The sequence below is a fragment of the Ranitomeya imitator genome, chromosome 2 (assembly GCF_032444005.1).
Source record: "Ranitomeya imitator isolate aRanImi1 chromosome 2, aRanImi1.pri, whole genome shotgun sequence".
NCBI classification, from domain to species: Eukaryota; Metazoa; Chordata; class Amphibia; order Anura; family Dendrobatidae; genus Ranitomeya; species Ranitomeya imitator.
In genome coordinates this window covers 751,241,745-751,530,102 of record NC_091283.1, presented here as the reverse complement: position 1 = coordinate 751,530,102, position 288,358 = coordinate 751,241,745, and the positions used below count along the sequence as shown (strand labels likewise).

The window sequence follows — 288,358 nt, the reverse complement described above, 5'->3', positions numbered from 1 at the left end:
CTGAATACTTGTTAGGCTTCTTTCACACTTGCGTCGGTATGGGTCCGCCACTAAGAGTCGGAGCTACATACCGAGGCTCGTTGTGAAAATTTGACACGATGGAACAGCGGATGCAGTTTTTCAACACATCCGATGCTCATTCTAAAGTCCGGGGAGGAGGGGGCGGAGTTCCGGCGGCGCTTGCGCAGTAGGAAATGGCGGACGCGACTTACGAAAAAACGTCATACGTCGCGATCCGGCGGCAATACGAGCCTATGGGCAAAAACCGCATCCTGCGGGCACATTTGCAGGAGCTGTTTTTCCCCAAAACGATGCATTGCGACGGATTCCAAACGACGCAAGTGTGAAAGAAGCCTTAGACTATAGTCATGGTGCTGCTATTCATGTATGGTCAGCCGATAGGCAGTTAGTTTACCAGTAATTTCTGCTGCTGTTACATATAGATAATTTTTATGGCTTCTGATTCTTGTTGATATATCGATAATTTTTATGACATCTTTATTCAGCTTTATGATACATGCCACAACACCAATTTGACTTAGCTCCAACTTTTTTCAGTTTTTTTTTTCAGCTGAACTATATAAATACTTATGCTTATTTAAGCATTTCTGTTACCTATTATTTTGGTATATTTGAAGAAATACTGGGTTATTTGCACTCTATATGTTAAATATATTGTACTCTAGATCTATTCTCCGTTCTGTAACCCTGCACATTGTGCTAGGGATCAGCTGGGTACATCTTATTTGGGGGACATGAGGTCTCAATGTGTGCTTTTAATGGATTACTCACAGTGTAAGCAATTATATTGTTAGCATCTTTAAAGTAATTTCTTGGATATCATTGATATGTCTCCTTATCCATGTTCATTTTGATCTTTCCTCATATGCAAATTGCCTCTTCTGAGAAAAAGAGGACTTAAACTCTATAGCGCCACCTGTTGGAAGTAGCGATCCTAAAAGTCACAATCAACTCTTTAACGAGTCATGCAATATGACTTAGGATAAAAGCCAAATCAGTATCTCAATTCGCAGACACGGTGTTTCAGGCTGTTGGCCCTCGTCAGTGCGAAGCATGAGAACTAATTTGGCTAGGTGTGAGGCTCTGGACTGGGGTCTAAGGGGTATAATTTCTCCTTATGGAGAGTGACATGCCATCTCTGTCTTGTCAAGGTAAGGAGGCTTATTTGCCGTGCAATGCTCCTCTGGGAAATATAATATGCAAATTGCCTCTTCTGAGAAAAAGAGTCCAGAGCCTCTCACCTAGCCAAATTAGTTCTCATGCTTCGCACTGACGAGGGCCAACAGCCCGAAACACCGTGTCTGCGAATTGAGATACTGATTTGGCTTTTATCCTAAGTCATATTGCACGACTCGTTAAAGAGTTGATTGTGACTTTTAGGATCACTACTTCCAACAGGTGGCACTATAGAGTTTAAGTCCTCTTTTTCTCAGAAGAGGCAATTTGCATATTATATTTCCCAGAGGAGCATTGCACGGTGAATAACCCTCCTTACCTTGACAAGACAGAGATGGTATGTCACTCTCCATAAGGAGAAACGATACTTCTTAGATCTTTCCTCAGGGTCACAACTATGGTGGATATTTCCACACACGATCCCCATATTGTTGGATTGATCTTTCTGTTTTTGGTCTATTATCGATACCAAACGTGTTGAGTAGCGTTGAGCGACTTTTACTTTTTTCGGATCGAGTCGGGTTTCGTGACCGGGTGAAATCGGCCGATTATTGCGAAAAGTCGGGGGCCGACTGAAACACGAAACCCAATGCAAGTCAATGGGGAATCAAAGTCGGCAGTGAGTGGAGGGCAGGAAAACACCTAGAGTACGCATTTTAATGTCAAAAACATCAATTCTTATTACTTAAGCTTGTCAATCTTAATTTACTTTATAATAATAGTTAGGCATTGAAAACTGGGGGTCATTTGGCTAAAGTTGTGGGGGGTAGGGCTGGCTCAAGATTTTCATGGGCCCAGGAAACACGGAATACGTCACGATGGTGGAGCAGAGGTAAGTATTTCAACATTGCAAGTGCTGTGATCCTGAGCAAGCAGGGGGGGCCCACTCGTTGGCACTGGCACAGGGCCCCTCATAGTACGGCTGTGTGTTTGAAGGCGGGAGGCGCCTCCCACTGCCAGAGACACTTTTGCATACTATGAGGGGCCCTGTGCCAGTGATGTCGCCAACGAGTATGCCCCCCAACCTGATGGAGGAACCTGCACTTTCATCTGCATCTTCCTCTTTGTCCCCTTGTAAGGTGGTATAGTATGCGGGAAGGGGAACCTGACTTTCAGCAGGGTCAGATTCTGGCTGTGTAGAGTGCAAGGGGAATGTAGTGGTCTGGGTCAATGTACCAGCAGACTCATCTAGCAGTGGCTGGGCAATGGGCAGGATGAGGAGGAAACACAGATATAGGCCCAAATAATAAAGTAGGCTAAATGCAGTTCAAAATTGGTAAAAGGACTAAACAGGCGGCATTGCTTTGTTCAGTGGAGGACAACTGTAATGAGTGGCAGACACAGTTAGTAGGCCCAAATAATAAAGTAGGCTAAATGCAGTTCAAAATTGGTAACAGGACTAAATAGGTGGCATTGCTTTGTTCAGTGGAGGAAAACTGTAATGAGTGGCAGACACAGTTAGTAGGCCCAAATAATAAAGTGGGCTAAATGTCTGCCAAAAAATTGTTCATAAGTAAACAGGTGGCATAGCTAGGTACAGGGGTGGGCTCCTCTGCTGAGTAGCAGACAGTGGTAGTAGGCGCAAAGTATTAACTGGTCTAAATGGAGGTCAGGGCCCCTGCATATTTTATCTATCATCTATCATTTCAACAAATTTGTATTGGCAGTGCCATTGAAGGATTTAACAGCACAGACTACACAGTGGTGGAGCAGGGAGAGGTAAGTATTGCACGTGGTAGAGCACTGTTCGAGCTGGGGGAACACTTTCTCGTGGGCGGTGGTACTCTCACAGGGCCCCTCATATTACGACGGTGTGTCTGACGCTGGTTGTGCACCACCACCGTCAGAGACACTTCATTGTACTATGAGGGACCCTGTGCCAGTGCCGTCGCCCAAGAGTGGGCCCACCCACCTGTCCAGGCAAATGGCACTCGCACAGGTGCTTGCGTGACCACGGCCCTGTGGGGGGAGTCAGTCCATTTAGGGAGGTATAAAAATGGAACTTTCTGAAGAGGAGGCGAAAGAGCTAGAGGCTGAGTCAGCAAGGAATGCCAAAACTTTTTCCTGCTGCTCCGGCTTTAAAAGCTGTTTTCCTACTCCCGGATAAGGGAGCCTTCGAGGCCTTGTGTAGCCAGACGATGACGCTGGCTCAACATCTCCAGCCTTAGGTGCTATTGTCCTTTTGCCACTACCACCAGATGCACACCACCACCACCATCAGTACCAGCTGGCAACCACCGCCCATGGGCTCGTCCACCAGACTTTCTCATTTTTGGGAAAATCTAACCAAAATAACAATCGTTATATGGTACTGTAAAACAAGGTAGAAAGTTTATATAAACTTGTTGAGAATTTAAATCTCCCTTTTTTTGGGAGACTGAACCAAAACTCAGGCCCTGTGCATAAAGCAACACAATGTAAGTGGCAGAAAGTGGCTGGCTGATATACGACAAACTAACAGGACTGAAGTATATCCACTTTGTGAGAATTTGAATCTCACTTTTTTTTGGGAGACTGAACCAAAACTCAGGCCCTGTGCATTAAACAACACAATGTAAGTGGCAGAAAGTGGCTGGCTGATATATGACAAACTACCCGGACTGAAGTATATCCACTTTGTGATAATTTGAATCTCACTTTTTTGGGGGGAGACTGAACCAAAACTCAGGCCCAGTGTATAAAACAACACAATGTAAGTGGCTGGAAGATATATGAAAAAATACAAGGACTGTAGTACAATTTCAATCTCCCTACAATGATCTCAGGAAAAGTATGGCAGCAATAAAAAGGACTGCTGCACACAAAAGTGTGGACAAATAAACAAGATAACTGTGCAGAAAGGAGCAACAGGATTTTTGCTTTTAAAAAAGCAGTTGGTTTGCACAGCAGCATGCAAACAGCAATGCAGCTATCAGGGAGCCTTATAAGGCAGCCTAATAAGCTACAGTGCTGATGCACAAAAACATAGCCTCCACTGTCCCTGCAAAAAAATGGTGGTGTTGGACAGTGGAAATCGCTACAGCACAAGCCATTTGGGGGGTTAATCTTCCCTCCCTAACTTTATCCCTTCTTCTGATGAAGCTGCAGCAACCTCTCCCTATGCTAAGATTGGCAGAAGTAAGATGGCGGTCGGCGTGCATGCCCCTTTATAGCCCCTGTGATGCCGCAGAAAGCAAGGCAATCACTGTCATGCCCTTCTCTAAGATGGTGGGGACCGAGACCTATGTCATCACACTGCCCACACTCTGCGTCCTCCTTCATTGGCTGAAAAATGGCGCTGAAAGCGTCATATGAGACGCGACTTTTGCACGCAGATCGGCGACCTCATGGCTGATCCCACACTAGGATCGGGTCGGGATTCATGAAACCCGACTTTGCCGAAAGTCGGCGATTGTTGAATTTGTCCGATCCGTTTCGCTCAACGGATCGGACAAATTTTGTTGAGAAACTAACAAAATTAAGTTTGGTTTTCCTGAGAGCTAAATGTTTGCTACAATTGTATCCAATCTAACGCGAGTCTGACATTGATGTATAGGAAGCACAAGTCCCAGTTAAACTGTAGTTCTACTGTACCGAATTGATAGTTGATGTTGGTGGTTCAAGTAATTAGACCTGGCCAGGTCTTTGCTGACAGCGTATTAATTAGTGATGAGCGAATATACTCATTACTCGAGATTTCCCGAGCACGCTCAGGTGTCCTCCGAGTATTTTTTAGTGCTCGGAGATTTAGTTTTCTTTGCCGCAGCTGAATGATTTACAGCTGCTAGCCAGCTTGATTACATGTGGGGATTCCCTAGCAACTAGGCAACCCCCACATGTACTTATGCTGGCTAACAGATGTAAATCATTCAGCTGCGGCGATGAAAACTAAATCTCCGAACACTGAAAAATACTCGGAGGACACCCGTGCGTGCTCGGGAAATCTTGAGTAAAGAGTATATTCGCTCATCACTAGTGTTGAGCATTCCGATATCGCAAGTATCGGGTATCGGCCGATACTTGCGGTATCGGAATTCCGATACCGAGATCCGATACTTTTGTGGTATCGGGTATCGGTAACGGATCAATAGGGATGTGTAAAATAAAGAATTAAAATAAAAAATATTGATTTGCTCACCTCTCCGGCGGCCCCTGGACATCACACTCGTAACCGGCCGGCTTCTTTGTTTAAAATGAGCGCGTTTAGGGCCTGCGAATGACGTCGCGGCTTCTGATTGGTCGCATGCCGCTCATGTGACCGCCACGCGACCAATCAGAAGCCGCAACGTCATTCGCAGGTCCTAAATTCCTAGAATTAGGAGTTTAGTGAATGAGAATGACGTCGCGGCTTCTGATTGGTCGCGTGGCGGTCACATGAGCGGCACGCGACCAATCAGAAGCCGCGACGTCATTCGCAGGTCCTAAACGCGCTCATTTTAAACAAAGAAGCCGGCCGGTTACCAGCGTGATGTCCAGGGGCCGCCGGAGAGGTGAGCATATCAATATTTTTTATTTTAATTCTTTATTTTACACCTCACTATGGATCCCAGGGCCTGAAGGAGAGTTTCCTCTCCTTCAGACCCTGGGAACCATCAGGATACATTCCGATACTTGATGTCCCATTGACTTGTATTGGTATCGGATATCGGTATCGGCGATATCCGATATTTTTCGGGTATCGGCCGATACTATCCGATACCGATACTTTCAAGTATCGGACGGTATCGCTCAACACTACTCATCACTAGTATTAATCTGTACTCTCAAGCCGTTCAAGAAATTGTACAATCTCCAAGCTTGAACAAATAGCTGCTTGTCAATTTACAATCAGTTAAATCATCAGCCCAGTCTACGTCCACATAGCCTGTGAGTTTTAGATCTCCAGTTGCAGATATCCTTACATTTATGTCTTGAGACTCATTCAAATATCAAAAAACTCTCTTAACGGCATTCCAGTCATTTTGGTGTGGTTTTTTCACATACTTGTAGAGAATTCCAATTGTTGCTGTGATATCCGGTCAAGTCATAGTTACTATGTATAGAAGTGCCCCCACTGCCTGTCTGTATTTCTCAATTTTAAGTAAGATGGTTCCATTGGAATTGATATACATTTGGCTTCTGAAATTCCAAACTGATTCAGAATTGAGTTGATTTTTGCACTTTGGTTTAGAAGAAAGCTTCCATCTTCCTCTCTTTGGACCTGGATTCCTAGATAATACAGTTGTGTGAAAAAGTGTTTGCCCCTTCCTTATTTCCCATTATTTTGCCTGATGAAGAGACCTGTGTAGTCTCGAAAGCTTGCAATTTGTTACCATCTTTTCAGTTAGCCATTAAAAGGTATCAGCCACTGAGGACTCTCAATTCTAAATATTTTTCTATCTACTGGCTATCACGGTACCAAGATATATTTCTATCCTGTATCAGCATTGCTATGAGCGCTGACCACAGGGTGCCGCTCACAGCAATCTGACATCAACAACCATAGAGGTCTTCAGGAGACCTCTGGTTTTCATGCCGACGCATCGCCGATCACGTGACGGAGGTCAGCGGTGCGCGCATTTCCGGCCAGATGGCCGCAAGTGCTTGTTAAATGCCGCTGTCAGAGTTTGACAGCGGCATTTAACTAGTTAATAAGTGCGGGCGAATTGCAATTTCACCCGCACCCACTGCAGGCACATATCAGCTGTTCAAAACAGCTGACATGTCCCGGTTTTGATGTGGGCTCACCGCCGGAGACGGAATAGTATGTCCGAGGTCCGAAAGGGGTTAAAAATGCAGTTTTGATGTACAAATGTCTGACTAACATCTTTTGTACAGCATTTATAGCTATTACACTATGTGCACACGATGCCGATTTTGCTGCGGATCCGCGGCGTTTCCGCAGCAGCTTTTTAGCTGGTATACCCTTGTTTGGTTTCGTCAACCTCCTGATTTTAGGTTAACCTAATGTCTCTGTTGTTTCTTCAAACTTCTACATTCTTTTCCTTGTTATTTTGAAATTGTGACTGAGATTGTTGTTCCTTCAGCTGGACTGCTGCTATGATGTCATGTAATTGGTGCGACACAGCGTTCTCCTCAATCAATGCATCTCTGCTGTAGTGCTGTGGGGTTGGTGCAGTGTGACAGATAGGCAGGGACCAAAGGAAAGTTCAAAGCAAAGTGTCTTTAATGTCCAAAAGAAACTTACAAATGGAATACAACTGTATCCTCCAGATCGCAGCCAGGACGTCATAACAGTCCGTATCCGAAACCGTTGCCATGAGTGACTGCACCAACGTCACGCTGAGGGGGCGACAGGTGTTCGCTTCCTTTGGCTCTGTATTGACTGCACAGCTAAGCCGGATGTTGGAGAGCCACCCGCTCTGCAGTTTGCAAACAAACTCTGTCACACCCAACCCTCTGCTGCAGGGTTTTTAAATGGAATCTGTGGCCATGAGTCACTGGTAAGACCCAGCTGGAGGGAATGACCCACTTCACTACCATCTTGTGGTTCGCTCCAAAAATAAAAGCCCTTAACCGGTTTTCTTAAACATTGCCTTGGTCAAATAATTTGACCAGGTCCACATTCACTTTTATTTTGCACTGCAACCACAGCTATGCCAGAGACTGCAATGCACTCTAGCGGCAGGGCCGTATTTAGAGTTTCTGCTGCCCTAGGCACTTTTAGTGCTGCCTCCCCCATTGGTGAGTTTGACACTATCGGCAGTGACTTTGACAAAAATCGCTGATGTGAAAGTCGCCTTTTGCAGCAGATCCGACAGTTTTTCCGCATCTGCCGCGTAATGGATCACTTACGGCAACACTGCGTTCGGCCTCATTCATTCCCTATGGGACTTACAGACATGTGCGGCACTTGCGGTTTTGCTGCCATCCGGCAAATGCGGTAATTGCAGCAATGGGAAAAAACACTGCTAGCAGTGTTTTATGTATCACCGTAAGTGCAAAGCCGCAATTGCCGCACATGTTCGCAAGTAGCCATCACTACCTGTCCCTGCACCTTGCTAGCTCATCCCTATCCAACCCTCCCTGACCTATAACTACACTATAAAGCTTCAGAAAAGCAATTTATTAACTGACATATTCCTATGATAATGAGGGCTCTAGGCTACGGCGTAGACTAGGACGGGCAGTCTCCGGGTCTCCATCCTCTCTGTGCACACCTTCAGTCCCTGCCTCACTGCCTGTGCACACACATCCCTCCACCGGACCCGGTAATCGCCGCTCGCAGTAGCATACCGGCAGAGGTGTATGTCACAGGACCATAAGGGTATGTGTCCACGTTCAGGATTGCATCAGGATTTGGTCAGGATTTTTCATCAGTATTTGTAAGCCAAAACCAGGAGTGGAACAATTAGAGGAAAAGTATAATATAAACATATGCTCCACTTCTGCATTTATCACCCACTCCTGGTTTTGGCTACAAATACTGATGAAAAATCCTGACCAAATCCTGATGCAATCCTGAACGTGGACACACACTCTAAGTCTGAAAATCGCATATGAGTGACGTGTCCATGTGACGACTACTGGAACCTGCAGAGCTGAATCCTGACATCGCAGCTTCTGAATTCTCACAACGCATGCACTGCACACTACTAGGATTCTCCCTTGCCAGTGGACGGTCATGTCAGCACAAGTATGCGATTTGTATACTTCTGACCACATTCCGATTAGACGTGCCCGGCCTCGCTCAGTTCATTTTCATTGACGGAGGTCACGCATGTCTAGTCAGCACGTGACCGCATTAATGTAAATCCCCAGCATGAGAGAATCCTGACAGCGTGCAGTGCGCACTGTGAGAAGTCAGAAGTCTGCAGTCACAAAGAATGACTGCAGACTCATCACAAGCCTGGACATCCCCTTTAAATCTCCTAACATAAATAAAAACATGAGAGTTAGCATCACAAATAACATTTACATCCAGGTACCTGATAGATGACGTCGCCTCTGGAGTCGTTCTCCTTTTCTTCATCTTGTCCAGATCCCATGATGAGTTTTCTCATCCACAGCTGTCTCTGCAGACTTCCATCTTCTCCGCTCTGTTGCAGAAAGTCTCCACATGACGCCCTTAAAGATACTAGTGTCATTATAATGCTCCGGAATAAAAAATTGCCCTCACTATATTGTCTGCACAAAATATGACCCCCACACTGTCCCTCTTATGGTACATGCTCTTCACACTGACCTCTCCTTTCTATACCGGTCCCCTCTTCACACTGTCCTCTCACACTGTGTCCCCCCTATAGGGCCCAGTATTTATACTCCATATTTATACTCCATCCTCCCACCCTGCGTTCATGGCTCCCCCATCCTTCTCCCCTGCGTTCATGGCTCCCCATCCTTCTCAGCTGCGTTCATGGCTCCCCCATCCTTCTCCCCTGCGTTCATGGCTCCCCCATCCTTCTCCCCTGCGTTCATGGCTCCCCCATCCTTCTCCCCTGCGTTCATGGCTCCCCCATTCTTCTCCCCTGCGTTCATGGCTCCCCCATCCTTCTCCCCTGCGTTCATGGCTCCCCCATTCTTCTCCCATGTGTTCATGGCTCCCCCATTCCTCTCCCCTGCATTCATGGCTCCCCCATTCTTCTCCCCTGCGTTCATGGCTTTCCCATCCTTCTCCACTGCGTTCATGGCTCCCCCATTCTTCTCCCATGTGTTCATGGCTCCCCCATTCTTCTCCCTTGCGTTCATGGCTCACCCATCCTTCTCCCCTGCGTTCATGGCTCCCCATCCTTCTCAGCTGCGTTCATGGCTCCCCATCCTTCTCCCCTGTGTTCATGGCTCCCCCATTCTTCTCCCCTGCGTTCATGGCTCCCCGTCCTTCTCCCCTGCGTGCATGGATCCCCATCCTTCTCCCCTGCGTTCATGGCTTCCCCATTCTTCTCCCCTGCGTTCATGGCTCCCCCATCCTTCTCCCCTGCGTTCATGGCTCCCCCATCCTTCTCCCCTGCGTTCATGGCTCCCCATCCTTCTCCCCTGCGTTCATGGCTCCCCCATTCTTCTCCCCTGCGTTCATGGCTCCCCATCCTTCTCCCCTGCGTTCATGGCTCCCCATCCTTCTCAGCTGCGTTCATGGCTCCCCATCCTTCTCCCCTGTGTTCATGGCTCCCCCATTCTTCTCCCCTGCGTTCATGGCTCCCTATCCTTCTCCCCTGCGTTCATGGCTCCCCCATTCTTCTCCCCTGCGTTCATGGCTCCCCCATCCTTCTCCCCTGCGTTCATGGCTCCCCCATCCTTCTCCCCTGCGTTCATGGCTCCCCATCCTTCTCCCCTGCGTTCATGGCTCCCCATTCTTCTCCCCTGCGTTCATGGCTCCCCCATCCTTCTCCCCTGCGTTCATGGCTCCCCATCCTTCTCCCCTGCGTTCATGGCTCCCCCATTCTTCTCCCCTGCGTTCATGGCTCCCCGTCCTTCTCCCCTGCGTGCATGGATCCCCATCCTTCTCCCCTGCGTTCATGGCTCCCCCATTCTTCTCCCCTGCGTTCATGGCTCCCCCATCCTTCTCCCCTGTGTTCATGGCTCCCCCATCCTTCTCCCCTGCGTTCATGGCTCCCCATCCTTCTCCCCTGCGTTCATGGCTCCCCCATTCTTCTCCCCTGCGTTCATGGCTCCCCCATCCTTCTCCCCTGCGATCATGGCTCCCCATCCTTCTCCCCTGCGTTCATGGCTCCCCCATTCTTCTCCCCTGCGTTCATGGCTCCCCCATCCTTCTCCCCTGCGTTCATGGCTCCCCCATCCTTCTCCCCTGCGTTCATGGCTCCCACATTCTTCTCCCCTGCGTTCATGGCTCCCCCATCCTTCTCCCCTGCGTTCATGGCTCCCCCATTCTTCTCCCATGTGTTCATGGCTCCCCCATTCCTCTCCCCTGCGTTCATGGCTCCCCCATTCTTCTCCCCTGCGTTCATGGCTCCCCCATCCTTCTCCCCTGCATTCATGGCTCCCCCATTCTTCTCCCATGTGTTCATGGCTCCCCCATTCTTTTTTTTTTTAATCAAATATTTTTATTAAACAGTAAAAAAAATATATGTAGATTACATTGCTGTAAACAGTACACACATATGTTCTACATTTTCAATAAACTTTTTAACCCCAAACCAGCCTCCCTCCCCTCCCCTCACCCCCACCCCCGGAGACCCAACAAGAACCACTCCGATCCTTCCAAACGTCTATCATTAACCAGGAACAAGAAGGTGTCATGTCAATACTGCTCCCAGGGGGGCAGAGTACCCAAAAGCTAGAATACAATCTCCAGATCACGTCGACTCGAGCCAAGGATTCCACAACCTGTTGAAAAGGTCCATCTTGTTTCTTTTAGAATAAATGCTCTTCTCCAATGCCACAATATAATCCACTTGCGTCATGAAATCTCTTCTCGTTGGTGGCTCTACCCTTATCCAGAACTTAGCGATCAACTTTCGAGCGATAAACAGCAATCTCGCAATAACTGTTTTGTACGAGTTATCAGTTACAATCTCCTCCACGTAACCCAGTACGCATACCAGAGGATCCCGTGGTATCGAACATTTGTATGTTAGTCCCACTTTATTTAGCACCACGATCCAAAACGAGGACAACCTGGGGCACTGCCACATCATATGGAGGATACCCGCCTCGGACTGCGAGCACCTAGGGCATTCGGAGTTAGGTCTTAGACCAGCTTTGTACAACATGTCCGGAGTTCTATAAGCCCTATGAATAACCAACAGCTGTGACAGCCTCCCAGGCTCACTCATCGAGATCCTGGGCACGTACTCCAATATTGAATCCCACTGATCGCCGTCAATCGCCTCCAAGTCAGCCTCCCACTTCGCCCTGGCTCTGACAGGATGCCCCTCTAAAAAGGAAAATAGAAGGAATTCATATATTCCTGAGATCACCCCCTTCGTGCCTTCCCCCATGAGGATAAAATCTAGCATTAGATCCACCTGGATCTCCATAGGCCCCCTCTTACATTGTGCCCGATATGCATGAGAGATGCGGTTATATTGGTACAGTTCAGAGCTTGGCAGCCGAAATTCCTCCTGCAATGTCTCGAAGTTCTTAATTCTACCTTGGTGCAAGACTTGGCTTATCCGAGAGATTCCCACTCCCTTCCAAACATGGAATCCCTCCATCTGTCTAAACTCCTGCAAGAGACAATTATTCCATATGGGCGAAAACCTAGTAAGTGCCCTCACACCCCTAATTCCTTTAACTTTGTCCCAAACCTTATGGATAAGCCTAATAGTGCAGAATTTAGTACCCTTCTCTCGGAAATGCCCACCCTCCAAACCCTCACTTAGTACCCTTAACCCAATCAATTTCCTCAGACTGCAGGGTGTCCGCTCCCAACCCGATTCCACACCCCATCCCCTAAAATGTTGACATTGTGAAGCCAAAAAGTATAACCATGGGTTAGGCAGTGCCACTCCCCCCTCCGTCTTTGGTCTTTGTAGAATTTCCTGTTTAAATCTAGGACTTTTCCCGCCCCAAATCAGCTCGCCAAACAAAGATCTAATCCTCCGAAATCTATTCTGCGATATCCATATAGGGGAGTTGTGCAGCAGGTAGAGAAGTTTCGGCATCACAATCATCTTTATTAGATTTATTCTACCAATGACCGATAAATGTAACTTTTTCCACGCCTGAACCTTAATACGTATCTTCTGCAAAAGTGGCGCCAAATTTAGTTCCTCAAAACTCGTCAGAGGTAACGCGATCTGGATCCCCAGATATTCAAATTTATCCACCAACCTCAACTTTGTATGAGAATTCCTCATTTCACTATTTTCATAATCCCCATCTACTAACATCATATTGGACTTTTCCCAGTTGATTCTCAGGCCAGAGTAGCTCCCAAATTCTTCAATAATGGCCTCCGCCCCTACCAGGGACTCCCCCGAAATCTCCAAGAAGAGCAAAATATCATCTGCGTATAACGCTACCTTTTCTTCCGAATCCCCGTACATAAATCCCCTCACCTCCCGGGAACCTCTAATTTTCGCAGCAAGGGGCTCCACCGCCAGGGCAAAAAGCAGCGGGGACAAAGGACAACCCTGTCTAGTTCCCCTAGACAAAGAGAAAGTCTCAGAGAGGACGTTATTCACCCTAACTTTTGCCACCGGGGAAGAGTACAACAGCCGCACCCATGAGATGAATTTAGGTCCAAACCCCAAACGTTCCAACACTGACCACAGATAACTCCACTCCACACAGTCAAAGGCCTTGTGAACGTCCAAAGATGCCACAACCCGTTTGCCCACATTGTCCGAAGGGATTTGTAAATTTAAGAACAACCTTCTCAAGTTGAGTGCCGTTGATTTGTTAGGCATGAAGCCTGACTGGTCAGGGTGTACCAATTTGTCTATCACCCTACTCAACCTATTTGCCAAGGCTTTTGCCAAAATCTTAATGTCGGCAGTCAAGAGTGAAATTGGTCTATAGGATTCTGGCATCAGTGGATCTTTGTCGGCCTTAGGGATAACCACCACTATAGCCTCTCTCATTGACAAAGGCAACTCCCCTCTTTCCAGCGAGCTATTGTACACCCCCACCAGCCTGGCCAACAGAGTTTCTTTCAAGGTCTTATAGACCTCAGCTGGAATGCCATCCGCTCCCGGAGCCTTACCCCCCGCAACACCCGCCAAAGCCGCCCCCAATTCTTCCTCCCCAATCGGTTCCTCCAATAATTCACACTCCTCTCTACTCAACCGGGGCAGATCAATTTCTTCCAAGTACCTCGCCATATCTTTGGATCCCCTCTCCACACTGGACGTATATAATTTTTCATAAAATTTCCTAAACACTTCCAAGATCTGCTCCCCGTGAGTAACCAACGTTCCCTCCTCCGTCTTAATAGAGTAGACATGTGAAGAGTCTCTTTGCGCGGACGCCACTACCGAGAGCAAGTACCCCACCTTCTCCCCCTCTGAGTAGAAAGTTTCTCTCTGAAAGGCCCTCAACCTCTCCGCCTTTTTCGAAAATAACTGATCGACCTCCCTCTGAGCTGCCCTCATACGACTCTGAGATTCCCTAGTACGATGTTCCCCCAATGCCGCCTCTGCTGCCTTCAATTCCTCTAGAACACCCTGATCCCGCTCTTTGGTCCTTGTCTTATGTCTTGAGACGTCCCTAAACAAAATTCCCCTTAAATACGCTTTCATGGTGTCCCACACTACATGGCATTCCGCGCTCCCTTCATTGATCTTAAAAAACTCCTCTATCTCTGCCCCCACCTTTACCATGTCCAAAATTTGTAGCCAGACTGGGTGAATTTTCCAACCCGCCCTCTTCAAACCATCCTGACCTGACAACCCTAGAGAGACCCGAACAGGGCTATGGTCTGATAAAATCCTGGGATTATATTCCACCCCATTTATCATTACGTTCATCCTATCGTTGCCCAAGGCGACATCAATTCTTGACATCGAGCCATATGTAGTCGAGTAACAGGAGTAGGAATATGTATTGGCATTGCGAACCCTCCATAGATCAATCCAACCAATTTCTCTGAGATAGTTACCAAAGGGAGCGTCATTACCGTCCCTGCGCTGTGATGCGTGGTTACTCTTGTCCCAATGGTCGTTTGCTATATTGTTTACATCACCCACCACCAGAAGGGGGATCCCATCCCAACCTCTTATAGCCTCCAATATGTCCTGGATCTTCCTTCCAGAGTATGGCGGAGGTATATACAATGATACTATGCACATTAAACGATTAAAGATTTTACACACTAGCAAAACGTATTGACCATCCGTATCGATTTTAACCTCAACTTCCTCAAATGGGGTATTAGTGTGAATTAAGACTGACACTCCCCTTGCATAACTAGAGAACGTCGAATGATACGCCTTGCACACCCACCGTTTCTGTAACATATCAACTTTTTCCTCCACTAGGTGGGTTTCTTGCAGGCAGATCACCGAGGGCCTCTGTTTCAGTAGATACTGAAATATTGCCGCGCGTTTAGTGGCGTCCGCTAACCCCCTAACATTCCAGCTTATAATATTAACATCCCCTCCCATTTTCTAGAGAAAAAATAATGAGTTAGAGCAGTCTCCTTCAGGTCTCCCCCGGTACCCTCCCCCCTCCCATCCCCCTTCCCCAACTCCCCCATCTAAAACTCAATGGAATTCAACTAGTACAAACTTTCTTTCTCTGTATGAGAACTGAGAGCTCTTGATACAACCTAGAACTGAGCCCCTTGCAGTCCATCTCTCCCCCTCCCACCACCCACAACATGAAATATTCTTTGCGCCGCCGAGCACACTGTTTTAAACTTTTGAGTGCATTCTGTCTAAAGATACAAAACAAGTTCAAAAATCACCATCAGGGGGTATAGTCAAGTGAGTGGCGAAGTCTCAGCGTCAGTCTCATCGGCTCCGATCCACGCCAATTTTCTTAGTATTGGTATCTAGCCAGTGCATAGCCTCCTCCGGGTTCTGGAAAAAATGAACACGGTCCAGCGCCACCACCCTGAGCTTAGCCGGGTATAGTATCGAATATTTTAGGTCCAGGTCTCGGAGCCGCCTCTTGACCTCACCGAACTTCATTCTCAGTTTCTGCACCGATGCCGAATAGTCCGGATAGATGGAGATCCGATTTCCGTCTATGCTCAGTCCGTCACTGATCCTGGCCTTCCTTAGTAGGGTTTCCCGATCCCGATAGTCCAAAATTTTTGCCAGCAGGGCTCAAGGGGGAGATCCAGGCGGCAGGGGCCGGGTGGGGACTCTATCTCCCTTTCCACGGAGAAGTGGTTGGTAAGGTCTGCTCCTCCCACCGAGTTTTTAAGCCATGCCTCAATGTATTCAGTAGGATTATTCCCCTCCACCTTCTCCGGCACCCCAATTATTCTTAGATTGTTCCTACGGGAACGGTTTTCCAGGTCATCTGTTTTAAATTCCAGTTCTGCAATGCGCTGAATGTATCTCTTTTCTCTTTTTAACAGTTCATTTGTCTGATCTTCCACACTGCCCACGCGCTCCTCCACCACCTCCACTCTTTTCTCCACTTTACGCATAGCAGAATTAAGGGACTTCATTTCAACTGTTAAATCGTCCACCCTTAGGTTCAGCGCAGCCAGGGCAGATTTGCAGTGTATAACGACTGAGAAAATGTCCTGCAGTGTAGGTTCCCCCACGTTTGATTGCTGCGCACCCTCAGAGTCCTTAGCCTGCACTGGACTGGCGGCAGGTGACATGTTAATTGTATCAAGCACCTCCTGCATCTTCCCTGGAGAAAGCTGCTCCTCCACCACACTGAAGGTGTCTTCCCCTCCTCTCTTCTGCCTCTGCGGGACTTCCTCCTCATCTGGCCCCTCAGGGCCCAGCAGCAGGGCACCCCCCTCCTCCGTCCGAGCAAACCGCTCCAGCCGGGCGATTACCTCAAGCCTCCGGCGGTATGCGGTGCTGGCTCTGGCCGCCTCCTCCTCTGCCACGGCGCCATCTTGGATTTTCGCGCCAGCCGCGGGTGCCGACTGTCTTCTGCGCGGCATCGCCGCTCTTCTCCTCTCACTGCCTCCGGCACTCTCCTCCGTGCACAGGGGTCCTGCGGAGCGTCTCCGCCCGGTTTTTGGCGCTCGGCGGCGCCTTCAAGGGTGAGAATTTAGGAGCGGTGCGGGGAGAGAGATCCTTCGCACGTCCGCTCACATCGCTCGCTGGCTCCCCCATTCTTCTCCCTTGCGTTCATGGCTCCCCCATCCTTCTCCCCTGCGTTCATGGCTCCCCATCCTTCTCAGCTGCGTTCATGGCTCCCCCATCCTTCTCCCCTGCGTTCATGGCTCCCCCATCCTTCTCCCCTGCGTTCATGGCTCCCCATCCTTCTCCCCTGCGTTCATGGCTCCCCCATTCTTCTCCCATGCGTTCATGGCTCCCCCATTCTTCTCCCCTGCGTTTATGGCTCCCCCATCCTTCTCCCCTGTGTTCATGGCTCCCCCATTCTTCTCCCCTGTGTTCACGGCTCCCCCGTCCTTCTCCCCTGCGTGCATGGATCCCCATCCTTCTCCCCTGCGTGCATGGATCCCCATCCTTCTCCTCTGCGTGCATGGCTCCCCATCCTTCTCCCCTGCGTGCATGGCTCCCCATCCTTCTCCCCTGCGTGCATGGCTCCCCATCCTTCTCCCCTGTGTGCATGGCTCCCCCATCCTTCTCCCCTGTGTGCATGGCTCCCCATCCTTCTCCCCTGTGTGCATGGCTCACCATCCTTCTCCCCTGTGTGCATTGCTCCCCATCCTTCTCCCCTGTGTGCATGGCTCCCCCATCCTTCTCCCCTGTGTGCATGGCTCCCCCATCCTTCTCCCCTGTGTGCATGGCTCCCCCATCCTTCTCCCCTGTGTGCATGGCTCCCCATCCTTCTCCCTTGTGTGCATGGCTCCCCACCTTTTTTCCCTGTCATACTTACCTCTCACCGCGCAGCACAGAACTTCCTGGCATCTCTGCAGCGTCTTCCTTCCTGTCTGCAGCGGTCACATGGTAGCGCTAATTAAGGTGAGATGAATATGCGCATATTCATCATCCTTAATGATCGGTACCATGTGACCGCTGAAGATAGGACACTTTGCCGGCGCTGAGACGCAGTTGCAGCCACCGCTGGAGGAAGGTGAGTATTATGTCTTCAGGGAGGGGGACGGGAAGGAGGGAGGGGGGGCGGGAAGGAGGGAGGGAGGAGGGGGGGGCGTGCACTTGACCCCGGAGCTTTATAAAAAAAAAAAAATGTAAAAACCTAGCTCAAGTGCGCCCCCCCGCATCCCGCCGCCCTAGGCACGTGCCCTCAAGTGCCTAGTGGCAAATACGGCCCTGTCTAGCGGCCTGAAAATGCTTCTATGCGCATCCTGAGGGATACATATCGATCCTCGCATATGATTCCCCTCACTGCCTCACATATCCCCCCGTTCAAACTTGTGGGGTCACATCCACATTCCCTTACACCATCCCTCCATGATGTTCTACAGTGAAATTGTAATTTTGCATAGAGAGAAACCATCTGGTGACCCAAGCATTTCTCTCCTTGGCATTTCTCATCCAGACCAAGGGTGAATGATCTATCACCAAACGAAATGGCCGACTGAGCAAATAATAGGTAGGGACTCCAAGGCCCACTTAATGGCCAGGCACTCCTTCTCCACTACACTATAATTTTTTCTCAGCCTGGGTGAGTTTTCTAGTTAGGTAGGTGACCGGATGTTCCTCTCCGTTCACCTCCTGTGACATGACCGCTCCTAGGCCCATGTTAGAGGCGTCTGTCTGCACAACGAAGTCTCTCTTAAAGTTGGGGCTGATGAGGACGGGCTGTCTGGACAACACCACCTTCGTAGACTGGTATGCTTCCTACGCATGAGGGTTCCACCGAACCATGATCAATTCTTTCCCTTTAGGAGATCGGTTAGGGGTGTTGTTCTCCCAGGGAAATTAGGTATAAACCTTTGGTAATGCCCAATGATGCCAAGACATTCTCTCACCTGTTTGGTGGTAATAGGTCGGGACCAGTTTTGCTTGACATTTTCCCTTTAAGACCGCTGGTATTACACAGATCGACTGTAATACCATAAGTAAGTTGTTTTCTTAACTATCTTATTGCTTTTGGGTCTCTATGTAATGGACACCTTTGCCATACATGGATACAATTCTTGTGCTGTTCATGTTTAACAGTGCATACAGTTTCCTTGGACTTTAGCTGCTACAACTCATCTTTGATTTTTCCTTCTGCTAGTGTGTGACCTTCTTTTGAGAAGATACAGCTGTCATCTTTAAATGTAACTTCATTTCCTAGTCTTGTGAATTTCATAACAGATTGTTTTCAAGACTAGGGATATAGAGCACATCCTTTACTGGTATCTTTCTGTTTTGTGTTGGGGAAACTTGAAAATTTATGTAACCGTCTCCTATTTCCTCTGAATTCATATACTGACCATAAGCCAAGATCACTTTCTTTGGTCAAAGCTAGAGACAAAGTTTCTGTCATTAGTCATAAAACTAGTTGCCCCATATTCTACACACATGTATGCTTTGAGGTAAATGCAGCTTCAGTACTTAAAGAATAATATTCTGTAGTAATGGTACTTTTAACCCTTTCATGATTATGTTGCTTTTTCAGCTGATACATTCTCGCTTTCCAGACTCTGCAGTCAGCCTGCAGGTGCCCTGGTATCTCTCAGAGAAAACACTCACATGTTTCCTTCAAATGACTTTTATTTTTGGGTAGATTTTGGGTTTTTAAAGTAGAGTCTGCTTTTACCCCACTCAGAGGCCTATCTAGGCAGAGGCAGCTGGGCATGTTCCCCAGCAGCCGGCAGGGGGCGCAGTCAGGTCGTCTAAGGCGGCGGTCTGAAGTGTCTCCCTGTTTTGCTGCATTTTGCTGCCCCCGGACTGGGAGTTGGACGTTCTATAAGCCAGCTGTCAAGCTAACAGCCGGCACAAGAGAGCTGCAGCTCGACAGCTCCCAGTGATCAATTGTACTCGCTTCATGTGATCACACTGCTGACATCACTCGCCGGCGTGTAGCACATTAGTTGTAAGTGCTGCACATTAGTATGTGGAGATGAAGACACTGAAGATGGGAGTATTTATTGCGTGGGGGTATTTACTGTATGTGGGGGTGTATTTACTGTGTGGGGAGGTATTACTGTGAGGGGGTATTTACTGTGTGAGTGGGCTATTTACTGTGTGTGGGGAAGATTTACTCTGATGGGGGTATTTAATGTAACGGGGCTGGGGAGATTTAGTGTAAAGGGGATGCTTTGAGGATACAAGTTTAAGGCGCAAAGAAGGGACATGTGTAGGCATGTATGGGTGGATGGGTGCAGACACAGTAAGGAGTGGGGGGGTGAGAAGGCAGTATGAAAAGTGAGAGGGCAAATGTATGAGGAGGGAGGGGTGAAATGTGTGAGAATACTATTGAGGGGAATAGTGCGAGGAGACAGTATGAGGGAAGAAAAGTGCGAGTGGGCACAGAATAAAGACTAAGAACTGTGGGAGGTGGTATAGCATTGGGGAACAGTGTAAGGGCACAACCAGGAGGTGACAGTATACTTAGGAGAAGTGTGGTGAGGGGGCACAGCATAGAGACTGGGCCGTATAGGGGAGACCCAGTGTGATGAGGAGCCCCAGTATAGAAAGGAAGGGGCAGTGAAGAGAACATGTTCCATAAGAGTAACAGTGTAGGTGTCATATTTTGTGCAGGGAATATAGTGAGGGGAAATTATTTATTCAGGGGCTCAGAGTAGGGCAGATATTTTTATTCAGGAGCATTATAAAGACACTGCTATCTTTAAGGGCGTCATGTGGGGATGTGCTGCAGCAGACGAGAGAAAAGGGAAGTCTGCAGACACAAGCTGCGAGAAAACTCATCATGGCATCTGTACAAGATGAAGAAAAGAACGACTTCAGAGACAATATCATCTAATAGGTACCTGGATGCACATGTTTTCTTCTGATATTGACTAATTCTCATATTTCTGTTTACGATTGAAGCATTAAAGGCATAGTCCAGGTTTGTGATGAGTCTGCAGTCATTCCATGTGACTGCAGACTTCTGAATTCTTACAGTGCTCACTGCACACTGTAGGATTTTCTCGTCTGGCAATTTGCATACATGTGGTTACATGCCAACTAGACGTGTGGCCTCACAAAAATGAAAATAAATTAAGCAAGACCGACACTTCTAGTTAGAAGGTAGCCAGAAGTATAATCGCCTACTTGTGGAAGGGAGAATCCTAAAAGCATGCAGTGCATGCACTGTGAGAATTCAGAAGCCTGCAGCCACCTATAGTGACTGCACACTTTCATTTCATACCTGGTCAAGCCCTTAACTATAAAATGAAACCCTGTAGCCAATCCTAACAGCGTGTAATATCTTCACTGTCAGAATTTAGCTCTTCTTGCAGGTTCCATCAGTCATCACATGGAGACTTCACTCATATGCGATACACGGTCATGTGACAACGAGCTTCTCTCAGTTTTTCACTGAACATTAAATTAGGTCGAGCAAACTGAATTCTTGCCCCGGGTGCCAGGAAACCTAGATACACCTATGACCTGACTGCGGTTTACACTTGTTGTCTTTCGCTTATACTCATCTATAATCTTTCCTTTGACATACCCCAATGTAAGGTCATAATCTGGGCCCGAATCTAGTGCATAGTGTTACACAAGTCTGTCATAGCTTTCTGGTAGATCACTTAGTAGTAGTGCAGCAACATGGAAATCCTTTAGATCTTCACCAATGCCACACAGACGGTCCACAATTTTTAGAGTATTTCTTATGTAATCCTGCATATCTTAGCCCTTATATAGCTTAGGCTGATACAGTTTTCACATTAAATAGAGCTTATTGCTGAGATTTATCATTTCATGCACATTCCAAAGCTTTGTTATTTTTTATACTTCTCTACCCAGTCTTCTGGCAGCATATAAAGAGGGACATAAGAAAGAACAAATAAAAAGACAATACTTTATTGAAAAATCATTAAAAACATACAATATTAAGTTAATGTGCCAATGAGATTCATGGCTGTAAGTCAAAAGAAAAGAAGTGGCACCACTGAAGTGCAGGCAAAGACATAATACAGCTCCTAACACTCATAGATAGCAGAGTCCATGAGGAAGTCTAATAGATTTCAGATAGAACAAATACACATCCAAGAAAACCAATTGCTGAAACAGCCATAACCATGTGTTTCTCTTAGGGTACCGTCACACAGTGGCACTTTGGTCGCTAGGACGGCACGATCCGTGACGTTCCAGCGATATCCTTACGATCTCGCTGTGTCTGACACACTACTGCTATCAGGGACCCCGCTGAGAATCGTACGTCGTAGCAGATCGTTTGAAACTTTATTTCGTCTCTGGATCTCCCGCTGACATCGCTGAATCGGCGTGTGTGACGCCGAATCAGCGATGTCTTCACTGGTAACCAGGGTAAACATCGGGTTACTAAGCGCAGGGCCGCGCTTAGTAACCCGATATTTACCCTGGTTACCAGTGTAAATGTAAAAAAAAAAAAAACACTACATACTTACATTCCCGGTGTCTGGTCATGTCCCTCGCCTTCAGCTTCCCGCACTGACTGGTGAGCGCCGGCCAGCCGTAAAGTACAGCGGTGACGTCACCGCTCTGCTTTCCGGCTGTCCGGCGCTCACTGTCAGTGCAGAGAAGCACAGCGCCGAGGGACGCGACAGGAATGTAAGTATGTAGTGTTTTTTTTTTTTTACGTTTACGCTGGTAACCAGGGTAAACATCGGGTTACTAAGCGCGGCCCTGCGTTTAGTAACCCGATGTTTACCCTGGTTACCAGGGACTTCGGGATCGTTGGTCGCTGGAGAGCTGTCTGTGTGACAGCTCTCTAAAGGCCCCGTCACACTAGACGATATCGCTAGCGATCCGTGACGTTGCAGCGTCCTGGCTAGCGATATCGTCCAGTGTGACAGGCAGCAGCGATCAGGCCCCTGCTGTGATAGCGCTGGTCGGGGAAGAAAGTCCAGAACTTTGTTTCGTCGCTGGATCTCCCGCTGACATCGCTGAATCGGCGTGTGTGACGCCGATTCAGCGATGTCTTCGCTGGTAACCAGGGTAAACATCGGGTTACTAAGCGCAGGGCTGCGCTTAGTAACCCAATGTTTACCCTGGTTACCATCGTTAAAGTAAAAAAAACAACCACTACATACTTACCTACCGCTGTCTGTCCCCGACGCTGTGCTTCTCTGCTCTGGCTGTGAGCACAGCGGCCGGAAAGCAGAGCGGTGACGTCACCGCTGTGCTTTCCGGCTGCCCGGCGCTCACAGCCAGAGCAGAGAAGCACAGCGCCGGGGACAGACAGCGGTAGGTAAGTATGTAGTGGTTGTTTTTTTTACTTTAACGATGGTAACCAGGGTAAACATCGGGTTACTAAGCGCAGCCCTGCGCTTAGTAACCCGATGTTTACCCTGGTTACCAGCATCGTTGGTCGCTGGAGAGCGGTCTGTGTGACAGCTCTCCAGCGACCAAACAGCGACGCTGCAGCGATCCGGATCGTTGTCGGTATTGCTGCAGCGTCGCTTAGTGTGACGGTACCTTTAGTAAGGGCTAAAGTGCATACAGAAACACAAGATAAAGTGTTGGAGTATAATTGAGTGAACAATTGACAGTAATTAACCCTTTGACTGTCCTTTTATGAGGTTATAACTCTGGAACGCTTCAACGGATCCCAGTGATTCTGACATCGTTTTCTCTAGACATATTGTACTTCATGACAGTGGTAAAATTTATTTGATATTACCTGTGATTATTTGTGAAAAAAACAGAAATTTGGCGAAAATTTTTAAAATTTCGCAATTTTCCAACTTTGAATTTTTATGCCCTTAAATCACAGAGATATGTCACAAAAAATACTTAAAGGGAACCTGTCACCCCGTTTTTTCAGATTGAGATATAAATACTGTTAAATAGGGCCTGCGCTGTGCGTTACTATAGTGTATGTAGTGTACCCTGATTCCCCACCTACGCTGCGCAATACATTACCAAAGTCGAGTTTGCATCTCGGCTTTGGGAAAATGGCCGCCACGATCTCTTGTGCGCACGCGCGGCATCCCGCGGCCATTTTCCTGAAGCCCCGTGCAGCAGAGCACTCCATCTGCGCACGCGCGGCCCCAGGAAGATGGCCACCCCCACCGATGACAGGGGGTGATAGCGCAGATCGCGTGCTCCTTGTTCACGTGCCCACAGTGGATTAGTCACCTCAACATGCGGACACCACTACGCCACCAACGTAAAGCTGAGGAAGAAACAGCGCTGTGAACACGCCCACCCGACCTGACCAGCCTGATTGACAGGCGAAAACGGCGACTTTGGTAATGTATTGCGCAGCGTAGGTGGGGAATCAGGGTACACTATATACACTATAGTAACGCACAGCGCAGGCCCTATTTAACAGTATTTATATCTCAATCTGAAAAAACGGGGTGACAGGTTCCCTTTCATAAGTAACATTTCCCACATGTCTACTTTACATCAGCACAATTTTGGAAACAACATTTCTATTTGTTAGGGAGTTATAAGGGTTAAAAGTTGACCAGCAATTTCTCATTTTTACAACACCATTTTTTTTAGGGACCACATCACATTTGAAGTCATTTTGAAGGGTCTATATGATAGAAAATAACCAAGTGTGACAGCATTCTAAAAACTGCACCCCTCACGGTGCTCAAAACCACATTCAAGAAGTTTATTAACCCTTCAGGTGTTTCACAGGAATTTTTGGAATGTTTTAAAAAAATGAACTTTTCATTTTTTTTTTTTTTTACTTCAGCTCCAATTTGTTTTATTTTACCAAGGGTAACAGGAGAAAATGGAACCCAAAAGTTGTTGTACAATTTGTCCTGAGTACCCAGATACCCCATATGTGGGGGTAAACCACTGTTTGGGTGCATGGCAGAGCTCGGAAGGGAAAGAGCGCCATTTGACTTTTCAATGCAAAATTGGCTGGAATTGGGATGGGACGCATTTGGAGAGCCACTAATGGGCCTAAACATTGAAACCCCCCACAAGTGACACCATTTTGGAAAGTAGACCCCCTAAGGAACTTATCTAGATGTGTAGTGAGCACTTTGACCCGTGAAGTGCTTCACAGAAGTTTATAATGCAGAGCCGTAAAAATAAAAAATATTATTTTTTCACAAAAATTATCTTTTCGCCCCCAATTTTTTATTTTCCCAAGGCTACCAGAAGAAATTGTACCCCAAACGTTGTTGTGCAATTTGTCCTGAGTACGCTAATGCCCCATATGTGGAGGTAAACCCCTGTTTGGGCGCACGGGAGAGCTCGGAAGGGAAGGAGTACTGTTTTACTTTTTCAACGCAGAATTGGCTGGAATTGAGATCGACACCATGTCGCGTTTGGAGAGCTCTGATGTGCCTAAACAATGGAAACCCCCAATTCTAACTGAAATCCTAACCCAAACACACCCCTAATCCCAACCACACCCCTAACCCCAACACACCCCTAACCCTAATCCCAACCATAACCCTAACCACATCCCTGACCCTGACACACCCCTAACCCTAATCCCAACCGTAAATGTAATCCAAACCCTAACACTAGCCCCAACCCTAACCTTAGCCCCATCCCTAGCCCTAACTCAAGCCCCAACCCTAGCCCTAACCATAACCCTAACCCTAGCCCTAACCCTAATGGGAAAATGGAGGTAAATACATTTTTTTTTCCCCTAACTAAGGGGGTGATGAAGGGGGTTTGATTTACTTTTAAAGCGTTTTTTTTTAGCGGATTTTTATGATTGGCAGCTGTCACACACTAAAAGATGCTTTTTTGCGTTACTGCATTTTGAGAGCTACAATTTTTCCATATTTTGGTCCACAGAGTCATGTGAGGTCTTGTTTTTTGCAGGGACAAGTTGACATTTTTATTGGTAACATTTTTGGGCACGTGACATTTTTTGATCGTTTTATTCCAATTTTTGTGAGGCAGTATGACCAAAAACCTGCTATTCATGAATTTGTTTTATACCGTTCCGCGTTTGGTAAAATGGATAAAGCAGGTTTATTCTTCGGGTCAGTACGATTACAGCGATACCTCATTTATATCTTTTTTAATGTTTTGGCGCTTTTATACGATAAAAACAATTTTATAGAAAAAATAATTATTTTTGTCACGCTTTATTCCGAGGACTATAACTTTATTTTTTCACTGATGACGCTGCATGGTGGCTCATTTTTTGGCGGACAACATGACATTTTCAGTGGTACCATGGTTATTTATATCTGTCTTTTTGATCGCGGGCAGCACGGTGGCGCAGTGGTTAGCACAGCAGCCTTGCAGCGCTGGAGTCCTGGGTTCTAATCCCACCCAGGACAACATCTGCAAAGAGTTTGTATGTTCTCTCCGTGTTTGCGTGGGTTTCCTCCGGGTACTCCGGTTTCCTCCCACATTTCAAAGACATACTGATAGGGAATCTAGATTGTGAGCCCCATCGAGGACAGTGATGATAATGTGTGCAAACTGTAAAGCGCTGCGGAATATGTTAGCGCTATATAAAAATAAAGATGATTATTATTATTATCGCGTGCTATTCCACTTTTTGTTCGGCGGTATGATAATAAAGGGCTGTTTTTTTGCATTGTTTTTTTAATTTTTTTTACGGTGTTCACTGAAGGGGTTAACTAGTGGAACAGTTTTATAGGTCGGGTCGTTACGGACGCGGTGATACTAAATATGTGTACTTTTATTGTTTTTTTATTTAAAGGAATGTATTTATTGGAACAATATTTTCATTTTTTTATTTATTTAGGAATATTTTTTTTTACTTTGCCCCAGGGGTGGACATCACAGTAAAGTGAGAGATCGCTTATCTGACACTTTGCTGTGCTGACGTGCACAGCAGGGAGGCTTCCCGGTCCCTGCAGGACCCGGATGCAGCCCCGCAGCCATTTTGTATCCGGGGCCTGCAGGGAGAATGTAGGAGACTCTCGGAGCAACGCGATAACATCCTCCCTGCGCTATGCTTCCCTATACCGCTGGAATACTGCAATCATGTTTGATCGCAGTGTGTCGAAGTTAACCCCTTCCCGACCTTTGACACCACGTAGGCGTCATGAAAGTCGGTGCCAATCCGACCTGTGATGCCTATGTGGCGTCATGGAAAGATCGCGTCCCTGCAGATCGGGTGAAAGGGTTAACTCCAATTTCACCCGATCTGCAGGGACAGGGGGAGTGGTACTTTACGATCGCTCTGATTGGCTGTTGAAAGTGAAACTGCCAACCAGAGCGATTTGTAATATTTCGCCTAAAAAAATGGTGAAATATTACAATCCAGCCATGGCCGATGCTGCAATATCATCGGCCATGGCTGGAAACACTGGTGTACCCCCCCACCGCCACCGATCGCCTCCCCAGCCCTCCGATCTATGTTCCGCTCCCCTCCGCTGCCCTGTCCGCTCCCCCGTCCTCCTGCCCACTCCCCCCGTGCTCCGATGCCACCCCCCGTCCTCCAATCCACCCCCCATGCTCAGATCTCCCCCCCTTCTACTTAACGGGCCTCCCGGTGTCCGTCCGTCTTCTCCCTGGGCGCCGCCATCTTCCAAAATGGCGGGCGCATGCGCAGTGCGCCCGCCGAATCTGCCGGCCGGCAGATTCGTTCCAGGTATATTTTGATCACTGTGATATAACCTATCACAGTGATCAAAATTAAAAAAATAGTAAATGACCCCCCCCTTTATCACCCCCATAGGTAGGGCCAATAATAAAATAAAGAAAATATATTTTTTTCTTTTCACACTAGGGTTAGGGTTAGAACTAGGGTTAGGGTTAGGGCTAGGGTTAGGTTTAGGGTATTTGCACACGGTGCGGATTTGGCTGCAGATCCGCAGCAGATTGGCCACGGATCCGCAGTGGATTGGCCGGGTATCCGCAGCGGATTGGCCGCTGCGAATTCGTAGCACTTTTCCATCAGGTTTACAGTACCATGTAAACCTATGGAAAACCAAATCCGCTGTGCCCATGGTGCGGAAAATACCGTGCGGAAACACTGCGTTGTATTTTCCACAGCATGTCAATTTTGTGCGGATTCCGCAGCGTTTTACACCTGTTCCTCAATAGGAATCCGCAGGTGAAATCCGCACAAAAAACACTGGAAATCCGCTGTAAATCCGCAGGTAAAACGCAGTGCCTTTTACCTGCGGATTTTTCAAAAATCGTGCGGAAAAATCTCACACGAATCCGCAATGTGGGCACATAGCCGTAGGGTTAGGGTTGGAATTAGGGTTGTGGTTAGGGTTGTGATTAGGGTTATGGATACAGTTGGGATTAGGGTTAGGGGTGTGTTGGGGTTAGTGTTGAAGTTAGTATTGAGGGGTTTCCACTGTTTAGGCACATCAGGGGTCTCCAAACGCAACATGGCGCCACCATTGATTCCAGCCAATCTTGCGTTCAAAAAGTCAAATGGTGCTCCCTCCCTTCCGAGCCCCGACGTGTGCCCAAACAGTGGTTTACCCCCACATATGGGGTACCAGCGTACTCAGGACAAACTGGGCAACAACTATTGGGGTCCAATTTCTCCTGTTACCCTTGCGAAAATAAAAAATTGCTTGCTAAAACATAATTTTTGGGGGTTCAAAGTGCTCACCACATATCTAGATAAGTTCCTTGGGGGTCTAGTTTCCAAAATGTGGTCAGTTGTGGGGGGTTTCTACTGTTTAGGCACATCAGGGGCTCTGCAAACGCAACGTAACGCCCGCAGACCATTCCATCAAAGTCTGCATTTCAAAAGTCACCACTTCCCTTCTGAGCCCCGACGTGTGCCCAAACAGTGGTTCCCCCCCACATATGGGGCATCAGCATAGTCAGGGCAAACTGGACAACAACTTTTGTGGTCTAATTTCTCCTGTTACTCTTGTGAAAATAAAAAATTGCAGGCTAAAAAATAATTTTTGAGGAAAGAAAAATTATTTTTTATTTTCACGGCTCTGCGTTATAAACTTCTATGAAGCACTTGGGGGTTTAAAGTGGTCACCGCACATCTAGATTAGTTCCATGGGAGGTCTAGTTTCCAAAATGGGGTCACATGTGGGGGAGCGCCAATGTTTAAGCACACAGGGCCTTTCCAAACGCGACATGGTGTCCGCTAACGATTGGAGCTAATTTTTCATTCAAAAAGTCAAATGGCACTCCTTCCCTTCCGAGCCCTGTTGCGTGCCCAAACAGTGGTTTACCCCCACATGTGAGGAATCAGTGTACTCAGGAGAAATTGCCCAATAAATTTTAGGATCCATTTTATCCTGTTGCCCATGTGGAAATGAACAAATTGAGGCTGAATGAAATTTTTTGTGGAAAAAAAAGTACTTTTTCATTTTTTCGGATCAATTTGTGAAGCACCTGGGGGTTCAAGGTGCTCACTATGCATCTAGATAAGCTCCTTGTGGGGTCTAATTTCCAAAATGGGGTCACTTGTGGGGGAGCTCCAATGTTCAGGCACACAGGGGCTCTCCAAACACGACATGGTGTCCGCTAAAGATTGGAGCCAATTTTTCATTGAAAAAGACAGTGGTTCCCCCCCACATATGAGGTATCGGTGTACTCAGGACAAATTGTACAATAACGGTTGGGGTCCAGTTTCTCTTTTTACCCTTGGGGAAATAAAAAATGTGTTGCTAAAACATCATTTTTGTGACTAAAAAGTTAAATGTTAATTTTTCCTTCCATGATGCTTCTGCTGCTGTGAAGTACCTGAAGGGTTAATAAACTTCTTGAATGTGGTTTTGAGTACCTTGAGGGGTGCAGTTTTTAGAATGGTGTCACTTTTGGGTATTTTCAGCCATACAGACCCCTCAAACTGACTTCAAATGTGAGGTGGTCCCTAAAAAAATGGTTTTGTAAATTTCGTTGTAAAAATTAGAAATCGCTGGTCAAATTTTAACCCTTATAACTTCCTAGCAAAAAAAAGTTTTGTTTCCAAAATTGTGCTGATGTAAAGTAGACATGTGGGAAATGTTATTTATTAACTATTTTGTGTAACATAACTCTCTGGTTTAACAGAATAAAAATTCAAAATTTGAAAATTGCGAAATTATCAAAATTTTAGCCAAATTTCCATTTTTTTCACAAATAAACGCAAAAATTATTGACCTAAATTTACCACTAACATGAAGCCCAATATGTCACGAAAAAACAATCTCAGAACCATTAGGATCCGTTGAAGTGTTCCCGAGTTATTACCTCATAAAGGGACACTGGTCAGAATTGCAAAAATCGGCCAGGTCATTAAGGTCAAAATAGGCTGGGTCATGAAGGGGTTAATGTGCCGGGGCAGTTCGTGACTGCTCCTGGCATATAGTTGAAGACACAAAAGAGAATAGTAGAACCAAAAACACTCAGTTTGAAAAAATGTTGCAGTAATCCGCAAGTGCTAGTAAAAGATGTAAAAAACAGGGTATTTGGTTGATACGTTTTTTGCAAAAAATGTATACTAAGCTGCTCTACCAATCTTCACGGTATACCCTTATCAGAGCAGTCCTAACTAATGTATGCAATCCCTATCTGATGTATTTAAAAACCTGATCATCTGTATATAACCTGTGTGAACAGGGTTCAGAGAGGAAAAATCCATGTGTGCATACAGGGTAGAACAGCTTTTGTGCAGATAGCCCAAGAGGAGTGGTGGAACTCCCCAGTCTTGTAGACACAAGAGAACAATTATGGAAACAGGAACACATGGGCTACTTGCACAGTGAACAAGTCTGTATGATCATGTTCACACACCACCAAGAAACCTGAAGACACAAAAGAGAATAGTAGAACCAAAAACACTCAGTTTGAAAAACCCCTGTATGCACACATGGATTTTTCCTCTCTGAACCCTGTTCACACAGGTTATATACAGATGATCAGGTTTTTAAATACATCAGATAGGGATTGCATACATTAGTTAGGACTGCTCTGATAAGGGTATACCGTGAAGATTGGTAGAGCAGCTTAGTATACATTTTTTGCAAAAAACGTATCAACCAAATACCCTGTTTTTTACATCTTTTACTAGCACTTGCGGATTACTGCAACATTTTTTCAAACTGAGTGTTTTTGGTTCTACTATTCTCTTTTGTGTCTTCAGGTTTCTTGGTGGTGTGTGAACATGATCATACAGACTTGTTCACTGTGCAAGTAGCCCATGTGTTCCTGTTTCCATCCTGGCATATAGTGCCTGATGTCAGCTGCGATAGTCAGCTAACACCCAGCCGCGCTCCCCCCGTAAGCACGGCTGATCGCTATGACGTACTATCCCGTCCCTGGCAATTAAGTCCCAGGTCACCTTGACGGGATAGTATGTCAAATGGGATTAAGGGGTTAAACATATGAAAAGTGATAGCATGTCTTACCTACATCATGCCATGGTGCCACTTCCCCTACGCGTGTTTCGGTGGCGTGCCTTCATCAGGGAGAGTGGCATGATGGCCTCATCATGCTCCTTAAAAACAGCCACTGTCCAATCACATTCAGCCTATTGATGATATGGTCACGCATTCAAAGTATTGCATGGTTACTAAAGGGGCCAATAGCCGGGCGCCTAACAATAACTGCTCACTAAGGGGGCCGTGGATTGGCGCATAAAGCGCCAATGTACGCGGACCAAATGGTGCGGCCGAGGACATCATGGCAGGTGGGAAAGGAAGCGGCTACCCAAGCTGGCACCCACCTGTGCCACGTGGGCGGAATTGATGGTCCACGAGCTGACTGCCCCCGTGAGAAGACGTCACCGTAGACAAGTCCAGGACACCAGAGCACATGCGAACCAGCCACAAGAGAGAACACGAATGACTCTGAAAAGCAGTGTAATAGAGAATAAATGTATGGACTTTGTATTCTGAAGTAAACACATATTGTTTTTCATAGCGGATAAAAGCACATATTGATCAAATATCATTGTATAATATACTAGCTGAAGAGCCCGGAGTAAATATCTGTGGTTAGTTATATCACCTCACTTCTCTTATTTTCCCATCATGCCTCTCATTTTCCCAATCACATCTTTCATTTTCCCCCTCACATCTCTCATTTTCTCCCTCACACCTCTCATTTTCACCCTCACTCCTCTCATTCCCCCCTAACACTTGTCATTTCGACCTCACATCTGTCATTTTCCGATCACTCCACTATTTTCCCTCATTCCTCTCATTTTGCACTCACACCTTTTCATTTTCACCTCACACCTCTCATTTTCACCTCAGTATATACATGTTTGTCATCTCCCTTATATATAGTATACACCTGTATGTCATCTCCTGTATATAGTATATACCTGTATGTCATCTCCCCTGTGTATAGTATATACCTGCTGTGTCATCTCCCCTGTATATAGTATATACCTGTATGTCATCTCCTTCTATATATAGTATATACCTGTATGTCATCTCCTTCTGTATATAGTATATACCTGTGTCATCTCCCCTGTATATAGCATATATCTGTGTGTCATCTCCTCCTGTATATAGTATATACCTGTATGTCATCTTCTATATATAGTATATACCTGTATGTCATCTCCTCCTGTATATAGTATGCACCTGTATGTCATCTCCTCCTCTATATAGTATATACCTGTGTGTCATCTCTCCTGTATATAGTATATATCTGTGTGTCATCTCCCCTGTATATAGTATATACCTGTGTGTCATCTCCTCCTGTATTAGACCTCGTTCACACGTTATTTGCTCAGTATTTTTACCTCAGTATTTGTAAGCTAAATTGGCAGCCTGATAAATCCCCAGCCAGCAGGAAGCCCTCCCCCTGGCAGTATATATTAGCTCACACATACACATAATAGACAGGTCATGTGACTGACAGCTGCCGTATTTCCTATATGGTACATTTGTTGCTCTTGTAGTTTGTCTGCTTATTAATCAGATTTTTATATTTGAAGGATAATACCAGACTTGTGTGTGTTTTAGGGCAAGTTTCGTTTGTCAAGTTGTGTTGTGTGTGTTGAGTTGCGTGTGGCGACATGCATGTAGCGACTTTTGTGAGATGAGTTTTGTGTGGCAACATGCGTGTAGCAACTTTTTGTGTGTCGAGTTGCATGTGACAGAATAGTGTAGCAAGTTGTGTGCAGCAAGTTTTGCGCATGGCGAGTTTTGCGTTTGGGGAGTTTTATGTGTGGTGCCTTTTGAGTATGTGCAAGTTTTGTGTGAGGCAACTTTTGCATGTGTTGCAACTTTTGTGCATGTGGCAATTTTTCCGCGGGTGCAAGTTTTGCGTGTAGCAAGTTTTCCATGAGGTGAGGTTTGCACTTGTGGCGAGTTTTGCGTGAGCCTAGTTTTTGCATGTGGCGAGTTTTGCATGTGGCGAGTTTTGCGCGTGGCGAGTTTTGAGCGGTGACTTTTGTGTTTCGACGAGTTGTGTTTTGGCGAGGTTGGTGTATGTGTGGTGAAATGTGTGCTGAGGGTAATATGTGTTCAAGCACGTGGTAGTGTGTGGCGCATTTTGTGTGTGCTCATATCCCCGTTTGTGGTGAGTATCCCATGTCGGGGCCCCACCTTAGCAACTGTACGGTATATACTCTTTGGCGCCATCGCTCTCATTCTTTAAGTCCCCCTTGTTCACATATGGCAGCTGTCAATTTGCCTCCAACACTTTACCTTTCACTTTTCCCCATTATGTAGATAGGGGCAAAATTGTTTGGTGAATTGGAAAGCGCGGGGTTAAAATTTCACCTCACAACATAGCCTATGATGCTCTCGGGGTCCAGACATGTGACTGTGCAAAATTTTGTGGCTGTAGCTGCGACGCCTCCAACACTTTTCCTTTCACTTTTTCCCCATTATGTAGATAGGGGCAAAATTGTTTGGTGAATTGGAACGCGCGGGGTTAAAATTTCGCCTCACAACATAGCCTATGACACTCTCGGGGTCCAGACGTGTGACTGTGCAAAATTTTGTGGCTGTAGCTGCGACGGTGCAGATGCCAATCCCGGACATACATACATACACACACACACATACACACACACATTCAGCTTTATATATTAGATTATACAGGAAATGTGTGATAAAAGAATCGGACCAGAAAGGAAAATGAATAGACCAGAGGTGATTGCATTGAACGAGACACAAAAATGTCCAATAGATGAATGACAAGGTGAGGAAGTGAAAACCTGAGCTAAGAAAATATATGCAGTAAGGCCGGGATCACACTTGCGAAAAACTCACACGAGTCTTACATCTCAATACCCGGCACTGTCACCGTCACTCGGGACCGGAGTGTGCGGCTGCATGTATTTCTATGCAGCTGAGCGTTCCGGTCCAAGTGTCAGCGGCAGTGCTGAGTATTGAGATGCGAGACTCGTGCGATTTTCTCACAAGTGTGATCCTGGCCTAATGCAAATTTGAGTACAAAAGTGTATACTACGTAGAACCCACACTCTATTAGGTATACATTATGGCAAAAAAAGAGTGAGAAACTTAATAAAGTGCAATATTGCCCTGTTTTAATAGGAAAGTGTCATAGTGAATAGTATGCAACACAGATACATTCATCAAAGCATAAAAAATGATATGCAGTAAAAGAATTATATTAGTCATATGGAAAAAAACTATACACATTAGGATGATCACAGTCCTCCAAGCACATGTGTTGGAACGATCGTATGATATCTTAAGTGCTCTTCAAAGAAATGATAAACACCAAATATATTGGTTACGTCAGCTCCATATGCATCCAGTCTACCCACGACATATAAGCCAAAGGCCCATAAAAAAGTAGCGAGTCAGCTATTGTTAGGCGCCCGGCTATGGGCCCCTTTAGTAACCATGCACTATTTCTAATATGTAACCATATCAAAGTATTGTCTTTTTATTCGGTGGCTCAGTGGTTAGCACTGCAGCCTTGCAGCGCTGGAGTCCTGGGTTCTAATCCCACCTTGGACAACATCTGCAAGGAGTTTGTATGTTTTCCCTGTGTTTGCGTGGGTTTCCACATTCCAAAGACATACTGATAGGGAATTTAGACTGTGAGCCCCATTGGGAACAGCGATGACAATGTGTCCAAAACTGTTAAGCGCTGCGGAATATGTTAGCGCTATATAAAAATAAAGATTATTTCTTACGTCCCTCTTTACATGCTCCCATGGTTATAGTGTAGAACAGTATTGCACTACGTCCTACTTGCTATGATGGTAATTGTCTCATTGGATGTGTATTTATTTAGGATATTCCTATACACAACTGTCATGATGTGACACGACCCAATGGGGATTCAGTCAGCGGACGGCGCAACACACTAATAACAGGATGGAAATGGGGAGAGGAAGGCTCTACCAATAGGGAAATAGGGGATGGTCACCACCTGAGCTCAAACCTGAGCCTGTCCCTGCACTCCCCTAATGCCCTAAGTGGGTACCTCCCCCACCGCCATCAGGAACCTCAGCCCTCGCTGTCACCTAATACTGTCCTGGCTAGTGCTCTGGCCGGCAAGGGACGCTAGCCTCACCACTGCAGATAATACCACACAGGGGACAGTGACAAACACGAAAGGGACAGGGAAAAAACACTAAATAAAGCAGAATAAAGGCACCTGGATCACAAGATCATATAATCAGCTGATACACAACAGCAGCCAGCGAGCTCCTTCCTCCAGGCTTGGTCACTGTAGATTGCTCTATCACCGACAGTCAGCTGATGCATCAGGTGACCATTTAAAGAATGGTGGGAGTGGTCACCACCCACATCAGCTGACCTAACCACACTGCAGTTACAGCTCATTGCCAGCAGGTGGGGACTTATATTAACCTACGCTGGTCCTGAAAGAGAAAAGCTATATTTAAAACAGTTAAACCATGGCTGCCACGAATCCAAAGATGGATCGTGACAATAACTTATTCGGGATAGGTTTATGCCTACTTCCAGTCTTCTGGTAATGGGTCAGATCTAGACTCCAGTGTGTATTTCCAAATACCTGCTCTTAGCAGCATTTTTATCTAGAATTTCTAGGATTGGTAATTCTGCTAAGTCAGATTTGGCACTGTGAACTTCACAGAGTTGCTGCCTTTGGCCATATTTGCTTTTTCTTCCTAGTACACTGTTCTCTTTCCTCTAGGCTGTTCTCTGTGTCTTCTGAGTTTTATGGGATTCTGTTTCTCTAGGCCCATAACCTGTCGGCAGCAGATTAATCTCTGTATGGTCCTGCCTTTTAACATTAAATATACAGTATATTTATTCAGGAACAAAGATAACACAGCTTACAACTGTTAATTCCTATAGCTTAGGATCTTAGTAACTTGTCGGTCAGCTTGCAAAGTGAAAGTACAACTGTGCTTCTGGCACACACAGTGAGTGAATAATAACTTCATGTTTGTTTTTTTTTAACAATGAATTATTGGCAATATAACACTATTGCTTGAGACAGAAGCTCATGCACTATTAAACAGTAGTAAATAGTAATTGTTGCAATATTTACAATAATAAGCATTATTCGAATAGTCTTACACTACACTCTAAGTCCTAAGTAATTGTTTGTGATCTTCACAGTCTGGACTATTACTTAAATCAAAATTATGAGATTTCTGTGTAAGGCTTCAAACTCAGTCTGTGGCCTGACCATTAGAGGGTATTGTGGCCGTTCTTCATGCTTCCTTCTCTAACGTTGATATTGAGTTATGGTGTAGTGTGCTGTGATTTCTATTTTGAGATAATTTACATATCTGTGTATTTTGTATTTTGGATCATGAGCCATTCCAATAGCTCCCCTTAATTTCATATCCCCATCATTCTGGTACAGGTTGATTTTAGTTTCATCTATCCAAAGAATGCTTTTCCAGAATTGGGCGGCTTCTTTAGATGCTTTTTGGCAAAGTCTAATCTGGCTTTTCTATTTTTAAGGCTGATAAATGGTTTCCACCTTGTAGTGAACTTAGTAGCAAAGCCACAAACGAGGACTAAAAATCCTCCAAAAATACAGCTGAAAAAGGGCAGCACCAAGCTGTCTCTGAACAAATGAACTACAGGATGCAGCCAACCCATATAGCAAAGATGTTGCAAAACACAGTTGCAAAATACTAAATAGACGGCCACTCACAACCAGCCCTCCTTATCGAATAGTAGGAGCATGACTAATAGGCTGAGAACCAGACACTATGCATTGCCTACATGTGAACAGCACCCTATACAGGCCTCTATTTTGCAAATGTATACTAAGCAGTCACCCACTCCATGAACTGGCAGGTTATGAGTGGCTGTCTATTTAGCATTTTGCACCTGGGTTTTGCAACATATTTGCTATATGGGTTGGCTGCATCCTGTAGTGCATTTATTTAGAGACCTGGGCAGGTAAGCCGTGCTGCTTTTTTTCACCTTGTAGTGAACCCTCTGCAATTGCTTTCATGAAGTCTTCTCTTTATGGTAGTCAGATACTGAAATTCCTACTTCCTGGAGACTGTTCTTCACTTGGATGTTGTGGAGGGGTTTTCCAAGAAAAACCCCATGGAAAGGATTCTGCGATCATCCACCACTGTTGTGTTCCATTGACATCCAGGCATTTTTGAGTTCCCAAGCTCACCAGTGCATTCTTTTTTTTTCTTTGCAGAATGTACTAAACTGTTGATTTGACTACTCCTAACATTTCTGCTCTCTCTGATGGATTTTGTCTTATTTTTTTCCGCCTACTGGTCTGATTCTTTTCCATTGAGACCTCCTTTGACCACGTGTCGCAGGTTCACAGAAACCGCTTTCAAATCCAAATGCCACACCTGGAATCAGCTCCAGACCTTTTACCTGCTTAATTGATGCTTAACAAGGGAATATTCCATGCAGCCCATTAAAGAGCTTTTTAAATAATTGTCCATTTACTTTAAAAAGAGGCAGCTATATATTAAAGAGCTGCAAATCCCAAACCCTTATCACAATTCTGATGTCAATACCCTCAAATTAAAGCTGAGAGTCTACACTGTAAGCCCATCTATATATATAATTGTCTAAGGGTTTTTCCGTCTGTCTGTCTGTCTTTCTGTCTGTCTGTCTGTCCTGGAAATCCCGGCTCTCTGATTGGCCAATCAGAGACCGGCACAGCATCGACGTAGAAATCCCGCGTCTCTGATTGGTCGAGGCCGCCAGGCCTCGACCAATCAGCAACGGGCACAGCGACGATGATGTCATAAAGGACGTAGACATCTCACGTTTCTGATTCAGCGACAGGCACAGTATTGACGTAGATGTCATAATGGTTGCCATGGCGATGATGATGTCATAAAGGTTGCCTCGACCAATCAGCGACGGGCGGGCACAGTGTGCCGCAAATTCTGGAATCATCATTGTCCATATACTACGGGGACATGCATATTCTAGAATACCCGATGCGTTAGAATCGGGCCACAATCTAGTATCTATATATATAATTGCCTAAGGGTTTTTCCGTCTGTCTGTCTTTCTGTCTGTCCTGGAAATCCCGCCTCTCTGATTGGTCGAGGCCGCCAGGCACAGAGACGATGATGTCATAAAGGACGTAGACATCCCGCGTCTCTGATTGGTCGAGGCCACCAGGCCTCGACCAATCAGCAACGGGCACAGCGACGATGATGTCATAAAGGACGTAGAAATCCCACGTTTCTGATTCAGCGACGGGCACAGTATCGACGTAGATGTCATAATGGTTGCCATGGCGACGATGATGTCATAAAGGTTGCCTCGACCAATCAGCAAAGGGCACAGTGTGCCGCGAATTCTGGAATCATCATTGTCCATATACTACGGGGACATGCATATTATAGAATACCCGATGCGTTAGAATCGGGCCACAATCTAGTTGATTATAAAACTGTATCTTGAATATGTTTGTAAACAGCTAAAATGGCAAAACATGTCATTGTACAAGTATTTTTGGACCGAACTGTATATGGGATAAATGTGTATTTTCACGTGAAGTGTCAGTTTCCAGATATCTTTTCAAGCTATGCAACCCCTGTAAAGAGATACAAGTTATCAGTGACATCAGAGGTCCAACTGTGATTCCAGAAATTTTGATAACATGATTCAATAATTGCCATTTTATTTTAGCCCTTTAAAGACCAATGAACAGGCATTTTTTTGTTTTTGCCTTGTTTTTTCCTAACCTTCTCCTTTTTTCATTTTTCCCATTTTCTGTGGTACCTTCTCTACCCATGGCCTCTTGATTAACCCAAATTTGGAGGACAAAACGTATTGAGGTAAGATGTGTGGATCATTAACAATAGTGGGACATAGGTCTTTTTAGATTTATCGATTACACTGGGGAACACAATTTTTTAGGAGTTAGGTCAGACAACTCTTCGTAACTAATTTTTGGATGCTGAATCCAGAAATGATCTCAGTTTTTCTCTATCACGTCAAGTTTTTGAACTAAAGGATTTTTGTCTTCTCAAAAATATGTAAACTACTGTACCTAAAAAGTGTTTTTTTTTTTTTTTAAATAGTACAAATAGGCATTTACGATGAGAGGAAGAAGGAGCAGACATGATCTGAAACAAAGGAAATATGTACATATGTAAATAAAACACTGAGATGGAAAGTTACAAGCTTTCAAAACTAACGAAGAAAAAAATCATAAAAGATATATAAATTACAACTAAGCGCTCAATGTAAAGAGAAAAGCTATCACAAATCCTATTTATTCCTACTATGATAAATTTTTTGTGCAAAGATATTGATAATTATGACGTATTGGGAGCTGCACACACCTCTCACCACACTGTCTCAGTTGTGACTACTCTTACAAGTTGCCACGTAGCTCTATATGAGTTGAATTGTAATCAGATAACAAGTCTTATTACAGATATCAGTGCAATTGTGCTTCTCTGGCAGGTAAGTTGTGGAGGAAAAACTTGACGTGCTAGAAAAAAACTGACTACATTTTTGGAATCAGCATGCCAATTTTAGTATAAATCAGCTCAAAAACCTAACTCAACAGAAACATTTTTTCAAATTGTTCCCCAGTGTTATCTGTGCTTTTGAGGTACTTGTCTTGCTTTGTCCTTTAGGCCTACTAAGGCTATGATTATGCATTATTTGATGAGATAATTAATCTTCTGGCAGTTATTGAGCACTAGATATATATTCCATATTTTCCATTCACTAATTTGCATATTTACCATTTAGTAATTACATATGTACCAAGGACACATTATGGCTGTTAGTGTTTTTTGTCTTATGGTAGTATATTTTATACTCCAAGGCAGTGATGGCAAACCTATGGCATGCATTTTAGAGGGGCAGGCACTCAAAGCCCTCTCTGTGGACACATGCGCCGTTGACCCATCACTATGACCCTTTCATCGGCCCTGTAATTTCTATCTTTACTGCGAGCATGCAGTGTTCACTACTGAGCACTGCAGGGCATGCAATGAAGGATTACATCCTGACGCCGGCTAGTGCCAGAATCTGGGCATACTCTGTGGGCAGAGCCAGCATGTGAGGGGCCCCCATCCCACATATGAAGACCGCAGTGGGAACCACAGCATCTCCTATGATATATGCATCAGCCCCAAAGTATCACAGGAGATACTGTGCACACATCAGCAGACTTTTGGGGTTGGTGGATGCATTGCAGGAGACTCCGGGGCTAGTGCATGCACCACAGAAGACATTTGAGACTGCAATCTGGTAATTTTTGGTTCATCTGTTACAGTTCAATACCACTGTGAGTTTTTTTTGATCTATGGTAATATATTTGGGATTTGTTCAGTGCTTGGATGAAGAGGAGCACCACTTTGCACTTTTTAAGGGTGCCAAACTCCACGGTTAGGTATGTTGTGTGCACAGAGATAACTAGGCACTATGTCATCTACTGTTGCCAGAATCATTGGCTATACCATTTTGTCCCTTTTGTCATTCTGTCCTTAGTCTTATACTGTTTTTTTCACATCTACCGATTTTAAGTTTTATAATATATGTTTTAAGGGGAACGTCTTCTGTGAATAATTGTGTATAGAAGTGTAACCTAATATTGGAAAGTGCTGAAAAGTTAAATGTACAGAAGAGGAAGTTGGAGTCTAAAATAGCCCCAGCGGCCAATGCAAAAATGACAAGATTTCATACAGATTAGGGTATTAAAAAAACATTAAATATTGAACACAAAAACCTGATTTCAATAATTTCTGATGATATATTAACTTCAACCTATCAGATTTTGTTGGGGTAGGATGAGTAGACCCACACAAACATATGGAGACGAAACCCGTAACACAGAATATGGTTGAGGTTTTCTTTTAACGCTTTGCACACACACAAATTTTCAATGAGTTTTTTGAGCAGAAACTGAGCTCTTCAAATCCTCCTCAAAAAGTCAAAACTCCTCAAAAACTTTGTTTCCGTTCAGTTTCTGTACTAAAAACTCTGCAAAGACTCAATATTTTTACCTATTGTGACTGTGAAAGATCCCACCAAATTCAAATGTTAACCCTTGGTTCTTCTAAACCTCCAGTCCCAGTTCTTTCCTTGTCAGCTACAATCTTCTGCCATTCTTCCTCCTCTCCAGGTGGTTGCACAGTGGAAGCTATCTGTCCATTCTTTACTGCAGTGAAGTCTAGTTCTTGTATTTGTTATGTCCCTTGCTCTTTGCTTCTGATCTTCTGTTTGTTTCCCATTTCATTCTTTCCCTCAGTGACATTTAGTGATGTGTTACAATCCACACAATAGGCCCACTCTTGAAATGCAAAATACTTCAGTTGCCCATATCTGAAATTATTTGTTCCTGCATTAGAGTACAACAATATAATCTGCAAAGAAAGAGAAGGAAATTTCCACCTTGTTTATAGACTGTCAGAGTTGGAGGTTGGAGCACCTGGGCCCCCATCACTTTCGCAATCTCTGCACCCTTTATAGCTAATCCCATGCACAGCAATGAACTCACCTAGAATAGCTCAAATTAAATAATCATTTTTATATTTATATAGCACCAAGATATTGCCCCGTACTTTACCAATCAGGGGGAACAGGTACTAACAATAACAGAGAACAGATAGTTTAGCAATACAAACAAGAAGAGTGTGGGTCCCGCTGGAATATCTGGGTGGAAATAGGAGTGACATGGCCACTTTTTTAATGTTTAGTTTCAGTAAATTTATGGTGCTCTTGGGTTATTCTTCTACTTTTGCTGTACGTTTGTCACATTAAAGCTTTGATGGGCAAAATGGCTGTGGATTAATTGAAAAAAATTACAAAATTTGATTCACTTATGAAATTAAAGGGACACTGTCACCTGAATTTGGAGGGAACAATCTTCAGCCATGGAGGCGGGGTTTGGGGGTTTTTGATTCACCCTTTCCTTACCCGCTGGCTGCATGCTGGCTGCAATATTGGATTGAAGTTCATTCTCTGTCCTCCATAGTACACGCCTGCACAGTGCAATCTTGCCTTGCGCAGGCGTGTACTATGGAGGACAGAGAATGAACTTCAATCCAATATTGCAGCCAGCATGCAGCCAGCGGGTAAGGAAAGGGTGAATCAAAAACCCCAAAACCCCGCCTCCATGGCTGAAGATTGTTCCCTCCAAATTCAGGTGACAGTGTCCCTTTAAACTGTTTAATAAGTCTAAACACCATATTTGTGTAGTTTTCTCTATTTTTATAGAAGGTATGGAAACGTTACCATACAGGCTTACATGTAAAAAAAATTCATCCAACATGTGACACATTTTTTTGGGGGTAATGCCTTTATAAGAAATGGAGCAGCAGAATAAGCATTCTATAAAACTAGTGTTGTCTGTCTTAATCATCATAAGATTAAAGTTAGGGTTACAAGGCGACTTTGGCTGCAACAGCCGTGCGTGACCAAAATTCTCATCACTGCACCATATAAGTGAATGGAGTCACATTGTAGCACCTACACTACTGCAGACCCATTTGCACCCATCAGAGCCTAGTCTATTGAATTTCATCTCATCACACCAAAACACCCGTTTCAGATCTTCTACTATCCACTTTTCATGCTTTTTTGCAAACTCAAGCAGACGTTTCTTATGATATTTAAGTCGAGGCTTCTTCACAGTTTCTCAGGCCACCATTCCAGACTTAAGTAACGTGTGACACATGGTGCTTGCATAGATCTCACTATTATGAAGCATACAAGCCACCTCTACTGCCATGTTTGTGGTGCCAGAACTGATGGACCTTGTGATAAGCCGACTTGTTGACTGGACGTTCACCTCTTTTTGTTTGAATGAATGGACTTCAGTTCATATTCTTCCAACTGTCATGGTGCTCACATGATGCAGTTTGGCAATTTTCTTGGCCAGAAGACCACTATTGATTAGTTGGATGATTTGGTTTCTCTTTTCTTGGCTGCTCCTTGATTCGAACCAGTGACCTTTTGCTTGGGAATCAATTTAAGGACATGCTGAGCTATCAGGGAATGTGACAACAGATTGTAATTTGTAATACACAGGAAGAAAAATATTTTTTTCCACCACCACGAGCAAAACAGTAACAAAGTAGTGACATGAATCTGCATATCTAATCATAGTTGCAAGTAAAATTTATGTATCAAAATCAGAAGAAAAAAGGGTAGCATGCATAATGAAGGGATCACCACAAGAATTATAGCAAAACATAACAAATTTTTATTAAGCCACACTTGAGTACACTACAAAGAGCCATTAAAAACACTTAAAATTGCAGCACATAGCAAAAATGAGAACGAGACCTATAATGAGGTCAAGCCACAGTGTCACCCCACACAAACTACCAGAACAAGTTCAGGTACAGGAGATTTAGGGATGTAATAGTACCCCGCATGAGAGGCCCCCGCAGCTAAAAATAGCCGGACAGATAAACCGTCCTATACTACCTGACATGAATAAACCAGGCCTCCTAGGTAGCGTTCCTGCATAATAAGTCAGGGCTGATAAGAGATGGCAATAATCAGGGGTGGCACCGGGCATAGATGCCCAACGCGTGTCGCCAGTAAACTGGCTTCTTCAGGGGCAGTCAAAATTTATGTATGAGATAGCCAAGATGATTGTCCATAAAATGATGGCAGTCTAATGTTTGAAGTAGTGGATAGTGCGATATGGAGCCTGAAAGTCAAATGTTCAAAACACTGTTACTCTTTTGCTGGTCAGTGTGTAGTGTCTGATTTGTCCTTTCACATTCTTCCTGTTGGATTACACTAAACAACCGCTGATTGGCTACTTGTTGCAGATCAGTGGTCATTTAATAGCCTATTCACACAGGCAGAGTAGGTTTCAGACAAACACTGATTTATATGTAACAGATCATTCAGTGCGCATAGGCTGCCATTGTTATCTGCAGCACAGGTCCTGTTTACACAGCTAAAGAGATCATGTTTTTTTTTTAACCTAAAGGTACCTTCACATTCAGCGACGCTGCAGCGATACCGACAACGATGTCGATCGCTGCAGCGTCACTGTTTGGTCGCTGGAGAGCTGTCACACAGACAGCTCTCCAGCGACCAACGATGCCGGTAACCAGGGTAAACATCGGGTTACTAAGCGCAGGGCCGCGCTTAGTAACCCGATGTTTACCCTGGTTACCATCGCAAAAGTAAAAAAAACAAACACTACATACTTACCTTTCGCTGTCTGTCCCCGGCGCTGTGCTTTCCTGCACTGACTGTGAGCACAGCGGCCGGAAAGCAGAGCGGTGACGTCACCGCTGTGCTTTCCGGTTGGCCGGCGCTCACAGCCAGTGCAGAGAAGCACAGCGCCGAGGACAGACAGCGGAAGGTAAGTATGTAGTGTTTGTTTTTTTTACTTTTACGATGGTAACCAGGGTAAACATCGGGTTACTAAGCGCGGCCCTGCGCTTAGTAACCCGATGTTTACCCTGGTTACCAGTGAAGACATCGCTGAATCGGTGTCACACACGCCAATTCAGCGATGTCTGCAGGGAGTCCGGCGACGAAATAAAGTTCTGGACTTTCTGCAGCGACCAATGACATCACAGCAGGATCCTGATCGCTGCTGCATGTCAAACTGAACGATATCGCTAGCCAGGACGCTGCAACGTCACGGATCGCTAGCGATATCGTTCAGTGTGACAATACCTTAAAGGTACCTTCACAATGAACAACTTAACAACGATATCGCTAGCGATCCGTGACGTTGCAGCGTCCTGGATAGCGATATCGTTGTTTGACACGCAGCAGCGATCTGGATCCTGCTGTGACATCGTTGGCCGGAGCAGAAAGGCCAGAACTTTATTTCGTCACTGGATCTCCCGCAGACATCGCCAAATCGGCGTGTGTGACGCCGATTCAGCGATGTCTTCACTGGTAGCCAGGGTAAACATCGGGTTACTAAGCGCAGGGCCGCGCTTAGTAACCCGATGTTTACCCTGGTTACCTGTGTAAATGTAAAAAACAAACAAACACTACATACTTACATTCCGGTGTCTGTCGCGTCCCCCGGGTTCTGCTTCCCTGCACTGTGTCAGCGCCGGCTGGCTGTAAAGCACAGCGGTGAGTGACGTCACCGCTCTGCTTTACGGCCGGCCGGCGCTCACAGCGCAGGGAAGCAGAACGCCGGGGGACGCGACAGACACCGGAATGTAAGTATGCAGCGATCGGCATCGTTGTCTAGATCGCTGCAGCGTCGCTAAATGTGATGGTACCTTAAAGGTACCTTCACACTGAGCAACTTAACAACGAGAACGACAACGATCCGTGATGTTGCAGCGTCCTGGATAGCGATCTCGTTGTGTTTGACACGCAGCAGCGATCAGGATCCCGCTGTGATATCGCTGGTCGGAGCTAGAAGTCCAGAACTTTATTTGGTCGTCAGGTCGGCGTGATTCGTCATGTTTGACAGCAAAAGCAACGATGCCAGCAATGTTTTTACATGGAGCTAACAACCAGCGAGAACGATAAGTACGTCACTGGATCGCTCCTGCATCGTTCTGGTGTTGCCGTGTTTGACGTCTCTACAGCGACCTAAACAGCGACGCTGCAGCGATCGGCTCGTTGTCTATATCGCTGCAGCGTCGCTTAATGTGACGGTACCTTTAGCCTAGTTAGAATGCACAATTATCATTAAACAACTGTTCCTGCTCATGCACAGTAATCATACAATGTAACTTGACATTAGAGTTATTTGGGTCCATTATGGATCCTTCATTTCAAAATGCAGCATCTGTGGGTTTTTTCAGCCAACTTGACATTGACAGAAAAGCCTACATAGGCTGAGATCACATTGTGTTCAGGCTCCACTGTTATTACTCTGTCCGGAGTTCTGTCTTGATCCCTTGAATGTGATTTAGCTAGGACCTGTGATGGAACCATTGAGTGCAATGAGGAAAATGGAGTATAAAGTCTTCATCAAAGGTTCTCTGTGAATCAAATTTTTCTGGTATTCTCTCTGGGTTTTGTTTAATCCCAACACTCATAAACATATAGCCTGAACACGATCTGAGCCTACATAAATTATGTGTGTATGTATATATGTATATCATACGAAAAAAAACATGAAAAACAAGCATGGCTGCATAAAAACAATGCTAGGAAGAAGCTGTAGTGACAATGAGCTTTCATTATAAATCTCATTTTGAAAAGAAACCAGAATATTAAAACCAAGGAAACTAAGTCGACAGTACTGCCATGCTCAGGGAGCCACCATGACAGGCAACATTTGGATGTATGTCTGGCGTTTTAGTGTTGATAAATGGCTCCTGGGACACTGGAGAAATGGCCAAACCACTGGTTCTACGATTAATCTATTCTATACTGCAAGTGATATTAAACATCACACCAAGCCTAGTGCATTAAACTATCAGACGGCATTTGTACAACCAACATTCGTTTATGAGCCAGATGTCCAGCTACAGATGTTCTATTAACCACACCCCCTGAAGAAGCAACACACATAAAGCAAAACGTACGTTGGAGAACGGGACTAACGCCAGGACAAGACGCGTATCATGGGTAACGTAAAATCATACTCACTAGCTCACTTCATTATCGATAGTGTTTAAGAAACACAGAACACCTGAAACTATCCAAAAATCTAATATATATCACACTAATCTTGTATATAAAAAACAGGCAATCGTGGTGTGCTGTGAGGGTTGACAGTGGAAACCACTACAGAGAAGAGACCAAAAACCAAAGCAATAAAGAACAAAGCCCTCCTGTCAAGATCACACCTCACCACCTGCACGCTTGACCCGCTCCCATCCCACCTCATCCCTAACCTTTCCACGGTCTTCATCCCAACCCTAACGCACCTCTTCAACCTCTCACTCACAACAGGTGTCTTTCCCTCATCCTTCAAGCATGCCAAGATCACACCCATCCTCAAAAAGCCCTCCCTCGACCCATCCTCTGTGTCTAGCTATCGCCCAATATCTCTTCTCCCTTATGCCTCCAAATTGCTGGAGCAACACGTCCATCTTGAACTGTCCTCCCACTTCTCCTCCTGCTCCCTCTTTGATCGGTTACAATCAGGCTTCCGTTCCCATCACTCAACTGAAACTGCCCTAACTAAAGTCACCAATGACCTACTAACTGCCAGGAGCAAGCGACACTACTCTGTCCTCCTTCTCCTGGACTTGTCTTCTGCCTTTGACACTGTAGACCACTCCCTTTTGCTACAAATCCTCTCATCCCTTGGCATCACAGACTTGGCCCTTTCCTGGATCTCGTCATATCTGACAGACCGAACATTCAGTGTCTCCCTCCCCCACACCACCTCCTCACTTCGCCCCTTGTCAGTCGGTGTTCCTCAAGGCTCTGTTCTAGGACCCCTACTCTTCTCCATCTACACTTTCGGCCTGGGACAGCTCATAGAATCCCACGGTATGCAGTACCATCTCTACGCTGACGACACGCAGATCTACCTCTCCGGACCTGACCTCTCCTCCTTGCTTACCAAAATCCCGCACTGTCTGTCGCTTTCTACAACTGAACATGGACAAAACAGAATTCATCATCTTTCCCCCATCTCACTCTACCCCTCCACCAGACCTATCCATCAATGTCAATGGCTGCTCACTATCCCCAGTCCCACACGCCCGATGCCTCGGAGTGATCCTCGACTCTGCCCTCTCTTTCAAGCCACATATCCAAGCCCTTGCCTCCTCCTGTCGTCTCAAACTCAAAAATATTTCCCGGATCCGTGCTTTCCTTGACCGCAACACTGCAAAAACGCTAGTGCATGCCCTTATCATCTCCCGCCTCGACTACTGCAACCTCCTACTCTCTGGACTCCCCTCTAGCACTCTGGCACCACTCCAATCCATCCTACACTCTGCTGCCCGACTAATCCACCTGTCCCCCCGCTATTCCCCAGCCTCTCCCCTGTGTCAAGCCCTTCACTGGCTTCCTATCGCCCAGAGACTCCAGTTCAAAACCCTCACACTGACATACAAAGCCATCCACAACCTGTCTCCTCCATACATCTGTGACATGGTCTCCCGGTACCTACCTACACGCGACCTCCGATCCTCCCAAGACCTCCTTCTCTACTCCCCATAACCGCATCCAAGACTTCTCCCGTGCTTGCCCCATACTCTGGAACTCTCTACCCCAACACATCAGACTCGCGCCTACCATAGAAACCTTCAAAAAGAACCTGAAGACTCATCTCTTCCGACAAGCCTACAGCCTGCAGTGATCCTCAACCTACTGAACAGCCGCACAGCCAGCTCTTCCCTCTCCTAGTGTATCCTCACCCACCCCCTGCAGACTGTGAGCCCTCGCGGGCAGAGTCCTCCCTCCTTATGTACTCGTGTGTCTTGTTATCTGCTCATGTTTAATGTATTTGTCTATATTTGCCCCGTATTCACATGTAAAGCGCCAAGGAATAAATGGCGCTATAAAAATGTATAATAATAATAATAATAATAAAAGGACCACCAGAAAGTATACAGGCTAGAGAATAATTAAAATATTTTTTTTTATATTGAATAATAATAATTTATAATAATAATAATTTTTATTTATATAGCGCCAACATATTCCGCAGCACTTTACAATTAAGCGGGGACATGTACAGACAATAAATTCAGTACAAGTTAAAACAATTTAAACAGTGACATTAGGGGTGAGGTCCCTGCTCGCAAGCTTACAATCTACAAGGAAAGCACTTTTTCCTTGGTCCTGCGCTATGCGCACCTCAGTCATTCACATATTTATAATTGTCTTCTTCCCACGCTGTGCCCCTGGAGTTTCTGCGCTCTGCGTCCATGTATCCTTGGTTACGCTAGGTACTCCGTTCCTGTGCGGCCGGTAATGTGACTCGGAGATCGGAACTTCCGGGTCCTCCCGATTGCGCACGCGCCGATTACACCCGGACCATGGCGATTTTAAAATGCCCCCTATGAAAACTCCTCTGGAACCCGTAATAGCCACACCCTGACGAAGGAAAAGTTTCCAAAACGCGCGTTGGGTGTGCGCAGGCACGGGACTCAGCTTACTCCCCAGGTATATTGCATATATTTCGCTGTGCTATCCTATATATTTTTCTATAATAGCTTCACTCTTTGTGGATAATTTTTTTGTATCTTGCACATTGTTTCACCCTTAATTGCGGTCATTGCACTTTGGCACTTTACTTGTCCACCTTATGATTAATTTTTGATTGATTTTCTGGCACTCTATATTTGGCCTAGTATTTTTTGCACACTTGCACATGTTTGCAAATCATTTGTTTTTGTTTTTTCTGATTGAGGTCTCACGTATTTCACAGTTTTATATTTGCATATTTTGCACAATAGGGTATGCACAGCTGAGTAATATATAAAATCCTTCTATAGAGGTGTTCTAGGGTTGCTGTGAAATAATATACTCTGTCCAGTCCTGTTATTGCGCACGTTTTGTACTATTTTGTGTATATATATATATAGTTTTTATCTTTATGTAACCTTTTGCCATTTTTATAATAAAGGCATATTTTAATTATTATCGATAGTGGTACAGTCTATGGGATATTGTACTTACTCTATCTTATGCACAGGCACTTAATATGTTTAATGGAGGAGCTTTGTATATCGACTTATTAGGTAAACTCACTGACACCTTATACAATTTATTGCTATATAGCACATTATATATTTTCTTTTTGGTATATTTTACCCAGATTGTTTTACCTTGAGTCACACTGTGATAGACTTATTTGCATCCATTATATCTTTTTACATGCTGATCAATCTTTTGTGATATTATTGTCAATAAAACTATTAACGTATATACTTGTGTATAAGCCGAGTTTTTCAGCACTTTTTTTGTGCTGAAAAAGCCCCTCTCGGATTATACATGAGTCAATTGTCCCAGAGGGCCGGTGGGGGAGGGGGGAGTGGCGAAGCCACAGGTCACAGAGGCAGGAGCCGGCAGCTGTGGCTAAAGCCTGTGCCGCTGCTGTAATAGCGCACAGTGCCAGTCACAGCCACCGGCTTCCAGCACATATCCTACTCACTTACCGGTGTGCCCTGGGTGGCATTGTATCTCATTCATTCCGGCGCCAGCGCTCTTCCTGCTCATCTACCTGCACTCCCTTGCTGGCTCTATATCTCGTTCATTCCAGCACCAGCAGCTCTTCCTGTGCCGAGCGATCACGTGACCCTGCTCATTAAGTTAATGCATGTGCATGTCTCTCCACTCCCATAAGCGTGGAGTGCATATTCATTACCTTAATGAGCGGGGCCACGTGATCGCTCGGCACAGGAAGAGCTGCTGGCGCTGGAATGAACGAGATACAGAGCCAGCGAGGGAGTGCAGGTAGATGAGTAGGATTTTTTTTTAAACAGGAATCATGAATACAAGGATAGGGAATAAATAGCCATACATACAAGGATAGGGGGATACGGAGCCATGCATACCCGGACAGAGACAGGGGAGCCATGCATACAATGACAGGGACGGGGAGCCATACATACCAGGATGGGGATGAGGGGACAAGTCAATAAGGTTACCCAGTATTTCGTGGCAAAATTAGGTGCCTCGGCTTATACTCGGGTCGGTTTATACTTTAGTATCTACAGTATATTTAACTTTCAATGGCTTACATTGACTCTCTGTTTCTCCTTTTTGTATGTTCTATTAAATTGACTCCTCTAAAAGGCTAAAGTCCTACACATCATTATTGGCACCAATGAAGTTTAAGTACATAATGTGGAATATCAACTGAAAAAATGAATCAAGTGAAACAGTTTTTTGAATAAAGTACTTGTGTTAAAAACAAAAGATCAAATGATAATCCATTATTTTTCTTTAAAAGGAAGGGAAAAGTAGAAAAACCTAAAGCTTGCTGTGACACGTATTGGCGTCCTTTACATTATATTAGTATAGAAACACATTTTGACTCACCTGTGGTAAATCACAAATGAGAATAGCCGATGTCGATGGACATGAATTAGCCAATAAATGATGCCTTCAGTGTTTTAAAAAGCCACATGGTAGGTCCTGTTCCTTTGTCACAATGGTGAAGACAAAGTAACTGAGGACAACAGAACTGCTATCATTAAAAAACACAAGATTTCCAAAGGCATTGGTATCCCAGTTTCAACAGTGCGCAATGTTATTAAGAAGTTTGCCAAGCATGTAACCGTCAAGAACCTTCCTGGTCGTGGGGGAAAGAGGAAAATTGACAAGAGATATTTTCAAAGGTTTGTGCGAATGGTGGAAAAAACACCATGTCAAATATCCAAAGACTTGAAAGCCAACCTGGAAAAGTCTGGGGTTATGGTTTCAACAAGTACCATATGCCGCACACTAAACCAAGCAGAACATAATGAGCGAAGGCCAAGGAAGAAACATTTGCTGAAGACATAAAAAGAAACAACTGATCTTTGACAAAGAGTATCTTGACAAACTACAACCCTTCCCGGAAAATGTTCTGTGGACAGATGAAACAAAAATAGAGCTTTTTGGCAATGCAAAGTAACAGTTTGTTTACAGACGGCGCAATAAAGCTTATAATTAAAAGAACACTCTACCAACAGTTAAGCATGGTGGAGGATCCATAATGTTGTGGTGTTGCTTTGCTGCATCTGGAACTGGAGGCCTTGACCGGATCACAGGAATCATGAAATTAGAGAATTATCAAGAGATTTTAGAGAGAAATGTCCTACCCAGTGTAAGAAAACTTGGCTTGAGTCAAATATCATGGGTCCTCCAGCAAGACAATGACCCAAATCACACATCCAAAAGTACACAGGAATGGTTGAAAAAGAAAAAAATGGATTGTTTTAAAATGGCCATTAATGAGTCCTGACCTCAATCCCATTGAAAATCTTTGGGGTGAGCTGACATCTGCCATTGGGAAAAACCCCTGCAAACATTCAAGAGCTTGAACAAACAGCAAAGGAAGAGTGGGAGAAAATACCAGCAGAGAAGCGCAAGAAGCTTATAGGTGGCTGCAAGAAGTTTGGAGGCCGTCATCAATGTCAAAGGGTGTGCAACCAAGTATGAATTAAGGGTGCCTTTATAGCTGCACATGCTGTTTATTCTTTGTTTTTCAACTTACATGTTTTATTGTTGCCTTACTTTGGACCACTAATTAAAAAATCTTTGGTACATTTCCATTTTTTATTTCGGAAGATATTGTACAGTCTATGAAAAAAATTAAGGGGTGCCAACAGGCCGACTCCAGGGTTTTGAGGGCGAAAGAGTCTCAATGGCCCCCCCTTTAACACATACCACGATTCATGATGCACAGATACAGCAGAGAAATATAGGTATAGTACAATGCCAGATTTAATTTCTTATACGAGTGATAGCTATTGTAAATTCTACAATACATACAGCAGAGGGGCTTAATATAAGTCAACCCCTTATATGCCAATTATGCGAGAGCAATGCGCGAGCCTTGCATTGCATCACCCGAAATGTCCGTATTTCTATGCAGCTGCACACTCCTGTGCAAAAAAACGGGCGGCTGTGCAGGGTGAAGTGATGCGAGGCGCTCGCAAGTGGAACTCAGAGTCCGACCTAATATATAGTAATGATTGGTCACTTAGTCACTTACTAGTCCACGTGTGTGTTCTGGAAAATAAGTCCTGATAGTGGAGTTTCTGCACTATGTCACTCTTGGAGTAGGTGACATGTAGATCCTGTGCAGCCTTTGTTTTGGCCAAAAGATTTTTTAAGCAGCCACCATGACACGGTAGACTCTTTTGGCCGGGCCCTACTCTACTCTAACCTATTAAACATTTCTTAAAATATGCAATGCAATTTAGGTGTATTTTAAAATCTTTAAAATGACCAATAATATCACAGGCAAGGGACAAATACCACCGTTCCATGACCAGACACCATATTACCACCACATAGTCACCTATAATACCACATACAAAGAAAAAATACAGCCACATCATGTCCAGACAACATATTAAAACCACAGTGACCGAATAATATCACATACAAGGAACAAATACCACCACACCATGGCCAGACAACATATTACCACCACATAGTGACTGAATATTACAATACTGATCAGTAATAAAAAAAAACACGGGAGATCTCTACTTAGCATGCGGTGTCAGTGCAAAGGTAATACAGTGATCACTCGTGACATTATACACAAGACCGCTGTATATAGTATACAGTGTATAGTGTCAGTGTATAGGTAACACACTGACTCACCAGTGATGCCTCAAGGTGAAGTTTTTCATCTTCATCCAGCACAGACCGACGTCTCATCTTCCAGCCAGGGCTCGTCTCTGCAGGAAATAACACAGTTATCTAGAGCACCGCTTGCAGAACACATTACTTTTTTCCCCCAACTTCTACACTACACCAAACGAAGAAAAAAAGGCAACAGCACAGTAACAGGATCGCCTCCCCATTTAAAACAGTATACTCAAAAAATAAAATAAATACATCACTGCAGTAATAATATTCCTTAATTAGCCCCTATGGTAATAATATCCCCCGGTCTCCATTCACGCCCCTTGTGTCTCCATTATTCCCACTGTGTCTCTAATCATGCCCGTGTCTCCATTCTGCCCCGTGTCTCCATTCTGCCCCGTTTCTCCATTCTGCACCGTGTCTCCATTATTCCCCATGTCTCCAATCATGCCCCGTGTCTCCAATCATGCCCCGTGTCTCCATTCTGCTTCGTGTCTCCATTCTGCCCCGTGTCTCCATTCTGTCCCATGTCTCCATTATTCCCCATGTCTACAATCATGCCCCGTGTCTCCATTATTCCCCGTATCTCCAATCATGCCCTGTCTCCATTATTCCCCATGTCTCCAATCATGCCCCGTGTATCAAATCATGCCCCTTGTGTCTCCAATCATGTCTCCATATCTCTTACCCTACCCCGTGTCCATTCTGCCCCGTGTCTCCAATCATGCCCTGTGTCTCCATTTTACCCCATCTCTACTCTGCCCCCCGCAGGATGGACACTGCCGGCTTGCAGCTTTCAATAAAAGTAAGCTAAAAAAAAACTTTCCTCTTACCTTGCTGTGCTCCTGCGGCGAGCGATCTTTCCTGCAGGCTGAAAGCGCGCACTCGCCGGCGAATGACAATGACGTCAGACGCCGGCGATGTGCGCGCTGACGTCAGCTGCCAGCCTCCTATTGGCTGGTGGCTTTAACTATTGGAATAGAGTCTCGGACGCAGGGTTCAGTTACTGCACTGGCAAAATACTGCCACTGGGGCCCGGTCAGCACGCTGCCTGTATCCCAGATAGTATCCCAGACAGCGTGAGTGGGCCCCCAGTCTCGCCAGGGCCCCGGCACCGACCCTGGGGCCCTGGGTGCCAATAATGGTAACCAGCAATGTATCATAGTACAGAGCAAGACAGCAATGGAGGACGATCCTCTTCAGTGATGAGTTTAACTTTTGTTTTACTTTAGTTTTATTAGGTTTTAACAACATTCATATGAAAGCAGAACATTGCAATTACGATCAATAACAATAAAAAAGTTGACGGCTGTTAATATTAAGTTATCATTAAACATTAGAATGTAAGTATCATCAGCTTGATGAGGTACAGTGGGTACGGAAAGTATTCAGACCCCTTTACATTTTTCACTCTTTGTTTCATTGCAGCCATTTGGTAAATTCAAAAAAGTTCATTTTTTTCTCATTAATGTACACTCTGCACCCCATCTTGACTGAAATAAAAACAGAAATGGAGAAATTTTTGCAAATTTATTGAAAAAGAAAAACTGAAATATCACATGGTCATAAGTATTCAGACCCTTTGCTCAATATTGAGCAGAAGCACCCTTGAGCTAGTACTGCCATGAGTCTTCTTGGGAATGATGCAACAAGTTTTCACACCTGGATTTGGGGATCCTCCGCCAGGGCTGCCACTAGGTATTTCGGGGCCCCATACTGGCAAAATTTTCGGGGCCCCTTTGAGACTCTGCCCAGGCTCCACCCCTCGAACTGTCCACAGCTCTACCGCTCTCTTACAGAAAAACTCTACTTCTCACCAATCACACATTAACAGTTCCCATCACCGGATCACACATATAGCCAGCAGCTTTTGTTTTGGCCTAAAGATTTTTTTAAGCCGCCACCACGACAAGGTAGACTCTTTAGGCCGAGCACTACTCTACTTTATCCTATTAATCATTTGTTAAAAATATCTAATACAATTTTGGTATATTTTTATTTATTTTTCAATTTTTAAAATGAATAATATCACATACAAGGGACAAATACCACCGCACCATGACCAGACACCATATTACCACTACATAGTGACCTTTAATACCACATAAATCATGCACACTCGGCTACCAGTCAAACCAATGGACATTCCCATAATATATGTAACATGGACCCAGTTGCACCTCCACAATACCAGCATTTTAGATTTGTTTTAGATGCATTGATACCCCGAGATTGGTCTCTAGATCATGTTAGCAACATCATGAAGAAGACTTCACAAGAGAGTGTCACTCTGACCCTACTCCTGGAATTATGGTGTTGTGTGGCATAATATATGATAGCCGGGCCCTTCTAGTCTTTGTTCCATGTGCACAAACAGCTCTGTTACATTAATTGGTCATGGAACCAGTGATAAGGCCGTTTCTCTAGTGTCCCGAGAGCCGTTTTTCAACATCACACAAGTTGCATGTGCTACTGTAAACTGGTCACTGGATGCAACATGTAAACAAGGACAAGGTGGAAGTAACTGGCTTAGGCTGGATTCACATTGCGCTAGGGCAGTCCGTCTAACGGACACGTTTTTAAGTAGGCAAAACGCAATGTAACGGACATTGTAAAACACCCATAGAGTTGCATTTGTATGACGAATCGTAACGCATGTCAAAATTGGCATGCGTTTGCAACATTCCGTTTTTTTATGATGTACCTTCGAACGCGGCCTGCAGCATTTTTGGGTCCGGTCAAGCTAACGCAAGAGTAACGGCAGCGCTAATTCTGCCATTGAAGTCTATTGTTAACGCAGCCAGATGCAAATCAAGCAAAATGTCCAAATAAAACCATACGTTGGATTGCGTTATTGAGGGTGGTCCATGTGGTCATGTGGGCAAGTGATCAGAGGCAATGTAAGTACAATTCTATGTATTATATTTTTCTGTATACATAATTTGAGTATGTAGTGCCCGTCGGATGTGTGTGTACTAAATGTATTGTTTTGTTTGTACACAGATGTTGGATAGTGAGGGATCAAGCAACAGCAGCGTTTCTGCAGCCTTCTCATCGCATTCGGTAGACTTTCGATTTAAAAAGCCACAATAATGTTGTGTGTCACTCCAGTGTATTGAGGTAATCATGTGTAATCATGTTTTTATTGCAAATAGGAATCTTCTTATTCCGAACCTGCCAGGCCACCCCCCAAAAAAGTTGCAAAAGTGACAAAGAAGGTACATGCCACACATTTTGTGTCTTTAACACATAAATTAATTGATACAAGAATTGTAATTTTTTTTTTTTTACTACACCGTAGGTTGTTGAAAAAGGAAAAAAAAAAATCAGCCTCGCCGTCTGTCTTCACCTTACCTAGAAGTGGTAAATATCATGCAAAATGTTCCTTTTTGACCCAAAAAAATACTAATTAGTTGTTTCCTTTTTTTTTTTTATTAAAAAATCAAACATACAAAACAAACATAACACAAGAAACATATATATAACAAAGTTTAAAACCCTGGTTAAAAAACTACATACATATCATAACATAAACCAAACACTACAAGGACAACCAACAAAAATTAACGATTAAACATTGCAATATAATTTATAAAAAGTTAAAAGTGTTTTAAAAATGAAAAAAATTAGGATAAACTGTCCTTAATAATAAAATATAGTTTTGGCAATGACATAAAGTTATGCAACCAAAAATGAACATATACATTTTAATAGAACGTTTTGTGTTTACATAGTCCAAGCAGCCCACCAAAAAAGAAGGAACATTGCGGTTGACGAAGAGCCCTTGGACATAGAGAACGAGACACTTATAACACTAGTGGAAGTTAATCCGTCCATATGGGATCAAAGTGACAGCTCCCACCACGATATTATTAAAAACCGGAAGTTGTGGGAGAAAATAATATGCCAGTTGGACCCACGATATTTGGATAACTCCGCATCCTCTAAGAAAAAAATTGGTAAATATTGCTGAACTTACCGTATATACTCGAGTATAAGCCGACCCGAGTATAAGCCGACCCCCCTAATTTTGCCACAAAAAACTGGGAAAACTTATTGACTCGAGTATAAGCCTAGGGTAGGAAATGCAGCAGCTACTGGTAAATTTCAAAAATAAAAATAGATGCTCTATACCGTTCATTATTGCCCCATAAGATGCTCCATATAAAGCTGTGCCATATATAATGCTCCATACTGTTCATTATTGCCCCATAGATGTGCCATAGAAAGCTCTGCCATATAGTGCTCTGCACCGTTCATTATTGCCCCATAGCTGCCATATAGTGCTGTGTGCCGTTCAGTACTGCCCCATAGCTGCCATATAGTGCTGTGTGCCGTTCAGTACTACCCGATAGCTGCCATATAGTGCTGTGTGCCGTTCAGTACTGCCCCATAGCTGCCATATAGTGCTGTGTGCTGTTCAGTACTGCCCCATAGCTGCCATAGAGTGCTGTGTGCCGTTCAGTACTGCCCCATAGCTGCCATATAGTGCTGTGTGCCGTTCAGTACTGCCCCATAGCTGCCATATAGTGCTGTGTGCCGTTCAGCACTGCCCCATAGCTGCCATATAGTGCTGTGTGCCGTTCAGTACTGCCCCATAGCTGCCATATAGTGCTGTGTGCCGTTCAGTACTGCCCCATAGCTGCCATATAGTGCTGTGTGCCGTTCAGTACTGCCCCATAGCTGCCATATACTGCTGTGTGCCGTTCAGTACTGCCCCATAGCTGTGCCATAGAAGGCTGTGCCATTGCTGCTGCTGCTGCAATAAAAAAAAAAATGCCATACTCACCTTTCTTGCTTGCAGCTCCCAGCGTCCGGTCCCGGCGTCTCTGCTCTGACTGATCAGGCAGAGGGCGCCGCGCACACTATATGCGTCATTGCGCCCTCTGACCTGCACAGTCAGAGTGGAGCGACGCCGGGAAGATGGAGCGACGCCTGGCGGCTGGAACGCAGACAGGTGAATATTACATACTTACCTAGTCCCAGCGATCCTGACGCTCCCTCTGCCTGTCACAGCTGGTCTTTGGTGCCGCAGCCTCTTTCTCTATCAGCGGTCACCGGCACCGCTGATTAGAGAAATGAATACGCGGCTCCACCCCTATGGGAGGTGGAGCCGCCTATTCATTTTTCTAATGAGCGGTCCCACGTGACCGCTGAAGAGGGGAAGAAGCTGCAGCACAGAAGACCGTGGGACGGCAGGGGGAGCGCCAGGATCGCTGGGACTAGGTAAGTATACCTCAGCGCCCTCTCCCCCTCACCCACCGCTACCGTGACTCGAGTATAAGCCGAGAGGGGCACTTTCAGCCCAAAATTTTGGGCTGAAAATCTCGGCTTATACTCGAGTATATACGGTAACTTGCAAAATGTAAAGATTGCAAGCTGTCAAATAATTTTTTTTGTTTTTTTTTCTGTGAAGCCGATGCTGTTCATACCCGGTGGAGATCCATTAGAGATCAATTTGTACAGGACTTCCGCAGCAGCCAAAACACCCCCAGTGGATCTGGTGGCAAACGTGTCACCCCTTATGTTCATTATGAGCAATTGTTGTTTCTACAGAAAACGTTGTCCCAGCGCTCGTAAGTAAAAAGCTTCGGTGTAAGAGACGAACAAGTATTTAATTAAAATCTCTTAAGTAAATATTTATGCAGTACCGCTGCGCCTCGAGAGGCAGAGGAATCGGAGCCATCTCTACAGGAAACAAGCCAGCAGACGGCGCTGAAGATGTGTCTGGCCTGAGCGAGCCACGATCAATGGAGAGTAGTACTGTGGCTCCTGTTGTCAGTGCCCGTTTGCAAGCACACAGTGGACGCAAGCGATCATCTGCCAAAGATGAAGTCAATGCCATAATTGTAGATGGACTCCAACGGTTAGAGGATCTGTGTCGCAGTGAACACAGAGATCTAAGGCGGCAAATTACGGAATTGCAATCCCGTGAATCTGTATGTGCAGCCAATGAGTGGAAGCTTCTGCTTTTGTCATATGTGCCTGTAGTCCAAAAGATACCGCCGCACAGAAATATAATGTTTTGGCAAAGATTTAATGACCTAGTCGAGGAATTTTTGGGCCCTCAGGAACCCACTTCCTCGAGACCAAGAACCATTGACATGCCGTCATACAAACCACAATACAGAGGCCAGGGTGAACCGAGTATGGAAATGCAAAGGCAATGTTGCAGTCCAGCGTACAGTTGGGCAGACAATACGCCCGCGCAATATCACAGTCTGTAACTACTGTTTAAACAATCACCAAACTTTTGCAATTACCGCGTTTAAAATGTTTGTGTAAAATGTTTTTGTACCCAAGTTAATCGTGTATATTTTTGTTCATCCCTATGGGATTTCATATGTAAAAATGTCTACCAACAATCAAGTTGGACTAACAATGTCTTCAAAATATTTTTAGTAAAGTTTAACTGTTATTATAAACATTTCATATTCTTGTATGGATTCAACTTTTCACAATTGATTAAGGTTATATAAACTAATAAAAAAAAATAAAAAAAAGGGAATTGCCCCACACATTGCACCAATATCAACAGGCTTCAACATTTTCACACGTGTATGTCTTGCCATGGAACAAGACCTTCATGTATGAAGTAATTTGCAAATTGATCACGAATCCTCATTATTTCAACTGTAGACCAAACAGTAGTCGAATCTATGCTCATGAGGTTCGACTCACAGTCATCGGGGTCAACCACCGGTTCATGTCTGGAAACAAAATTGTGCAGACAGATGCATGCCTTCACTACACGGTCCACATTTTCAGGTTGCAGTTGCATGCAAGTTAGTAAGATACGCCATTTTAAGATCAAAATACCAAAGGCACATTCCACATAACATCTTGCCCGGCTCAAGCGATAATTAAAAATGCATCTTGTGTAGTTTAGACTACGGCTTGAGTACGGCTTTAGGAGATTGCGTCTGAGTTGGAACGCCTCATCCCCAACTAAAACATAGGGCAAACGTGGGCCTTCGGTCCCCGGAAGAGGTCGCGCTGAGGGTATGTTAAAGTTGTTGCTGTACAAACATTTCCCCATGTTGGACTCTTTGAAGACTCTGGAATCGTTCGTCCGTCCATATGCACCAATATCCACAGCAACAACATGGTATCTAGCATCCGCAATAGCCATCAATACAATGGAAAAGTATTTCTTCTGGTTTCTGAATCCGAATGTGCTTGCCATCCACGGCACCAATACAATTGGGGAAATTAGCCACATCCTCAAAATGTTTGGAAATCGATAGCCACATTTCTGTTGTCGGGGTTAGTAGCACAAGTGGTTGTAAGTTGTTCCAAATGGCATCACAAGTTTCACTAACTAGTTGGCAAATGGTTGATTTCCCCAGTCGAAATTGAAAATGCAGTGACGCAAAAGATTCTCCGGTAGCCAGATATCTGTCGGCAATCACACACAAAAAAAAAATAGCACTATGGACATATTGTTAAGATTTTAAAGGACAAATAAAGGCAAGTTAAAATGTAATTGGACAATTGCCAAAATGTAAATAATTATAAGACTGCTCCACGATAAATTACATCCTGTCTTTGTCAATAGAACAATGTTAAAAAAAGGATACCGTATATACTTGAGTATAAGCCGAGATTTTCAGCCCAAATTTTTGGGCTGAAAGTGCCCCTCTCGGCTTATACTCGAGTCAAGGTGGGCGGCAGGGTCGGCGGGTGAGGGGGAGAGGGCGCTGAGGTATACTTACATAGTCCCAGCGATCCTGGCGCTGTCCCTGCCGTCCCACGGTCTTCGGTGCTGCAGTTCTTCCCCTCTTCAGCGGTCACGTGGGACCGCTCATTAGAAAAATGAATATGCGGCTCCACCTCCCATAGGGGTGGAGCCGCGTATTCATTTCTCTAATCAGCGGTGCCGGTGACCGCTGATAGAGAAAGAGGCTGCGGCACCGAAGACAGCTGTGACAGGCAGAGTGAGCGTCAGGATTGCTGGGACTAGGTAAGTATTTTATATTCACCTGTCCGCGTTCCAGCCGCCGGGCGTCGCTCCATCTTCCCGGCGTCTGCGCTCTGACTGTTCAGGTCAGAGGGCGCGATGACGCATATAGTGTGCGCGGCGCCCTCTGCCTGATCAGTCAGAGCGGAGAGAGACGCCGGGAAGATGGAGGCGCCGGGACCGGACGCCGGGAGCTGCAAGCAAGAAAGGTGAGTATGGAAACAGGAACACATGGGCTACTTGCACAGTGAACAAGTCTGTATGATCATGTTCACACACCACCAAGAAACCTGAAGACACAAAAGAGAGTAGTAAAACCAAAAACACTCAGTTTGAAAAAATGTTGCAGTAATCCGCAAGTGCTAGTAAAAGATGTAAAAAACAGGGTATTTGGTTGATACGTTTTTTGCAAAAAATGTATACTAAGCTGCTCTACCAATCTTCACGGTATACCCTTATCAGAGCAGTCCTAACTAATGTATGCAATCCCTATCTGATGTATTTAAAAACCTGATCATCTGTATATAACCTGTGTGAACAGGGTTCAGAGAGGAAAAATCCATGTGTGCATACAGGGTAGAACAGCTTTTGTGCAGATAGCCCAAGAGGAGTGGTGGAACTCCCCAGTCTTGTAGACACAAGAGAACAATTATGGAAACAGGAACACATGGGCTACTTGCACAGTGAACAAGTCTGTATGATCATGTTCACACACCACCAAGAAACCTGAAGACACAAAAGAGAGTAGTAAAACCAAAAACACTCAGTTTGAAAAAATGTTGCAGTAATCCGCAAGTGCTAGTAAAAGATGTAAAAAACAGGGTATTTGGTTGATACGTTTTTTGCAAAAAATGTATACTAAGCTGCTCTACCAATCTTCACGGTATACCCTTATCAGAGCAGTCCTAACTAATGTATGCAATCCCTATCTGATGTATTTAAAAACCTGATCATCTGTATATAACCTGTGTGAACAGGGTTCAGAGAGGAAAAATCCATGTGTGCATACAGGGTAGAACAGCTTTTGTGCAGATAGCCCAAGAGGAGTGGTGGAACTCCCCAGTCTTGTAGACACAAGAGAACAATTATGGAAACAGGAACACATGGGCTACTTGCACAGTGAACAAGTCTGTATGATCATGTTCACACACCACCAAGAAACCTGAAGACACAAAAGAGAATAGTAGAACCAAAAACACTCAGTTTGAAAAACCCCTGTATGCACACATGGATTTTTCCTCTCTGAACCCTGTTCACACAGGTTATATACAGATGATCAGGTTTTTAAATACATAAGGGTATACCGTGAAGATTGGTAGAGCAGCTTAGTATACATTTTTTGCAAAAAACGTATCAACCAAATACCCTGTTTTTTACATCTTTTACTAGCACTTGCGGATTACTGCAACATTTTTTCAAACTGAGTGTTTTTGGTTTTACTACTCTCTTTTGTGTCTTCAGGTTTCTTGGTGGTGTGTGAACATGATCATACAGACTTGTTCACTGTGCAAGTAGCCCATGTGTTCCTGTTTCCATAATTGTTCTCTTGTGTCTACAAGACTGGGGAGTTCCACCACTCCTCTTGGGCTATCTGCACAAAAGCTGTTCTACCCTGTATGCACACATGGATTTTTCCTCTCTGAACCCTGTTCACACAGGTTATATACAGATGATCAGGTTTTTAAATACATCAGATAGGGATTGCATACATTAGTTAGGACTGCTCTGATAAGGGTATACCGTGAAGATTGGTAGAGCAGCTTAGTATACATTTTTTGCAAAAAACGTATCAACCAAATACCCTGTTTTTTACATCTTTTACTAGCACTTGCGGATTACTGCAACATTTTTTCAAACTGAGTGTTTTTGGTTTTACTACTCTCTTTTGTGTCTTCAGGTTTCTTGGTGGTGTGTGAACATGATCATACAGACTTGTTCACTGTGCAAGTAGCCCATGTGTTCCTGTTTCCATAATTGTTCTCTTGTGTCTACAAGACTGGGGAGTTCCACCACTCCTCTTGGGCTATCTGCACAAAAGCTGTTCTACCCTGTATGCACACATGGATTTTTCCTCTCTGAACCCTGTTCACACAGGTTATATACAGATGATCAGGTTTTTAAATACATCAGATAGGGATTGCATACATTAGTTAGGACTGCTCTGATAAGGGTATACCGTGAAGATTGGTAGAGCAGCTTAGTATACATTTTTTGCAAAAAACGTATCAACCAAATACCCTGTTTTTTACATCTTTTACTAGCACTTGCGGATTACTGCAACATTTTTTCAAACTGAGTGTTTTTGGTTTTACTACTCTCTTTTGTGTCTTCAGGTTTCTTGGTGGTGTGTGAACATGATCATACAGACTTGTTCACTGTGCAAGTAGCCCATGTGTTCCTGTTTCCATAATTGTTCTCTTGTGTCTACAAGACTGGGGAGTTCCACCACTCCTCTTGGGCTATCTGCACAAAAGCTGTTCTACCCTGTATGCACACATGGATTTTTCCTCTCTGAACCCTGTTCACACAGGTTATATACAGATGATCAGGTTTTTAAATACATCAGATAGGGATTGCATACATTAGTTAGGACTGCTCTGATAAGGGTATACCGTGAAGATTGGTAGAGCAGCTTAGTATACATTTTTTGCAAAAAACGTATCAACCAAATACCCTGTTTTTTACATCTTTTACTAGCACTTGCGGATTACTGCAACATTTTTTCAAACTGAGTGTTTTTGGTTTTACTACTCTCTTTTGTGTCTTCAGGTTTCTTGGTGGTGTGTGAACATGATCATACAGACTTGTTCACTGTGCAAGTAGCCCATGTGTTCCTGTTTCCATAATTGTTCTCTTGTGTCTACAAGACTGGGGAGTTCCACCACTCCTCTTGGGCTATCTGCACAAAAGCTGTTCTACCCTGTATGCACACATGGATTTTTCCTCTCTGAACCCTGTTCACACAGGTTATATACAGATGATCAGGTTTTTAAATACATCAGATAGGGATTGCATACATTAGTTAGGACTGCTCTGATAAGGGTATACCGTGAAGATTGGTAGAGCAGCTTAGTATACATTTTTTGCAAAAAACGTATCAACCAAATACCCTGTTTTTTACATCTTTTACTAGCACTTGCGGATTACTGCAACATTTTTTCAAACTGAGTGTTTTTGGTTTTACTACTCTCTTTTGTGTCTTCAGGTTTCTTGGTGGTGTGTGAACATGATCATACAGACTTGTTCACTGTGCAAGTAGCCCATGTGTTCCTGTTTCCATAATTGTTCTCTTGTGTCTACAAGACTGGGGAGTTCCACCACTCCTCTTGGGCTATCTGCACAAAAGCTGTTCTACCCTGTATGCACACATGGATTTTTCCTCTCTGAACCCTGTTCACACAGGTTATATACAGATGATCAGGTTTTTAAATACATCAGATAGGGATTGCATACATTAGTTAGGACTGCTCTGATAAGGGTATACCGTGAAGATTGGTAGAGCAGCTTAGTATACATTTTTTGCAAAAAACGTATCAACCAAATACCCTGTTTTTTACATCTTTTACTAGCACTTGCGGATTACTGCAACATTTTTTCAAACTGAGTGTTTTTGGTTTTACTACTCTCTTTTGTGTCTTCAGGTTTCTTGGTGGTGTGTGAACATGATCATACAGACTTGTTCACTGTGCAAGTAGCCCATGTGTTCCTGTTTCCATAATTGTTCTCTTGTGTCTACAAGACTGGGGAGTTCCACCACTCCTCTTGGGCTATCTGCACAAAAGCTGTTCTACCCTGTATGCACACATGGATTTTTCCTCTCTGAACCCTGTTCACACAGGTTATATACAGATGATCAGGTTTTTAAATACATCAGATAGGGATTGCATACATTAGTTAGGACTGCTCTGATAAGGGTATACCGTGAAGATTGGTAGAGCAGCTTAGTATACATTTTTTGCAAAAAACGTATCAACCAAATACCCTGTTTTTTACATCTTTTACTAGCACTTGCGGATTACTGCAACATTTTTTCAAACTGAGTGTTTTTGGTTTTACTACTCTCTTTTGTGTCTTCAGGTTTCTTGGTGGTGTGTGAACATGATCATACAGACTTGTTCACTGTGCAAGTAGCCCATGTGTTCCTGTTTCCATAATTGTTCTCTTGTGTCTACAAGACTGGGGAGTTCCACCACTCCTCTTGGGCTATCTGCACAAAAGCTGTTCTACCCTGTATGCACACATGGATTTTTCCTCTCTGAACCCTGTTCACACAGGTTATATACAGATGATCAGGTTTTTAAATACATCAGATAGGGATTGCATACATTAGTTAGGACTGCTCTGATAAGGGTATACCGTGAAGATTGGTAGAGCAGCTTAGTATACATTTTTTGCAAAAAACGTATCAACCAAATACCCTGTTTTTTACATCTTTTACTAGCACTTGCGGATTACTGCAACATTTTTTCAAACTGAGTGTTTTTGGTTTTACTACTCTCTTTTGTGTCTTCAGGTTTCTTGGTGGTGTGTGAACATGATCATACAGACTTGTTCACTGTGCAAGTAGCCCATGTGTTCCTGTTTCCATAATTGTTCTCTTGTGTCTACAAGACTGGGGAGTTCCACCACTCCTCTTGGGCTATCTGCACAAAAGCTGTTCTACCCTGTATGCACACATGGATTTTTCCTCTCTGAACCCTGTTCACACAGGTTATATACAGATGATCAGGTTTTTAAATACATCAGATAGGGATTGCATACATTAGTTAGGACTGCTCTGATAAGGGTATACCGTGAAGATTGGTAGAGCAGCTTAGTATACATTTTTTGCAAAAAACGTATCAACCAAATACCCTGTTTTTTACATCTTTTACTAGCACTTGCGGATTACTGCAACATTTTTTCAAACTGAGTGTTTTTGGTTTTACTACTCTCTTTTGTGTCTTCAGGTTTCTTGGTGGTGTGTGAACATGATCATACAGACTTGTTCACTGTGCAAGTAGCCCATGTGTTCCTGTTTCCATAATTGTTCTCTTGTGTCTACAAGACTGGGGAGTTCCACCACTCCTCTTGGGCTATCTGCACAAAAGCTGTTCTACCCTGTATGCACACATGGATTTTTCCTCTCTGAACCCTGTTCACACAGGTTATATACAGATGATCAGGTTTTTAAATACATCAGATAGGGATTGCATACATTAGTTAGGACTGCTCTGATAAGGGTATACCGTGAAGATTGGTAGAGCAGCTTAGTATACATTTTTTGCAAAAAACGTATCAACCAAATACCCTGTTTTTTACATCTTTTACTAGCACTTGCGGATTACTGCAACATTTTTTCAAACTGAGTGTTTTTGGTTTTACTACTCTCTTTTGTGTCTTCAGGTTTCTTGGTGGTGTGTGAACATGATCATACAGACTTGTTCACTGTGCAAGTAGCCCATGTGTTCCTGTTTCCATAATTGTTCTCTTGTGTCTACAAGACTGGGGAGTTCCACCACTCCTCTTGGGCTATCTGCACAAAAGCTGTTCTACCCTGTATGCACACATGGATTTTTCCTCTCTGAACCCTGTTCACACAGGTTATATACAGATGATCAGGTTTTTAAATACATCAGATAGGGATTGCATACATTAGTTAGGACTGCTCTGATAAGGGTATACCGTGAAGATTGGTAGAGCAGCTTAGTATACATTTTTTGCAAAAAACGTATCAACCAAATACCCTGTTTTTTACATCTTTTACTAGCACTTGCGGATTACTGCAACATTTTTTCAAACTGAGTGTTTTTGGTTTTACTACTCTCTTTTGTGTCTTCAGGTTTCTTGGTGGTGTGTGAACATGATCATACAGACTTGTTCACTGTGCAAGTAGCCCATGTGTTCCTGTTTCCATAATTGTTCTCTTGTGTCTACAAGACTGGGGAGTTCCACCACTCCTCTTGGGCTATCTGCACAAAAGCTGTTCTACCCTGTATGCACACATGGATTTTTCCTCTCTGAACCCTGTTCACACAGGTTATATACAGATGATCAGGTTTTTAAATACATCAGATAGGGATTGCATACATTAGTTAGGACTGCTCTGATAAGGGTATACCGTGAAGATTGGTAGAGCAGCTTAGTATACATTTTTTGCAAAAAACGTATCAACCAAATACCCTGTTTTTTACATCTTTTACTAGCACTTGCGGATTACTGCAACATTTTTTCAAACTGAGTGTTTTTGGTTTTACTACTCTCTTTTGTGTCTTCAAGAAAGGTGAGTATGTTGTTTTTTTTTTTTTAATTGCAGCAGCAGCGGCCATGGCACAGATTTATGTGGAGCATCTATGGGACAAAATGAACGGTGCAGAGCATATATGGGGCACAGATATGGGACAATAATGAACGGTGCCGAGCACAGTATGGGGCACAGCTATGGGGCAGTATGAACGGTGTAGAGCATTGTATATGGGGCACAGCTATGGGACAAAATGAATGGTGCAGAGCACTGTATGGGGCACAGCTATGGGGAAATATGAACGGTGTAGAGCATTGTATATGGGGCACAGCTATGGGACAAAATGAATAGTGCAGAGCACTGTATGGGGCACAGCTATGGGGAAATATGAACGGTGCAGAGCACCATATGGCACAGCTATGGGGAAATAATGATCTATTTTTATTTTTGAAATTCACCGGTAAATGCTGCATTTCCCACCCTAGGCTTATACTCGAGTCAATAAGTTTTCCCAGTTTTTTGTGGCAAAATTAGGGGGGTCGGCTTATACTCGGGTCGGCTTATACTCGAGCATATACGGTAATTACCTCAGAGTCTCCACTAAACGTTGCTCCACACAAATACTATCACGGAAAGTGCTGCGCTGATGATGTATCTCATCCTTCACATGCGAGAGCAGAACATCAAAGGTCTCAATGGACATCCGAAGATAACGTTGAAATTTAAAGGGATGATCCCGAAGCTGAACATACAGGGTGTGAAAGGCACCATATATATTCCGTAAAAAATTCACTTCATGGATCCAATATCTTCTTTGGGAAATACGCCTTCTCTGCCGAAGTCGCAACTGCATCAAGCGAAATCTAACAAGCTCAGACACAAACATCTTGCTAGCAGAAGTTCACTCAATGCTTTCAAAATGGAGAATGTTATCCATACACACCCAACGCTGACAAAAGAGCAAAAAAAAACAACCCTTTATTTACAGTGCCTGAAGGCAGACAAACGGATGCTTCACGAACGGACATTAAAATGACATAAACACAGTCACGTGCGTTAACGCAAGCGTTAACGTGAAGCCAAATTTTCACCAAACTTGGCTCATTTCTGTACATGCGTTTAACGGATCCGTTAAACAGATTGTACTAAACGCATTGTGAACCTAGCCTTAACTCTTTATTCTCTGAGTGGTAATATGGGAAGAGGGTGTTTGGAACAAAGGGAAAATGTGTGAGTATCAGGGTATGTGCACGGTACAATGTTCATTATACGATAATATCAAGGTTGTTATCAACACACTATAACTCTTGCAGAGCAGCGTCACACTGTGTTATATATCTAGGATTTAATGACTACAATTTTCACAGTAATGAGGATATCTCTGTAACAATCCCCCATTTTTTTTGGGAAAAAAGATATTCAACAAACTGGTGATGTCACAAAAATGGACAATAATTTTATTACCACAGTATGTATACAAACAAGAAAATTAAAAATCATTAAAAAGTCAAACAACGCCACATGGAAACAATTAACCGACCCTTCATGAAGTCGTGAAATACCCCAACTAACACAGGACAAACAAGTGTGAGACTGCGAAATTACAAAATAATGGATCATGTATAATTTATAAACTCACAAAGTCAAATATGAAAGAATTGCATGGCCTATGATGTCAGGAGATAAAAATACTTAATGTGTCTACATATGAAAAGTACAGATAAAGTGCAAGTGCAAAGTAATATCTTAATGCAACTGGCAATATACAATTGATAAGTGATCAAATATCTGAGCAGAAACCAACCTTATTATAAGGTATGAGAAAGTTTAACAAAATACTCTCAATAATGGAAAAGATAATATATTAGAGAAGTCCAAGAGAAAAGGCCAAAAAAAATGCACTTACCCGTGTTCAGTGGTCACAATTTTTATTCGGACATTTTCCAAAATATGCAGGGAGGGATGTGAAAAAAGCGGACAACAGCCATTTCGTGCCTCAGCACTTCAACGGGTCCTACACCCGGGTGTAGGACCCGTTGAAGTGCTGAGGCACGAAACGGCCGTTGTCCGCTTTTTTCACATCCCTCCCTGCATATTTTGGAAAATGTCCGAATAAAAATTGTGACCACTGAACACGGGTAAGTGCATTTTTTTTGGCCTTTTCTCTTGGACTTTCATGTTTTACTGCAAAAGTTGCACCCCGTTTGAAATATAAAGGAATTTCATCGGTTCTCTCCTGAACAAAGGGTTGTTTTGACAATAGGGTCTAACCATAACAGCAGTGCGGGGTATCATTTTCCTGTTGTTGTTCATAATATATTAGAGAACCAAGGCCTTTTATTCAAGGATAAACCAAAGTGTGGACAAAATAATCCATCATGACATATGAGCTCACATAAGACCTGTCTCCATGATTAGTTAGAAAGGGGATGGAACCCTATGCATATCGCCACAAACAAGTGTAGCTTCCTCAGAGGAAACTGGCTGGTCACTTCTGCAAATGCTCACTTCCGGATTATGGTCTATGCCAGATTTTCGGGGCTTGACCAGCAACGGAAGTTGTAATGCACATGACATAGTTGTGGAACCACTGTGCCTCAGTCCAGGGAGAGCCTGGAGAGGCATAACTAAGCAACCAACTGGTTATTCACTAGAGCCCCCGATGGTGTGGTTAGACTTGAGCCCATGTGGACACCAGGTGCTACTCCAGGAGGCCTCAAGTATGGGATCACAGGTGCAGGCTCAGAATGGACTGGTGAGGGTAGCAGTATAGGTGCGGACAAGACGCATGAAGCTCAAGACTTAGAGGCAGGAAGGAGTCATGATCAGGATAATGCAGGGCGGACAGGAACCAGTTCAGACAGGGCAGGATCAGGTGCAGGCAAGACGGATAGACTCAGATTCACCCAATAGGTGAGGGTGCCTTAAATATCAGACGTGAGCGCCCCGGGCCTTTAAGGGGTGTGCTGTAAGCACACTTTCAGGAGAAATGCGTGTCGTGCGCAGGTCCTTGGAGGAAGCAGATGCTGAGGGAGCATGGATGGGTAAATGAATACGTCAGAGTCCCTGCAGGGAGAGGAAGAGGATTTGTGCAGGGGTGCCAAGACGGTTCCAACAGTACCCCCTCCTTATTTCACCTCTTCTTCAAGCCTGCTAGGAATTTCTGTAGAAGAAGTGGAGCATGAATATTTTCCTTGGGCTTTCACAACCTTTCCAGGTCCAAATCTCTTCCACCTTCTTCAAGGCTAAGATATTCTTTACCTCAAAGGTATCCTCGAACTGATTGGGACAGGCATTGCATCATGATCCTTGAAAAAGGGACTCAGGATGACCGGCTTCAGGGGGGACATGTGGAAGGAATTGTACACACGCAAAGAGGGTGGCATTTTCAACTTTTAAGACACAGCATTAATTTGCTTGATGACTTCAAAGGGACAGATGAAGCGAGCACCTAATTTTTAGGATGGAATCTTGAGACGTATGTACTTAGAAGATAGCCACACCTCATCCCTTGGACGATAACAAGGTGGATCTAAGTGTCTTTTGTCCATATGCCTCTTCATACATTTAGACGATTTCTCTAAAGTGGCCTTGGTGTCCTCCCCACATCTTCGAGAAATCCTTTGTGGAAGCATTGGCTGTGAGGTACGCTAGAAGCAGCAGGTACTGGAAGAGGGATTCTTGGCTGTTGACTAAATACAATAAAGAATGAAGAATTTGCTGACGATTCACTTACGTGGTTGTTATAGGAAAATTCTGCCCATAGTAAGAATTTGACCCAATTGTTATGATGTACATTATTGAAATGCCACAAGAAGTTGGCCAGAGTCTGGTTGATTGTCTCCACTTGTCTGATGGATTGAGGGTGGTATGCAGACAAGAAGTCAAGCACTGTGTACAGAAATCTGCACAAAGCTCGCAATCTGGAAGTGAACTGGACGCCTCGGTCGGACATGATGTGATGGGGAAACCCATTAAGATGGAAGATGAGCTGGATGAATTTTTCCACAAGCTCCAGGAGCGAATGGAAGGCCTGGCAATGGGGTAAAATGTGTCATTTTCGAGAAGCGATCCACCACTACCCAGATGACGGAAAAGCCCAAGGACACAGGAAAATCTGTAATAAGGTCCATGGCGACATGCTGCCAAGGCACCGAGGGCACTGGTAGTGGTAGGATTTTTGTTGCAGACACAGGCACAGGAAAGATAGGCAGAATCTAACTCTATGATGTCATTATGTATGGTGTGCCTCCAGTAGTGACATGATATGAGATGCAACACCTTTCTCTGCCTGGTATGACCGGCCACCTTGGATTCGTAGCAGAACTCGCCTCTTATCTGATTCCGACAAGAGGATTTGGGACAAGTTTACCAGAGCCTCAGTAACCATCTTGGACGGCTTGATGATTAGATGGGATTCCTCCTCTTAGTCGGTGGGCAGGAAATAGTGTAAAAGTGCATCAGCCTTGATGCTTTTGTCAGCTGGCTAAAAATGCAGAAATCAAAGTCAAAATGGCAAAAGAATAGCAACCACCTAGCCTGGATTGGATTCAGCCTTTGTGTGGACTGCAGATAGGCAGGATTCTTATGGTTTGTATAACTGACAACCGGATGGATTACTCCCTCGAGATGGTATTGCTACTCCTCTAGGGCCATCTTAATTGCAAACAATTCTCGGTCGCCATTTGGGTAAGTTGTATTCTGGGACAGAGAAGGCCTTGGAGAAGAAACCACAGGTCACCAAATGGCCAGAGGAATACTTTTGGGTTAGAACTGCTCTTCTCCCAGAAGATGAAGCATCTACCTCCAGAAAGAATTGTTTGTTCAACTCCGATCTGTGTAATACTACAGAGGAGGAAGAGGCCTGTTTTAGGGAGACAAAAGCATTATCAGCCTCTGGAGTCCATACCTGTGGTTTAGCACCCTAACGGATCATAGAGGAGATGAGAGCAATCCAGGATGAGAAATGCATGATGACTTGTCGATAGTAATTGGCAAATCCTAGGAATCTCAGTGACTTATCCAGACTAGATTGCATGCTCATCTCAGGTCCAGATTGGTAATAATCCTGTCACCTCTGAGGCAATTAAATGATCAAACAGGTCTGGGATCACCATGATCTGATTAAGACCCCTATAATCTATTACAGATCAAAGAGTTCCATCCTTCTTCTTGACAGGAAAGAAGAAGGATGTCCTCCTTCTGGTGAAGAAAATTTATGAACGAATCACCTTGCCAGATTTTCCTTAACATACTCAGCCATGGTTAGAGTCTCTCAAATACAAAATCTCACGTACAGAAACCATAATAATGCAGTAGTCCTTCGGAGACCATCCAAAAACTACTTGGGATAATACCCTGTGCATAAAAAATACATGAACTGAAGCATATAAATCACAGAAAATGTACTGTACTAGAAAAAAGGGGTATATTTTATTTCCAATAGAAAATTATCACAAAATACAGTCAATGACAATGCCTAAATATCACAAACAGAGCTATTTGAATATATGGTACAGGTGCACCCATAAGAAAATGTGTTGCACCATTGAACAGGGCATGAGCACAGAGGTAACAGAAAAAGGGGTTCAGTATAACCACCTATTATACAACAATAACGTGCCAGTGTATATAATAGTATCAAGACGGTTATACCCCCTACTTTTACATGGGTATGGGGAGACACATATCCCTCAGTTCAAAACCGGTCAGTGACCACATAGTAAGAAGCCCATGTAAAGAGAACCAGTGTTCCAATTACATGTTCTTACCCATATCCTTCTCCATAGGTGCACACACATGCCCCGACGTGCGTTTCGCTTTCGGCTTCCTCAGGGGGCCAATATGATGTAAATGTCCCCAGTATCTGGATTTTGTATCCCTCTAAGTGTTCCCATGTGTCGCCGCATGTAGCTGCATCACATCCGGTGCCAACATGGCAGCGCGGGTTATGGGCAATTGCCCAGTGACGTCACTGACCCGCACCCATCATTGCTAGGCACCGGAAATGATGCCGCGGCCAATGCCCGCGTCAGGAACATGCGCACTGGTAACGCGCTGATGTATCAAAGCCAATGCACGGTCGCCACATGCTTAAGGTCTCTGCCCGTGACAGGGGTAAATATGGCCTTGAGGCAGTTAGAATCTTTGAAGCAGGCCTATAGGGCAGTAGCATGACCAATCTGGAGGTAGCATCTCTGCATCCTTCTTGTCAAAGAAGCATATGATAAAAAGGCAGATGGTAAACCCCGACAAGGAAGATGGTGCCACCAGTGGGCGAACAGGTTGCACAGGTGCAAGATATTTCTCAGGGCAAGACTGTCCCCCAATGTAGCACCTCTCCGAATCTCCAGTCAAGGATGGATTCATGCATGTGGAGCCATGGAAGTCCCAGGAGAAGTGGATGAGCCTGGGAAGCATCTAGAAGGCAATTATATTAGTGTGCAGCATCCTAACCGAAGCTCTACTTGCTTAGTAACCACCCAAATGGCTTCAGATAGGTGCCTCCTATTGACATTTGACACCAACAATGGATTCTGGAATTGTCAAACAGGGATTTGGAAGCAATCTACCACTGCTTGCTGTGTAATGTTCCCTGCGGCACTAGAATCCAGCTACGTCGTCTCAATGAACCAGGAAGGAGCGCAAGTACCAGAGACATTAAAGACAATGGCGGAGAGGAATTGCTCTCACCTTTGGTTTGGGAGTTTCCGGGCTTCTTGGGGCATAGTGTGAATGAAGTGTTCAGCATCTCCACCATAGAAGCACAAGCCCTTGGCTCAACGGATCTCCTGCCATCGTCCGATAGCTCCACATTGTCAACTTGCATTAGTTCAAGAGATGCTACAGGTGTGGAACGCTGAGGGATGAGCAGCCTTTGGAAGGACAGAACCAGATGAAGCGGTTTTCTCTCACGCATCTTCTCTCTGGAGTGCTCCTGGCACCGGAGTTTCATCTGGATGGCCAGGGGAACTAGATCATCCAATGTAGTGGGAATACCTCGACCTGCTAGCTCATTCTTGGTCCTTACAGATAATCCTTTCCAGAATGTGGCTACCAGTGCCTCATTGTTCCAGCTGAGTTCAGAAGCCAGGGCGCTAAAAAGGATGGCATATTGGCCTACAGACAGACTGGCTTGACAAAGTGAGGAGCGAGGCCAGGCAGCAAAAGTAACTCAGCCCAGGTAGTCAAACACCTTGCAAAATGATCTGAGATTATCGAATCTCCCCTCTCCCACAAGGGGTTGATACACACCAGGGCCTTTCCTCCAAAATGGGACATTAGGAAAGCTACTGTTGCCTGATCGGGCTGTGCAATATACTACGTGACTGGGCAACATGACTGGGAATTATACTACGTGACTGGGCAATATACTACGTGGCTGGGCAATATTCTACATACTACGTGGCTGGGCAATATACTACGTGACGGGGCAATATACTACGTGGCTGGGCAATATACTACATACGTGGGTGGGCAATATACTACGTGACTGGGCAATATACTACGTGGCTGGGCAATATACTACGTCACTGGGCAATATACTACGTTGCTGGGCAATATACTACGTGGCTGGGCAATATACTACGTGGCTGGGCAATATACTACGTAACTGGGCAATATTCTACGTGGCTGGGCAATATACTACGTGGCTGTGCTATATACTACATGGACATGCATATTCTAGAATACTCGATGCGTTAGAATCGGGCCACCATCTAGTCTAACAATAAAACTAAATATAGATAAATAAAAATCATTCAACAATAATTATATAATATTTCGGTTTTTCTTATTTAAACCTAACGGTGATCTTGTTTGTAAAGTGTATATCCAATACGCCTCCCTGGTAAGGAGGCGTCTCTTGATATCCCCACCACTATTAGAGTATTCAACCAATTCTATGCCCTGAACAGCCATCGCTGCAATGTTACCTCCGTGGCAAGTAGCAAAATGTCTGGCAACCATAGGTACATTTCTATTACCACCATAAAAATTACTTGTGTCTCTTATGTGTTCAGAGATTCTCGTTTTGAGCTTTCTGGTGGTACATCTCACATATGAAACTTTGCACTGTGTACAATTGATCTTATATACCACGTTTTTAGAGTGGCAATTTATGAAGTCTCTAATTTTATAGCTTTTGGAGTTGTCATAATTAGTAAATATATTGCCTGATTGGCTTGATGCACATGTGCTACATGCGATAGTGCCGCATTTATAGAAGCCTTTGCATTCCAACCATGTATTGGATCTGGATTTGGATGTATATTGACTTGGAGAAATTATGTCCCCTATGGTTGGAGCTCTTCTGGTTACTATATTTATGCCGTCATTTAGTATATTTGACAAAATGTCATCCTGTTCTAAAATTGGTAGCCGCTTCTGTATAATAGAATTGATCTCATTAAAATGGGAACTATACTCCAAGGCTCTCATGGCGACATCATGTGGTATGGTCGTGTAAAGTGAAATTACATCACAACAGAGCCACGAAAAACCTTCTTGCCATGTTTTTCTGGAGAAAGTTTTTAGTACTTCTCTAGAGTCCTTGATGTAACCTGGCGTCCTTCTTACTAACGGTTGCAATAATGAATCCAACCACTCACACATATGTTCAGTCATAGATCCGACCCATAAAACTATGGGTCTAATAGGTGGTATGCCATTACCCTTATGGACTGTAGGAAGTCCATATAGTGTTGGTAAAATAGGAAATGGTACATATAAATACTCTGCTTGTTTTTTGTGTAAAACACCCAAGCTCAAGCCTTCTTCAATCATTCTACTAATCTTTAACCCTGCTGTTGTCTTCGGTCTGGGGAGACCGATTTTGAACTTTGGTATTTTTTGGGGTGTTCAAGATGCGGTTCTGAAACTTGTGGTTGATTGACTTAAATGAGGATGGGTCGGTCGGCCACGGGTTTCAGAGCCGCATCTTGATTATTTTAAAGAATATTGAAGTTCAAGGTCGGTCGTTTTTGACCGAAGACAACAGCAGGGTTAAATTATATTCCTTAGTAGGATTGCTGTCAAGTTTTTCATATGTGTTGTAATCTGCAAGATGTTCTTCCACTTTGGTGATGTAATCTACTTCATTTAGAATGACAATCATTCCTCCTTTGTCACTTCTTTTTATCACAACATTCTTCATGTCTTTTAATTCTTGGAGGGCTTTTTTCTGATTAAATGTCAGATTGGATCTTTTGGTAATAATTTTTTGATCACATTCTTCTTTTAATTTTCTTAGATCTTTTTCTATCATTTCTTGGAAATCCTCCATACATTCCACTCTGGTCTGTATTGGATAAAAGTAAGGATTTTTTATTTTGAGTCTATCAGCTTGATTCTTTTTTTCTTTTTCCATTGGGACTTGTTCAGATGATAGATCTTGCAGAGTAATAAGCGTCATTTGATCTTTAAAGTCCCAGTTTTCGTATTTGTTTTCATTATTTTCCCCAAACGCCATGACATTTTCACTTTCCTCTGAGAAAAAATGTTTTTTTCATAGTAAGATTTCTAATGAATTCATTGATAGCTAAAATAGTCATGAAAAGGTTAAAGTTCGTGTCAGGCACAAAATTTAATCCTAAGGCAAGTACTCCTAGTTGATCTTTTGTAAATTCACATGTGGATAAATTCACCACACTATTTTCTCCATTTACTTGAATTTTTTCTTGTTTTAATGTAATGGCATACCACCTATTAGACCCAAAGTTTTATGGGTCGGATCTATGACTGAACATATGTTTGAGTGGTTGGATTCATTATTGCAACCGTTAGTAAGAAGGACGCCAGGTTACATCAAGGACTCTGGAGAAGTACTAAAAACTTTATCCAGAAAAACATGGCAAGAAGCTTTTTCGTGGCTCTGTACGAGCATACCACATGATGTCGCCATGAGAGCCTTGGAGTTTCATCTTAATAACTATAACCTTTATTCACAGGATTTGATACAGTATATATTGCAAGTGACTTTTTGTTACTTAAGCATGTTTTTTCATTTAATAAGACTATTTACAGACAAGAAACTGGAGTTCCTATGGGAGCTAAAGGTACCATCACACTAAGCGACGCTGCAGCGATACCGACAACGATCCGGATCGCTGCAGCGTCGCTGTTTGGTCGCTGGAGAGCTGTCACACAGACAGCTCTCCAGCGACCAACGATGCCGGTAACCAGGGTAAACATCGGGTTACTAAGCGCAGGGCCGCGCTTAGTAACCCGCTGTTTACCCTTGTTACCATCGTTAAAGTAAAAAAAACAAACGCTACATACTTACCTACCGCTGTCTGTCCACGGCGCTCTGCTTCCTGCACTGACTGTGAGCACAGCGGCCGGAAAGCAGAGCGGTGACGTCACCGCTGTGCTTTCCGGCTGGCCGGCGCTCACAGCCAGTGCAGAGAAGCACAGCGCCGGGGACAGACAGCGGTAGGTAAGTATGTAGTGGTTGTTTTTTTTACTTTAACGATGGTAACCAGGGTAAACAGTGGGTTACTAAGCGCGGCCCTGCGCTTAGTAACCCAATGTTTACCCTGGTTACCAGCGAAGACATCGCTGAATTGGCGTCACACACGCCGATTCAGCGATGTCAGCGGGAGATCCAGCGACGAAACAAAGTTCTGGACTTTCTTCCCCGACCAGCGCTATCACAGCAGGGGCCTGATCGCTGCTGCCTGTCACACTGGACGATATCGCTAGCCAGGACGCTGCAACGTCACGGATCGCTAGCGATATCGTCTAGTGTGACGGTACCTTAAGTACTCCCCATCGCTTGCAAATCTGACCATGGCTTTTTCGGAATGTGTACATTTATTCTGTTGATAACCCGTTTCTTGATTTTTTGTTCTGGCATGGCAGATACATCAACGACACCCTCATTATTTGGGGGGGCGATGTGTCTGCCATACCGGAATTCATGGAATATGTCAATGGTAATGATCTTGGTATTAGGTTTACGAACAGGCACAACAAAAAATGTATATAGTTTCTTGATCTGGAATTGGAGGGTGAGTGCGGTAAATCTATTCATAGTAAAACGCATATTAAAACCATGAGTGGAAATACGGTTCTACACGCCAATAGTCACCACTCCCACAAAATTAAATCCATACAGGTGGGAGAGAATTCACCAGACTCAAGAGGAACTGCAGCAAAGCAATAGATAAAGAGAGTTTGACAATTTGGAAATACGACTTGATAAGCGCAGTTACCCTAAATGGTGTCTAAAAAGAGCCTGAAATATGGTAGATAAAAAAGATAGAGAATTTATTAAAATCTAATCTTAAATCTAAAAAAAATAGGGCAGTCAAGCAAAATAAACCGTATGTTTGCCTTCAGTATAGTTCCCATTTTAATGAGATCAAATCTATTATACAGAAGCGGCTACCAATTTTTGAACAGGATGACATTTTGTCAAATATTCTAAATGATGGCATAAATATAGTAACCAGAAGAGCTCCAACCATAGGGGACATAATTTCTCCAAGTCAATATACATCCAAATCCAGATCCAATACATGGTTGGAATGCAAAGGCTTCTATAAATGCGGCACTATCGCATGTAGCACATGTGCATCAAGCCAATCAGGCAATATATTTACTAATTATGACAACTCCAAAAGCTATAAAATTAGAGACTTCATAAATTGCCACTCTAAAAACGTGGTATATAAGATCAATTGTACACAGTGCAAAGTTTTATATGTGGGATGTAGCACCAGAAAGCTCAAAACGAGAATCTCTGAACACATAAGAGACACAAGTAATTTTTATGGTGGTAATAGAAATGTACCTATGGTTGCCAGACATTTTGCTACTTGCCACGTAGGTAACATTGCAGCGATGGCTGTTCAGGGCATAGAATTGGTTGAATACTCTAATCGTGGTGAGGATATCAAGAGACGCCTCCTTACCAGGGAGGCGTATTGGATATACACTTTACAAACAAGATCACCGTTAAGTTTAAATAAGAAAAACGAAATCTACTATATAAAGCTGAATGTGTGTGTGTGTGTGTGTGTGTGTATGTGTGTATGTCCGGGATTGGCATCTGCACCGTCGCAGCTACAGCCACAAAATTTTGCACAGTCACACGTCTGGACCCCGAGAGCGTCATAGGCTATGTTGTGAGGCAAAATTTTAACCCCGCGCGTTCCAATTCACCAAACAATTTTGCCCCTATCTACATAATGGGGAAAAAAGTGAAAGGAAAAGTGTTGGAGGCGTCGCAGCTACAGCTACAAAATTTTGCACAGTCACACGTCTGGACCCTGAGAGCGTCATAGGCTACGTTGTGAGGTGAAATTTTAACCCCGTGCTTTCCAATTCACCAAACAATTTTGCCCCTATCTACATAATGGGGAAAAAGTGAAAGGAAAAGTGTTGGAGGCGTCGCAGCTACAGCCACAAAATTTTGCACAGTCACACGTCTGGACCCCGAGAGCGTCATAGGCTATGTTGTGAGGTGAAATTTTAACCCCACGCTTTCCAATTCACCAAACAATTTTGCTCCTATCTACATAATGCGAAAAAATGAAAGGAAAAGTGTAGGAGGCAAATTGACAGCTGCCAGATGTGAACAAGGGGGACTTAAAGAATGAGAGCGATGGTGCCAAAGAGTATATACCGTACAGTTGCTAAGGTGGGGCACGCATGTTGCCACACAAAACTCATCTCACAAAAGTCGCTACATGCATGTCGCCACACGCAACTCAACACACACAACTTGACACACGAAACTCGCCCTAAAACACACACAAGTCTGGTATTATCCTTCAAAAATAAAAATCTGATTAATAAGCAGACAAACTACAACAAATGTACCATATAGGAAATACGGCATCTGTCAGTCACATGACCTGTCTATTATGTGTATGTGTGAGCTAATATATACTGCCAGGGGGAGGGCTTCCTGTTGGCTGGGGATTTATCAGGCTGCCAATTTAGCTTACAAATACTGAGGTAAAAATACTGAGCAAATAACGTGTGAACGAGGTCTAATACAGGAGGAGATGACACACAGGTATATACTATATACAGGGGAGATGACACACAGATATTTACTATATACAGGAGAGATGACACACAGGTATATACTATATAGAGGAGGAGATGACATACAGGTGCATACTATATACAGGAGATGACATACAGGTATATACTATATACAGGAGGAGATGACACACAGGTATATGCTATATATAGAAGATGACATACAGGTATATACTATATACAGGAGGAGATGACACACAGATATATACTATATACAGGGGAGATGACACACAGGTATATACTATATACAGGAGATGACATACAGGTATATACTATATATAGGAGGAGATGACATACAGGTATATACTATATACAGGGGAGATGACACACAGCAGGTATATACTATATACAGGGGAGATGACATACAGGTATATACTATATACAGGAGATGACATACAAGTGTATACTATATATAAGGGAGATGACACACATGTATATACTGAGGTGAAAATGAGAGGTGTGAGGTGAAAATGAAAAGGTGTGAGTGCAAAATGAGAGGAGTGAGGGAAAATAGTGGAGTGATCAGAAAATGACAGATGTGAGGTCGAAATGACAAGTGTTAGGGGGGAATGAGAGGAGTGAGGGAGAAAATGAGAGGTGTGAGGGAGAAAATGAGAGATGTGAGGCGGAAAATGAGAGGCATGATGGGAAAATAAGAGAAGTGAGGTGCTATAACTAACCACAGATATTTACTATGCCCAGGCAACGCCGGGCTCTTCAGCTAGTATTATATAATTATTGTTGAATGATTTTTATTTATCTATATTTAGTTTTATTGTTAGATGGTTATGTAGTAGGACCTGCGACTTTTCAGTCATGTGATTGTGAAATCCACAGTGATTGGTTTCTTAGTACTATGAATACTGGCAATGTTCATATGCTGTTAGACATGATTAAGATCGCATAGATCGAAACGCGTTGTCTATCCTCATGACTGCATCCACCTTTGAGCAAGGATTTTAATCACGCTATATTTATATGCACTAATAAAGAATTTCAAGATTTTATGGAGCTGGAATACACACCTTTTTCCTCATCTTACAGTCCCAGGAGACCTGCATGCCGTGCACAGGTCCTGGGAGGAAAGAGATACTGAGGGAGAGCGGATAGGCAATTGAAGATGCTGGCATCCCTGCAGGGGTGCCAGCACTGTTCTAACAGACATCTGAAGGGCCTGAACAGATGAGGGCCTTGTCTGGTGGGCCTGGCCTCTGAATCTTGACTGGCGCAGGGCTCTCAGGTCTTGGCAGGGCGGGGTCTGGTCCACAGATCATTCCTGATGCAGTCTGGATCTTGAGTGCAACCTGGTATCTCGGTCGTGACTTACCCCCAAGCACATGTCCTGCTGCTCTCTTCTTGGCTCTTCGGCCTTTTATATTGAGAAACTGCGTCGTAGAAGTCACTTGACCTGGTGCTCCATCTAAACTTGTCCATTTTGAAACTCATGCCCATCTTATTGGTTCCGCAGGGTCCGGGTTGGACAGTAAGTGGCAGTCTCTGATCACAAATGCTGGACAGATCTAAGCGGTTTCATGTTCCTCATTCACCCTCTTACATTCCTTCTATCTATTAATTCTCCAGTCCTCGGGCGATGAGAAGTCCTGGGTGCTTGGCCCTTCTTCGGGGGTTGCCCTATTTCTTTCTGAAAGAAGTTGAGCACATTCATGGGTTTTCTGCTTAATTTACCCCCAGGCAAACTTGTCCTGTGCATATTGGTCAGGGTAGGGGGTGCCACCGTTGGCACATTCGGTTCTATGCAGTCCTTCTTGCAAGGGTGTCTCAGGAACTCCTAGGGCTTTGGGCACTCTACTGAGAGGATTGTCTTCTGAACCATCTTTCAGTCCCTTTGGGGCTGGTGTAGCCATCCCATGCGGTCCCATGGGCAATGAAAACCACTTTTCATAATCACCAACAGGCTTTCTGTGAAGGGCTCACACAGTTCTACTGGAGACTTTGTCGCTGTGGTACCTTTTGGCTCAGACAAGCAGGGATGTAGCATGTTCCGATGCAACACTCAGCCTATGGAATCTTCATTCCTCTTTGGCTGAACTTCATAGACTGGTCTGTTGGGATGGATTACCTTTGTAACTCGGTAAGGTACTGCTTCCCAGTGATAGTCCAGTTTATTTTGGGGCCGTTTGGCTCATACCAGTACACAGTCTCCTGTTTGGAGTGTTTTTTCTTGTGCTGTGGACCAACCCAAAATCTCTGCTCCACCAATTGCCTCATTGTCTGAAGTCGATGCCTATGCTCTTGGACCCAAGTGTTCGGATTGTCATTTGGATAGGCGTCTTCAGGTTCCAGTTCCAATTCGTATTTTCTCAACCACTTTGACCGAACAGCAGTATGCATGATGTGCCCTCAGTAGTTGCGTGGACTTAATTATTGTACAGCCATACCAGTTCAGAGATGAATGCGGCCTACCTCATCCCTCTGTCCTCTTTTAAGGTCTGCAACATTTACAATAAAGTTCTACTGAAGCGCTCACAAGCTCAATACCCCTGCGGGTGATATGGCATGGTCAGGGACTTGGCAATACCGTAGAGACGGTGCAACTCTTTCATCACCTTTCCTTGGAAGCAAGTCCCTTGATCTGAATTTATTCTCTTTGGGCATCCATAAATACGAATGAAGTCCTGACATATGGCTCTGGCTGCTACCTCAGCAGTCTGGTCCCTGGTTTGAGTTACTACTGCGGAAATGCTTGGACATCACAAGAAAATTCATAACCATTATAAGACGCCACCATCATCAGGTATTCGACCATTAATACTCCTAGGCGTGCAAAGTTATGGATGACTTGAACAGGGGCTCTCTGTTCTGATGTTTTGGTCAGCTCATACTGTCGACATCTTCTACAGGTCTCGTCTACCGTTTGACATTGTTGAGGCCAATACACCAGCCATGGCAGCCATCAGAAGGTCTTCTCAGTACCAAAATAGGTGCCTTTCTCGTGGGCTTCCTTGGCCATGCTTGCCGCCATCCCCTCTGGAACCACCACTTGCCAGGTATCGCCAAACTCTCAATGCAGTTGGATTCTTTGTTATAACAAGACATTTTTTCATGAAAAGTCTTTTACACTGCCCCAGGAACTGCAAGGAACTTGTGGACAAAGAAAATCTGGTCTCCGTCAGATTACTGTCTCAGAGTCACCCACTTCAAGAGCTCCGCTAATTCAGGATCGGACTTTTGCAGTTGCACCCACTCATCTTTCGGGTGGCCCACGACTTGAATGGGTTTGGGTTCAGCTGCCTGGGGTCTCATCACTCTCCAGCTCTTCTGTATCCCTCTTTGGGCCCGCCTGAGTCACCCGTCATAGCGCATCTGCAGCTGAGAGAGGGGGTTGTTGTCAGTGCATACATATACCTCCGATCAGTACTCTGAACTTCCCAGTTACAGACCACAACAGCGCCAGCAACTCCACCTAGAATGAACTATAGTTATCAGGGTTCTTATTAGGGTTCCTTCATGATTGACTTGAGGGATTCAAGCTTGAGGAGGCTAATTTGCATATTCCAGGTGCCTTCTGGGAAAAGCGAAGTCTCCCTAAGCTAGAAGATCGTTGGGTACAGCCGGGACCAGCTGCTTGGAAAGCATCACCAAACCAGGGATTCAAGCTTGAGGAGGCTAATTTGCATATTCCAGGTGCCTTCTGGGAAAAGCGAAGTCTCCCTAAGCTAGAAGATCGTTGGGTACAGCCGGGACCAGCTGCTTGGAAAGCATCACCAAACCGCGCGCCGTAATTTTTGCCTGTAGGATATTATTGCAAGAGAGCTTGGCTGAGTAGATTACACAAGAAGGAAAACACACAGCAAGTCAGCAGGATCTAGGAGCAACATGGCAGATGTGACAACCTACATGGTGAGCTGCAGCATGTGCTACATGTTCACAGATCGACCAGAAGAAGAATCCAATTTCACCTGTCAGAAGTGTAGACTAGTGGCCCTTTTAGAAGAAAAGGTGCGGGGTCTGGAAGAAAGAATAGCAACTTTGAAACTCATCAAAGAGAATGAAGACTTTCTAGACAGAAAAGAAGCATCTCTACTGGTCACAGAAGGTGAAAAAAGTGTCAGAGAACCTCCAAAAGCAGATGAGTGGAAGCATGTGACCAAAAGAAGCAAGAAGACCATGGAGAAATCACCAACCACACAACTGAAGAACCGATATCAAATCTTTGTAGAGGATGAAGATGGCACACCTAAGGATGAAGCAATACCAGCAAGCAAAAAAGAAAAGGGCACACAGCAACAAGTGACAGCAAAAAGTACAGCCAAGAAGCAACGAAGAGTGGTGGTGGTGGGAGACTCACTACTGAGAGGCACAGAAGCAGCCATCTGCAGACCGGACATAACTGCAAGAGAAGTATGCTGCCTTCCAGGTGCGATGATCAAGGATGTGACCGATAGGATACCAAAGCTCTTCAGCTCCAAGGACGTCCACCCATTTCTTCTGATACATGTTGGCACCAATGACACGGCAAGGAAGGACCTACCGACAATCTGCAAGGACTTTGAAGAGTTGGGGAAGAAAGTAAAGGAACTGGATGCACAGGTAGTTTTTTCTTCTATCCTTCCAGTAGACGGGCATGGCACCAGGAGATGGAACAGGATCCTTGATGCAAACAACTGGCTAAGACAATGGTGCAGACAACAAGGATTCGGATTCCTGGACCACGGTGTGAATTACTGGTACGATGGACTCCTCGCCAGAGACGGACTACACCTCAACAAACCTGGGAAACACACATTCGCCAGAAGACTCGCTACACTCATCAGGAGGGCAAAAATACATACCATGAGATACGGCCTTCCCAAAACCCTGGAAACAGGAACACATGGGCTACTTGCACAGTGAACAAGTCTGTAAGAACATGTTCACACACCACCAAGAAACCTGAAGACACAAAAGATAGAGCAGCTTAGTATACATTTTTTGCAAAAAACGTATCAACCAAATACCCTGTTATTTACATCTTTTACTAGCACTTGCGGATTACTGCAAAAAATTTTTTTCAAACTGAGTGTTTTTGGTTTTACTATTCTCTTTTGTGTCTTCAGGTTTCTTGGTGGTGTGTGAACATGTTCTTACAGACTTGTTCACTGTGCAAGTAGCCCATGTGTTCCTGTTTCCATAATTGTTCTCTTGTGTCTACAAGACTGGGGAGTTCCACCACTCCTCTTGGGCTATCTGCACAAAAGCTGTTCTACCCTGTATGCACACATGGATTTTTCCTCTCTGAACCCTGTTCACACAGGTAATATACAGATGATCAGGTTTTTAAATACATCAGATAGGGATTGCATACATTAGTTAGGACTGCTCTGATATGGGTATACCGTGAAGATTGGTAGAGCAGCTTAGTATACATTTTTTGCAAAAAACGTATCAACCAAATACCCTGTTATTTACATCTTTTACTAGCACTTGCGGATTACTGCAAAAAATTTTTTTCAAACTGAGTGTTTTTGGTTTTACTATTCTCTTTTGTGTCTTCAGGTTTCTTGGTGGTGTGTGAACATGTTCTTACAGACTTGTTCACTGTGCAAGTAGCCCATGTGTTCCTGTTTCCATAATTGTTCTCTTGTGTCTACAAGACTGGGGAGTTCCACCACTTCTCTTGGGCTATCTGCACAAAAGCTGTTCTACCCTGTATGCACACATGGATTTTTCCTCTCTGAACCCTGTTCACACAGGTAATATACAGATGATCAGGTTTTTAAATACATCAGATAGGGATTGCATACATTAGTTAGGACTGCTCTGATATGGGTATACCGTGAAGATTGGTAGAGCAGCTTAGTATACATTTTTTGCAAAAAACGTATCAACCAAATACCCTGTTATTTACATCTTTTACTAGCACTTGCGGATTACTGCAAAAATTTTTTTTCAAACTGAGTGTTTTTGGTTTTACTATTCTCTTTTGTGTCTTCAGGTTTCTTGGTGGTGTGTGAACATGTTCTTACAGACTTGTTCACTGTGCAAGTAGCCCATGTGTTCCTGTTTCCATAATTGTTCTCTTGTGTCTACAAGACTGGGGAGTTCCACCACTCCTCTTGGGCTATCTGCACAAAAGCTGTTCTACCCTGTATGCACACATGGATTTTTCCTCTCTGAACACTGTTCACACAGGTAATATACAGATGATCAGGTTTTTAAATACATCAGATAGGGATTGCATACATTAGTTAGGACTGCTCTGATATGGGTATACCGTGAAGATTGGTAGAGCAGCTTAGTATACATTTTTTGCAAAAAACGTATCAACCAAATACCCTGTTATTTACATCTTTTACTAGCACTTGCGGATTACTGCAAAAAAATTTTTTCAAACTGAGTGTTTTTGGTTTTACTATTCTCTTTTGTGTCTTCAGGTTTCTTGGTGGTGTGTGAACATGTTCTTACAGACTTGTTCACTGTGCAAGTAGCCCATGTGTTCCTGTTTCCATAATTGTTCTCTTGTGTCTACAAGACTGGGGAGTTCCACCACTCCTCTTGGGCTATCTGCACAAAAGCTGTTCTACCCTGTATGCACACATGGATTTTTCCTCTCTGAACCCTGTTCACACAGGTAATATACAGATGATCAGGTTTTTAAATACATCAGATAGGGATTGCATACATTAGTTAGGACTGCTCTGATATGGGTATACCGTGAAGATTGGTAGAGCAGCTTAGTATACATTTTTTGCAAAAAACGTATCAACCAAATACCCTGTTATTTACATCTTTTACTAGCACTTGCGGATTACTGCAAAAAATTTTTTTCAAACTGAGTGTTTTTGGTTTTACTATTCTCTTTTGTGTCTTCAGGTTTCTTGGTGGTGTGTGAACATGTTTTTACAGACTTGTTCACTGTGCAAGTAGCCCATGTGTTCCTGTTTCCATAATTGTTCTCTTGTGTCTACAAGACTGGGGAGTTCCACCACTCCTCTTGGGCTATCTGCACAAAAGCTGTTCTACCCTGTATGCACACATGGATTTTTCCTCTCTGAACCCTGTTCACACAGGTAATATACAGATGATCAGGTTTTTAAATACATCAGATAGGGATTGCATACATTAGTTAGGACTGCTCTGATATGGGTATACCGTGAAGATTGGTAGAGCAGCTTAGTATACATTTTTTGCAAAAAACGTATCAACCAAATACCCTGTTATTTACATCTTTTACTAGCACTTGCGGATTACTGCAAAAAATTTTTTTCAAACTGAGTGTTTTTGGTTTTACTATTCTCTTTTGTGTCTTCAGGTTTCTTGGTGGTGTGTGAACATGTTCTTACAGACTTGTTCACTGTGCAAGTAGCCCATGTGTTCCTGTTTCCATAATTGTTCTCTTGTGTCTACAAGACTGGGGAGTTCCACCACTCCTCTTGGGCTATCTGCACAAAAGCTGTTCTACCCTGTATGCACACATGGATTTTTCCTCTCTGAACCCTGTTCACACAGGTAATATACAGATGATCAGGTTTTTAAATACATCAGATAGGGATTGCATACATTAGTTAGGACTGCTCTGATATGGGTATACCGTGAAGATTGGTAGAGCAGCTTAGTATACATTTTTTGCAAAAAACGTATCAACCAAATACCCTGTTATTTACATCTTTTACTAGCACTTGCGGATTACTGCAAAAAATTTTTTTCAAACTGAGTGTTTTTGGTTTTACTATTCTCTTTTGTGTCTTCAGGTTTCTTGGTGGTGTGTGAACATGTTCTTACAGACTTGTTCACTGTGCAAGTAGCCCATGTGTTCCTGTTTCCATAATTGTTCTTTTGTGTCTACAAGACTGGGGAGTTCCACCACTCCTCTTGGGCTATCTGCACAAAAGCTGTTCTACCCTGTATGCACACATGGATTTTTCCTCTCTGAACCCTGTTCACACAGGTAATATACAGATGATCAGGTTTTTAAATACATCAGATAGGGATTGCATACATTAGTTAGGACTGCTCTGATATGGGTATACCGTGAAGATTGGTAGAGCAGCTTAGTATACATTTTTTGCAAAAAACGTATTAACAAAATACCCTGTTATTTACATCTTTTACTAGCACTTGCGGATTACTGCAAAAATTTTTTTTCAAACTGAGTGTTTTTGGTTTTACTATTCTCTTTTGTGTCTTCAGGTTTCTTGGTGGTGTGTGAACATGTTCTTACAGACTTGTTCACTGTGCAAGTAGCCCATGTGTTCCTGTTTCCATAATTGTTCTCTTGTGTCTACAAGACTGGGGAGTTCCACCACTCCTCTTGGGCTATCTGCACAAAAGCTGTTCTACCCTGTATGCACACATGGATTTTTCCTCTCTGAACCCTGTTCACACAGGTAATATACAGATGATCAGGTTTTTAAATACATCAGATAGGGATTGCATACATTAGTTAGGACTGCTCTGATATGGGTATACCGTGAAGATTGGTAGAGCAGCTTAGTATACATTTTTTGCAAAAAACGTATCAACCAAATACCCTGTTATTTACATCTTTTACTAGCACTTGCGGATTACTGCAAAAAATTTTTTTCAAACTGAGTGTTTTTGGTTTTACTATTCTCTTTTGTGTCTTCAGGTTTCTTGGTGGTGTGTGAACATGTTTTTACAGACTTGTTCACTGTGCAAGTAGCCCATGTGTTCCTGTTTCCATAATTGTTCTCTTGTGTCTACAAGACTGGGGAGTTCCACCACTCCTCTTGGGCTATCTGCACAAAAGCTGTTCTACCCTGTATGCACACATGGATTTTTCCTCTCTGAACCCTGTTCACACAGGTAATATACAGATGATCAGGTTTTTAAATACATCAGATAGGGATTGCATACATTAGTTAGGACTGCTCTGATATGGGTATACCGTGAAGATTGGTAGAGCAGCTTAGTATACATTTTTTGCAAAAAACGTATCAACCAAATACCCTGTTATTTACATCTTTTACTAGCACTTGCGGATTACTGCAAAAAATTTTTTTCAAACTGAGTGTTTTTGGTTTTACTATTCTCTTTTGTGTCTTCAGGTTTCTTGGTGGTGTGTGAACATGTTCTTACAGACTTGTTCACTGTGCAAGTAGCCCATGTGTTCCTGTTTCCATAATTGTTCTCTTGTGTCTACAAGACTGGGGAGTTCCACCACTCCTCTTGGGCTATCTGCACAAAAGCTGTTCTACCCTGTATGCACACATGGATTTTTCCTCTCTGAACCCTGTTCACACAGGTAATATACAGATGATCAGGTTTTTAAATACATCAGATAGGGATTGCATACATTAGTTAGGACTGCTCTGATATGGGTATACCGTGAAGATTGGTAGAGCAGCTTAGTATACATTTTTTGCAAAAAACGTATCAACCAAATACCCTGTTATTTACATCTTTTACTAGCACTTGCGGATTACTGCAAAAAATTTTTTTCAAACTGAGTGTTTTTGGTTTTACTATTCTCTTTTGTGTCTTCAGGTTTCTTGGTGGTGTGTGAACATGTTCTTACAGACTTGTTCACTGTGCAAGTAGCCCATGTGTTCCTGTTTCCATAATTGTTCTTTTGTGTCTACAAGACTGGGGAGTTCCACCACTCCTCTTGGGCTATCTGCACAAAAGCTGTTCTACCCTGTATGCACACATGGATTTTTCCTCTCTGAACCCTGTTCACACAGGTAATATACAGATGATCAGGTTTTTAAATACATCAGATAGGGATTGCATACATTAGTTAGGACTGCTCTGATATGGGTATACCGTGAAGATTGGTAGAGCAGCTTAGTATACATTTTTTGCAAAAAACGTATTAACAAAATACCCTGTTATTTACATCTTTTACTAGCACTTGCGGATTACTGCAAAAATTTTTTTTCAAACTGAGTGTTTTTGGTTTTACTATTCTCTTTTGTGTCTTCAGGTTTCTTGGTGGTGTGTGAACATGTTCTTACAGACTTGTTCACTGTGCAAGTAGCCCATGTGTTCCTGTTTCCATAATTGTTCTCTTGTGTCTACAAGACTGGGGAGTTCCACCACTCCTCTTGGGCTATCTGCACAAAAGCTGTTCTACCCTGTATGCACACATGGATTTTTCCTCTCTGAACCCTGTTCACACAGGTAATATACAGATGATCAGGTTTTTAAATACATCAGATAGGGATTGCATACATTAGTTAGGACTGCTCTGATATGGGTATACCGTGAAGATTGGTAGAGCAGCTTAGTATACATTTTTTGCAAAAAACGTATCAACCAAATACCCTGTTATTTACATCTTTTACTAGCACTTGCGGATTACTGCAAAAAATTTTTTTCAAACTGAGTGTTTTTGGTTTTACTATTCTCTTTTGTGTCTTCAGGTTTCTTGGTGGTGTGTGAACATGTTTTTACAGACTTGTTCACTGTGCAAGTAGCCCATGTGTTCCTGTTTCCATAATTGTTCTCTTGTGTCTACAAGACTGGGGAGTTCCACCACTCCTCTTGGGCTATCTGCACAAAAGCTGTTCTACCCTGTATGCACACATGGATTTTTCCTCTCTGAACCCTGTTCACACAGGTAATATACAGATGATCAGGTTTTTAAATACATCAGATAGGGATTGCATACATTAGTTAGGACTGCTCTGATATGGGTATACCGTGAAGATTGGTAGAGCAGCTTAGTATACATTTTTTGCAAAAAACGTATCAACCAAATACCCTGTTATTTACATCTTTTACTAGCACTTGCGGATTACTGCAAAAATTTTTTTTCAAACTGAGTGTTTTTGGTTTTACTATTCTCTTTTGTGTCTTCAGGTTTCTTGGTGGTGTGTGAACATGTTCTTACAGACTTGTTCACTGTGCAAGTAGCCCATGTGTTCCTGTTTCCATAATTGTTCTCTTGTGTCTACAAGACTGGGGAGTTCCACCACTCCTCTTGGGCTATCTGCACAAAAGCTGTTCTACCCTGTATGCACACATGGATTTTTCCTCTCTGAACCCTGTTCACACAGGTAATATACAGATGATCAGGTTTTTAAATACATCAGATAGGGATTGCATACATTAGTTAGGACTGCTCTGATATGGGTATACCGTGAAGATTGGTAGAGCAGCTTAGTATACATTTTTTGCAAAAAACGTATCAACCAAATACCCTGTTATTTACATCTTTTACTAGCACTTGCGGATTACTGCAAAAAATTTTTTTCAAACTGAGTGTTTTTGGTTTTACTATTCTCTTTTGTGTCTTCAGGTTTCTTGGTGGTGTGTGAACATGTTCTTACAGACTTGTTCACTGTGCAAGTAGCCCATGTGTTCCTGTTTCCATAATTGTTCTCTTGTGTCTACAAGACTGGGGAGTTCCACCACTCCTCTTGGGCTATCTGCACAAAAGCTGTTCTACCCTGTATGCACACATGGATTTTTCCTCTCTGAACCCTGTTCACACAGGTAATATACAGATGATCAGGTTTTTAAATACATCAGATAGGGATTGCATACATTAGTTAGGACTGCTCTGATATGGGTATACCGTGAAGATTGGTAGAGCAGCTTAGTATACATTTTTTGCAAAAAACGTATCAACCAAATACCCTGTTATTTACATCTTTTACTAGCACTTGCGGATTACTGCAAAAAATTTTTTTCAAACTGAGTGTTTTTGGTTTTACTATTCTCTTTTGTGTCTTCAGGTTTCTTGGTGGTGTGTGAACATGTTTTTACAGACTTGTTCACTGTGCAAGTAGCCCATGTGTTCCTGTTTCCATAATTGTTCTCTTGTGTCTACAAGACTGGGGAGTTCCACCACTCCTCTTGGGCTATCTGCACAAAAGCTGTTCTACCCTGTATGCACACATGGATTTTTCCTCTCTGAACCCTGTTCACACAGGTAATATACAGATGATCAGGTTTTTAAATACATCAGATAGGGATTGCATACATTAGTTAGGACTGCTCTGATATGGGTATACCGTGAAGATTGGTAGAGCAGCTTAGTATACATTTTTTGCAAAAAACGTATCAACCAAATACCCTGTTATTTACATCTTTTACTAGCACTTGCGGATTACTGCAAAAAAATTTTTTCAAACTGAGTGTTTTTGGTTTTACTATTCTCTTTTGTGTCTTCAGGTTTCTTGGTGGTGTGTGAACATGTGCTTACAGACTTGTTCACTGTGCAAGTAGCCCATGTGTTCCTGTTTCCATAATTGTTCTCTTGTGTCTACAAGACTGGGGAGTTCCACCACTCCTCTTGGGCTATCTGCACAAAAGCTGTTCTACCCTGTATGCACACATGGATTTTTCCTCTCTGAACCCTGTTCACACAGGTAATATACAGATGATCAGGTTTTTAAATACATCAGATAGGGATTGCATACATTAGTTAGGACTGCTCTGATATGGGTATACCGTGAAGATTGGTAGAGCAGCTTAGTATACATTTTTTGCAAAAAACGTATCAACCAAATACCCTGTTATTTACATCTTTTACTAGCACTTGCGGATTACTGCAAAAAATTTTTTTCAAACTGAGTGTTTTTGGTTTTACTATTCTCTTTTGTGTCTTCCCAAAACCCTGTCTGATGACAAATGCACACTTAGCAGGATGCAGCAGGCCTCCACTGATACAGGCTAGGAGCGGCACAGGTGCAAACTACTTGATAAAAACAACCACCCCAACCAAACATTGCAGGGGTTGGCTGCCTAGCAGAAAAAATGCACATTGATATAACTCACATAGGACGCCAGTCACACTGATAGGTGCGGTGCACAGTGTCTGTATGCAACCTATTGATGACGCCCCTTGTATTAACAGGCGGGCTGCCCAGCACTATAAAATGCAGCGCACAGTGAAAGACGCCCCAGAAAAACATAGCCAACATAAAGAGGCCTGGCCACATCCCGCAAAAAAGGATATGATATAGTGCAAAAAAAAATGCATGCATATGATAAATACATACACTATATGAGGTATTGGTTTAATATTTTGGCCAAAATAAAGTAAGCCCGCAACCCAACGTCAAGGGTCCCCATAATATTGCGGGTCCTAACACTAATATCAAAAACAGCTAACATAGAAAAAATATTTTTTCTGAGTTTTTTCTATGTTAGCCACTCATCAGGAGGGCGTTAAACTAGAAGAAGAGGGGACGGGAAGAAAAACATTAGACTTGAACAAAGAAGACCCAGGAAAACATACTCAGATGGGAGGTAAGAACATTTCTAAAACAATCCACAGTGAGGAGATTGGAACAAAACAAAATCCTCTAAACTGCATGCTCGCAAACGCCAGAAGCCTGACAAACAAGATGGAAGAACTAGAAGCAGAAATATCTACAGGTAACTTTGACATAGTGGGAATAACCGAGACATGGTTAGATGAAAGCTATGACTGGGCAGTTAACTTACAGGGTTACAGTCTGTTTAGAAAGGATCGTAAAAATCGGAGAGGAGGAGGGGTTTGTCTCTATGTAAAGTCTTGTCTAAAGTCCACTTTAAGGGAGGATATTAGCGAAGGAAATGAGGATGTCGAGTCCATATGGGTCGAAATTCATGGAGGGAAAAATGGTAACAAAATTCTCATTGGGGTCTGTTACAAACCCCCAAATATAACAGAAACCATGGAAAGTCTACTTCTAAAGCAGATAGATGAAGCTGCAACCCATAATGAGGTCCTGGTTATGGGGGACTTTAACTACCCGGATATTAACTGGGAAACAGAAACCTGTGAAACCCATAAAGGCAACAGGTTTCTGCTAATAACCAAGAAAAATTATCTTTCACAATTGGTGCAGAATCCAACCAGAGGAGCAGCACTTTTAGACCTAATACTGTCTAATAGACCTGACAGAATAACAAATCTGCAGGTGGTCGGGCATCTAGGAAATAGCGACCACAATATTGTACAGTTTCACCTGTCTTTCACTAGGGGGACTTGTCAGGGAGTCACAAAAACACTGAACTTTAGGAAGGCAAAGTTTGACCAGCTTAGAGATGCCCTTAATCTGGTAGACTGGGACAATATCCTCAGAAATAAGAATACAGATAATAAATGGAAAATGTTTAAGAACATCCTAAATAGGCAGTGTAAGCGGTTTATACCTTGTGGGAATAAAAGGACTAGAAATAGGAAAAACCCAATGTGGCTAAACAAAGAAGTAAGACAGGAAATTAACAGTAAAAAGAAAGCATTTGCACTACTAAAGCAGGATGGCACCATTGAAGCTCTAAAAAACTATAGGGAGAAAAATACTTTATCTAAAAAACGAATTAAAGCTGCCAAAAAGGAAACAGAGAAGCACATTGCTAAGGAGAGTAAAACTAATCCCAAACTGTTCTTCAACTATATCAATAGTAAAAGAATAAAAACTGAAAATGTAGGCCCCTTAAAAAATAGTGAGGAAAGAATGGTTGTAGATGACGAGGAAAAAGCTAACATATTAAACACCTTCTTCTCCACGGTATTCACGGTGGAAAATGAAATGCTAGGTGAAATCCCAAGAAACAATGAAAACCCTATATTAAGGGTCACCAATCTAACCCAAGAAGAGGTGCGAAACCAGCTAAATAAGATTAAAATAGATAAATCTCCGGGTCCGGATGGCATACACCCACGAGTACTAAGAGAACTAAGTAATGTAATAGATAAACCATTATTTCTTATTTTTAGGGACTCTATAGTGACAGGGTCTGTTCCACAGGACTGGCGCATAGCAAATGTGGTGCCAATATTCAAAAAGGGCTCTAAAAATGAACCTGGAAATTATAGGCCAGTAAGTCTAACCTCTATTGTTGGTAAAATATTTGAAGGGTTTCTGAGGGATGTTATTCTGGATTATCTCAATGAGAATAACTGTTTAACTCCATATCAGCATGGGTTTATGAGAAATCGCTCCTGTCAAACCAATCTAATCAGTTTTTATGAAGAGGTAAGCTATAGGCTGGACCACGGTGAGTCATTGGACGTGGTATATCTCGATTTTTCCAAAGCGTTTGATACCGTGCCGCACAAGAGGTTGGTACACAAAATGAGAATGCTTGGTCTGGGGGAAAATGTGTGTAAATGGGTTAGTAACTGGCTTAGTGATAGAAAGCAGAGGGTGGTTATAAATGGTATAGTCTCTAACTGGGTCGCTGTGACCAGTGGGGTACCGCAGGGGTCGGTATTGGGACCTGTTCTCTTCAACATATTCATTAATGATCTGGTAGAAGGTTTACACAGTAAAATATCGATATTTGCAGATGATACAAAACTATTTAAAGCAGTTAATACAAGAGAAGATAGTATTCTGCTACAGATGGATCTGTATAAGTTGGAAACTTGGGCTGAAAGGTGGCAGATGAGGTTTAACAATGATAAATGTAAGGTTATACACATGGGAAGAAGGAATCAATATCACCATTACACACTGAATGGGAAACCACTGGGTAAATCTGACAGGGAGAAGGACTTGGGGATCCTAGTTAATGATAAACTTACCTGGAGCAGCCAATGCCAGGCAGCAGCTGCCAAGGCAAACAGGATCATGGGGTGCATTAAAAGAGGTCTGGATACACATGATGAGAGCATTATACTGCCTCTGTACAAATCCCTAGTTAGACCGCACATGGAGTACTGTGTCCAGTTTTGGGCACCGGTGCTCAGGAAGGATATAATGGAACTAGAGAGAGTACAAAGGAGGGCAACAAAATTAATAAAGGGGATGGGAGAACTACAATACCCAGATAGATTAGCGAAATTAGGATTATTTAGACTAGAAAAAAGATGACTGAGGGGCGATCTAATAACCATGTATAAGTATATAAGGGGACAATACAAATATCTCGCTGAGGATCTGTTTATACCAAGGAAGGTGACGGGCACAAGGGGGCATTCTTTGCGTCTGGAGGAGAGAAGGTTTTTCCACCAACATAGAAGAGGATTCTTTACTGTTAGGGCAGTGAGAATCTGGAATTGCTTGCCTGAGGAGGTGGTGATGGCGAACTCAGTCGAGGGGTTCAAGAGAGGCCTGGATGTCTTCCTGGAGCAGAACAATATTGTATCATACAATTATTAGGTTCTGTAGAAGGACGTAGATCTGGGGATTTATTATGATGGAATATAGGCTGAACTGGATGGACAAATGTCTTTTTTCGGCCTTACTAACTATGTTACTATGTATGCAATCACCTTCTCACTTCCTTCCTGTACCTGAGCTAGTCCCACCCCAATTCCGTACAGGCTTTCATCGCTGAACAGCAAGATGGGCTGCAAGAAATCAGCATATGCCAACATGGGAGCATCAGTCAGTTCTAACTCCAGGGTCCAAAAAGTTTCCTCTTGTCTATGGCCACACTGGATAGGTTATCGCTTAATCCCTCCTGCTGTCCCTCTTAGTAGCTCATTCAATGGTGCTGCAGTTTTTGCGAAGTTAAAGATAAACCTTCAATAGTATCCAGCTAGTCCTTGCAACGCTCTCAGAACCCTCAGTATCATTGGTGTAGGCCACTTTTGCACAGCAGCCACCTTCTCAGTGGTGGGGTAGACTCCTGTGTTCCTCAAATACTCCCTCTGAAATAGGTGGCATTTTCGAGGTCTGATCTTCAACCCTTATCCCTGAAGCCATTCTAGCACCTGTGCCAACCTGGCAAAATGTTCTTCAAAGGTGGGAGAGTAGATAATTATGTCACTGAGGTACAGTATATCAGAGTGCCTTCAAAATTCAGGTTCCCTACCATCTTTCAGTTGGGTTTTGGAACGTCCCTGGTGCACCCTTTAGCTCAAAAGGCTTTTGGTTAAACTCGAATAGCCCCATGGGAAAGAGGCGGTCTCTGAACGGTCCTTTGCTGCTATGGGAACCTGCCAATAACCGCTGGCCAGATCAAGAGACATTAAGTATTTAGCCTTACCAAAGGAATTCTTATTCAAAATATTTCTTGTTTTATAATACACAGCAAAAACAAACATATCAACAGGTACAAACGAACACACCATATGGCATAGTAACTACTGAAATGTTTAGTTGCATGAAAACAAACAACTGCATACGGTATCAACAGTAGTTTGCAAAAGAAAAAGATTTGTTAAACTAAATAACAACGAGGAGAAAAGAGAAGAAATGTTTATAGAGACCATGAGGACAAATCACAAAGGCAGAGAGAGTATGAACTGTGATACCGGCATATCAAATATCGTAAATGGATAACGTACCGTAGCAATTATCTTGGCATATTTTGGTACATCAATGAGGATGAGAAGGACTGCCAATGGGACAGGAATTCTTTGACCCTTGGCAGGGTGTAGGAGTCTCGTATGGTGTAAACATTCAGCTGTCGGTAGTCCACACATAACCTCAATGTCCCGATCCTTTTCCAAACTAGTACAATGGGTGTCGCTCAGAAACTTTGACTCTCCCTTATCACTCCAATCCACATGTGCAACAGCAAATATTTTACTTCCTGATACATTTGAGGGGGGTTTCTGCTGATATCGTTCTCGAATGGGGGCTGTGACCCCCGTAGGAATTTCGTGTTGAATGCACCCAAATTTGTCATCTTCCTACCCTTGATATTGTCGTAATAGATTTTCTTTCTGCCCCACTTGGACAGAGGCGAATTCCGTGTGTTTCAGAAGATTGCAAACGGTTTGAACTTCATTCCTCATCATCATCCCCCCTTCACTGCATAGTCTCTCATCATCATCCCCCTTCTTCGCAGAGCTCATCATCACTTCCTCCCTTCTCTGCATAGCCCCTAATCATCACATCCCCCTTCTCAGCACAGCCCCTCATCATCAAACCGCCTTCTCCGCACAACTCATCATCATCCCTCCTTCTCCTCACGGCCCCTCATTATCACCCCCCCTTCTCCGCACTGCCCCTCATCATCACACCCCACTTCTCCACACAGCCCCTCGTCATCACTCCCAATATTTGTTGGCACAGCCCCTCATCATTATCCTTTCTCCACACAGCCCCTCATCAATATCCCCTCTTCTCTGCACAGCCCCTCATCATTATCTCCCCTTCTCCGCACAACTCATCATCACCCCCCCTCTCCAACAGCTCATCACACCCTCCTTCTCCACACAGCATCATCAACCTCTCTTCTCTGCACAGCATTATCATCCCCTCTTCTCCAAACAGCCCCTCATCACACCTCTTTCTCCTCACAGCCTCTCACATTATCACACCCCCCTTCTCCACACTGCCCCTCATCGTCACACCCCACTTCTCCGCACAGCCCCTCATCACACCCCACTTTTCCACAGAGCCCCTCATCATTATCCTTTCTCCGCACAGCCCCTCTTCAATATCCCCTCTTCTCTGCATAGCCCCACATCAATATCCCCTTCTCCACAGCCCCTCATCATCATCTCCCCTTCTCCGCACAGCCTCTCATCATCATCTCCCGTTCTCCGCACAACTCATCATCACCCCTCCTCTCTGACAGCTCATCATCACTCTCCTTCTCCGCACAGCATCATCAACCCCTCATCTCCGCACAGCATCATCATCCTCTCTTCTTCGCACAGCCCCTTATCATCATACCCCCTTCTCCTTACAGATCCTCATTATCACATCCCCCCCTTCACCGCACAGCCCGTCACACTCCCCGTCTCCACACAGCCCCTCATCATCTCCCCTTCTCCATGCAGCCTCATTCAAGTAAGGCTTCTTTCACACTTCCGTCAGTACTCGGCTGTCACAAAGCGTCAGCGCGATATACCGACGGACGTTGGGGAAATTGCGCCAAACGTGAGCAGCGAACGCAGTTCTTCAACGCGATCGCTGCTCATTCTAAAGTCTCGGGGAGGAGATAGCGATCTCCGCACGGGCATGCGCAGTCCAATTGCAGGATGCAACGTATGAAAAAACGTTCCCTTGAACGTTTTTTTCAAAATGACGGGCCGCCAAAACCCGATGCATCCAGTGGACGAAGCATGCAACGTATGGCAATGCGTCACTAATGCAAGTCTATGGGGGAAAAAACGCATCCTGGATGCGTTTTTTCTCCAAACTGACGCATTGTGACGGTGGGCAAACAACGGAAGTGTGAAAGTAGCCACATCAACCCTTTTACTGCGAAAGCCCATAAGCAGCCCCATACAATTAACAGTGGCCATTTCCCTGCGTCACCCTCCAACATGCATATATTAACGTGATCCATGTTTCTTTGCCTCCAAGATACCCCCTCAGAGCACCCACATTAGTCCTAAATTATCATTCCCATCTCCACACAGCTGCATGGTGCAGCCCTCGGCTCCTCAGGATCTCCTGCACACAGCTCGCCTCATCTCACCGCTACTACCTGCTATCGGGCGGCGCTGCTCTTCCCGTGACGTCACACCCTCACAGGAACAACTCCATTCCAGACTAGTCGCTAGCAGACTGCTCCAGCGGCAGCCAGACTCCTCCGCCTCTGGGCGGGGCCTGCTCACCCTGCGGGGCGGGGCCTGCTCACCCTGCGGGGCGGGGCCTGCTCACCCTGCGGGGCGGGGCCTGCTCACCCTGCGGGGCGGGGCCTGCTCACCCTGCGGGGCGGGGCCGGGGCGGAGCTCCCTCCCAGCACTGATACATTGTGCTGTGGCCGCAGGCTGCTGCTCTGAGTGGTCGGGAGATCACAGCCCGGATCGCGTCCCTCGGCTGTACCCTGCGGCCGGGCTGCTGGTGCCTCGGCCCGGGGATCGGAAGGGTGAAGCCGTCTGCCCAGCAGGACCTGCGGGGAGCGCCATCCTGGGCTATGGGACAAGAGCAGCTGAAACTTTTCTGGAGTTATTGGGAGAAGCCTCCACCTGGATCCGGGCGATTTACTGGGAGACTGGCAGCGCAGTGCTGAAGCCCGGGACAGCCCTCAGCGGGACAGCGCAGCCTGGGCACCAGCATGCCGCTCTCCAGGATGCCAGGCTGGGTGATCCTGCCCGTCACGCTGCCAGCCTTCACCATCACCGGGATGTGGATAGTGTAAGTGCTGGGCAGGGATGGGGGCGGTGTAGCCGGGGAGCCCTGATCAAAGGAGTCTTTGTTGGAGAGAAAGGTACTGACATGTGTGCAGCATCTTGTGGAGGAGTGTGGGCTGGTGCTGCTGTGTGCCCCCAGGGATGCCATGGCCCCAGCAATGCCTGCCCGTCCTGGCACCTTTATGCTGTCAGCAGATGGTCTGCAGCCGCCTGTCATGTAGAGGTCACTGGGGGGATAATACTAGGTGGTCCCAGAGGGTCATAGACCGGTCCAGTATGAGCCCTGCCATCCAGAATGGCGCTGCCACCACCCTGGCATACGGTCCGCGCCAAATGTCAGAATGTATGACTGATTGGCACTGATATTTCTGATATTTAGCATCTTGTCCACCATTTCCTTGCAGGCGGCGTTGTACGTAATGGTGGTGGGATGTATGGAGCTGTTGGGCTCTGTTCATGTGTGTGGTGGCTTTATTATATGTAAATTTAAATCTGCATTATTAGTAATGTTTTATACTACTGGTGATATTGTTCCTGGGTGGTGCTGCCTGACCCCCGCTCACTTTACAGCTATGTCTCCTACGGTTTGTGTTTCCGTGTAATGATTCTCTGTAACAAATGTTTGTAGACTTCAGATGCCCGCTATAAGGGCACAGGAATGGTTGTGCCATCCCTGCCGGGCCTGTGCGTTATTAGGAGGCTGACTTGCGTTCGATGCTGAAGTTGTTTTTGTGTTTTATTCGTCCAGGTTTATTCACAGCTGAAGTTCGTTTCTTTTTCGTCAGTTTCTTTTTCGTCAGTTTCTTTTTTTGTTTCTTACAGGTTTAACAAAAATAATAAAATACAATGCGGTGCCCTGATGTGAATAAGCTTAAAAAAGTTATCAAACTGGCACAAAAATGGGCGCTGAAGTGTTATTGAAAGGGTTAAATGACTTTGGGCCACTGATGTCACACTGCAGACACACGGGTCAAGCTGCCCGACATCAAATTCAGGTCACTTCAGCATGGCCTAAATGTGTTCCGTGCATCAGAACTGGCATAAGAGTGGGCAGACGGGCGATCTCTGATTTGGAGAAGTGTTATTCTTCAGGGGCTCAATGACTGAGCCGCTGCTCTCGCACCAGTATTACATATAGTGATGGCCCGCATCAAATTCAGGACACTATAACCTGGACTGAATGTGCTCGGGGCATCAGAACGGCGGGCAAGTAGCCACTTTTCACAGATTTGAATAATTAACATGTTTTTCAGGGGTTAAATGACTTTGGGCCACTAACACCAGCACAAAATAGGAAGATCCACATAAATCTGTTTTCTTTCACACTGACCGGAGTGGCTGCTGATGAAAAAAGCTGCATCTAAGTTGTTAAATTGCAACTTTGTGCTGATCTGAATAAGTTGGATATTTCTTTTAATGGTTAAAGGTGTTGTCCCGTCTTAAGCTAAAAGTCTGCAGTCTCTCTCTGTGAGTCTGACTGCAGACTTGTGAATCCTTACATGGCACTGCTCACTGTGAGGATTCTCCAGTGCCAGCGCCGGGCAGGTAACCGCAAAGCTGTAATTCTCCCACATGCTGTCACATCCCGACTAAATGGAAGCGGCAAGTGAAGTATTAAAATATAATGCACCTCCTGTGGTCCTGCACGGGCCATAGTTATCTATATTAGTATAATACACAGGCCATAGTTCTCCAAGAGCTGATGGGTCTGTGCGTGCAATACACTTCAACTGGACGTGCGTCCGAGGACACGCATCCAGTTGAATTCTTCTGGTGCTGCTGCGACCATAGTCATTATGCCCCTGACTGCAGACTTGTAGTTTAAGACCGGACAACCCCTTTCAATAACTTTGGGCTACTGATCTAACTTTGCCCACACACAGATAGTGATGCTTTATATAAAAATCTGCTCCTGGCATTTATTTATTTATTTTTTTTCTGGCCACATTTGTCACAAAACCTGAAGGGAATCCTGAATCCTCATGCACAAGTTACTTGCGTTAGATTTGGTGCAGGATGTCAATTCTTTCAGCGCTTTGGCTGCAGTTCTCACTCATTACATATTCAAATCTGTGAAAAGTGGCTATTTGCCCACTTTATTGCCTGTTCTGATGGCCAGCACCTGTTTGGACTAGGGTGGAGTGACCTGAATTTCATGGGGGGCCGTCACTATCTAGGTACTGGTGGGGTGAGAAGTCAGTCTTTTAACACCAGTTGCTTATTAAAATCTGTGAAGATTGGCTTTTTGGCCGTTTTTATGCCCAGGTCACCTTCTGTCCAGGCTAGATTGATCTGAATTTGATACTGGCCGTCACGATCTATGTAATGGTGGTGTGAGATCTGTGGCCCAAAGTAAATTAACCCTTTCTATAATGCCCTTCAGTGTACACTTTGGTGCCAGTTCTACATCATTCGTAGCAGCAAAGGCTATGTGCACACGTTCAGGATTTCTTGCAGAAATTTCCTGAGCAAAACCCGACATTTTCTGCAAGAAATCCGCATGCGTTTTCCTCGCTGCAATAATATAGTGGGAAATCCGCAAAATTAATGAACATGCTGCATTTTTTTTTTTTTTTTTTTTTTTGTGGAAAAATTGTGGAATGCATTCTAAATGATGGGATGCATAATGTATGCTTCTTTTCGTGTTTTTTTATAGCAAAAAAAACGCAAAAAATCTGCAACGTGTGCACACAGCCTTAAGCGTATTTGCATCCGGGCACCTTCCTGGATTGTATTTTATTATTGTAAGATTTTTAATTTTTTTTTAATTTTTGTCTTTAAACTTGTAAAACACCGGGAAAAAATTTCCCAAACAAGAAACCAATTTCACAGCATCGTGACTTGCGTGGCATTCCTATATTCCAATGATTCTAATGATTTTTAACTTTGCTTCCCTTTGGACTTGCATTTAAGTTACAGTACGTGTAAATTGCAACTTGTCTTTTACTTAGGCATGCCAGGTGACCAAAATCATTGCTGAGATCTGTTGTGCGTCCACAGTCGCCATATAGCCCTTTAGTTGCTCTTTCTGTAATTGACTTGTTGATTCAAACACAATTGTTACAGGTATCCTCTCTCTGTGACTTTTACAGAGCAATACTGAGCCCATTATAGTGTATTGGGCTGTTCACATTTTGCCGGACTTGTCTGTTTTTGCTCCAAATCATAGATTTAAATTACCCACACAAGTGTATGGGTCAGTAAGTATCACGGACAGCACACAGGTACAGTATTTGTGCTGTCCGTGACTAACGTGGTGGTAGATCTGAGAAGGTTTGCTAAAAAAAAAAATAAATAAATATAAAAATCACTGAAGCATGGATGGTGAAAACTGATTCTGACCAAACCGTAACGGAACTCTGATGCTGAACACTTACAAATTAAGATCCGTGTTTTTCTACACAAGAAAAATCTGAATGAATGAGTCCTTAGCAGGAGAGGACATCTTCTTCTGTGTTGCATAACTGGGTATAATGATGTGTAAAAATGACCCAAGATGCTGCATTTGTTCCACATTTGTGGCCAGCTGGATGGATGTTGTCACTGATCTTGTCATTGATCTATGGTGCACTTTATTTTTTTTTAAACTAGCACAACCAAGAGTTTCCTGCATTTAATAGGCAGCGCTGGTAAATTGGGAAGAAAAAGATCGAACTGCAATATAAGCAGCTGTTCTATAGAGTCTGGCTGTTCCGGTCCAGTCTTTCGTGGCAGCCTATGTCCACGCAATGGAGAGACCTGCCAATTACTGGAGAAGTCGGCCAGGGGCCGCACAATACTCGTTGGTTTTTCCCGTATAATACCCAGTCGGCTTTGTGTATTATGCAAAACATAACCTGACTGCAAGTGCCCAGCCGGGCTCTGATTCATGCTGATGGTGGTTCAGGCCACCAGTGATGCGTTCACTGTTGAATTGGCTTTACAAACCGGTCTGTCACCTGCAGCTAGATGTCGTAGCAGAATGTCATACATTTACTCTACATTGTGTAGGAAAAATGGAGGGGAAGCTGGGAATCAAGACTACATAGACAATGGAGTGTCGGGAACAAGTACATGGTGAAGTATAATAACCCACTATCTTGTGGAAAGTAGAATAGCCAGCTTCATACTGTAGTCATAACCAGGGTTTTGGAGTCTGTATAAAATATACAGATTCCTAAAATATATAATTGGGTACAGTAGTTCAGTGCAGGATGTGCTGCGAATTTTTTCATAAGAATTTGGGAACGTTTTGACATGTCCTTTAATGTCCTATTCCTGATCTAAGGATCTCTGCTTTTAGTGGAGATGAATCTGTGCTGCACTTTATGCACATGCTCAGTAGTGACGAGTGCTGTGGAGTCGGAGACTCTGGGCAGTAGAGTCAGTAAGCCAATCCTGCGACTCCACAGGACTGGCCACTACTGAGCATGTGCATAAAGTGCAGCACAGATTCATCTCCACTAAAAGCCAAGATCCTTAGATCAGGAACAGAACAGACATTTATAGGACATTTAATTACTTTCCAAAATTCTTCTGAAAAAAAACTTACAGTACATCCTGCACTGAACTACTGTACCCAATGTATTATATATTTTTGGGTCCATTTTATACCGACTCCACGATTCCAACTCCACAGCTCTGGTCGGAGTTGTGGAGTCTGAGTCAGAGAAATTTAGGAGTCTGATGGTTGGCTTAGGCTACTTTCACATTAGCGTCCGTACGGGGCCGTCGCGCTGCGTCGGCCCGACGTACTGACGCCTTTTTTCTTCTTTTAGACATGAGTTGTGACCCATCACCCTGTGGTGTTATCCAATCTTCTCAGGTTTGTGGTGTTTTTTTACTTTTCCCTCTCCCTCTTCTTCTTCTTTTTTTCCCCCCTTTTTTCCTCCTCCTCTCTTTTTTTTTTTTTTTTTCCCCCTCATCTTTTTTTCTTCTTTCTCCCCCTTTTTTTTTTCTTTCTCCCCTTGTTCTTTTTGTTTTTCCTTTTTTTTTTCCCCTTTCGTTTCTTGATCTCTTTTCACCCTGATATCTTATTATTCCACTGATGGTATCCTTTTACCAGCGGTCAGGCCTATTTTCTCCGCTTATTTCTTTCTCATCTGTGTTTTGACAGCCTTTGCCTCTCCTTTCTAGTGCGCGTGCGCTCACCTTTATCTCCTGGCATCTGCGCATTCGATTGCGGTTCGCTCTGTGCCACACTTCCGGTGGCCCTTTGCCCCACTTCCGTCCTGTCTTTCACTTGCGCGTGCGCCTTAGCGGCGCTCATACGTCGCGTTCTCTTCCGGTCTGATTATTAGCGCCCCTTTATTAGGAGCGGTTTCCTTCTCCGCTATGCCTTCCTCCTGTAGCGGTTGTGCCTGTATCCGCAGCGGTTCACTCATCCTGGTATGTATCGGTGGCTCTGCAGCCGCTGCAGTTTTGTTCGTGCTCTCTCTATGGGTGTCTAATTGTGATCTTTGCTTCTTATATTCTTTTTATAGTCCCGTCCTACCTTCATACAGGTAATCTCCCTGGTGTTTATTTGTTGGTATTTCTGTCCTATCCCTGGATGATTCGTGTGTACCATGTTCTATGGTGGGTTTTTTTTGGTCCTTTTCTTTTTTCCCCTTTTCTTTTCTCTTATTTTTTTTTTCTTCCCCCTTTTTCGTTCCCTTCTTTTCTTCCTCTTATTACCTTCCCCTCTTTTTCCCTTTTCCCTCTCTTTTTCTTGCTTCACTTGGTACCACTTCATGTTTTTTTCCTTCCTCCCCCCTTTTTTCTTAATTCGTTCTACTTACACCTCGAGGTGTTTGGTTTGATTCATTTGCATTTACGGTACTTTTTACCTTATACTTGACTCATATGGATGTTCTCCTTTGTCTTCTTATTTTTATTTAGGATCTGTCTCCACTCCACAGTCACTTTGCACTGATGGGACTCATTTCATCCGATTATTATGGAATATTTCTGTTTCTCTACACAACCTGTCGATTTGTTTGTGTATGATATGTTATATATCTACTTTGTATTTATTTTACAGATAATTTGCCCTGATAAAGGCCTTATGAGCCGAAACGTTGGCATTCTGTGTGATCGGTTGTGACATAATAAATATTATTTTCTTGGATTACCTTTGAGTGCTCAGATTTATCTATTTTCCTATCGCCACGACAGCACCCCTACGAGAGAGGGGATCCGCCCACCTTCCGGACAGGAACCTACAGAATTTAAAGGGGCGGTCCCCCTCACCACTCCAGTTTGGGTTCCTGTCCGGACGGCGGGAGCCTGCAGCAGCAGTCTTACCCGGGCCTCCATGCCTCCACGCGGTATCTGTTAGGAACGGTGGAATCGGGGGCTCGGAAGCAGCGTCGGGGGTGTCCTGCGTGCAGACCCTCCCTCATCTGGCCGTGAGGAGCGCGTCCCAGGAGTTGGGCAGTGCCGTCCTGGTCCGCGGTTGAGCGCGGTGTGCAGCGTCCACACCAGCGCTGGTAAACCCGAAAGTAGTTGGTACGCTTCCGGGGTAAGCCGGGGGAGGAGCGCTGCAGCGCTGTAAAAGAGCGACGCCTAGGAGGCGCGCAACCATGTCCTCAGTAGCGGACGCCGAGCACCCTCATGGAGAGGGAACGGAACAGCGCAGTAAGAGCGGTAGCGGCCGCTCAAGGAGAAGCAGCAGCAGCGTGGTACGGGGGCAGCAGCATGCGAGCGCCCCAGCGTCACATTTGGATCCTACTCCTCCAGAACCGGTATTCACAGGATCAGCCTTATGGTGAGTGTTAAATCAGACACCTGGTGCTGATATGGTCTGTTATTTGTGCTTTGTTTTAGGGGAAAAAGACCACAAAATCTAAGCACAAGCAATGTGCTCTATGCATGACACCAATGCCTGACAGTTATACCAAAAGGCTGTGTCAGGCTTGCATATCTCAGACCTTAGAAGAGGAAGCTCCCCTTCGGTCATCAGACCTTAGAGCGGTCATCAGGGAGGAAACTAGCTATTCCCTTAGGCTATATTCACACTTTGCGGATTTTGCTGCGGATCCGCAGCGGATTTGACCGCTGCGGATCCGCAGCAGTTTCCCATGAGTTTACATTTCAATGTAAACCTATGGGAAACAAAAAACGCTGTGCACATGCTGCAGAAAAATCCGCGCGGAAACGCTGCGGATTACATTCCGCAGCATGTCACTTCTTTTCTGCGGATTTTCAGCTGCTCCAATAGAAAACTGCAGTTGAAAATCCGCAGAAGAAAACGCAGTAAAAACCGCGATAAATCCGCAGTAAAAACCGCGATGGGTTTTCACTGCGGATTTTGCAATTCCGCTGCGGAAAAATCCGCAGTGGAATCTGCAAAGTGTGCACATAGCCTTAGAGGCAGCCGCCAGGAAAGGTCGGGCAGTGTTATGTTTGCTAATGACAGGTGTTATGAAGGCAATCCAGAAACACAGTGTGCTTAGCGATCAGAGCGCACACAGTGATCTGACAAATACCCAAAAATATAAGAACGAGCTCTGAGACGTGGAAACTCTGTAGACTGCACACCTGATCCTATCCTAAACACAACTAAAAGCGGCTGTGGATTGCGCCTAACAACTACCTAGGCAACTCGGCACAGCCTAAGAAACTAGCTAGCCTGAAGATAGAAAAATAGGCCTGACTTGCCCCAGAGAAATTCCCCAAAGGAAAAGGCAGCCCCCCACATATAATGACTGTGAGTAAGATGAAAAGACAAAACGTAGGGATGAAATAGATTCAGCAAAGTGGGGCCCGATATTCTAGGACAGAGCGAGGACAGTAAAGCGAACTTTGCAGTCTACAAAAAACCCTAAAGCAAAACCACGCAAAGGGGGCAAAAAAACCCCACCGTGCCGAACTAACGGCACGGCGGTACACCCTTTGCGTCTCAGAGCTTCCAGCAAAACAAAAGATAAGCTGGACAGAAAAAAAGCAACAAAAAAGCAAAAAGCACTTAGCTATACAGAGCAGCAGGTCACAGGAACAATCAGGAGAAGCTCAGATCCAACACTGAAGCATTGACAAGGAGCAAGGATAGCAGCATCAGGCGGAGTTAAGTAATGAAGCAGTTAACGAGCTCACCAGAACACCTGAGGGAGGAAGCTCAGAAGCTGCAGTACCACTTGTGACCACAGGAGTGAATTCAGCCACAGAACTCACAACAGTACCCCCCCCTTGAGGAGGGGTCACCGAACCCTCACCAGAGCCCCCAGGCCGACCAGGATGAGCCGCATGAAAGGCATGAACATCAGAGGCAAAAACCCAGGAATTATCTTCCTGAGCATAACCCTTCCATTTAACCAGATACTGGAGTTTCCGTCTAGAAACACGAGAATCCAAAATCTTCTCCACAATATACTCCAATTCCCCCTCCACCAAAACCGGGGCAGGAGGCTCAACAGATGGAACCATAGGTGCCACGTATCTCCGCAACAACGACCTATGGAATACATTATGTATGGAAAAGGAGTCTGGGAGGGTCAAACGAAAAGACACAGGATTGAGAACCTCAGAAATCCTATACGGACCAATAAAACGAGGTTTAAATTTAGGAGAGGAAACCTTCATAGGAATATGACGAGAAGATAACCAAACCAGATCCCCAACACGAAGTCGGGGACCCACACGGCGTCTGCGATTAGCGAAAAGTTGAGCTTTCTCCTGGGACAAGATCAAATTGTCCACTACCTGAGTCCAGATCTGCTGCAACCTATCCACCACAGAATCCACACCAGGACAGTCCGAAGACTCAACCTGTCCTGAAGAGAAACGAGGATGGAACCCAGAATTGCAAAAAAATGGAGAAACCAAGGTAGCCGAGCTGGCCCGATTATTAAGGGCGAACTCAGCCAACGGCAAAAAGGACACCCAATCATCCTGGTCTGCAGAAACAAAACATCTCAGATATGTTTCCAAGGTCTGATTGGTTCGTTCGGTCTAGCCATTAGTCTGAGGATGGAAAGCTGAGGAAAAGGATAGGTCAATGCCCATCCTACCACAAAAGGCTAGCCAAAACCTTGAAACAAACTGGGAACCTCTGTCAGAAACAATATTCTCAGGAATGCCATGCAACCGAACCACATGCTGAAAGAACAAAGGTACCAAATCAGAGGAGGAAGGCAATTTAGCCAAGGGCACCAGATGGACCATTTTAGAAAAGCGATCACAGACCACCCAAATGACTGACATCTTTTGAGAAACGGGAAGGTCAGAAATGAAATCCATCGAAATGTGTCCAAGGCCTCTTTGGGACCGGCAAGGGCAAAAGCAACCCACTGGCACGAGAACAGCAGGGCTTAGCCCTAGCACAAATCCCACAGGACTGCACAAAAGTACGTACATCCCGTGACAGAGATGGCCACCAGAAGGATCTAGCCACTAACTCTCTGGTACCAAAGATTCCAGGATGAACAGCCAACACCGAACAATGAAGTTCAGAGATAAGTTTATTAGTCCACCTATCAGGGACGAACAGTTTCTCTGCTGGACAACGATCAGGTTTATTCGCCTGAAATTTTTGCAGCACCCGCCGCAAATCAGGGGAGATGGCAGACACAATGACTCCTTCCTTGAGGATACCCGCTGGCTCAGATAAACCCGGAGAGTCGGGCACAAAACTCCTAGACAGAGCATCCGCCTTCACATTTTTAGAGCCCGGAAGGTACGAAATCACAAAGTCGAAGCGGGCAAAAAATAACGACCAACGGGCCTGTCTAGGATTCAAGCGCTTGGCAGACTCGAGATAAGTCAAGTTCTTATGATCAGTCAATACCACCACGCGATGCTTAGCTCCTTCAAGCCAATGACGCCACTCCTCGAATGCCCACTTCATGGCCAGCAACTCTCGATTGCCCACATCATAATTACGCTCAGCGGGCGAAAACTTCCTGGAAAAGAAAGCACATGGTTTCATCACTGAGCAATCAGAACCTCTCTGACAAAACCGCCCCTGCTCCAATCTCAGAAGCATCAACCTCGACCTGGAACGGAAGAGAAACATCTGGCTGACACAACACAGGGGCAGAACAAAAACGACGCTTCAACTCCTGAAAAGCTTCCACAGCAGCAGAAGACCAATTAACCAAATCAGCACCCTTCTTGGTCAATGGTTTGGCAATGCTAGAAAAATTACAGATGAAGCGACGATAAAAATTAGCAAAGCCCAGGAACTTTTGCAGACTTTTCAGAGATGTCGGCTGAATCCAATCCTGGATGGCTTGGACCTTAACTGGATCCATCTCGATAGTAGAAGGGGTAAAGATGAACCCCAAAAATGAAACTTTCTGCACACCGAAGAGACACTTTGATCCCTTCACAAACAAAGAGTTAGCACGCAGGACCTGAAAAACCATTCTGACCTGCTTCACATGAGACTCCCAATCATCTGAGAAGATCAAAATGTCATCCAAGTAAACAATCAGGAATTTATCCAGATACTCACGGAAGATGTCATGCATAAAAGACTGAAACACAGATGGAGCATTGGCAAGTCCGAACGGCATCACTAGATACTCAAAATGACCCTCGGGCGTATTGAATGCAGTTTTCCATTCATCTCCTTGCCTGATTCTCACCAGATTATACGCACCACGAAGATCTATCTTAGTGAACCAACTAGCCCCCTTAATCCGAGCAAACAAGTCAGATAACAATGGCAAGGGATACTGAAATTTAACAGTGATCTTATTAAGAAGGCGGTAATCAATACACGGTCTCAGCGAACCATCCTTCTTGGCTACAAAGAAGAACCCTGCTCCCAGTGGTGATGACGATGGGCGAATATGTCCCTTCTCCAGGGATTCCTTCACATAACTGCGCATAGCGGCGTGTTCGGGCACGGATAAATTAAATAATCGACCTTTAGGGAATTTACTACCAGGAATCAAATTGATAGCACAATCACAATCCCTATGCGGAGGTAGAGCATCGGACTTGGGCTCTTCAAATACATCCTGATAATCAGACAAGAACTCTGGGACCTCAGAAGGGGTGGATGACGAAATCGACAAAAATGGAACATCACCATGTACCCCCTGACAACCCCAGCTGGATACCGACATGGAATTCCAATCCAATACTGGATTATGGGTTTGTAGCCATGGCAACCCCAACACGACCACATCATGCAGATTATGCAACACCAGAAAGCGAATAACCTCCTGATGTGCAGGAGTCATGCACATGGTCAGCTGGGCCCAGTATTGAGGTTTATTCTTGGCCAAAGGTGTAGCATCAATTCCTCTCAATGGAATAGGACACCGCAAAGGCTCCAAGAAAAACCCACAACGTTTAGCATAATCCAAATCCATCAGATTCAGGGCAGCGCCAGAATCCACAAACGCCATGACAGAAAACGACGACAAAGAGCATATCAAGGTAATGGACAGAAGGAATTTGGACTGTACAGTACCAATGACGGCAGACCTAGCGGACCGCTTAGTGCGCTTAGGACAATCAGAAATGGCATGAGTGGAATCACCACAGTAGAAACACAGACCATTCAGACGTCTGTATTCCTGCCGTTCAACTCTAGTCATAGTCCTATCGCACTGCATAGGCTCAGGTTTAACCTCAGGCAGTACCGCCAAATGGTGCACAGATTTACGCTCGCGCAAGCGTCGACCGATCTGAATGGCCAAAGACAAAGACTCATTCAAACCAGCAGGCATAGGAAATCCCACCATGACATCCTTAAGAGCCTCAGAGAGACCCTTTCTGAACAAAGCTGCCAGCGCAGATTCATTCCACTGAGTGAGTACTGACCATTTCCTAAATTTCTGACAATATACTTCTATATCATCCTGACCCTGGCACAAAGCCAGCAAATTTTTCTCAGCCTGATCCACTGAATTAGGCTCATCGTACAGCAATCCGAGCGCCAGGAAAAACGCATCGACACTACTCAATGCAGGGTCTCCTGGCGCAAGAGAAAATGCCCAGTCTTGAGGGTCGCCGCGCAAAAAAGAAATAATAATCAAAACCTGTTGAATAGGATTACCAGAAGAATGAGGTTTCAAGGCCAGAAATAGCTTACAATTATTTTTGAAACTTAGAAACTTAGTTCTATCTCCAAAAAACAAATCAGGAATAGGAATTCTTGGTTCTAACATAGATTTCTGATCAATAGTATCTTGAATTTTTTGTACATTTATAACGAGATTATCCATTGAAGAGCACAGACCCTGAATATCCATGTCCACACCTGTGTCCAGAATCACCCAAATGTCTAGGGGAAAAAAAAAAAGTGAACACAGAGCAGAAAAAAAAAAAAAATGATGTCAGAACTTTTTCTTTCCCTCTATTGAGAATCATTAGTTTGGGCTCCTTGTACTGTTATGTTTGCTAATGACAGGTGTTATGAAGGCAATCCAGAAACACAGTGTGCTTAGCGATCAGAGCGCACACAGTGATCTGACAAATACCCAAAAATACAAGAACGAGCTCTGAGACGTGGAAACTCTGTAGACTGCACACCTGATCCTATCCTAAACACAACTAAAAGCGGCTGTGGATTGCGCCTAACAACTACCTAGGCAACTCGGCACAGCCTAAGAAACTAGCTAGCCTGAAGATAGAAAAATAGGCCTGACTTGCCCCAGAGAAATTCCCCAAAGGAAAAGGCAGCCCCCCACATATAATGACTGTGAGTAAGATGAAAAGACAAAACGTAGGGATGAAATAGATTCAGCAAAGTGGGGCCCGATATTCTAGGACAGAGCGAGGACAGTAAAGCGAACTTTGCAGTCTACAAAAAACCCTAAAGCAAAACCACGCAAAGGGGGCAAAAAAAACCCACCGTGCCGAACTAACGGCACGGCGGTACACCCTTTGCGTCTCAGAGCTTCCAGCAAAACAAAAGATAAGCTGGACAGAAAAAAAGCAACAAAAAAGCAAAAAGCACTTAGCTATACAGAGCAGCAGGTCACAGGAACAATCAGGAGAAGCTCAGATCCAACACTGAAACATTGACAAGGAGCAAGGATAGCAGCATCAGGCGGAGTTAAGTAATGAAGCAGTTAACGAGCTCACCAGAACACCTGAGGGAGGAAGCTCAGAAGCTGCAGTACCACTTGTGACCACAGGAGTGAATTCAGCCACAGAATTCACAACAGGGCAGGGACATATCGCCAGGATCTAGTCTGTCCCTGCAAGAAGGGGAATGTTCCTGCTCCTCATTTCCATCCTCCTCAGATGAAGAGGGAAGGCCTTGCTTCTCGGTGGACAACATGGACATGTTAAAGGAGTCCGAGCTACCATGGGTGTTGCAGAGAGCAAGGAACCAAGGTCCGCACAGGACATAATGTTTGCGGGCTTGTGCCAGAGGAGTCGTAAGGCGTTCCCGGTGGTGGATACGGTTAAGACTCTTATAAAGAGGGAATGGGATAAGCAGGATAAGGGTTTCCTTCCGTCATCAGCTAAAAGAAGGTATCCCTTTGAAGATAATGAGCTGGCAGAGTGGATGAAAGTCCCGAAAGTGGATGCAGCGGTGGCTTCTAAGTCTAAAGCCGGTACCTTGCCGCTGGAGGACATGGGCCTTCTGAAAGATCCATCAGATTGGAAGGCGGACATGTTTTTGAGGAAAGTATGGGAGTCAACCGCAGGGGCGTTTAAACCTGCTATCTCTAGCACGTGTACGGCTAGATCCGTCATGGTGTGGATATCCCAACTGGAAGAACAGCTGAAGTCCAAGGTGCCCAGAGACAAGATGTTGAACTCACTGTCGCAAATACGTGAAGGGGTGGCGTATTTAGCGGACGTGTCAGTGGATTCTTTAAAATTGGTGGCAAGATCAGCAGGCCTCTCAAATGCTGCTCGCCGAGCCCTATGGCTTAAGACCTGGAAAGGGGATGCCCAGGCGAAAGCTAAACTGTGTACAATACCGTGTAGGGGTGAGTACCTGTTTGGCCCGGTATTGGATGATATCCTAGCTAAGGCTGAGGATAGGAAGAAAGGTTTTCCTAAAGCTTTCAATCCTACCTTTAGGAATACCTTCAGGAGACGCTTCCAATACCGAAGACCTTACCACAACCGAGACTGGGAACCATCAGACCCAAAAAAGAAAGGTTCAGACTTTAATGCTTCGTCATCTTCCTCAAGAAGAAGAAGAAACTATCGTTAATAGAGATCTTCCAGTAGGGGGCAGGTTAAAATTCTTTTATGCTCAGTGGGCCAAAATAACTTCGAGCAATTGGGTTCTGGGTATAATCAATTCAGGGTTAAAATTAGAGTTCCGGGAAAGACCTTCTGAATTTTATATCTTGACTGCCCCTGATTCCTTAGACCAACAAAAGGCCCTTGAAAAAGAGGTCCAAATGTTAAGACGGAAGAAAGTCATAGTGGAGGTTCCAAAAGATCAACAGGGGAAAGGGTTCTATTCCCCTTTATTTTTAATCTCCAAGCCAGATGGATCCTTTAGAACCATCATAAACTTACGGAGATTAAACAAACATCTAGAGTATCATGCCTTTAAGATGGAATCGATTAAAACGGCAACTAAACTTCTCTTTCCCAGATGTTATATGACAGTCCTGGATTTAAAAGATGCGTATTACCATCTGCCCATTCACCAGGATCATCAACAATTCCTCAGAATGGCGGTGCGCTTAAACGACCAGGTCAGACACTTTCAGTTTGCTGCAATGCCCTTTGGTCTATCTATGGCACCGAGGGTGTTTACTAAAGTCATGGCAGAAGTAATGGCCTATGTCAGAGAACAGGATACGTTAATTATACCCTACTTGGATGACTTCCTGGTAGTGGGGAATTCCTTTTGCCAGTGCAGTACTCGCCTAAATCATGTAATATCTTCCTTACAGGACTTAGGTTGGATAGTCAATATAGAGAAGTCAAGACTCGACCCATCAACAACTCAGACTTTCCTAGGTATTCTGCTGGATTCGGAAGTGCAACAATGTTTCCTTCCGGAAGAGAAAAAGCAGAGGATTGTGCACAAAGTCAGTACGGTAACAAGGAAGCCAGATCTGACTTTAAGAGACGCTATGTCCCTTCTGGGATCTCTAACGTCCTGCATACCAGCCGTCCAGTGGGCTCAATTCCACACTCGAGTGTTACAGGCCCAAGTCTTGGATACAGAGAGAAGTCTTCAAGGGCAATTAGGCGGAAGACTCAGGTTGTCCACCGCCACTCTACACAGTCTGAGATGGTGGTTAAACAGAAGACATTTAGGGAAAGGAGTTCGCTGGAGTGTAGTACCAGACAACACGGTCACAACCGATGCCAGTCCAATAGGTTGGGGAGCTCATATAGGAGATATCTGGACTCAAGGGCAATGGTCTCTCTTAGAGGCTCAAGAGTCCTCAAACTGGAAAGAGCTCACGGCAGTGAAGAAGGCCTTACTCAGGTTGCTTCCATCTCTGCAGGATTCACATGTAAGAGTCCAGACAGACAACACAACAGTAGTGGCGTATCTCAACCATCAAGGGGGTACAAGGTCAAGATCCCTAATGAACACCGCCACAGACATACTCGAAATAGCCAAAGCCCACTTTCGCTCTCTATCAGCTGTGCACATTCGGGGAGAGCTCAACACAGAGGCAGATTACCTCAGCCGTCATTCTCTACGTCAGGGAGAATGGGTTCTAGATCGACGGGTGTTCAGACAGATGGTGGACCTGTGGGGATTGCCCGTAATCGATCTATTCGCAACGAGAGAGAACAGGCAGACCAGGAAGTTCGCTTCTCTTCGGGTGGCGGACAAGCCCTGTGTAATAGACTCCCTTCAAATACACTGGAATTTTCCTCTAGCTTACGCGTTCCCTCCAATGTGTCTGATCCCGTTAGTCCTCAGGAAGATCAGGGAGGAGAGGGCGAGAGTGATCCTGATTGCCCCCTTTTGGCCCAGGAGGGCATGGTTCTCGTTACTCAGGGCAATGTCTGTGTCCGACCCCTGGGTACTGCCGACCAGCCCGGAGCTTCTTTCTCCGGGTCCATTCAATTACCCCAATGTGGAATCCCTGCATCTGATGGCGTGGAATAATATTTTTGCAACACATAGAGGTTAAAAGGCCCTCCCACCTCCCACTCGCCAGTGTCTTTCCTGTTCCCCATGGGGCAGGGAGAGGTACCGTGTGCTGTGGTGGCCGGCGGCTGCAGTTACCTTGTGACAGGCAGAGTCTGTATTACCGAGCAGCATGTGGTTGCTCCTTGCCTCCTCCAGGCTGCTCCCGTCGTCTGCTGTTGTGACCTCGGGACCCCTTCCTGGCACTCCTGCGCCCCCAAGAGGGCAAAGCTGGTCAGTGATCCTGGCCAGGGGCCTCCTGTATCTCCCCCTCCGACGTCCTGGAAGTGGTGTTGGCGTGCATCACTTCCGGGAATTTGCGTTTTAGTGGAGCGCATCTGAACTTCCGCCAGCAGCCCTAGGTGCTCGTGGATGCCGCTCTACCTGCACATGGAAAAAGTCGCCACAGAGGTTAGACTCTCTTTCAGTATGGAAGGCAATCCATGCCCTGTGTCTGCAGAGACCAGCGCTGCCCCTGCCACAGTAAGTGTATGCAGGGATGGGGTCCTCAGGTAGATAATTTAGGGGTCCTTCTTGTCTGACACCTTTCTCCCTCTTGTTCCAGGGAAACAAGTCTACCCCCAAAGCCACTATTAGGAAAAAGTGCGCCATTTGTAATATAAGGCTGCCTTCACTATGGGATAAAAAGCTCTGCCAGTCATGTATCGACAAAGTAGTCAGAGCAGGGCAACCCTCCCTTTTTGGAAGAGATCCGCTTGCTAGTCAAGCAGGAAGTGCAGTCTTCCCTGGTGGCTTTTACCCCTCCACCCCACCACCCCTTCTCCAGGGAAGAAAAGGAAAATACAGGTTGAGGACTCGAGTCTGAATCAGACCTATCCTACGCATCGTACTCTGGTAGACGGGAGGAACCTATATCACTCAAGGCCTCTGAAACAAGAAAATATCTCTCTTCCTTGGTGTGGATTGAGGAGCTGGTATCGGCAGTACGCAGCACTATGGGGCTGGAAGAGAAATCGGAGCCTCAAACCATTCAGGACCAGATGTTTGGTGGGTTGGAAAACGTGTAGGATTCCCGCTGCATGCTAATATACTTGACATGATTTCTCAAGAGTGGGAACAGCTGGAGAAACGCCTCAGCACCCCCTCAGATGAAACACCGATTCCCTCTAGAAGGTGATTCTGTCAGATGGGATATTCCAAGAGTCGACGTACAGGTGGCAAGGGTTGAGAAAAGAACCGCACTCCCATTTGAAGATTCTTCGCAATTGAAGGATCCAATGGATAGAAAAATAGTCTCTTGAAGTCCTGGGAGATATCTACGGTTGCCTTAGGCTAACATTGCTTCCACCTGCGTAGCTAGAGCCCTCTCCCGCTGGTTAGAGGAACTAGAAACTCGTATCCCAGGGTACCTACAGGGGTGAACTGCTAGACTCACTGCCTAGCTTTCTCAGGGCTACTGGGTTTTTAGCGGACGCCTCCATGGAATCCATGAGAGTTGCCGCCAGGTCACTTGTGCAATCCAACTCAGCTAGGAGAGATCTCTGGCTCAAGGTGTGGACTGGTGACATCACCTCCAAAGCCAAGTTATGTGCCATACCCTTTAAAATATCTACAGCGGCTCGTATGTATGTATGTATGTATATATAGAATATAGAGGGGGCACCGTCCCTCTGCCTGCCTTCTAAATGCTTCGATCAATATTGATCTCAACATTTAGGGGGTTAAACTACTGGGAGCGTTGCGGGCACCGCTCTTGGCAGTGAGAGCCTTGTCAGCTGCAATATCAGTCTCCGGTCGCCAGTATGCAAATTGCACATGTGCGACCACGTAACAAGGGCCGGGATTGAGAGAGAGCGGAGTGCATTGCACACACTTAGGATTCAGCATGTACATTTCTTAACACTTGTTTTTTGGTAATTGCAGAGACCAAATGGGAAATTGAGCAAGACACTGGTTCATCCGTGAAATTAAGTATTGGTTTGCCCAAAATCGTTAACCAGCAGCACAGTGTCCTGTGTAAACATGTGAAGAATAAAGTACTCCTTTTCAGGGCGGTCTGATCAGCGGTCAATTGGTGCCACCAATTGGCTGGTAAAAAAGATCTAATTTCACCTTAGTGTTCCCACACATAATACCATGTCAATGGCTCCTATAATCACCTCTATAGTGCATTCCCTCCCCCCCCTTCCCCCTCCAGAAAGATTCCCCCATACATATCATATGTGCATGTCACATCCCTGCTAGCTGCTACTGGGTAACAGATCTGGTCTCTGCATGTCCTATCTTCAGCTCATGTGCCCTACAGGCCATGTAGGACTTTTGATACCTACCAAGATACAGTGGTGAAGTACCTTTTGGCTCCTTGTGTCACCATTATGTTCAACTGTAACAACATTGTGTCATCAGGATACAAATAAAGTTGGGACTTAACCCTATCCCCTGACCTCTTAGGACAGCTTCCAAATTCAGGACTGTCCACTCGATCTGGGATGTTTGAGATGTATGCAATTCTCAATTTTGGGGTTTTCTCACCGTGAAGCATTGCAAGCCTGTATAGCTCCATGCACGAGGCTTTGCCATATGTATGAGCCTTGACTGGACTTACAATGCGATGCTGAGTCTTTCAACATCAGTTTAAAGTAACAACATCCTAGCAAAGAGTTCCAATTTTTTTTCTGCAGGGGCAAGGGATACTAGACTCTTGCACTACTGCCTGTTTTTGGCTTATGAGTTTGTTGGTGGCTTAGTGCTTGAGCCTCATCTGTTACTGCAGATAACATTTATAATAACCATTCTTCTACATCAATGTGCAAAATCCAGAAGGATAAGACACCCTGTGCCTTGACCCTAAAGTGGTTGTCCCTTAAACAAAGTACCGTACATTTCAATCAATAGATCTTAGAATAATACGTTCCACAATTGGATGTGTTTAAATAAAATGTCCCTGTGCTGAGATAATCTTATGGATGTGCCCCTGCTGTGTACTGTGTAAGAGAGCTGTCACACAGACCGCTCTCCAGCGACCAACGATGCCGGTAACCAGGGTAAACATCGGGTAACTAAGCGCAGGGCCGCGCTTAGTAACCCGATGTTTACCCTGGTTACCATCCTAAAAGTAAAAAAACAAACAGTACATACTTGCCTACCGCTGTCTGTCCTCCAGCGCTGTGCTCTGCACTCCTCCTGTACTGACTGTGAGCACAGCGGCCGGAAAGCAGAGCGGTGACGTCACCGCTCTGCTTTCCGGCTGACCGACGCTCACAGCCAGTACAGGAGGAGTGCAGAGCACAGCGCCGGGGACAGACAGCGTTAGGTAAGTATGTACTGTTTGTTTTTTTTACTTTTAGGATGGTAACCAGGGTAAACATCGGGTTACTAAGCGCGGCCCTGCACTTAGTTACCCGATGTTTACCCTGGTTACCAGTGAAGACATCGCTGGATCGGTGTCACACACGCCGATCCAGCGATGTCCACGGGAGATCCAGCGACGAAATAAAGTTCTGGACTTTCTTCAGCGACCAGCGATCTCCCAGCAGGGGCCTGATCGTTGGTCGCTGTCACACATAACGATTTTATTAACGATATCGTTGCTACGTCACAAAAAGCAACGATATCGTTAACAATATCGTTATGTGTGAAGGTACCTTAATGGCCGTGTCTGACCGTACAGGATCATGGTCGGCACATAGCTCCTGGGCACGGGAGGAAGCAGAAGTCACTTATAAGTGAGTATACAGATGAAACAGCAAGGGGCCTGGGCTTACAGCTGCTGCTTTCTGAGGTAAGACCCTTTTCTGTTTTATCACAGGAGTGAGTTTTTCTGCTTCGTCACCAGTCCTGTGAGCTCCTCCTAAACCAATTCGGTGACATGGGCACCCCAAAAACTGAGATTATGCCACGGACTTGGTTTATGAAGAGCTCACAGAACTGGTGAGGAGGCAGAAACTATCACTCCTGTGATAAGAGAAATGTTACCTCAGGCAGACAAATGTTAAAGGGAATCTCACCCCGATTTTCACCTATAAGCTAAGGCCACCGCCATCAGGGGCTTATCTACAGAATTGTAATGCTGTAGATAAGCCCCCCGATATAACCTGCAATATAAGAAAAACAGGTTATATTATACTCACCCAGGGGCAGTCCTGGTTCGGTCCAGTCTGATGAGCGTCGCAATTCGTGTCCGGCGCCTCAATCTTCATACGATGTCCTCTTCTTTGCTTCCTGGCACCCCCGGCTCCTGCGCAGGCGTACTGATCTGCCCTGTTGAGGGCAGTGTAAAGTACTGTAGTGCGCAGGCGCCTGGAAAGGTCAGAGGCCCAGCGCCTGCGCACTGCAGTACTTTGCTCTGCCCTCAACAGAGCAGACAAAGTACACCTGCGCAGGAGCCGCAGCAGGAAGCAAAGAAGAGGACATAATAATAATAATAATAATAATAATAATAATAATAATAATAATAATAATAATAATAAAATATTATTATTATTATGGGTCTTCAGGTTCTTTTTGAAGGTTTCGATGGTAAGCGAGAGTCTGATGTGTTGTGGTAGAGAGTTCCAGAGTAGGGGTGATACGTGGGAGAAATCTTGTATGCGATTGTGGGAAGAGGAGATAAGAGGGGAGTAGAGAAGGAGATGTTGCGAGGATCGGAGGTTGCGTATAGGTAAGTACCATATCATCATATGAAGATGGGAGGTGCTGGAACAGAACCGGGACCGCCCCTGGGTGAGTCTAAAATAACTTGTTTTTCTTACCTTTCAGGATACATTGGGGGTTTAACTACAGCATTACAGAATGCTGCAGATAAGCCCCTGATGGCGGTGGCTTTAGCATATAGGCGAAAATTGGGGTGACAGATATCCTTTAACTCACAAAGCATCCTTCACTATACATACATTTAGCTCATTTAATGGCATGAAGTCATGCTCTAGGGCAGTGTTCCCCCAAGTCCGGTCCTCAAGAGCCACCAACAGGTCATGTTTTCAGGATTTCCTTAGTATTGCACAGGTGGTGATTACATCACCTGGACAAGCAAGCATTCAATCACCTGTGCAATACTAAGGAAATCCTCAAAACATGACCTGTTGGTGGCTCTTGAGGACCGGAGTTGGGGAACACAGCTCTAGGATGTTAACTTCACTAAACGCCCCCTCTTGACACCCATCTAAGATGAGTCGGGTGACCTGAGTGTCAGCATTTTTAACCAAACATTAACATAGATGTAATTGTATCTCTTACGTTAATCCAACTTTCTCCATGCACACTTCATCTGCGTGGCTAAAGTTTGACTCATCCACATATTTCCAGGAACTGGGTTGGTTATTTGTCAAATCTTTTTTTTTTTTTTTTCTTGCCTCTTAATTTATTTTGATAGAAAATATATATATATATATATATATATATATATATATATATATATATATATATATATATATATATATATATATATATATATATATTTAATACATGGATGACTGTCAGAAGACTTTCCAGCAGCTTCAAATAAGCAGTGTTTCTGCAGCATCTTAGTAGCATAGATGGAACAATGAAACTTCTAGTGCCACTATAGAATTGCTGCTGGTGACCATGCACTTACTGTGCAGCCTCTACAGGACATATGTAACAGCTGAAATTGGGTCCAATGATCTCAACGGAACCCACCGTCCTGTGTAGAGCCTAAAGGTACCGTCACACTCAGCGACTCTGCAGTGATATAGACAACGAGCCGATCGCTGCAGCATCGCTGTTTAGGTCGCTGTAGAGACGTCAAAAACGGCAACACCAGAACGATGCAGGAGTGATCCAGTGACGTAACGGCGACTCACTTATCGTTCTCACAGGTTGTTAGCTCCATGTAAAACTTTGCTGGCGTCGTTTCTTTTGCTGTCAAACATGACGATTCATGCCGACCTGACGACCAAATAAAGTTCTGGACTTCTAGCTCTGACCAGCGATGGCACAGCGGGATCCAGATCGCGGCTGCGTGTCAAACACAACGAGATCGCTATCCAGGACGCTGCAACGTCACGGATCGTTGTAAAGTTGCTGAGTGTGAAGGTACCTTTAAGAGAGGAGATGTATTCCTGGGCAGCTTTGGTATCTGCCCTGTAATCCATTAGGCTTTCACCACCTTCTCGCCTGACTCAACTTGTGCCATTGTTGTGCTTGAGGTAACAGTCTGCTTGGGCCCTCCCTCATCCTGCCTGCCTCCCCCTGGATGAGACCTCCTGCCTATATTGAATGGGATAAGCACGATTATATATTTACTTGCGCTTTTTTTTTTTTCCCTCAAACTACACCAAAAACTGCTGTCCTCATGAGCTTGAATAATTTATTTTTCTCACTTATACAGTACCATTAATTCCACAGCGCTATATAGATATGATCATGGCTGTCCCCAATGGGACTCACAATGTAAGTTCCCTATCAGAATCAGTCAGGCTTTGCTGGGGACTGCTTTGGATGGATATTTTTATTCTTTTTTTTTTTTTTTTTTTTTTTTTTTTAATATCTAGCTGCTGCAAGCAAATTGACCTGAAATATAGAATATTCTTTTGAAAAGCTCTTCAACCACTCCTAGTGTGAGGTGGTGTGTGTGTGTGTGTTTTTTTTTTTTTTTTTTGTGTGAGAAGGGGAGGACTTCCACTCTTCAGTAAGGAGTTATTTTCTCCAACATACCTATGCTGTGTTTGGGAATACTGATCTTTGTCTTGCATCCCAAATAAGCTAATGTGCAATGTAATGCAATTATGCAACTAGAACATCTCATTTGCATGACAGAACAGTGTAGGATGTCCTGTATACTGCCATATAAGCCCTATGTATGGCTTTTTATTAAAGGGGTTGTCCATTTAAAAGCAATATCTCTCTGTGAAGTCCCCCAGTGCACGCACTGTGTGCTGCAGGGATTTGCTGCTTTCAGACCTGGGACATGCCCCCCGCCAGTGGGAGTGGCCATGGTCCACATCCTTGTATTAAAGGGAACCTGTCACCTGAATTTGGCGGGACCGGTTTTCGGTAATATGGGCGGAGTTTCCGGGTGTTTGATTCACCCTTTCCTTAGCCGCTGGCTGCATGCTGGCCGCAATATTGGATTGAAGTTCATTCTATGTCCTCCGTAGTACACGCGGGTAAGGAAAGGGTGAATCAAACACCCGGAAACTCCGCCCATATGACCGAAAACCGGTCCCGCCAAATTCAGGTGACAGGTTCCCTTTAAGCCGAGCCTGCGCCCCATCTAATGATGTGGCCGGCCAGGGTGCATGACCCACTAGGGGACGCGCCCTCGATCCATAAGTGTATGGAGAGTGACGTCGCGCCTGCTGGCCGGAGGTATGTATAATTCTTTCATACCCTCCGGTTCCGGGTCTGAAACCTGCAAATCCCCACAGCACACAATGCATTTTCGGGATTTCTAAATCTGCAGTCACACAGAGTGGCTTCAGACTTACTGGTTTTGACTTGGCAACCCCTTTAAACCTCTGAAAGCTGAGATCTGAGGACTGGCTTTGCAGAGTCGTCTCTTGAATGGTGCAGAGGTTTGCATGCTCGACCTCTGTTCCGTTTATTGTCTATGGGACCTCCGGAGACAGCAGAGTACAGACTGGGTTGGACCCCTGATCAGTTATTTATCCCCTATCCTATTCCATATACTTGACAATTTGTAAATTGGTGTTTTTAAAGCATTTTTTTTCCCACTTATTTCCACATCGATGGGGCACGTGACATGTGTATTGATACGGCTGTTACTCATTCACATTTGGCGGGTATAGTACACCTGTCTGATTCTAATGAAACTGACAAGGGCCATGGTACCTGCTGGACATGCAGCCATCCCTTCAGGTATGGGCACCTCCGCCACTCAACATGATGTGGACTAGGAGAAACCCTTTAAGCAGACTATCTCCCCTACAAATAGCTTCCCTATGGCATCTGATAGAGCGTGCCATTAGTATTATGCCATCTTTTTTGCAATCACGTGCTGGGGTAGTAGTGTGCGGGCCTCTGATGCTAATAAGCTGAATAAGATTATTAAGAAGGCAAGTTCTGCTGTGGGCTACAATCTGGACTCTTTTGGGGAGGTAGTGGAGAAAAGAACTCTGAGAAAGTGTATGACAATTATGAACAATAATGCACATCCATTATATGAGCTATTCATGAGACAGAAGAGCACCTTCAGCAACCGGCTAATACTTCTGAGGTGTAAGAAGGAAAAATATAGGAAATCGTTTGTGCCAACTGCCATGGGAATGTACAACAATAACATTAGGGTTAAACCACCAAGGTGAATTTCTACTTATTTCTCTACATTTCAGTTCACTCGTTGTGTATGACCTATTCTAATGTATAATGTTCTTCTGTCAACAAACTGTCATGTCAACTATGGAATTCCTTTATGATTTAAGTTGTGCTGCTGTGATACCATAATTTCCCACGGGATCAATAAAGTGTATCGTATCGTATCGTACATTTTTGTCTGATTTATTAAAAATCAGATGTAACCGGAGATATTGCAGGTACCCACTTCATGCGAGTCTACACACTACGGACTTTTTACAGGAGATCTGACACCATTGCCTGTAAACCAATGTGAATTGCTGCAGATTTTCAGTATAAAATATTGTGAGAATTGTACAAAAGTATAATATGGTAACATGAGCGCTTTACAGTCGCTCCAGTTACTAACTAATGAGAAATTGTACCGCTCATGTTCACTTGCTAAGTAGCCTCTTACACCACAAGTAACTTTTGTAGCGTCTGATCTTGTGTCTGGACATAAGCCTGGATTTGAGGCTTTTGAAAATGGTTATCTTCTCAGCGGTTTCCTGTGTAATTTGACCATCCATGAACATCTAGGTGCCTTGCGTTGTCTACACGCAGCTGTTTAGTAACTTCAAAGCATATCCTTGTTGGAGGAATTGCCTACAGGGTCCGTAGTCTACTACTAAGTTTTTCTTCTCAGACACCAATCATCTGGAAGCCTGTCAGGCTCAGGTTTCTGGATGAATGAGGAGCTAAATGCCGACAGTTAGAAGGAATACCTTGTCCAGATGCATAAAGAAATAGTATTTTGAAATCCTGAACAAATTCTTCATTCATTTTACATACAATAGAGTGAATACAATTGTGCCATGCACAATGTAGGGCTTATGGACATGGCCGATCTGGACCAGATGTGAATCTAGTTTTTTATTTTATGTTTTTTTTTTTTTTTTTTTTAATTACTTGAGGTTTTTGTCCTTGGTCTTTACACTTCTTTTGTTAACCTAGTCTTGCTTACCTCCTGAAATTTAATCTGCATTATTTAGGAATCTGTCCACTATCACTAAGGGTACCGTCACACAGTGCAATTTTCATCGCTACGACGGTACGATCCGTGACGCTCCAGCGTCGTAACAATATCGCTCCAGCGTCGTAGACTGCTGTCACACTTTGCAATCTACGACGCTGGAGCGATAATTTCATGACGTATGTGCGATGTAGAAGCCGTTGGTTACTATGCGCACATCGTATACGATATATGTTACACCATGCAATCATGCCGCCACAGCGGGACACTAGACGACGAAAGAAAGTTTCAAACGATCTGCTACGACGTACGATTCTCAGCGGGGTCCCTGATCGCAGGAACGTGTCAGACATTGCGATCTCGTAACTATATCGCTCGAACGTCACGAATCGTGCCGTCGTAGCGATCAAAATTGCACTGTGTGACGGTACCCTAAGATCCCTTAACTATGTAACCTTGTCAAATTTATCTACAAAGCTTAGACAGTTCATTTAAAAAACAAACCAAAAAACACCCTTTTCATGCTATTGTTTGTTTGGTAAGACTAGAGAGGTATCCTCTCTCAGGAGTTTTCCACTTTGTCTTCAATTTATTTTTCTCTTTCAAATCTTATCGATCTTTGACAACATTTTATCAAACTAAAACCTTCTGAATTCAGTAGCTATCCAAATTAGATGGATCATTGTCTACTCTGCCAAATGTCTATAAGACTATTTGATTGGGGCGTTAGATGAAATTGAAGACTTCATTGTGTTTTTCCATTTATTGGTTTATATAACCAAAAATGTTAAACTATGGATCCTGTTAAGGCATTCTTCCCCAATGAGAATAGTCAGAACTTTCTGTATTTTGTTAAAATGCAATGTAATTGGTCCTACTTCTTCAGATTCAACAATGTTTGTCTAAGATGCCCTAAATTTCCCTGTCTCTCTGCTCCCTACTCTTCTACTTTCCTTGTAAATGGGAGCAAAGATGGCAAAACCGGGAAATGAAGTATATGAAAAGTTCATAACTTTGCAAAGACTGATCAATAATATAATTTAAGTCAAATCTCTCATGCCACCAAGAAAAGAGGAGAAAGTATTCTTGGCTAGTGCCATGTTAGGATCAAGTTTTTAGAAGTTTTTCACTGGACTGTCAACATTCTAAAATAATTCATATACGTTTTACATGATTTGCAATATTTCCATTAGCTCCTGGATGTAGAATTATTGCTTTATTTCTACAAAATGGCCTAAATGGTTTACACAGGATTATTGTAACATCCATTGCCGGCTCGCCCCGCATGTTTTTCCCCCCCTCCCTCCATGTGGGGACGACTGCATACTGACCGCAGCAGTGTCTTCGTGCTTCTGACTCCTCCTGTGCACTCCGCACAGGTTACTGGCTGCACACCTATTGCATTTTCCTGCTCTTAAAGCAGCAGCACACACCTGCAAAGATGCTCTCCAGCCAATAGCAGGGAGGCATCTTGTATGAATGGCATCTTCCCCCATTAAGGAGGTGCCTGAGCAACCCCTATAGTTTACTACTATAGTGTTTACGCAACTGTATGTTGAAATGTCCCCTGTCCTTAGTCTAAGATATATTTCCCTATGCTGTACTGTCCCCATAGCCCTGTGTAATTTATACGTGACCCTGAAGCCTCATCAGCGGTACCTGAATCCTGTAGTCACGTTGGCAGTGCCTGAACAGTTGCCCAAGACCTGTGTCTGAACGAGAACGTATCCCTGTAGTCCACGTCCGTACTGTCAGTCAGTCAATCTCAGAATCTCTCCTGTCTGTGACTCCACTCCCGTGTCCCAATCCAGCATACCCAAACTCCTGGGATCAGTAGGACTAGTAACCGATGGCTACCTGCAGCTCAAGCATGACACCACCATCAGGACCTCAAGTGAACACCAGATAGCTGCTTAGCTACGCCCCAAGATCTCTCAGGCCTCTGGAAATGCAACGTGCGCTGCCTGCAACGTATTCCTCCTAGTATTCTGACCTTTGGACTCGTTGACTATCCTTGCTCACTGCTTGGCCAAGCAGTCCAAGTCCCCTGGATGGTTCACTGTACCAAACCTATAAGGCCGGGATCACACATGCGAGAAACACGTCCGTGTCTCGCATGTGAAAACCAAGCTCTGGTGCCGGCACTTGGGAGCGGAGTGTGCGGCCGCATAGCAACACATGGAGCTGCACACTCCTCTCCCAAGTGCCATGTGTTGCTATGCGGCCACACGCTCCGCTCCCAAGTGCCGGCACCAGAGCTTGGTTTTCGCATGCGAGACACGGACGTGTTTCTCGCATGTGTGATCCCGGCCTAACTGATATCTCGGATTCTCATTATGCTTGTATTATTGTATACTTTAGCCCGACACTTTAATTTTTTTCACGTGTTGCATTTTTTTTGTAATTGTGGCATTGCATGTTTTTTCAATAGAACAAACAATTTGATTATTTGTGCACCCCTATTTTAATGTATCAGAATAGTTGGTTTTGCATAGCAGGCACAAACTAATTTTCCTTTGCCTTTTCATTGAGCTACTCTCAGTATAAGAATAGATTGAATTTCTGTTCCCATTATAAGGAAATCTGTTAGTTTCACGACAGAAGATGGATTGTCTATTTTCTTTGCTTTCTTCGGCTGTGGCTTTTACTTGACTTGTTCATAGGAAGGGGCCCGAGTAAGGAAGAAAGTCATGTGCAATCCATCCCTCTGAAGCTGCAGGCAGCTGAACCCCCTGATGATTCTCACCTCTGATAGCTTATACCAGTAAATGGATGAATGTTTTGGATAGAAACACAGGGTAATGGTTCTCTAATACAATTTCTGACAGTCTCTGCTCCAGGAATGTGGATTTCTTCAGATCAGACAACTGGAACTTCATAAAAGTGTAGAAAGAGCTACTTGACTTTGGCAGCAAAAATGTGGTAGAAATGGTCTTCGGAACCCGGAGCAAAGGTCCATTTGGCTTTTGAATTTTGGAATTTTTTTTTTTTTTTCCCCCCATTTATTTTTTGTGAACCCATGCCACATTTCCAGTGCCCGATGAGCTGCTATTAAACTGTTGGAAGTCTAGCTCCCCCAACCCCCCCTTGTTGTTTTTTTTTTTTTTTTGTGGTTTGACATTTGGGCTCTTGAATCTCTGCCAGGAAATATCCATTTGGACCACATTGCAATGTTCCACAAGATAACTTAAGTGAAATTTTTTTCCGTGCATATAGGGACTGTCCCTGTAAACAACATATATCAACTAGCAGACAAAATTGAGGGTTCTGACTGTTGGGTACCACATATACGCATGCATGGATCACCAAAAATGGTGTCCTCTGTGTGAGCACTGATAAACAGGTTGTAAGAATGGTGGCTGCTTATGCTGAGTATCGTTCCAGGATTCGTGGAGGTCCCAGCAGCTAGATCTCCAGAGTCCATGCTTTTATTATACATCCTTTGGGTTACATAAATTAAAATGAAAGGGGTTGTCCCATAAATATTTATCTAATTATCAACCAACTTTTAATCAATCGTTCTGGTTATACTGTCGTAAAATAACCGGTCTCCTTTTTCTGCAGATCATGTTCTGTATTCTTGTCTGGTGGGTTGTTTACCTAATTGATGCTCATTGATTCCAGCCGCTGTTGACTGGATTTGGTAGTTTGAAAAGTGTCTTCTGCATCCATTACTTGAGTCATAGGATTCCCTGATTGCTATTTAGCCTCCTTTTGAACTCTGTAGAAAAGCATCTTCTTCTAAATGGAGAAAACTGGTAATGTGCTGGCGGAGAGCTGGATCACTCCCAGGCTTTCGTAGTGCTTGTTCATGTCCCTAAGGAGATCAGGATTTACAAAAGTAGTTACTCTTTCCTGACTCATTATTTATTTTATTATTTTTTTTGTTACCTTTTTTTTCTCATTTCCAAAGATGTCTGCATTCCAAAAATAACACACATTCTGATATGATTTAGTGTTACAGATAAAAGGATACTACACCCCTAGAATTAACAATATTAATACGTGATAAGAGGTAAACGTGTTTTACTTGGTTGCAAATTAGGTATTTTTCATTAGGTTTTTTTTTATTTTCAGTTATCAGGCAATTTTTTTGCTGTTTGCAGTGAACTAATTTAAACCAGAACACTTGTGATGCCTTAGAACAACTAATACAAGTGGATTCTTCAAAAATTAAAAAAAAAAAAAAAAAAAATTAACTAAAGCATTCTCAGAATTAGCCAATTAGCTACTTTTTTGCTGAATGGTGGTTTTATTAGTAAGGTTAGACATGCGCAGTGAATGATCTGTCATCGATCACATAGAGCGTATAGGCTGCCATTGTTATTGGCAGCTCAAGTCCTGTTAACACTGGAAGGTGTGCTGCCCACAACTATGATCTTTTGTACAAACTAAAAGATCATTTCTCTCGACAAGCATGTGTCCTGTGGTGGTCGATCGGCAGCCTTTTTAGACTGCAAGATAGTGTAATGAATGTTCCTAGGAGTGCTTGCTTGCGTTAATTGACACTGCAGAGATCACTCACAATCCCTCCGCTGCCACAACATTGGACTAACTCGCACCTCTCCTCCGCCTGATGTCACTATTACGTCAGAGGGATCACGTGGTACGGTCTTCCTACTTGCACTAGCGTGAGGTTCTGCACGCCCTGGGGATACGTAAGGTCAACGAGGCACAGTTTGACACACACCCCCTGTCCACACTGGCCGAAGGAGGGTACGTGAGTGAGCGGATGTGTTCCACTACCCTGACAGGCTGAGATGCCGCTTTCATTAGTACCAGTGAAACAGAGCCCTGCTAGCCCAGTAGGACATCCACCAGATACTTGTTGGATATAAAGGTACCTTCACACTAAACGACGCTGCAGCGATCCAGACAACGATCCGGATCGCTGCAGCGTCGCTGTTTGGTCGCTGGAGAGCTGTCACACAGACCGCTCTCCAGCGACCAACGATGCCGGTAACCAGGGTAAACATCGGGTTACTAAGCGCAGGGCCGCGCTTAGTAACCCGATGTTTACTCTGGTTACCAGCAAAGACATCGCTGAATCGGTGTCACACACGCCGATTCAGCGATGTCTGCGGGAGATCCAGCGACCAAAGAAAGGTCTGGCCCTCTAGCCCCGACCAACGACATCACAGCAGGATTCTGATCGCTGCTGTGTGTCAAACTAAACGATATCGCTAGCGAGGACGCTGCAATGTCATGGATCGCTAGCAATATCGTTTAGTGTGAAGGTACCTTAAGTCCAGTCTGTTAACTGGATTATGTTGGGCCAGAAACCAGCCACAGTAGCATGTGAAGTTAAAACCGAGAACACATTCATGTGGGGATTCATGGATTGAGATTAAAGAGTTACTGAGCATGGCAGGACCTTGGGTATCCATGGTTATGACCACTAGCAAACTGTCACTATATCAGTGGTCGTAACCATGGATGCCGAAGGTCCTGTAATGCCTGCACATGATACATGGCAAATCAAAAAAAAAACTGCTATATTTCTAATTGGAGGAATTTGCTAATATTATTATTACACTCACTACATATTGGGATAGGATCTTGGAGCTGGCAATACCCCTTTTTAAGTTCTGTTTTTCTATTATATCAAATTCTTATTTCATGTAATAAAAATTAAAAACCAGAAAATCACTTTGTATGATTTTTACATAATTTGTATTTTAACTTGTTTCACAGTAGAAGTGTAACTACTCTTCATTCCTTGTAGGTGGGGAAACCTTGAAAAATTGTCAGTGTATCAAATATTTATTTTCCTCAATGTATATGTATATAGATGGATATATAGTGTCTGCATATATTTATATATTTGGTTCTCAGAACAGAACACTATTAGGGTACTTTCACACTAGCGTTTTTTTAAATTCGTCACAATGCGTCGTTTTGCAGAAAAAACGCATCCTGCAAAAGTGCTTGCAGGATGCGTTTTTTCCCCATACACTTCTATTGATGACGCATTTGCGACGGATTTGCACACTTCGCATCTGTCTTGCGACGAATGCGTCGTGCTTTGGCGGACCGTCGGGAGAAAAAACCCTACATGTAACGTTTTTTTTCTCCCGACGGACCGCTTTTTCCGACCGCGCATGCGCGGCCGGAACTCCGCCCCCACCTCCCCGCACCTTACAATGGGGCAGCGGATGCGCCGGAAAAATGCATCCGCTGCCTCCATTGTGCAATGCAGCAAACGCTAGCGTCGGAATCTCTCCCCGACGCATTGCGACGGGGAGATTCCGACGCTAGTGTGAAAGAAGCCTTAGACTGTGAGACTGTCACAGACCCAACCTTCAGTGTGGCAGAGAGTTAAAGCAAATGAGGGTGGTTGGGCAACACTTGGAGCATTAACAGCCCTCGAAGATGTGCATCCGTGAGTTACCGTACTTACTCTGTGGTATCTAATATATAAAGCTGAATGTGTGTGTGTTTGTGTGTGTGTGTGTGTGTGTCCGGGATTGGCATCTGCACCGTCGCAGCTACAGCCACAAAATTTTGCACAGTCACACGTCTGGACCCCGAGAGCGTCATAGGCTATGTTGTAAGGTGAAATTTTAACCCCGCGCGTTCCAATTCACCAAACAATTTTGCCCCTCTCTACATAATGGGGAAAAATGAAAGGAAAAGTGTTGGAGGCAAATTGACAGCTGCCAGATGTGAACAAGGGGGACTTAAAGAATGAGAGCGATGGCGCCAAAGAGTATATACCGTACAGTTGCTAAGGTGGGGCCCCGACATGGGATACTCACCACACACGGGGATATGAACACACACAAAATGCGCCACACACTACCATGTGCTTGAACACATATTACCCTCAGCACACATTTCACCACAAATACACCAACCTCGCCACATAAAAATTGAAACACAAAAGTCGCCACTCAAAACTCGCCACGCGCAGAACTCGCTACATGCAAAAACTAGGCTCTTGCAAAACTCGCCACAAGTGCAAAACTCACCTCATGGAAAACTTGCCACACGCAAAACTTGCACACGCGGAAAAATTGCCACATGCACAAAAGTTGCAACACATGCAAAAGTTGCCTCACACAAAACTTGCACATACTCAAAAGGCACCACACATAATAACTCACCACGCGCAAAACTCGCCATGCGCAAAACTTGCTGCACACAACTTGCTACACTAACCTGTCACATGCAACTCGACACACAAAGTTGCTACACACGTCTCCACACAAAACTCATCTCACAAAAGTCGCTACATGCATGTCGCCACACGCAACTCAACACACACAAATTGACAAACGAAACTCGCCCTAAAACGCACACAAGTCTGGTATTATCCTTCAAAAATAAAAATCTGATTAATAAGCAGACAAACTACAACAAATGTACCATATAGGAAATACGGCAGCTGTCAGTCACATGACCTGTCTATTATGTGTATGTGTGAGCTAATATATACTGCCAGGGTGAGGGCTTCCTGTTGGCTGGGGATTTATCAGGCTGCCAATTTAGCTTACAAATACTGAGGTAAAAATACTGAGCAAATAACGTGTGAACGAGGTCTAATACAGGAGGAGATGACACACAGATATATACTATATACAGGAGAGATGACACAGGTATATACTATATAGAGGAGATGACATACAGGTATATACTATATATAGAAGATGACATGCGGGTATATACTATATACAGGAGGAGATGACACACAGATATATACTATATACAGGAGGAGATGACATACAGGTATATGCTATATATAGAAGATGACATGCAGGTATATACTATATACAGGAGGAGAGGACACAGATATATACTATATACAGGGGAGATGACATACAGGTATATACTATATACAGGAGATGACATACAGATGTATACTATATATAAGGGAGATGACAAACATGTATATACTGAGGTAATGAGGTGAAAATGAGGTGTGAGGTGAAAATGAAAAGGTGTGAGTGCAAAATGAGAGGAGTGAGGACAAACAGTGGAGTGATCAGAAAATGACAGATGTGAGGTTGAAATGACAAGTGTTGGGAATGAGGGAGAAAATGAGAGATGTGAGGGGGAAAATGAGAGGCGTGATGGGAAAATGAGAGAAGTGAGGTGCTATAACTAACCACAGATATTTACTATGCCCAGGCAACGCCGGGCTCTTCAGCTAGTTTCTAATAAAACTCATACATATGCATTTATTTATGTGTGTGTGGGTATAATATAGAGAAAAATTTAGAATTGAGAGTACTCAGTGGTTGATACCTTTTTTAATGGCTAACTGAAAAGATGGTAACAAATTGCAAGCTTTCGAGACTACACAGGTCTCTTCATCAGGCAAAGACTAAAATAAATTCTGAAGAATCACATATTTATGCACAACATTGCACTGAAAAAAAGAAAAACCATGGATAAGACAGGTGACATGAAGCAGAATTACCATGAGTGATAAACAGTTATGTCCATAAATATTGGGCCAGTTCTTAGATGAGGATTGTTTTATTGGGGTCTGATTAGGGTCTCTGTTGTGATGACCCCTCATAGTCTGAGGGGCAAGTTCCTTAGTTGATGTAAAGACATAAATCCGTGTGACACATTAATTCCTGCATTAAGACTGCCAAAGGTGGTCATCAGTTTATATTCCCAGACTCTTCTGTCTCTCTGAGATTTGAAGCTACCTTTTAACACAAGTAATTTCATGTCCATAATGTTATGATTTGGGAGACAAATGTATTGCAACAGGTAGATTGAAAACCAGATTACAAGAGCCACCAGAATATCAAGGAATCACCTGCTACATTACAAAGCTAAAGAAGAAAATAACCGGGTACCTCTAGTAGTTACCTACAATCCAAATCTGGAGGTGCTAAGGGGAGCTGCACGGAAATTACAACCTTTACTACAAAAAAATGCCCGCTTACAATCCATTTTTTCAAGACCCCCCCCCCACTACGGTGTTTTAGGCAGCCCCCAAATCTAAGAAGCATCATTATCAAGAGCTCCCTATCCTCTCCAACAGCTGCAGGTACCTTTCTTTGCAATCAGAAAAAAAATGTAAAACCTGTCCATTTATAATTACCACAGACAAGATAAAGATCCCCAATTCACATCAGGACTACAAGATACCAGGTACTTTCAGCTGCGTCACTTCTAATGTGGTGTACCTAATTATTTGTACTAAATGTCCAACTGGGGGTCTGTATGTGGGGGAGACAGGGCAAAAGCTTAGAACAAGAATGAATTCTCACTGCCACACAATAAGAGAAAAAAGAATGAATCTACCTGTGGCAATACATCTGTCTCCCAAATCGTAACATTATGGACATGAAATTACTTGTGTTTAAAGGTAGCTTCAAATCTCAGAGACAGAAGGGTCTGGGAATATAAACTGATGACTGCCTTTGACAGTCTTAATGCAGGAATGAATGTGTCGCAGGATTTGTCTTTTTACATCAACTAAGGAACTTGCCCCTCAGACTATGAGGGGTCATCACAACAGAGACCCTAATCAGACCCCAATAAAACAATCCTTATCTAAGAACTGGCCCAATATTTATGGACATAAATGTTTATCACTCATGGTAATTCTGCGTCATGTCACCTGTCTTATCCATGGTTTTTCCTTTTTTTTTTTTTTTTTTTTTTTTCTGTGCTATGTTGTGCATAAATATGTGATTCTTCAGAATTTGTTTGTCTTTGCCTGATGAAGAGACCTGTGTAGTGTCGAAAGCTTGCAATTTGTTACCATCTTTTCAGTTCGCCATTAAAAGGTATCAACGACTGAGGACTCTCAATTCTAAATATTTTTCTATCTACTGGCTAACACTGTACCAAGATCTATATCTTTCCTGTGTATAATATAATTTTTTTACATTAGTTATCAATAGAAGTCATGGTTTCTGATAGTAAATGGCTGTGTTAAATTCCATATTTAGTCCTAATAGTTATTATGGAGATATCTCAGGACCAGACTGGTCCACACTTCACCTTGACTGTGCGTGACAATGTTTTCATGAACTTTTGACATGCCTCCAGGCGTCCTCTCCATTTCTGAATGTGAACTGTTACTATATAAGCAATGATAAACAGTCATTGCTCCGTAGAGAGAAGGCATTGTCAAGAGACCATTCCTGACACTTGTGAATGCTCAGATACCATCTGCAGCAGGAGAAGGCAAATTTCCATGTTTATATCCAGCTGTAAGGTCACCAGACGCCCTGCTCTTAGCAGTGTTTGTTGTCTGACCCTGCACTTGTGGAAGTGCGGTATATCTAAATATAAATGTGTGTAAATATATATTCAATGCTTTGGAATCAGAGGTGTGTATATACCATATCCTCACTGGGATCAGCGCGACTCCCCCCTGCTTGTTATGCCTGATATAGATAAAGATCTAGATATATTAATTAGCCAAGCAAGTAATTTGGTCAACTTGCATTATTTACATTTATTTTGCCTTATTTTATTAATGGGTCTGTTATACCTAATTATGGGTATAAAACAGTAGAATTTTAAAGAGAAACTTCTGTAATAATGTGGTATTAATCATTATACTTGGTCCCTGTTGAATACCCTAAGTTTTAAGGAAGCTTGCAGAGGCTACAGTCCTCAAAACTATTTTTAAGGAAAAGATCACTGCTACTCGCCAGCAAGGTAACATGGAGTCTGGACAAGAAAATGTTTTGGGGACACTTTTGCTGAAATTATTAATGAACATTTATCCCTAAACACTAGTTTGTTGTTTTCTGAAAATTGAGGATGACTATTTTACTTAACATTTTACTAAATGTTTGAGTGGCTGAGGGTTTATTAATTTTCCCAATGTTGTCTTGGGGTAATGATGTTCTTGATCCAGAGTTGTTTACTACTTAACCCTTTTGAAATCTGGCAATTTTATTTTTATTTGCTTTTTTTTTGTCCCCTTCACAAAATATAATTGACTTTTTTTATTTTTTTATTTGGATTTCTTTTATTACATTTGCCCACAGGTCCAAAACATTTAGTTGAAGTTCTAGTTTCAGGTCAAATCCATGCAGAAATCTATAAAATTCTGAAGTATTCACAAACTGTCAAGCACCAAGTTACATATGAGATGGCTAGTTTGTTGCTGTCTTGAGACCCCATAAGCACATACATTTTCCAAAGATATCTAATGTGTGACCTGCTTAGTTTTACTGCAGTTGAAGTTTACCCCCCCCCCCCCCCCCCCATTATACACAGGTTTCGTATTGCCATAGCTGTGATAACTGGTCCCATAATTTTTTGCATAAGATTGGAAAAAGCTGAAAAAAAGGCAAGAGTACTCAAAAAACCTGTCTTGTTTTTTTTTTTCTGAGGGTGATAGATGGGGTTGAGGTCAGGGTTCTGTGTGAGCGAATAAAGTTCTTTGACAGTCTCCCCCAAACCATACCTTTATTGATTTTGCTTTGTGCCCTTGAGGTTGTTTGGAACTCTGCGGTTATGGACTCAACAGAGCATTGGTGACTTTCATGCACAAAATGCTTCATCACTGAGACCCCCACACTGTAACTTTGAGGTCTTGCGTAGCCACGTTGCTGTGCTTAAGCACTTCCACTTTTCAATAATACCACTGAAAATACTCGGTTCATCATGGAATATTTAGGAGGGAAGAAGATTTGTGAATCGAAGTGTTACAATGGTAACGTCCTATTACAGGACCACACATAAATTCAGTGATCTTGTAAATATTTAAAGGTGGACAGCGTGGCAAGGGGCTTAATCTCGTATACCTTTTGAGAATGTAGCTCTATGTAAAAAAATAATAAAAAAAAAGTGAATTTAATGATGAAATGGTATTTCAATACTTCAGTTTGAATGGCCTATGTTCCCAAATAGTTATCCATTTTAGAATTTTATAGAATCATAGAATGTTAGAGTTGGAAGGGACCTCCAGGGTCATCATGTCCAACCCCCTGCTCAGTGCAGGATTGACTAAACTATTTGAAGACTTCCATGGAAGGAGAACTCTCCACCTCTTGTGTCAGCTTGTTCTATTCATTGATCATTTTCACTGTCAAAGCATTTTCTAATATCTAATCTGAATCTCCTCCCTTTCAGTTTCATTCCATTGCTTCTCGTGGTTCCATGTGCAAATGAAAATGAATATTATCCCTTTTCCCGGTGACAACCCTTCAGATGTGTAGACCGCTATTAAGGCTACTTTCACACTAGCGTCGCAGTACCGACGCTAGCAGTGAATGCGCCGCACAACGGGGGCAGCGGATGCATTTTTCCAGCGCATCTGCTGCCCCATTGTGAGGTGCGGGGAGGTGGGGGCGGAGTTCCGGCCGCGCATGCGCGGTCGGAAATGGTGGACCGTCGGTAGCAAAAAACGTTACATGTAACGTTTTTGCTCCCGGCGGTCCGTCGCAAAACGGCGCAACCGTCGCATGACGGTTGCGACGTGTCAATGCGTCGCTAATGTTAGTCTATGGGGCAAAAACGCATCCTGCAGACAACTTTGCAGGATACGTTTTTTTCCCATAAACGATGCATTGCGACGTATTGAAAAAAACGCTAGTGTGAAAGTAGCCTCAGTCTTTTCTTAGCCTTCTTTTTTGAAAGCTAAACCTTCCCAGATCCTTTAACCCAGAGTTCCCCAATTCTGGTCCTCAAGAGCCACCAACAGGTCATGTTTTCAGGATTTCCTTAGCATTGCCCAGGTGATAATTGCATCACCTTCAGTCAATAATTCCATCACCTGTGAATTACTAAGGAAATCCTGAAAACATGACCCGTTGTTGGCTCTTGAGGACTGGAGTTGGGGAACACTGCTTTAACCGTTACTCATATGGCATAGTTTGCAGTCTGCTCCCCATCCTGGTGGCTCTCCTCTGAAGATGTGCCAGTTTTTGCAAATTTTTCTTTGTTTATTTATTTTTTTAACTAGTGGTGCCCAGAACTGGACACTGTATTTCAGATGAGGTCTGATCAGGGAGGAGTAGAAAGGAATCATTACTTCACATGATCTAGACTTGCTTAAAGCTTCCCTTAATACTTCTTAGAACTTTTTTTTTTTTCTTTTTTTTTTGCTGATGCATAACACTGACTCGTGCAGGCTGTGATCTAGTAGTATACCTAAGTCTTTATCACATGTGCTGTTGCGTTTTTCTTGCCCTGATTTAGAATATTGCATTTCTTCCTGTTAAATACCATTCTGCAACCCCTGACAAATTATGGAATCAAGGGCTTTGAAGGATGTTCATTCAGTTGTTTAATTTTGTAGAAAAAAGGCAGATCACAGACATGGCACAAAACTAAAGTCATTTCAAATGGCAGGAGCCAGGAGAGCCTTGCGGTACCCCATTTGAAACACTCTTCCAATTGGATGTGCGACCTTTTATTACCACTCTTTGAGTACGATCAATGAGCAAGTTATGAATCCACCTAACCATAGCCTTGTCAATCCCATACTTGGTCAGTTTTTCAATAAGGATAAAATGACATACTTTGTCAAATGCTTTGCAGGAGTCGAGATGTATTATATCTACCAGAAGTTGCTGATTCACCCAGTCAGTGATTCCATCATCAAAGGAAATTTGATTAGTCTTAGTTTTTTTTTTTTTCTTTAGTTTCCTTCTTTCCTACACCATTTCAGAATAAAGTTTATTTGTATTTGAAGAGCAATCAGATTTCAAACTAACCTTTATAAGTTCAGAATGTGTTTTTTTTTTTTTTTTGTTTCATTTTGGCGATGTTCCCACAATGCAAAAACCATTGTGCATTGTGCGTACTGTAGTTGTGACGTCACACAAGAACCTACAACTCCATTTTTTTGAAAAGACAATTTTTTCTGTTTTAGCTCAATTAGGATTACCATAATTGATATTTGCCAAAGGCCAGAATGAGAGAGAATGTTTTAAAGGGCCACTGTCACCCCCCTCCAGCCGTTATAAACTAAAAGAGCCATCTTGTGCAGCAGTAATGCTGCATTCTAACAAGGTGGCTCTTTTAGTTTTTGTTTGTTATTCCCACAATAAATGTATTTATAATTGTGCTGAAATACCTGTCTTTGTCCATGGAGGCGGGACTGAAGCCTCCTCTTAGAACCGCCCAACTGCCGTCAGTCATCTCTTGTGTAGATTTTCGCCGCCCCCTCAGCGCTGTTATTGTGTGAATTCCGGCGCCTGCGCTCTGCTCTTCTGCCTTGCACAGGCGCATAGAGCATTTGCCGTCCTAGCACTGGTGCCGGGTTCCGTTCTGCGCCTGTGCGGGCAGTGCGGCCACCCTGTTACTGAATCCCCGCCCCGCACTGTGTTATGCAGTATGCACAGTGCGGGGCTGGGATTCCTGGGCATGCGCACTGCGCTTCTCAGACGCTCCCCAGGTCTACACAAGAGATGAGTGACGGCAGTTGGGCGCTTCTAAGAGGAGGCTTCAGTCCCGCCTCCATGGACAAAGATGGGTATTTCAGCAGAATTATAAATACATTTATTGTGGCAATAACCCAAACAAAAACTAAAAGAGCCACCTTGTTAGAATGCAGCATTACTGCTGCACAAGGTGGCTTTTAGTTTATAACGGCTGGAGGGGGTGACAGTGGCCCTTTAAGGCATTTTTATTACTTATTGCAAAGTCAAACGTTTACATACACTAAGATTACTATGCCTCTATACAGTTCTGGACTGCCCTTATGTCATGTGCTTTTTTTTTTTTTTTTGGCAACATCTGAGTTGGGCTACTTTCACACTTCTGTCGGTACGGGCCCGTCGCTATGCGTCGGGCCGCGTTGTGAAAATAACTGCACGATGTGGGCAGCGGATGCAGTTTTTCAATGCATCCGCTACCCATTCTACAGTCCGGGGAGGAGGGGGCGGAGTTTTTGCCGCACATGCGCGGTCAAAAATGGCGGTCGTGACATACAAAAAAAGTTACATGGAAGGTTTTTTGTGCCGACGGTCCGCCAAAACACGACGCATCCATTGCACGACAGATGCGGCGTGTTGCCATACGTCGCAATGCGTCACTAATATAAGTCCTATGGAGAAAAAAACGCATCCTGCGGGCGACTTTGCAGGATGCGTTTTTTTTTCTCCAAAACAAGCAATGCGACGTTGGCCAAACGACGGAAGTGTGAATGAAGCCTTAGAGACACACCTGTGGATGTATCTTTATGCACACCTGAAACGCACTGATTCTTTATTTGGCATCACGGGAAAGTCTTAAGAAATCAGCCAAGATATCAGCAAGAGAATTGTGGACTTGCACAAGTCTGGCTCATCTTTGGGTACAATTTCAAGATGCCTGAAGGTGTCTCGCTCATCTGTACAAACAATTATACGAAAGTACAAACAAGATGGGACTGTCCAGCCAATCATACTGCTCAGGAAGGAGATGGGTTCTGTGTCCCAAAGGTCCGACATGTGCTTTGGTCCGACATGTGCAAATCAACCCAAGGATAAAAGCAAAAGACTTTGTGAAAATGATGGTGGAAGCTGGTAAGATTGTGTCAATATCCACAATGAAACGAGTACTGTATTAACTGAAAGGCCTGAAAGGCCACTCGGCCAGGAAGAAGCCATTACTCCAAAAGAAACCTAAAAAAGCCAGACTAATGTTTGCAGATGCACTCAGGAACAAAGTCCTTAATTATTGGAGACATGTCCTGTGGTCTGATGAAACTTAACTGGAACTTTTTGGGCATAATGATCATTGTTGTGTTTGGAGGAAAAAGGGAAAAACTTTTCCCGTGTTGTGGGTGTTTCGGGTGTAAGCCCCATCGGGGCCACTGAACAGGTGCCCAAACACAACGTGAATGCGCCCTAATATTGTGGTTCAAGTATAGTCGTGGTCTCCCTTGCTCTGTTGCTACTTCTGTCCACCTTTTGGGTGTTGGACTCATTCGGCGGCTCTATGCCCGGGTCTGTTCAGGATCTCTACTCTTATTCATGAATGAATGCGTAGTGTGATCACTGCTTGACTAACTTTGTTTGGTATCTTGTACTTTGACTGTTATGAATTATTTAAATTGTTGAGGGAACGTTTTTAGGGACAAAATTAATATGATTAAATAAAATTCTTAGGCCAGCCCTTGGATTTTCTAATTACCGTATTTATAAATGGTCACCACTTCTATACTGCAGAAAAATTTAGTAAAAGTAAAGTCGGCACAAATCCTAATCCTGAGTAGCTCAAACTTCTTAACCACTGTAGGTCTCAGGGAAATTTAACATTGTGGCAGTTTATCTTCTAGAAAATCAAAGATTCATTTTAAAGACTCTAGCATTTTGGATTATTCCATTGAAATTGGTGGATTCTTTGTTTCAAAAGAAGAAGATATTCCATAGGAAAAAGCTTTAGTGATCTGTCTCCAATTTTTAATACTGCGCTTGAGCAGTTAATATTGCGGTCTTAAGGGGGAAAAAAAAAAAAAGCGCGTTTCAGGAAAACTATTAAACCATTAACATCAAATAAAATTTTAGCACTGGAAGGTGTTGAGAAAAGCCGGCTAGCCCTCAATCAGCATAGAGTAAGTGGACATCAGCTGCACAACAAAGGGGGTCAGACATCAATCTGCAGGAATAACAGGAAAGCGTTGCTGCTCTTTGATAGGAAGGAAAAGGACAAAAGATCAACCCATCTATGAACTGAAAATCGTATTCTACCATTTATCTATGGAAAAGGGCATGAGAACTATTGAAAGTGCACTGGTTTACCTGCCATTCTCCAAAGGAGTCTGAAGAAGCGGTCACTAGATTCAGGCTGCCCGAACAACAACCGCATGAATCAGAGGCTGACTGGCCAATTGCCTCAGGTATGTGTTACTCGAGATGCTTAGAAAAGCCATCGGGGAATATAGGAAGCGACCTGACTAGGCCAAGGCAGTAGGGTCATCAAGTGAATATATGAGGGAAGGGGCAATATAGGGGATTAGCTCTGCTGTGCCAAATGTGAACTGGGAGTATATAAATAATCTATAACTGATGAAAAAATCAAACTTGCGCTAAGAAATGCATGTAAAAGGAGGCCAAAAATAATAATAGTTGTAATTTACCTGATGAGGAGGAGGAAGATACAAATAAATGGATGGTGACGTTGCTTGTATGTAATAATGGGTACACTATTCAAGGTCTAAAAGTGGAGACATATAAATGTAAAAAATATATATTAAGGTAGCGGGAATCCCAAAAATGGCAGGATGCACATCAGGTGAATGTGGGAAATGCCAATAAGAAGCGATGCAGGTAAGGGGCACCACGCGACTTACCGGACACGTGACCCGAACATCACGCAGGTCCTGCCAACTACAGCATCTCTGAGCGCCGCGCTCCTCGCACACGCTCCTCTTTTTGTGGCGGCTGTCACCGGCCGGGACAGCACGCTATGAACTACCGCCAGCGCTTTTAATCTCTACAAAGGACGGTGAAGGTATTTTTATCTGCAGCACTTACCTGCATCGCTTCTTATTGGCATTTCCCACATTCACCTGATGTGCATCCTGCGGCAGGTACGATTTATTTTCAGGTTCTCTGATATATGCATTCATTAGGACGGGATTATTTTATTTTAGGGCTAGATGTGTACATGATTGTAGATATCCATTTTTGGGATTCCCGCTACCTTAATATATATTTTTTACATTTATAGGTCTCCACTTTTAGACCTTGAATAGTGTACCCATTATTACATACAAGCAACGTCACCATCCATTTATTTGTATCTTGCTCCTCCTCATCAGGTAAATTACAACTATTATTATTTTTGGCCTCCTTTTACATGCATTTCTTAGCGCAAGTTTGATTGATTGATTTTTTTCATCAGTTATAGATTATTTTCCCTGCTTCCTCCTATGTGGTAAGGAGGTACTTGCTGCTTTTTTATGCTGTGTCACTAGCGCCGCTACATTACATTATATACTATCCCTGGGAGTATATAAAGAAGAGGGTGCTGTCACCAATAAAGCTATACTCTAAATTTTCTACCATACTTCACTTTCTGACACTAACTTTTGTTAAAGCTTTGCTTGAAAGGGAATCTAAATCACCGGGTTTTTGCCATCCCGATTCCAGTGCTGTGTCACTTACCGAACTGATTGCTGCTGTTCTGTCTTAAAACCGTTTTATTTGCTGCAGATCTACCAGTTCTCTGAACGCTGAGTTTTGTATAACCCCACCCCACCCCTTATTGGCAGTGTGTACACTGTGTATAGGCAGAAAGCTGCCTATCAGTGGTGGGATTATAAAGAGCTCACAAATAAACCTGACTACCTAGCAGCAGATTTACTAGCCCTCTAGTGATAACCAGTGATTTTTATCAAAACCACAGCAAGCAGACACATCGCTGTAATCGGGGTCTCGGTCTCTACATTATGCGGCTCTTACAACAGGCGGCAAATACCTGGTGACAGATTCCTTTTAGCTGCGCAAAGTTATGTTGTTGTAAATGTGCCAACAGATGGAAACAGAAGAAAATAAAATGTTTCTGCACAATTCACAAAAGTGTAAAATATTTACACAGTATGTTATTGGCATCATTCCAGTGACCATAAAAAGTTACAGGAATATTTAGGGTATGTTCACACGTTCCTGATTTCCATCCTTTTTTTTTTTCAGGACTGAAACCGCAGCTCTTGGCAGAAAACGCAGGTCCTTTTTTTGGTCCTTTTTTTTTGGGTGCGTTTTTTGATGCGTTTTTTGATCCTTTTTTTTTATGCAGTTTTCTATGCAGAGTCTGTGTGTTTTCTAGGAAGTTTTTGTTAGGGTTAAAATGGCTGAAAATACCCTAACCCTACCCCTAACCCTAACCCTACCCCTAACCGTATTCTAACCTTAGTGGGAAAAAAAAAAAAATGTCTTAATTTTTTTTATTGTCCCTACCTATGGGGGGGGTGTCGTTTACTATTTTTTTTATTTTGATCACTGAGAGGTTATATCTCAGTGATCAAAATGCACTTTGGAACGAATCTGCCGGCCGGCAGATTCGGCGGGCGCACTGCGCATGCGCCCGCCATTTTGCAAGATGGCGGCGCCCAGGGAGAAGACGGCCGGACGGACATCGGGAGGCCGGGTAAGTATAAGGGGGGGAGATTAGGGCACGGGGGGGGGGGGCATCGGAGCACGGGGGGGCATCGGAGCATGGGGAGGTGGGATCGGGGCAGCCACACTCCGCCCACGCACTTCCGCCCGCTTCCCCGCACTTCCTGCTGCAGCGGTTCGGCACCACAAACCGCAATAAAACCCGCAGATATATTTTTTATCTGCGGGTTTTACTGCGGGTTTGACCTCACAATGGAGGTCTATGGGTGCAGAACCGCTGCGGCTCCGAAAAAAGAAGTGACATGGTACTTCTTTTTTCCCGCAGCTATTCAGCGCGGCTTTTTTTTTTTTAAATTCAGGAACATGTGCACAGCGGTTCCTGTTTTCCATAGGGTACATTGTACTGTACCCTGCATGGAAAACAGCTGCGGAACCGCAGCGGCAAAAACGCTGCGGTTCCGCAGTAAAAAACGCACTGTGTGAACATGGCCTTAGAGGATTGAGAGGGTTTTTTTTTTAATTGAAAAATGAAATGCTAATTTTTCCCATCTCAAAGATGAAATACTTCCAAACTCCAAATCTGGCAGTCAGAATAAATTCAATAACCCGCAATCCGGAAAGATATCCAGCCCTTGCTAAACTTTTCAAACAATTGATCATGACAATCTCCGACAATGCGTCTGAGCAAAAAAGTGATCATAATGTGCTCAATACAGGTTATTCACAACTCACAACAGGTGACCCAAGTAAGAATTCTCAGTTTCCTGAAGAAGTTGTCCACTGCTTAGATGACAACTTCTCATTCCACATGCTTGGCCCCAAATTTAAATAAAAAAAAAGCTTATACTCCCTTCCCATGCTGGCGCCGTTCCCGTGGTGTCGGCACTCACGGTCCTGGGGCTCCCGTGCTGTTGTGACATACGACTCCAGTGCCCAGTCAGCGATGGCATCACTGTCCCCACCTCCTGATGAACTAAACATAAAGAGCAAGTCCCGAACTTCCTCCTCATTTTCGATTTGTCTGAAGGTGTAGACCGTGACGCCAGCCCTGACTGGCCGCCATCACGTGTCAGAACGACCGAATGAGAGCTCAAAAACTGAGTGACACCGTGGGAACGGCACTGGCATGAGAGGGGACTTGAAGCTTTATTATTTCATGGGGGGCCAAATATTTTGATCACGAAGATTTCAAATGTTGGTACTTAAACAAAAGACCATGGCAAAGCACATCAGATGGAAGTGCACCAGTTACATCAGATGTATTCTAGTCCAGGTCACAAATGTACTCTAAGAAATGTGGCTCATCTTTGTCACCAATGAGTAACACCTTTTAATGAATTTGGTGCATCTTACTCCGGGGCATTCTTCTTCATTATCTTCCTCATTAATTACATTTCATAGGGTAAACATTCATCTTCCTAATGCAACAGATTCACACTTTGAATACCTAGCGACATTGAGGGTACGTTCCCACATTCAGGATTTGATGCGACTTTGACGCTGCGTAATTATTCCGCGTCAAAACCACAGGGGCCAGATGTGGATGGGATTTCTGTGCTTCTGTGTACCTGCAGATCTCCCTTGGATACGGACATGGGGCGCATCCTTCAGTTCTGCATCCTTCAGTTCCGCAGCATGTTAATTTCTTCTGTGGGTACACATGAGGATTTTTTCCATAGACTTGCATTAATGAGGAAAATCTGATTGTCTAAAAAAAAAAAAAAAAAATATGCGTGTCCACTAATTTGCATAATAGGAGTGGACATTCTGCAAAGTCAAAACCGCAGCAGACCCTGAACGTGGGAACACCCTGACAAATAAGCCAATCTGGACTATAATAAAAACATGTCATATTGAACAAGGTAAACCTGTATAGGTTCTGTAATGCTGTAAATAAGCCCCCGATGTATCCTGCAAGATAAGAAAAGCAAGTTAGATCATATTTATCCAGGGGCGGTCCTCTTCCTTGCTTCTGTCGCGGCTCATGCAGGCGCGGGCTGGGCCGGGTGGAAAAGGGGCATGTGCCCCCCGGGCCGGTCACCAAGCAGCTGATTCGGGCTGCTGGTGGCCGGCGCTGTGTTCTCTATGTCCTGGCAGCTGCCTCACAGTGGAGCTGCAGACACGCCCCCTGCTCCCTGTGTGCGCCGTCTGCAGAGGTACAGGAACACTGCTGCATGTAACTGCTGGAGATCTGCATGTGGATGGCCCAGACATCAGTGAGTACCTTCAGCTCTGTGTGGTGAGGAGGTGAACGCTGCTGCTCACCTCCCGATAAGTCCAGGGCCGGTCCCTATAGTATCAGTGGCCGCTCTGCTGATGCTCACAGATTTATTGCAGGAGTCTGAACTGTCACCCTGTCAGTGCCAGGCCATCGGCTCCAGGGTCCCCAGACTGCAGGAAAGTTCAGCCTCCTGCAATAAATCTCCCTATACCGAGAGTGAGCACAGACTGTCTACAGAATCCAGCACTGGAGTGATCAAGCCTGAACCTGGTGACCAGACATCACATGCTATATACATGGCCCTGTATATATACAGTGCATGTATGTCCTGGGCCAAGTGCAGGATTGATCCATCCAGTGTTTATAACATTGTATATCTGTGCCTATGGTATACCACTATCAGGGGCGTAAGTACAGAGGTTGCAGCAGGGCCCGGAGTGTTAAGGGACCCCTAAGCACGCAGAGCTACAAAATGGGCCACCGGCCCTCTAAATCCTCTGCACAGGCCCTGGTGCGTGCTCTTTTGCTGAACGCGCTGACCAAGGCCGTGGCGGCCCACATGAGCACAGCCCTCATTTGTGCTTGCGTACACGGCTGCAGCTTTTGTCAGTGAAGGCAAACAGGAGAGCGCACACACCAGGGCCTGTGCAAAGGTTTGAAAAGGCCGCCACCGCACGCAGAGACACCTGAGCCTCACCGTGTCTGACCCTGGCCAGAACCAGCGTCAGAGAACAGTGCTCTCCTCACCAATCCCCAGCCGGCATCTGCCCCACGCCCTTAGCACCTCCGATGCTGGCTGGACAGTGGACCCTCCTCATCCTCCACTATCTCAGGTGAGAACCAAGATGAAACCTTTTGTAAGTATATGCAGCATTTGCAGTTTGACCTGTCTAATGTATATTGTATACTGTTGTATATACATTATATAGGTGAAACCGGTACGTACATTATATAGGTGATACCACTGTGTGTAATATACTGCGACCGCTGTGTATAGGCCATATAGGTCAGCCGCAGTGTTTATGTGCGTGTGTGTGTGTATATATATATATATATACATACACAGACACACACACACACATTTGTACACACACAGCATCTGGCCTTTATGGGCTATACATAGCGGTCGCAGTATATTACACACAGTGGTATCAGCTATATAATGTACATACCGCAGTCGCGGTTTCACCTATATAATGTATGTGTGAGTGAGTGTGTGTGTCTATGTATGTGTGTGTGTGCGCGCGTGCATGTATGTATGTGTATGTATGTATATATATACCGTATGTGTGTGTGTCTATGTGTGTGTGTGTGCGTGCATGTATGTATGTGTGTCTATGTATGTGTATGTGTGTGTCTGTGTGTGTGCATGCATGTATGTATGTGTGTCTAAGTATGTGTATATATAGATATGTGTGTGAGTGTCTGTATGTGTGTGTGTGTGTGTGTGTGTCTACGTGTGTGCGTGTGTGTATGTGTATATATATATATATATATATATATATATATATATATATATATATATATATATATATATATATATATATATATATATATATATATATATATATAGCGAGTAGAAAAAGGGAACAGCACAGAAATACTTATCTTCAGGTGCAGGGCCCCAAGACAATCAGTCCAGCGATCATCCGCAATTGCAAGTATCCAAAAACGAGGCAGCACTCCATAGTTCAATATAAAAACGTGCAGGGTTTAATTTACCCACATATTCTGGCAACGTTTCAGCTCACAATAAGCTTTTCTTAAGGCTTGAGAAAAGCTCATTGTGAGCTGAAACGTTGCCAGAATATGTGGGTAAATTAAACCCTGCACGTTTTTATATTGAACTATGGAGTGCTGCCTCGTTTTTGGATACATATATATATACATATATATATATATATATATATATATATATATATATATATATACACGTAATTGTTGGATTATAAGACGCTCTGGATTATAAGACGCACCCCAAATTTTGAGGAGAAAAATAAGAAAAAAATATTTTTTAATAAAATGGTGGTGCTTCTTATAATCCATGCGTCTTATTGCTTACTGGGTGCAGTGAAGGGGGGTCTCAGGGTCGTTGCTGGAGGAGGCAGGAGTGGGGTGATGCTGCAGGCCAGGATGAGGGGGGCACTGATGTGCGGCGTGATGGTGTGGGGGGTCTTGTGCTGGTGCATGTCTGGTGCTGCTGCTGGGTGTCTCTGGATGCCTGGCGGTTGCTGGCCTGTGCTGCGGGTGTCTCCGGTGCCCAGCAGTGCTGCGTGGGCGTCCGGCGCTGCCATTTTGCAACAGGCCAGAGCCCCAGTAATTCCACGGTTCCCTGTGTGTGTGTGCGGTGGACTCCGAGAATATGGCCGAGGATATGGGCTAATAAAGAGTCCACTGCTTAAAGGGATTGTCTTCCACTAGGACAACCTCGTCTTAAACTAAATGTTCGGCCGCGATAAATTAATAAAACCTATACTCACCTGCCGTGCCAGCGCCGTTCCCACAGAGGCTGTGATGTGGTGTTATGACACGTGATGCCCGGAACCAATCAGTGCTGGTGTCACTGTCTTCGCCTTCAGACAAACTGAACATGAAGAGGACGTGCAGGGTGAGCTGCTTGATGCGAAGATTGAGACAGTGACACCAGCACTGATTGGTGCCGGGCATCACGTGTCACAACACCACATCACAGCCTCTGTGGGAACGGCGCTGGCACAGGAGGTGAGTATAGGCTTTATTAATTTATCGGGGCCGAACATTTAGGGGTTGTCCTAGTAGTGGACAAGCCCTTAAATATTTGGTGCTGCTCAGTTTTATATACTGTATATAGCCTGCGTGGTGTAAATCTAAGTATCTGTGTATGTACACCGCACATACCACTCCTCCTGTCCTGTATATATACACCGCACAGTGCCACTCCTCCTGTCCTGTATATATACACTGCACAGTACCACTCCTCCTGTCCTGTATATATACACTGCACAGTACCACTCCTCCTGTCCTGTATATATACACTGCACAGTACCACTCCTCCTGTATATATACACTGCACAGTACCACTCCTCCTGTCCTGTATATATACACTGCACAGTACCACTCCTCCTGTCCTGTATATATACACCGCACAGTGCCACTCCTCCTGTCCTGTATATATACACTGTACAGTACCACTCCTCCTGTCCTGTATATATACACTGCACAGTACCACTCCTCCTGTCCTGTATATATACACCGCACAGTGCCACTCCTCCTGTCCTGTATATATACACTGCACAGTACCACTCCTCCTGTCCTGTATATATACACTGCACAGTACCACTCCTCCTGTCCTGTATATATACACTGCACAGTACCACTCCTGCTGTATATATACACTGCACAGTACCACTCCTCCTGTATATATACACTGCACAGTACCACTCCTCCTGTCCTGTATATATACACTGCACAGTACCACTCCTGCTGTATATATACACTGCACAGTACCGCTCCTCCTGTCCTGTATATATACACTGCACAGTACCACTCCTCCTGTATATATACACTGCACAGTACCACTCCTCCTGTCCTGTATATATACAATGCACAGTACCACTCCTCCTGTCCTGTATATATACAATGCACAGTACCACTCCTCCTGTCCTGTATATATACACCGCACAGTGCCACTCCTCCTGTCCTGTATATATACACTGCACAGTACCACTCCTCCTGTATATATACACTGCACAGTACCACTCCTCCTGTCCTGTATATATACACTGCACAGTACCACTCCTCCTGTCCTGTATATATACAATGCACAGTACCACTCCTCCTGTCCTGTATATATACACTGCACAGTACCACTCCTCCTGTCCTGTATATATACACTGCACAGTACCACTCCTCCTGTATATATACACTGCACAGTACCACTCCTCCTGTCCTGTATATATACACTGCACAGTACCACTCCTCCTGTCCTGTATATATACAATGCACAGTACCACTCCTCCTGTATATATACAATGCACAGTACCACTCCTCCTGTCCTGTATATATACACTGCACAGTACCACTCCTCCTGTCCTGTATATATACACTGCACAGTACCACTCCTCCTGTATATATACACTGCACAGTACCACTCCTCCTGTATATACACACTGCACAGTACCACTTCTCCTGTCCTGTATATATGCAATGCACAGTACCACTCCTCCTGTATATATACACTGCACAGTACCACTCCTCCTGTATATATACACTGCACAGTACCACTCCTCCTGTCCTGTATATATACACTGCACAGTACCACTCCTGCTGTATATATACACTGCACAGTACCGCTCCTCCTGTCCTGTATATATACACTGCACAGTACCACTCCTCCTGTATATATACACTGCACAGTACCACTCCTCCTGTCCTGTATATATACAATGCACAGTACCACTCCTCCTGTCCTGTATATATACAATGCACAGTACCACTCCTCCTGTCCTGTATATATACACCGCACAGTGCCACTCCTCCTGTCCTGTATATATACACTGCACAGTACCACTCCTCCTGTATATATACACTGCACAGTACCACTCCTCCTGTCCTGTATATATACAATGCACAGTACCACTCCTCCTGTCCTGTATATATACAATGCACAGTACCACTCCTCCTGTCCTGTATATATACAATGCACAGTACCACTCCTCCTGTCCTGTATATATACACTGCACAGTACCACTCCTCCTGTCCTGTATATATACACTGCACAGTACCACTCCTACTGTATATATACACTGCACAGTACCACTCCTCCTGTCCTGTATATATACACTGCACAGTACCACTCCTCCTGTCCTGTATATATACAATGCACAGTACCACTCCTCCTGTATATATACAATGCACAGTACCACTCCTCCTGTCCTGTATATATACACTGCACAGTACCACTCCTCCTGTCCTGTATATATACACTGCACAGTACCACTCCTCCTGTATATATACACTGCACAGTACCACTCCTCCTGTATATACACACTGCACAGTACCACTTCTCCTGTCCTGTATATATGCAATGCACAGTACCACTCCTCCTGTATATATACACTGCACAGTACCACTCCTCCTGTCCTGTATATATACAATGCACAGTACCACTCCTCCTGTCCTGTATATATGCAATGCACAGTACCACTCCTCCTGTATATATACACTGCACAGTACCACTCCTCCTGTATATACACACTGCACAGTACCACTTCTCCTGTCCTGTATATATACAATGCACAGTACCACTCCTCCTGTCCTGTATATATACAATGCACAGTACCACTCCTCCTGTCCTGTATATATGCAATGCACAGTACCACTCCTCCTGTATATATACACTGCACAGTACCACTCCTCCTGTATATACACACTGCACAGTACCACTTCTCCTGTCCTGTATATATACAATGCACAGTACCACTCCTCCTGTCCTGTATATATACAATGCACAGTACTACTCCTCCTGTCCTGTTCTCGGATAGGCGACATTGGTCTTTGGGAGGGTTAATATTGGTTTATTATTTTCAGGAATACTATGGGAAAATAAAAAATATATATATTGGAAAACACATTTAAATGGATTATACCAAGTAATTCCCTTTCCCGAGAACTTTGTAGTTGCTGGGGTCCGAACGCTGGGACCCCCATGATCTCGAGAACCGGCGCTCTAAAGAAGCGATCAATCGTGCGCACTGCGACGGCATTCAAACATAGCTCTTCCAATAACGCCTTTAAGAGGAGCGTTGAAGAACACAACACAGTATAGGAAAATCCACTGATCGGGTGTCGGGGAGTGTTATAGTCTGTGGGCTGGTGGGGTTTGTGTGGCATTGCTCCTTTTTTGTTCCAGTACGACCCTGGACAGCTCTGCAGGGAGGCTGCCATACTTTGTACTGGTTTTATTCCCTGCACATAGTAGGGCAGCAGAAGGGTTCAGGTAGCAGTGTCATCGCCCTGTGTTGTTCTATAGCCCACATTCCCACCCTGACTATATACAGTGGCAACTAAGGGGTAGACAGCAGTTCCTTATGAATAGTAGGGTCAGTGGGTAAATGTGTCTACCTGTTTTACAATGGTATGGCCCAAATGTGAGCTGAGGTAAAACATTGCCAGAAGCTAAGAGGCACTAACATGTCCATACACGGGCACTAATGCCCTCACACTTCTGCCAGTATGTACTGCTGTGTGTGTGGCAGTAGTTTTTCTAATAGTCTTATCACACCTGTCTGCCATACTTCCTTGAGGCGGGATGGGAACTAAAGTTGACGTGTTCTAATATTGAGCTCCCATTTCCCAGCTCTGGAAATTCACCACTTACGGTTGGAGGATTGGCAGTGATTAAATGGTTTAGAGGAGCACACTTCCATTTATAAGGGGTTGACCCCGTCAGGCTGGGTTTACAGGAGGGATACCCTCCGCTAGGCTGGAGGTTGTGGTGTGTATACAGAATGTAAACTTCACTCTTGTGAACCCAGCCTACAACTAATTATGTAATGGTGCATGTATTACTAATGCAGATGACGTTTGCGTGTGTCGCCATTTCTAATTCATCTATATATTTTGGCATGGGGGGACCCCATTTGACAGTTCGCAGTGGGGCCCATAACTTTTGTAGTTACGCCACTGCTCTGTAGTAAGCTCCGTTCTGTTCCCATATGTCTGTAGTAAGCTCTGTTCTGCTCCAATATCTCTGGAGTAAGATCAGTTCTGCTCCCATATCTCTGTAGTAAGCTCTGTTCTGCTCCCATATCTCTGGAGTAAGATCAGTTCTGCTCCCATATCTCATAGTAAGCTCTGTTCTGCTCCCATATATCTGCAGTAAGCTCTGTTCTGCTCCCATATGTCTGTAGTAAGATCAGTTCTGCTTCCATATCTCATAGTAAGCTCTGTTCTGCTCCCATATCTCTGTAGTAAGCTCTGTTCTGCTCCCATATCTCATAGTAAGCTCTGTTCTGCTCCCATATCTCTGTAGTAACCTCTGTTCTGCTCCCATATGTCTGTAGTAAGCTCCGTTCTGCTCCAATATCTCTGTAGTAAGCTCTGTTCTGCTCCCTTATCTTTGGAGTAAACTCGGTTCTGCTCCCATATGTCTGTAGTAAGCTCTGTTCTGCTCCCACATCTTTGTAGTAAGCTCTGTTCTGCTCCCATATCTCTGTAGTAAGCTCTGTTCTGCTCCCATATCTCTGTAGTAAGCTCTGTTCTGCTCCCATATGTCTGTAGTAAGCTCCGTTCTGCTCCCATATGTCTGTAGTAAGCTCCGTTCTGCTCCCATATCTCTGTAGTAAGCTCTGTTCTGCTCCCATATGTCTGTAGTAAGCTCTGTTCTGCTCCCATATCTCTGTAGTAAGCTCTGTTCTGCTCCCATATGTCTGTAGTAAGCTCTGTTCTGCTCCCATATGTCTAGTAAGCTCCGTTCTGCTCCCATATGTCTGTAGTAAGCTCCGTTCTGCTCCCATATCTCTGTAGTAAGCTCCGTTCTGCTCCCATATGTCTGTAGTAAACTCCGTTCTGCTCCCATATCTCTGTAGTAAGCTCTGTTCTGCTCCCTTATCTCTGGATTAAGATCAGTTCTGCTCCCATATCTCATAGTAAGCTCTGTTCTGCTCCCATATCTCTGTAGTAAGCTCTGTTCTGCTCCCATATCTCTGTAGTAAGCTCCATTCTGCTCCCATATCTCTGTAGTAAGCTCTGTTCTGCTCACTTATCTCTGGGGTAAGATCAGTTCTGCTCCCATATCTCATAGTAAGCTCCGTTCTGCTCCCATATGTCTGTAGTAAGCTCCGTTCTGCTCCCATATCTCTGTAGTAAGCTCTGTTCTGCTCCCTTATCTCTGGAGTAAGATCAGTTCTGCTCCCATATCTCATAGTAAGCTCTGTTCTGCTCCCATATCTCTGTAGTAAGCTCTGTTCTGCTCCCATATCTCATAGTAAGCTCTGTTCTTCTCCCATATCTCTGTAGTAACCTCTGTTCTGCTCCCATATCTCTGTAGTAAGCTCCATTCTGCTCCCATATCTCTGTAGTAAGCTCTGTTCTGCTCACTTATCTCTGGAGTAAGATCAGTTCTGCTCCCATATCTCATAGTAAGCTCCGTTCTGCTCCCATATCTCTGTAGTAAGCTCCGTTCTGCTCCCATATCTCTGTAGTAAGCTCTGTTCTGCTCCCATATGTCTGTAGTAAGCTCGGTTCTGCTCCCATATCTCTGTAGTAAGCTCTGTTTTGCTCCCATATCTCATAGTAAGCTCTGTTCTGCTCCCATATCTCATAGTAAGCTCTGTTCTGCTCCCATATCTCTGTAGTAAGCTCCGTTCTGCTCCCATATCTCTGTAGTAAGCTCTGTTCTGCTCCCTTATCTCTGGAGTAAGATCAGTTCTGCTCCCATATCTCATAGTAAGCTCCGTTCTGCTCCCATATCTCTGTAGTAAGCTCCGTTCTGCTCCCATATCTCTGTTGTAAGCTGTTCTGCTCCCATATGTCTGTAGTAAGCTCCGTTCTGCTCCCATATCTCTGTAGTAAGCTCTGTTCTGCTCCCATATGTCTGTAGTAAGCTCCGTTCTGCTCCCATATCTCTGTAGTAAGCTCCGTTCTGCTCCCATATCTCTGTAGTAAGCTCTGTTCTGCTCCCTTATCTCTGGAGAAAGCTCAGTTCTGCTCCCATATCTATGCAGCAAGCTCAGTTCTGTTTCCATATCTCTGTACCAGCATGTTTTTAAAGCCTGTTATGTCTGCTGCTTTAATGCAATGGCCAGAGGTAAGCAGGAAAAAGGAGGGCCACCGCAACTGAAGGGCCACTGCCTTGTGATTGCCCCCCAGGCTGAAAAGTGCCAGCCAGCCCCTGGGCTCATGTGAGGGCAGATCGAAGTACTGCAGTACCCCGGCGCCAGGAAAGGTCAGAGGCCCTGCGCACTGCAGTACTTTACTCTGCCCTCAACAGAGCAAATCAGTACGCCTGCGCAGGAGCCGCGTCACGTAGCATGGAGGATGACAACATCGTATGAAGATGGGAGGCCCCGGACCGCCCCTGGGTGAGTATAATATAACTTGTTTTTTTTTCTTCTTTCAGGTTACATCGGGGGCATATCTACAGTATTACAGAATGCTGTAGATAAGCCCCTGATGGCGGTGGCCGCAGCTTAGATGCGAAAAATGAGGTGACAGATTCCCTTTAAGTGAAGTCAAAACCTAGATTAGCTGTAAATGTTGGACTTGATTAATCAAATATTACATGCCAGAATTCTGATGTAAAAGCTTTAAAAAGTCACACAATTTTTGCAATATTTATCGTCTTTATGCCAGGTTCTCCCAACACTGCTAACATGGGTTGGAGCTGGGTTTAGACTGGTGCACTGCGGGAGCGTGATGCCACGATTCGTCTAATTCATGACTAATTGTGGAGGTCCCTATGCCAGAAATCTCACTCCAGTCTTTGATTGGAGTAAGATTTCTGGCATGACACACTCCACTCTTCAAGTCGTTCCAGATTGATAAGAGGCGCGCACCTCTTCATGATTCGGGAGCATGTGACTCCAGCACGTCCCCTATGAAGACGGGCATGAACAACGCCAGCCTTGATGTATTGGGCCCATTGTGTCTGGTGCATTTTACTGTAACTTGTATATTTCATCTCATGATTTTGATGTCTGGTAAGGAGTTGCTTTAAATGTGGCAGACTTAGACAGTTGTGTTGCTGTACAAACTTGAGGATCTGAACTTGGGTGTAAAGTTTTCCAACCAATAATGGAGAATTGCAGTCTTATGTGAAAGAAAAAAAAAAAAGCTAACAATTCTCAATTAATAAACCTACCTTGCTTACTAGTAGTAATAAACAGCCAAATACTTTCATTAAAACACTCTAATCATGTGCACATGTATAGGTCCTAATGTATGTTTCTCTTGTATTACAGATATGCCATGGCATTGTCGAACAACCACATTTGCCCCGTGTCGAACTGGTAAGAATACCTTGCTATTATACCACAGCGCAATGTCTTTATCGGTATCAGCGTTTTTGTTTTTTTTCTGATAGACGTAAAAGTTGATTTCTTGAGGACTAGTACAAAATGTTATAGGCCTAACAGTGTGGTTGTCTTTCGTGTAATTCTCATGCCTATTCTGTTTTTGTATCCTAGTATATTGCAGTCACCATATTGTATAACAGGGTGTACTTACAATTGCTCGTTTGCCTTTCTACACAGCTAATTCTTCTGTCTTCCATTAAATGGTCTATGAGGTTATGTCATTTAAAAACGGACTCTAAATCCTTCTAAGCTTTGTGTAGAAGCAGGTCAGTTTTTTTTTCTTGTATAACTTATGAGTCACTGCAAAAGTCTGTGGTGGGGGGGAGGAGTGGAGCAGCTGGGTCGGGAGGTGAAGAGGGGAATGATTTATGCAGGAACAAGAGACTTCCTGTTTCTAAATGGCAGAGAAAAGAGAACAATTAACTGTGTAGAAAGGCAAAATGAGCAATTGTAGTTGGTCACAGTGCTGTATAAAATAAAGACTGCAATATATTAAGTGGCTAAAAACTTTGATGGGAGTAGTGCTTCTTTATAAAGTGGTCCTGTCACATCATTTCAAGCATCTAAACTGTCCCCAGTTCGTTGTTGGAGAGGCAGTGTGCATCACTTAAGGCCCCTTCACACTAAGCGACGCTGCAGCGATACCAACAACGATCCGGATCGCTGCAGCGTCGCTGTTTGGTCGCTGGAGAGCTGTCACACAGACAGCTCTCCAGCGACCAACGATCCCGAAGTCCCCGGGTAACCAGGGTAAACATCGGGTTAATAAGCGCAGGGCCGCGCTTAGTAACCCGATGTTTACCCTGGTTACCAGCGTAAAAGTAAAAAAAAACAAACACTATATACTTACCTTCCGCTGTCTGTCCCCGGCGCTGTGCTCTGCACTCCTCCTGTACTGGCTGTGAGCACAGCGGCCGGAAAGCAGAGCGGTGACGTCACCGCTCTGCTTTCCGGCTGACCGACGCTCACAGCCAGTGCAGGAGGAGTGCAGAGTACTTTTACGCTGGTAACCAGGGTTACTAAGCGCGGCCCTGCGCTTAGTTACCCGATGTTTACCCTGGTTACCAGTGAAGACATCGCTGGATCGGTGTCGCACACGCCGATCCAGCGATGTCCACGGGAGATCCAGCGACGAAATAAAGTTCTGGAGTTTGTTCAGCGACCAACGATCTCCCAGCAGGGGCCTGATCATTGGTCGCTGTCACACATAATGATTTCCTTAACGATATCGTTGCTACGTCACAAAAAGCAACGATATCGTTAACAATATCGTTATGTGTGAAGGTACCTTAAGGCTGATTTCACATTTGCATCTTTGTGCGCAGCGTTTGATCCGCATGCATGCGTACATATATTTAACATGGTGTACGCATGGACATGCATTTGTATACGCGTGCGTCGTTTTGCGGTGGGCACGGCTAATGCAACATGTTGCATTTTTGGAGGCGTCAAATCTGTTAAATATGTGCAGGCATGCACATGCAGATGAGTGCGTCAAAACGCATTTCTTGTCTATGTGAGCGCATTTGTATGCAAGGACATGCGTACGGACGCATGCGTTCGATGTGCAATGCGTACTTCAGACTGCTCATCTCCAGAAAATGAGGTTACCGTCTCCTCCATGCACATAAAAAATGCAAACGCATGTTTAAAAGCATGCGCACAAAAAGCGGTTTTGTTTGCGTCATGTGCAAGATGATGCGCTGGCGTAAGCATGCTTTGGCATATGTTTGCGCATGCAGATGATACACTGAGCACAGAAAAGCTAATGTGAACCTAGCCTAACATTTTTTAATTTAAAAAAAAAATCCAAAAAGCACTAAATATATTTGATACCTGCTTGTTTAGTCATGGGGTGTGTGCTTCATTTTCTGTTCAGTCATGGGTGCCGCTGCCCACTCAAGTTTGATTTCCCTGGTTGCACCGACATCACCGAAATCCTGTGCTTGCACAGTGTCTATCGGGGAGCTGTGTTTGCGCAGTGTCGATTTAAGGGGCCTCATCCACGCGCCGTGACACCCGGCTGCCCACTCGGCACTGCGCAATTGCGTCTCCAAGCACCACACAGCGCAAGAGCGGGATTCCAGTGAAGTCGGCGCAACCAGGGAAATCTGTCAAATTGAGGGGTAGTGACACCCGTGACTGGGGGATGGAAAAATACCTTTTAAAATAAAACACATGAAATCTAGCCAAATATTTTAACAATGTGTGGCAAGCTAAATGCATGTGTGCACATGTTAGATCAGGGGTGGCAGGTGCCTCGGGGGTGCCCCACTCTTATCATTGCCTATTGTATTACTGTATAGACTAGAGTATAATTTGACCCTTGTATAAGCCGTGACCCCTAATTTTGCACACAAGACCTGGGAAAACTTAATGACTCGAGTATAAGCCTAGGGTGGGAAATGCAGCAGCTACTGGTAAATTTCAAAAATGGAGATACCAATAAAAGTAAAATTGAGACATCAGAAAGTTGTTTTTGAATATCCATATGGAATTAGGAGCCCCATATAATGCTCCATAAAGTTTATGATGGGCCCATAAGATGCTCCATAGAAACATTTGCCCCATATAATGCTGCACAAAGGTTGATTATGGCCCCGTAGGATGCTCCATAGAAACATTTGCCCCATATGCTGCTGCGATTAAAAAAAAAACAAAAAAAAAAAACACTCACCTCTTGTTCTGAGCAGGCGGGGACACCAGCACTTGCGATATTCACCTGTCCCCATTCCACCGCCGCTCACTAAACACATCATCGCGCCCTCTGACCTGATTGTCACAGACAGAGGATGCGGAAGACACAGCGGCGCACGGCGGTGGAACGGGGACAGGTGAATATCGCAATGCTCACCCTCCCGGCGCGGTCTCTGCTTCTCCGATGCGATGGTCTCTGATGCCGGCAGCTTTTTCCTGTGTTCAGCGGTCACTGGTAGCGCTCATTAAAGTAATATGCGGCTCCACCCCTATGGGAGTGGAGTCGCGTCCATATTCATTACTTTAATGAGTGGTACCACGTGACCGCTGAAGACAGGAAGGGCTGCGGGTGCTGGAGAAGCGGGGACATGCAGAGACGCGACGGGAGCAGGTGAGTATGTGGTGACAGCTGCCGCTCTCCCTCCCCCACCTACCCTCTGGGACAATGACTCAAGTATAAGCCAAGAGGGGCACTTTCAGCCTAAAAAAATGGGCTGAAAATCTCTGCTTACACTCTAGTATAAACGGTATGTGCTTATAAACATGTACAGTGTATAGAGAAAATGGGTGGCTCTCCGTTAGGAAATGTATGCTCAATGGCATGGGGGTATTGCTTACTCCTCCCACCAGCCCAAAACAGCAGCCTATGCAGAACCAGCAGCAGTGTGATCCAGAGGAGCCACCACTACTATCAGTACTCACAAAAGTATCACTGTATTATCTTTGGAGCTACATGGTACTGCAGGTCACATCTAATACATTATCATCTCAGTGGGAACCCACCAAAAGCAGGGTGCTGCTGGCTGAGATAGATGGTCCTGGAAGCCCAGAAGGCACAGCAGAAAAGTGAGATTCTGTCACTTGTACCACCTTGTGTTCTTGCTGAAAATGTACGATATGGTCTTGCAGTGGTGTAACTGGAGGCCGATGGGCCCCAGTATGGAATTTGACGCGCGCACGCGTCAATATATGCGCCCTTGTAGCATTCTATATTCTATAAAAACTTCTAAATTGCCCCCTTTAATTATGTAGTCATGTCCGAATGCTGGTTTGCATTGTCCCCAATCCTAGTGTATGTGTCCCCGTTCTGCCCCTAATGCATAATTAAAACCATTCTACTCACCTTTTTGTCTGCTCCCGCGTTGCCCAGTGTCTTTTGTAGCCACCGCGCAGCCCGGCAGCTGACATCAGTGTGCGCCATTGTCATGCACTGCTCCTTGTGGCTGCACGTCCGATGTCTGCTCACAGCCACTGCGCTGGCAACATGTATCGCAGTATACGGACCCGACAGGTCTCTGCACCACGATGCATGTCATACTTAAGGAAAATAGGGAATTTGCAGTAAAATGGCTAATTTTGCAGGTGTGCAATGATTGTTTTACTAAAGTTATTGTTATTGGACCTCTTTAAAGGGAACCTGTCACCCCCCTGACATTTTTAACTTAGTGCGGCACAAAGTGGCTCTTTAATACTGCATTCTGTCAAGGTGGCTCTTTTAATTGGGGTCCCTGCCAACGCTGAACTATTCGTTGTTATAGTTTGCCCCTCATACTTGTAGTTTGTCCGGGTGGCATGTCTTTTACCCTGGACACAAACTCCTCCCAGCCAACACTCGGCCCCTCTGCGTGCCAGGCGCCGCCTCCACATCCTTTTTTTTCAGACATGCGCAGTTTGCGCTGCCCTTCGACTCCATCACATGATGGGAACTTACAGCGCAGGCACCGGGGACTTTAATGAAGGCACAGGAGGCGGGGCACAGAGGGGCTGAGAGATGTCTGGGAGGCATTTGTGTCCGGGAGGAAAAGACAGGACCCATGGACAAACTACAGGTATGAGGGGCAAATTATAAAAACGAATAGTTCAGCGTTTGCAGGGACCCCAACTAAAAGAGCCACCCTGACAGAATGCAGCATTAGTGCTGCACAAGGTTGCTTTTTTTTAGTTAAAAAAACGCCTGTGGGGGGTGACAGGTTCCCTTTAATAATCTGTGCCTGTTCAGGATGATCACCATGTGGATAACTTTTTCCAGGTGTGCAATGATCGTTTAATGAGCTGAAGTTATTAGAACTCCTTAATAAACTTGTGGGTCATTTTCTGTGTGGGCAATTTTCGCCGACATTCTTCTGTGCTGCAGAGCATCTCGCATGATGCTATACTATTCTCCTGCCCGGCAGAGCATCTCGCCTATAATTATATAATATTCTTCTCTCCTGCAGAGCATCTCGCGTATGCATGCATACTATCCCCCTATCCTGCAGAGCATTTAACCTATAGTCCAGTCTGTGGGAAATTTTCTGTGGGCATTTTTCACATATCATGTGAACATCCTCACCTTGCAACTCAAATATCATAGATCTGAAACTTTGTGATGCTGCAGTTGGCAATTTTTGTGTGGGCAATTTTCCGGTCACCAGAACAAAGGTATTTTTGGTTTTGCACTTTCATTTTTTTGCTCCCCTTCTTCCCAGAGTTTATCTAAGTGGTGAAAAAAAAAATCCAAACTTAAATTTAAAAAAAATAAATAAATAAAAAAAAATTGCGCCATTTTCCAATACATGTAGCGTTTCCATCTTTCTTGATCAGGGGTTGGGTGAGGGCTTATTTTTTGCGCACAGAGCTCACGTTTTTAATGTTACCATTTTGGTGCAGATACGATCTTTTGATCGCCAGTTACTGCATTTTAATGCAATGTCGCCATGACAAAAAAAAAAACCCCGTAATTTTGGTGTTTTGAATTTTATTCGCCGTTTAATTTTCAGGTTAATCATTTTTTTTTTTTTTTTTTTTCAATGGGGCAAAAGGGGGGTGATTTGAACTTTTATATTATTTTTAACCCCTTCATGACCGGGGGATTTTTCGTTTTTCCGTGTTCGTTTTTCGCTCCCCTCCTTCCCAGAGCCATAACTTTTTTATTTTTCCGTCAATTTGGCCATGTGAGGGCTTATTTTTGGCGGGACGAGTTGTACTTTTGAACGACATCATTGGTTTTAGCATGTCGTGTACTAGAAAACGGGAAAAAAATTCCAAGTGCGGTGAAATTGCAAAAAAAGTGCAATCCCACATTGGTTTTTTGTTTGGCTTTTTTGCTAGGTTCACTAAATGCTAAAAATGACCTGCCATTATGATTCTCCAGGTCATTACGAGTTCATAGACACCAAACATGACTAGGTTATTTTTTATCTAAGTGGTGAAAAAAAATTCCAAACTTTGCTAAAAAAAAAAAAAAAAATTGCGCCATTTTCCGATACTCATAGCGTCTCCATTTTTCATCATCTGGGGTCGGTTGAGGGCTTATTTTTTGCGTGCCGAGATAACGTTTTTAATGATAGCATTTCGGTGCAGATACGTTCTTTTGATCGCCCGTTATTGCATTTTAATGCAATGTCGCGGCGACCCAAAAAAACGTAATTCTGGCGTTTCGAGTTTTTTTCCCGCTACGCTGTTTAGCGATCAGGTTAATACTTTTTTTTATTTGATATATCGGGCGATTCTGAGCGCGGCGATACCAAATATGCGTAGATTTGATATTTTTTTTTATTGATTTATTTTGATTGGGGCGAAAGGGGGGCGATTTAAACTTTTATGTTTTTTTTTTTTTTTTTTCACATTTTTTTTTAAACTTTTTTTTTTTTAACTTTTGCCATGCTTCAATAGCCTCCATGAGAGGCTAGAAGCAGGCACAACCCGATCGGCTCTGCTACATAGCAGCGATCTGCTGATCTCTGCTACATAGCAGCGATCTGCTGATCGCTGCTATGTAGCAGAATTGCACGTGTGCTGTGAGCGCCGACCACAGGGTGGCGCTCACAGCGACGGGCAATCAGTAACCATAGAGGTCTCAAGGACCTCTATGGTTACAATATACAAGCATCGCCGACCCCCGATCATGTGACGGGGGTCGGCGATGACGTCATTTCCGGCCGCCCGGCCGGAAGCGGTAGTTAAATGCCGCTGTCTGCGTTTGACAGCGGCATTTAACTAGTTAATAGGTGCGGGCAGATCGCGATTCTGCCTGCGCCTATTACGGGCACATGTCAGCTGTTCAAAACAGCTGACATGTCCCGGCTTTGGTGCGGGCTCACCGCGGAGCCCTGCATCAAAGCAGGGGAGCCGGCATCGGACGGTATAGTACGTCCGATGCCGGTAAGGGGTTAAACTTTCTTTTTTTTCCTTCCCCACCTTTTGGCATGCTTCAATAGTCTCCATGGGAGACTAAAAGCTGTCATAACCTGATCGCCTCTGCTAAATACATGCAATGATCAGATCGTTTGTATGTAGCAGAATTACTCACTTGCTATGACTGCCGACAACCAGGCGGTGCTCATAGCAATCCAGCAATGACAACCATAGAGGTCTGCAGGAGACCTCTAGTTGTCATGCCAACACACTGGTCACCCACGATCACTTGACAGGGGTCACCGATTGGTGGATTTCTGGCTCAATTGCATTTTAATAGCCGCAGGCGGATCATGATTCCACCCGCGGCTGATCTGGGAGCATGTCAGCTGTTCACCGCCGGAGCCCACATTAAAGGGAAGGTGTTCGACATTGTCAAACTATTACGCTCAATGTGCGAAAGAGAAACTTTTTTTTTTTTTTTTTTTTTTAAACAGGTAAGTACCAACATGGCCGATTTTTGTTTAAAGGGAATCTGTCGCCCCAAAATCGCGGGTGAGGTAAGCCCACTGGCATCAGGGGCTAATTATTATTATTATTATTATTATTATTATTATTAATTGTTATAGCGCCATTTATTCCATGGCGCTCTACATGTGGGGAGGGGTATACATAATGAAAACAAGTACAATAATCTTAAACAATACGAGTCATAACTGGTACAGGAGGAATGAGGACCCTGCCCGCGAGGGCTCACAATCTACAAGGGATGGGTGAGAATACAGTAGGTGAGGGTAGAGATGGTCATGCAGCGGTTTGGTCGATCGGTGGTAGCTGCAGGTTGTAGGCTTGTCTGAAGAGGTGGGTCTTCAGGTTCTTTTTGAAGGTTTCGATGGTAGGCGAGAGTCTGATGTGTTGTGGTAGAGGGTTCCAGAGTAGGGGTGATACACGAGAGAAATATTGTATACGATTGTGGGAAGAGGAGATAAGAGGGGAGTAGAGTAGGAGATCTTGTGAGGATCGGAGGTTGCGGGTAGGTAAGTACCGGGAGACTAGGTCACAGATGTATGGAGGAGACAGGTTGTGGATGGCTTTGTACGTCATGGTTAGGGTTTTGTAGTGGAGTCTCTGGGCAATGGGGAGCCAGTGAAGGGATTGACAGAGGGGAGAGGCCGGGGAATAGCGGGGGGACAGGTGGATTAGTCGGGCAGCAGAGTTTAGAATAGATTGGAGGGGTGCGAAAGTGTTAGCGGGGAGGCCACAGAGCAGGAGGTTGCAGTAGTCAAGGCGAGAGATGATGAGGGCATGGACTAGGGTTTTTGCAGATTCATGGTTGAGGAATGCTGTAGATAAGCCCCCGATGTATCCTAAAAGATGAGAAAAAGACGTTAGATTATACTTAACCAGGGGCATTCCCGCTATTGGTCCGGGTCCGGCGCCTCCCATCTTCATCAGATGACGTCCTCTTCTGTTCTTCACGCTGCGGCTCCAGCGCAGGTGTACTTTGTCTGTCCTGTTGAGGGCAGAGCAAAGTAATGCAATGCGCAGGCGCCGGGAAAGGTCAGAGGCGCAGCGCCTGCGCACTGCAGTACTTTGCACTGCTCTCAACAGGACAAAGTACGCCTGCGCTGGAGCCGCAGCGTGTATACCAGAAGAGGACGTCATCTGATGAAGATGGGAGCACCCGGACCAACAGCGGGAACGCCCCTTGGCGAGTATAATCTAACCTCTTTTTCTCATCTTTTAGGATACATCGGGGGCTTATCTACAGCATTCCAGAAGGCTGTAGATAAGCCCCTGATACCGGTGGGCTTACCTCACCCGCGATTTTGGGGGTGACAGGTTCCCTTTTAACCCCTTCCCGACCTTTGACGCTACGTAGGCGTCATGAAAGTCGGTGCCAATCCGACCCATGACGCCTATGTGGCATCATGGAACGATCGCGTCCCTGCAGATCGGGTGAAAGGGTTAGCTCCAATTTCACCCGATCTGCAGGGACAGGGGGAGTGGTAATACAGCCCAGGGGAGATGGCTTGGCCTCCCCCAACCCCCCCCCCCCCCCCCGTGGCTATGATCGCTCTGATTGGCTGCTGAAAGTGAAACTGCCAATCAGCGATTTGTAATATTTCACCTATTAAAACTGTTGAAATATTACATTCCAGCCATGGCCGATGCTGCAATATCATCGGCCATGGCTGGAAACACTGGTCTGCCCCCCACCGCCACCGATTTTTATTTTATTTTTTTTTTTTTCCCCCCCTTCCCCTAGTCCTCCGATCAGTCCTGTACACTGCTCCGCTCCCCTCCGTCCTCCTGTCCGTCCTCCTGTCCGCTCCCCCGTGCTCCAGTCCATCCCCCCTGCACTCCGATCCACCCCCCCGTGCTCCCCCCCCCCCCCCCCATCATACGTACCGAGCCTCCCGGGGTCCGTCCGTCTCCTCCATGGGCACCGCCATCTTCCAAAATGGCGGGCGCATGCGCAGTGCGCCCGCCGAATCTGCCGGCTGGCAGATTCGTTCCAATGTGCATTTTGATCACTGTGATAGGTTTTATCACAGTGATCAAAATAAAAAGAAATAGTAAATGACCCCCCCCCCCCCCCCCTTTGTCACCCCCATAGGTAGGGACAATAATAAAAATTATTTTTTTTTTCCCACTAAGGTTGGGGTTAGAACTAGGGTTAGTTTCAGTTTCAGTATGTGCACACGTATTCTGGTCCTCTGCGGATTTTTCCACAGCGGATTTGATAAATCCGCAGTGCTAAACCGCTGCGGATTTATGGTGGATTTACCGCGGTTTTTCTGCGCATTTCACTGCGGTTTTACAACTGCGATTTTCTATTGGAGCAATTGTAAAACCGCTGCGGAATCCGCAGGAAGTAGTGACATGCTGCGGAATGTAAACCGCTGCGTTTCCGTGCAGTTTTTCTGCAGCAGGTGTACAGCGATTTTTGTTTCCCATAGGTTTACATTGAACTGTAAACTCATGGGAAACTGCTGTGGATCCGCAGCGTTTTCCACAGCGTGTGCACATACATTTAGAATTAGGCTATGTGCACACGGTGCGGATTTGGCTGCGGATCCGCAGCGGATTGGCCGCTGCGGATTCGCAGCAGTGTTCCATCAGGTTTACAGTTCCATGTAAACCTATGGAAAACCAAATCCGCTGTGCCCATGGTGCGGAAAATACCACGCGGAAACGCTGCGTTGTATTTTCCGCAGCATGTCAATTCTTTGTGCAGATTCCGCAGCGTTTTACACCTTTTTCTCAATAGGAATCCGCAGGTGAAATCCGCACAAAAAAACACTGGAAATCCGCGGTAAATCCGCAGGTAAAACGCAGTGCCTTTTTACCCGCGGATTTTTCAAAAATGGTGCTGAAAAATCTCACACGAATCCGCAACGTGGGCACATATCCTTAGGGTTAGGGTTGGAATTAGGGTTGTGGTTAGGGTTATGTCTACAGTTGGGGTTAGGGGTGGGGGGGGGGGGGGGGGGGTTAGTGTTGGAGGTAGAATTGAGGGGTTTCCACTGTTTAGGCACATCAGGGGTCTCCAAACGCAACATGGCGCCACCATTAATTCCAGCCAATCTTGTATTCAAAAAGTCAAATGGTGCTCCCTCACTTCCGAGCCCCGACGTGTGCCCAAACAGTGGTTTACCCCCACATATGGGGTACCAGCATACTCGGGACTAACTGGGCAACAACTATTGGGGTCCAATTTCTCCTGTTACCCTTGAGAAAATAAAAAATTGCTTGCTAAAACATCATTTTTGAGGAAAGAAAAATGATTTTTTATTTTCACTGCTCTGTGTTGTAAACGTCTGTGAAGCACTTGGGGGTTCAAAGTGCTCACCACACATCTAGATTAGTTCCAAAATGGGGTCATTTGTAGGGATCTCCAATGTTTAGGCACACAGGGGCTCTCCAAACGTGACATGGTGTCCGCTAATGATTGGAGCTAATTTTCCATTTAAGAAGCCAAATGGCGTGCCTTCCCTTCCGAGCCCTGCCGTGCGCCAAAACAGTGGTTTACCCCCACATATGGGGTATCAGCGTACTCAGGACAAACTGGACAACAATATTTGGGGTCCAATTTCTCCTATTACCCTTTGCAAAATGGGAAATTCCAGGCTAAAAAATCATTTTTGAAGAAAGAAAAATTATTTTTTATTTTCATGGCTCTGCGTTATAAACTTCTGTTAAGCACCTGGGGGTTTAAAGTGCTCAATATGCATCTAGATTAGTTCCTTGGTGGGTCCAGTTTCCAAAATGGGGTCACTTGTGGGGGAGCTCCAATGTTTAGGCACAGAGGGGCTCTCCAAACGCGACATGGTGTCCGCTAAAGAGTGGAGCCAATTTTTCATTCAAAAAGTCAAATGGCGCTCCTTCTCTCCCAAGCCCTGCCGTGCGCCCAAACAGTGGTTTACCCCCACATATGAGGTATCAGCGTACTCAGGACAAATTGGACAACAACTTTCGTGGTTGTTTCTCCTTTTACCATTGGGAAAATGAAAAAAAAGTTGCTAAAAATTTTTGTGACTAAAAAGTTAAATGTTCATTTTTTTTCCTTCCATGTTGCTTCTGCTGCTGTGAAGCACCTGAAGGGTTAATAAACTTCTTGAATGTGGTTTTGTGCACCTTGAGGGGTGCAGTTTTTAGAATGGTGTCACTTTTGGGTATTTTCAGCCATATAGACCCCTCACACTGACTTCAAATGTGAGGTGGTCCCTAACAAAAAAAAATGGTTTTGTAAATTTCGTTGTAAAAATGAGAAATTGCTGGTCAACTTTTAACCCTTATAACTTCCTAGCAAAAAAAAATTGTTTCCAAAATTGTGCTGATGTAAAGTAGACATGTGGGAAATGTTATTTATTAACTATTTTGTCACATAACTCTCTGGTTTAACAGAATAAAAATTCAAAATGTGAAAATTGCAAAAATTTTCAAAATTTTCGCCAAATTTCCGTTTTTATCACAAACGCAGAATTTATTGACCTAAATTTACCACTAACATGAAGCCCAATATGTCACGAAAAAACAATTTCAGAACCGCTAGGATCCGCTGAAGCGTTCCCGAGTTATTACCTCATAAAGGGACACTGGTCAGAATTGCAAAAAAAGGCCAGGTCATTAAGGTCAAAATAGGCTGGGTCATGAAGGGGTTAAATAGTTTTTTTTTTTTTTTTAAAGTACTTTTTTTCTAAAATCTCTTACAATCTGTATTACAAAAAAAAATAATGCAGTTTTCACACTGGGTCTTTTTTTTTTTTTTTTTTTTTTTTAGACCTTAACTTCTTGCTTTAGGAATCGCTTGTACATTAGCTACAATGAACAGACCCCATCTCCCCAAGGTGATTGAGCAGGGTCAGCTGTGAAGACCCCTATTGTGATTGGTAGATTCTGTGTAATAAGCTGTGTATAGAGGTTTTATTAGCAGAGGCAGGATTACAATGACGGGTAAGGAGCCTGCTGATGGCTCTACCTGAAATGACAGGAAATGAGGTTTAAAAAAGCCTAGTAGCTAGTGTGACAATTGCGGAAATACAAATTTTTAAAATTTTTATTAAGATTGTGGTATTTAAGGAAAAAAAACTGACTTTTTTTTTTTTTTTTTAATACATGGAACCCAAAAACCTCATTTACATAGTCTGTTATTTTTCTGATGATGATTACCTGAAGCAGACAGCGTTCAGAAGTCATCTGGAACTTTGATACCTAACTCCTTGGATTTTATAGAGGACGACAAGAAATCGTGAATTGCTATGGGACGGAGAGAAGGGACAACCATGGTACTTTTATGGGAGGTTAGGCTACGTTCAGACTAGCGTTGTGCTAGTGTGCGTCGGGCGACGCAGCGGCGACGCACGCGTCATGCGCCCCTATGTTTAACATGGGGGACGCATGCGTTTTTGTTTGTTGCGTTTTGCGACAAATGCATCTTTTTTGCCGCAAGCGTCGGACCAAGAAAACGCAACAAGTTGCATTTTTCTTGCGTCCGATTTTCGGCAAAAAACGACGCACGCGTCGCAAAACGCAGCATTTTTGCGTGCGTTTTGCCGCGTTTTTGCATGCGTTGTGCGTTGCGTCGCCGACGCAGCGGCGCACAACGCTAGTCTGAACGTAGCCTTAAAATATATTTTTTTTCTTTTTTTGCAACTTTTCTAGTCCTACAGTGGTTTACCAGTACCAGTCAAGCATTAGGTGATTTTCCTGAAACTGCCACTTGTGCTTTATTCAGTAGAGCCTTGCCTCTCAAGGAGAACGTTTGGCTTTTGTGTGCCTCCCCATAGACCTCTTCCCTTATTTGACCTCACCCCCAGCAACACTGTTATCTTGTACTATTTTTATGAAGCGATAATCCAGCAACATAAAACAACTTTGCTGATGTTGGCTGTGTCGTCCTTTTATTTCAAGGGAAAGCTTTCATGACAGAATGTTGGATGTGTTTGAGAAGAATATAAACGTTGAGCCCATCAAATCATCTGGATAAAAAGTGTTTGGTTTAAGGGTTCAGTATAGTGGTTCAGGAAGGTCTTTTTAAAAGTAACCATCTTAATTTTTATTTCCAATTTTCATTTATTCTAGAAAATGTTTTAATATATCTTTATCAGAGAAATCTGCTGCTTTGTCCATGAGAATGGATCAGAGCCCTTTGAGGGATCAGTCTACGAAGCACTGCCCAAGGAATATGTATGCCATATATATACTCGACTATAATACGAGGCACCAAATTTTACACAAAAACCTGGGAAAACTATTCACTAGTGATGAGCAAATTTTCTCGTTGCTCAGGTGACCTGAGTATTTGACTACTCGGAGATTGTTTTCATCCCGGCAGCTGAATGATCTACAGCTACTAGCCTGCTTGATTACATGTGGGGATTCCCTAGCAACCAGGCAACCCCCACATGTACTCAGCCTGGCTAGTAGCTGTAAATCATTCATCTGCCGCCTTTAAAACGAAATCTTTGAGCAGTGATAAATACTCCGAGGTCACCCAAGCAAGCTCAGGAAAACCTGAGCAATGAGTACACTCGCTCATCACTAATATTTACACCTGCTCACTACAGCCAATAAACTATCTGCCATATACCAGTTCATTGATAATTTATCATCTGGCAGGTCGACTCGCTTGTCTTTTTAAAGAGGTAGACACAGGAACGGTTTCTATTTAGGCTATGTGCACATGTAGAATGGACCTCTGCGGATTTTTCCGCAGCGGATTTTAGAAATCCGCAGGTAAAAGGCACTGCGTTTTACCTGTGGATTTTGTGCGGATTCCCCTGCGGTTTTACAGCTGCGGTTTTCTATTATGGAGCAGGTGTAAACTGCTGCGGAATCCGCACAAAGAATTGACGTGCTGCGGAATGTAAACCACTGCGTTTCCGCACGTTTTTTTCCGCAGCACGGGCACGGCGTTTTCTGTTTTCCATAGGTTTACATTGTACTGTAAACTCTTGGGAAACTGCTGCGGACCCGCAGCTGCAGATCCGCTGCTTATCCGCAGCAAAATCCGCAACGTGTGCACATAGCCTTAAAGTCCAGCTGCTTTATTGCAGTCCTCATAAACCATGTCCCCAGAAGAGATAAATACAGCCCTTGTCCGGCACATGGTGTAACAAGTCCATACAATAGTGCTGGTTAGCCCACCTGTCTTGGGAGTCCAGCTTCTTGGTCCTTTTAGCAATCATCCAGGAGATCTGCAACCTCCACACAGTCCTGTGCAAGACCAACAGATCTCAATTTTACCAAGTGAACCACCCCCAGGGGTGGTGATATGGTGAGCAGCCATCTCTCCCAACTCATCAGCTGCTCACAATCTGTCATGGCTGATTAACCCCTCTCATCATTTTCCTGTATGTACTAAATCATTACTTAAAGTATATCCCCCAACCACTAGGTGTCCAGCAGCCCCCTTACATGTCTAAAAAGTAGTAGAACGCAATTCAGTGCGCATAGAATATCATACTTATCGGCAGCACATGAGGGAATGTGCTGCCAATTAATTTTGAATTTAATATGAGTATGTACTGTTTTGTTTTTGTTTTTTTTAACTTTTACAATGGTAACCAGGGTAAATATCGGGTTACTAAGCGCGGCCCTGAACTTAGTAACCCATTGTTTACCCTGGTTACAGGTGAACACCTCGCTGGATCGGCGATGACAGCAGGTGATCAGCGACCAAAAAAAAGGTCCTGATCATTCCCCAACGACTAACGATCTTCCAGCAGGGGCCTGATCGTTGGTCGCTGTCACACATAACGAGATCGTTAGCGGGATCGTTGCTACGTCACAAAAAGCGTGACGTTGCAACGATATCGTTGTGTGAAGGTACCTTAAGGCCATGTTCACACCATCCTTTTTTTAATGCGGAACCGCCGCGATTTTCCCGCTGCGGGTCCGCAGCTGGTTTCCATGCAGGGTACATTACAATGTACCCTATGGAAAACAGGAACTGCTGTACCCACATTGCGGAAAATCCCAAAAAAAGCCGCGCTGAATAGCTGCGGTAAAAAAGAAGTACCATGTCACTTCTTTTTGCGGGACTGCAGCGGTTCTGCACCCATTGACCTCCATTGTGAGGTCAAACCCGCAGTAAAACCCGCAGACGAAAAAAATATCTGCGGGTTTTCTGCGGTTTGTGGTGCAGAACCGCTGCAGTGTGACTGCCCCCCGTGCTCCGATGCCCCCCCCCCCCTAATCTCCCCCCCTTATCTCCCCCCCTTATCTCCCCCCCCTTATACTTACCGGGCCTCCCGGTGTCCGTCCGGCCGTCTTCTCCCTGGGCGCCGCCATCTTCCAGCCGGCAGATTCGTTCCAGGCACATTTTGATCACTGTGATAACCTCACAGTGATCAAAATGAAAAAAAAAAGGTAAATGCCCCCCCCCCCCCCCTTTATCACCCCCATAGGTAGTAACAATAATAAAATAAAGAATTTTTTTTTTTTTTCCCCCCCCCACTACTGTTAGAACTAGGGTTAGGGTTAGGGTATTTTCAGCCATTTTAACCCTAAAAAAACTTCCTAAAAAACGCACCAAAAAGCACCAAAAAACGCACCTGCGTTTTCTGCCAAGAGCTGCGGTTTTTAGTGCAGAAAAAACAGCAGGGAAATCAGGAACGTGTGAACATGGCCGAAGTCTGTTTTTACTCTTTTTTGTTGACAGACTATAAACCAGTTGTCTGAAAACATTGTCATCGCACAGCTGTAGACTTGCAGCAGTGTAAGAGCTACAGGCTGAAGGCTTTGTTGCCATGGTAACAGACTACAAACAAGATCTATGCAGTCATGCTCCCTTCTGTCTTTTACTTCTCTGTAACAAATATTTGGTAAGTTTAACAAGTTGGCGACTGAAGAGATGACTAATTCAATAACTACTCTATAGTTTTTGTGATTAATTTGTTACTATGGAGACACATTAGTCTGCATAGGAGTTGTTGACAGTGCAATAGACTTTTAATGAAGATTTTCACTACTTTTTTGTTTCTTTTAAGATGCATTGAATCAATAAAACAAAATTGTGGTAACAAATGGTGATCTGCCGTCTCATTACAGGCCATTTATGCTTTGTTTTTAGCTTGGCAGCTATTTGCTTAACATTCACTCCTTTAACATCCGTGTATGTAGAAACTTTTGTTAACCAAGATTTAATATTCAGTAATTTCTTGAACAAAGTGCAGGCGCCCTGGGGGAAAGGAGAAGAAAACAAAAGAATCCCAGCCTTGTGTCACATTTAATGGTTTCCAAGTTCTTGGAAACATTAAAAACAAACCAAGCTTTGGGCTGAGACCATTTGCTTATTCAAGGTGACCATTTAAAGGAATATTATATTACAGCTGCAGGAAAAACACATTTTACGCAGTAAGAACAGCCTCTACAAATGTAATCTTATGCATACTGGCCTATTACTGCTCGGTACATTACTTTTTATTCCTAAGAAATACAAATTCATGAAATCTGCTGGCTTCAATATGAATCCAAGGGAAAAAGGCTCAGTGGCTACTATTCTGCGAATACAGTCTACAGCTCTGTACTATAGTGCCACATTGTGCCATATTAACAAGCCTTCAGATCTGAGTTCCACACTTGAATTGCTCCTGATTGTGATGCAGATTTTTATTAGGTAGTTGCTAAAACTGCATGGTGTGAACACAAGTTATATTTCTGGTATAATAATGCATTTGAGAAGATTTGACCCCTGAAACATGTGAAGTGTGCAGCAAATTGTCATTTCCAGTGGCGTAACTAGAGTCTGATGGGCCCCAGTTGAAGATTTGGACTAGGCCCCCTCCCACCATCACCATCCTATTTATTATACATAATTATAATATTCCCCATTCTTATCCAAGTATGTCTCCCATCCTGCTGTTGGTCTTTAGGGTACAAAAAGAAGAAATCTATTAGTGTATGTTTCCACATACGTTACCAGCTTTTGTACGCACGGTCATTCCGCATGTGTTCATTGCGGAATCACCGCCTTCTATACATTGACTGTGTAATTTATCTTGCGGAGACTGAGTGTCTCTGCAAGATGGATAGACATGCTGCGGTCTATAAAGACGCGCCACATGTGCATATACGCTTGTCTACCACCTGCGTCTTTGGCTGCATAGTGGAGATGGGATTTACTCACCAAGGGCGTAAATACAAGTCATGAGGCCCCATAGCAGAAGTATAATGCACTCCCCATGGTCCATCCATAAAGTATAATGCACAGGTCATTGTGATATGGGCTAATGACTATCCTACATCTTTATGGTTATTGCTACCTCATAACTTTGAATAGGACCTCCTGATTCAGCACGTGGGGAAATCCGTCAAGGCATGAGACACACTGATATCCTGACAGAACAGCAAAATTGATGCGTTATTTTGTTAATGACCAAATACTTATTTTCCACCATAACTTGCAAAATAAATCTTGCCAAATCAGACGAGGTGATTTTCTGGATTTGTTTTCTAATTTTGCCTCTCAGTTAGTTACAGGCCTCTCTCATCTTTTCAAGTGGGAGAGCTTGCACAATTGGTGGCTGACTAAATACTTTTCACCCCACTGTATGACATTATCAGACGAGACCAGGTCACATAGCACAGCCCAAAATGTAATTTGCCCTACAGCAAAGCATATAGCAATGTGTTACATGCAGCCCTGCTGGATAATTCTGTAGACTGTTACATAATTAGAATATTACATGTGTTCTTCTATCTTGGCTATGTGTAGCCTGGAACACAATAGGTTAAAATCTTCCTAAACGCACGTGTCGAATTGATCAGGGGATGGAATAATAAACTGCTAAGATCAGGTCTGAGCATGAGAGAAACATTTCATGGAAGTGTAGCTAGGAAGAAATGAATGACTGTGGTTGGAAATTTCGTGGCTAACTGTAAACCTCTCATATTTGAGGCTTAGCAGAGCAAATGGAATACTTGATAGTACTGAGGGGCAGATGATCATCGTACACAGACCCTTATAGTGCAGCATATAATGGTATTCTGTTCAGAAATGGGCTCCAGATATTCCCAGTGTCTAGAACTTCAGAAAATCTTGTATAGTTAAATTACATTAAAGGGAAACCCCAATGTAAGTGTTCAGCGTAGAGCTCTGTATAAATGTGTTATCAAATTATGTAAAATGTCCTCAATAAAAGCTTCAGCTCAATCCACACAAAAAAGTCCCCACTCAGTTCTGTTATCTGTTAACAGAAATGTAAGGGGTGTCCACAAAGGCTCTGGAAAGGCGAAATGGCCCTCGCCTCCGAAACACATTTGGCAAATTCAGTGCTTCCAAACCCCCCCCACCCCCCTTCCCTTCTGAGTCCCAGTGTGCCTAAATCACATCTAGCATCCACATGTACTGTTATACAGGAGGCATTTTTACAGTCAGCAGAAATTGTGGGACAAATTTTGGTTCCATTCTTCCCCATTTCCCCATGTGAGAATGTAAAATCTGGGACTAAAACAAAATTTTTGTCGTAAAAAATGTAATTATTTTTTTCTTTATTTCACAATGGTATACAATTATTTGATGCACCTGTGGTGTCAATATGGTCACTTCACCCCTAGATGAATTCATTGAGAGGTGTAGTTTTTAAAATTGCGTCCCTTATGTATGTTTTTTTTATTGATTTGCTGTTCTGGCACCTCAGGGGTTCTGCCAATGTGACATGGCACTCTCTCAAACTAGTCCAGCAAAATGTGAACTCCAGTAGTTTTTTTTTTCTTCTGAGGTTTGCACTGTGACTCAAAAGTAGTTTTTGACCACCTATGGGGTGCCTGCATACTCGGAGGAATTGCACAACTATTTTTCTCTGACGCCCATGACTGCACCACGGAGAGAGGGGGATCAGCCCACCAAGGATAGGAAGCCTACAGATAAAAAGGCGGTACCTCTCTCCCGCATCAGTTGGTTTCCTGTCCTTGATAGGAGACCTACAGACTTACCGACAGAAAGACGTCGTGGGAATCCGGGGCCCATCAGTCCGACTCAGGCAGCGGGGGTCCCCCTGCCTCGACTGGTGTGGTGATCCGAAGTGCCACCGCTGGGGCTAGTGGGCCTCTAGGGTGTGCAGAGGGGGGGCATGGAGTTCGCGGCCACCTCCCCAGGTAAGATGTCTGCAGCAGCGACAACATCCAGGGGGGTCCCTCAGGTTGGGGGGGAGTGGTGTGGCTCTCCCTCCTGAGCATCAGCCTGCACACTGTAAAAGCCGGGGGTCCCGGTGTGCAGCGTCCCGCGCGTCATCATTTTGGATCTGACTGCACAGGATTTGGCCGCGATTCTCACGATGCAGGCCATTGCGCATGCGGCGGCAGAGCTCTACTGCGCAGGCTTGAATAGACGTGGGAATCATCGCTACATAAAAGGGAAAAGTGGCCCAGGTCATGCGCTTCTGTGGGCTCAACCAAGCATCATGAGCGACCTAGAGGCATCACCCCTATCAAAATCGTCACCACCACCAGCATCACCGCAGCAGCAACAGCGACGACAGCAAAAAGGACACCAAGATGTTACCGGTAAAGAACGCCAAAGGTCCCTGCATAGCAAGGAGTCCAGTACGGCGTCTGGCAAAAGGACAGATGCAGAACATCCCCAACCGGTATTTATGGGTCCGCAAGGTGGTAAGTGATCTCCGTGAAAGTCAGTGACGGTAAGGACATATTAGCTTTTCTTCCCCTAAAGTAAGAAAGACAAAAGGCAAATCTAAGCATAGGATTTGTTCCCTTTGTAGAGAAGACCTTTCGACTACCTGGGAGAAAAGGATTTGTAGCATGTGTATACAGCATACAGTATCCGAGGGGTTCCCGGGTTCGCAGCAGACCTCCAAAACCCTGATAAAAAAAAAAAATCAGGTTAAAGACCCCTTTAGATCCCTAAAAGGTGGTAAAAAGCGGAGGAAGACTAGACACAGGTCCCCGTCTCCTGGGTCTAATATTACGGATAGTGATGATGTGGACTCAGATGCATCTAACTCCTCTTCTTCTTCATCCTCTTCTTCCTCTGGGGGTCACAGTTGTTTTCCCTTGGAAGACACAGATGGCCTCATTAAAGCGGTTAGAAGCACTATGGGGCTAGTGGACCCTCACCCAAAAAGATCGGTACAGGACATCATGTTCGGGGGTCTTGAACAAAAAAAGGAGAGCATTCCTCCTTAATGAGACAATATCCGCACTAATCAAAAAAGAGTGGAAAACACCCATAAGGAAGGCGTTACTAACGCCAAAAAGAAAGTACCCTTTTGAGGATTAATCTTGCTCCTTCTGGGAAAAAGCCCCTAAACTAGATGTTGCCATAGCTAAGGCATCAAAGAAATTCGCCCTCCCATTTGAGGACATGGGGGTCTTGAAAGATCCCATGGACAAAAAGGCAGACACCTTTCTCAAAAGTTCCTGGGAAGCAGCTGGAGGAGGTCTAAAACAGGCCGCCGCATGTACATCCCGTTCATTAATGGTATGGTTAGACAAACTGGAAGGCCAGCTAAAAGGGAAATCATCCCGGGACTCCATATTAAACACCTTGCCGGTGATGAGGGGGGTGGCTGCTTTTTTGGCAGATGCTTTCGCTGATTCAATCAGGTTGGCTGCTAGGTCGGCAGTTTTCTCTTAACGTGGCTAGGCGCGCCCTCTGGCTTAAGTGTTGGCCAGGGGACCTACAGACAAAATCCAAATTGTGTACCATCCCCTGTGAGGGCGAATTCTTATTTGGCCCCACCTTAGATGACATCTTAGAAAAGGCAGGGGATAAAAAGAAATATTTTCCCTCCCTGGGTTTCCCTTCCTACAGAAGGCCCTTTCGGAGCAAGAGGGTTTTTCCAAAGGAAGCTGGGGAAAAACCAAGAAAAGTGGGAGGATGACAGAAACCAGAATAGAAGAGCCTCATTGACAACAAAAAACCTTCCCAATGAATGTTTGCCCCAGGTGGGGGGAAGACTGTCCCTCTTTCTCTCGGCCTGGGAGAAAATTACCTGCAGTCCATGGATCCTGAGCATAATAAAATCGGGACTGAAACTGACATTTCTCAAACCCCCTCGTCCCTCCTTTATGGTGACATCACCATGATCTTCAGGGGAGGAGCAACTGGCGTTGGAAAACGAGGTAATTGGACTAGTGAGCAAGGGGGTTCTCCTAGAAGTCTTCCCCCTTCCCCCTCCCCCCCCCCAAGAAAAAGGGCAAGGATATTATTCCCCTCTGTTCCTGAGGAAAAAGCCGGATGGGTCATACAGGACTATCATAAACTTGAAAAACCTAAACAAATACCTAGAGGTCCAAGCGTTCAAGATAGAAACAATGAAGACATCTATAAAAATGATGTTTCCTCGGTGTTTCATGGTAGTCCTGGACCTGTAGGACACTTACTATCACGTCCCTATCCACAGAGATCACCAAAAGTTTCTCAGGATAGCAGTTCACATCAGGGGGGTGTTACACCACTTTCAATTTTCAGCCCTCCCCTTCGGGCTAGCCATAGCCCCAAGAGTATTCACCAAGCTAGTCACAGAGGTAATGGCTCACCTGAGGGAACAGAACACACTGATCGTGCTATACCTAGACGACCTTTTGATAATCGGCTCCTTTCCCCAACACTGCAGCAAACTAGAGGCAATAATGCACTCTAGAAAAGCTGGGCTGGCTAAAAAACTTAAAAAAATACAGGTTATTACCATCCCAAATCCAAGAATATCTAGGTCTTACTCTAGACTCCGTAAAACAGGAATGCCGCCTTCCTGAGGAAAAAATACAAAAAATATGGGGGCTGGTGTCCAAAATGCAAGATCTCCCCTCCATAACCCTCCGCCAAGCCATGTCCCTCTTGGGATCCATGACATCATGCATCCCTGCAGTCCTATGGGCTCGGCTCCATTCGAGAGACCTTCAATGGCAAATCTTATCAGAAGAAGTCTCTCTAAAAGGGAATTTAGAAGGTCGGTTCAGTTTCTCTGCACACAACTCGGTCACTAAACTGGTGGACATCGCAAAACAATCTTTCCCAAGGGGTTCCGTGGGTAACTCCGATTTCAAAAATAGTAACCACGGACGCAAGCCCCACCGACTCTAGCAAAAGAATCTTCCAACATGAAAGAACTACTGCGGTCAAGTTTGTACTACTGGAGTTCTTGGGGCCCCTTCACTCACGCCATGTCAGGATTATGTCAGACAACAGGGTAGTGATGGCGTACCTGAATCATCAAGGGGGTACTCTCTTTCAAAAACTGATGGAAGTAGCCAAATCCAGAATTCCACATAGCCAAAAGCAACCTTCTATCCCTGTCAGGCCTTCACATAAAAGGGTGGACAATTACAGAGCGGACTTAGAGTCGTTCCTGTCTAAAGCAAGGAGAATGGGAGCTAAATCGGTGTTCACCCAGATTACAGAAAAATGGGGGGTACCGAGCATAGACCTCTTCGCAAACAACCTGAACAAAAAAGTAAACACTTTTTGCTCCATAAGCCCATTGGGGAACCCAGTGCATTCCTGATTCCATGGCTCCATCAACTAACGTATGCATTTCCCCCAATCGCTCTGATTCCGGGAGGACCGGGCTCATGTGATCTTGATAGCCCCGTTCTGGCCGAAGAGGCCTTGGTTCTCTTGGATGATGAGAATGTCAATATCCAGCCCGTGGGTACTTCCAGACCTTTCAAACCTCCTCTCCCAGGGCCCAGTTCATCATCCGCAAGTTGCGAGCTTACACTTGACAGCCTGGCATTTGAGAGGCAGCTACTAGAAAGCAGAGGATTCTCTCTGGGGCTGATATCTACTCTACTACAAAGTAGGAAACCAATTACAACCAAACAATATGAGAAAATATGGAAAAAAATTCCTTTCCTCGGGCCCAACCCTAAAAACGAGAAAGAATCCTTACATCCATTAGATGTCAGAAGATGCCTCATGCATTACATAGAAACCACCAGAGAGAGTAGGGAGGACGCCTCTTTTTGTGTGTTTTCAGGGTCCCGGAAGGGGGAAAAAAGCCTCCAAAGCCACTTAGATCAGACGCCATCAGCCTATCTTGCCAATCATACTCCTCAAGTGGGATGCACGTCCCGGGAGATGTCAAGGCTCTCAACGAGAGCAGTAGCAACCTCTTGGGCGGAGAAGGCCGGAGCTTCAATTGACCAGATATGTAGAGCTGCTACCTGGTCCTCACCATCTACATTCTATAGGCACTATAGATTGGACCTTATCTCCTCTTCAGACCTTACCTTTGGTAAAAGGGTTCTGGAAACGGTGGTCCCTCTCTGAATGTACAATCAATGCAAATCTCTCCGTAGTGCCATCATGGGCATCAGAGAAAAATATAGTTTTTACCGATAACGGAATTTCTCTGAGCCCATGACGGCACCCGTACATTCCCTCCCTTCACTTATGGGTGTGCACACTAATATAGTGCCATATGCTAATTACCTGAATAGTCACGCGGTATCTCAATTAAGTTTAAGTAATGTAAAGAGTAAGACTCTATTCCTTAGTCTCCCATCGTTCTCTAGTAAACAGCTGATGTGGGAGAGAGGTACCGCCTTTTTATCTGTAGGTTTCCTGTCCTTGGTGGGCGGATCCCCCTCTCTCCGTGGTGCCGTCATGGGCTCAGAGAAATACCGTTATCGGTAAGAACTATATATATTTTTTTATTTTTTTAGTTTATTTATTTTCACTACTCTACATTATAAACTTATGTGAAGCAGCTGGGAGTTCAAGGTGCTCATCACACATCTAGATACATTCCTTGAGGGGTCTAGTGTTTCCAAAATGGTATCAATTGTGGGCGGTTTCCACTGTTTAGGCACATCAGGACGGGCTCTCCAAACGCAGCATGGCATCAGCTAATTCAGCAACTTTTGCATTCAAAAAGTCAAATGGCACTCCTTCCAAGCTCTGCCGTGTGTCCAAACAGTGGCTTTCTCCATCATTCATGGTATCTGCATGCTCGGGAGAAATTACACAACAAATCTTTGGGTCCAGTTTTTTCTGTTACCATTGAGAAAATTAAAGTTGGGGTCTAAAGTATCTTTTTTTTTTTTTTTTGTGTCACAAAGTTAAATTTCTTTTTTTTTTTTTCCTTCCACATTCCCAAAATTCCTGTGACACACCTGAAGTGTTAATAAGCTTATTGAATGAATGTGGTTTTGAGCACCTTGAGGGGTGCAGTTTTTAGAGTGGTGTCGGTTTTGCATATTTTATGTCATATTTTTTGTTAATTTTATTTGAAAAAATGTGAAAATACTGGTCAACCTTTAACCCTTCCTAACAACAAATTTTCAAATATTGTGCTGATGTAAAGTTGACATGTGGGAAGTGTTATGCATGAACTATTTTGTGTGATATGACCCTCTGATTTTAAGGGCATAAAAATTAAATTTGAAAATTGCAAAATATTCCGAATTTTTGAAAATTCATTTTTTTTTTTTTTTGTGTTTTTTAACAAACTCAAGACATGTCAAAGAAAATTTACCACTGGCATAAAGTATAGTATGTCATGAGGAAACTGTCTCCAAATCGATGGGAAGCGTTCCAGAGTTACTACATGAAGTGACACTGGTCAGAATTGTAAAATTTGGCCTGGTCATGAAGCTGAAAACAGGCTCGGGGGTGAAGGGGTTAACCTTCCGGTTACTTATTCATGTTAAGCTTCTGAAATGTAAACTTCTATAATATAACCATACAGTGTTGTCTAGAGGGAAAGCAGATCGATAAAGATTCTCTGAATGCTTGAAAGAAGTCTTCGAAGCATTTTGAAATCTAAATGTCTTAGTGGCTAGCGACCTGCCCAGTAAAGGAATTTTTTATTTATAAATTAAAGATGGAAAAATAACAAATATTTCTTACATTTTTGCTGTAGTTAAAATTATGTCAAAGTCAGAAACACACTTGTTCAGCAGACTGCTATACCTCCAGACTCTCCTGTAGACAGTGGTGCTCCACCGGGTTTTCATTTATGTATGTGGGGAGAGAAGGCTACTGCAGATGGCTCTGGCAGATACTGATCTACCTTGAGAACAAAAGCAACGAGGATTGACATCCCAACTACCAATGCCTGATTCTCTTCTTTCCTGTGTAGCAGAGTCAGTTAGGACTGGGTTAAATCCAAGTAATGTAGGCTTTCATTAGACGCACCTGGCTAGCTTTAACTAAGGACCAGAGCCTGTGCTCACTAGAGGTGTGTCAGTCTGGATGGAGCAGAATGCAGTGTGCCTCTTGGGAGTTACCTGCCAAAATGTGAGCTGTAGCTGAGACATGTGCTGGGATCTAGCTCTGAATGGAGACTGCATGGCTCAGCTAGGAAAGCTGAGCAGCCTGTTTGTGGAAGCTGTAGCCTATGCCCATAGTTGATCACTTCTGTTTGGCACTGGAAGCTGCTGTAGCTCAGGCTGAAGGGGATACAGAGACTGGTGGGATTAAGCATCTTAATGAAGTTTACTCCTGGAGAAAGCACTATAATCTCTATGGGTAAGCCTGCACTGATATGTGCCCTGTGATACCTTAGTGTTTTTAAATCCCTTGGAGTTTTATGAAAGCAGTAAAACTGCATTTAAGGCTATGCCGGCATCCTTGCATGCTCCCTTTTCCTCCTCTTGGCAAGTGAGTTAACATACTCCCTGCCACATTGCTTGGCGGTGTCTCGCCCTCCTCCTTTGGCCGCGGTCCCCGGCTCTCATGGCTTGTGCACGGGCCTCTTAAAGGGGCAGCGAGCACGCTCTGAATATGCTGCAAGCCAATAGCTGGGAGGCATCTCTTATTTAAGGCACACTCTCCTGTAAGGGGATACCTGTACAATGCCCTTGTCAGTGTGATGTTGTCCCACCCAGTTAATTGTCCGATCCATTGAACCTATTCCTGAACTCGTTTGAATTGGAATCCTTTGTTCCGCGTGTGGTCAGGGCCTGAGCTCGCATCAGCTGTCCCTGAACCCTGACACCACTCCCTGCGTTACCTGAGCCTGAAGACGCACCTGAATCATGACGCTGCTTCCTGCAGCACCTGTGCCTGAAGCCATACCTGCGGTATGTTGAACCCTGACACAGCTACTGTGGTAGCTGAAACTTGATGCTGGACCGGCAGTATCTGAACCCTGAAGCTGCATCAGCGGTACCTGACGGCACCAATATCTCTTCTGGTTAGTGTTCCAAAGTCTGTACTGTCAGTCTGTTCCAGTATTGGAATTCAGTTCTGCCTGTGACTGTGTCCGTATCCTTTCTGCCCAATGACCCAAAACCTGTGTTGTCTGAAGTGTCTGAGTCCTGTCTCGCCGGTTACTCCGTGTCTGCTATGCAAACCCCTGGGGTCATCAACTGCAGTACTGGAGGCTGCCTTGGCGTGGTACCTGGGTCTGAAGTTTAACTCAACCATTAGTTACACTGCTCCTGTTTGTCCAAACCACATTGCCTGTGTGAACGCTACCCAATGACTACCTGAGAGTGAATCCCTAGACATGTCATGAGCTGTTAGAGGATTACAGTATGTTAATGATGTTAAAAACTCATTATATACGGATGCTAGGTGAGGAAAAAAATAGCTCACTCGCATGACAGAAATTGAGCCATTCATATTCCACTTGTCCAACTTCTTATGAACAACATCAGAGCTATTTTTTTTATACGCCAATGTGAGCGAGGCCTTTATGACTTTCCACAATTGCATGTTCCTATCACTGTGTGCAGTAATAGTAGATGTTTTTGCCAAGTTCAGTCCACAGAGCCCTGGCTTAAATTTTAACACCTTTGGTATGAAGAGGAAGCTTGATGTAAGTCGGGCATTGTCACTTGGCATCAATTCCCAACCTTATTTACATCCATTCAGCCAGAAAAAAAAATAACTGCAGTAATTTTTACAAAAGTTCGGAACTTAAAATGTACATGTCTTAGCTTGTAAATACTTTACCTTACATATCTTATGTTTTTGAAAAGTAGGATTTCCTACGAAAAGAAAAAAAAAATGCCATTGTTTATGAACACTAGGAAAAACCCCTATACTAAAGTGTACTTCAGTGTTATATAGTGATTGATCACTTCCTAAAAAAGGGTAACAGGAGATGTCTGTTAACGGGCATTTAGCCTGCGAGATGATTGTGTATGAGTGTGCTTAAAAACCTCTTGTTCCGTGATTATCTTGCCATGTAAACCGTCAGCCAATGAATAGGCAAAGGATGAAGAATCTGCAATTAATATTTTATTATTATATTTTAATTAATATTTTGTATATGCTCATGTTGGAAAATCCTTTCTACATGAAATAATTTCTGCAAACAATTGTACACTTGCTACATAACGCCATCTTTTTCTTTCATAGTATACTGGAAAAAAAATACATCTTTAAATTTACAAAGTATAAAAAGTTTTAAAAGTAAATTTGTGAATTTCAGCAGAACGAACGTTGCTCTGTTTTATTTTTATTTCTTTATTTTATTGTAATCTGAGTATCCGGAAACCAATATGGTCACATAACAAACCTCACAGCTCTCAGGCTCCTGATGGTCCATTGTCTGTTCACAGCGGGCTTTACCGGGAAGGATTGTCGGAAACTGTCACAGCAGAGAAAGTGATTACTGTAAATATAAATGTGTTAAATTAGTAAAGCTGTGGGATTTTTTTTATTTTTTTCTTGCAATTTTACATTTTATTAACTTGGGTTGTGTAATGTGGTTGCGGTACATTGACCAGTGTCTTATGTAATCTGTGTGTTTCCTTGGCAGGATATATAATCACACCTGTGAATCGCTGAATGATGGATCTTGCTGCACGTTGGATCACATCCCTCTTGTAAGGTAAGAACCCTAATGGTGATAAATTAACTATTACCAACCTAGATGAGTAAGCATTGAGTGAGGAGAGAAGTTAATTTATTAGCTGATTTGGGCTGTGTTCACATATTGCGTTTTTGCTGCATTTTTTTTTTTTTATGCAGTTTAATGGCTTACAAAAAGATGCAGGTTTTGCTGTGTTTTTAGTGCTGTGTTTTTGTCAGGGTACATTTCTCTTGTGCTTTCTGATGAAGTTTAGGGCATAAAAAAAAATTCTGATTCAACTTCATTAGGTTTTGGTACCAAAGTTGCAGCAAAACATACCTGCGTTTTTTTTTGTTTTTTTTTTTGTTTTTTTTGCACTACCCATTACTTTCAATGGGTGGAAACGTTGAAAGAAGTGACATGCTTCATTTTGCAAAAACACAGCTCTTTGACAAAACAGGGAAAAAAAAACCAAGCTGTGTGTATGAGATTTCTGAAATCTCAAACTTTGCTAGTACTGTCAAATGCAGCTGAAAATTTGCACAAAAAAGCAGCAAAACGGTATTTTTTTTTTTTTCCCCTTGCATATTTTCTAGATGAACCTGAAGCTATCGTGATGCCAGCAAAGTGAATTATAAACCTGAAGTGTCATGCACACGTTGGGTATTTTTGACTTGCAGATTTGGTGCAGAAAATAATCTGCTGAATGTCAATTCTCTGGGCATTTTTGCCAGCATTTTTCATCAGCCATAACCAAATGCAGTCAAAAACGTGGTAAAAATGCGCATTTTTTTCAGCTGCGCTTTTCCTGCCAAGAGATTCAGAAATTTTACTCAACGTGTGCATATACCCTTAAACTGTAAATACAGTCAACAAAAGTAAGGCTATAACATTTAGAAAAAGTATGCGGCACTCACCATTGCATTCGTGAAGAAAGTCCTTTATTCCATCAGACAGTTAAAGGACATTGTGGATTGCGAGGTTCCGAGACATGCGGGGAGAGGGTGAGGACGGCTGCCATTTCGCGTGTCTACGCTTCAACAGGTGTTCAAAGTAAGGCTATGTTCACATGTCCAGTAGGGATCCATTAGAATGGATCCAGCTGCTAAGTTTTGCAGACACAACTTTTTTTAGTCTGTTTTTAAAAACCTGATCTTTGCTGGATCCATTTGTTTTGTGGTGGTTTTTTTTTCTCTTTTTTAACATTGAAGTCTATTGAAAACTGATCGGTTAGCCACCCATCCTCTTCCATTTGTAATGGATCCAGTAAGCAAAAAGCAAATCCTTTTACAAATGAGAAAACAGACTTCAATGTTAAACAGATCCAGCAGAAATCAGTTTTTTTTTCAAACCTGACTAAAGTTGTCTGCACAACTTTTTTTGGAAAATGGATTGCTGCTGGGTCCGTTCTAACGGGTCGTTACTGAACATAACCGAAGGAGGAGACTTGGAGTTGGTCTCTCCTACACATTAGATGGCTGTCTGACTCTCCCGTTCCCCAGCGTTCTGGCCTAGCGCTCCCTTATTCTCAGAGCCACTGTCCGATATAATTATAATAATAATAATAATAATAATAATAAATTATAATCTTTATTTTTATATAGCACTAACATATTCCGCAGCGCTTTACAGGTTGCACACATTATCATCGCTGTCCCCGATGGGGCTCACAATCTAGAATCCCTATCAGTATGTCTTTGGAATGTGGGAGGAAACCGGAGTGCCCGGAGGAAACCCACGCAAACACGGAGAGAACATACAAACTCTTTGCAGATGTTGTCCTGGGTGGGATTAGAACCCAGGACTCCAGCGCTGCAAGGCTGCAGTGCTATACCACTGCGCCACCGTGCTGCCCGTGATATCTCTAGCTGTGGCCTAAGAAAACAAAAGGATCCACTCCTCCAAATGACATACAAGGATCCTTATCGTCTCCAACATTATCTGTCAAGGTGGCCTACTCGCATCACATTTGATCCCCATGTCCAGTAGTGAATGTGTTTTTTGTTGTTGTTTTTTTTTTTTTTTTGTTTTTTTTATTGTTCTTTTGTTCTCTTAAGCGGGCACCAAAGGATGGATTACCACACTTTACTATCTGCCTAAAAAATCGACCCTGGAACAGAGTAACTCCATCAGGGTTCTGTCTAAGGCCAGTCTCACACGTCCGGATAATTCCGGTTCCTGGAAAAATCGGTACCGGAATTATGTGTCCGTGAGCTCACGTAGGCCATCCGTGTGGCACACGGGCGGTACACGTGTGCCGACTGGGTACCACACGGAGCGTGCAGGAGACAGCGCTAGAGATAAGCGCTGTCCCCTGCATCTGGTGCTGAAGCCACCATTCATATCTTCTCTCCAGCAGCGTTTGCTGGAGAGCAGATATGAAAAATCCTTTTTTTTTTTTTCATGTTTAAAATAAAGATCCCTGTCCCCACCCCCTGTGCGCCCGCCCGCTGTTAATAAAATACTCACCCGGCTCCCTCGCAGTGTCCTCTCCGTGCCGCACCTTCTCCTGTATGAGCGGTCACGTGGGGCCGCCCATTACAGTAATGAATATGCAGCTCCACCCCTATGGGAGGTGGAGCCACATATTCATGACTGTAATCGGCGGCCCCACGTGACCGCTCATACAGGAGAAGCTGCGGCGAGGACAGGACACTGCGAGGGAGCCGGGTGAGTGTTTTATTAACAGCGGGTGGGCGCACAGGGGGTGGGGACAGGGATCTTTATTTTAAACACGAAGGAAAAAAAAAAAAGGATTTTTCATATCTTCTCTCCAGCAAACGCTGCTGGAGAGAAGATATGAATGGCGGCTTCAGCACCACGTGGGGGGGGACAGCGCTTACTGTAGCGCTGTCTCCTGCACGGCACACGGACTGCACACGGACAGCGTCTGTGTGCGGTACGTGTTTTACACGGACCCATTGACTTTAATGGGTCCGTGTAATCCGTGCACTCCCACGAACACTGACATGTCTCCGTGTTTTGCACACAGACACACTGTCCGTGAAAACACGCTGACATGTGCAGAGACACATTGATTTCAATGTGTCTACATGAGTCGGTGTCTCCGGTACGTGAGGAAACTGTCATCTCACGTACCGGAGCCACTGACGTGTGCAACCGGCCTAAAACCTATTTTTTGCCGGTGCAGAATATTTCCGGATGGTCTGAAATGTGGGGTCAAGCATGAGTTTAGACTTTGAAAATCCCACCCAAACATTTTTTTTATTTTTAAAAGATGACCAGAATTCAGGAAATGGTCTTAAAATGAAGAAACCATTACTTACTCCTTTAATTCCCTCCTCATCTTCTGTCACTGCTGCAACCACTCATTCAGCATTGACATGCTTTAATGCAAATTTCTATGGAGGCCATTTAGTGGCTTCAGCCATCCTATGAATGATGGACAGGTCATCTCCATTGCAGAACCAGTTTGGCCACTGAAGTATTGGCACAGGATTGTTAGAGGATTTTGGGAGTACTTAAAGGGAATGTCACCAGGTTTGTTGCCACCTAATCTGTGCGCAGTATGATGTAGATACAAGGATTCTGATTCCAGCAATGTGTCGCGTACTGGGCTACTTGCTGTAGTCTTGATAAAATCCCTGTTTTGTCAGCAGAGGATAATCACTGGTAAATCCTGTTGTCATATAGTCCTCCACATTCATGAGCTCTGTATAACCCCGCCTCCACCGCTGATTGGCAGCTTTCATGCAGTGTATACAGAGAAGGCAGCCAATCAGTGATGGGGGCGGCGTTATACAGAACTCAGCAGTAGAGAATTGGTAGATCTGCAGCACTATGGAAAATAGGGACTGTATCAAAACTGCAGCAAGCAGCCCAGTAAGTGTCATGTTCCCGGAATTGGGGTCTCTGCCCCTGCATCATGCAGCTGTCAGGTTACAAATATAGACCATAGTATTGAAAGATAGGAGACAAAAAAAGCGCAAATAGGGTCTTATCCCCAGGATTGTTTCTGATCAATTGTGAGAGAACTGCTCACCTGGTAGTACACAGTACAAGCGTGTAGTTTGTCAGCTGCTGCAGATCCACAGGTCGGCGCTGCGACCTCTCAGAACCGTTATAATAAATGAACTGTGGATTACATCCGCGCTGCTGCGACAAATAATAGATCCAGATATACTTGTAAAATGTTTGGGTGGTTTATTCAACGCGTTTTGAAGCTCATGGCTTCTTCTTCAGGAAGTTTCCACACAAAGAACGTGTGGAAACTTCCTGAAGAAGCCATGAGCTTCGAAACACGTTGAATAAACCACCCGAACATTTTACAAGTATATCTGGATCTATTATTTGTCGCAACAGCGTGGATATAATCCACATTTCATCTATTATAACGAAAATATAGACCATACAGAGAACCGTTGATTAATAATTGCCAAAGAAACCAACCTGTGGTTAGGTCTGAAGCAAAACATTACAATAGGACACTCCTGAATACAGCAGTTTGTAATCCATTTCATTTTTTATCTAAGTCCAATAATTAGTTAAAAAGGTATAAATGTATTCAACACATAATTAATGCAATGACATATCATAGTCAGCAAAATATAGAATCCAGTGCAAGAGATGCTAAAGTGCTTGTCTCAAATGGGAATAGGTGGGATGGACATCAGTACTTTCATAAGGCCACCATCTTGGTGCACATAAACCATAAAGCCTATGTTCCCCCCCCCCCCCCATCCTAAAGGTGCTTACCCATGTGCCGCCACCGACGCGCGTTTCGCGTTGGCTTCTTCAAGGTGCAGTCGATATGTCATTGCATTAATTATGTGTTGAATACATTTATACCTTTTTAACTAATTCTTGGAATTAACAGTTTAACAGTTCAGTGTAAACTTATGGGAAACGCAATCCGCAGTGCACATGCTGCAGAAAAAAACACGCGAAAACGCAGCGGTTTACATTCCGCAGCATGTCACTTCTTTGTGCAGAATCTGCAGCGGTTTTACACCTGCTCCATAATAGAAAACCGCAGTGGAATCTGCACAAAAACCGCCTTAAATCTGCAGGAAAAACGTGCAGTTTTTGCCCTGCGGATTTATCAAATCCGCTGCAGAAAAATCCGCAGTGGACCATTCTACGTGTGCACATACCCTTAGAATCAAGTTTTAAAGGAAATCTGTCACCAGGTTTTTATTTTGTTTTTTTCTTACATTGGGAAAAACACAGAAAAAGTTTTAATTTAAAAGAATTATGTAAGTGGGGGGGGGGGGGGAATGTTGTAGCAGCTGGAATTCAAGTCCGTTCCATCTTGGTGTTACATCTGGAGGAGTCTAGACAAGTAATGGTGATCTCCTCACTCGCACAATTCTCTGATCTGGTGTTATTGGAGTGGCTGATGGCAGCAGGTGCATCCCAATAATAACCATGGAGCGCTGCTGCCATTGCTCTCTCAACTCTTCATTGGTAGATCTCATGCAGTCATAGAGGCCATTTATTCTAGAATCCTATTTCCTTTTGACCCAATAGGTAGGGAGGTCGTGAGAAGTTTACATCCCTTCTAAAACGAAAGCCCTGTGATAGGCAACATAAGAACATTCCCAGTGCTGACAGGACGGATAATCGATACATGGCACAATTTGTAGTCGTTTCGTTAGACCAATTTTCTAATGTACAGTATTTATAAAGTGTCTAAAGTATAATGCACCTGTATATTAAAAATGAATCTGGTATTTTGCAAGTACAAAAATTGCATACAACTAATTCAGGCAAACACTAATGGTGTTAAATAACTGGGCACTTATTTTACATTTTTGTACTGCCTTATCTATCTATCTATAGTGTTATAAACCATTGTTGTGCTTGTACATTTTTCCATGGTTGCTTAGAAAAACCAAACAGACTAGATGTACAGGTTGGTATCTCCAAAAAACGAAAACTTGCAGAAAATACAACCTTGTATAAAGCTTCTGTTTTTTATATATACGTACTCCAGAGAGTGAATGTATGCTGGAGGACGAGGCTGACACATCCACACATCTCAACCAAAGCCTGGGCGGAAAAATGCAGAAAAAACAGACCCAGCATTACTGCTTACATGAGTCTTCCTGAAGTGTGTGCTTGGATCAGGACCATAATGAACAGCTTTTGTTTTGTACTGTCCATTTTTTTTCTTAAATATTTGTATTGGCTGCTATTGGTATGTGACACTGTCGTGCCATAGGGTCACATTGTAGTGCGTGCATTGTGGAACCCAGGATAAGCACATGGCAAACTTTTGTTCTTTGTGAACTTTGGAAACTGTTGAATCCAGTAGGTAACGTGTGTATTATTGGCTGTTATTGTGGAGTCACCAAATACATTCTGATTTTTGAGATAACCAACCAGTTTCTTCTTTTCAGCAGAGCCAGATAAGATTATATTTCTAACTGACCTAAAAAAAATAAACTAACATTCCCTGTAATAGGAAGAGCACTAAACGTTTCCACCACAGTTCTGTTGTCTGTAATGTTTCTTCTATCAAACGAGAAGAACTTATACCGTATTTTTCGGACTATAAGACGCACCGGACCATAAGACACACACCAAATTTTCAGAAGGAAAATAGGGGGAAAAAAATGTGTCAAATAGGGGGCCATCTTACTGTCCGAATTCAGCTTACCGGGGAGGGTTTTCAGCACTGCTGGAGGAGTAGTCACAGAGGTTGTTCGGTGGTCCAGGCTGGTGCGGTGGCCTCTGGGAAATCCCATCCCAGGCTGGTGCGGTGGTGCTGTTGCTCTTAAAGGCTGTGGTGGGGCTGTGGTGTCAGGGCTCTGTCCTGGGGCGGCAGCGACTCTGTGCTGCATGGGGGACTCCTCTGGCATTTTATCAAAGCCCGGAAGCCCCCGCAGCTCCGTTGCTGTGGCGCGGAGGCCTCCGGAAAGATGGCCGCCAGTGACTTCTGGAAAGATGGCCACCGGGGGCGGCGCATGCTCACTCGGATCTCAGCTACGAGATCTCAGATCTCTGGACGAGATCTCGTTGCTGATATTTGAATCTGAGCATTCGCTGCCCCGGTGGCTGTCTTTCTGGAGGCCACAGCATTGCAGCAACTGAGCTGCGGGGGCTTCTGGGTTTTGATGAAATGCAAGTGGAGCCCCTCACGCAGTATAGAGCCCCACTGCCTCCACACCAGATCCCTGACACTACTGCACCACCGAGTACAGCTGCATTTGGACCTCCGCCACTGGGACCGCTGCCAGGATTTGTAAGTATATTGCGACCATAAGACACACTGCCCCTCACGCAGTATAGAGCCCCACTGCCTCCACACCAGATCCCTGACACTACTGCACCACCGAGTACAGCTGCATTTGGACCTCCGCCACTGGGACCGCTGCCAGGATTTGTAAGTATATTGCGACCATAAGACACACTCCCATTTTCCCCCAAAAAAAAATTTGGTGAAAAAAGTGCATCTTATCGTCCGAAAAATACGGTAATTCAGTTTTTGGGTGAATCCAGCCCTCTTTTCTAAATCCACAAACTGTTAGCTTGGCATGCTGTATAGGTATCCTTGTTTCTGTCTATCTGTTAAAGGGGCACAAACTACCAAAGTATGGTAGTCTAAAACACATGGGTATGAAATTAAACATGGATGGGTTGCATAATCCACCTATTTCTTTGTAGCTTCCCTTAGGTCTCATCACAGTGTAGTTAAACCTATGCAGTATGAAAACGAAGTCAAGTTCCCCATAAACATTACACAACTGTCCAACCAATGGTGTTTCAGCCTGACTCTCCCATACCCAGGAGTGCTTATTTTGGCCGATGAACCTGTCCTCTGCCAGACATTGTGGCAGCAGCTTACGATGGGTAGAACACAAGGATCAATAGTCCGAAATCAGACATGCTGGATCCCTAACTTCCTGACAGTAGTCTGTTGGCAGCCCCCAAAAGGGCAATGTTTTTTTTAATATAATTGACCCTCTGCCCACTTTTACCTTCTACGGTATTACCATGACTCTTGGTGACCTTTCAGTTCTCCATTGGAAAGAAAGGGGTGTTTCGCTATATACTTTTAGTCCTCTCCCTGCTGATTCAACAGTCCCTGACCTCCAGTCTCTGAGTTCAGACTGCTTTAGAGCAAGTTGGAGTGTCTGAGACTACTAACGCATAGTGGATCTAAGATTGTCCAATGCTGCTGACATCAGGCTAGTGTACATGGAGTAGTCTGAGAATCTGGTGACTTGAGAAGGACTAAAAAGGAGGCACCAGGTAATGTATACGTTTGCCTTGTTATGTAGCATTAATATGGAGAATCAATGTAGTGAACTTCTCCAGGAAAATAGGTCCTCTAAGCAGGCTTGGACTGGCCCATAGGAGAACAGTGGGATCCCCCGGTGGGCCCTTGTGCCGATATGGGCCCACAGCTCCAATGCATGGGCAGTACTTGAAATAATTCACTTGATTTACTCTGCACAGAAAGAAGGCAGCATCTCATCACTCATTAACCAAACTGCCCAGTTTACTATGATATAGAAGCAAAGATACATTTGTGAATGAGGGAAATGTAAAAATTGCATGCAGGTGAAAAGTTGGCCCCCCAAGTCTGTTACTGGCGGGCCCTTGGCACCCAGTCAAGACACTGCCTCTAAGGTCATTTTATATAGCCATATAATTCCTAGGGGATATTGGGACGAATACACTGTAGAGGTGCCTTGCATTGTTATTGCTCAATTGCTTTGAGCATCCTATTGCTGCTTATTGCTGTAATTCTTACTGTTCATTGCAAACTTTAGCTAGTGCAGCCCCTTATGAAAATATCATCCTTAACAGGTTTGGTTCAATACTTGACTTGCAGCCACTATGGCCACCATGACACCATCTACTGGCATGACATTCAACTGTCCAATGTGCTAATAGCATCTTCAGAACGGAAGAGGACGTGATCTCTAGCGCCACCTAATGGATATAGCAATTGTTAGTCAATATCGACCTTTTAATGAGCCTTGCTCGATGACTTGGGATAGGAAGCCACAACAGACGCATGCTTTTGGGTGTTGCCACTCATCACTGCAAAGCCGGAGGTCTGAATTGGCCATGTAAGAGGCTTGTAACTGAGGGTCTAAGGGGGAGGTTTTTCCTCATGGAGATTGCCCAGCTGGCTTAAGGCTTATAGGGGATGCAGTGCTTTCCAATACTCAGTTTTCCATTGATTTTCTTGGAGCAAATAGCAAAGTTTCAACTACAAACTCTATATTTGCTTTTTTTTTATAGCCTGTGGTTGTGGCTTGGTAAATATATTTTTGTTTCCTATAGAGCTCTCGGCTGAATATATTAATTTGCATTGGATTTGTTGTGAGAGTGAACCATCACTGTGTTTGCTGTTCCCACCACAGTCCGGATGGTAGATTCTTTTTTTTAGCTACTGTTTAAGCAAAGGACCCTTTTTATGAGAGTGCCCCCTGAAATACCACTTTTTAAATCAATAGTGATGAAAGAAAAGTCTCATCAGGAGGAGGATTTATTTTCCTGGCTTGAGAAAATTTCAGGCTTGTTGGGATTTACGACAAAAAAGGCTGGAAGACCAAATGAAATGCAGTGTAGTCGTTTCTTCTGCTGTTCGGCTTACATTTTGTAAAGATACTACTATTGATTCAGGATCTTTTACATTCCAAAGTGGACACAAACAGCAGGAGAACAACATTGACTAATTGATTTCCAGCGGATTAGATGGTGCGACTCTGTCCCTGAACTTACCTGGTTAAAACTTTGTTATGATGTCACAGCAGGTTCCCGACTGAATCCAATTGGTGACAACTCAGCAACTTGCACTGAGCCAGATACCCATAACTCATAATTCATGTGCAAGAATAAGATGACCTATGTGCCATCTAATAGTTAAGAACCACTATTCGTTTTATTATTTAGCAGTCCACCTCCATGTCTGCAGGATCCTTGTGCACAAGTGTCCAACTGATCAGTAGTTTGGTACCTCTTTGTTTCAAAGAATCGTATACTCCATATCTTTTAAAGGAAATGTGTTGTCAAACAATGACCTTGCTTAAATCTGGTTTTTATGTTAAATTTATTTTTTTTCATATCACAACCTGTATATAAAAAAAAATCTTTCAATAATCACAATGGCCACCGTGGCAATTTTAAAGCCGTGAGAGTTGTTTCAGGAAATTCACGTGAACATTAGCAGCAATAGACTGCCTCAGATTCTATCTATCTTTTTTTCTAGTATCTAATATGCGACTTTCGTATCTTATTGTCAAGGGAGGAAGAGAAGAGTTAGTTGTGACATCAGCTATAGTGTTTGGTGGATCTTGTATTGTGAGATGTGTATAAAGGCATTACTGGCTATTGTAATCCTGCCTCTGATAATGAAAGCCCTGTTCATCATAAAAGAACAGGATATTGGAGTCTAGAAAAGCCTTAATGGTTATTATGGAAATTTCAAGATTTGTGTGTGTTGGGAGATTTTATAGATTACAAAAAAGCCATCAGAACCTTCTTTTTGCGTTCAGCATTTTTACTGCCAAGAGATCAGGTTTTGTCTGCAGAAAAAAACATCAAAAAGCAACTTGTAAACGTTGCCAAAGGCGTATTTTATGCAAATTTTCAGCTGCATTTCGCACTACCAGCAAAGTCAATGAGATTTCAGAAATCTCAAACACACACCTTGTTTTTTTTTTCCTGACTGCTTTTTTGTCACACAAGGGTGTGACTTGTGTGAGGCCATGTGCGTTTCTTTGTCATGATTGCTGTTCAGTTCTAAAAGGGGAAGGGTCATATCGAGTAAGGAACTGGAACCAGCTGGTACACCACACTCCCCCATGTTGCACATATGGCCAATGTGTATGTATATCCATTGTGTATATAGTGTTTTGTCTAGTGTCCCCTCAAGACAATTTAAATATATATTTTAACCATGGGCTGCTCTTTTATCTATAGCCACAAATCCACACATCCGTGTTCTTGGTTTTAACTTCCTATGCTGCTGAGGCTGGTTTCTGGCACGACTTATATACTCATATTAACAGACCGAGTTTAAATCCAACGAGAAACTGGTGGCAGTCTTACCGGGCTGATAAGACTTTCACTCATTCTAGTGAAAGGGGCATTTCAGTTTGCCAGGGTTGTATTCGAGTGTGGTGCCATGTGATCAACTGAGACTGCCACATACTCTCTCTCCCTGTGTCTCCCTGGGCCCTTGTGGACACGGGATGTGTGTGTAAAACTGTGTCCTTGTGTGCCCGAAGGGGCGTGGAACATCACGTTGATTATGGTGGGGTGACCGCAAATCAAAACTCTAATCCCATGGAGTTTTGGATTTTGAATGATCCTAGAGATAAAAATGGAAAATCAAACTACAGGCTGATGCAGTTTCAGTGGAAATGCCTCAAGACAAGGAAATTATGCTCAGTGTGTGTGTATGACTTCCCTACAACACCTGGGCATGGTCCTGATGAGTCGGTGGATGTTTTCCCAAAGGATCTCCTCCCAGACCTGAATTAAAGCATCAGTCAACTCCTGGACAGTCTGTAGTGCAATATGGCGTTAGTGAATGGAACAAGACATCATGTTTCAGATGTGCTCGATTGGATTCAGGTCTGGGGAACAGGCAGGCCAGCCCATAGCATCAATGCCTTCATCATGCAGGAACTGCAGACACACTTCAGCCTCATGAGGCCTAGCATTCTCATGCATTAGAAGGATCCTAGTGCACTTGCATATGGTCTCACAATGGGTCTGAGCATCTCGTTCTGGTACCTAATGGCAGTCAGCATATCTCTGGCTAGTGCACGGAGGGCTGTTCTGCCTTCCAAAGAAATGCCTCCCCACACAATTACTGATCCACTGCCAAACTGGTCATGCTGGAGGATGTTGCAGGCAGCAGAACGTTCTCCATGGCTTCTCCTGACTGTCACGTGCTCAATATGAAACTGCTCTCATCCGTGAAGGGCACAAGGTGCCAATGTGGAATCTGGCATTTGCCAGAGAACACAAACATTGGCAATCGCCCTGCAAGGTGTTAAGCTTTTAGCACAACACCCACTTGTGGACGTTGGGCCCTCATACCACCCTCGTGGAGTCTGTTTCTGACAGTTTGAGCAGACACATGGATGTTAGTGGCTTGCTGGAAGTAATTTTGCAGGGTTCTGGCACTGCTCGTACTGTCCCTCCTTGCACAAAGGAGGTAGCGCTGCTGGGCTGTTGCCCTCCTGGTGTGTTGGCCTGTCTCCTGTTATCTGCTCCATGCTCTGGCCACTATGCTGGTAGATACGAGGGGCGATCCAAAAGTAATGATAATCAATACTAAACACAATGAATATAGTCAAAAAATAAATTTATTTTTCTACATAGTCTCCTAACAAGTCTATACATTTAGTCCATCTCTTTTCTAAACTTAGAATTCCCTTCGAAAAAAATTCTTGATCTTGACCCTCAAAAAAATCCCCAACAGCGGTTATCACGTCGCTATTGTCGTCAAATTTCTTGCCCCGGAGGTGTTCCTTGAGCCGAGGAAAGAGAAAAGTCACTGGGGGCTAGATCTGGTGAATAGGGGGGGGTGTTCCACCAGTTCAAAGCCCGCTTCTTGAATGGTAGCCATGGCAACAGCAGCTTTGTGAGCCGGCGCGTTATGTTGGTGAAACAACACTCCAGCCCGCAGTTTGCCGCGCCTTTTCTCCTTGATAGCCTCCCGCAATCTTCTTATTTGTTCTGCGTAGAAGGAGCCCGTAATAGTGGCTCCCTTCTCCAAATAGTCCACCATAATAATTCCTTCGGCGTCCCAAAAAACGGACGCCATAACCTTCCCTGCTGAGCTTGACACTTTGAATTTCTTCGGCGTCGGCTCGTTTCCATGTCATCGATTGTTGTTTAGTTTCGGGATCAAAGTGGTGGATCCAGGTCTCGTCCATGGTCAAAAAATGTGACAAAAAATTTTCCTTGTCTGCTTGGAACATTTTGGGATTTGCTATTGAAATGTCAACTTGTTTCTTCTTTTGTTCGTCGGTTAACATTTTTGGCACCCAACGCGCGGAGACCTTTCTCATATGCAATTCTTTTGCAAGGATTCTTTGAATACTGCCATATGAGATCCCTGTGACCTCAGCTACATGCCTGATAGTCACTCTTCGATCTGCCAATACAACTTCTTCAACTTTTTCCACGTTTTCTTCATTGAGGGACGTGGATGGGCGTCTTTCACGATGTTCATTTTCCGTCGATGTTCTTCCCAGCTTAAATTCCTTGGCCCAGCGTGCAACTGTGGAATATGGAGGAGAAGAGTCCCCCAATGTTTCCACCAAGTCGCTGTGTATGTCTTTGGTAGTCATTTTTTTCAAGCAGAGGTATTTGATGATAGCTCTGAGCTCGTTTTTTTCCATTTTGATGTTCACTCTTCGGCAGTTCATATTCAAATGAATGTAGCTCCCGGGAATCGTGGTCTATTTAAGTAATTTTTTTTCCTGGACTAGTGGGTACCTAAGAGAGAAGAAAACACTTTATTTTAATTTCTGTGTGCAATAGAAATAACCGATTATCATTACTTTTGGATCGCCCTTCGTATAGCTACCTTTCTTGCCACAGCTCGCAATGATGTGCCATCCTGGATGAGCTGCACTGCTTGAGCAACTTCTGTGAGTTGTAGACACTGCCTCATGTTGCTGTACAGTACCTCTAGAGGTGAGAGCAATGACTAAATGCAAAAGTGCAGAACCACTCCTTTTTCATAGGGGTTGTCAGTTGCACAACAGTAGGAGAAATTGATGCACAATTGGTGTTGCTTCATAACTGGACAGGTTGATTTCACAGAAGTGTGATTGACTTGGAGTTAATTTCCCTTTTTATATATATATTTTTGTGTGTATGTATAATATATGTGTATATATGTATATAGTTTGGGCATCCCTATTAATCTTAAGCTTAATGTTTTATTAAAAAAATAGTTTTTTTGCAACGGCTATTTCAGTTTCAAATATCTAATAACTGTTGGACACTAATGTTTCTGCCTTGAAATGAGGTTTATTGTACTAACAGAAAATGTGCAATCTGCATTCAAACAAAATTTGACAGGTGCATAAGTATGGGCACCCTTATCATTTTCTTGTTTTAAATACTCCTACCTACTTTTTACTGACTTACTAAAGCACTTTTTTTTGTTTTTCTAACCTCATTTGAACTTCATAGCCAGGTGTATGCAATCATGAGAAAATCTACTTGAAGTGGCTGTGACGCCCAAGAGACCGGGGTACCCAGCACCGGACCAATGGGGTCTGTCTCTTGAGGGGGGTGTCACGGGTGGCTTGACCCGGTGCTGTGGCCTCAGGCAATGCACAGTGTAAAGGGTATCGTGAGGGAACAGGCACTTACTTGATCAGCAGCAGGTTCTCCCAGCGGTGATGATCCCAATCCTGGATAGATGGCTATTGTCCAAATGAAAGACTGAGGCACTGAAACGTTTAACCAGTTTACTTTAACAAAAAAGGATTTACAACCAGTCCTGTCACCGGAGTCTGTATGGGAACTCTGAGTTACTTTGACCCTGCCGGGATCTTCGCCTCTTATTGTACGCAATATCTGTGTGGCCCTGCTGCTGTATGTGAACTGGCTGCCGGCCCAATCTGTCCCCTCCGGGTCCTGGTTCGACGGGCAACCCGAGTCCTTTTATCGGCTTACCCCCTCCAGGAGTACCGCTGAACTCTGTGTCTGTTGCTGCGTCCGGCCCTAGTGAAGCTGATATCACCTCACGTTTTTCCGGTTGCTGTATTATATGTAATGAATACAGCCACGGATCCGGTATCCGTCTTTGCGCCTGTTCTGGGTAGTGATTAATGCTACCCGGTTCTCACAATGTCCTTTTTCTCTATCCCTCTTCTCCTCAGGCCGGTGATTTAGGCCTGGTAACAGTCACAGGGCTGTTAGAGATTCAACTGTATGACCTCTCACTTTCAGCTCCTTAGCCCAACTGCCAGTTCTTCTCTCAGACCAGAATGGATCAAGGGGAGTCTCTGGAGCTCCCCCTTCTGGCCGGAGGTGGTAGTGCAGTCTTGCTATTTTAGTATTTGCATTTACTGTCAGTAACTATTTTTGTGGCAAATACCCCTAGGGGTGCCACATTCCCCCTTAGTTAAGAACAGTACTCCGGGACTGTGGGACAATAACATTTTGAAATAACAATTAATATGTATAGAGTCTTAAAAATGAAAAGTTACAAAAACCACTCGAGGAAACAAAAATATAGTTCTGTACAAAGTCACTTCAAATGGCGTCCATTAATACAGTTCTATCCTTGAAGGTATTAGGAAAGGCACTGTACTTAGTGTCCAGGAATTTAGTTCCATTTTTCCAACGGAGTTATCAATATAAAGTCTAAAGAAAGTTCAAAAAGAGCGAGGAGCAAAGTTCAAAAAGCAGTCTTTCCGGAGCTTTGATTTAGTGCCTCCGGGCTGATAAAAAGTTCAAGAATATGCAAGAAGTTCATACAGACAAGTCTCTGTAGGTACTGGGCTTAAACGTTGCAGACTGATAACAATGACTATACTACATTTTCTGTTTAACTATATACGGCATAACATATATACAATTCACATTATGAGCTTTATAGTTGGTAATCTGCATACCTGGCCGGTAATTGACCCTGGGTACTACGCTGTGATCTACGTAATAGCGGTGTCTCTTCATGTGGTGTACTACTGTCTACTGCGGATGTAGTATCTGCCCGCTCTGCTAAAGATAATTCCACGACTATGGAGTTGGCAAGTCCACCGTGAATGGGATTACTCTGACCAGGAATCTGTTCTTCCTGGCCTGGAACCTCCTGTAGTACGGGGTCAGCCTCTTCCTGTCTTGGGACTTCTGGTATTGGGTTTGGTGTTGGGTAAAAGGCCACCATGGGAACCACTACTGCACCATGGTATGTTAGTAGGGTTTTGGGAAAGTCTCCTATACAGGTGTGATACACTTCCTCTTCTTTTTCCTTTACTGGTTGAACCTGTATGGGTTGAATAACTTCTGGTTCTGGCTGGACAACGTCTGGCTCTTTCAATGCTTCCGGACATAATTTAAGATTGTCTCTTGACACTAGTACAGATGTTAAGCCTCCGTTTTTGCTAATGAGACACATTTTAGGATTATCCACTCTTGTTGGTAAGACTGTGTGGGGTACGGCTTCCCACTGATTGTCCAGTTTATTGGTTCGACGATTTCTCTTGAGCACTTGGTCACCTGGTCTTAATGGGGTCGCTAGAGCATTCTGGTTGAAAGTTCGCTCTTGTCTTTCTCTAGTTTGCTGAAGGCTTCTTTCCACACTCTCTTGCACTTGGCGATACTGCTTTTGCCGTATGATATCCCAATTGGAGTCTTGGACTTCTGCGTCTGGTTTCAGAATTCCCATTTCTAGATCGATTGGTAATTGGCCGGGTCTTGCACGCATAAGGTAAGCTGGGGTGCAATTGGTGGAACTCACCGGGACATGATTATACAGATCCACCAAGTCAGGCAATTTCTCTGGCCATTGATTCCTTTCTGCCTCAGGTAAAGTCTTTAGTAGTTCTATTACAATATGGTTCATCTTCTCGCATAAGCCGTTTGTTTGTGGATGATAGGCCGTCGTCCGGATCTTTTTGCAACCATACATATTACAGAATTCTCTGAAGATCTCTGATTCAAAGGCTGTACCTTGGTCGGTGAGAACCTGTTCCGGATATCCATGGGGTCTACAAAAGTACGTTTGGAACGCTTTGGCTGCTGTTTTTGCTGTCAGATCTTTTACGGGTACTACTACCAAGAAGCGTGAATAATGGTCCACGATGGTCAAGGCATAGACATAGCCAGACCGGCTTGGTGTCAACTTCACGTGGTCCATGGCTACAAGTTCAAGTGGTTGTTTGGTGATTATGGGCTGCAGTGGTGCTCTTTGGTTCTTTTGATCGTTTCTTCTGAGGTTGCACGGGCCACAATTTCTGCACCACTGTTCGATTGATTTTCTCATCCCGACCCAATAAAATCTTTCTCTTAGAAGTACTTCTAACTTTTTCCAACCGAAGTGACCAGCACCATTATGGTAAGCTTCGAGGACCATCTTGACATCTTGTTTAGGCACGATAATCTGCCAAACCAATTCATATGTTTTCGGATTGGTGTACCTTCTACAGAGCTTCCCTTGATACAGGAACATTTTGCCTCTCTCTTTCCAGAGTTGATGCGTCTCTTCTGGGGCATCCTCATCGGGATATGCACTTTGCTCAGTTAACAGTTCCTTCACCAACTTCACAGCCGGATTGCTGTCTTGGGTGTCAGCCCATCTATGGTGTGCTAACGGATTTAAATTCACCTCTTGTTGTTTCTGATAGGTACTTGACTGATGATGTTTTGCCTTGGGATGATGGAAGGCTGGTAGTTCAATTTCTTCAAGCTCCCCCATTTCTTCTTCTACATCTCTCAAGTGTGGCATCCGGGATAGGGCATCGGCATTTCCATTCTTGCGACCTGCTCGATACTTGATCTTGAAGTTGTAATTAGATAACCGGGCTATCCATCGCTGTTCTAACGCACCTAATTTGGCTGTGTCCAGGTGGGTCAACGGATTGTTGTCAGTATAGACAATAAATTCTGCAGCGGCCAGATAGTGTTTGAAACGTTCAGTCACAGCCCAAACTACTGCCAGTAGTTCCAATTTGAAGGAGCTGTAATTTTCTGAATTTCTTTCAGTAGGCCGGAGCTTTCTACTTGCAAAGGCGATGACTTTCTCCCGACCTTCTTGCTTTTGTGACAGCACCGCTCCTAGTCCCACATTACTGGCATCGGTGTAGAGGATGAAAGGTTGATGGTAATCTGGGTATGCCAGAACCTCTTCTCCGGTTAGTGCCTTCTTTAGTTGTTCAAAGGAGTCTTCCCTTTCGTCGTTCCACTGAAAAGGAGGGTTTCGGTTTGAAGGTTTCTTCGTCTGCCCTACCAAGGTGTCTTGCAAGGGTGCTGCCAACTTGGTAAATCCTTTTATAAATCTGCGATAGTAACCCACCAATCCCAGGAATTGTCTCACTTCTTTTGCGCTGGTAGGTCTTGGCCAATCCCTTATGGCGCTTATTTTCTCGGGATCTGGTGCTACTCCCTCCGAACTCACGATGTGTCCCAGGTACTGTACCTTTGGCTTGAGAAGGTGACATTTGGATGGCTTGACTTTCATGCCATACCTGGATAAGGCTTCGAACACTTCTGCCAGGTCTATTAAGTGTTGTTCGTAAGTCTTTGAGTAGACGATCACATCATCTAGGTACAGGAGGACGGTCTCGAAGTTCTTGTGTCCGAGGCAGCATTCCATCAGCCGCTGGAAGGTACCGGATGCGTTGCAGAGTCCGAACGGCATGCGATTAAATTCACATAGACCCATTGGTGTGGTGAATGCCGTCTTTTCCTTATCTCGCTCAGCCACAGGGACTTGCCAATACCCGCTTGTTAAGTCTAAGGTGGAAAAATAATTAGCAGATTTCAAAGCAGTTAAGGACTCTTCTATCCTAGGCAAGGGGTAGGCGTCTTTATGGGTGATGTTATTAATCTTCCGGTAGTCTACGCACATTCTCATGGTTCCGTCCTTTTTTTTGACAATCACTAGAGGGGCCGCCCAGGGGCTACAGCTGTCTCTTATTACCCCGGCCTGTTTCATTTCCCTCAGCATATCTTTTGCACATTGATAGTGAGCGGGCGGTATGGGTCTATATCTTTCTTTTATTGGGGCATGGTCACTGGTGGGGATTGTGTGTTCTACCCCTTCTATCCGTCCGAAGTCCAATGGGTGTTTACTGAAGACTTGTTCATATTCCGTCACTAGCCTATACACCCCTTGTTTTTGATGGGTAGGTGTTGAATTTATGCCCACGTGTAGCTGTTGGCACCAATCCTCCATTTCTCCATCTGAGCCATTGCCTTCCACCTGACAGGTTGGTTCTAAGGGCTCAATGGTTGTGATGGCATTGTTGTCAACAGTATATAGCTTTGCCATTGTAGCATACCTTGGCAAAGTGACCTCTTCCTCTCCACAGTTCAAAAGTCGTACCGGCACTCGTCCCCGGTGTACCTCGACTATCCCTCGTGCTGTGAGTATAGTGGGCCTGCTGTCGGTGTACACTGGTTCTATTAAGGCTTGATAATCTCGTCCCTTAGTACCAATGGCTGCTCTACACCATACCAGCATTTCTGTTTTTGGTGGGATTACAATAGATGTTGGATCACTTACCCTCACACTGCCGATTTCTCCACCTGCAACTTCTACCTGTTGCCTTAACATCAATACTTTTATTTCCCTGCGGAGAACTCTCTGCTGGCAGGATTGGGCAGTTTCAGCAATTTGCTGTAAGACAAATGACTTCGGAAAAGCAGTTCTCTAACACATTCATTCCTATCAATACAGTTGGTTCACAGTTCCGCCGGTCAACATCAACAACAATTATACCCTGTTTCTTCAATTCTACTTTACCAATCTTTATGGTCATCTCCCTGAATCCTAGTTTCGGTACCAACTTACCATTACTGGCCCATATATCTAGTTCAACATCAGAGGGCCCTTTATCAATATCTGCATCAGCCCAGTACCTCTTATAAAGGATATACGGTATAGATGAAATCTGGGAACCTGTGTCCAGCAAAGCGTTGAGGGGCATTCCGTCCAGCACGATAGGGATAATGGGTCGTCCTCCGATGTACCTGTCGTGCCAGGGTGTTGGGCCTTGAAAGTTCATTCCTGCGAAGCGGCCCGCATTCCCAGGGGATTCCCGTTTAAATCACAATCTCGTGCAAAGTGGCCTGGCTGCTGGCAACGGCGGCAAATGAGCTGTCCATCCGGTTGGTAGCGGTCGCGGGGTCGTCCTCTCCATGTCGGGGGTCTCATCCATGGAACACCTTCTCTACGGTTTGACAACTCCATCTTGGGTCCTCTCATCTCCTGCATGGTTTTAGCCATTGAAGCAACAACATCAGTTAAAGAGTCAAGCTTTTGTTGAAGAGCCTCATTAGTACTGGGCCCCAGGGGCTTAGCAATGGCCCCGGACATAGCTGATGTCACTGGTACTCCATGTTGTTGAGGAGCCTCTGCCATGAGTTGCGCAGGATCCTGATCCCGAGGTGCCTCTGCCAGCTGGAGACGTATAACGCTCTCCTTTAATTGGGCAAATGTCAATTCAGGGTTCTTAAAAACAAGCATGCTCACATGCCCCCGGTGAGAAGGGGTGTAGAGTCCCTCAATAAATTGATCTCTTAGCAGTTTATCCGCTCCGGTGTTAAAAATGGGTTCAGCCAGTGTAAGTGATTTAAGGGCTTCCTGCAGGTTTAAGGCAAAGTCTCTCACGCCCTCATTAGCTTTTTGTTTGCAACTAAAGAATCGTATTTTAGCTTTGCTGCTGGCAATGGTTTCAAATGTAGCTTTTAATCCAGCAAATATGCGTTCAACAGTGCCTTTTAGATCAGCTGCCCATGCTGTGACTTCTCGCTTAGCATGGCCACTTAACTGCATCATCAGGAGACTAACACGCTGAACTTCACCCACAGGGAACATGTCAAAATGGGCCAGCATCTTTTCTCTGAAATCGTCAAGGGTATTAGGCTCACCTTCATACATTGGAAGCCATGGGCCACCCGGGGTATATGGCATCAGCACCGGCATGATGGGCACCACTCCTTGCACCGCTGTGCTACCGGACTCTCTATCGACACTCTGTCTTTCAGCTGCATTAGCGTCGCCGGGTGCTGCGGCGTCTCCGTGCTGCGACATACTGTGCCCCTTAGTTAATCCGGACCCTTCCGGTCCTCCGCTTCCGTCGGGATAGTGTAGATTCGTTCCGCTGTGCAGCAGGATCGATTTTCCCCTTGCTCTGATGTCAGAGCGCTCAGCTTGGTGCCGCCCACAATGACACGCCCCCTGCTGCTCCCACCCACCGCGCTCTGTAATGGCGGATTCTGAAGTTTTTCAGTTAGACTGGGGCTCAGGTGATGGCGTAGCTCAATTAACAGTCTCGTGCCTAACGGTTATGAAGTGATTACCTCAGGGGATGGCGGCCATCTTTACTCCATTATAACCAATGGGGAAAAGTCACTTTCAATAGTTTTCAATGGAGAATGGATTTTTCTTTAATAAAGTCAATTTTCAAGATTTTTTCATCCAAGTTTTCACAGTTTTGGGCTCCAATCACGGCACACAATACCCGGTATACGGGCTGGCTAGATCCTGTTCGTGACGCCAATTGTGACGCCCAAGAGACTGGGGTACCCAGCACCGGACCAATGGGGTCTGTCTCTTGAGGGGGGTGTCACGGGTGGCTTGACCCGGTGCTGTGGCCTCAGGCAATGCACAGTGTAAAGGGTATCGTGAGGGAACAGGCACTTACTTGATCAGCAGCAGGTTCTCCCAGCGGTGATGATCCCAATCCTGGATAGATGGCTATTGTCCAAATGAAAGACTGAGGCACTGAAACGTTTAACCAGTTTACTTTAACAAAAAAGGATTTACAACCAGTCCTGTCACCGGAGTCTGTATGGGAACTCTGAGTTACTTTGACCCTGCCGGGATCTTCGCCTCTTATTGTACGCAATATCTGTGTGGCCCTGCTGCTGTATGTGAACTGGCTGCCGGCCCAATCTGTCCCCTCCGGGTCCTGGTTCGACGGGCAACCCGAGTCCTTTTATCGGCTTACCCCCTCCAGGAGTACCGCTGAACTCTGTGTCTGTTGCTGCGTCCGGCCCTAGTGAAGCTGATATCACCTCACGTTTTTCCGGTTGCTGTATTATATGTAATGAATACAGCCACGGATCCGGTATCCGTCTTTGCGCCTGTTCTGGGTAGTGATTAATGCTACCCGGTTCTCACAATGTCCTTTTTCTCTATCCCTCTTCTCCTCAGGCCGGTGATTTAGGCCTGGTAACAGTCACAGGGCTGTTAGAGATTCAACTGTATGACCTCTCACTTTCAGCTCCTTAGCCCAACTGCCAGTTCTTCTCTCAGACCAGAATGGATCAAGGGGAGTCTCTGGAGCTCCCCCTTCTGGCCGGAGGTGGTAGTGCAGTCTTGCTATTTTAGTATTTGCATTTACTGTCAGTAACTATTTTTGTGGCAAATACCCCTAGGGGTGCCACATGGCCATTTGCAAGTTGTTCTCCTGTTTGAATCTCCTCTGAAGATTGGCATCATGGGCTCCTCAAAACAACTGTCTAATGATCTGAAAACAAAGATTATTCAACATAGTTGTTCAGGGGAAGGATACAAAAAGCTGTCTGAGATTTAACCTGTCAGTTTCCACTGTGAGGAACATAGTAAGGAAATGGAAGAACACAGGTACAGTTCTTGCTAAGGCCAGAAGTGGCAGGCCAAGAAAAACATCAGAAAGGCAGAGAAGAAGAATGGGGAGATCAGTCAAGGACAATCCACAGACCACCTCCAGAGAGCTGCAGCATCAACTTGCTGCAGATGGTGTCACTGTGCATAGGTCAACTATACAACGCACTTTGCACAAGGAGAAGCTGTATGGGAGAGTGATACGAAAGCCGTTTCTGCAAGCACGCCACAAACAGTCGGCTGAGGTATGCAAAAGCACATTTGGATAAGCCAATTTTTCTTTTTGGAAGAAGGTCCTGTGGACTGATGAAACGAAGATTGAGTTGTTTGTTCGTACAAAAAGGCGTTATGCATGATGGCCAAAAAACACAGCATTCCAAGAAAAACACAATTGCTACCCACAGTAAAATTTGGTGGAGGTTCCTTCATGCTTTGGGGCTGTGTGGCCAGTGCCGGCATCAGGAATCTTGTTAAAGTTGATGGACTTCTCTCAGTATCAGCAGATTCGTGACAATAATGTTCATGAATCAGTGACAAAGTTGAAGTTACGCAGGGGGTGGATCTTTCAGCAAGACAATGATCAAAAACACAGCTCCAAATCTACTCGGGCATTCATGCAGAGGAACAATTACACTGTTCTGGAATGGCCATCCCAGTCCCCAGACCTGAATATCATTGAACATCTGTGGGATCATTTGAAGAGGGCTGTCCATGCTCGGCGACCATCAAACTTAACTGAACTGGAATTGTTTTGTAAAGAGGAATGGTCAAAAATACCTTCATCCAGGATCCAGGAACTCATTAAAAGCTACAGGAAGCGACTAGAGGCTGTTGTTTTTGCAAAAGGAGGATCTACTAAATATTAATTTCACTTTTCTGGTGGGGTGCCCATACTTATGCACCTGTCAAATTTTGTTTGAATGCAGATTGCACATTTTCTGTTAGTACAATAAACCTCATTTCAAGGCAGAAACATTACTGTGTCCAACAGTTATTAGATATATGAAACTGAAATAGCTGTTGCAAAAAAAACAATTTTATAAAACATTAAGCTTAAGATTAAGAGGGGTGCCCAAACTTTTTCATATAACCGTGTGTGTGTATGTATATATGTGTATATATGTATGTATATGTGGATATAGAATATATAATATATTTTCACACGCAAAGATCTGTTATGCTGTGCTGCAAAAAGCTGTATATTTAAGACTTGAAAAAAAAAATCAAGTTTCGTCACGGCTTTTTTGAGGGGCGAGACCTCTTTGTTTTTCCATAATAGGATCCTCTGCTGTTTTTGGCAGTAGAAGGCATTTTGCCACAACAAGAGTTTGTTTATCCACAGTGATCAGACATCACCCATCCTGCGCATAGGTAATAATGTCCATTATGGAAAATTCCCTTCAATATGCTTCTGGTAGATAGTCAATTTCAACTTGAGCTCTATTACAATTTATAACCGCAGCAGCCCACTAAAAATTCCATGTTCACCGTGAATATTCCCACTCCTGGCAGCTCTTCTGAATTATGAAAGATTACTTACTGTAAATGAAGACCATCTTTTCCAAACAAGCTGTGCATTTAGACTGCTAACCTTTTTTTAGGTTTCTTTGAGAAATAAAAAATACTAGGAAGGGATGTGTGGGAGGAAACTTCTGGAAAGTGGTGAGCAGATTTTGCAGTAGTTCAGCCAAAATTCCATGAGTGCAAGTCGCACCTAATCCAATCCAGTATAGACTTGTTTATGTATTTTTATTCCCGGAAAAGTTTCTACTTGCTGGGCGCAAAGCAAATGTGGACATTTGTGCTCTCCTTTTGGATCTGACTTGCGGCAGTCTCGCATTTAAAGTAAAAATGTTTGGGTTGCTCAGGTATCAATGCTAAAAACATTTTAGACCAATTTCAGGAACATTGCAGGTATCTGCAACCTGAAAAGAGGTAATTCTACTGGTTACAACTCTTGTGCTGAAGAACCTATCTAGTCACCATCCTTCAATCTAGATGTCTTTGAATGAGGTTATTGTAGTAGTTGACCTTCTGGATTTTTACCAATTACTACAAGTCTAAACATTGGTATATGAAATTGTACTTTCTCCTTCCCCGCCCATGACAGCACCATGTGGAGAGAGGATCCGCCCTTCAGCGACAGGAAACCTACAGATAAAAAGGGCGGTGCCTCTTCATCAGTTGGTTTCCTGTCCCTGACTGGAAACCTTCAGAATAATGTACCTGAAGATAAGATGTCTGAAGAGATTGTGTCCAGGCCTGGCCAGACCAATACAGGCAGCGGGGATTCCCCTGCCATGGCTGATGCATTGTCCTGAAGCAGACACCGCTGGGAACGGACATCTTTTCAGGGAGTGCTGGGGTCAGTGCAGCCGCCGCACCATGCTCTAATGCCAGCTTCTTGGCATCCGGTCTGCGCATGCATCTGGGCTCTCGGGTCACATGATCAGAGGAACATCCGTTATTGAAACCGGAAGAGGCACAGAGGACACACCGGGCGGCATTCATTTAAAAGGGAACGGGGTGAGATGCACCCTGCAGCATAGGCTGACTCCTGTAGGAATGGAGGCGCAAGACGTTGAACAGCAGCAGCCAAGAAGGAGATGCGACAGCATGATTTTTCAGTCAAGCGGAGTGGACGTTCAAACAGCCATTTCACCCAGCAGAGCAGGATCTCCGACGCGGTGGATAAGTCTCCAGCCTCAAAAGGCCCATCAGTGGACCACATTCCTCCTTCAAAACCGGTACCCGCCGCTGAGATATATATGTATCTCTGAATATATACCTGCCTTGTAAAATCTTCACATCCTGTTCCATCTGGGTCCCAGAATTGCAAATGACGGAAGCTCACCGACATTCATATTGGGACACCCAAGTGATGGGTGTCACAATATAGAAAATGCTGGTTGCACCAGCCTCTTGCGCGGTACCACCAGCAGAACACACACACTGTACGCACCACGCACATACACTGTATATTATGACACACACACACTGTATATGCCGTATGCAGCCTCTTGTACGGTACCACCAGTGGAACTCCATTGCAAATACCCCGCCGGGATCAGCCGAATGATTCACTGACCGCCGCCATCTTTGTACAGGAAGAGCGTATGCACAGTGAATCATTCGGCTGATCCCGGCGGCAGATGCACAACGTGTCTACAGGCAGAGGAAGCTGTTCACATTAAAGGGGTTTTCCCATGAATGAAATTTTAAAAATTGTGTCTGTTGTACGGAGCATATGACATTTCCTGGGCAGGGGAAGAAGCAAACGACAATACTGACATTACAGCAGGGGATCACATAGGATTTCTTTTGTCAGGTAAAATATTTCACTGACTGTTTTTAAACAATATTTTACCTCACAAAATGTATCCTCTGCGATCTCCTGCTGTATTGTCAGTATTGTCAGCCCAGGAGCTGTGGTATGTTCCGTACACGGTCTGACACAGACAATTTTTAAAACGAACTTTCGTTCGTAGGAAAACCCCTTCATGGGTATGTGCACACGTTGCGGATCTGCAGCGTTTTTTGAGGTGCAGAAACGCTGCAGATCCGCAATTGATTTACAGTACAATGTAAATCGATGAGAAAAAAAAATGCTGTGCACACTTTGCGGAAAATCCGCTGCGGAAACGCTACGGTTTAAAAGTAGCATGTCACTACTTTTTTGTGAATCTGCAGGGCTTTTGTACCCATTCCATTATAGAAAACCACAAGGGTAAAAAACGCAGCAAATCCGCAAGAAAACCGCAGAAAAAACGCGACAAATCTGCAGGTGCGTTTTCTGCCAGGAGAGGCAGAATCCGCACCAGAAATTCTTAAGACTAATCCGCAACGTGTGCACATATCCTAAGGCTATATGCACACGTTCAGGATTCTTTGCAGAATTTTCCTGAACAAAAGCGGACTTTTTCTGCAAGAAATCCACTTGCGTTTTTTTCATGCAGATTTTTCCAGCGCTTTCCACTACTATATTATATAGTGGCAAATCCGGAGATTTTCCGCAAAATTAATGAACATGCTGTGTTTTTTTCCACGATGTTCTTGCGTGTTTTTTTTCGGCAAAAAAAAAAATGTGCACACAAATTGCAGATTGCATTCTAATTGGATGCTGAATGTAAACTTTTTTTTTTTTAGCGTTTTTGCAGCAAAAAAAACCACGAAAAATCCTGAACGTGTGCACATGGCCAACATGACTCCTCCTAAAAAGTATGCCAATGACAATGAAAGGAAAGCAGCAAAGTCACAACGTCGAAGACAACAACTGGCAAAAGAGACTTGAAGAGCAACAGCACCGCTGAGACAAAACACATGGGGGGTAGACAGGTCACAGAAACTGGAGAAGTCAGCACATGGGGAAAGAGAGAGTAGATAGGTGGGTGAGCACATGGGGGGGAGAGATTCTAAACGCTGCAAAGCCTGCCCCCATCATGACACTACCGCCCTCCCGATGCGAGAGTATATATGCATACATATACGCATGCATACATATACGCACGCATACATATACGCACGCACATACACGCACACACATACATACCGTACATACATATACGCATGCATACATACATACCGTACATACGCACACACATACATACATACATACATACATACATACATACATACATACATACATGTGGCCCGATTCTAACGCATCGGCTATTCTAGAATATGCATGTCCACGTAGTATATTGCCCAGCCGCGTATGTCACAGGTTAAAAAATAAACATATACTCACCTTCCGAGGGCCCCTTGTAGTTCGGTCACATGACCGTGACGTCATGGCAGGTCCTTCACCCATACCATCCTTGGCACCGGAACCTGCCGGAGGTCACCGGAGCGTCGCGAAAGGTGAGTATATAATTTTTTTTTTTTTAATTATTTTTAACATTAGATGTTTTTACTATTGACGCTGCATAGGTAGCATCAATAGTAAAAACTTGGTCACACAGGGTAATAACGGCGGTAAGGCTAGTTTCACATTTGCGTTTAAATCCGCAGCGTTTAATCCGCAAGTGGTGGAAAAAACGCATATAAATATGTACAAACGCAGCGTTTTTTAAACGCATGCAGTAACGCATGCAGTTTAAAAAACGCCGCGTTTGTACGCATTCATATGAGGTTTTTTTTCCTGCGTTTGCGTTTTTTGAGCGCATGATGAGAAATTTCCCAAGAGTAAAATCTAGATAACCAGACACCGCCAATGGGACTACAGAGGGCGTGTATTATGGTCTTTCTTTATATAGACCTCTGAACAGCTGCAATATTCAGATTTTGCTCCTGTGTCATGATGGAACTTCGCATGGAGAGCTTTTATTTCAACCTGGATTTAAGCATCAAGCTGTTTCTTGCCTGTGCTTTTGCTTGGAAGCAAGACAGAAATCGCGAAAGATGGAGAAGGAGACATCGTCGGCGTTTTTGGAGACACCCCATAATCGAACTACGTGAGAGCTGGGGAGCCTATCACACGCTGTATGGCGAGCTTAATGCCAACCCGGAGAAATTCATTGAATAGACAAGGATGTCGCAAGACTCGTTCCGGGATTTGCTTGCTCGTGTCCAAGGAACCATACGGAGACAGGACACCCTGCTCCGTAGAGCGATTCCACTGGAGGAACGTCTGCTGGTTACATTAAGGTACGTTACAAATCTAAACCAATGACAGTCCAAATTTTGTGTTTTCAGACATGTATATTTTGGCTATTTACCTATCTTTCTTTAGCGTAAACACACCATCAATAGAATAGATAGTAATTTTTTTTGGTTTCTGTTTTTCTTACAGATTACTGGCAAACGGAGAGCGTTTATCATCCCTCCACTTCCAATACCGGCTTGGAATATCCACCCTGTCCGGAATAGTTGTGGACACCTGCCGGGCTTTGTGAAATGTACTCCGGGATGAGTTTATACCCCTACCCACTGCGGACATGTGGCTTGAAATAGCTGAAAAATTGTGATTTCCCCAACTGTTTAGGAGCGGTGGATGGAAAGCACATCCGCATTATCAAACCTGCCAGAACAGGATCGGAGTTTAACTATAAAAAATACTTTTCTGTTGTGCTCATGGCAATAGCTGATGCGGACTGTCGCTTCATCGCCGTGGACATTGGAGCTTTTGGCCGTGGCAACGATTCCCAGACGTTCAAGAACTCGGATATGGGACGGCGTGTGTATGGCAAAAATTTCAATTTTCCCCCGCCACAACCTCTCCCCAACACTGAAAGTCCACCGCTGCCACTTGTTATGGTTGGGGATGAGGCCTTCTAGATGTGTGAAAACCTACTGAAGCCCTATTCCAGTCAGGACTTGAACCACACAAGAAGGATCTTTAACTACAGACTGACCAGGGCCCGAAGAACAGTAGTGTTCCTTTGGCATTCTGGTCTCAAAATGGCGCATTCTTGCATCAGCCATGAATCTAAAAGTGGAAACTGTCGACGAAGTGGTCAAAGCCTGTGTGGTTCTTCACAATTATATAATGGCTAAGGAGCGACCCAACATTGAACTGGATGAACCAGTTGCACACCCACTGCCCATTTCCAGCATCACCCGCTGCGGTGAACTGCAGCAGTTGGTCACATGTGGGACCAATTTGCTGCCTTTTTTGATTCAGATATTGGACGTGTCATGGCAGGACAATGTTGTTTAACCCTGCTGTTCTGTTTAGATTTCACAAACACTTGTACTGTTCCCGGTCATTTTTGACTGTCCTTATAAAATAATCATTTTTAGCTAATCTAAGTGGTTTTTTTAAACAGTTTTTGCACTATTATATTGCTTGTGAAGATGGTTGTTCAAATACCAGAAAAAAAATAAATACAAAGCTTGTTTTATATTTTTTTTATATCCAAAAGGGAACATGGTATTTTTTCGATTTTTGTAAAAATTGATTATTTTTGCAGATAAAAAAAAAATCTTGATCTAAATGTTAACTATAAGTAATAATATCAAACATTATGTAGATATACTTTTTTCAAAGGCAAAAAAAAAAAAAAGCTTTTTTCTCTATAAAATGGCAAAAAACGTTGTTTTTTATACACTTATACTGTTCCCGGTCATTTTTGACCGGACCGAACATCCTCGTCTGTATCGGAGTCGTTTATAAACTCCTCCAATTCAGCTTGGGTGAAGTGTCTTCTTCTCATGCTGTAAGGCATCTCTGTTGAATGAAAAAATAAAATATATCCATAAACAATGAATGAAAAAAAAAATCAAAACAATTTCGCAACAATACACACAATAACGTCCCGTCACACATTGAGATATGCCCTGTGATTATGGTGCTGGAGCGTCGCAAACAAAAATGAGGCATGCACTCATTCTATCACAGCAGTGAGAATATGTACTCATAAGCAGACATTGAGTCTACACAACCCTAATGCTAACCCCCTATCATCCATTTTATCACAGCAGTGAGAATATTGAATAATTTTAGAATAAAAGAATAATTTATCTGTAACATACCTGTAAAAATGGGACTTCAGAGCTCTGACGTCTGAACCTCTGCTCACTCTGTGTTGTCTCCAGCTGAACTGAAACTCTACACTGCTATGTTATCTGTCTACAGATAAGATCAGAGCAGACACCACCCTGCAGCAGGAAAAAGCTCACAGTACAACACTTTAGGTGAATTCTGCTTAGGACAGCATTGCACAGTGTAATACTGTACAACCAGCAAACACATGGAAAATCAGAAAATCATGATTTACAATATGAAATGTTGACAACTGAATGGAACTAGATCTATATGAACAGCAGGGTAAATAAAAACCAGTGAAATAAATTGCGCATAGCTATACTGGAAGCGAATCCGTCGGCTGTATCGCAACTTGAAAATGTTGGTATGTGTAAATCTTTTCTGACCAAAAGTAGTCAGATACATTGATAAATAGTAGTAGATGCAATATATAGTTCAAAATGAGGTGATAGCACCTTTATTTTTGTCAAAAATTGTCTGGAGAGCTGAATAAAGGCCTATCGGTCATTTTTGACCGAACAGTACAAGTGTAAAAAAAATTGTACCAAATAAAGTAAACAAAAATTAAAAAAAAAAAAAAATTCCCACAGAGTACCCCCCTAATGACGAAAAGTCAGGGAGCCTCAAGTCTCAGAATCACGCTGAATTTTTATAACATTATAGAATTTCAAAAACGGTCATTTTTAACCTAACAGAACAGCAGGGTTAAATGTCCTGTTGTTATTACATCTGTAACAGTAATTATCTGAAATGATGATAATATTTCTCATTAATAAACTTTAGTTTTGGTTGTGTTGACCGTGTCTCCTATGTTTTCCTCTGCAAACCAAGGCTGTCCTAAAACTAGCAGTATTTGGTCTGTATTTAATATCAGTATTTGCAATCCAAAACCAGGAGTGGGTGTTAAAGGCAGAGGTGCTAGTTATGTTAATAACCTAATTTACCTCTAATTGCTCCACTCCTTGTTTTGGCTTACAAATACTGATATAAAATACTGGCCACATACTGCTTGTGTTATGGCAGCCATGTTGCTTTACGCTTGTTGACGTCATTGCGCCCTGATTCTGTTCTGCAGTATCCATTAGACACAGACTGAAGAAACAATGACTGTCACATTCAAGAGATCTATACTCGTCAAGTGAGGTGTCAGAAATAATGAATTCATGATGCACATATAACAGCCTCATGAATTCACTATTTCTGACACCTGTGCAGGTGAGCATAGATATGCCATGTGACCACCATTGTCCCTTCTATTTGTGTGTAATAGATTATGTACACAGAAGAGAAAATGGAGGTTATACAAGGCAGTTCTCTACTCACCAGGTCAGGTTTCAGAACTAATTTTTTTTTTTTTTGACACCTGACCAGTTCAGTAGAGTTCTGCACTGTATTTCTGCCATTTTCTCTTCAGACTGCAACTCAAGTCACAGCAGAAAGAAGAGATTATGGAGATAATACATCTATTATTTTTGGGCCCACCTCATATCTTTATACTAAAGACACACAAAGGTGCATTTTTTTTTTTTAATAACTACTGGAGATATGATGTGGCCCAAAAAATTGTGTGGCGAAGTTACTTGGCGGACGGTGTGTGTTGCCGGCGGCGATAGACACAATAAACCAAACATAATTTTGGCAAATCAAATTGTATTTATTTTTGTAACAACCCAAAAAATTTATTTAACTGCGCCGGCTTGGGGTGGAGTGATGTAAATGGGGGGTGTGAAGCACTGAGGCCTGGCTAACCGTGGATGACGCAGAGGTGACAGGAGACGGGGCAATGTAACTAGTGGTCTGGTAGTTCGGGGATGGGGCTTGACACATGAGAGGCTTGAGACGCAGTTGAAGGGTGAGACTAACCTAACATTAGACACATTGGAAGGTAAAGGGGAGGAATGCTAAGAGTTCTGTTTTTGTTTTTCTTGTGTTTTTTTTTTTTTTTTGACGGGTTCTGGGAGGTATTGGTGGGCTGATGTGGCATGGTAGTGGGTGACCTGTCAGTGTCCGGCTGCACCATGCCAGAGTACATAGCACTCGTACAGCGTGCAGCCATGCCAGAGTCCATAGTGCTCGTAGAGCGTGCAGCCATGCCAGAGTCCATAGTGCTCGTAGAGCGTGCAGCCATGCCAGAGTCCATAGTGCTCGTAGAGCGTGCAGCCACGCCAGAGTCCATAGCACTCGTAGAGCGTGCAGCCATGTCAGTCCATAGCCCTTGTAGAGCGGAAGGCCATGCCTGGGTCCTGCTGCATCGTGGTGGTGGCGGTATGGAAGGCCATGCCAGGATCCTGCTGCATCGTGGTGGGGGCGGTACGGAAACCCATGCCAGGGTCCTGCTGCATCCTAGTGGTGGCGGTACAGAAAGCCATGCCTGGGTCCTGCTGCATCGTGGTGTCAGTGGAGGAGGTCCAAGCAGGAGCAGCGGTTGTCATGGTGGTGGCGGTGGGATGTCCAACTGCACTCGGCATGGTGCTGGCACTGTAGTGGTGGCCGTGCAGTGGTATGCAGCAGAGGTCGGCATTAAAGTTAATCGTGACAGTGATGGCACAGTTGGATATGCCGCCACTGTCTGCTGGAAATACCGACTCTGCTGCATAGCCTGCACGTAAGCAGCATTGCAGGCCTGCATGACACTCAGCTGGAGATCAGGAGTAAAGTGTTCTGACATGCCCTGCTCAATTTGGTTAAAAAAATGATGAGCTGGCCTCTGGAGGTCGGCTTTCACTTGATCAAGGCTTTTGGTGACCTCCTGGATACGTGCATTCAAGAGGTTATGTGAAACATCCATTCGGTCACCCAAAGCCTTGATTGCTTCGTGTAAAACCGAGCTCAAGTGCAAAAACTCGGGCATGAGTGACCTGTTCGAAGCCCGCTGCCGGGAGGAGCCCAAAAAAAAGGGGCAGTGGAAGAGGACTGTGAAAGGGGAATACCTGATGAACCAGCTCCCTGATCTCCAGTTAGTGTGGAAGGCCCACTTGCTGCTGGATGGCTCTGATGGGTCTGCGGCTGTTGGATGAAGACTGCTCAAGAACCCGGGCCAACAGTAGTGCTCCATGTGCTGTGAAAAAAGAAAAAAGAAAATTAATACCAAAAATAAACCAGACGCCAAATCCCGTGGAATAGAAACCTACATAGTATGGCAATGCAATACAACCTAATGCACGTGATAAATACTTACGCTCTCTGGGCAAGGACCAGTCTTAAAAATGCCAGAACGCGATGGTATTTGTACGTTCGGATCCTTGCTCCTGAACCACTGGGAACACTGCTCTCTTGACGCAGGTCCTTGTTGAAGCGGTCCTTAATCGAACACCAACATGTTTTGACTTTGCCCACTGTTAAAAAAACAAAAAACAAAAACATTTTGGTCAGAAAAAGGACTTTGGGCCGTGGTCACACAACTGTGTGTGGTGAGAGAAACTCCTGAGTTTCTTTCATCACACACAGTTGAGTGAGCACGGCCAAGGTCTCTGCTGCTTCACACTGCAGTGCAATACTTACCAAATGCACTTTGGACCCGAGTCGGGGCGTTGTCCCAGCCATCCCACAGATCTTTGGCCACCTCATTCCATAGGCGCCGCAATGTGACGTTGTTTGAGTGCAGTGGATCCCGGGTGTCCCACAACGGGACTCGCTCCTGGACCAGGGCGATGAGGAGTTCATTCTCTGAGATCATCCTCCCGTTGTGAAACCTAAAAAATAAATAAAGTCATTAAAGTTTGGTCAATTAACATAAGGAAAAGAAAGAAAAAAGATGTAGAGAAATTGCATGAATAGGAAAGTCAACATACAAAAGCATTCCAGAAGAAAAAAGTAAAGAAATACGAATGGAAAGAAAGGAAGATTAAAGAGTATGACACTGAGGATACATAAAAAAACAGTCAGCCTTGTATACGTACCCGCTGCTGTCTTTCCACCAGACCTTGACTCCGCTGCTCCTGGCCAGTCTCTGCCGCAGATGAAGAAGAGCTCTAAAAAAAAAAAATGAAAAACAAAAATTGCCCCATGTGTGGATGTGACAGTGAACACTTACCAATCGGACGAGGCAAGTACTCACATGCTCGACCTCTGACGGCCCAGGAAGAAACTCCTCATGAGAAGAAGCCGAATAAGACATTCTGATGCATGTAGAAAGAAAGAAATTGCAGAAATTAGGACATGTAGAGACAGAAAATAGAAAATAAAGGCATTGGCTTGGATATACTCATTGTTCAGAGGCTTGTTTTCTCAAAGGTGCTGTGGTCTGTCTGTTCTCCTTGGCTGTCTGCTGTGGTCCGTCTGCTCTGCTTCAGTGTCTCCTGAGTAGTGACCTGCAAATGTCCACTACCTCCCTTTATCACCTCCTATGTGGGGGGTGGCTTATCAGTGTCTAGACATGTTGTTTTCAATTGAAACGCATGCATCCGCGAACGCAACCAAACGCATGTGCTTCTGAACGCATGCATTCATATAGACAGCAATGCGTTTTTTGCCGCAAAACTTGCGCAATCAATGGCATGCGTTACCAGGCGGCAAATTGACGCCTCTAAAAATTACTACATGTTTTGCATTTCCGCGCCAAACCGCAAACGTCGAAACGACGCATGCGTCGTAAAACGCGAACAATCACAAACGCATGCGTTCCTAATGTTAAATATAGGAATACACAACGCATGCGAATATATGCAGTTGAAACGCTGCGGACTCAAACGCAAATGTGAAACCGGCCTAACTGAGTGAGTTACCCGCCGCATAACGCGGTCCGTTACCGCTGGCATTAAGCCTGTGTGAGCGGTGACTGCGGGGAGAATGGAGCGGGCGCCGACTGCAGGGGAGTAGGGAGGGACTAATCTGACTGTGGCCGTCGCTGATTGGTCGCTGCAGCCATGACAGGCAGCTGGCGAGGCAAATCAGCGACTTGGATTCCAAGACAGACAGAAGGACAAAGACAGAAGTGACCCTTAGACTATATATATATATATATATTACACACACTGCTCCAAAAAATAAAGGGAACACTTATACAGAATATACGGTAACTTAAAGTAAATCCGACTTCTGCGAAATCAAACAGTCCGCTTTGATTGTCAAACAGTGTTGCTTCCTATTTCACATGCTATTGTGCAAATGGAATAGACAACAGATGGAAATTATTGGCAATTATCAAGACACACTCAATCGAGGACTTTGACTCCTTGAAAAAGCCACGTCCAGGCAAAACGTGCGTTGGAGCTAGCAGGATATCACTGGGTATGGACTGTTTTATGTTATAGGGTACTTGTGTTATCTCATTCTCCTCTTTTTTGCCTCATTTTAATCTCTTTGAATGCATGTTTGCAAAATAGATGTTGGCTATGTGTTAGAGGATTTACCATTTGTACCCTCCTACTTATTTATTATTATGGCTATGAGCCCACTCCAATTATTGCACTATGGTTTTTTTTTGTTTTTTTTTTTTGTTTTTTGCATTGTCCTGGTGTTTTCTCTTTTCCCCTCTTTTAATGTGTTTTTTAAACATTATTTAATAAAAATGTGTATATATTTACCATATTGGTTTTGTATGTTCTATTCTTTCACCCTTTTTTCGAGGAGGTATTGGTAGTTATATGGGGTGATATTTGATTTGTTCATATATTATTTACTGTAGGAGTTGTATTTATTAAAACACAGCAAAAACGCAACATGTGAACATAGCCTATGAGTTCTGGCATGGATATTTTCCATCATTTAACATGTGTTACTGTGCAACCTGAAACCTCATTGCCTCTTGGCAGCAAATCTTTCTGCAGGTCTTTTGCAGTCACTGCTGGGTTTTTGACCACTTGACTCCTCAAGAATCTGGTGACAACTTGCTCTTTCTGCCATATCCAGGTAGAGTAGCCAATGTTCCTTTTAACTTGGAAGAAGAGCTCACAAGTTCAATCTGTATTTCTGTGAACATTCATTGCCTTTGCAATTTAAAAAAAATAATTTTCCTTTGTTTGCAATGATATCTGATATCTTTGGACCACTCTCTTGCCTAGTTGTCCTGAAACGATTGACTGAATTCCATGATAATCTGCAGTCACTCCATGGGACAGCATGGTGGCTTAGTGGTTAGCACTGCAGCCTTGCAGCGCTGGAGTCCTGGGTTCAAATCCCACCAAGGACAACATCTGCAAGGAGTTTATGTTCTCCCCCGTGTTTGTGTGGGTTTCCTCCAGGAAAAGATATACTGATAGGGAATTTAGATTGTGAGCCCCATTGGGAACATCTATGATAATGTGTGCAAACTTTAAAGAGCTGCTGAATGTTAGCGCTATATAAAAAATATATATATGTAGATTATAATTATTATTATTACTACTATGGGACTGCTGAATCGTGACCGTGTGCAATGGAAACGCACATAGTCATGATTCCCCTGAAATCCTATAGTGAATTGGTGGTCACGTGACCAAATGCATGCAAGCTGGATGGGGCCAGTAGGCACATGACCACAAATTTGTAAATCGAATGCAGTCATGGCACCAACCACCTCCATAGGGAATACAGGGGAATCATGACCATGTGCGCACATCAGTCATGATCCTGCAGTCACGTGGAGTAACTGCACATCTTCTTTTTAGGCTGGAAAACCCATTAAGGCCATGTTCACACGTTGCGGTTTTTACCTCGGAACCGCAGCGATTTTGCCGCTGCGGGTCCGCTGCAGTTTGATTGCGTTTACAGTAACATGTAAACCCTATGGAAACCGCTGTGCACATGCTGCGGGAAAAAAAAACGCGCGGGAACGCAGCGGTTTACAACCCGCAGCATGTCACTTCTTTAGGAATGCATTGATCCGCTTACTTCCTGCATGGGGCTGTGCCCACCATGCGGGAAGTAAGCTGATAATGTGCGGGTGGTACCCGGGGTGGAGGAGAGGAGACTCTCTCCTCCAGGCCCCGGGAACCATATTTGTATAAAAAAAAAAAAGATATACTCACCTCTCAGCGCTGCACGTGGCCGTCTGGTCTCAGGTTTGCTATGCGAGCAGGACCTGCGGTGACGTCGTGGTCACATGACCGGGACGTCACGGTCACATGACCGTGACGTCACGAAGGTCCTTCTCGCACAGCATCTTTGGAACTGGACCACCGCCTGCAGCGCCGAGGAGATGGGGATGTCAGAGGGTAAGTATATCATTTTTATTATTTTTAACATTACTATTGATGCTGCATATGCAGCATCAATAGTAAAACCAGTGCAGGATTAAACCCGCAGCGGAACCCGCGACACAAACCGCGATAAATCTGCAGGGATAACCGCAGAAACTTTAAAAATTTTGCTATTGCACTTATAGTCCAATTTAATCATTTGCATTTTTTTGTGACAAATTTTTATAAAATGGTTCGCCTAGTTCATAAATTTAACACAAAATTAAAAAAGCGTTATTTTTGTCTTAAGGGGGGAAGGGTTGTGTTTTTGTTTTTTTCCTAGCACCAAAATTCACAAATCCATTTTTTTTAAATGCCCAAAATTGAAAACTAAAGTCACAAACCTTACTCAAACCGAGCAGTGACTGGAGTGAGATGCTCCAAAAGAAAAAAAAAATAATTTGGTAAGCTGAATCTGCATATCTAGTTGCTTTAGACATAGTTGTCGAGGGGGGGAACGAATTAAAATGAGTTACTCTTAATTTCTTATATCCATATTACACAAGATATATTACAAAGTTTCTTATTTTCATATCAGAGGATTCCTTTATTCTCTGCCACAATTGATTATCAAAATTCTTAATTTTGAGGAAAAATCTGTATTCAGTGAAGACTTTTTACTGAGGTAGGAGGTGGCAGTTGGTATGAACAGAATTCTATGTAGATGGGTCTGGAGGAGCTACAAACGGCTCCTCCCTCCTCCCGCTCAATATGCAAGTCTGACGGCCTCGTTCTGGCTCTTCCATTGAGTTGTGACCTCCTGTTTGCCCAGCAAACACTGGAGCCATCCGGCCGGTCACATCGTACAGAAGACTGACTGGGGGGGGATGCTGAGAATAGATGAAGATGGCAGCTGGAAAGTATAATAGGGGCAGGGAACTTGGATTATTTGCATCATATATTTTTCCATAAAGGGGACTTCTTTCTGGTTTTTATTGGCATTAATTACGACCATATTAATTATTTATCAAATATTGCAGCTGGAGCCTTTCTATAACGCAGTGGTGCACAACCTGCCCGCCTGGGGTGACATACTGCCCTCCAAACCAATCTGTGTGGCCTTCAACCATATGGACAGAAAAATGCTTGTCAGACAAGCTAACTGTATGTGGACAGCCACACACAGGAGTAGTGGCAAGTAGTTGGGGAACAGGGGCTCGCAAGTACTAATGGTGCCCTGTTTAGACTTCTCTGCACGCCTCATATCAGGAGAATGGGATTTCTAGATCAGTTTGGCACTCCAGAAAGTTGTATGTGAATTAGACAAGTGGCCTTCCGTGTCAGTGTCTCGCTCCATTGTTGTCAGTAAGTAAAAAAAAAAAACTAAAAAAAACCCATGATCCATTGTAGAGAACCACGTGCATGCATGTCCTCTAACTCTTTTGGGCCTATAACATTTTTTTTTTTTTTTTTGAGGATTTAAAGTACATTTTACTCCAAATCCGCACAAAAATGTTTCAAATATGCCTCGATTAAGCTTCCTATTAGTCTTACTGTGTAAAGTCCAAATTAACGTGAAGGAGCAGCACTGTGCGCACAAAAGGAGCTTTTCCTATTAAAACTAGTTAAAAACTTAGAGTATTTGATGCAGTTTTTAATTAGGAGCAGACTATTTTCTAAAACCTTATTGAAAAACTCTTTGTACCGATTGACAGTCCTGTAAGTAGAATCTGTTCCTATCGGATGTTTGTGGCATATACTTTGGATATGTCACAGAAGATGATGCCTTAATTTTTTTTTTTTTTGTGACCCCAGATTAGTTTTTAGTGTGACCATGTGGCCCTTATATCAGGGCTGTACAACTTTTTTTGGTCTAAGGGATAGAGAATGGGATCTGTACCTTCTTAGAGCTAGGTGTCCGACATCAGAGAGGACCAGAAGAGGACAAAAAAACTGGTAATTGGTAGATGAGAGATTTGTTGCCCCTTTGTGCCTAATTTGGCAAAGCTGAGGGACCACTGCCGGTGAGAGCTGTAACCCCGATAGTGTTCAACAATTACAAACTGCTTGCTTGGATGGTGCCCATCTTTTACAGGTTACCAATGTGCTACCAACTGCTTCCTACTGAAAGAATGACCAAGTTGTAACTGTATAAGTTTATGAATTATGCAGAATGTCTGATGTTATTTATGTGATATAATATATACTGTGATTGGACTCTGAAAGTGTTAACATGAAATTCAGATCTGAGGGTCCTCGGCTTCCTGTCTCCACTGTCTGGAAACTAGGCGAAAGGTTAATCTTGTGCAATAAAAATCCTCCTAGCTAAAAGCTTTGAAGAAGATAAATATTTTATTTAATTTGTACTGGTGGCGATGGAGCTGCCTGGCTCCAAGAAATATCTAACCCGCTTAACACTAACCTCTCACGCTTTTGGGATAAGTTCAGGATTTACAGCAGGTTTGGTGGAAAATGTCTTTGTAAAATACTTTGTGTTTTATAAACAACATATTTGGATGTGTTGTAGTTCTCATACTTTTTAAAGGGAATCTGTCAGCAGGTTTTTTCTATGTAATCTGAAAGCAGCATGTGTTGGCAGAGACTTTGATTCCAGCTTTGTATAACTTAGTTTACTGGGTGCAGCAGTTGTGATAGTTGATTTCCTCTGATGCAGATATAGCAGTGCTTGAATGCTGAGCCCTGTATAATCCCACCCACACCACTGATTTGTGCCCATGCACAGTGTACACAGAAAGCTGCCAATCGGAGGGGCGGGGTTACACAGAGCTACAGGACTAAGAGGCATAAGACACCTAGTCCTGTAGTGATAATCTCCTGCTGATAATACATCGATTTTATTGAAATGGCAAAACACAGACCAGTAAGCAATCTTGTTCTCGGTCTCTACATTATGCTGCTCTCCGATTGGATAGCAAAAACCTGGTGACAGATTCCCTTTAAATGAAACATCTCACCATATTTGTGCTACCTGAAACACCAGGAAGCTTGACTCCGACCTTGAATGTTAGTTCATCAAAGTATTTTATTTGGAAACGCTACATAGCATTTGAGGGGATGTCTCGCACAACACTTTGAAAAGTCGTCCGGGGACTCTGCATCTCACATAACTAGTCAAAGATAGGTCCCCTGCAGGTTCTAACTACCTGTGACTTAAAGGTCTCCCCCTATAGTTAGGTGTTGAGAGAGACTTGAAGTCTTGGGTGGTGGGGTGAGGAGGAAGTCTTGGGTGGTGGGGTGAGGAGGAAAAATAGACGGGGGGGATCAGTCTCTTAGTAGTCTTCCGAGATGCGTCTCAGGATGGCTTTTCAATGTTTTCTCTGAAGCGCTGCGGCAGTTTAAATGAAAACATATGCGGCTACAAAAAATGCAGCCAGTGTCTGATTCATTCTTCTAGTGGTTCGCCCTCCATGAATTATCCGACAGATTCCCATTTGACACAGATCAGCATGGCCGGAGTTGTGCAATGTGTCTAGTTGTAGGACAACTGGCTGCAGCACAGGCCTTTTCCCAACAGGAGCATGCCCCCTTAGTAAGTTCTCCTCCTTTACCAAGTACCACCCTTGGGGGTCTGCAGACCAAATATAATGTTCCCTGGAAGATCTCTACTGTAATGTCTAGCTGTAGGACAACTGGCTGCAGCACAGGCTTTTTCCCAACAGGCGCATGCCCCCTTAGTAAGTTCTCCTCCTTTACCAAGTACCACCATCGGGTTGTTTGCTGGAAGATCTCTACGGTTTCTGGATCTCACAGAAAATCCTGTACAGTCTGCAGTTGTTTTTGGCAAGGTGTCATAGTGTATTAATGTAATGTGCCCAAATCAAAGGTGCAGAACAAAGAATTTTGACTTGAATAAGAATCTGATTACAGTGGATATCAAGGATCTTGCTGTAACTTGTATTTCAATGATTTGCAGCAGTAGACTTGTAATGTGTGAACATTTACTTATGGTATTCTTGAAACCAAAGACTTATTGTCAGAAAAATTCCATGCTGCTGCTGTCAGAAACCTATTAACATTCATTAAACTGCTGTTTTTTTCCTTTCTTCCAGCAAATGTGGAAACCTTCCTCCAGAGAGCTGTTTCTTCAGCCTTATATGCAGCTTAGGAGCATTCATGGGTAAGTGGATGTGTTCCAAAGTCTAGTAATGTTCAGTGTGGTAATGTACAGGGTGTATGACATCATCGTAAGGCAGTCTTACAATTATTACCAAGATTTAAATGAAACCAGTCAGGTCTCCGATGCCCTCCAACCCTGCGCCATTCACTTATGTATCAGTAACTTCCCTGCCTAACCAGCCCTATAAAATATTTTTAGGTAAAAATTAGGTTTACAAAAACATTTTTGTCCCCGTTTTCTGTGCTAATGAGGCCTTTGACTAGCCAATTGGGCGTTAGTGTCCCCCAGACTAATCAGCCCTCTTTCTCGGTCTCCCATGACAGCACTACGGAGAGAGGGGATCCGCCCTTCAGGGACAGGAAACCTACAGATAAAAGGGCGGTACCTCTCCCTCGCATCAGTTGGTTTCCTGTCCCTGAACAGGGAACCTCTTTCCGGTGGTACCTGTATGAAGACCGATGGACCGGGACCGGGCGGTCGAGTACCGGCAGCGAGGAGGCTCCTGCCGCGGCTTGTCCGGCTCCCGAAGCCGCCACCGCTGGAACCGAGGGGTTCTTCAGGGTGAGCGGAGGGAGAACGCCGCCGACTCTGAGAGAGGAAGGGGCGCTGGATCACCCGGAGCTTCTGTGCCGACAAGCGCACGCTCCGGGTGTACTAAGATGGCCGCCGCTCCGGAAATGCGGCAGGACTTCCGGGTCATCGCCGCGCGCATGCGCGGTAGCTTCTCTTCTCCCTGGACGTGACGCAGGACCGGAAGTGCGGGGGAACGCCGGAGGTGGCGCCAAATACAAATAGGGAGATGGTGCACACACAGTTGTCGCACCATCTCCCTGTAAATCATGGAGGACAGCGATCCACAGGAGCTGCAGCCTAGGGACCCTAAGAGCGCTAGGAGTGGGTCTAGCAGCCGTTCTACACAGCGCAGCAGGTCTGCTGCGAAGACTAGTTCACCTCCTCGGGAACCTTCCATTCCAGACCCAGGGCCCCCTCCAGAACCGGTACCTGCCTGCACGTCCGAATGGTGAGTGATCTTCGTGAATGTATATATTATAATAGGGCTCCCTCTTCTCCCTTAATAGGGAAAGAAGAAGCTGGAGAAAAGGAAAAACAAATCCTGCCCCATCTGTGACAAAGCTTTACCAGTAGCCTGGGACAAAAAGCTATGTAAATCCTGTATCCAGCGTGTGCTATGTGAGGAGACTCCCGACTTTGCATCAGAGCTAAAAAATATTATTAGATCTGAGGTTCAGAATGCTGTATCTTCCTCCAAAAAAGGAAAAGATAAAGTAAAGGAAACAGTACAATCCCACTCTGTCCGATCCTCATCTGATGACGCAGATTCGGACGACTCTGACTCCTCCCTATCCTCCTCCGAGGAAGATTCAGGCCGACATTGTTTTCCTCTCGAGGAAGTGGATGCCTTAGTAAGAGCTGTTAGGGCTACTATGGGGGTGGAGGAGCCTAAACCTGACAAAACAGCCCAAGATGTTATGTTTGGTGGCTTGGGACAAAAAAAACGGAAAACCTTTCCTTTAAATCCCAATGTCCAATCCCTAATTAATAAAGAATGGGAAAAACCTGATAGGAGAAACTCTTCAGTACCCTCGCTTAAAAGAAAGTATCCCTTCGAAGATGACGCATCCACTTCCTGGGATAAGGCACCAAAGTTGGATGTAGCGGTGGCAAAAGCCTCGAAAAAATTTGCGCTCCCGTTCGAGGACATGGGTACCCTCAGAGACCCTTTAGATAAAAAAGCAGACACATTTCTTAAAGGGGCATGGGAGTCGGCTGGGGGTAGCTTGAGGCCTACTGTTGCGGCTACCTGCACCTCCAGATCTCTGATGGTATGGATCGATCAATTAGAGAGTCAAATTAGAGACGGGCTACCCAGGAATAAATTACTGGATTCTATCCCTGCAATCAGAGCAGCAGCAGCAGCATTCCTGGCGGACTCCTCGGCAGACTCTGTACGGTTAACATCTAAGGCCGCTGCTCTCTCCAATGCAGCCAGAAGAACCTTATGGCTCAAAAGCTGGCCTGGGGATCTCCAGACAAAGCTTAAGCTATGTTCTATTCCGTGTGAAGGAAATTTTCTGTTTGGAGAGACCCTGGATGACATTCTCCAAAAAGCAGGAGACAAAAAGAAAGGGTTTCCAAATTTGGGCCCAGCCCCATTCAGGCAGTCCTTTCGGAATCGGAGATTTTTCCGCCGCAGACCCCCCAGGGAGCAGAATAAATGGGAAGAAGGCAGGAGAAGGGATAGAGGTTACCTCTTTGGCAACACCTCTCGTGACAAAAAACCCGCCAAATGACATTGTGCCTACGGTAGGGGGAAGACTCACATCTTTCCTTCCCGCTTGGGAGAAAATATCCAACAACACCTGGATTCTAAACATCATACAGTACGGTCTAAAAATAGATTTTATTTCTTTTCCTCCCCGGAAGTACATAGAAACGAAAATAAGATCTTCAGTGGCAGAACAAGCAGCTTTAGAGAAAGAAATCATTTCCCTACTGCAAAAATCTGTAATTCAAGAAATCCCTCCTCAGGAAGTAGGAGAAGGGTTTTTCTCCCCTCTTTTTTTAGTACCAAAACCCGACGGGTCCTTTCGGACCATTATAAATCTAAAAAACCTGAACAAATACGTAAAAAATTACAAATTCAAAATGGAAACAATAAAGTCCACCATAAAAATCCTGTTTCTGAATTGCTACATGGTCGTGATAGACCTAACCGATGCATATTATCATGTGCCCATCCACAATCAGTCTCAAAAATTCCTGAGATTGGCAGTTTCCATAAAAGGACAATTAAGATTTTTTCAGTACAGAGCTCTTCCGTTCGGAATCTCTATAGCCCCTCGAATATTCACGAAGGTAATAGCGGAAATGATGGCCCACATAAGGGAACAAAATATATTAATAGTCCCTTACCTAGACGACTTTCTCATCGTAAGCAACTCGGCCCAAAGTTGCAAAGAACAGAGGGACCGGGTAATGACTATCTTGACGGACTTGGGGTGGCTCATAAACTTAAAAAAATCAAAGTTGGAACCCTGTCAAGTACAGGAGTTCCTAGGTCTGACATTAGACTCCCGAGTCCAAGAATGTCGGCTTCCAAACCCCAAAAAAGACAGCATATTAGCTATGATAACGCGAACTTTTCACCATCCTTCCATGACTCTAAGGAGAGCAATGTCGCTACTAGGCTCTCTGTCCTCATGCCTACCAGCGATACCCTTCGCACAGTTCCACACAAGAGAACTTCAGTGGCACGTACTCGAATGGCAGTCAATACTAAAGGACAACTTGGAAGGTCAAATCACCCTGAATTCCTCAGTTATTCATTCCCTTCGTTGGTGGGGAGAAACCCAAAACTTATCAAAGGGAGTTCCTTGGGTGACACAAATATCCCGGGTGATAACAACCGATGCGAGTCCCACAGGGTGGGGGGCTCACATGGGGGACAGAGTTGCTCAGGGAACCTGGTCAGTCCAGGAACTATCAGCATCCTCAAACCAAAAAGAACTTTGGGCAGTACTTCAAGCTCTTCTTTCTTTTCTGACCTATATTCGGGGACATCATGTCCGAATCTTTTCGGACAACAAAGTGACTGTAGCGTATATAAACCACCAGGGAGGAACAAGGTCTCGGGCACTCATGAGTTCTTCAGCCAAAATTTTCAACCTAGCGGAAGAAAATCTACTATCCCTCTCTGCGCTACACATTCAGGGTTCAAACAACGAGAGAGCAGATTACCTGAGTCGGTCTCAGTTAAAACAAGGCGAATGGTCTCTAAACCAATCCATCTACGATCAGATCACAAAAATGTGGGGAGCACCGACAATAGATCTATTCGCCAATCACAAAAACAAAAAAGTGAACAAATTCTGCTCACTGAACCCGGTAGGGAATTCACAGGCTCTAGATGCCTTTATGATTCCGTGGACCCAAAAATTAACGTATGCCTTTCCTCCAACTATTCTGATCCCGGCAGTCATTCGGAAAGTCAGAGAGGACAAAACGAAAATGATCCTCATAGCCCCGTTCTGGCCAAAAAGGACGTGGTTCTCCTTGCTGAGGATGCTTTCGGTCTCTGACCCATGGGTCCTGCCGAATATACCAGACCTTCTACATCAAGGGCCGATCTTCCACCCACAGGAATCGAACTTACATTTGACAGCCTGGTTTTTGAACGGAGACTATTAAAAGAAAGAGGTTTCTCGGATAATTTAGTTACCAAGTTGTTAAAAAGTAGAAAACCCATCACTACTAGAATATATGGGAAAACATGGAAAAAATTTCTGTCCGTCTCCAAAGTAAAAGTCCAAGATGGGCCCTCAATTCCTAAAATACTGGAGTTCCTACAAAAAGGTCTGGAACAGGGGTTGTCGGTTAGTACTCTTAAAGTACAAATAGCAGCTCTAGGAGCACTCTATAACCAGAATATTGCGGCCAACCCATGGATAATTAGATTTGTTAAGGCGGTGACAAGATCAAAGCCATTAGTCGCTCAGAAAGTGCCCTCATGGGACTTAAATTTAGTCCTCTCGGCGTTAACGGGTCCTCCATTCGAACCCATAGAGACGATTTCCATTAAAACTCTATCACTTAAAACCATTCTCTTGGTAGCGTTAACATCCGCACGCAGAATAAGTGACATTCAAGCCTTATCCTCTAATCCACCCTTCACCAAAATATTAGATGATAGAGTCACTCTTAGACCCGACCCGGCCTATTTGCCAAAAGTGGCATCAAAATTCCATAGGTCACAAGAAGTCTCCCTGCCATCCTTTTGTCCAAACCCAAAAAATGAGAGAGAGCAGAACTTCCATAATCTAGACGTCAGAAGGTGCCTAATCCAATATTTAGATTCCACCAGAGAGTATAGGAAGGAAGGCTCTCTGTTTGTCTGTTTTCAGGGTCCCAGAAAAGGATTCCGGGCATCCAAGGGTACTTTGGCGAGGTGGATAAAGGAGGCGATAGTCCTGGCATATTCATCCTCGGGGAATGAGATCCCAGATGGTATAAGAGCACATTCCACAAGAGCAGTAGCTACCTCATGGGCTGAGAGGTCAGAGGTATCAATAGAGCAAATCTGTAAAGCGGCCACCTGGTCATCACCATCGACCTTTTTTAGACACTATAGATTAAATCTAGCCTCTGTGTCTGACTTAACCTTCGGACGAAGGGTTCTCGAGGCGGTGGTCCCTCCCTAAGCTTAGTCTCTGCAATTCTCTCCGTAGTGCTGTCATGGGAGACCGAGAAAGTCGTAGTTACTCACCGATAACGGTGTTTCTCGGAGCCCATGACAGCACTCGCTTATTCCCTCCCATCACGTGTGCGGTGAGCACCTTTAATTACATATAATTTATATACTGTATATAGTTTGAGTATAGGCACGGGGTTCCTCTTTTAAGAAATGTTGTAATATGATTTTTTCTCTGTTGTAAACTAACCTGGAGGTCCTCCGATGCTCTGTAAACCAACTGATGCGAGGGAGAGGTACCGCCCTTTTATCTGTAGGTTTCCTGTCCCTGAAGGGCGGATCCCCTCTCTCCGTAGTGCTGTCATGGGCTCCGAGAAACAACGTTATCGGTGAGTAACTACGACTTTCCATGTTATTACACCCCTGTGGGTGTCATAACCTGACTTGCAGGAGCTGTCTTCATTGCCCACCCCTGCAAATCTCGCGCACACCAGCTGTACATTTCGGCAACGTCCCTGCAATACAGCTGGGTGTACGCTTCCTGGCTTCAGAGGTGCATTATGCGTGACCGGACGCCATCTTCTGAACTTCCGGTCATGCACAGTGCGCCTCAGAAACTAGGTGTACGGTTCTCTGGCTTCAGAGGCACAATGCGGATGATGGGTGACCATCTTCTGAACTTCTGGTCACGCACAGTGCACCTCAGAAGCTAGGGTGTACTGTTCTCCGACTTCAGAGGCGCAATACGCATGACCGGAAGCCATCTTCTGAACTCCCAATCAGGCGCAGTGCGCCTCTGAAGATTGAAAGCGTACACCCGGCTTCAGTGACCCTGCCAAAATGAGTGGCACACACTCGCCAGATTTGTGGGGGCCGGCGATGACCGCTCATGCAAATTACATTATCGTGGCCTCAGGGGCGTGTTAACATGGAAAGAGGACAGACTACTCTGGGGCAACTAATACCCCATCAACCAGTCAAAACCCTAAAAAATTAAGTTAGGTTCACATTAGCATTCGGCTGGGCTTGTTGCATCCCCGTGCGGTCGGCGGGCGCGTCAAAACACATCCGCATGTCCTGTGTATCTAATGTTAAAGATAGGTATGCAGGGCGCATTCAGAAGTAGGCAGCACTAAATGGAAGTGCGGAAGTAGGTGGAGCTTAACGGAGGAAGTACACAGCCCTCCGCAGCTCAGCCAAACGCTAATGTGAACCTAGCCTTAGAAACCAGGGACAATATAAATGCCTTTTTAAACCTAATTATTAACAAAAAATGTTATACAGGGATGGTTAGGCAGGGAATTGATACATATGTGAATGGTGCTGGGTTGAAGGTCATGGGGGACCTGACAGACTCCCTTTTAAAGTGAACCTGACTGCATGCATCAGACACTGGCTGCATAATCTCAGGTATGTATTGACTCTGGAGCGCTGCAGCATTTCTTAGAAAAAAATACTTTAAAAAATCACTGGGGGACAAAGCAGCCCTGTGACTAGTCAGACAGATGAGTCCTCCACCGCTTCTCCCCACCTGCTGCCTTAGATTGACAGGTCTCTGCCTATATGTGCAAGTAGGCAGAGACCGGTCAACCCAGGGCAGCGGGCAGGGAAATGCTGCTGAGGGCTCACCTGTCTGAGTAGTCTCCCATTCGGCTAGGTTCTCGGCTGCTTTTAAAGTTTTTGTGTATTTTTTTTTTTGTTTTGTTTTTTTAAATGCTGTAGCGCTCTGCAGTCAAAGCCTACGTATTGAGGAAGCATGTTTCAGCGGTCAGGTTCACTTTAGGAGAAAATTGGAAAGTTCACAGAATACATGTAAAAAAAATAAGTGTGTGGCATGTTTTCTGCTAAAATATGTGAATATAAAATATATTATGGTATGTCTGACACTGATTAGACTGCGGATGGAGAGGGCCCATTGCCATAGCTTCCTGGTGTCTATTAGATGAGAACATGTAAGGCACAACACTAATGGGATAATTATTGTTGAATTCTAATTTACAGGGTAACAGTGGTGGTCTCTGAGCTATTAAAAAATACTGTCCATTTATGATAATGTAGGAAGTGTGGCACCAGAACAGATGTCCTAAGAAAAATAAGCCATCAGGTGCTATACACCTAAGCACCACCCAATATCCCTTTTTATACAGGTGGGCGGCAGTTATGTATTTCCTCTCAATTTGCCTAGAGGTGTGTACCTCAATTTTTGATAGTTTCAAAGAATTTTAAAAAGGCATCTCCATCAGGCCCGGTGTGCTGGGCAGATTCCCCGTTGGCCTACACAGGGAAGGTTGAGACTGGACTCATGATGTTATCCCTGCAATGTCCGTGCAGTCTGAGAAGGACCTGTAATGGCTTCATCAGAGAGGAGCTGGTCAGGCTCTCCCTGTGCACTGTACCTCCTTCTCGCACTTCCTCCAATCACCTGCTCCAGTGCAGAAGGAAAGAAACTATTGCTGCTGGTGGGGGAATGCTAGTTTAGGGTTAAGTTTTTACTGCCAGTGGTGAAAAGGGAGCAGTGCAAATGCTAGTGGGGCAGAGGGGTGAAAGTGCTACCAGCAGGGGTGGCTGAAAAGAGGACAATATTGCTACAAGTTTTGAGGAGTGGTGTTGTGTGTGTGTGTGTGTGTGTGTGTGTGTGTGTGTGTGTGGGCGGGGAAGGCAATAAATCCACATATCCTCCACACTCCAGAAGTGGAAAAAGTTGCCTTATTACATATACATGGAACATTTCCGATAAAGCAACAACTAATACTACATTCTTCATGATTAAGTCTTCACCTGACAGAATACTTTGATTATGTGGATTGTTGGGGGACTGATAGGCTGAAGCCTGACGTGGCGTGCACCTTGAAATTTCTTAGAGTGGAACTCTTCTGTAGAATCAACAATTGTGTCCCACATGAGGGTCTTCAGTAAGGAAGAGGGGCCTCAAACTGTCCCTGGAGCTGGGACCCTAACTATCCCTGTGTTCGGGGGTACTCTTAAAGATAGAGAGGCCTGAGTCTACAGCATTCCAGAATGCTATATGTAAGCCCCTGATGGCAGTGGGCTTAGCTCACCCTCGATTTTGGGGGTGACAGGTTCCCTTTAATACTGCTTGGAAGGTATTTTTTGTAGTACTGTGGTATTTAGCGGTGGGAGTTTTTCTGATGTCTGTGTTCCATGTAATGGAAGCTTTAGACTATTGTGACCGTAGCTCAAGAGTCATTTTTGAAAAATATAGTTACATAGTTAATAGTGATGAGCGAATATACTTGTTACTCGAGATTTCCCGAGCACGCTCAGGTGACCTCCGAGTATTTATGACTGCTCGGAGATTGTTTTCATCGCCACAACTGAATGATTTACATCTGTTAGCCAGCTTGATTACATGTGGGGATTCCCAAGCAACCAGGCAACCCCCACATATACTTATGCTGTCTAACAGATGTAAATCATTCAGCTGTGGCGATGAAAACTAAATCTCCGAGCACTAAAAAACGCTGGGGTGGCCTCCGAGTATGCTCTGGAAATCTCAAGTAACAAGTATATTCGCTCATCACTAATTAAGACCGTACAGTTGAAAAATACATTATTTTCATAAAGTTCAACCAAGGGATGTGGAATTATAAAGGGATTGGGGTATATGTACAATTATAATGCATGATCTAGACCCAAAATGGCTTTTTCCCCTCATGATCCCAATTGAGCTGGAGTGACAGAGGCTTCCGATCTACAAATGGCTAAGTCACTTCTGCATATCCATTACAAATGCTGGCTCCTCAGTAATGGAGAAATGGACTGTCTAGGTAAAGGTATTGCTGGACTAGTGTTTGAAAACTCGTCAAATGCATATAAATAGTTTGGAGGCTGAAATTCTACTGATTCCCTTTTAAAGTTGCTTATTTTTATTGTATTATGATTTAGGAAATGCACATTAAAATTAGTTATGCTTATGTTTAATGAAGTATAATTTTATAATCTACCTGAGGGTTGTGGGTTATTTATTTGTTTTGGGGGTTTTTTTTTGTTGTGTGTTTTTGTTTTGTTTTTTTATAACCTGCTTTTGGTTGCTTTAAATGACATCAATTAATCCTTCATTGACAGAACATTGGAATTATGCTGTAGAAGCTCATACTGTAGTATCACCAAAGGCAAAGAGCAATATATATTTCGTCACTTATTTAACCCTCCGTAGGTTGCCAGAGATAGTGTGACCTGGGGCACAGTCAGACGGCTGTATATCACAGAGGACCATCACATCACAGCCCTTGGACTGGGTGAGGAGAGCAGACCGCCAGTCCGAGGATTGCGATTCGGATCAGTCTGTGTACAGTCGTCTGACTGCAACTTTTGGCATCCTATTTGTAATTGTGGGGTCATACGACAATATTGGGGGAAGTAATGAGCACGCTAACACAAATCAGTGGAGCTCCAGTTGAATGTGTTCCAGAACCCTATGTCTTGGGAGTTGTGGATGAGAAAGTATGGCTGCATTATGATAAAATATTTATCCGTGAGACTCCGTTCCTTGCCAGGAAGGCAATAGGACTGAGATTGAGTGTGGGTGGGGGGAGTTGAGACCTCCCAAAATTTAAAGTGGGTAAAAATTAGTTAACATAATACCATATGAGGGTATAGTATACAAGAGTAGAAGATGCCGTCAAACATTTCTTAAAGGGCTCGCTCACACAAGCGTATAATATGTTTATTGGATAACGCTGGGCGCAGGGTTACACTATGGGTAATGCAGATCTGCAATTTTTTTTTTTAGATTTTTTTTTTTCTTCTCATGCTTATTCAGCATGAGTAAACAATCGCAGCATGCATGGGCATCTGATGATTGGATCATATGCACCCAAACAAGTCCATGGGTGCATTGGACTGCACTCAGATGTCATCTAACATATACATTACAATAATATATACACGGTATCTATATCTATCTCTGGAAAAATTAAGCGACCACTGCATAATGTTCAGGTTGTCTGATTTTTTTTTTTTTTTTTTTTTGCTTTATAGGTATATTTTTGGTTTTACATTTAAATTGTTCTTTTAGTCTATAGACTTCTGACAATGTATCCAAATTTCCAAGCAATAAATTTTGTTTTTTTTTCTGACAAAGAAAAATGGTCAAAATTTGAAAAAAAAAAGTGCTTTCAGACCTCAAATAATGCAAAGAAAACAAGTTCATAATTTAGAAACAACAATACTAATGTTTTAACTCGGAAAGAGTTCAGAAATCAATATTTTGTGGAATAATTGTGATCACCGCTTTCATGGTTTTAATTCATATATTATTTACACACTAACAATAGAGAAGGGTGTGTGGCGTAGTGTGCTATCTTGTTTAAATATACCAGCTATACTCTTAGGCCGGTTTCACATGTCAGTGGCTCCGGTACGTGAGGTGACAGTTTCCTCACGTACCGGAGCCACTGACACACGTAGACACATTGAAATCAATGCATCTATGCAGATGTCATTGATTTTTTTTTTTTTTTTGCGGCCCGTGTCTGTGTGCCAAACACGGAGACATGTCAAGGTTCGTGGGAGCGCACGGATTACACGGACCCATTAAAGTCAATGGGTCTGTGTAAAACGTACCACACACGGACGTTGTCCGTGTGCCGTGCAGGAGACAGAGCTACAGTAAGCGCTATTCCCCCCCCCCCCCCCCACATGGTGCTAAAGCCGCCATTCATATCTTCTCTGCAGCAGCGTTTGCTGTAGAGAAGATATGAATAATCCTTTTTTTTGTTTCTCGTGTTTAAAATAAATATCCATGTCCCCGCCCGCTGTTATTTAAATACTCACCCGGCTCCCTCGCTGGCGCTGCTTCCTGTCCTGGCCGCACCTGCTACTGTATGAACAGTCACGTGGGGCCGCCGATTACAGTCATGAATATGCGGCTCCACCTCCCATAGGGATGGAGCCGCATATTCATTACTGTAAATGAGCGGCCCCACTTTCAAGATGTGTTTAATTTAGTATATTTTCCTTTATTTTTTACCAAACAATATTCTTCTCCAATCCTTATGATAATCTGGAAATGACTGTTCATGTGGACGTGCCATTGGGCTATGTTCCCAAGATGAGCTCCTTGTGAGATTTTGATAGGTGCCCTATTTCTGCACTTACAGTTAAGTCCATATATATTTTGACAGACAACATTTTTCTAATTTTGGTTATAGACATTACCACAATGAATTTTAAGCAAAGCAATTCAGATGCAGTTGAAGTTCAGACTTTCAGCTTTCATTTGAGGGTATCCACATTAAAATTGGATGAAGGGTTTAGGAGTTTCAGCTCCTTAATATGTGCTACCCTGTTTTTAAAGGGACTAAAAGTAATTGGACAATTGACTCCAAGGCTATTTCATGGACAGGTGTGAGGAATCCCTTCGTTATGTCATTCTCAATTTAGCAGATGAAAGGCCTGGAGTTGATTTGAGGTGTGGTGCTTGCATTTGGAAGGTTTTGCTGTGAAGTAAACATGCAGTCAAAGGAGCTCTCCATGCAGGTGAAACAAGCCATCCTTAGGCTAGGTTGACATTGCGTTAGGGCAATCCATTTAGCGCATAGCGCTAGCGGATTGCGCTAACGAAATGTCTTTATAGGGGTTGCATTTGTAGTTCCCGCTAGCGCAGATCCCTGATCTGCGCTAGCGAGGAACAGACCTCGGACGCACCTCGGACGCTGCAAGCAGTTTTGTTTAAAATTCATTGTGATAATGTCTATAACCAAAATTCGAAAAATGTTGTCTCTGTCCAAATATGTATGGACCTAACTGTAGTATGTAAATTTGGTTACTTGCGTTTTTATGTTCGGGGGTTTTTTTTATATGTATTTATGAAGCTGCTGTTTTTTGTCTCTTGATGGTGTCATGCTTTGTGTTCGATACTTCCTGGTATTTGGCTTTGCCAATGCTTTATTGACCTATTCAGGTGCTGATTACTTGTGTTTTGATGCATTTCCGTTGTGGAAACTCACTTAAAATGCATATACTTTTTTTTTTTTTTTTTTTCCCCCCCGGCATCTAATGCAAGTCTATGGAGAAATTCCACACACAACATACCCGCAAGAGAAAATTGTCATGCTGCAGATTTAAAACCCGCACCGCAGGTCACTTGCGCTGAGGGGGAAAAAAGCACGGTGGGCAGGAGATTTCTATAAATCCCATCCACTGTGTGTTTCACCCAGTAAAAATACATATATTAAAAATCTTATTGTGGGCAGTTCCAGCTGAATGAGATATTACTAATTTTCTTCCACATCCTGCAGAGGATCTGCAGTGACAATGGCTGGGGATATAGATGAGAAATCTACAAACTGTCATTTTATGTTGCTCCACAGCACAGCACAGTATTTTTGGTCGAACACACGTTGTTTCTTATCTACATAAAGCCAAATTAGACTGGGGACTTTTTTGTCCTTCCCCAATTGATATAGGCAGAGTCTGAGCATCGTCATTAATAATTTAATGTAAATTGTCCTCTGCTAGTTTTAACCTGTGGTCATGTTGCATACATCAGGTCTGCTTCATAGTGTTTTTAGAGCAATATATTGTGATATTCCATAGGCTTCTTAAGAAATATGAGGAAGGAAATGTTCAGCTAATGTGACGTGTTGTTGGGTAAGACTGGTGGACAGTTAGGTTTACTTTGCGCATATGCCAGAGTTCCTTTCATCTCCCCCGTTCGTTGAAAGCAATGTTTTATGTGCATTAGGCTGCCGTCACACTATCAGTATTTGGTCAGTATTTTACATCCGTATTTATAAGCCAAAACCAGGAGTGGAACAATAAGGAAAAGTATAATAGAAACATAAGCACCATTTCTGTACTTATCACCCACTCCTGGTTTTGGCTGAGAAATACTGATGTAAAATACTGACCAAAGACTGCTAGTGTGACGGCAGCCTTAGTCTGTCTGAATCCACACATGTATATGAGGTTGTTGGAATATAGAAGACAGGTTTGTTCTAGTCCTATTCCTCTGTGCCAACAATGCTGAAGGCTTCTTCTCCATGCCGGGTGTCGTCTTTTTATCCAATGTTCATGCACAAGTAAACGGCTCTGCTCGACACCAGCGTGGCCCACAGTGCTTTCAAGGAATAAAAAGCACAGGTTTAACCCTAAGCATTGGGGATTCAATCCAATGCTCTGTGCCAAGACTTAAAGGGGTCTTCAGCCTAAATCGCTATCTATTTAGTGCCATAATCTGTTTTCTAATATACTTGATTTAAAAAAAACCCTTAGCATTTCCTAACTTCACGACCTCCCCTTTTTTTAATACTTTTTGATGACACGTCATTTGCGAATCCCAGATCCACTCAGGTCAGCAGTAACAAGCTGGTTACAGACAGCAGTGTGTGTGTGTGGTAAGAGACCTGCATAGCCCCCGCAAATTACATCACTTGGTGGGGCTGTGCTGATCTCTGCATGCCAGGTACTTGTACAACACAATCATCCAGAAGTAGCAGCGCATTGAACGCAGCACATGCCTTCAAAGCGCTGCCGTCTATTGAACACAGGTGAATACCCATGTGTTCACCGTGCGGATCTACCGCGTCCAATACATTGTATGGGTGAAATTTCCTTTGCGGAGACTAGAGAAATAGACATACTGCAGTCTGGAAAGACGCTCTGCATGTCCATCTCCGCGGGTTAGCCGTGGACACCTCTGGATTCATAGTGGGCATGGGATTTCTTTAAATCCCATCCACTATGCTGTAACATCTGGACGATGCTGCACTAATACGCAGCATCCAACCGCCAGCGTTTACGGATTGTCTGCACCTACACTAAGTGCGCCATGTTGCCAGCTTGTTCTGCTAATCTGAGCCGGTGAGAGCGTGCACTTCACATCAGGTAGTGACTAGCCCAACCCATGAAATGAGCGTAGGGCCTGTAGGATCAGGCCACTATTGCATTTTTACCATAAAGTGAACTTTGGAAAAACTATCCAAAAAACTGTGGTGACTTTTTTTTTTTTTTTTCCTGGTTTTCAGAATTCTGTATAATTATAGCTGTTACTCAGAACTACAATCGTCTTTAAAAAAATAAAAAAAATGCTCTCAAAGCTTTTGTCAATGGAAACCCCCCAAAAAATTATAGCTGTTAGAATGTAATGTGGAAGATTGGGAACCAAGGAGGGGTCCACTAGGACTGTGGTGAAAGAGCCCGCATAAACCTGAAGGTGGCCTTGGCCCCATATCCACTATTCTCATTGAGCTGCAGTCACACATGTTGAATGCCACTCTGTTCAAAGTTTATGGAACTGGAGGTACCCAGGTGCTGTTCTCTGCTGTCCCCATCATTCTCAGATGTTGTTTTGTTAATTTCTGAAATTAGTGGGGGGGAAAAAAAATGTTTAAAAAAAAAAAAAAAATCAGTACTTTAGGATTGATAATTTTTGACTCTCATCACCTGGCTGTGAGGCTTAGGGCTCATCTCCACTTGTGAGGAAAACGGACGAGTGCAATCCGATAAAAAATCAAATTGCACTCGGACCAATGTTAATCAATAGGTGACACTCCATTTGCGATTTTTTTTTTTTTTCCCAGCCGAAATCGGACTGAGAAAAATCTGTGTCGGCTGAGAAAAAAAATCGCAGCATGCTGCGTATTGCTGAGATTCTCGGATGAGACTCGCCAATGCAAGTCAATGGGTGCGAGAAAAAAAACGCATGGAATACGGACCATCCGTATTCCATCCGTTTTTTACGGATACCTTACCATTCTGTGGCACAGAACACTGTAAATAGTCCTTTAAATGACTGTATAAAAATAGTTGCAGAGAAAAAAAACGGATTGCATACGGATGTAAAAACAGATGATGCGATTAAAAAATCACATTACACTCGCATGACAATCGCACACGTTACATCCGTTTTTTCGGTCCGTAAATCGGACCGTTTGTTTCTCACACAAGTGGAGATGAGCCCTTACATTGATGAAATTATGGCCACGAATCTGGTGGCAATTTCCATCAGTTGTTTGTGTGATTTTTTTTTTTTTTTTTTTTTTTTTTTTTTCTTCTGATTCTAAATGACCTCTATAATCTAATGCAGGTAATATTTCATATAGTATTACACTCTGATTTTGCCATTGTTTTTCACAATGATTAACAGACCATTCAACCGTATTGGATGTTATGACAGTCACAGGGGTCACTGGTTTCCAAATCTAGTTTGACATAAAGACAATGTGCTGTAGATAATGTAGAAGTGTTGGCAGATGTTTCAAGGGAAGCTTTCATCACATTAAATTTAAATCAAGATTTTGTTTGTATTTTCTACATGTTCAGCAGTGGGGGTTTATATATATATATATATATATATATATATATATATATATATATATATATATATATATATATATATATATATATATATATATTCTGCAATTTTTGCACTGTTCATTGGAAAGATTTTTACTCGTACACTTTTTTTTTTTTTTTCAGGAAAGTTTACAGCAATTCCCTTATCATAGACAGGATAACAATGATATGCATATACTGTACACACTGCAGATAACACAGGGTCCCCCAATCACAGTAGGTGATATCACAGCTGACCCTGCTCCCCCTCCCTTTATATTAACCTTAGAAAAACAAATGGGTAAGCGTGGAAATAATCTGCGCCGCCAAATAACTGAAGCATTTCGAAGTTCTATGACTTCTTCATCTGGGAGTACCACAGTACCCATCTGGGCCTTCAGTTATTCGGCAGCACAGATTATTTCCACGCTTACCCATTTGTTTTTCTACGGTCTGGTCACTTGTGGATCTGCTGCAGCTGATAATCTAAAGCAGGGGTGGGCAATTAATTTTGCCATGGGGCCGCATGAGAAATTTGGATGGTTTTAGAGGGCCGGACTAATATAATTAACTAATTTTTACCCAATACTGTAGTATACATATGCTATATTTTCATGAACAAACAGTATGTTAAACAATGCAGAGATTATCCAGGCCCCATAATGTCCAGATTTCATTAGTGCCCCCATAATGTCCAGATTTCATTTGTGCCCCCATAATGTCCAGATTTCATTCATTAGTGCCCCCATAATGTCCAGATTTCATTAGTGCAGATAATAACCCAGTGCACAAGTATAGAGGAGCAGATAATAACCCAGAGCACAAGTACAGAGGAGCAGATAACCCAGAGCACAAGTACAGAGGAGCAGATAACTCAGAGCACAAGTACAGAGGAGCAGATAACCCAGAGCACAAGTACAGAGGAGCAGATAACCCAGAGCACAAGTACAGAGGAGCAGATAACCCAGAGCACAAGTACAGAGGAACAGATAACCCAGAGCACAAGTACTGAGGAGCAGATAACCCAGAGCCCAAGTACAGCGGAGCAGATGACCCAGTGCGCAAGTACTGAGGAGCAGATAACCCAGAGCCCTTACCACCGACCACCGGCACCGTCCGACTCCACAAGTGACCTCAGTACAGCGCTGCAGTGCCACACAGAACACCGGCGCAACGGAGCAGAGCAGCAGCATGTGTCACGCTGAGGGACGTCACCTGCTGCTGGCGCTTCCCTGATGCGGAAGAGCCAGCGGCGGTCAGCGCCTCTCAGCGGACAGGAGTTTGAATGCAGGGCGCACAGGCGCAGGCGTGGCTGAAGGGAAGGGGAGCCGAGCGGTGCCTCGGGCGGCAAGGGAAGGGGAGCCGAGCGGTGCCTGGGGCGGCGGGCGGCAAGGGAAGGGGAGCCGAGCGGTGCCTGGGGCGGCGGGCGGCAAGGGAAGGGGAGCCGAGCGGTGCCTGGGGCGGCGGGCCGTTTACAACCGTCAGGCGGGCCGGATGCGGCCCGCGGGCCGCATCTTGCCCAGGTCTGATCTAAAGGTACCTTCACACTGACCAGCTTCACAAAGATATCGCTAGCGATCCGTGACGTTGCAGCGTCCTGGATAGCAATATCGTTGTGTTTGACACGCAGCAGCGATCTGGATCCTGCTGTGCCATCGCTGGTCGGAGCAGAAAGTCCAGAACTTTATTTCGTCGCTGGATCTCCCGCAGACATCGCTGAATCGGCGTGTGTGACGCAGAATCAGCGATGTCTTCACTGGTAACCAGGGTAAACATCGGGTTACTAAGTGCAGGGCCGTGCTTAGTAACCCGATGTTTATCCTGGTTACCATCGTAAATGTAAAAAAAAAAAAACACTACATACTTACATTCCGGTGTCTGTCGCGTCCCTCGGCGTTCTGCTTCCCTGCACTGTCAGCGCCGGCCAGCCGTAAAGCAGATTACAGCGGTGACGTCACCGCTGTGCTTTACGGCCAGCTGGCGCTCAGTCAGTGCAGGAAAGCACAGCGTCGGGGGACAGACACCGGAATGTGAGTATGTAGTGTTTTGTTGTTTGTTTTTTTTTTACATTAGCACTGGTAACCAGGGTAAACATCGGGTTACTAAGCGCAGCCCTGCGCTTAGTAACCCGATGTTTACCCTGGTTACCAGGGGACTTCGCATAGTTGGTCGCTGGAGAGCTGTCTGTGTGACAGCTCTCCAGTGACCACACAGCGACACTGCAGCCATCGGGATCGTTGTCTAGATCGCTGCAGCGTCGCTAAAGGTACCGTCACACTAGACGATATCGCTAGCGATCCGCGACGTTGCAGCGTCCTCGCTAGCGATATCGTCCAGTGTGACAGGCAGCAGCGATCAGGCCCCTGCTGTGCTGTCGCTGGTAGGGGAAGAAAGTCCAGAACTTTGTTTCGTCGCTGGACTCCCCGTAGACATCGCTGAATCGGCGTGTGTGACACCGATTCAGCAATGTCTTCGCTGGTAACCAGGATAAACATCGGGTTACTAAGCGCAGGGCCATGCTTAGTAACCCGATGTTTACCCTGGTTACCATTGTTACAGTAAAAAAAACAACCGCTACATACTTACCTACCGCTGTCTGTCCTCGGCGCTCTGCTTCTCTGGTCTGGCTGTGAGCACAGCGGGCGGAAAGCAGAGCGGTGACGTCACCGCTCTGCTTTCCGGCTGCCCGGCGCTCACAGCCAGACCAGAGAAGCAGAGCGCCGAGGACAGACAGCGGTAGGTAAGTATGTAGCGGTTGTTTTTTTTTTTTACTTTAACGATGGTAACCAGGGTAAACATCGGGTTACTAAGCGCGGCCCTGCGCTTAGTAACCCGATGTTTACCCTAGTTACCCGGGGACCTCGGGATCGTTGGTCGCTGGAGAGCTGTCTGTGTGACAGCTCTCCAGCGACCCGGATCGTTGTCGGTATCGCTGCAGCGTCGCTTAGTGTGACGGTACTTTTACATGCTATAATAGCTTTATCTGGTGACTACAATTAGATTGTATTATCTCCAATTTTCTCAGATAAGACCCTATCTCCAGGATTATTCATTTTATAATAACCTTTGCACATGTAGTACCAATACTCTAGGAGAAATGAAGCGCAAGTAGGGTCTTATCCAATGGAGATATCAAGACACACGATTAGATTGCACTCACCTGATGTGTCTTGACAATAGGCATGTAGGTCAACAGTTGCTGCAGATCCACGGGTCAAACTAGTGACCTATCAACATACAGTAACAACCGGGAAAATTTTTATTTCTCCATGGATAACCTCCACGCTACTGTGCAAATAAACGTCCTGGCAGGTATAAGTTAAAGCCTGATGGTTTATTCAGATACTCAACGCATTTCGAAGTCAAAAGACTTCTTCCTCAGGAGATTACATAAACTATCATCTCCTGAGGACGTTTTAACGTCAACCTGCCAGGACGTTTATTTGCACAGCAGCGTGGTGGTTATCCAGGGAAAAAAAAAATTCCCCTCGGTTGTAACCTTTGCACATGCTCATTAGATTATTCCATGGAACAGATGGGCTCGGGGTCTGTTCACTGTTCATATTAGCTCTGTACATGTGTTGTTTCCTGAAACACTGAAATAGTGGGTTAGTCAAAAAAAAGTGCAAGACTTTATAATTTTTATTTTAATATAAATTGAGATATGGGGAAAGAAACAAACATTGCCAGACATTATAGTAATTTTTTGGTTATGGCTTCCTTTTTAAGACCTTTATATACAAAAGAGAAAATGATTAAAACCATTCTCCCTAGCTGAACAATCCCCCTTTGACTATGCAGAGATTTCCCCCAGACAGACGTTCTCCGTCATTTGTAGCATGCGAGTTTTTATTTGTATTGTTCTGAATAAGTTGGAGAACTCTTTTAGCTCACATCTGTAGTTCACTGGCGACAATTCAGTTTCAGTCGGTAACACAGGTGTCATCCTGGGACATCACTGCACGGAACACAAACTAATAGATCGGTTTGTACTCTGAGTCCCAGAATCTGAATTGTCTCTGGACCTGCACTTTAATCTTAAAAGGACATAAGTATCCCAGCAAAAATACTACAATGTCCGTGCTTATAGTAAACGTTTTCAGCAGTCTGGATATATACAAAGGAGGGCTTGTGCTGAGATACGGCCTGGGGTATAAGGACTTATTGTCTTATTCTTTTTAGCATGTAACATTATTATTCACATCTTTGTGCGTTCATAGTAAACACTGATTTTTGGTGATTTTCCAAGTCTGTTGATTTCCTAAATATTTTTTTGTGCTCGCCTAGACTTGTGATGCACATAAATGTAAGGGAACATTATTTTGAGTGTGGTGAAGGGGAAGGCCTTGATGCCATTATGGACATGTTAAATATTCATAGAGGTATGGTTTTATGGAAAATATACAGCATTAGTTGGATTTTGATGTTAGAAAAACTATTTTATAGCTCAATATAAAATGTTTAAAGGCTGTAAAACAATGTACGGTATATGTTCATGTTGCTCTTTCTAAGACCAGTCCACTAATACCTTTTTTAAATGGCCAATCCGTTACTGAAAAATCAATGTTTGAATTTATATGCAAATGAGGCTGAACATCTGTTTGTAGATCTGAAAATTGTCCCTCCAGCTCTATTACCTGCCCCGCGCCGCCGCCTCCTCCTACTTGACTGACAGCACCTGTGACTTCAAACAAACGAGCCGTCATTCAAGCAGGAGGAGGCTGTGTGGTAATAGAGCTGGAGTGACAGAGGCTTCAGATTTACAAATGGCTATTTATTATTTATTATTATATCACCATGGCACTTTACATGTGAGGAAGGGTAGACATAATTAAAACAAGTACAAGAATCTTGAACAATACAAGTCATAACTGGTACAGGAGGAGAGAGGACCCTGCCCGCGAGGGCTCACAATCTACAAGGGATGGGTGAGGATACAGTAGGTGAGCGTAGAGCTGGTCGTGCAGTAGTTTGGTCGATCGGTGGTTACTGCAGGTTGTAGGCTTGCCGGAAGAGGTAGATCTTCAGGTTCTTTTTGAAGGTTTCGATGGTAGGTGAGAGTCTGATATATTAGTCTCATTTGTAAATTGATTCAAATGCTGATTTTTCAGTAATGGACCTGTCCATGTGACTGTATTTCTGGAATATACCGTATATTTGAGAGCTACGTGCAAATTATAAATGGTTTGGTATGTGAAAATCCTGCTGACAGATTTACCTTTAGAACAAATATTTCCATAGAACAAGTGTGAACATTCCGTAGTTTTCTTCTTCAAAACTAAACTAAAATGACACAATGTGCCAAGAACAATTAGTAATGTGTGTTCCTGAGATTAATCTCCTAACACTGAGACTAATTTTGACTGACATGATCTTTCCATGTACACTGTTTTTTCCATGTTTGGGTAACCTTTGCATTCTTGCCTTGCAGTGATGCTCATCGGGCTGTTAAGATATGCCTTTGTGATAGAACGTTACGGTCCCTCCTTGCTAAATACTGTAGCATTTGTGTTGGGATGGATCTGTGCTGCTGGACTCACCATGGTTGGTAGTTTTCAGGTAAGTCCTATTTCTTGTCAAAATTCAGGATTTTCTGGCCAATTTTGGGGGACACATTTTTGCTGTTTAAACTTTTAATTACATCTAAATCCAAACGTAACTTCTGTCGCTGTGCCAAGTAAAGGTTGGCATGGTCGCTCAAAAGCAATCCTCAACATTGGAGCTTTAACCTCGTATGCGAATGGCCGGAGACCACTTTAAATCCGTATTTCATGAGCACCTCACCCACATAACAGTAGAAAAAAGAGCACAATATTTTGCCGGAATTGGAATACCAAATAAACTTGTGAATACTAAAGAATTGTAATAGATACAATGACTGCCACTTTAAGTTCAGGGTAAGATTGGTCTCCATTAATAAACTGTATGAAACGCGTGGGGAAATATTTTGGCATTTGCTGTTTAGGGGGAAGTATGGTGGCTCAGTGGTTAGCACTGTTGGTTGGTAGCCCTGGGATCTTGGGTTTGAGTCCCACCAATGACAACATCTGCAAGGAGTTTGTATGTTCTCCCCGTGTTTGTGTGGGTTTCCTCCAGCTTCTCTGGTTTCCTCCTATACTCCAAAGACAAACTGATTGGGGCTCACAATCTAGACTCCCTATCGGGACAGTGATGTCTGTAAAGTGTTGTGAAAATTAATGGCGTTATCATAAGCGAGTAGAATTAATAAAATACTTTGGAGGAGTGTCTCATGAGCTCTGTACCCAATCAGTGGGTGCTGATCACTGCAGCCTTTCATTCAATCCACTTTATTCCTGTCCTAAAGGGAGGAGAAGGATGCAGCCAATCTGCAGCTACTGATTGGCTGCAGCGCTGTCTTGATGCCGGAAAATCGATGAGGGACACAGTATGGAGTGCAGCAGAACAGTACCAGTCTGGCAGGAGTGTATAGGGATTTTTGTTTGTTTTTTGTGCACCACCATGGACCATAGGATTAACTCGTTTAGTAACGGAGATCCCTATTTAATGTTAATAGAAACAAAAGAATTAAATTTTGTCTTCCTGGAAGTACAAAATGACATTAGTACAAGAACTCTAAATCTAACCCTAACAAATTATTATTGTAGGAGCGGGATTCTGCACAGCTGACTAAATGTGCAAATGGTTATAATGTCACCCGGGAACTACCAGGATCCCACCAAGTGGTTTGCTGCCAATATCCGGATCAGATCTCTGCCCTGACTGGCGGGTACGGCATCCTGTAAAAGGAGCGGTTCCTGTCAGACATCAGGGCCAGTGATGGCTGCACGTGTTGTATGTTTGGTCCTCATTATACACAGCGGGAGCACGCATCAGCCATGTGGAGACTTAACCACAGGAGGGAAGGGAAAGTATGTCTGTGAGGCGGCATGCTGAGACTGCTGCTTGTAAAAAGGATGAGCCAAGAGCACACACCCTCCTATGTAAAGTGCCGAGGAGCTGACTTGGCCACATTACACAAGAGAGGCTCATTTATTTAATTTGTTAAATTAGATTTACTCTATGGAAGTATCCTGACATAAAGTTACAAATGGATCTGTTTTTCTGCCAAAATGTGACTTTTTTTTTTCAACGGCAACCACTTTTCAAAACTGCATAAAAGAAAAATGGTCGGAACTTGTGAAGACTGGTCAAAGCCTCCAGAACCCTAGGAACTCGCCATAGTACAATTCACATTAGAAAGTGGTGTCCTTTTCAGGAGTAGTCAAAGTTTGGCACCACTTTGATTTTGAGCTGTAATCGGAAAAGGATGTGACCAATTTCTACCCATTTATAACTTTCTAAGATTTACTCCAGCATCTTTATACGAAGATCAGTATACATCAATCTGCAGGTTCCTATTCGCAGCTACATGAGGAGGAAAGGCATCGTCCCCCCCACACACAATATGAAATGCAAAATACTGCCTTAATAAAGAATTACCATACTCAGTACGCTCTTAGAATGAGATATTCATGTGAACGATTTGAGTGGCGATTATTATTATTATTTTTAATAGACTGATGCATGGTAAGATTTCGCAGATTGAGTGTCTCTCTCTGGGACTCCGGTATGTACATGCTTAAAAGTAGATTTCCCAGAAAGCCTCGGCATGAATTTTTAACATGCAATTTTGCATTCTTCTTGGCTGTGTCTTCACGTTTCATTTCTGCATGGATCTGTTGTGATATGGATATTGATTTTGAAATTGCCTTCTTGCGCTAACCTCGCACTAATTTTAGATGTTCCTGGCTTTGCACATGATCTTTCAAATTGGCTACTTCCTAAACCAAAATGAATAGCAGCTATGGAAAGATGGTACAATTTTTATTTATTTTTTATTTTATCATTTATCAGTCCATGCTTTTCCTTTCAGCCAAAAAAATGCATCCAATTTATGACTTGCGATACTTTTGCAAAATAGTATTAAAAGTGGATGACGTAAACCTGGATGGGACAGAGCTTGCAAATTTCCCTCTGATGGGTAAAATTTGTGCCATTTTCAGTCTTTACAAATTCTAAACAAGTATTTTAATCAAAATCTCCGAATTCCTAGTTGCTATAAATTATTAGATGGCTATAAATATAAATCTATAATTGCACATCACTATGTATTACCGTATGTCCATGGGAAAACAAGCTACCGTAAGTCCCCAATAGGGATAGAAATGACAATATATCTGTAAAGTGCTGTGGGATATGATGGTGCTATATACGGTAATTAAGTATAATAAATAATCTACATATACAAGACGGCATAAGCAAAAAATGCTGACCCATTGACTTCAGATAAATTATTTGACTTAAGAAATAAAGGTCTCTCCCTCCTGATAAAGAACTGTCAGCAAAAACGCTTTATCCAAATCTGTACTTGCCGATGCTAATAAATGTGCATTTGTCAAATGGGCCCAGCCAAGTAAACAAAGGAGCGGAGAGAACCAGCTGTCTCCGATTTCAGTGGTGCGCTGGGTACTGCTGATTTTAGCAGTTTTCTGTGAACAGACGGAAAATAAGACATGGAAAGTCACAGCCTTCTAGGTCACTGGAAAGAGACTGGAAAGGGATGTAACCGTATTTCTTTTCTTTTTTTTTTTTTTTTTTAAGCACTTGACGCCCTTTAGTTGGTAATAATCAGGTGTTATAGTCTACACTGAAAAAGGAGAATCCCATTTGGCGATATAGATTCCTCCAGAGTTCAAGAATGTTGACATTCATTGTACATAATGGCGTATCTATTACTTGTCCATACAACAACAGTCGCACTCAAGGAAAAAAATTTCCAGATTTTCGGTTTTTGCTGAAAAACGTGTTTTCTCTTTATTGTGAACACCAAAAAGGTAAAGAAATCACCGCAGTGTTTCAAAGTAGGTAACGTTTCGACCTATAGGGTCTTTCTCAAACCTTACTGAAACATAAACAAAAAAGTACAAAACAATCACCAAACATAAATATACAATATATACAACATATACAAAATGGATTAAATTTACACAAAATTACGGTATATATAAATATATATGAAATTCACAAGATCCCTCTATATTAGAGATGCGTGCTCTGTTGCCCAAAATCATCTGAGACAAAGCAACAGAAAACAGGATAAGACGGGAACACAGGTGCACAACTTCAGTATTGTCATAGGGTGCTGACATAGCGGCGAGGCACCAAAGAATATCGGGCTAGCAGAGGGCTGCAGGAGAAGGGAGCATCGAGACCACACTAACGTAAGAGAACAGGAGTATTATTAACATACAATACGGCACATAGTGTTGCAGCGGTAAAAAATACGGTATAATAAGCAAACACAGTAAAACAACCATAGTAAGCAGGTCCAGTGCTATAGACCAACCCAGGTGGTGGGATCTCTAAGGAAGAACTAACCTGGTGGTGGAATTTCTAAATGATAGGAAACTAACCTTATACTTGAAGGAGCAGAGCTGAGAGCATGGAAGGGTGTACAAGTCCCAGTGCGGGCTATGGGAGAAATGGCCACCATATTAAATTGGTAAATAATAAGTTACATAAGCGAAAAAAGGCTATAGCAAGGTATGAAGTAGCATAATTACCTTTAGCAGCTTAGGATGTGGTGTCTGCGGTGGTGGTGTGTGGAGGACCGGGGATCTGAGCGCCTTTAAGAGCAGGGCGGCAGGAAGTGCAGCTGTATACCGAAAACGAGGTGTGGTACGCTGGGAGTCAGGGGGCGCATGCGCGGTGTATACGCGGCAGTGTCCAGGCAAAGGAGAGCGAGCGCCAGAAGCTGTGGGCAGGGTTACAGTGCAGGGACCCAAGATGCGCATGCGCACTGAGAGCCCAGTGACGTGGAGAGAAGGGACCAAGAAGAGTAAACTGCGCAGATGCAGAATACCTAGGAGGAAACAGGGGAGGATGCTAGAACTAATGTATGAGCTGGGAGCGGACACTGGAAATGTAAACCCCTAGAAGTGCTGAAGGAAACCGTAGTAATGGGAGCAGAGTGTTGTAATGGAGAGGATATACCGCTGGGGTACCTGGTATATGGCATGATGTATGAGCAGACGCAAAAATGGTCAAGGTAACATTGTGCACAATAAAAGAAAATTATGGCAAAAAATTTGGAAATTATATATATATATATATATATATATATATATATATATATATATATATATATATATATATATATATATATATATATATATATATATATATATATAGAAAAATTGAAATGGACATGTAATAAAAAACGGACATGTGATAAAAAAACAGGTAATGAAAAAACGGGATAATTGATTATAATCATGTGGAAGTAAATGAGGGACCCATGGGTGCTAGGAGGAAAATCTAACGCAAAATGTAAGAATGAGACTAAGGTATGGAAAAAACGGCAAAGGAAAAAGCCAATACATGAAATGAAGTGAACATAGCTAGAACAGAAAAATCAAAAACATCGAAGAAAAAAATAATTAAATAAAAATAAAAAATACAAAAAAAATAAAAAATAGAAAATAAAAATAAAAAATAATAAAAAAACAGAAAATAATAAATAATAAAATAAAAAAGTAAAAGATGAAGTTTATGAAACAATACAGTTGCACAATATACCATACTCACCCAACGGGGCAGGCAAAAGGCTAATGTGTCTGAAAGAATAAGGTATTGATTAGTTGGAAAAAAGGTATAGATCCACCACCTGTATGGGTATAAAAGTTACATCAAAGTATATAGACATACAAGATGAACATATGGTTACTTGACTGTGAGATCCAGCTCTCTGTTGAGACCTCTTGGGGCCAATGTCTGCAGGGTGTAGATCCAATAGGCCTCCCTTTCCTTCAATAATTTAACGTGGTTACCACCTCTTCGAGGCCTCTCGACCTGTTCAATTACTTGTACTCTCAGTTGCGAGACACTGTGGTTCGCACTGATAAAATGGTGTGGAACTGGTAGCCAAGTCTTCTTACAGCGTATGGTGGATTTGTGACTAGCAATTCTGTCACATAGATGTTGGGTGGTCTCTCCCACATAAAGTTAGCCGCACGGGCATTTCAGGAGGTAAACTGCATAGTTAGTATCACATGTGTAAAAACCTTTAATGTTATAGAGTTTGCCCGAGTGAGGGTGAGTAATTTTGTCACCCTTAATGATATTAGAACAACATGCACAGCTGAGGCAAGGGAATGTGCCTCTGCGCTCTGTGCCAAGGAAGGTCTGTTTGGGGACCCTAGAGAAGCTCCCTATGTCTGCTCTGACCAGGCTATCCCTAATGTTCTGGGGACGTCGTTTGCACATGAGAGCCGGAGTCTGGAAAGCTTCAATGTTAGGATAGGATTTGGCCAAGATGGACCAATGTTTATGGATGGTGGTGTAGATTGTGGGCATTACCGGATGGTGTGTATGAACAAATGTAACTCTTTCTCTAGAAGGGGTAGTAGGGGATTCCAGGTGAGGTTCCAAGGCCCTGGCTTTCTCTTTGGTAAGGAGTTCCTGAGGATATCGTCTGTTTCTGAATTTATTGGCCATCTCATCCAGGCGAGTGGGGACCAGACTCCTATCAGATACTATCCTCTTGATGCGTGCGAACTGAGAGCGGGGTAAGCTGTTTTTTGTTGAAGCGGGGTGGCAGCTAGTATAGTGGAGTAAATTATTGGTGTCTGTGGGTTTTGTAAAGATGTCAGTGGAAAGGGTACCCATGCTGTTTTTAATCACCAGGGTGTCCAGAAATGAGATTTGTGTCATATGCCAATTTAACGTGAATTGCAGTTCAGGTCTGATGGAGTTGAGAGCCTCGGTGAAAGAGAACAAGTCTTCGGGGGACCCTACCCATAGGCAAAAAATGTCATCACTAAAGCGTAGCCAACACTTGCTGAACTGTTGGAAAAGAGTGTTGGTGTATACGTGGGAACGTTCAAAATTATCCATATAAATATTAGCATAGGCGGGCGCCATGTTAGCGCCCATGGCTGTCCCGCGTATCTGTCTATAAAAATGATCCCCAAACAAGAAGTAATTCTCCCTCAGTACAGTAGAAAGGAGATCAAGGCACAGTTGAATGGAGTTATTGCTAAGGTGTGATGATTGAAGAAACTCCGCAACTGCAGAGATACCTAATTCATGGTCTATAGAGGTATACAGGCTCTTTACATCGAAGGTTGCTAAAATGCAATTGGAAGGGATATTGGTAATCTGACTAACGGAATGAAGGAAGTGGCTTGTGTCTAAAATAAATGATTGAGTTTTTTTGGTTAGGGGTGTCAATATTTTCTCCAAAAATACCGAGATTGGGGCTAAAATGGAGTCTGTAGAGGCCACGATTGGGCGGCCTGGGGGGTTGGTTAGGGATTTGTGGACTTTTGGCAGGGTATAAAACACTGGGGTGACAGGGTTCTGGTTTATTAGGAAGGTGGCAGTTTTTGAATCAATGGTATATAAGGCTACGTGTTTAGAGAGAATCTGTTGTATTTTGGATTTTATGGTAAGTACCGGGTCATGGGGGATGGGTAAATATGTGGTAGTGTCAGACAGTTGGCGATGGATTTCATTGGCGTAGTCTGTGTGGTTCTGGATAACAATGGCACCGCCCTTATCCGCAGGTTTTATGACAATAAAGACCCTATAGGTCGAAACGTTACCTACTTTGAAACACTGCGGTGATTTCTTTACCTTTTTGGTGTTCACAATAAAGAGAAAACACGTTTTTCAGCAAAAACCGAAAATCTGGAAATTTTTTTCCTTAAGTGCGACTGTTGTTGTATGGACATAGTTTGAAGTATCCCTCCATGTTCAGTCTGCACCACCATTAGCGAGAGTGCACGTCTTGTTCGTTAGTATCTATTACTTGAACTTCATGGATGTACTTGCTAAGGAGGCAACCCATGCGATTGCTGTTCTGGGAAATGTGTGCCCACCTTAACATGACACCCGCCTTCCAAGACTCCTGGTAAAAAGCTTATTTTACTAGAATCTATAAGTTTGTCTGCAGCAATCCTAAATACCTGAGAGCCCCTTAGTGCTATAGAGGGGGGGACTCTTCTGTTCTAGTAGGGCAGAAGAACAGCAAATCACTGTTGGACTTGTGTAAGACCAAGCTCACACATTCAGGGTTTGATTGGAATTTAGCCTAAATTCCATACGGAAATCATCCTCCTCCAATCCACTAATCTTCTCCATATAGTGCATGTGAAGGAAGCTTTCATACAAAGGAAACATATCTATGTGTATACAAAGAGAAAAAAACAGCCGGGCGGCACCACCGCCAAAAGATACTGTGGGAACCGCTCACCTATGTCTTGGAGGAGAAGCTCAGTCCTGGGTGCGAGGCTCCACAGAAAGCAGCCACAAGTGAATAACGAGTATGAAGAAAGGAGCGCACTACCTGGACATACGCTGCGGGTGAACTTTATTGCAAAAGCATAAGACATCTTCACGACCGGGGGTGCTGTGAAAGGAGTGCGGCAAAGCTGGACGACGGCCGTTTCGCGCCCGACACTGACCTGTTGAAGCGCCGGTCGGGCGCGAAACGGCCGTCGTCCAGCTTTGCCGCACTCCTTTCACAGCACCCCCGGTCGTGAAGATGTCTTTTATGCTTTTGCAATAAAGTTCACCCGCAGCGTATGTCCAGGTAGTGCGCTCCTTTCTTCATACTCGTTATATCTATGTGTATGTTTGTTGAGCCTGGATAAAAACATCAGAGAGCAATAAAGGCGCTTTTTATTCACTTTGATTCAGTGTGAAAATCTGGAGAATTAAAGGGCAATTCCCATGTTCCAATATGGTTAAAAATTCAGTGTTTATAAGCAAAACCAAGCAAATTTACATTACATTAAAATACTTAATCGTTCTCGACAACTTAGGTTTTTTATTACTGGTCTCAGCCTAGGTTACCGACTACCTCTGCAGCCTGTCGGCCAAATGTTCATCACTTACAAGCTCTATTCAATAGAGCTTGTAAGCACTGCTCTGAAACTGGCCAGCATCACTGGAGCACACGGTTACTCCTATACTGCTGCGTTCCTCCAGATACTTCAGATGCAAAGCTGCCTCATGTAGGAGCACCAGTAAGTGCACAGTTCAGTCAGGGGGCCATATCAATGGTCCAAACGGTCAGCCTGCGTGGCCCTGCAGCAGTCTGGGAGAAGTGGTCTTGCTGAAGATGCTGGAACAACCCCTTGAAGCCCAGCTGATTAGCTCCGTTAAACTCCGGTAACTGAGGAAATTTCAATGTCCATTTCTGATTTTTTGCCCTGGATTGAACTTTGAACTTTCCTTAGGCAAAGCGCTGATGTGTAAACATAATGTTACTTTCAGGAACCGTTCCAAAACATCTTCTATTTTTCTCAAAATGCCATTAGCGGGTCTGGTGAACCTAAAATAATAATCGAAAAGTTGCATAAACAGAGATTCTCTAATATACACATGGTGGAGAACCACCCAGAGAGACAATGTATCTGTGTGCAAGTAGAAGGGCGTGTTCACAGAAAAATGGCCAGTGGACGCTTTATCACAAAGTTGGGAGATTGAAGGTTTAGATGCTTTTTGACCTTTTTATTTTAAAACCTAAACATAAGGATTGAGGCCAACTGGGAAGAACTGAGGATGTCAGAAGTAAGAGGAATAAGAGCAGCAAATAAAAATAGGGTGAAGTCCAGTGAGGACCTATTGCTATAAGATTTATGAACCATAATTGCATGTATAAGGGGCAAATGGAGGGACTCCATTCCTATTGTATCTTGTCCTGCAATGCAGACTTTATGCGATCATGATGGGGCTTTTTGCAAAGATTTTTGGAAACTGCATAGTTTTTGCTGTGATTTTTCAAAAATTGGGGCAAAAAAAGCAGCATTTTACCATGATTTTGGGTGATTGTGGCAAAAAAAAGCAGCAGTGTGAGCATACCTTTTTTTAGTTTAACAAAGAAAAATGCCAAAATTATTTTGAAACCTCCAGTCTCATCATGCTTAATTTTAAATAAAAGCAAAAAATTAGTCAAGTGAGATCTAATGTAAGTTTATATTTATTATTCTCAAGTCTAAATCTGTGAAAAAAATCTTTCGAATAGAATATTTTCCCCCTTTTTTAGTTTTTTTTTTCCCCTTCAGATTTCTAAAGTTCTTATTGACACCTGAAATTTGAAATCTCTCAATAGTTTACTACATGTGTTATTCCCAAAAAAAATTGCTCCCCTTACTGTAAAATGTCTAATTGAGGAAGTTAGGGTCACACTTGTGTCACTTCTTAGCAAGATTGTCACAATAGTTTTGTAGCAAGAACAGTTGTTGACCTTGTGTGTTTTTTTTTTTTTTTTTGGTTTTTTTTTTTCCTGTTGCTCTAGTAAAATAACGTGCATCTCATTTTATAGAAAGTTTGCAAAGGTTCATTGTGATGTGTATCGGTCATCTCCAGGGACTTCATCGTTCCACACAAATTGAAAGGCTGCGGCACCTTAACATATTCACAACAGCTCGTCTGCACTGAAATTATATATGGTACTTGTGCACATCCCATACACTAGGGAAGAAATGGCTGAGACTAGCTGTACCAGCAAGTAAAGCTTGTCATAAGGACTGATGGGGTCCCAGAGAGCAGTGTGCTGCCGTATCATGCTTTTCTGGTTGTAGAGCGGGTATATGTGCCACAAAAACCTCTGTATGCCTCCATTTATAAATGTTTGAATATATCTTCCATGTTTTCTGCATCACACACTATGTAATTCTTTTCTTAATGTACAGGGTGGGCCATTTATAAAGTTGCATCGAAATTGGCCGACTTCAAAATAGCCGCCATGGTCTCCACCCATCTTGAAAAGTTTTCCCCCTCCCCATATACTAATGTGCCACAAACAGGAAGTTTATATCACCAACCATTCCCATTGTATTTAGGTGTATCCATATACATGGCCCACCCAGGTGTATCCAAATAAATTGCCCACCCTGTATATCCCAGAGCTATGACATTGGCCTACTTAAATAACAGATTGCTAGAAGCATTTTTTTTTTCTCTTGCTCAGCTGAAGTATGGAATTTACTGTCAAATTCTAGGTAGGGAAGAGATGCTGTCAACCTCCCTCCTAATACTGTGCTTTTTCTCCTATAGGTGGATCATGCCAAGGTTCTGCACTACATTGGAGCAGGAGTTGCCTTTCCAACTAGTATGATGTTCATCTTTTTCCAGTCTATCTTGACATACCGCATGGCACATGCCCATTGGTACTGTTGGACTGGTCACCTACGCTGCATACTGACACTCTTTGGTCTGGTCATATTAGTGCTCAGTATCCTTTTTCAGATGCTGCTCTTTAGAAGATATGTATAACCGTTTGTTTAAAGTATATGTATTCTTTCCTACTTTGGCTACCAACAGGTCTATCATAGAATCATAGAATGTTAGAATTGGAAAAGACCTCCAGGGTCGTGTCCAATGCTCTGCTCAATGCAGGATTCACTAAGCCATCTCACAGATGTCTGTCCAACGTCTGTTTGAAGACTTCCATTGAAGGAGAATTCTCCACCTCTCGTGGCAACCTGTTCCACTCATTAATCAGCCTCACTGTCAAAAAGTTTTTTTTTTAGAATATCTAATCTGTATCTTCTCCCTAAAACTTGCTGGTATGCGTTTTTAATGCCCATTTAGACCCTTTGAATTAATCTTCAGACAGGACAAATGTCACATCTTAAGGTTAATTAGACAACACCTACTAATAAGCCTTACTGGACGTTTCTTCAGTTGCTGGCTGAAATAGTGGATATGTTCCCAGGAAGAGCTACACAGGCTCATGCCATTGCTATCGGGAGGCGCTGATAGGTGCTGTAATGTAAACAGTCGGGTCTGTCTAAGAACTGTAAGACCCATAAAAAATCTATACATATTTATTTTTGTCAGTAATGAGCTACTCGCTTCGACCTCAGCTCGTTGGTTTTTGTCATGCTGGAGCCTGGCCAAGACTTGGAGTCAAGTTGGAAAGTGTAGCTCATTACTAAATCTATTTTCTATGGGTCTTCCAGTTCCCATGTGGATCAAGACAGTTTATATCACAAGGTCTATCCATGACTCCGCAATTGTGGTTCTGTGACCCTCTGTGGTCACTGAATCGATTATTCTCCTTCTTATAGGAGTCAGATTTTGGGACCATATGGCAGAAGCGGTGGTGTTTAGTTGTGTGTGTACATAAGGTGTACATTCAGTGCGTTGTGTCCACAGCACAACCCTAAAAGGTGGGCAGTATCATGGTGTCTTTTTTTCTGAATCTGGCCATTTTGGTATCAGCAGGAAGCACTGCTTGTTTTTTTCATTTTCATCACTATCTGGGGCACTTTGTCCACATTAAGTAAGGCATGGGGTTGGGGGCAGGAGATGCAATCATTCAGCTCAGCTGATTATAATTGGGACATGGCGGGAGACTATTAGAACTGGGGGACCTTCATGATGGGTTCACTTTAAGAGCCAGAGGCTTAATGCCTATTTAAGGGGTTTTCCATAAATCGAAAAGGGACTTTCTTTTCCAGCTGCTTCTATAAATTGGCTGTGTCTGATGCATTAAAGTGCGATTTACTTAAATGGAAATTGGGTAAAATACCAGGCACTGCCTTAGGATAAGGCTAGTACTATAAACACTGGACGATACTTCTAAATCCTCTAATCCTCTATCATGGAGAACTTGGATAGACACTTGAAACCTCAGAATTCATTTAGATGATTAATGATTGAACCGATTTTTAAATGTCATAACACACTACACGTAGATGGTTGATATTCACTCAGAAAGAGGTTACTAGTGAACCATTTTACAGTTATTATATTTTGACAGACAATGGGGCAAAACAAAAAGTATCACAAGTACTAAGGTTTAGTCTTTGGTCAGTCATCAAGTGAACAAAGTCTGTTCATTTAACTGTGAAGTTACAGCTTGACTTCAGTTGGCTTCAATAAAGGAACATCAGCACCGTTTTTTAGGAAGATTTATGTAAAACACTAAAGTTTTTTTTTTTTTGTTTTTTTTTTAATTACATGCAACAAGAATAAGTCTAACAGGGAATGCGTAGTTCGTGTTCCCGGTGGCCTAATTTTACTGCAAGGTGTGTGCACCGATCTATGAACTCCAGGACCACTTTTTTTACCCAAGATGACCACTGACACACTGCGGGGCTAGGATTCACAAGCAGGGCGGCCGCACAGGCGCAGTCTGCGAGACTGCTTCTGAGGTCAGACAGGCAGCGCTCACTGCGCCTGCCCCAGGCAGAACAAAATGGCGCAGGCGCCGGATTTGATTTGGAGGGGGCGGCGCCCGGCACCGGAGAAGTCTTGAGTGACGGCAGTGTGGCGTGTGCAGCAGGGGGGTTAAGACCTGCCTCCATGACTAAAGACAGGTATTTTTGCGAAATTATAAAACGCTTTATTTCTGCTTTGACTGCACCAATAACTAATAGCCACCTTGTCAGAATGCAGCATTACTGCTGCACAAGGTGGCTCTTTTAGTTTCTAACGGCTGGATGAGGTGACAGTCCCTTTAAGTACTGCTCTAGGTTCATTTTCTTGCTAAAAGTTTCCAGTTTCAGAAAACCCCTTTCCCCAGGCACAGTTTAGTCCAGCGATGAGTCTACGTGGCTGCTCCCAGTGTCTGTTACTGTCTGCAGCGCTGGTGTCATGTTGACAGCTCAAAGGTCGAACACTGAAATCGCCAATTCTGATCAGCTTCTGCTGTGTACCGGCTCATTGCAGTGCTGTCAATGATAAGACATTGGGAACTCTGGCAGAGACTCAATGCTCGACCTGGGGAGGTGATCCATTATCAAGTGTGTATTTTTTGCCTAAATTACCTGGGGACAAGGTTTTTCTGAAAACAGGAAAAACCCATAGCATAAAGGATACTATGTGGACACTAAGCTGGGTTTATTTTATTACATCTCAGTAATATCTGAATTTGTTCTATTTATATGATGTCCTTTGGGAAATGTGGCATAATATTGATGGCCTAGCATTTTTCTCATGTTCGTGATTTGGTAAATGTCTACTATTTTTGGTTAACTTGTCTTTGTATGCATAACTCAAAGAGATAAATGAGCTACCTATAGAAGAACTAGAAGAATCTGTGCTACAATGTCTGTTCCAAACCAGTTAGAAGTTACTTTGCTGCTGGATCCAATGGGAATCTTTCGCCAAGTTTCTGTGAGCAGTCCGGTACCATGTACCATGAGGGTGGCATTTCGGTACATAGATTTCTTGTTTTCGATGTTGAAGCTGCTTAGTAAGTGTTCAGCATCGGTTGGAACCAGGTGGTCCGCAGAGCACCAGCCTGTACTAATCCCCTTTAGGATTTAGTGGCTCAAAGAGTCTTATCTGGAGTTTCTCAAGACTCCACAACCTTTTTCTCAAGGAAACTTGACAATAAACAGACTTTTGTATGTGTTTTGGCTCACACTGATTTTGGAAGACTTGTATAACTTCTTTCTTCAGACTTGTTAAAACCTCTGCAAGTCTTTGTTTATATATGGGCAGAATAGCGAGATGGTTATAGAGGTGCAAACTTTACCTTATAAAGGACATCAGTACAAAATAAGTAATCAAACCAAGCACAAGCAATCAGATCAACTTAGGGGTGGTCAAGCAATTCGATGCACCTTCCACCTAGTTGTTTTCTACTTATCTCAACCCTTCTCTGACATCTGTGAAGCCAGGGCTGTCAATCACAGAAGAGAGGGGCAGAGATGGGTGAAACACAAATAGTTGGGAAGGAGCACTGAACGGCTTGGCCATGCCATCGGTGCATTGAGCACATGTGGGCATAAAATTACTGTTCGAACCAAGCACAAAATCCCTTCTAATATTATCAATGCGTAAAAAAAGTATATTTTACATTGACAAAACATTAATTGTAATGTGCATGTAAAACATACATGTACAAGTGGAGTAATACCAAGCTGATGTGTAACATTGACCATGTCAATGTTCATGCCTGAAAATTTCTCAACTTATGTTCATAGGCTGTCCATGTCCTCCGCAACACATGGCCGGTTTACACAGGGAATGTGCTGCAGAGATCAATGATTTTTTTTTTTTCCAGCATGCCAAATGATCAATTCAGCTAACAAATGAGCTTATTGCTCTTTGGCATGTGGTCGGCAGCCGGGTTACACTGGATGGTTATCGGGCAACAAGTGCATCTAGGAACACTCACTCCTAATAGTTCGTAGTAAGTTCACCCGATGTGCCATTGATTGTGGTTATAACCTCCAAAAATAGAGGCTGTGGCTCCTGGTGAGGCACTGACGTCTTCACGGCTCTCGGATCGAAAATATATTCAGTATGTGGCAACAATGCAACATTATTGTTTTTCTAATTAATTGTGAGACGGTCAGCAATTGCCAACTACTAGCCCACACTTGTAGTGCAAATGTGGCATTAATTGTCAAATTTTGCCATGGTAAATGCTATACCTGTATGTTTGTAAACTTCCCTAGATTTTAATGGTACAATTAAAATGTGCTATAAAATATATTCAGCTTTATGCCTCCCTTATATTGCTTTAGAAGACTGGTAGAAATTCCAATAATGTGATAAAAATTAAGCCCAGATGACCCATTATTATATGAAAAAGATTATTGGGAAATGTACGGCTTCTTTAACAGCGATTCATTAACGCCCTTACCTGGTTTATATGAACAATTGTGTTACGTGAGATGCCTACTTAGACTCGAACACTTGCTGGAACTAGCAGCAAATCATAAAAATGTAGATATTACCCACAATGAACGTGTAATGGAGTGTGATTGTCGCTGCCTAAAATATTCTTACCAGAAGAACCAGTCTACAAGATGGAGCAGGTCTGAGAGAACAGGGAACCTGGCCAACTTGCAGTGTGTCAGCCATTATATTACAAATCCATTAGCCTCCAGAAAATGTAAGTATGTAGGGCTTACAGAAATGCCAAGCACTCTCGTAAACTCCTTTTTACATGAAGAGAAAAAAACCCACTTTCACTGTACTTGTAATGGCAGTGGGAACTTGAGTCGTGGCAGAGGAGGAAGGAGAGATGATGTCGGTAGGGACGGAGCTGGGGTGTGAGCAGGAGAGGAAGAATATCTTCTGAACTTCTACTCCATCTAGTCTACCTAATGTGTGATGTATGGGTCACACAAATACTACACAAACAGCTATATGTATAGAAGTGTGTAGAATGTGCATGTAAAGAGCATTTGTGTAGTGTTTGCTGTCATACCTTATATTCATGTAGTGTTCTAAAAAGCCATTATCACTTTTTTATATCTTTTTATAGTATAAATGGTAATAATAATGGAAATGGTATAATGAAAAGAACAGCTGACAAATGGCCATTATGAGCATATTAAACATAATTGAGGGCATAAAGAAGTCTTTCCAGATAGATGTTGACCAGGTGCAGGGTTTCAGTAAAGAAAGGGATCCACATATATTAGATAGCAAAGAGGTGATCCACTACCTTGTATAATGCACCCATCAATTTACGCTTTTTAAATAAGTGTTTTTGTAAATGAATACTGCTGCCATATGTGCCTGTGAGCAGCGCTATCGCTGCTTGCTCAGACGGCATCACGTGACCCCCGACAGCAGACACCTCTGACATCTGATGTCACATCAACTTCTGGACTTCCTCCATTCAGCCAGGCATGACCCAGTCGCACGGTCTCCTTCTGATTGACCGAGCTGTGGGTGGCGCTATTCGCATCGCATGACCCCGGCTGCAACCACCGCTTCCAGGCTTCCTTGATTCATCCACTTGTCGCAACTTCTTTTTAAGTCAGGGACTTGCAGCTCTCTGGCGCTCCCCCTACCCTGCTTGCCAATAAGAGTATTAAATGAGGGCGCAGCTGATCTAATTTATGTTGAGTATTGCGGCACGTGAGCATGGTGTTTGGCCGTCACAGCCCATTATCCAGCACATGCTTGCGGCCAATGAAAGCAGAGGAGAGAAGGAAAGCGCTCGCTGGATACTGGGCTGTGATGTGCGGAGAAACACCGCTCAATCAGGACGAGTGGGTGCATCAAGGAAGTCCAGAAGGTGATGTGATGTCGGCTGTAGTTGCAGCCAGGGTCACGTGATGTGAACAGCGCCGCTCACAGGCACATATGGCAGCAGTATGTATTTACATAAATACTTATTTAAACGTAGTGGACCACCTCTTTTAGGAACACAGCTCTAGTAGGAATTAAAACTTAACCTTTATTCTATATCAGGTAAAAATACTAATATAACAATAACAAAAACAAATAACGTCACCCCAAGGCAAGAAAACTATAATGGTATTAGATGATGTAGCCTATAGGGTAAAACATCACTATGGGTGATACCAAAATAGAGAGTAAGTGAGAACAGTAGTTATAGATACAGCATGTACTGTTCCACACATACAAGATACCTCTGGTTAATAACACAAGCACATGAATGCGCAAAATGTTAATCCAGGTAACCCTGTGTGTATAGGTATTGGCAGGTATCAGAAAAATAATAAACAGGCAGGAGGGGGATAAAGCAAATAAAGTGAAAATCATATATTACGTAGATATAAAAACAGGAACAATCTCACCAAATGCCGTGGCTCAAGTAGGTATAGCCCATGGTTCGCAGAGTGGAAAAATCCATGAATCCGCGATGTGGGGAGACAATACCCTGTCAAACCCTAAAAAGCTAACTGTAACCTACGTTCCCGAGCTCCCGCCCTTACAAGGGCAGTCCACAACTACCCCTGAGCAATATCATGCCCTGCACTCTTCCTACTGGAATGTCCCGACGCGTTTCTTCGCAGGCGGAATCATCAGGGGACTTGCCTGCTTGGGAGCTAAAGTGCATGAGTGCTATACAGAAGGACAAAGAGACCTGCCACCCTCCATGTTGAACTCCTGTCCTGAAAAGGACAGGCCCCGAGTGAGCCCTGCTATGGGAATCCACCAACCAAAGTGTAACCCTAAATGTCTCTCTTCTCCCTACGCGTTTCAACTCCGATGGGGGAGCATCATCAGGGGAGTTATATGATCAAAGAGGTACCAATGGGTCCCCTCAATAGTCCTAAACAGGACAGTCCAAAAAAGTCCATACAGGTCCGTATCAGTCCGTATTAAATGAGTCCCGCAGTGGCTGGGAGATCCCCAAAAAGATCAAAAGATGCTGGCTGTGTCTGCAGCTTAGGTAACCCCTGATGATGCTCCCCCATCGGAGTTGAAACGCGTAGGGAGAAGAGAGACATTTAGGGTTACACTTTGGCTGGTGGATTCCCATAGCAGGGCTCACTCGGGGCCTGTCCTTGTCAGGACAGGAGTTCTTCTAAGGGTTTACAGGGAAGACAGTGGCAGTGTACCTTTCCCTACCCTTGGCCTTCAGCATCTGGAACCACCACCCTCATGGACTTTGAGGGATCCTTTCTATATGTCCGTTTAAATTGGTAAGACTGACCCAATTTTTTATCTCGAGCACTAGTTCACTTGAGCACGTTAGTATTGTTCATGTATGTGTTTTGTTAGGATCCGAGTTTTTATTTATATTTATTAAAGGTTATGTTTTAACTTAGTGGACATCCTCCAGAGCTACTTCTATAAGGCCGGGGTCACACTAGACCGTAATACGGACGAGTGCAATGCGATAAAAAATCGCATAGCACTCGTCCCAATGTTAATCAATGGGGCAGCTCCCATCATCCGATATTTTCTCGGCCGTATTCAGGATCCGAGTGAAATCGCAGCATGCTGCGATTGTCAGCGTTTCTCGGCCGAGAATCGCCAATGAAAGTCTATGGAAGCCCCAAAAATACGGATCACACACGGACCAGCAGTGTGACTTGCGAGGAATACGCAGCGCTGTTAGAGAGAAAAGCCGGTAATTCAGTGCGGTGTACAGTAAAATCACACTGACAGCTTAGAATAGAATAGGTCGAATAAATGTGTACACATAGAATAGGTATATGTGTGTGTGTATATATATGTATATATATATATATATATATATATATATATATATATATATATATATATATATATATATATATATATATATATATATATTTCTTCCAGCACTAGACAGCTTTAAAGCCGGTAATTCAATTACCGGCTTTTGCTTTCTCCTTCCTAAAACCTGATATGATATGAGACCTGGTTTACATACAGTAAACCATCTTATATCACCATTTTTTTTTGCATATTCCACACTACTAATGTCAGTAGTGTGTCTATGCAAAATTTGGCCGTTCTAGCTAGTAAATTAAGGGGTTAAATGGCGGAAAAAATTGGGAAGAGAGTGGCCAAGTTCCAGAATATGCGCATCTTCCAGATGTGCCTTTTCTGGGGTGGCTGGGGGCAGATGTTTTTAGCCGGGGGGGGGGCCAATAACCATGGACCCTCTCCAGGCTATTAATATCTGCCCTCAGTCACTGGCTTTACTACTCTGGCGGAGAAAATTGTGCATGAGCCCACGCCAATTTTTTCCGCCATTTAACCCCTTAATTGGGGTGGTCGCTCTCTGCTCCCCTGATCTCACTGCAGAGCTGTGTGTGATCATACCTCCTACATCTGCAGGTTCCTCTCCGCTTCCAGCTCACAAGCAGACAGGGCTGCAATATTATTGCAATACAGCAGAGCTGAAAGAAGCAAAAAATGTGTTTGCAAAAAGACAAACTTAATTTCTTCTGTTCTTTGTTAGTTACTTGTCTCCCTGAAAGCTCTCCCTTCATGTAAAACAAGCTCTGGAGGCAGTCATCTTCCAGGCAACATCCGCCCCAGAGCCTGGAATTGGTAATTTATAAAAAGTAACATAAGTTTTAAAACTTGGCTTTAAATTACGTACCGTATATCTTAAAACAGCCAAAATGAGAAAAGTGCTGAAAATGTGCAGCACTGCACCTCAAAGAACACACAATAAATAGTTATCACTAAATAACACACATGACCATTTAGGTCCTGACCGTGATTTGACCATTTATAAAAATTAGACCTTGTACCAGTAATATATATCAAGTCAACACTGACCAACACATTGAACCATATACGGTAGGTCTTGGCAATGAATTGACTATAACTGAAATCAGACCATGTACTAAAAACATGTCACTCATTGCAAAACCCAAAGTTTTATACTTGTAGGCACATCATATGTGGCCATCACTAAATTGGAATAGTCTCACCAAACCAGCCAGGAGAAGGGACTGTCAGTGCACTTGGTGATGGGCACAGTAGAAAGGTATGCTACTTCCAATGCATTTCCTCTGGTCAAGATTCTTTCTGCACTTTTTTTCTCATTTTGGCTGTTTTAAGATATATGTATTTAAAAGCTAAGTTTTATTACCACATTTTTTTGATAAATATTTTGTGATTCAGAGTGGTATATAGAGCTATTGCTAACTACATCATAAAAGTTTTCTCAGCAGCAAGACATTTGATATGAGACTTGCAGGGGGAACTATAACCTGTATGCCCATATTAACATTTTGGATAGATCATATGTGGTGACACATTCCCTATTAAAGACACCTGGATCAAACTGGAAGAGTGCTGGTACCAATAAAATATATAAAAAAAACCTGTAGGGAAAAAGGACATGGGGCCAGTTTTCAAAGGTTTAACACCACTTTTGTGGAGTAAAAGCTTTGATAAAGTTTTTTTTTTTTTTGCATAATGCGTAATATGGCAAAACTTTGGCAACCTTTGCTGTTTTGCTGCTGCTTTGCTTTGGATTGGGCTGATCTGGGGAGGAACGGGGGTATGACTATACCGCCTGTTGAATCCATCAAATATTGCCAGAATTTTTTACACCAGAAATACTACTACTACAGTCTGTGACTGGAAGTAGCATTTCGGGTGCTACACACTGAGGTGCGTGCCACTAATTAAAGGCACCGAATTGAAGTAGCCTATGCCTATTAATGAATTCTGCACAGTGTACTTGGTGACTGGCATGGCACGAGTTTGTCATATGCCAGTCTTGATGAATCTGCCCCATTGACCGCACAGCCAACACTTTTACATTGATCTATTGCGGCTTAGCAAAATATCTTACAAAAGTAAAATCAATTGGAATATCTAGTGCTTGTGTACTTTGGCTTGCATTTGAGGTACGGAAAACCTGTTTTTTCCATCAATGAGTCAGTGAATGTCACTAGTTGGCTAAATTACACAGAAATAGTTTGTTTAAAAGCAAGTGATTAACTAGACAAGTGGCTATCTGGTCTCGCTGCAAGGACGAACTTCGTCCTAGACCTTATATCTATTTCATCTGGTCTTTTATGATCTGGTACAACTACGTCTTTTGCTTGTTTTTCATGTTGTCAACAGTAAAGCCTCATCATTGCTGTCACAACCAATCTCTCAGAAAAAGCTGGCAGTACTGCTAATCCTCCCAATCAGAGGCGTAGCTAGGGTTTTGGTTCAGGGGGGACGAAACTTCCGAGTGGGCCTCTAACCAGGTAACCTTGATTACAACTCTGTGACGCCCCCTAATAGTGGAGGAGAACCTCAGCAGATGACCGCGCTGTTACTGAAAATAATCCCTATACAAAGACCAACATGGATATTACCGCCATATGGTCAGTGGTAAATACCAGCCCTACAGAACATATAAGAGATTACAGTACAGTTATAGATGGTGACTTACCGCTGACGTTCTTTCTGATGGAATCATTCACTTTTCCTGTGTTTTCCATCTGGCCCAGACTTGCACAACTTCTTCCAGCCACGACTCGGCTGCTGAGAATACAACAAACACACATTTCACTTCTCATATTCCAGCTCCATCACCATCTATTCCCAACCTGCACAAACCCCTTGTCCTGCTGATACCCCAATGCTGAGCTGCTGCTGCCGCCATTCGAGTCGCTATTACTGCACCTACTGTGTGTGTTCTCTGTGCCCTCAAAATTCTAAAGCACCCCTCTATAATATAGTAATGCCGGGTGCAAGTGCCTTAGAAAACAGTGCCCACATTTTGCCCCTAGAAAGTAATATTGTCCTGTGTGCCCCTTTGATAGTCACAGTAACCTGAGTTCCCCTATAACAATAAGTACCCACTTCACATTTAATAATGTCCCGAGTCCCCCCATACAGCTCCTCTATACACAGTATAATGCCCCCTTGCTGTATAGTACCAGCCACACAGTATACTGACCCCTTAGCAGCCCCCAAACTTTGATGGCTCCAGCACTGTATGATGACCCCCTCACTGTAATCTCAACACTGTATGATGGTCCCCTAGATAGCCTTCATATAGAATAATGCACCAGATAGTCCTCAATATAGTATAATGCACTCCTCTAGTATAATGCACCAGATAGTCCTCAATATAGTCTAATGCACTGCTCATAGGCCTTCATATAGTATAATGCACCAGATAGTCCTCAATACTGTATAATGCATTCCCCACAGGCCTTCATACAGTACAACCCTGGCAAAAATTATGGAATCACCGGCCTTGGAGAATGTTCATTCAGTTGTTTAATTTTGTAGAAAAAAAAAGCAGATCACAGACATGGCACAAAACTAATATAATTTCAGATGGCAACTTTCTGTCTTTAAGAAACACTAAAAGAAATCAAGAACTAAAAATGTGGTAGTCAGTAATGGTTACTTTTTTAACCAAGCATAGGGAAAAAATTATGGAATCACTCAATTCTGAGGAAAAAATTATGGAATCCTGAAAAACAAACAAACAAAAAAACACACCAAAACATTACTAGTATTTTGTTGCACCACCTCTGGCTCTTATAACAGCTTGCAGTCTCTGAGGCATAGACTTAGAGTGTCAAACAGTACTCTTCATCAATCTGGCTCCAACTTTCTCTGATTGCTGTTGCCAGATCAACATTGCAGGTTGGAGCCTGGTCAGGGACCATTTTCTTCAACTTCCACCATTTGCAGGCCATGACATTGACCATATGTCTTTTTTTTTTTTCAAGGAATGTTTTCACAGTTTTTGCTCTATGGCAGGATGCATTATCATCTTGAAAAATGATTTAATCATCCCCAAACATCCTTTCAATTGATGGGATAAGAAAAGTGTCCAAAATATTAACATAAACTTGTGCATTTATTGAAGATGTAATGACAGCCATTTCCCCAGTGCCTTTACCTGACATGCAGCCCCATATCATCAATGACTATGGAAATTTGCATGTTCGCTTCAGGCAGTCATCTTTATAAATCTCATTAGAATGGCACCAAACAAAAGTTCCAGCATCATCACCTTGCCCAATGCAGCTTCGCGATTCATCACTCATTATGACTTTCATTCAGTCATCCACAGTCCACGATTGCTTTTCCTTAGCTCATTGTAACCTTGTAACCTTCTCTGTTTAGGTGTTAATGATGGCTTTTGTTTAGCTTTTCTGTATGTAAATCCCATTTCCTTTAGGCGGTTTCTTACAGTTCGGTCACAGGAAATGCACAACAAAACAAATGAGGAACGAATGGGTGGACACTGGAGTCAATGTCTGTTTTGGAGACATACTGCTTTAAGTTTCCGGCCTTGACGCTTTGATGTCTTCCTTGGTCTACCAGTATGTTTGCCTTTAACAACCTTCCCATGTTGTTTGTATTTGGTCCAGATTTTAGACACAGCTGACTGTGAACAACCAACATCTTTGGCAACATTGCGTGATGAGTTACCCTCTTTTAAGAGTTTGATAATCCTCTCCTTTGTTTCAATTGACATCTCTCGTGTTGGAGCCATGATTCATGTCAGTCCACTTGGTGCAACAGCTCTTCAAGGTGTGAGCACTCCTTTTTTAGATGCAGACTAACGAGCAGATCTAATTTGATGCATGTGTTAGTTTTTGGTATGAAAATTTACAGGGTGATTTCATAATTTTTTTTTCCCCATTCTTGATTTTAAAAAAACAAACTTTACTGACTACCACATTTTTTGTTCTTGATTTCTTTTAGTGTTTCTTAAAGCCAGAAAGTTGCCATTTGAAATGATTTTAGTTTTGTGCCATGTCTGTGATCTGCTTTTTTTTCTTCAAAATTAAACAACTGAAAGAACATCCCCCAAGGCCGGTGATTCCATAATTTTTGCCAGGGGTTGTATAATGCACTCCCCATATTCCTACTCTATATTGTATAATGCAGCCCCCATAGGCCAACTCTATAGCACAAGGCAGCACCCCTAGGCAGACTCTCTAGTATAAGGCAGCACCCCATAGGCAGACTCTGTAATAAGGTAGCCCCCATAGGCATTGATCGATTCTCCCTGCTCTGCTGCAGAATGTAACTGTATCGGCGCACTGTGCACACGCCGATAGTTACAGTAGCGTAGCTCCCCCCCGGGTAGCCATGCTACTGCTCCCAATACAATATAACAATATATACCTTACATCCATGCTCAGATTGGCCAAACATGCATATTTACTATGTAGGTAAAAGGAAGAAAATCTCACTGCTGCAGCAGATAATGGGGCAGAAATGGGTCATAAAGGGAAAGGTCAGAATAGGATATCACATCTGAACCCAAATCGCTGAACAAGAGTCAGCAATTTAACCATAAACTAAGCTGAGTGTGCATATCTTCTATCAGGGACGAGGGGAGGATGGGGTGCATTTACACTGGCTGATAATCGTGAATGAATGTTCCTAGGAATGGTAGTCTCCCAACACTAGGGCAGCATAATCAGGCAGCAATCACACAGCAAAGTTCCCATTTGTTGGGACAAATGATGTTTGCATTTACTTTAAAAAGCATCGTTCTTGACAGCACATGTGTAGACAATACATATGCTGCCGAGAGTAAGGTTTGGCGTGCATAGGCCAATCTACTAGACTGTTCTGTGCGGTCAGTCTGTCTAACCATGCAATGCAACAACCGGTTATGGCTGCGGGATGTGTAGTGTAACCAGACCAAAGTGAATGATGCGCGCTGAGTGATCTGTAATGGATCGTTCAGTGGACAAATGCCTCCATTGTTCTCTACAATTTGAGTCCTTTTTACCCAGGAGAATGTGCCGCCGAGGACAACAATCCTCTGCACAGTGCAAAATCTAATTTCAACAGCTGAATGAGTGTTTTGCTAACTATTGTGCTCATAAAAATGAGAACTTGCAATATTCACTCTGGACTCTTGGGCTAAGATAGACCAGCCTCCAGTTTCAGGAAATCAGCACACATATTGGCCACAGCGCACAGACCCAAACCATATATTTTTATATTGAAGCATCTAAGGATATGTTTCCACCATCAGTAAATGCTGCGGGATGGACGCTGCGTACATCCGCAACATCCAACCCACAGCGTCCAGATGTTACAGCATAGTGGGTGGGATTTTAAGAAATCCCATCTCAACCATGCGTGCATAGACTCCCGCAGCTTACCTGTGGAGAACGACATGTGGCGCGTCTTTCCAGACCGCAGCATGTCTATGTATCTGGTGGAGACTCAGTCTCCACAGGAGAAATTTCACCTGTACTATGTATTGGATTCTGTGATTCTGCACGGTTCAATGAACATATGCGAATTCACTTGCGTTCAAAACCCGGCAGCGCTTTGGACACAGTGGACATGTGCTGCATCGATAGTGTTGCCAATTACTGACCGTGTGCACACTGCCTAATGAGTCTGTGCAAAGGTCATTGTGAAGGAAGGAGGAGGAGTCCAGCTGTGACCTCACGTATTGTGATTGGTGGATTCTGTTATCAGAAATTGTAATTCTGACTGTGATAAGGAAACTGCTGTAAACACTACCTGAAAAGACGGGAAGTATGAGTCTAAAAAAGCCCCAGTGGGCTTTCTGATAATTGCATTATTACTAATAGAATACAGAAACCTAATTTAAACAATAGGTAATTTTCCGACTACATGTTCCCTTTAATTTGTGTGGCCAGCTTTAGTTTTTATTCTTGATTTTTCTTTTCCCAGAGAGGGAAGAAGTATAAAGTTTATAATCTCTGCAGTCTCTGGCACTAGTTCCCATTTTTCCTGGGAAGAAAAAGTAAATAGTTTTACAAAGCACTATGTAAGTTTAGCTGGATTCCCACTTCGCAGTTTTGTTGCGAAAATTTTGTACTATTGTCGATCTTTTCCATTGTCTGAATTCTTTCTTACAAGACCAATATGTTGTGATTGAACTTTGACTCATCGTTTTTGGTCATAAACAGAACTTTGAGCTACGACCTTGCCCCTAAACCTATTGTTTCACCTTGCTATGTATAAGGAATATTCACATTAGATTTAAAAGAAACTAAATTGTTTGCTGTGCTGTTTGGATCGGTTTATATTGTACAATGTAATTGCTGTTCCCTTTTTCCCCAGCTGAAACCTTGATAACAGGAGGATTACTGACCTGGGAATGGGCTAATCACATTTCTAACTACAATGATTTCTCTTATATTTTCTGGCTGTCCTGAGCAATTCTTTAATGGAGATGTTAGTCTGGATATTTGCTGTATTTCTTTCTGGGGTATTAGTCTGAGTAAATATTTTATTTTAAATACCCTCAAAATCGGCTTTGACAACCATGTTCATCTGATTTGAAGAGTTTGCAAAAGAAAGAAGCAAATATTTGTCTGTTGCTTTGTTTTATTGCGATTGACAACCTTGGGTGCTTTCACGCTCCGTTTTGGCACCTGTTCATTGGTCCTGTCTGGGCTTGCATCCAATCCCCCTGCAAAACGGGATTCTGATGGGGGCCATAGACTATAAGTGGTGCTGAAAGAGTAAATGCTCCGTCTTGTCACTTTCTGGGGCATACACCTTCTGGAGGTGGACAGGCTGATGTAGTAGACCTCGCCTGGGTGTCCATCTCCAGTAGGCGTCCATGCCTGACAATTATACACGACAAAGCATGTGTTCTCTCTGTCGGCGCCATTATAGTCTGTGGCACTGTTGGATCATACGCCTGAATCGCATTTTGCGTGGGGTTCAGATGTAACAAAACCAAGGACCGGGTGCTGGAGCGCAGTGTGAAAGCTGCCTTATACTGTTTCTAATGTGACCTACAGTAAAACCTTTTGGTTTCTTGTTTTGCTCTGTTACGTTTCCTTAACTCCTAACTTTCTCAGGTGGTGTCCTATTCATACAGGAAGGTTTTGTGCTTCAACATATGGCTGCTCTGTGCGAATGGACCTTCATAATAAATGTTCTAATTTACTATGGAACTTTTGCCTTTGAATTTGGGGCAATCTCTACCGATACCTTCCTGGTCCTCCTAAAAGCAAGCAGGGCACCAAAGAGCTACAAGGCAGGAACCAGCACCCCGGCAACTCCTCATGCTCACAGCACATCCGAGAACATGGCTATGATATGACCACGTTGCAGTGTTTTTCTGGACATCCTATGAACCCTAGAGCCGCCTTATGATCCTTTGTAATTACAAGCACATCTGCACTGGGGACTCATTACCTTCAAGAGCTCATCATACTACCGAAAAGAGATGAAACCTCTGAAAAGCTAATTACTTTTACTCAAGGACCGAATGTTGTGAAGCTGGTGGGCTGGCATATGAAATCTATATTATATGTACAGGGCATTAAGGAATTGGCCATAAAAATAATTTGTATATTTTTTATATAGTTCTATAATCAAGAGACTCCACAGCAACAGACCAAGGCCAAAGTTATTTCTTGTCCTATCTAGAGGAGCTGCATTATTGTATATGAGGTTGCATTACAAAAAGTATTTCTTTATAAAAAAATGGTACATGCCCAGCATTTCAGGTGTAATTTGGAATTGGAGAATTTATGCCACCTAGGGGGCCTTATAAAATTGAATAAGAATTGCAGGACCAACAAAACCAGTTTGCCTTAAAAGGACTAAACTACCCGTCATAGACTTATTTCATAGGTATTACACATGTGGAATGTAGTTGAGCTCTGTAGGGGTTAAGAATGGGTCTTATTTGGTTCAGAACGAAGATGGCATAAACTTTTAATGCAGTCGCTAGACTAGTTGCTTAAAGGGAAGCGGTCTGCAGGGTTTTACCATTTAATGTGAGCGCAGCATAATATAAGGCAAGAAAGCCTGATACAGGGATGTGTCACTTATTAGGCTGTTGTAGATTCAATACAATCAGTGTTTTATCAGCAGGAGATTATCACTGCTTGACTAGGTCTCATGTGCTCAACCACTGACTGGGAGCTTCCTGACAATGTACATATAAGCTTCCAGGTGGGTTATACACAGCTCAACATTCTGAGCACTGAAAGACAAAACTGATTCTATCAAAACTGCACCAAGCAGTCCAGTAAGTGATACCTTGGTGAAATCCAGGTTTCTTGCCCTATATTGTGCTGCTCTCAGGTTCAGACCCACTTCCGATATCAGTGGTGACTTGTTTCCAAGTCGAGGAGCGTGCGCCTGCAAGCTCTTTGCTGTAGAGCTTGAGTGCTAAGCCGAAATGAGCTGGGTCTCTGAATACAGCCAGCTTCAGCCCCGGCACTCCTCCAATGCTGCACAGGTAAAGCTGCTTCTGCTTGTAGCCTTGGCTAGCCCAGCACAGTTCGGGCCAGTGACTCCGCCATACCGCTGGTCCATAAACTCTCATCAAAGGTTGACTTTTATCTACTCTTGGATTCTCATAATTGGGTGATCTGATGTCCATTTGGTAAAAAAAAAAAAAAAAAAAAACTTGAAAAATCTTGAAGTAGTTGTCCAAGCAAGGAAAAAGTACACGACTAAGCCTTAAGGGTATGTTCAGTGCTTTTATGGCGATTGCATTTTTCTCAGTAGGAAAAAAAATCAGCCAGAAACATAATGGTCAAATTAAAAAATCGCTCAGTTTTTGACCCCCCCCCCCCCCCCCCTTATTTTATTTTTTTTTTTTTTGGTGGAAGACTGGTTGTTTTTTTTTCTTGCGTTGATGTCCATGGGGGAAACAGTTAAATTCTCTGTAAGAATTGACATGCTGCTTTAAAAAGAACTACTGGTTAATTTGCATGAGGGGAATAAACATGTGAATGAGACTTAAAAATCTCATTCATCATGCTACTGTAAAAAAAAAAAAATTTTCATACACCGAGAAGGGGGCTGGCTCATCTATTGAAATGAACATTCTGTCGGCCTCCTTCACACGCTGCACCGATCATGTCGCCCTCACTGGGCAGCATTTCCTGTGTCGGCACATGGCCACAGCAGTATGTGAAGGAGGCTGGCTGACCGTATGTTATGTAACTTGCTATTTAAAGCTTATTTTTATGTATTTCTGGGGCTGGACAACCATTTTTATAGAATGGGGCTCATTGAACTGTAATGTGAAATGGGGTCCCTGTTCCTATCACGTTTCCTTCTCTTGTAACTAAGGTGAATGCATTTCACAGTTTATCTCTTCCAGAGGCAAATAAGACCAGTAATATGGAAAGTCATGACCTAGTGTATGCCTTAACAGAAACGTACAAAAAACACTCAGAGATTTTCAAGTTAGTCCAGTATTTTACCTATTGTCACCCCTCCTACAGTATTGAACCTCTGATCACAGCTGATACAGTATTCATAAAATCCTATTTCCAATCTGACCATATTAGACGGTTATTACAGGTTTACAGGGCACAGCGCCGCTGCCTTATTTTTTGCAGAATTCTGCTAATAGAATTTCCTTATGGTAAATAAAAAATGATCCCGAACATTTCAGGATAAGATATAATATTGTGATATACTATGTAGCAAAGCAAGCTTTCTCCACAGGAGGTGCCTTATTAAATTCCATAGCTATGCAAAACTGCATTATATATATATATATATATATATATATATATATATATATATATATATATATAATTTTTTTTTTTTTTGGGGGGGGGGGGGCTTGTGGGCTTGGAAAAGTGAAGATTTATGCGTAAAGAATATATTTGTTGATGTGTTGCTCTTGAAGTAGCTTTTTTAATGCTTGCTTATATTTGAATCCAGAAAATGTAGATTTTCCTGTATGTAAAGGTATTTTTGATCTAAATCTGTGTTAAGATAACAAAAAAAAATGTTGTTCTCATCCAATTTTCTCCTACATCTATATATCATGCCAGCCCTAACTGGTCCCTTCCTGGCCTTCGTTTTTGCTCTGCTGTGCCAGTGACTTGTCATCTTATCAGAGTATATGTCAATAACTGGCAAACGCAGGAATAATATTGGCTATCCAAAGAATGTGTACATTTTTTTGATATCCTGAATGTGGTTTTTACTTAAATAAAAGGGGTTTTCCAAACCCCTTTTTTTATTTTTAAAATAAATATCTATAATGGGAGGATCATCAATATGGTCTAACATAAGAAAAAAAAACCTTTAATACATATCTAATCAATTGACCTTTTTAAAGTTCTAAACCCCAACAAAAGTCAAAAACAAAAATCAAAAGTAAGAAAAACATAAAAAAGGTAGTTTCGGGAAAGGGCGTCTTGATGGAAAAGCCCAATCTGATACTAGGTGATACCATGGGGTGATAACTATACCCTATGCATACACCCTAGAAGGTCAAAAGTACTAGGCCATGGAGGTTTGCACCCTAGATTGATGAACAAAAATGGTACCGCCGCTCCTCTACGGCTCACCCTGAACTGCATCCCTGTTGACCCATGAGAACAATATACGTAAATAAATCTAGTGGTCAACAAGCAGTAGACAATATACACCAATAAATTTGGTTGTCTACATATGCTGGATCCATAAATAAAGCCGTAAAAGGCATACTCAGGATATCAACCAAAATGTATTGCTGCTCGTAGTTCGGCCAGCGTGAATGATGCTTGGTTCACTTTTAAATTTGTGTGTAAACTGAAACAAAAAATCTGCTGCTATTCTCTGGTTTACACCCAAGTCTTGTAAACCAATGTATTAGGGTATGTACACGTGTTGCCTATTGGTGTGTGGATTTTTCCGCAATGATTTTGGTAAATCCGCAGTGCGGATTTTCCGCGGTTTTCCCACAGATTTTGTGCGGATTACACCTGTGGATTCCTATTATGGAGCAGGTGTAAACCGCTGCAGAATCCGCACAAAGAATTGACATTCTGCGGAATAAACAACGCTACGTTTCCGCGTGTTTTTTTTTTTCCGCAGCATGTGCACTGCGGATTTTGTTTTTCATAGTTTTACATGGTACTGTAAACTCAGGGAAAACAGCTGCGATTCCGCTGCGGATCCGTAGCAAAATCCACAATGTGTGCACCTACCCTTAATCCTGAAATTCCTACAGGGTTGCGTGAGGAAGGATTTAATATATTGAGATTAACAAACATACATTTTCAGGTTTTGAGTTGTCTTTAAAAGGTGACAATATGCAGCTTTTATTTTTGAAGCTTAATAAACATACAGCAGGCACCAATGTATTCTGGATGTATCAGACATATGTAAAAGCATGAAAACCTGCAGAGAGCATTTTCACCGTGGGAACCCCTTACATTTTTTAGTGCCAATCTGTGTTCACGATGTATGAAATCCTGCAGCGTTCAGGAAGATATTATCAGCACTTCAACTTTAAAATGAAATGATCTATATTGGATAAAGTCTCGGAATAGAACTCGCCTCCTTAAAGATTTATATTTCTTGTCCTCTTCGTCCGCAGAAACCATAATGTCTCATATGACTGTATAGTTGATTCATGAAAATTGATTTGTAAACAGAATATGATAAAGTATACATGAAATAGAATTCTAACGTCATAGGACCAACCTGGCTCTGTAATTCTGGTTACACTTGAACAGTCATCCTTTATCTTTGTGAATCAACCAAATGTATTATCTTCTAAAGAATGACCAAAGAAATATTTGTATCCAACCGCTCATTTGTCGAGTGCTTTTTGTTCCCGGTGACTTATTGATTAGGTTTTGGTTTGACATCAACTGCAAAAAATGCAGCAGCCTAGATGTGGTGGGATGGTGTTCACGTAACATGACCTATATGCACTTACCAAGTACGGAAAAGGAGGCATTACATGTTACCTGGTATGATTGGTATAGCCAGGTTTTTTTTATGACCACCCAATCGCACCATCACACTACTTTCAAGTAATCCGTAACCTGTTATAGAATAGCACACAAATTCTTTTTTTTTTTTTATTTACCGCTCTTTGGACACCTGAAATCTGACATGAAATTCGTGCTACGGTTACAGCACATTATATGGCCTCTGTTTAAGCCCTTGAAAAGCTCCCAACTCGAGATAAGCAACTTTGCAGCACCTTGGTCCAGTGGCCACGTCAATATTCCATGGCCACCAGACAGGAGTTCTGTGAGTAGCCTCCTTTTACCTGACAGCATGCCTGGCGCTACAATGTCATAATTGCGGCGTGATATTGTACTTGGCCTACTAATCAAAAGAGCCACCTAGAGGGGGGATCTCAGTGTTCCCCAATGGAGGTCATGGAATACACAGTCCTACAAATAAATTTGACCATCTCTACTACCGAAAAATATGCTCTGACAAGTGGCATCCATTGCCCAGAAGTTTAAATCTTAAATTTGGTAATTTTTTTTTAATTTTATTTTTTACTGACTCAAGATGGAAAAGTGTAGTCTACTGTGCTATTCCAAATCTTTTTTTTTTCTTTTTAAACCTCTGGCAATAGAGCACTTTGCAAACTTTTAGCTTGTATGTTGGGAGCTCTCCTGGCGTACATTCTAGACGGAGGCTAAAAATGTGGTGTGACATAGCATTATGATGGTCAAAGACTGTGTTTTATTTTTTAATTTATTTTTTCCTACAAAGGAATATTGATGTTGTGGTGATGTTGTGGTAATGTCATGGAGCCCTATCCTTATTATGTTTTATATAAATGTATTACTGTGTAACATTCCCTAGACCTTCCTAAATGTAGGACCTCCTGATTTCCATGATGGTTAAACAACAAACTGTTCTCCTGATGCATCGTCGTTATTACTGCCCAGTACAGTCATTGACAACCTGATTAGTGATCATTATTTTGCTTTTAAATATGTTTGTGTTCTTTTTCCATTTCATGACTGTCGAGCCTCTGACTAACATTTTTTCTATTCCAGGCCTATTAGCATTACACAGCTGTTTTGTTCTTTTAATTTTATTTGTCTGTTCAGATCTTCTCTCAAGCTCATGGTTAAAAACCACATTGGCGTGTGTCCTTTTTTTGCAGTCAGTGTTTCATCAGTGCTGTTCACTGATGGATAAAGAAATAAATGACAAAGCTTCGCCTATACTTTGCAATGTTAAATACAGTGCCTTGTGAAAGTATTCGGCTCCCTGAACTTTTCAACCTTTTCCCACATATCATGCTTCAAACATAAAGATACCAAATGTAAATTTTTGGTGAAGAATCACCAACAAATGGAACACAATTGTGAAGTTGAACGAAATGTATTGGTTATTTTAAATTTTTGTGGAAGTTCAAAAACTGAAAAGTGGGGCGTGCAATATTATTCAGCCCCTTTAACTTAATACTTTGTTGCGCCACCTTTTGCTATGAATACATCTGCAAGTCGCTTGGGGTATGTCTCTATCACCTTTATCACTTTTATACATCGAGAGACTGGAATTCTTGCCCATTCTTCCTTGGATAGTCACCTATACAAAAAGGCTCCACACAAGAGCAAAATTTTTCAAACCACAGTAAAATAAGACCATAAAGGTCATAAAATCAATATAAATTAGATGAGGACCACATAAACAGGAAAAAAAAAGTGGACACATCTGAAAACAATTCACATACTAATAATCCTAATACAAATGTGCATACACACCAGGTAATGAATGCTATTTACTCCAGCAAATGCTGCATATGACAAAAAAGACCCTATCTCATAAAGCAGGGCACCCCCATAAAATAGGCCAGAGTATGTGTAATAAAGTAATTTAAACATACATCAAAAGTGAAATATTTCCATATAAGGCCAATGGGAGGTCCTGCAAAGTCTATTCAATCATAACAAAATGCATATGAGATTTTAGAAATGACATATTCATTACCAGAAATGGCAGAGAGAATCCAGGCGTCCACCACACCCGACACGCGTTTCGCAATGAAATGCTTCGTCCAGGTTTTCACTTCACAGGTGTGCCCTGTCAGGTTTAATAAGTGGGATTTCTTGCCTTATAAATGGGTTTGGGACCATCAGTTGTGTTGTGCAGAAGTCTGGTGGATACACAGCTGATAGTCCTACTGAATAGACTGTTTGTATTATGGCAAGAAAAAAAGCAACTAAGTAAAGAAAAACAAGTGGCCATCATTACTTTAAGAAATGAAGGTCAGTCAGTCTGAAAAATTGGGTAAACTTTGAAAGTGTCCCCAAGTGCAGTGGCAAAAACCTTCAAGCACTACTATCAAGTGCCCCCGGATCCAGCCCAGGTGTTTAGCGATGCTCCTCGCGACGCTCCGGTCCCAAGAATGCATTGCGGCAATAACACGTGATGATGTATCGGTCTCGCTTTGCGAGACTGCTGCGTCATCTCCGGTCATTGCCCCAGTGCATTCTTGGGACCGGAACGTTGCGAGGAGCGGAAAAGGCACTGGAAGGTGAGAATTTAATGATTTTTTTTTTCATTTTTTTTTTAAATTATTTTTAACATTAGATCTTTTTACTGTTGATGCTGCATAGGCAGCATCAATAGTAAAAAGTTGGTCACACAGGGTTAATAGGAGCGCTAACGGACTGCGTTACACCGCGTTATGCCGTAGTGTAACGCAGTCCGTTTAACGGACTGCTAAACCGCAATGGGGGCACTGAGGGGAATAGGGAAAGGCGAATTCGCGGCCGGACTGTGCCCGTCGCTGCGACGCAGGATTTCGGTGACAGACAGAAGCGACCCTTAGACAATTATATAGTAGATATATATATATATATATTCGTCTAAGGGTCCCGTCCGTCTGTCACAGATATTCATTGGTCGCGGCCTCTGTCATAGAATCCAAGTCGCTGATTGGTCTCGCCAGCTGCCTGTCATGGCTGCCGCGACCAATCAGCAACGGCCACAGTCCGATTAGTCCCTCCCTACTCCCCTGCAGTCGGCGCCCGCCCCATACTGCCCGCAGTCACCGCTCACACAGGGTTAATGCCAGCGGTAACAGACCGCGTTATGCCACGGGTAACTTGCTCCGTTAACGCCGCTATTAACCCTGTGTGACCAAGTTTTTACTATTGATGCTGCCTATGCAGCGTCAATAGAAAAAAGATCTAATGTTAAAAATAATTGAAAAAAAAAAATAAAAAATCATCATATATTCACCTTTCGGTGCCTTTCCCACTCTTCGCGATGCTCCGGTGCGAAGGATGGTATGCGACAAGGACCTTCCATGACGTCACGGTCATGTGACCGCGACGTCATCACAGGTCTTGCGTGAGAAGGACCTTCCATAACGTCACGGTCATGTGACCGCGACGTCATCACAGGTCTTGCGCGAGAAGGACCTTCCATAACGTCAGGGTCATATGACCGCGACGTCATCACACTCTGGGACCGGAAGCTGGCGATAGAACTACAAGGGGCCCTCGGATCGGAAGGTGAGTATATGTTTATTTTTTAACCTGTGACATACGTGGCTGGGCAATATACTACGTGACTGGCCAATATACTACGTGGCTCTGTGCTGTATACTACGTGGCTGTGCAATATACTACGTGGCTGGGCAATATGCTCTGCTGTATACTACGTCGCTGGGCAATATACTGCGTGGCCTGTGCAATATACTACGTGACCGGGCAATATACTACGTAGCTGGGCAATATAGTATATGACTGGGCAATATACTACGTGGGCTGTGCAATATACTATGTTGCTCTGTGCTGTATACTACGTGGCTGGGCAATATACAACGTAGCTAGGCAATATAGTACATGATTGGGCAATATTTTACGTGGGCTGTGCAATATACTATGTTGCTCTGTGCTGTATACTACGTCACTGGGCAATATACTACGTAATTGCACAATATACTATGTGGCTGGGCAATATACTACGTGGACATGCATATTCTAGAATACCCGATGCGTTCGAATCGGGCCACCATCTAGTGTATATGTATATGTGTGTGTGTGTATGTATATATGTGTATGTATGTATATGTGTATATATATATATATATATATATATATATATATATATATATATATAGTAGCGTGGCTAAAGGATGTCTAATCGATGGGAGATATGTCCCTTATAGATGGCTTGCTACTGTGATGTAACCATAGCTACCTATATGTGTTTCAGGACCTGTGGTGATGTCACAACCACATGTCTGGTCATGTGATGGGTTCTGGGTGTGGTTAGACATATAAAAGAAAGCCTAATGCTTAACACAGGTAGATATGTGTGGAGGTGAAACCCTCCTGAGTGTGTTACGGCTTCAGGACTGAGCCGGATGAACTGGACACTTGTTTTTCTTTGCCTGAACCAAAGGCTATTTGCTTTCTGTTGTTTTGTCATATGGTTTATGGAGTAATAAACCCAGTGAACTTTAAAGGAACCTGCCTCCTGAGTGTCGGCCGTCGCAGCTGAGTGAGTGGAACCCCTACAAGTGGTGGAGAATGCGGGCAGCGTTCCCAGCGGAGAAGTGAGTTTATTTTTGAATGTCCTGGGTCAAGGCTGTTGCAAGCCAGCAAGCATTGCCGGAGAAAATGGAGGACTTGCTGAAACACTTGGTCCAGCAGGAGCAAAGGCAGCAAGAGACCAACAGGCTGTTGATGCAGCAGATACAACAGAGCCAGCAGGAGCAACGGCAGCAGTTACAACAGAGCCAGCAGCAGATGCAGCTTCTGGCAACCGCCATCCAGGGCAAGGCGAGCGCCCCAACCCCAGGTTTGGCTGATGACACCCACGTCCGAAAGACGGTAAGACGCGCATTGCAGAAAATGACTCCCGGGGATGATGTTGAGGCCTTCCTGACGGTGTTTGAGAGGGTCGCTGAGAGGGAAAAACTTCCGCCAGAGCAGTGGGCAGAGGTACTTGCGCCATACCTGACAGGAGTACCCCAGAAGGCGTACTATGATTTGACCTTGCAGGATGCCAAAGAGTATCACAAATTGAAAGCCGAGATTCTCGCACGTTTGGGGGTGACACTGACTGTCAGGGCACAGCGAGTTCACTCCTGGGGCTATCACCGGGACAAACCACCTCGTTCCCAAATGTTTGATCTGTTGCACCTGGTCCAGAAATGGCTGCAGCCAGAGTCATCTACGCCTGCTCAAATGGTAGAACGGGTGATGATGGATCGGTTTGTCCATTCCCTCCCGAGGCCTATACAGACTTGGGTTGCCCAGGGTGATCCCCAGAATGCCGACGAGCTGATCGGACTGGTTGAGAGATACCAAGGGTTGGAAGGCTCCTTCAGGAGGCAGCCCATGCCATACTGGGGGTCCCAGAAGGAAGCTGAGCCCCAAAAAGGGGTGGCGCGTCCAAGGTCACCAAGGGCGGGGGAGGTGGTGCCCAAGGTCCCTACGGGTGATATTGTTTGTTGGAGGTGCCACAAGCCAGGACATATAGCTGCCCGATGTTCCCAGACCACTGAGCAGATGGACTGTAGCATGGGACGCCGTTGTTCATACTATGCGTATCCAGCCTGCAGTGTGAACTCTCCGCCCAACGAGGGACCTCAAGCGTGTCCCGTAAAGGTGAACGGTCGAGCAGTAACGGCACTGTTAGACTCGGGGAGCCTAGTGACCCTGGTGAGGGCCACTTTTCCTCTCCACCTGCTCCCGGGAAAGAAGGTCGGAGTGCGGTGCATACATGGTGATGCAAAGGACTACCCTGTGGCCAGTGTGAACATTGAAACGACGTGGCACGGAGTCCCACATAGTCGGCGTCGTTCAGGACTTGTTGCACCCTATAATTATTGGCCGGGATTTCTGTTTGTTTTGGGATTTGTGGGGGAAAGGTTCTGAGCTCCCTAGCAAGAGTAGGGAACCAGTGAACCCTGGAAGGGTGGTGCCACACCCAGAGTCAGACAGGTTTCCTTTTTGTGTCCTGGCTGGAGATGAGGAGGAAGTGTCCCCTGCATCTGACCTCCTTTAATTCCTGTGATGGAAAAACCACTTTTGCCATCACCCAACATATCACCTGCAACACCATTGGGGTGGTTTATTATCTTTCTTGCCCCTGTCCCAAAATCTATGTAGGCCTCACCTCTAGACCCCTGAAAACCAGGATTAGAGAGCATTACCGTGACATTTTGAATGCGCGTGACACAGATGATCCTGGATTATTAAAACCTGTACCCAGACATTTCAAACACATGCATGATTGTAATGCCTCCCTTATGAAAGCCATGGGTATAGACAAAATACATATAGACGTCAGGGGAGGAAATTGGAGAAAATCGCTGGCCCAACTAGAAGCCCGATGGATCTATAAAATAGGATCCGTTCAGCCTGCAGGCCTCAATGAAGTTCTTAGTTTTGCGCCCTTTCTCTGACTGTAAATATTGTATCTTTTAGCTGTTTTATCATGTTTTAATTATTTTCTCTCTTCTTTTATTAATAGATTATTTGTTGATGTGTTTTCCATTGAATCGTACCTTCCCCTTTTTCATCATTTGCTGTGGACTCTGGTGGCATCACATCTTGAACTATTCTGAACTACCTGCTGGCTGGTTCTGCGCACTCTTCACTAAAAAATTTTTATTTTATACGTTTTCTTTTTTTATGTAAAAAATTATATATATATTTTTTCAAAATGCACTTGAACTGTATAAGTGACACATTAGGATTTATATTTCACTAGGCATTGTTGTATTTCGCAATACTGGCAGCATAACTCGTGTCAGATAATGTATGACGCTGTACTATAATCCACTATACGGTCAATTGTCACTATTATCTCTTCTTTCATTCCTTTTCTTATTTCACTGACACCTTTTTAGTTATTTTTTATTTATTTTTTGTCCGGTTCAGCACTTCATATTCCCACAATGGTATATGATTTCATTCCCTTTTATGCATTTTTCACATTCACAACACACACTTCCATCACATTTCATTGCTTAGATTTATTTATGGCCACTTTTTTCTCTTCCCTGTAGACTCCACATTGAATCCCAGCGTATCTTTAGCGGTGAGCGCTCCGTGCGGGCTTCCTGCATGTGCGTTGCCGGGGCGACGCGTCTGTTCTGGCCCGGACCCACCTCCCAGCTCTGACGCGTCGGGCTGGGCGGGGGGCCGGGATCAGGTGACGCCGAGCCCCTGGTGACGTCGGCGGATGTACCCGTCCGCAGCGCCGACAGACAGCCGCTGCCACCAATGTCTAACAGCACACATGATATATAAGCTCCCCCCATTCGACACAGACCTATCTACCCCTCGAGAAAACCAAACGCGAAACGCGCGTCGGGGAAACGGTCCGGTCCGGTCTATACAGGTAATATGCCAGCGTCAATGACGCCCCACTTGATTAAGGTCAATCTGTAGTCTTTTGTTTACTATCATGTAGCTGCGTTACACCAGCACTAGGCACTTTACTGATCCCTTTATCCAGAGGACTATGCCTCTATACACTCCTATTTAACTACTTATCAACCAGAATTACTTACCATTTATTTTTTGACTCTATATCCTTGGGTTTCCCCTTACGACTATCTTTGAGACTCTTTTACTTTGGGATTAACCCCTGGACGACTGCAAAAGCACTTTTGTTATCGATGTGATTAATCTTGTATTTATTATATCTTTTGTTGTACCTTTTGGCATGTTATTTATACCGGATGGGCCGTTTTTTATCGGTGCATTGTGCCCCCACAATTTTTCCGCCCTTTACCCTTTACTGTATGTGTTTTGTGAACCTTATATTTTAAATTAATCCTAATAAAATATTCGTTATTTTATGGCAATAGCTTTTTTGGTTTCTTTGATGTATCTGACATTCTGGAGTTAGAGGTATCCGGTGAAAATTTTGGGACTGCCCAACATAGGGACCCCACTCTGAGGGAAGCCTTTAATAATGTCACAGTTATTGACGGGGTGGTACAGGAGCCGGGGGCAGACACAAGATTTCCCCATTTTCTAATGAGCAGGGAGTTGTTGTACCGGGTCACGAAAATAAGGGAGGAGTTGGTAGAGCAGTTGGTAGTGCCGGGTCCATATAGACGGAAGGTGTTGGACATGGCCCATTCACACATCTTGGGTGGACACCTAGGGGTGGAAAAAACGCAGGAACGGGTTGTGCAGAGGTTCTATTGGCCTGGGTGCCACCGGGAAATAGTGAACTATTGCAGGTCCTGCCCTACATGTCAGCTAACTGCTCCCACTCCTCATTTCCGAAACCCCCTTGTGTCACTGCCCATTATTGAGGTGCCATTCGAGAGAATTGCCATGGACTTGGTCGGTCCCTTAGTTAAATCAGCCCGGGGCCATCAGTATATATTAGTCATCCTGGACTATGCCACACGCTATCCTGAGGCAATTCCCTTGAGAAATTCTTCTTCAAAGAGTATAGCTCGCGAGTTGGTCCATGTCTTTTCCCGGACAGGTCTGCCGAAGGAGATCCTGACTTACCAGGGGACACCTTTCATGAGCAAGGTGATGAGGGAACTATGCAAAGCCCTGAAAATCTCCCAGTTGAGGACCTCGGTGTACCATCCCCAGTCAGATGGCCTTGTTGAGAGATTTAACAAGACACTGAAGAGCATGCTGAGAAAAGCTATAGAAAAAGACGGTAGAGACTGGGATTGTCTCTTACCCTATTTGATGTTTTCCATTCGTGAAGTTCCACAGGCCTCCACAGGTTTCTCACCGTTTGAGCTTCTGTATGGCCGACATCCACGAGGACTCCTGGATATAGCCAAGGAAACCTGGGAAGCCGAAGTCACGCCCCACAGAAGCGTCATTGAGCATGTGGCCCTGATGCAGCAGAGGATTGCAAAGGTGATGCCTATCGTGAAAGAACACCTTCTCCAAGCACAAGAAGCTCAGGCCAGGGTCTACAACCGGTCTGCAAGAGTGAGGCAATTCAATCCGGGAGACCGAGTTCTTGTGTTAGTTCCGACAGTGGAAAGCAAGTTCTTGGCCAAATGGCAAGGGCCATATGAGGTTGTCGAGAAACTTGGTGAAGTAAACTATAAAATTCACCAACCAGGAAGACGGAAACCATTCCAAGTATACCATGTCAACCTTATCAAGCCGTGGCAAGATAGAGAGCCGACAGTAACTCCATCGTTGTTAAGCAACCCAGAAGATGAGGTTGGAGCGGTTACTATAGCGGAGACGCTATCGGAGTCCCAGAAACAGCAATGCCGGGAGTTACTCCAGAAAAACAGGGACCTGTTTTCCGAGTTGCCTGGGTACACGAAGGTCATAGAGCATGAGGTCCTGACAGAGCCCCATGTGCGCGTGAACGTGAAGCCCTATAGAATTCCTGAGGCCCGTCGAGAAATAGTCTCCAAGGAAGTGGAGCGTATGTTGAAGCTTGGAGTCATTGAGGAATCCAAGAGCGGTTGGTCGAGCCCAATTGTCCTGGTCCCAAAACCTGATGGGGAGTGGAGATTTTGCAACGACTATAGGAAGTTGAATGAGGTCTCTAAGTTCGACGCATATCCCATGCCCCGCGTTGATGAGCTCATCGAAAGGCTTGGGCCCGCCAGGTACATAACCACCTTGGATTTGACGAAGGGGTATTGGCAGATCCCCATGGCACAGGAAGCCAAGGAGAAGACGGCGTTTTCTACACCAGATGGGTGCTTCCAGTATGTCCGGATGCCATTTGGCCTACAGGGAGCTCCGGCCACCTTCCAAAGGGCTATGGATAGAGTCCTTGCACCCCACAAGGCATACGCTGCTGCGTACCTAGATGATATCGTCATCTTTAGCCCGGACTGGGAGAGTCATCTGGAGAAAGTCCAAGCGGTGTTTGATGCTATAAGAGAGGCCGGATTTACAATAAACCCGAAGAAGTGTGCATTGGGTAAAGAAGAAGCTAAGTACCTTGGATACATAGTGGGTCATGGAGAAATAAAACCCCAAATCAGTAAAGTGGAGGCAATTCAAACATGGCCAAAACCAGTTTCCAAGAAGCAAGTTAAAGCCTTCCTGGGAATCGTGGGATATTACAGGAGGTTCATCCCAAACTTCGCCACAATGGCGGCGCCTCTGACTGACCTGCTAAAAGGGACAAAATCAGTAATGGTTAAGTGGTCCGAAGAAACAGATTCAGCCTTCCAAGAAATGAAAGAGGCTTTATGTA

At 43.9% G+C, this 288,358-nt stretch overlaps 1 protein-coding gene and 1 long non-coding RNA gene across 2 annotated transcripts; both read left to right on the top strand.

Annotated features, from left to right (window-relative positions):
• Window positions 1–99,907: 99,907 nt before the first annotated feature.
• Window positions 99,908–275,974, top strand: LOC138665633 (transmembrane protein 150A-like). Its single transcript, XM_069753285.1, has 7 exons — window positions 99,908–100,295; window positions 156,669–156,716; window positions 184,781–184,852; window positions 225,740–225,807; window positions 246,747–246,874; window positions 257,402–257,579; window positions 273,304–275,974. Exons 1-7 carry the CDS (start codon window positions 100,216–100,218, stop codon window positions 273,546–273,548), a joined length of 819 nt encoding a protein of 272 aa, XP_069609386.1. The 5' UTR covers window positions 99,908–100,215; the 3' UTR covers window positions 273,549–275,974.
• LOC138665634 (uncharacterized) lies at window positions 105,395–106,372 on the top strand. Its single transcript, XR_011318503.1, has 3 exons — window positions 105,395–105,658; window positions 105,754–105,774; window positions 106,151–106,372. It is a non-coding gene; the product is annotated as an uncharacterized lncRNA (long non-coding RNA).
• Window positions 275,975–288,358: the final 12,384 nt, after the last annotated feature.

What these genes read in the sequence shown, in the direction of transcription:
- LOC138665633 (XM_069753285.1), top strand. Translation starts at nt 100,216, where the DNA reads ATGCCGCTCTCCAGGATGCCAGGCTGGGTGATCCTGCCCGTCACGCTG. An exon ending in GATCACATCCCTCTTGTAAG is followed by an intron (nt 184,853 to 225,739) that starts GTAAGAACCCTA and finishes CCTTTCTTCCAG; the next exon opens with CAAATGTGGAAACCTTCCTC. An exon ending in CCATGGTTGGTAGTTTTCAG is followed by an intron (nt 246,875 to 257,401) that starts GTAAGTCCTATT and finishes TTTCTCCTATAG; the next exon opens with GTGGATCATGCCAAGGTTCT.